General features: G+C 33.2%; 5 protein-coding genes, 1 non-coding gene and 2 pseudogenes across 14 annotated transcripts; 5 read left to right on the forward strand and 3 right to left on the reverse strand.

The window, feature by feature from the left end:
- The first annotated feature begins 5481 nt into the window (after window positions 1-5481).
- Window positions 5482-5557, forward strand: Trnas-gga. The gene has a single exon. It is a non-coding gene; the product is annotated as a tRNA-Ser (tRNA).
- A 6917-nt stretch (window positions 5558-12474) lies between these two features.
- LOC120358755 (protein GVQW3-like) lies at window positions 12475-14123 on the forward strand. The gene is made up of 2 exons (XM_039454007.1): window positions 12475-12925; window positions 14095-14123. Exons 1-2 carry the CDS (start codon window positions 12475-12477, stop codon window positions 14121-14123), a joined length of 480 nt encoding a protein of 159 aa, XP_039309941.1.
- Window positions 14124-50540: 36417 nt separating this feature from the next.
- Window positions 50541-59252, forward strand: LOC105201296 (putative nuclease HARBI1). The gene is made up of 4 exons (XM_039454008.1): window positions 50541-50722; window positions 58520-58806; window positions 58866-58882; window positions 58965-59252. Exons 1-4 carry the CDS (start codon window positions 50541-50543, stop codon window positions 59250-59252), a joined length of 774 nt encoding a protein of 257 aa, XP_039309942.1.
- Window positions 59253-60136: 884 nt separating this feature from the next.
- Window positions 60137-61912, reverse strand: LOC105201294. Its single transcript, XM_039454408.1, has 4 exons — window positions 61574-61912; window positions 61025-61436; window positions 60843-60937; window positions 60137-60763 (listed from the first exon to the last, which is right to left on the reverse strand). Exons 2-4 carry the CDS (start codon window positions 61092-61094, stop codon window positions 60323-60325), a joined length of 606 nt encoding a protein of 201 aa, XP_039310342.1. The 5' UTR covers window positions 61095-61436; window positions 61574-61912; the 3' UTR covers window positions 60137-60322.
- A 14745-nt stretch (window positions 61913-76657) lies between these two features.
- LOC105196884 lies at window positions 76658-79346 on the forward strand. 4 transcript variants are annotated; one of them, XM_039454313.1, is made up of 3 exons: window positions 76658-77925; window positions 77996-78188; window positions 78272-79346. In XM_039454313.1, the coding sequence occupies exons 1-3, from the start codon at window positions 77794-77796 to the stop codon at window positions 78280-78282; spliced, it is 336 nt and encodes a 111-aa protein (XP_039310247.1). In that variant the 5' UTR covers window positions 76658-77793; the 3' UTR covers window positions 78283-79346. The 4 variants fall into 4 exon arrangements, with proteins under 4 accessions (XP_039310247.1, XP_039310245.1, XP_039310246.1 ...); XM_039454311.1 differs by having other exon boundaries at window positions 76658-77277; window positions 77366-77925; window positions 77996-79346; XM_039454312.1 differs by having other exon boundaries at window positions 76658-77277; window positions 77369-77925; window positions 77996-79346.
- Window positions 79347-86943: 7597 nt separating this feature from the next.
- LOC105207422 (C-terminal-binding protein) lies at window positions 86944-218927 on the reverse strand. 6 transcript variants are annotated; one of them, XM_039454569.1, is made up of 8 exons: window positions 218331-218924; window positions 127687-128189; window positions 125680-125967; window positions 123858-124046; window positions 111932-112021; window positions 111403-111562; window positions 107255-107432; window positions 86944-87228 (listed from the first exon to the last, which is right to left on the reverse strand). In XM_039454569.1, exons 2-8 carry the CDS (start codon window positions 127882-127884, stop codon window positions 87165-87167), a joined length of 1167 nt encoding a protein of 388 aa, XP_039310503.1. In that variant the 5' UTR covers window positions 127885-128189; window positions 218331-218924; the 3' UTR covers window positions 86944-87164. The 6 variants fall into 6 exon arrangements, with proteins under 6 accessions (XP_039310503.1, XP_039310505.1, XP_039310501.1 ...); XM_039454571.1 differs by lacking the exon at window positions 86944-87228 and adding an exon at window positions 89457-90623 and having other exon boundaries at window positions 218331-218923; XM_039454567.1 differs by lacking the exon at window positions 86944-87228 and adding an exon at window positions 98543-102062 and having other exon boundaries at window positions 111421-111562; window positions 218331-218927.
- Window positions 203707-225004, forward strand: LOC105203702 (annotated as a pseudogene).
- Window positions 225005-229081: 4077 nt separating this feature from the next.
- On the reverse strand, window positions 229082-239680 carry LOC113004568 (annotated as a pseudogene).
- Between the last annotated feature and the right edge of the window lie 13032 nt (window positions 239681-252712).

The raw sequence follows: 252712 nt of genomic DNA on the forward strand, positions 1-252712 counted from the left end.
TTTTGATTTGTTTCCGATATAACCACAAACTTTAGAATAGATTAATTAATTTTTACAAACAGAAATTTAAACGAAATCCAGTGTTTAGACAAAAAAATTACAATAAATCTAAATTCAAATCATTCTTTTTAACTTTATCTTTGACTTTTTGTGTTATTATTTAAAAAAATAAAGAGACTTTTCAAGCATGCTTCTCGGTCTCCACGCTTTCGTCATCAATCGGATTACATTTGAGACAGCAATCGTCAATCCGATTAGCTTAGGGAAATTTTCTATACCTACGTTGAGTACCATTGTTCAATCCAATCCGAGATCCTATTAGTTATCGTAAACACCCCAAGCCAAGCTGATGCGCGAGATACAGGAACGATGACAGCAAACCAACGAGGCGTACGCTAAATACGCAACCACTTGCTCACGATAATGCGGCGCACAGGGGGGTTCACCCAGGTAAAAGTGGACCGCCTGTATGAAAACCTCCGGGCAGAGTACAAGTTGTACGTGCGCATGAACGACGCTACCGACCTTGCCGATCTAGCCGACCAGGCCGCCGAATTCGAAGATATTTCCAGGGCCCAGGAGAGCCAGGCTCGGGCCGAGAAGAAGAAGGTCAATGTCGCCATTTCTGCCGATGCTACGTCTTATGACCGAGCAACCGCCTGCTGGCGTTGCAAACAACGCAGACACAGCCGGTTCGAGTGCAGAAGACCCGCGCAAAAATTTTGTTCGCAATGCGGGAAGGGTGGCGTCCTCACAATAGACTGTCACCCCCGGGCGGGAAACGCCGCACCGGCCGGGGACGCAACCGCTCCTCGGCCCGAATCCACCTAAGTTACACGCCTCGGCCGCACGTCCAGGTACGCCTGGGGCGACACCGGATCTCCGCCTTACTAGACACCGGAGCAGAAGTATCCATCATTAACCATCAAGTAGCCGGCTACGCAAAGGAACTACGAATATGACCCGAGGAGCAAGAGGAGGTTATCCATCTGGCCAACGCCACCACACCCGGGCGCGTCAAACTCCGTCGGACGATGGTTCGAGCATACCTTCCAAATCCTTCCTTGGACAGCCCGATGCTCATAGGCACCGACCTGTGGTCCTCACTGCAAATAACCATACCCCCGCCGCCTCCCCAGTCCCAGCAAGCGCAACGTACCGCATACCTGGTGATGTCGGGTATGGTAAGACAAACCGCGCAGGAAGAGCGGGAACTTCAAGCCTTCCTAGCCGCCGAACTGGCCAAATTCGAGGAGGTACGGGGGCTGACCGACCAAGCGAGTCACGAGATCCGCCTAAAAACGGACGTGCCAATCAAACAACGATACCGACTACTCAACTCGGCCATACAAGGCATCATTGACGAAGAAGTACGCAAGATGGAGGAGGCGGGGGTCATTGAGCCATCTACGAGCGCATGGAGTTCACCTGTAGTCATAATCCGGAAGAAGGATGGCAAACACCGCTTTTGTATCGACTTCCGGAAGGTAAATGAGGTGACCGAGCGGGACGCGTACCCGCTACCACAGATCTCCGCCACACTGGACAAGTTGCGTGGGGGCCGATACCTCACCACGCTCGACCTGTAACAGGGGTATTGGCAGATCCCGCTTACGCCCGACAGTCGATCCATCACCGCGTTCACCGTTCCGGGCTGGGGTCTAATGCAGTTCACCGTCATAACTTTCGGACTGCATTCGGCTTCGGCCACCTTTCAACGCCTGCTCAACCGGATCCTCGGTCCCGAGCTAGAACCACACGTCTTCGTGTACCTGGATGATATCATCGTGAGCAGCGCAACATTCTCCGACCACCTACGGCATCTGCGAGAGGTTTTCCAACGCCTCCGCGCCGCCAAATTTAAACTGAACCCGGAAAAGTGCCATTTCTGTTTGAAAGAGCTTAAATACCTTGGCCACATCGTAAATAGGAAGGGGATACGCATCGACAAGGTCCGCGCTGTTGCACAGTAGCCAACCCCGACCAATGTACGGCAAGTCAGACAATTTGTAGGACTTGCATCATGATACCGCCGTTTCACACCGAATTTTTCCGCCACCGCCGCGCCGCTCACCCGCCTAACGCGGAAAAACGCACGGTGGATGTGGGGAGCCGACGAGGAGGACGCTTTCCGCAAGCTCAAGTGCGCACTGACCTCCGTATCCACCCTCGCGTGCCCGGACTTCTCACGCCGATTCATCCTCCAAACGGACGCCAGCACACACGGTCTTGGCGCCGTCCTCTCGCAACATTTTGATGAAGGGGAGTGCGTTATCGCATACGCCAGTTGGTCGCTCAACGGCATGGAAAAGAATTACAGCGCGACGGAGCTCGAGTGCCTGGCCGTGGTGTGGGGCATCCAGCACATGCGCGGCTACCTGGAGGGCTACGAGTTTATGGTCGTCACCGACCACCAGACCCTTCAATAGCTGCGTCGCCTAGACTCCCCCACGGGCCGACTCGGACAGTGAACCCTCGAGCTCCAACAGTATACGTTCGATGTCCGTTACCACGCCGAAACATTGAACCGGGTCGCCGACGCCCTCTCCAGATTATCGGCCGTATGTAGCAACCAGGCACATCCCGCGTGCCCATGGTACTACCGCGATCTCCTCCGCGTAAGGGAACGCCTCGGGGGACTTCGCGGATTACGAAATACGGTACGGTCGGCTTTATCGCCGCATACTCCACTCGACCAATTTCAAGGACGAACCCGCCGAGACGCAATGAAAGCGATGCGTACCGCGTGACGAGAGGGGGACTGTGCTGACACGGGTACACGACAACCCAACCGCCGGTCACCTAGGCATCGCCAAGACCATTGCCCGAGCCGCGCAACACTATTACTGGCCAGGAATGTTCACCGATATTGCGCGCTACGTACGGACGTGCGCCAACTGCCAGGCGCACAAAAGTGTACAAGTCCGACCGGCCGGATTGATGCACGCATCCCACATAGAGGCACCCTAGGAACAAGTAACCGCCGATCTGGTGGGGCCCCTCCCGCGGTCCACCAACGGATTCACCTGGCTGCTAGTCTTGCAAGACCGCTTCACCAAGTGGGTAGAGCTGAGCCCGTTGCGGCGAGCAACCGCCACCGCCATCACCCAGAACATATTCGACCGCATCGTTTACCGCCACGGTTGTCCCGAGACCCTGACCTTGGACAATGGGACGCAGTTTGTGGCGGGGCACGTATGGGAGCTGCTACGCAACCTTGGCATCCGGCACCAAACCGCCCCGGTCCACGCGCCACATTGCAACGCCGTCGAGAGGACTAATAAAACGGCCAAAACCATGATCGCGCAATTCATGGGACGGGATCACCGCCGCTGAGACTAGCACATCCCGGCGCTACAATTCGCGTACAATACAGCTGTCCACGACGCAACCGGTTACACACCCGCGTATCTGAATTACGGACGGGAGCCTGAGATAGCGCCACGAGATCACGATGGGAGACCCGCACCAACAGCCGCTCCGACCGCCAACCAGCGGCGACTCCAGGAGGCATACAAGGTGGTCCGGACCAATCTCGCTCGAGCTTTCAATCGTCAAGAAAAATACTATAATCTAAGAAGACGGGCCTGGAAACCAGCCATAGGAGATATGGTCTGAAAAAGAGACCACCCCCTCTCAAGCAAGGGCAAGGCATTTAACGCAAAACTGGCGCCCAAGTACATTGGGCCACTGGAAGTGCGAAAAATCCATTCGCCGGTCATCGTAGACCTAAAGGACAGACGCGGAAAGTGACATTGACACATACATGTACAGGACCTTAAGCCCGGTCACCTGCACGAACAGACCCAAGAAGCAGACGACGCGGAAACAAGTGATGAGGAAGCAAACGGGGTACGCACGATTGGACACCGCACGATTGGACACCACCACTCACAGTGGCCGATGACTAGAGTTTTTCCGTTGGTTTGGTTAGATAAGTCAAGATGATTGGTTGGTATCCAATCGTGCTGTGTCCAAAAGAGTGTCACCCGAAGCAGACGACATGGAAGCAGCCGACGCAGAAGCAAACGACGCTGCCGCAGACAACACCGAGATAGACGCCATGGCAGACGATGGCGGGACCGACGAATTTGGAGCAGACGACACCGACGATGATGCCGCAAGTAAGGACGACGATCTGGCCGACAACGGTGCGCGTGCGGGACAACTTAACAGTCTACGTCCCATACGCGGCCACGATATCAAGGGTGTACAAGGTGCGATTCGCGACGCGTCGGTACACCTTGCGATTCGGGCGGTACGGCCAGTGCTACTACGGGCGGGAATTCCCGGCGTAGTGGCCAAAGTTCGCCACTCACAAAGGGGAGCCAGCGTTACATATTATCAACGTATATGTCGCATAGAAAGAGATTAGGATTCCGTGGTTTGTCACTCCCACAATATCTATTGACTGAATTCTATTCTTTTTTGGAATATGTGAGTGTGTGTGTTGTGAGTGTATTGTGTAAAAATTCGTAAAAAAAATTTTACTTTTTTGATCGTAAATATTTGCCAACTGAAGACAGATCTCTGACCAGCAGCAAGACATTGCGACCAAACAGATAACAATAAACATAGCGCATAGAAAAACAATTCAATCATATTTCAGAACAGTTACACTACATTTAGCCCGGGTCTCACTAATCGGTTGGTAAAAACGCATGTGGACACGTGTTTATCGATGATCCAAGTCTTCGCTGTCATTTGTTTACGTTCCTGCGACAGCGACGGACAGCGATATGGCAGGTTAGTAATAAATATTTTATTAATGCTAACATAAATATTTTATTAATATATAATATAAATACTAACATAATGATAAAGTCAATCCATGTTGATTCGATGATTAAAGTAATTCTTTAACGGGGTTGTGCATATACTAATTCAGAGACGTATAATAATTATAACATATAATAATTCAGCAAATAAAAGAAATAATTTATGATACAAGGAGTTATGTATACGTCTTGTTTACATGTCAAACGAATCTTTTACCAGTAGATAAGCTGTGTAAATTATAAATTGAATAACAATATAGAAAGTTAGGACGGAATAAAATTATTAATATACAAATTCAAATAAGAAGGCCTATTCGGTCATAGCTAGATCTTAGTGCTTTTTATATATACGTGTGATTTTATATACTTTCTCAGACTCAACCAAACTGCGCGCCGTTACTTTCGGTCATATAACACAGTTATGATCGAATAAGAGTTAGTAATATCACTTTTATTGAATTAAAATTAATTTTAGTAATACTTGATGCTTACTAGCATCTATGTTAATCCTCCCCCCCCCCCTGAAAAAACTGTAAAGAATTTATTGCAAAAAATATCACCTCACCCAGGGTTTGAACCTAGGACCTCCCGAATCTCCGGTACGGGTGTCTTAGCCAACTCGACCACTGAGGCTGTGGTGATATTTCTCGCTGCCATCACATGCGATCTAACATAGTCAGTTATTGCGAGAAATATCACCACAGCCTCAGTGGCCGAGTTGGCTAAGACACCCGTACCGGAGATTCGGGAGGTCCCAGGTTCGAACCCTGGCTGAGGTGATATTTTTCGCAATAAATTCTTTACAGTTTTTTCAGGGGGGGGGGGGAAGGATTAATATAGATGCTAGTAAGCATCAAGTATTATTAAAATTAATTTTAATTCGATAAAAGTGATATTACTAACTCTTATTCGATCATACCTGTGTTATATGACCGAAAGTAACGGCGCGCAGTTTGGTTGAGTCTGAGAAAGTATATAAAATCACACGTATATATAAAAAGCACTAAGATCTAACTATGATCGAATAGGCCTTCTTATTTGAATTTGTACGTTCGGTACATGTATCGGTCAAATATCTCTCTAGTTTCAAATTATTAATATTGTTCACGTAACTGTTGGTTTCTCCGAATACTCGCGGAACCACTTTCAAACTCGCGCACGACATAACAAGACAAACTTTATAAAAATGTTTGCTTTTAATCTCAGAAAGTCTTACAACCAAAAGCGAGACAAAATAACAACACGAACTCTGTCACTCATTGACAGAAGATATTTACAACTTTATTCATATACGCCTATACCGGGCGTAACAATATATTTCAAAGAGAACTCATCAAATTAATGTCGTATGGATATCAATTTGATATAAAAATCATCGTTTTGACGTTGATTTCATTATCATTCCTCGCTGGGATGTAATTTTAATAGTGATAAAATAAAAATATATAACATCTTAAAGAATTAAAAAAAAATTTTTTAAGGTTTATGTCAATTCACAAGTTTATTTTCAGATGCAAAAATTAAGTTTATAACTTTTTAGAAAAAGATTTTTAGAGAAAGAATCTTTTTGCGTCTCAAAATGAACTCAGACTTGATGACATAAACCTGTTTTTTTTTATTCTTTGGGATGTTATATATTTTTACTTTATCATTATTAAAACCGCATTCCAGGGAAAAATGATACTGAAATTGACGTCAAAACAATGATTTTTATATCAAATCGGTGTTATTTAACATAAAATTGATGAGTTATTTCTCTTTGGGATATATTATTAATTTTATTGCGTTATAACTTTCTGTATTGTGTTATGCAATTTATAATAATTCACATAGCTTGCATTATCTACTTGTAGTATTGTGTAAATTATGTAAATTATTTATATTTCAAACAAAATTATTGATATTTTACGTCAACCTTGCTTTTAGAATTATTACATAATATATATTTATATATTTTTATTATTTATTAATATTATGTATGTATTTTTTAAATAAACAGATCTTAGTCCGTCAAGGACCTGCCGTGCTCCAGCAAAGACCGGAGCACATAAAAAGCACAATGGAGGCCGTACAGCAGATGATGCAAGAATGGCGGCAACAGCAGCAGCAACCGCAACCGCAGATTGACCGCCTTGAACAAGCAGTCAATCTGTTGTTGCAAGAACGGCAGCAACAGCAGCCGCAGCAGCATCAATTGCTGCAACAGGAGCAACCGCAGCAGCAGCAAGAACAAATGCAGCATGCTCAGGAGCGGCAGCAAAATAATAGTAATACAATATATATATATATATATATATATATATATATATATATATATATATATATTATATTTATAAAGGGTGTAACAAAACAAAGGGACCTGGAGTATACCATGAGTTAGAGGACACGAATCCAAGTCGAAAAGTCCTGAGTCATTTTTTGATCTGAGCCTTCTGTTCCATGCTGTATGATGTTAAAGTTAGCGAATGAACGCCCGTCTATAGAAAGAAAGCAGTGACGGATAATAAACGGGCAGAGCGGAGTTGACAAACTAAGCGGCGGGAGAACAACAATGAGCAGCGAAACGGCTGTAATCAAAAACACACACACACACACACCCACTCACTCTCACTTTCACTCTCATTCTCACTCTCACTCTCACTCTCACTCTCACCCTCACCCTCACCCTCACCCTCACCCTCACCCTCACCCTCACCCTCACCCTCACCCTCACCCTCACCCTCACCCTCACCTCACCCTCACCCTCACCCTCACCCTCACCCTCACCCTCACCCTCACCCTCGCCCTCGCCCTCGCCCTCGCCCTCGCCCTCGCCCTCGCCCTCGCCCTCGCCCTCGCCCTCGCCCTCGCCCTCGCCCTCACCCTCACCCTCACCCTCACCCTCACCCTCACCCTCACCCTCACCCTCACCCTCACCCTCACCCTCACCCTCACCCTCACCCTCACCCTCACCTCACCCTCACCCTCACCCTCACCCTCACCCTCACCCTCACCCTCACCCTCACCCTCACCCTCACCCTCACCCTCACCCTCACCCTCACCCTCACCCTCACCTCTCTCTCTCTCTCTCTCTCTCTCTCTCTCTCTCTCTCTCTCTCTCTCTCTCTCTCTCTCTCTCTCTCTCTCTGGTCACGTGAGTAGAAACTGACGCTTGCTTTTTCGCTCCTCTTATTGAGTACTTTCTTCTGCTGTTCTCTGCCCCTCGGGGCACTTTTTACAGTGAATCTTGGTCAAAGGCTCATTATTTGACACTATCCGACTTCGGCGGAGAGTGTTTTTTACTATTTCCACGGCATTTCCCTGGGCTTTCTTGGCATTTTTTTTTTTGAATTTACGTCTTGAACCCTCACAGAGATAGGTTATATGACGTGTGGTAAGTGTGACTTTACTCGCTCTCGAGCCTCGGTCGTGATAGCGCTCGGTCACGCAATGCTACACGATTCTACCCGTCTTCTTCACAAAATCGAACAGTAATCCAATTTTTTTCCAATTCTCCTGTTGAATCAGTTCTACCACGCTCTCCACTCCATCCATGTTCTCACAGTGCAGTATCTCGCCCATTTCCATTCTTTGTTCATCGTAGCGACTGCAGCGCCATATTAAGTGATCAATATCCTCGAATGCATAGCCGCATTCGCATCTACTGTTTTCGATATATCCTTTCCTTGCCAAAGAGGCATTCAAATTATAATGATTAGCCCTTACTCTATTTATAAATGTAATGAAATATCTTTCTGCCCTTAACTCATGGAACCACGGTTTTTTTTCCTCTATCCTATAAAAGTTTTCGAAATAATGGACTCCTTTTGTTTGAAAAAGTCGATTGTTAGTAATAATGGTATTTTCCCACTCTTCTTTTTTCGTATATGTTCTGAGATCGTAAATAGGGACCTCTACTTCTTCGTTAGGTATTTCCTCTGCGCCCAGTTTTGCCAAATGATCCGCCAATTCGTTTCCGGTAATCCCACGATGTGAAGGAATCCATACATATTTTACGCTTTTTCCTATAGTTGTTTTAAATCTACAGTGCCATTTTTTAATTTCTAAGATGTATTTATTCTGACATACATTTTATTATTACTAATAGCCTGTAGTACCGACTTACAATCTGCTAGTATCACGTAGTCTTTGTACCTATTTCTTTTTTCGTAAGCTATTTCTAACGCTGTTTTTATTGCAAAAGCTTCCGCCGTAAAGATAGAACATTTCTTGGGGAGACTAACGTAAAACCCCTCATCTTGATTTTCCATTACTATACCCACCCCGGTAGCCATTGATCCCTCTGACCTTGATCCATCTGTGTAAATGAATAATGTTCTTCTTCCAGATTGTGTTTGTGTTTTATGTCGTTAATTATCTTTTTATCTATATTGTTGTAACCTTTGACCTTTTGGATATCAAAATTGTTATTTTTTGGTAGCAACTTTAAGTTCTCTCCCATTCCATGTTCTATCTCTATTTATTCGCTTATTGTGTCATAATCCATTTCCCAAATATTGTATTTTCTTTCGCTTTCTCCTATCATATTACGATGTCTACGTACATATTCCCACGCCCGACTAAGTATGCTAATATTGAAAGCGGGATTTCTATATCTCCTGTATCTTTCGACTCTCAATCCGTCCAAGCTACTGCTTATTTCCTCACTTCCATATTTATAGACCTTAAAGCAGAAATTTTTTGCTAACATTAATGATCTATCCATCAAATATGTCAATTTCGCCTCAGCAATGACTACATTGTTGGGAGTCGAATTTCTATATCCTAAAGCAGTACGCACTCCCAAAAACTGACCTCTCTCAATCTTTAATTGTGCACTGCAAGTACGAGGAGCATATATGAAACATCCATAGTCCACCGTGGATCGCACCAGACTCTTATATAACATAAGCGCCGTATTAACTTCTATCCCCCTCTTGACACTACTTAAATATTTAAGGATCGAATTGGCTAACTTTTCCTCTTACTTCTTGTATTTGTTTATTAAAATTAAGCTCATTATCTAACCATATTCCTAAAAATTTTGCTGAGTTGTAATTCTGCACTTTTTCATTATTTACTCTAATAAATAGTCCTCTATCGTAGTATCCTGTTTTAGAGAATTCTACAAGTTGTGTCTTTCTCGGCTCCAGTGAGAGACCCAACTCCGATAAATTCTCTTCGATTACATTTACCGCTGCTTCTAACTCTGTTGCTTGCTCTATTGTTGCTACATTTATACATTGCAATGTCATCTGCAAATTGCAATACATGGATATCCTTTGTAATGTTCTCTGTAATATTGTTAGTGTACAGCGCATATAATATCGGGCTAAGTACTGCTCCCTGAGGCAATCCCTTATTTACATTTCTCCAAACTGTCCTGTTACCATTGATCACAAACTCTGTTTGTCTTGTTTGCAACCAATTAACAACAAAATTGGCAATCCTTTTTGGACAATTTTCTAGTCGCAACTTTCCATACATCACCTCAAAATTCACGTTATCGTAAGCAGCTGATACGTCCAAGAACGCACCCAATGCATACTCTCCCTTCAAAATCGTGTTCCCTATGTCAGCCGAAATTTTAGCCAAGTTCTCTGTGCAGGATTTACCTCTTCTGAACCCGTTTTGTAATTCATTTAATTTGTTGTTTTTTTCTATCCACCAAATAAATCTTTCGTTAACCATGCGTTCCATGACTTTGCCCACGCAGGAGGACAGAGCTAAAGGTCTGACCTTCTCTTTGCCTACTTTATCTAAAAACACCTGGTATTTTTGCCAATCCTTTGGAATAGTCGCCCTAGTCCAAATGAAATTATACATTTTTAATAGTACTTTTTTAGCTGATTCCGGAAGTGTAGCAATCATCGGATAACTAATACCATCAATTCCCGGGGCTGAATCTTTTTTGGCCATGCTGAGAGCGCGCTCAAGTTCTTGCATACTAAACAATTTATCCATTGATGACTCCTCGTTTTCATTAAAATCCAAGTATTGCGCATTTTCATTTGATACCCATGCCGGGGTCATATCATCAATGGTTTTAATTATTTCTTTTTTCCTATCCTTCGTAGCCCATCCTGTCCAATTTATTTTACTTCTGACCTTTTTAAAAACTCTCATCGTATTCCAAACGTAACTGAGACTAGTAAATCTATTAATGCTATTACAGAACCTGTTAAAATTTTCCTTTTTCTTTTTGTTGAATGTCTTTCTAGAAAGAGCTCTTACTCTTTTGTATTCGATATAATCTACCATATCCCGAAAGTGAGTCCATTTATTTAATTTACTTTTTCTTAATTTAAGTATCTCCTCACATTCTTTATCCCACCACCTGACCTGCTGTTTCTGTTTTCTTTTTACTTGGTGTCTCGTTAAATTGTCCTTGCCCCGATTGTTATCATTCAGTTGTTTCCCTGAAGCTATTTTGGCCGCTTTTATCATAGTATTAATTAAATTTTCATATTCTTGTTCCATCTTCTCTACATTCTGTATACAATCTAGAGCCCGCTCCCAGTTTGCCTCTTCTATTAAAGTTTTATATTGTGTCCAACTTATTTTTTTGTTTGTAACTCTGTTCGAATGTTTAATATACTTTTGTACTTCTACTTTTAAAAAAAATTCGATTGGAAAATGGTCCGAGCCCCATAGATCCTCCAGCTGTTTATAGTTAATATTACCTGATAAATTTCCTTTCACAAAAATCAAGTCCAAATTAGAGGCTCGTTGGTTATCATAGTTTATTCTCGATTTAGTATCTATATTAATACATATATAATCCTTGTTCATCACTGCGTCAAAACACCCTTCTCCGTTGTTATCTATTTGTTCACAGTTCCACAGTGTGTGGTGAGCATTGAAATCACCAACAATTATGCTATTTTCCAAGATTTCTTCAAACTTCAATAAATCACCCCACACTGCGGGTCTGTCTGTACCTCCCGGTCTCCTATACACCCCTATCAGGTTGTATTTTATATCTGTATTATTAACTCTAATACCGACCACGTCAAAGTTGTCTGATCTCACTTTCCATGTTTTTATAATCGAGAATTCAATATCATTCCTAACTAAGATTGCCACACCTCCGGAACCCTCACGCTTGTTGTACTTAACCGTTTTAAATCCTGCAAAGTAGAGTGGTTTATTGCTTGACCATTTGGTTTCCGTTAATACAATAATATCATATGTCTGAATTAGGACCAAAATTTCGGCTTTTTTACTTTTAATACCTCTTGCATTTCACACTAGTATCTTAGACATTATTACTTTCCCTGTTAGAGAACAAACATTTAATTAAATAAATACATACAATTATCACATAAATACAATTAAATAAATACAATTATCATATATCTGGGTCTGGGCACAAATAAATAAATACTCAAATCCATAAACAGTTACATGTACCGCCACATACATAACCAAGTGTGTATTGTATACTACTGTGTCCAAAAAGTAAGGTGACATTGCATTTTAAATCTCCCGCGCGCACGGATTTGGAGGAATAAAATTTTTTTTAGGTTGGTAGGACTGTCTTTGACATCCAAGAGAAGTAACACGTCAAAATATCCATTAGTGTTTGAGATACGCATTGTTTTGTGAGCTGCTAAAAGTGAATTTCTCGTTTTTTGCCATGTCTACATTTGTTGAGCAAAGAATTTGCATTAAATTTTGTTTGCGGAATCAAATTTCTGCTGCAGAATCGTTGCGGATGCTGCAGAATGCCTTTGGCGATAAGGTTATGTCGAAAAAAAATGTATACAAGTGGTACAAAGACTTCCATGAAGGTCGAGAACGTGTTGAAGACGAAGAGCGTTCTGGGCGACCATCAACCGCAACCGACGAAACTCACGTCCAAAAAATTAAAGATTTGGTGTTGGAAAACCGTCGTTTAACCATTAGAGACATTTCTGATGAGATTGGCATATCAAAAGGCTCGGTCAATTCCATTTTGAAGGATGTGTTGGCTCTCAAACGCGTCAAATCTCGACTGGTACCAAAATCATTGAATTTTTTGGAAAAAAGGCGCCGCGTTGAAGTGTGTGAAGCAATGCTTTCCGACTACATTGACAAGACAAAACGCATTATCACTGGAGATGAGACTTGGATCTACGCTTACGATCCCGAAACAACCGACCAATCGAGTGAATATCGTGCCAAAGGTGAGCCGAGACCGAAAAAACCACGTCAAAGTCGCTCAAAAATCAAGGTTATGCTGACTGTTTTTTTCGATTATCGTGGTGTTGTGCATTACGAGTTCCTTCCGCCGGGCCAAACAGTCAATAAGGAATATTATTTGAACGTTATGCGTCGTTTGCGTAACGCTATCCGACAGAAGAGGCCGGAATTGTGGCGAAACAACACTTGCACCACGATAATGCACCGTCACACACTGCGCTGATTATTCGTGATTTTTTAACCAAAAACTCGACTAATATCGTTCCACAACCACCGTATTCACCTGATTTGGCTCCATGCGACTTCTGGCTATTCAGCAAACTCAAGCGGCCGCTCCGGGGACACCGTTTCGAGTCGATAGAAGAGATTCAAGCCGCTGCGAAGAAGGAGCTAAAGGCCATTCCTGAAATCGATTATTACAACTGTTTCGAAGATTGGAAAATCCGTTGGAATAAGTGTATTATATCAGGGGGGGATTACTTTGAAGGGGACGAAATTGATTTGCAAGAATAAATAAAGAATTTTCGAAATAAATGCAATGTCACCTTACTTTTTGGACACAGTAGTATAAATACATTTATAAATATATATATATATATATTTCAATAATTAAATAATTTCTTAAATGTATAAATAAATGCTTCCGTAAACACAGAAGCATGTACATACAAATAAACAAATGCCCTGTCGAGCCAGTAAATAACTTAATGTTATAGATAAACCTATAAATATGCACATAAATAGTTAAATAGTTTCTTAAATAAATAGATCTAACAAGCATAAATAAATGGATTAATAAAAAATAAATATACATATGCAAAAAAAAAAAATACATAACCCAGTGTATATTTAGATAATTCTTATATATGTTTATAAATGATTAAATAATTTCTTAAATAGATCTAAAATATATAAATAATTGAATTTGTGAACACATATACATACATGAATAAATAAGTATATCGCCAAACCTGAAAAAGACAAAAATAAAAAACAAAAGAAAACCTGAAAAAAAAACAAAAATATAAACACAAAAAAACATAACAGAAACTCCACAAAGAGAATTGTAATTAACTAGACGAATACTGTATACAGTCACTTTTTTGAATTAATTAGTTAGTAAACCTCTCAATTAACTATCTGATTTCTGTAGACACTACCAGATGTATCACTTGCATTTAATTCTTATATTACAATCAATCCCTATCTTGCCAAAAACTCTTTCTATTATTAACTAGATATTCGCTATTCCTTCTTGTTTCCTCCAACTGTCTATCCAAAGAAGAGCGTTTCTTTACTAAATTATCTGCTCTATCCCTCATATCTTGTTGATCCTGAATATTTTCTTCTCTTGTGTATTGGTATATCCATTCTAAAATATTATTTCTGAATTTTTCTGAGGAACAAAAAATTGTACGGAAGTTATCTACCATGTTATTTTCCTCCTCCCTTGGTTCTACCTCTTGTGAAAAAACGGATGTACTACTACCAAAAATATTATTATTATTTGTAGCTATGCCTCTTTTCTCCTTTGTGATTTCCATTTCCCTATTATTAAAATCCTTATAGTAATTTTGGTATGTCATCTTTCTTCTTCTCAATTCGCTCCGTTCTCTTATTTCCGCTAAATTTGGTTTGTTTACTAATATTGGACGGTTAACTCTCCAATTCCTATTCAAATTTTCTACCTGTGTTTTTGTTCTGTCACTATACTAGTTCTCTATTTGCCCTAACGTTGTCCTGTTCACTGTCTATATCTTTGTTTACCACTAATGTTGGCCATGCTCTGGGGTTCTTAAATCTATCGTACTCACTTTCATTGTTCTTTCCATAAATCATTCTTTTTGCCTCACTATAGGAGAGATTATTGTAACCCATTGCTACCTTAATCTCTTTATTGATTTTGTAGACTGGGCACCTTCTATTAGTGGATTTATGTCCCTCTACACAATTTCCGCATTTTACCGCCCTATCACACATCCTATTACCTCCGTGAGCTGCTTCGCTATATATAATACATCTGGTAGTATTTCTACACCTGGCCTTGATATGACCATAACGAAAACAATTATAACACTGTACCACAGACTACATACGGGCGTATTCGTAAATTAAATTTCAGATTATCAAACACTGTTAAACTATCTTTAATTGTATTGCCCTTCATTGTGACAATAAAGTTGTTTGTAAACCTATGTTCCGCTTTCTTAAGTTCGTTATTCCAAACTCTTTTTCTCATATTCTCTATACTTAAAATATCGTTCTTTTCAACTATATTATGCCACAATTCGAGAATACTATAAGACCAATCCGAAATTACTCCCTTGCAAAAAGCAGTTTTCTTATCTATATATCCCACGAATTTTTCTTCTTTAGTGTTTTTTAGTTTATCCAAAAACGAATTTGCCTCTTTTGCCTGATAAAAAGTAATGATAGCTAAATTGAATTTTATCATTGTAACATTTTCAACCGTAATCTTATTTTTGTTACACCAATTTAAAATTATGCAACAGTTTTTACCTTTACTTGACATCATGTTTGCCTCTGAGAACTTACAAAAAACTTTATAAATACCTTTACCTGATTCTATAAATCTGTCACTATTAAATTCTTTCACCTCTTTCCATAAATCTGTGCGTGTATTGTCTCTCACCAAATTGTCGTTTATAACATAATATATTTCTCGTCCTTGATTACTAACTCTTGCAATCTCTCCTGTATTTGTTTCCCTTGCTCTCTCCCTCGAACTGTGTGGCTCCGCCTCCACCGGCGTCGAATCGCGCTGCTTACTTACGTCTTGATACTCATTATTACTTTCTGACTCTTTTATATTTTCTGCCACTATTTCTACATCATCGAACATGCCCACCTCCATGGCCATTTTATCCAATAATTCCTCTTCCTCCATCGAATCTTTCTGGAGTCCTTCCTTTAGTGTACGAGGTGTGTTCAAAAAGTATCGCGAATTTTGTGTTTTTTCAAAAATTATTTATTTATTCATGAATATCTATTTTGTCCCCTTCAAAGTAATCCCCATGAGATATTATACACTTGTGCCAACGGTTTTTCCAATCTTCGAAGCACTTCAAAAAATCATTTTTTTTTATCTTGTTCAGCTCCTCCTTCGATGCCGTCTTTATCTCGTCAAGCGTAGCGTAACGTCGTCCTTTCATGGGCCTCTTCAGTTTAGGGAACAAGAAAAAGTCACAGGGGGCCAGATCTGGGGAATACGGTGGCTGCGGCATCATTAGTGTGTTGTTTTTGGCCAAAAAGTCGCGCACAAGCAACGATGTGTGAGCAGGGGCGTTATCGTGGTGCAAAAGCCAATTTTTGTTCTTCCACAAATCCGGGCGTTTCTGGCGGATTGCTTCGCGCAAATTGCGCATAACTTGCAGGTAATATTCCTTATTGACCATTCTACCCTGTGGCAAGAACTCATGATGCACCACGCCCCTGCAATCGAAGAAAACTGTCAGCAAAACTTTCACATTCGACCGAACTTGGCGCGCTTTTTTCGGTCTTGGTTCGTGCGGCAGCTTCCATTGAGATGATTGAGCTTTGGTTTCCACGTCATAACCATAAACCCACGATTCGTCACCAGTTATGACCCTCTGGAGCAAATTTGGGTCGTCGCGGACAGAGTCCAACATCTCATTAGCAATGTTCATGCGATGCTGTTTTTGGTCGCAATTGAGCAATTTTGGTACGAATTTCGCGGCGACCCGTCTCATGCCCAAATCATTGATAAAAATCGAATGGCACGAGCCAATCGATATGTTTAGGTCCTCAGCAACTTCTCTAACGATGATTCGACGATTGGCCAATACCATTTTCTCCACTTCATTAATTTTTTCGTCTGTTGTTGAAGTGCTCGGGCGTCCGGCACGCTCTTCGTCGTTCACATCTTCTCGGCCTTCTGAGAACATTTTGTACCACCGATAAACGTTGCTTCGGTCCAAGGTAGCTTCTCCGTATGCCACAGTCAACATTCGGAATGCATCCGCGCACTTAATTTCGTTTTTCACACAAAATTTGATACAGGTTCTTTGATCCATTTTTTTGAATAGGTAAAAATCGAAGACGATCCAAAACACGTGCAAGCAAAGCAGCTGTCAACAATTAAGTGAACATTCAAAATGGCCGAGCTTGTCGGCATAAGTGAGAGACATGAGTACCAACATAACGCCACAAAAAGATCGAAATTCGAATATACGTAACCCGCGAAAATTCAAAATTCGCGATACTTTTTGAACACACCTCGTATTTGCTCTCTTTGTTCTAGTCAGCGGAGGGCTCCATTTAGCTCTTTTTCCCGATACTTTTAGCTCTACACTTTTTGCTCTGGCTGTTGTTACATTCATGCTACTCTTGTTCCCCCTTCCGAGCGGGGGAACTGGAGACATTTTACTCTACTTAAATTAGTTAAAAACACCAGTGTCTTTCTTTGCGTTTTCGTATATGATATATTCCTCTCAATATTCAAGAACTATCACGAGACTCGAGACTGCGCCACACTCACACGTCCGATCGCTCCGGCGACTCGAACGCGACTCCCCACTTTCTTGGCATGCTCCTGCTTGAGGTTATGGCTTGCTCTGCTTGACTTTGGTATCTGCGCCTGCGCTGTCTGTGACTACTTTAAGCGTTCGCAGACGCATCGCCAGCGTGAGCGTTCTCGAACTTATCACTGGCATCAGCGTTCTCGAACTCATCGCTGGCGCGAGCGTTCGCAAACACATCACTAGCCGCTGCTTGGCCGGACCGCAATTGTGAATACCGCTATCGGTTTCCCGGGGCTGTTCGCTAAACTTTATATCAATTAGCTACTCTCCCAACGATGACTGCACACACTGCAAGCGCTTTATTGCTATTACCAAGGCGCTATGCTGCAACCGCAATCCTAAACATATCTACCACGAGGACTGCGCCCGGAACCTGCAGAGCTCCGTATCTGGCTCCCTTGACCTATCAATTCTGTCCTGCCCGGCTTGTCGGATGCTGGGCCATCATGGAAATCTCTCTGATTCCCATGGCCCTGTGCTCGTGAGTGCTGAATCGGCATCAACCGCACCTCCCGCCGAACACTACTCCATCCGAAGTCTCATCGCCGTAGTACTCGCTAAGGTCGAGGGTATAGAGCGCAAACTTCAGGATCTCCCGGCGATGAGGGAACAGTTGCGAGATCTTCCGAAGATGAAGACTCAGCTGGCCTTTCTTGAGCGCGGATTTCAACAGTCCTTGGGATCTATTGAAGCAAAGACCGATGCGGTTGCGTCCTCCGTTCGCGACATCGATGCAAGGCAGACCGGTCTGGCTGCTCGCGTCCGTGCCTTGGAGGCACGACCTTCTGATGGCCTCGGCGCGTCTGCGGGTCACCTTGAGAAGCGTCTCGAGGCTCTTGAGCGCGCTAAGCTCAACTCCGAGCTTATCATGTTTGGCGTAAGGGAGCTCCCTTCCGAGGATATTCGCGCCGTCACTGCTGGCATCGCCTCCGCGCTGGGAGTCGCGGTTTCGCCTACCGAAATTGCGTCTTGTGTGCGGATCCCATCTAGGGGGGACCGTCCGCGCCCCATCATCGTCAGGTTGTCCTCCAATGACGCCCGTAATCGGTGGATTGATGGGAAGAGGGCCAAGGGGGTCCTCGAGGGGGCCGAGGTGTCCGCGGAGCTTTCTAGTTCAAGGATTGACATCAACGAGAGCTGCCGGCTGCTGCGAGGTCCACCCTCAGCGAGGCAAGGCGTGCGGTTCGAGATGGCAAGCTTCATCGGGCCTGGGTCCGTAACGGCCTCATCTTTGTTAGGCGCCACTCTGACACTTCGCCCATCAGAGTACGACATTTGGAGCATCTGAACAGCCTCACCGCCGGCCCCCCGTCTCTGATCTCTGCGCCGGCCACCAGTACCCCTGGAGCCTCTACCTCCACGACGACCTCGACCGACCTCGCGCACGTTGCCGTACCCGCACTCTTATCAACTCAGTCAACGGGTGCCGCCTCTGCGACGTCTGGCCTCCAGCGGGCGTCTATGGTCAGACCCCGTGCGCCCCTGCTGCATCCTTCAGTGCCCCCGGAGCCGGCCATGCGACAGTTGCCCGCTCCTCATCTGCTGGCGGAGCCTGACTCTCATCAGTCTCCCTCCTCTCTGCCCCCTGGAGTCCACTGCGACTATGCCATGTGAACTGTCAGTCCCTTCTCCCCCACTTTGATGAATTCGCTCACTATTTCTCCGGCCGCGGCTATGACCTAGTTGCTATGTCTGAGACGTGGCTCAAGCCCCACGTCCCTGATAGCTCGGTATGCCTCCCTGGCTTCTCGCTCCTGCGTGCAGACAGGGTAGGCAAAGGGGGAGGAGGGATTAGCGTTTATGTTCGAGACGGACTATCCGCTAAGTTACTTGCTACCTCGCCAGTACAGTATTGTAGCCAATCAGAATATATGCTTTTAAGCATCTCCGCGACGAGACGCAGGCCTTTCCTACTGGCCATCATTTATCGTCCTCCCAAATTAGGTCATCTCGCCTTGTTCCAAGTAGACTTTGAAAAGCTATTACCTCCTTCCCGTCTGCCGTGATAATAGGCGACTTCAACATAGATCTAAATCGCCAGTCCTTCGACGCTTCTTCGCTGCGAGATTTTTGTGACAGCAATCGTCTCCACATTGTCCCGTTTTCTGACACACACCACACAGCTACCTCGCACAACCGTATAGATCATTGCTTGGTCAGTAATAGTGCCTTTGTGCTGTCCCATCGCCAATGTGCTCTATCCTTCCTCTCAACACACGATCTTATCGAGGTCACTCTTAATAGTCACTTTAATCGCCTCCCGCCTCGTCTTATCTCCGCTCGCGATTTCTCCAAATATAGCCTCGAGACACTACATAGTCATCTAGCCACTCTCGACTGGACCACCGTACACCACTCCGTCTCGCTCGACGATAAGATCGCTACCTTCACTAACCTTCTGCACTCAACTCTTGACGCTCTGGCCCCGCGCCGCACTTTCTCCGCTAGAAGGCCGCCTGCCCCGTGGATTCGGCGTGAACTGCGCTTAGCCATGCACAAAAGAGACTCGGCCAGAAGAGCCTTTCGCAGGCGTCCTTCTCCCTCCACCCTAGTCACTTTTCGCATACTGCGTAACAAGGTGAACATTCTACTGGACAGGGCCAGGAACGATTACCTCGCGCAGCGTCTCGACTCTGCCTCTTCTCCCACTCAGCTCTGGTCCGAGCTTCGATCGATGGAACTTGCTAAGTCTCGCTCGCCCACCTTGTCTTCCAATACATCTCTTGATCAATTCAACCTTTTCTTCACGGCAAGACATCACTCCCAGCCACCTCCCTCACTGTCCTCAACCTCCCTTACTACCCTCTCCCCCCCTGCACCAACCACAGATCCTTGCTTTTCTTCCTTCTACTTTAAGCATGTCACACCTGATATCCTCTCGACAACTCTCGCTAGGCGGTCATCCAACGCTGCTGGCCCTGATGACCTCAATCGTCGCTTCATATTTGACTGCCTTCCCTACGTGTTTCATATCATTCTCGACCTCTTAAACCTCTCCCTTAACTCCTCTACCTTTCCTACCCTGTGGAAGCGCTCCCACGTTATCCCTCTCCCTAAAATCAAAGCCCCTTCCTCTCCTTCAGACTACCGACCTATCTCACTCTTATGCTTCCTTTCCAAGATCCTTGAGCGCATCGTTTATGATCAGCTATCCTCTCACCTCTCCTCTCATCATCTCCTCGATCCTCTACAGTCTGGTTTTCGGCGCGGTTACAGCACGCAGACTGCGCTAGTGAAGCTGGCGGACGATGTAAGGCGGGCCATTGATCAGAGAATGGTCACTCTGCTCATCCTATTTAACTTCTCCAAAGCTTTCGACTCCATCTGCCACAACCTACTCCTGAGCAAGCTTGCCAACCTCGGCATCTCCTCTCCTGTGCTTGGCTGGTTTGAGTCGTATCTCTCAAACAGAACACAGCGTGTTCGTGGGCACTGTGACTTCTCCTCATGGTACACTGTCCAGGCGGGAGTCCCTCAGGGCTCCGTTCTTGGCCCCTTGTTCTTTTCCCTTTTCATAAACGACCTAAGAGCTGTTTTCCGTCATTGCCATCACATACTATATGCCGATGACCTGCAAATTTATTAGGAGTACAAATTGAAAACCGCCGTCTTTTGTCAAAATTTGAGGATTGATTGTTGAAAAATGGTTACATACTTATTCTTGAAAGTATTGTCCATCGCTGGCCACTACTTTCTCTCACCTTTCGGGCAGCATACGAATCCCGCGTCGAAAAAACTGCTCGTCTTTTGCGGCGATCCACGAATCGACCCAGTTTTTGGCCTCTTCGTAATAATGGAAGTGCTGCTCAGCCAGGCCATGCGCCATTGATCGGAACAAGTGGTAATCTGAAGGGGCGATGTCAGGAGAATACGGCGGATGAGGTAAGACGTCCCATTTCAATGTTTCCAGATAGGTTTTAACGACCTGAGCAACATGTGGCCGAGCGTTGTCGTGCAGCAACATCACTTTTTCGTGTCTTTGCTCGTATTGTGGCCGTTTTTCCTGCAATGTTCGGCTCAAACGCATTAATTGTGTTCGGTAGCTCCTGTGATGGTTTCAGCCGGTTGCAACAGCTCATAATAAATCACGCCGAGCTGGTCCCACCAAATACACAGCATGAGCTTTGAGCCATGGATGTTTGGCTTGGCCGTCGATGTTGATGCATGGCCGCGGTAGCCCCACGATTTTTTTCGCTTTGGATTATCATAATGGATCCACTTTTCATCGCCGGTTACAATACGATGCAGAAAACCCTTCCGTTTTTGCCGTTGGAGCAGCTGTTCGCACGCGAAAAAACGCCGTTCGACGTCTCTCGGCTTTAATTCGTATGGCACCCAGTGTCCATGCTTTTGGATCATTCCCATGGTTTTCAAACGATGTGAAATAGCTTGTTGAGTCACGCCCAATGAATCTGCAAGCTCCTGTTGCGTTTGAGATGAATCTTCATTCAGTAATGTTTCCAATTGTGCGTCTTCAAACTTTTTCACCTGTCCGGGACGCTCCTTGTCTTCTACGCCGAAATCACCACTTTTGAAGCGTTGGAACCATTCTCGACACATTCTTTCACTAATGGAAGCCTCACCATAAGTTTTTACAATCATTCGACGCGCCTCAGCCGCAGATTTTTTCGAATTGAAGGCAAAAAGCAAAACTTCCCGCAAATGACGCTTATTGGGCACAAATTTCGACATTTTCGATCACAAAAAAATATATAACGCCGATAAAAATTCACAACTGCAATGATAAGGAATTGTTGCCAGATGTCCAACCTTACATTTAAAATTTTTGATCTAACGTTTGGCGCCAGCATTTACCGCTGGCGCCATCTACTGGAAAATGGCGGTTTTCAATTTGTACTCCTAATACCTACATTTCCGTCCATCCGACCTTACTGTCGCCCTTGGAAAAATCAGCGAGGATATCTCTGCTATCGAGAGGTGGGCAAACAACAACCGCCTCATGCTGAATGCCTCCAAGATCAAGGCTATTCTCATGGATAGTGCCCGCTACATTAACGCCATCAACTCTAACCATGCCATAGTCCTTACGCTCAATGGCACACCCATAGAAATAACTGATCGCGTAACCAACCTCGGCTTGACCTTTACTAGCGTGCTCAGCTGGAATAAGCAGGTTAAGGCAACCTCCCTGCGGGTAAACGGAGTGCTCTGACGTCTAAAATATTACAAGCACTGCCTGTCGCGTCCTCTGCGAGTGCGTCTGGTATCCTCCCTGATTTTCCCTTTCTTTGATTATTGTTCTGCTGTCCTAACTGATCTAACCGGTCAGCAAAGTCTTAATCTCAGGCGACTGATGAATGCGCTTCATTTTCGATCTCCGCTGGAAGGATCATGTTTCCCATCACTATCCTCAACTCGGCTGGCTGAGCGCGGAGAACAGGAGGTCTTATCTCCTCGGCTGCCTGATCTACTCTGTCAGCAGTACCGGGACACCCCCCTACCTTGCATCCTCTCTTGTACCTCGCTCCCAATCACGCGCTGCCTCTAGGACTTCTCCTCTTGACCTCACTGTTCCCACTAGTCGCACAGCGACTTTCCAGCGTTCTTTTTCTGCACCCACGCTTTGGAACTCACTTCCCGCACCCATTCGCGGTGCAGTTTCCATCGGCGCCTTTAAGCGTGATCTTCATAGTTTCCTGCTTCATAGTGACGCTCCTCATTCCCAGGCCTAACTGCGTTCTAGCCTATGTCTAATTGAATTGTCACCTTCTTTAACCTTTTTAGCTCTCATTCAAGTTCTCTTTGCTTAGCATATAAATACTCTTTTTGTTAGTACTATATAAAGATATATCATATTTCTTGTTCTGTTTTATTTTACTATTATGTCTATATATTATATTCACTGTACACTTGCGCTAGTCAAATTACCAAGCACGTTTTCATTTTCGTTTTCATCTCTATTCTAATTATTGTTTTCATTTATTTTCTACTATTATTTTTATCTGTTGTTACTAGTTTTAAGTTGAACCGCTCTCAGACCTGTATCATTTGTATATTCTTTCTGTCCTTAGAGGGTTTACCCTAGGACAGTAATAAACGCCCAATCAATCAATCAATCAATCAATCTCTCTCTCTCTCTCTCTCTCTCTCTCTCTCTCTCTCTCTCTCTCTCTCTCTCCTCCCTCCTCACTCTCACTCTCACTCTCACTCTCACTCACTCACTCTCACTCTCTCACTCTCCCACTCTCACTCTCACTCACTCACTCTCACTCTCACTCTCACTCTCACTCTCACTCTCACTCTCACTCTCACTCTCACTCTCACTCTCACTCTCACTCTCACTCTCACTCTCACTCTCACTCTCTCTCTCTCTCTCTCACTCTCACTCTCACTCTCACTCTCACTCTCACTCTCACTCTCACTCTCACTCTCACTCTCTCTCTCTCTCTCACTCTCTCACACACTCTCTCTCTCACTCTCTCACACACTCTCTCTCTCTCTCTCTCTCTCTCTCTGGTCACGTGAGTAGAAACTGACGCTTGCTTTTTCGCTCCTCTTATTGAGTACTTTCTTCTGCTGTTCTCTGCCCCTCGGGGCACTTTTTACAGTGAATCTTGGTCAAAGGCTCATTATTTGACACTATCCGACTTCGGCGGAGAGTGTTTTTTACTATTTCCACGGCATTTCCCTGGGCTTTCTTGGCATTTTTTTTTTTTTTTTGAATTTACGTCTTGAACCCTCACAGAGATAGGTTATATGACGTGTGGTAAGTGTGACTTTACTCGCTCTCGAGCCTCGGTCGTGATAGCGCTCGGTCACGCAACGCTACACGATTCTACCCGTCTTCTTCACAAAATCGAACAGTACTCCAATTTTTTTCCAATTCTCCTGTTGAATCAGTTCTACCACGCTCTCCACTCCATCCATGTTCTCACAGTGCAGTATCTCGTCCATTTCCATTCTTTGTTCATCGTAGCGACTGCAGCGCCATATTAAGTGATCAATATCCTCGAATGCATAGCCGCATTCGCATCTACTGTTTTCGATATATCCTTTCCTTGCCAAAGAGGCATTCAAATTATAATGATTAGCCCTTACTCTATTTATAAATGTAATGAAATATCTTTCTGCCCTTAACTCATGAAACCACGGTTTTTTTTCCTCTATCCTATAAAAGTTTTCGAAATAATGGACTCCTTTTGTTTGAAAAAGTCGATTGTTAGTAATAATGGTATTTTCCCACTCTTCTTTTTTCGTATATATTCTGAGATCGTAAATAGGGACCTCTACTTCTTCGTTAGGTATTTCCTCTGCGCCCAGTTTTGCCAAATGATCCGCCAATTCGTTTCCGGTAATCCCACGATGTGAAGGAATCCATACATATTTTACGCTTTTTCCTATAGTTGTTTTAAATCTACAGTGCCATTTTTTCATCTCTATTCTAATTATTGTTTTCATTTATTTTCTACTATTATTTTTATCTGTTGTTACTAGTTTTAAGTTGAACCGCTCTCAGACCTGTATCATTTGTATATTCTTTCTGTCCTTAGAGGGTTTACCCTAGGACAGTAATAAACGCCCAATCAATCAATCAATCAATCAATCTCTCTCTCTCTCTCTCTCTCTCTCCCTCTCCCTCTCTCACTCTCTCTCTCCCCCCCCCTCTCTCCCTCTCTCTTGGGTGTGTGAGTATCGCTTTGACGTGCCTTTTGTGCTCTATCGCTTTCGAAGCTTTGCTGCCGCTTTTTGCCCTCCGGGGCTGCTTGTTGCAGGTCTCTCCTGTCAAGGGCTTTTTTTGCTTGGCGCCTGCCTCCTGGGTGAGAATACCTGTGCCGTTTCCGCTCTCCTTTCACGGCTTTTAATCTGTTGCTACGGCACTCACATTCACCGGTGGTTGTGCGCGCCGTCATCCGGACGAGTCTGTTCGTGCATGCTGATTCGCGGACCGCTCTCGTCTGAGCGCGCCGAGCTCGAGTACGTTCGTAAGTCGCCAGCCAATCGGCTTCTCTCAAAATCCTAAGGTGCATAACCAAAATAAACGTTTCGATGTTATTGTAATTTATCAATTTAACGTGAATTAATTATTTATTTCCTTATAATTATAATAAATGTTCGAAGTGTGCTCCTCTTACTTCGATACACGTTCTTGCTCTTTTCTGTACATTTTGCGTAGCTCTTCGAACTTGAACATTATTAATTCTCTCAATAGTGCGGAATACTAATTCCGTCATCTCGTTATTAAATTTATTCAGTAAATGTTTGATGTGGATTGTTGGGAGATCAAATCGTAAGTATTTTAAGACAATTTATTAATCAAATTTAATTTAATCTATTTTTCTTTTTTTGAATGTTTTTTTCCTGATATTACATTTTTTATTATGTCTCTTAACGTCTCTCCAAATTTGAAAATTTTTTCCTTACAAAATTAGCTTGCCTTCTTTGATACTTTAAAAATGTCTATTTAATCGAAATAGAAGAAAAAAGATTCGATTGTCTTGAATTAAATATCACTGTAATAAATGTTTTAGTGCAAGCAACTATCTAGTGATGAAGATACTTATTGTTAGTGAAATGAACGAAATATGATTCCAACGAAACATTTAATTCATTCTACTGGATCTTTTTTCTCACAATCAATACAATAATAATGTTATCTCTTGTAACTAACGTTATTGATGTTACATTAATAATAATATTGATATAATCTTATTAAACAAATTTTTAGATTGGGCCTTTTATATTACCAGAACAATTAAATTTGCAAAGACATCTCAACTTTTTAAAAAACGATCTGCCGAATTTGCTAGTCCCAGAAAATAATTTCGACAATGTAGCACTAAATAGAAAAGCTCCAATATTCATGCACGATGGCGCACCTGTCCATTCTGCACGTAAGATATCCTTTTATTACAAAAATATTTATTACTTATAAAATTTAAAATCTATCAAAATTTGTTAAAGATTGCTTTCTCAATTACGACACTATCGTGTACCCTCAGAGATTAATTTTTATATCATGGATACAAATCTTACTAACAATAGTCATTATTACAATGAGAACAAAAATTTTCGTGATTCATGTAAATATGTTATTAGAACCATTTAAGCAAATCGTTTACTTCACACAAATAAATATTACTTCAAAAAAATAAATAATACTTTAAAAAAATAATAATTTTTACAAACAAGTAATATTTATTTATGTAAAGTAAATAATTTGCTGGCATGGCCTTAATAACATATTTACTTAAACCACGAAAATTTTTTTCACAATGTACATACATAGAATAACTTGCTTTTATACAATGATTTCTCGTTAATTGGATTAATTAGAATTAGTATTAAAAACATATCGTTTGTTTGAGACAAACTTTATATTTAAGTGTAATTATCCATTAAACTACTTTTAATATCAACTTCAATAAATCTTATTTGAAGGTATAGTTTGCCGTTATCTCGATGAAACTTTCTCCCAATGGTTCGGAAGAGATTCGATAACTCCGTGGCCTGCTCGATCTCCGGATTACAATACGTGTGATTTTTTTCTTTGGAGAGCAATAAAAGACAAAATATTTATGCACACCAACATTGAGACAGCTGACGAGATGACGGAATTAGTATTCCGCACTATTGAGGGAATTAGTAATGTTCAAGTTCGAAGAGCTACGCAAAATGTATAGAAAAGAGCAAGAACGTATATCGAAGTAGGAAAAGTACACTTCGAACATTTATTATAATTATAAGGAAATAAATAATTAACTCACGTTGAATTGATAAATTACAATAACCGAAACGTTTATTTTAGTTATGCACCTTAGGATCTTTAAGGTTTTTTTTTTAACAAGGTAGAGAGAGGAGAGAGAGTGTTTTTGATTACAGCCGTTTCGCTGCTCATCGTTGTTCTTCCGCCGCGTAGTTTGTCAGCTCACTCCGCCCATCTATTGTCCGTCACTGCTTTCTTTCTATAGACGGGCGCTCATTCGCTAACTTTAACAACATATACTGTCATATAGCATGGAACAGAAGGCTCAGATCAAAAAATGACTCAGGACTTTTCGACTTGGATTCCTGTCCTCTAACTCATGGTGTACTCCAGGTCCTTTTGTTTTCTTACACACTGTATATATATATATATATATATATATATATATATGGGGCATTCTCCGTCAAAAAGGCCACCCCTGCTGCCCATTTCATTTTTTGAGATAAAATGTTCGAAAAGGGCTTAAAATTTTCGTTGAAACGTCTATTTTTCGATGCCGTTTGGCCTTTTGGAAAATTCAAAATGGCGGACCTAATATCACGGCTAAAATGAAAAAAGCCTTTGAAAAAATACATAATAACGTGAATAAATGTGCAAGATATGACGTAGCAGAGGTCTAATCCTTATGTGTAAGTGTGTGAGTGTGTGTGAGTGTGTGTGTGGGGGGAGGGGGGAGGGGGGATACGCGCGCTCATACGCGTGCGTGTATAAATGAATCACGTAAAAATCCTTGCTCAACATGGTCTGGCTATCAAGACATTTGCATACAAAATTTTAAATCATTTCATTATCCTTGTCCTGAAAAAGTACGTCACAAAAAACCTACGGTACAGAAAATATTGTTCTTTAAAAAACATTTTCTCCACAGAATAATAGTAAGATTACTTAAGATTACTTTGAAACTTATATTATCCCTCATAACGTTTTTTACAATTGCAAATGTTGGCAACAGATTAGTTAGTAGAAAAACCGCAAACAGAAAACATACTTTGTTATAGTCAATTATGGTAGCACACTTTTGTTAATATGCAATAATCTTGGTAAATTATATGACAGAGTGGTTAACAGTAAACAAATGTCGAACATATTGATGACAGACTGTTAACAAACGCCAAGCAGTTTTTTTATTGCAAATAGTGTTAGCAAACATCACGTAAAAATGCAGCAGCATCTGTTGATCAAAATACATAAGATTGACAGTCGATAGCGAACAAGTCAATCGAATATATTGACGACATATTCACTGCATGAACCCAAAAGATCTATCTTTAAAGTCGTACACCTGCGAGTAGTACGCGGTATCGCCGCTAGATGGATGTGGCAGTGCTTATATCTCGTACATAAAAAACTTCATATGGAATAAAAGGCACAGCAATATTTTTTCATTTTTCAAATTTTCTCGTCTTGTTTTGGATTAGAGAACCTCATCACAATACATTTATTAGTCACAGAATTTATCGAGTTAATTAATTATAGTTTGCAATTCAGTCAATCAATAAGTTTTTTTATGTTAAATAGAATATTCAACTCACGTTTTTGTCTCTTCTTTATCGACTTTTACTTTTTCTACAATTATTCCAATTATCTCTTACCTGTACCACATCCAAAATAAAAAATGTCGGCTAAATCTCGTACAGATAGATGTATGAATCCATTCAAGAAACTTGGTGAAAAAGGACATTGTGGTAAAGATTTACGAGTGATACCAAAATTCATTCGGGACACATTTCCTGAGATACCGACTAATTCTAAAATTTGTTGTACATGTAGGAAAAAAGTAGGACTGAATATGTTGATATGTCTTTAGATGAATCTAATGATTGTGTCACAAATATGGAATGTGATGGAAGCTCATTAACAATGGATATTGATAACTCAGAGATTTCTTATAATGAAGATAACATTCGATCACCTAGAGAAATTGAACTGGAAGAAATGCTTGATGGTCTTAAACAAAAATTTTCCACCTTGAAACACAATGATCCTTTAAGGGTGCGAATTCTCACTATAGCTCCGTCGTCTTGGAGTGTGAGAAAAATAGTAAAAGAATTTGGTGCATCACGATATTTAGCAAAAGTCTAAGGAATTGAAATTCAACCATGGCGTATTAGCTGATACTACTAAAAGAGTTGGGAAAGTTTTACCGCAAACTACTGTTGAAAAAGTAATTGAGTTTTATAATAGTGATATAAACAAGCAGGATAATGCCTGGAATGAAGAATGCCATTTCCTTAATAAATAATAATAAACGGATAATAGTGCAAAAACGTTTTTTACTATTAAATTTAAAAGAACTGCATGCCTTATTTAAAGAATCCAACCCAAAATATGATGTTAGCTTTAGTACATTTGCTAAACTTAGACCTAGAAATTGCATACTCCCTTGGGCTTCTGGAACACATTCCGTTTGTGTTTGCACAATCCATGAAAATGTCAAGTTAATGATTGATGCAATTGATGTACGGAAACTAACAGAAAATATAGACAAGCTACTTTCCAATTATAAAGATTGTTTGAATGAAATTATATGTAAGAAATCGAATCCTGATTGCTATCTTGATAAATGTGATCAATGCCCAGGTACTACCGAGCTTTCTACAAAGCTTTCTAAACTATTGGACGATTCATGCATTTCCCATGTTCAATGTTCTTTATGGACCGAAAATAATCGATCAACTCTATTAACGCAACAGTTAAAAGTTGATGAGTTCATAAACGAGTTATGCAACAAATTAAAAATTCTGAAATCTCATTCATTTATCGCCAAACAACAAATGCTTTTCATTTCAGAAAAAAAAGAGAATCTTTCTGAAGATGAAGTAATTGTCATGTTTGATTTTTCTGAAAACTATTCATATGTTTGTCAAAATGCCTCACAAGCATTTCACTTCAACAATGATCAGTGTACTGTGTTTCCTGTTATTTACTATTATAAAGAAAATTCTGAATTGAAGCACAAGAGTAATGTATTTTTATTAGAGAGTTTGAAACACGATACCGCTGCCGTTTACACTGTACAAACATTATTAATTCCAGAGATTTTAAAAAATGTCAAAAATCTTAAAAGAGTATTATACATGACGGATGGGGCGAAACAGCATTTTAAAAATAAATTTCAGATTGCTAACTTAGTGCATCATAAACATGATTTCAATATTCAAGCAGAATGGCATTACAGTACGACTGCTCACGGTAAAAGTGCTTATGATGGCATTGGTGCTACTTTCAAAAGAGAGGCATATAAAGCAAGTCTTGTTGCTAAACCACAGGATGCAATACTAACATCTCAAGTTCTTTTTAATTGGGCTAAAAAACATTTCAAGAACATAAAGATTTTTTATTTAAAAAAACTGACCATGAGAAGGTAAAAAGAAAACTTAAGAAGAGATTTGAAACTGCACCGCCTGTACCGCAAATTCTTAAAAATCATGGGTTTATAGTTGTGGACGAGAATAAAGTACTAATCAAAAGGTATTCCAATGATGCAAATGGAATCCAATGATACAAATGGATACTATGGCAGTTATGAGAACAAAAGTAAGAAATATAGGATAAAAATAAAAAAATATTTCATGAAACATCTATCTACACATACAGACACACATACACGTACACGTACACACGTGAGAGGCAAGGGAACTCACGTAAATCAAGCACCCCAAATGTGAGAGGCAAGGGGACTCACGTAAATCAAGCACCTCGAATGTGAGAGGCAAGGGGACTCACGTAAATCAAGCACCCCAAATGTGAGAGGCAAGGGGACTCACTTAAATCAAGCACCTCGAATGTGAGAGGCAAGGGGACTCACGTAAATCAAGCACCCCGAATGTGAGAGGTAAGGGGACTCACGTAAATCATGCACTCCGAATGTAAGAGGCAAGGGGACTCATGTAAATTAAGCACCCCAAATGTGAGAGGCAAGGGGACTCACTTAAATCAAGCACCTCGAATGTGAGAGGCAAGGGGACTCACGTAAATCAATCACTCCGAATGTGAGAGGCAAGAGGACTCACGTAAATCAAGCATCCCGAATGTGAGAGGCTAAGGGATTCGCGTAAATCATTTCAAACATAAGAGTTAAAGTGACTAATATAGATCAACTATCTCAAAAAGAGGAATATAAGTATAGTATAAGTTTCAAAGTAATTTTAAGTAATCTTACTATTATTCTGTGGAGAAAATGTTTTTTAAAGAACAATATTTTCTGTACCGTAGGTTTTTTGTGACGTACTTTTTCAGGACAAGGATAATGAAATGATTCGAAATTTTGTATGCAAATGTCTTGATAGCCAGACCATGTTGAGCAAGGATTTTTACGTGATTCATTTATACACGCACGCGTATGAGCGCGCGTATCCCCCCTCCCCCCCCTCCCCCCACACACACACTCACACACACTCACACACTTACACATAAGGATTAAACCTCTGCTACGTCATATCTTGCACATTTATTCACGTTATTATGTATTTTTTCAAAGGCTGTTTTCATTCTAGCCGTGATATTAGGTCCGCCATTTTGAATTTTCCAAAAGGCCAAACGGCATCGAAAAATAGACATTTCAACGAAAATTTTAAGCCCTTTTCGAACATTTTATCTCAAAAATTGAAATGGGCAGCAGGGGTGGCCTTTTTGACGGAGAATGCCCCATATATATACTATATATATAACACATATATACGGATACATACATACGAGTACATACATGATAATGAATAATGAATGATATAACATTACATTATATCTTGAATAGTTATAACATTCAGCGTGGCGTCTCCTAACTGTTGGTTAAGTATAATTTATTATTGAAAAAAAAGTATTTTATTAAACAAAGTGTAAATTTTAATTTTGTTCAGAGCAAAATCGGTCTTTTCTCAATTTCAGCATGCATTATTCGTTAGAATATTGACTCGGAGCATTCCTGCCTGCCGCGTTGCTTCACGAAAACATCACGCGCAAATATGCTCATGTTCGCATGATCTGCTCCGAACAGAGCCAACCAGCGGGTTCCGCGCGCCGCTACCTGCCGCCAAAATCGCGGATCCTTGCTGCTCGCATTCCGAAGCGCGCCAGTCTATCGCTATTCGGCGTGCAGACTATCACTTGCTCTCGCTCAGTGTAAAAGTTATTACCTCTCGCATCTCATCACGCTGTTGTAAATTCGCAATTTAATAAAGTCAGTGCTTTAACTCTCTCTTGTCATTCCATGTTTTCTTTCTCTCATCCTTTTCTTACTAAGATTATCTCAGACTTCTCTAAACAAATTTTAATCTTTAATTAGTACAATAATGTGCTAAAGATATAATTAAAATTTGAAATGTCAAGTATTAGTATTTGCTGTAATTAATTTTTTTAAACTTTTGAAACCTTTTTTTTAGTTTCCATAGTTTTATTTTTTGTTATTTTAATTGTTTAATATATTTTTATTTCAAACTTTTTAAAGCAATCTTTTTATTAGTTTTTTTAATTTTGTAGATTTTTTAGTTTTTACGTTAATTTGTTTTTTATTTAAAATTTTTTAATAAACTTTTTAATTTATTTAACTTTTATTAATTTTTTTTGTTTTTTTATTAATTTTGTAATTTTTGTAATTAACTTTTTAATTTTTTTTAAATAAACTTTCAATTTATTTAATTTTTATTAATTTTTTTTGCTGTTATAATATACTTGTTTCCCCCTTTCGAATAAGCTATGATTCATCTCATTTAGCATTTTAGTTTTTTGCCTATTCCTTGTTAGTTCAGATTGCATGTAACAAACGGCAAGCGTCGACCTCAGTCCATTGCACATGGACGTCCAATAGACGTCCATCGAACGTGTATTTTTAGACATTGGACATCCTTTTTTGGTACCAGAGATCTGTCAAACGTCTATGATACAAGTTCGAATAGATTCCCAAACTCTTACAAAAAAGATAAAAAATATTTATTTTCGAATGTTAAAAAAACGCTTTCTTAATGTTAAATAAAATGGAAATGTTATTTAAAGTTAAAAAATCAAGAATCTTTCCCAAGAATGATTTCTGGAAATTTCCAAGCGGTCACCCATTCAAGTTATTTATATGAATAACATGCTTTAATTATGTTTTATTTTTTCAATAACATATATTGACTTGATATACATATGTTAACACAAAATGTTCACAGATCACCACGAGGCATCAGCTCGCAGCAATCTTACAGGTCAAACAACGTTCGGCAAGGTTACAAATTGGATGGATGACCGCTTGAAAATTTCCGAAAAAAATACTTGAGAAATATTCCCAAATTTTTTTTTACTTTAAGTAACATTTTTATTTTAATCAACATTTAAAAAATGGTTTTTTACAATATTAAAATAAATATTGGATAAACCTTTACAAAAGGGGAGCAGCCTGTGACGACTTTCGACCTTGACATATGTTATCAATGGGAAAGTATTGAGTAACATACAAAAGGTTTTAAGTAATGCTCACGTCTTATTAAAAAAATATTATCAGAGAAAGAAAAACTAGTTTTTCTTAATTATTTTACTAAATATTTATTTTACGAAAATATGTGTTAAACTAAAAATGAAGCTAGTAATAAGCTCTATAAAAAAGGTCATATGTATTTTTTATCTAACTTCAATACTTTAGTCGTTATAGTAGAAAAACTGTTTCAAAATAATTTTTTTTTATTTTTAGTAGTTTTGTGTAAAAAGTAGATGCTTGGGCGGGGGAGGGGCGGAGCCCCTCCCTATATTTTTTCTAACCCAACCCACCTCATCTCAGTCGGTCCACTAATTCGGGATGGATATGGGAGGAGGTGGACCGTTAGATGTATGTGTGTACAGTGAATGTTGACATCTTGAACATATTATTTCACTACGTACAACATTTTTATTACACAAAAAATTCCACAAGCAGTCAATATCGTGAGTTAAATGAATAAACTCATGGAAATGCATGATTTACAGAAGTCGAACACGAAGTTATTTGACTGACTGTCTGACACACACTAAACCGTAAACGAAATCAAAACAACCCATATTTTTCTATTTATAGACTTTCCATGCTTGTATTAAATAGCTATACAAAGCAAGGTCCACCACCCCCTTCCCCCTGTCTCGGGAGCAAAACAAGTACACACACACATGTAACGGTCCACCCCCTCCCGCACCCATTCCGACGTTAGTGGACCGACTGAGACGAGGTGGGTTGGGTTAGAAAAAATATGGGGAGGGGGTGAAGAGGAGGGGCGGAGCCCCTCCCCCCGCCCAAGCATCTACTTTTCACGCAAAACTATTGAGAATTTAAAAAACTTATTTTAAAACAGTTTTTCTATTATAACGACTAAAGTATTAAAGTTAGATAAAATATGTATATACCTTTTTATTAAAGCTTATCACGAGCTTCATTTTTTGTTTGACACATTTTTTTGTAAATGAATATTTTCTAAAATAAGTAAGAAAAACTGTTTTTTCTTTCTGGAATGATATTTTTTTAATAAGACGTGAGCATTATTTAAAACCTTTTGTATGTTACTCAGTACCTTTCCATTGATAACATATGTCAAGATCAAAGTCGTCAGAGACTGCTCCCCTTAAAGGTTTACCAAATATTGTTATACCCGTTTCTTCGGCTGAGCTTGAGAAGCTGGCCAAAAAAACATCGTTTGATTAGACAAAAGAAACGCGGCCAGCTTTTGTTCTGTTCTGTTTCGGGACGCGGAGCTGTCAACAAATATTTTGAATAATTCCGCCACGATTCAATTTTACAAAGTTTCACCATTAAAGTTAGAGTTTCTTTCGTAAAGAGTGTCTATTCATTTCGTGTCGCGTGAACAAGTGTCCTTGCGCGAGTAAACTGTGTGCTCGTATCATCAAGTACAACATTTTGAGGGCTCGTCCGATTTCGGACCGCGTAAGATCATGGATATCTCTAAAGATTTAACGGCAGTGACTCCTACGAGAGCGGAGAAACATCCTCTTTGAAAGAAAATGCGTATTTGTACACCTGTTAAATCTCAACTCTCCATCAAAGCAAATTCTCTTCGGGCGGTCGCCATGGAATTGCGTCAGTTTCGTGAGAGACAGAAGCAGCGGCAACGTGAGGAGAAAATGCAGGCGTTGCTTCAGGACCGTGACAAGAAATTACTACGTATAGATGAGCGGCTACAACAATTTTCAGGCCAGTCGTTACTTTTTTCTTTTTGTCCTCCAGCTGCAGAGATTTCTCGGGATTCCGGAAACGCGAGCGTCAATTTCAAATTAAAGCCAGATATTTTCGACGGGAGTTTAATTTTTCCAGAGGGAAGAAATAAAGAAGTACAGAAAGTTTCAGTTTAGGTTTTGTAATTAAAAATAGAGAAAGTGGGAGAGAGTTACGGTTTAAGGGTTTAAAATTTTTTCTTTTCGGAATTAAAATTTTGTCCCAGGAAGGGAGGGAGACGTTCTCTAATTCCTCTTTCTTCCTAGAAAGCGTTGAATTAGAAATGATATGAGCGACGCTCGGTAACCCATTGACAGGAGCTCGGGGTAAAGCAGGCATTCGTCGTGCTTCTCTAGAAATCCGCGCCTTGGAAGACGGGTTCGGAGAATTGTTCTTTCCTTTGGAACTGGGAATAAGTTTATCATTTCTCGGAATCTCTTCTTTTTAGTATAGAGAGTTGAGATCGCAGCGAACAGTGTTCAGTTTCCCTAAGCAGAAGCCCGAGGAAGAGCAGAAGGTCGTCATTTGTTTGATATTGCTTAAGACAACGCTCAGTAACTTATGATAAGAGTTCAGGGTAGAGCAAGAGGTCATCGAGTGAATTGTGATTGTAGACAATGACGACGTTTGGTAACCTGTGGCAGAAGCCCAGGGTAGAGCAGAAGATCGTCATTTTGTTCTGAATCGCGGAGAGCGACGCTCGGTTACCCGTGGCAAAAGCTACGTATGCGAAAAAGTCTAAGATTTCTTATTCTCTCGTAGAAAGGTGTTGGTTTGGAAGTGACACTGGCGACGCTCGGTAATTCGTGATAGGAGGCCGGGGTAGAGCAAAGAGTCGAGCTTTCCTAGAAATTTTTGCCTTAAGAGATAAGTTCTAAAAATTGTTCTTTCGTTAGCAGCTGAGAGTGAACTTTGATTCTTTTTCTTTTGAATCGCAAAGGATAGCGCTTGGTAACCTGAGGCAAGAGCCCAGGATAGAATAAAAAGTTGTCAGATTTGAGTCTTTTAGAGGAGAAAAATTATTGATTCTAAAGTTTTTCCTTGTAGAGTTCTGTTATTTAGAATTGAGTACTCGTCGGATTTTGTTTTTCATTTGAGTTCTAAGGATCCTTTGAAACGACGTTCTTCGTGTGAAGAATCGCTATAGTACTTCTTTTAAAGAAGAACTTGTTCAAAGTTTTTGAAGAAAAAAGAATTCTTTGGAGAAAATTTCTCTGAAGAAGCGATTCTTCAAGAGAGGAGGATTTCTTCAATAAACAAACATTCCAGTAGTGTTGTTTGGATCTAAGAAAGAGGGGTATTTTGTGAGCAGTAACACTCAGATGGGTCCTGAAGACGACAGAAGGTCTGGAGATGTGAGAAGACTTTATACTTGTCGGGACGACAAGTTTTAAAAAAGGGAGGCAGTATTATGCCCGAGCTTGAGAAGCTGGCCGTCATCAAAAAAACATCGTTCGATTAGACAGAAGAAGCGCGGCCGGCTTTTATTCTATTCTGTTTCGGGACGTGAAGCTGTCAACAGATATTTCGAATAATTCCGCCATGATTTAATTGTACAAAGTTCCACCATTAAAGTTAGAATTTCTTTAGTAAAGAATGTCTGTTCATTTCGTGCCGCGTGAACAAGTGTCTTTGCGCGAGTGAACTGTGTGCTCGTGTCATCGAGTACAACATTCATAAATAAATTTTTTTCGTAAGAAAAAAAATTCTGGAGAATGTGACATAATAGAGAAATTTTATTTACAAAATTATTTTTAATGACACAAAATATATTGCATAAAAACTATTTTGTCTGGATTGTAGTCTAAAATTTATTTAACGTTTTAATTTAGTCCAATTTTAATCCATTGTGTCCTTTTTTTATATAGTTGGGAAACACCTTTATGGGTCCTCGCGCCTGTGAGGACAGGACGCGGGGTATGTGAGACTCTCCGACCTAGACATGGCCGGCATACTCACTAAAACCCAACTTTTTCCGACGTCTGGGCAATGGATCACGGGATCAAACTAGCATGCACCGTGATCCATCCTAGCCCAAACGGGTCTCCGCTCGAGAACAGAAACCCCTCTCCGGAGTTAGCGGCCGAGACTCGACTGAAGTCGAGCTTCAGCCGCCCGAACCGGGATGCCAGGGGTGCGACGAGCCCCCGTGGAAGAGGACCCTAGGTTTGCACTCCCGCATCCCAAACCCCAGACGGGTCAGCCGGTCAACTACCCCGTCGCTGATTCCGCCCGAGGCGTACCTTCTCAACAGTGGAGAGGGTAGGGCCCTTTGTCCGATCTAGTCGGCGCTGTGAGGGCCCCCTCTCCCAACTGTTTCTTCTCGGCTATCCCCCATTCCCCCTTCTGTGAAGAAAAGGGGAGGAGATAAATTCAGCCGCGCCGGCAAGTAGTCGCTGACAGCAACACGTCTGTCGCCGCCAAGACGCCGTCGATCTTCTATTGCGGGCAGAAAGAGGGCAAAAGACTCACTCCCTCCTTACCCAGTTCTCTCGCATGAATCCATTGTGTCCTAACCCAATCAGCACACAATATTTAAAAAATGCTTTTAAAAATATTTATATATATTTATTGTACCGTTCAGCTTTCGCCAAAAAGCGAGACTTGGTTTACAAAATCTCCTTATCTCCTTACCTCCATTCATTTTTCCACACTTTCCCTACTCTCCCTCTACCCTACTCCATCCATTTCTTTCGCTATATTTTCTAGAGACATCGAGTCTCTTCATGCACATGTGTCTACATTATTTATATCCTCTTATATACATACGCACCTCTACATTTGAATACTATACACTACTCAGGAACAAAAAACAAAAAAAAAAAAGAAAACACGTAGGTAACATGCATAGAATACATATTGTACTAACAAATACATAACATAATAATTACATAAAATACATAAAACATGTCACAAACGTAACACATATCAAATACACCTATCAACACCCCTCCCCTTGCTTCTCCTTTTCCTCTTCCGCCTTCCTACTTTTATATTTCTCCTTTTCCCTCCAGAATTTAACTAACACCTTCTCCTTCCTTTCATCTAAACTATCGCTTTCTAACTTACTTATCCTTTCCGCCACGCTTTCTCCTAACTCCTTAACCCTTAAACACATAAGTGGGTCTAGGAGACCTTCCCGAAAAAACTTTACTTTCGTGCCATTTTATTTTAGTTAAGCAATAAAGTTGGTCAATTGTAGCAGTCGATAAAAAAGACTTTAAACTTTTTTTTCACCTAGCCCAAATCTTTTTTCTCAATCCGTCTTCACACAGTACGCGAACAAAAGTTTAGAGGAATTTTCAATGTGTATTTAAGAGTTAAACCAGTCTTTTGTTATTTCGCATTCTCCCGTAAAATGCACTAAACTATCTTTTCCCATCTCGAAAAAGACGTAATTCCTTTCTTCCTCTTTTAACCAATATTTATTCTCTACCTCCATATTCCCACATCTCAATCTCATCAACGCTCGTATTCTTTCCCCATTTTTCTTTTTTTTCACTTTGCTTTCCTCCAAGTAATTAGGTGTTCTGTTCCCATTCATGAACATTTTATATCTCTTATTATACTTAGCCTCTCTAATTCTATGCTCCTCCTCCTCGTTGTACGTCCCTCTCTCTTTCCCTTAATTCCTTAATTAAATCTCTCTCTATCCCTGGCATACCATCTTTCGCTACAACTCCCCCAGCCATTCCTATTTTAATATTTTTCCCTCTCTTTTTCATATAAATCTTTCCATCCATTCTTCTTTTTTTCCAAACAGCACACTTTTAGCCATCTCTCCTCTCCCATCTCTTCAATCTTTTCTTCATATTTTCTCGCTCTAATACCCTATTCTACTTTTCGCTTGTCCAACCCTAATTCTCGCGTAATCAAATATCTTGGTGTACAAAAATCGATTTTGAACATCCATCTTATATAATCTAGTGAAATCTTCTCTAATTCCTTTCTTTTCTCCTACCCCCATAATTCCATCCCATAGAACATTATACTCTCCACCAAATGCCTAAACAACATCTTATGAAATCCTTACTACAGATCCTTTCTCCTAATCCCCATACCATATTATGCCATTCTTCCTTTTCTCCTTAATTCCTTTATATGACATAATCTCCTCTCCTATTGAAATTGAAACCAAGATATTTGAATATTTGCACCTTCTCGATTTCTTTCTTTCGTCATTCCCATTTCCTTTTTTTTCCCTTCCATCTTTATTAAGCACCATCATTTTCGATTTATCTGTATTCAGCTTTAAATTCCTCTCTCTTAAAAACCCTCCTAAAGTTGCCATCATGTCACTTATAGCCTCCCGATTTTTCGCTAGTAATACTAAATCGTCCGCATATGCCAACATCCATACTCTATTTTTCCCTAACTTCAGTCCCCCTATTCCTCTTTTCTCAAACCATTCATCCAAATCCGCAATATACAAATTAAAAAGCGTCGGACTCAGAACACATCCCTGCTTTACACCCTTCTTTGTTTTGAACTCTTCCGATAATCCTTCCTTCGTTCTAATTGCTGCTTTTGCGTCTCTATAAATTTCCTTCAACCTCTCTACTGAACCTCCATTGATTTTTTCTTCTTCAAAGTTTTCCATAGTTTCTTTCTATTAACATTGTCAAAAGCCGAGCTCAGATCAACGAAAAAGACGTATACCTTTTTCCCTTTCTCCCCTGCTTTTCTCTTTCTCTGGATCAGGTGACTGAAAACAAAAATATTGTCCATGGTCCCTCTACCCCTCCTAAAACCATCTTGGCTCTCAGGCACTAGGGTCCCACGCTCAATCTCCTCCTCCAATCTTTTCCTCAGCACTTTCGCGTAAATCTTATACGCCGTACATAGCAACGATATCCCTCTATAATTCTCCATTTTCTCAGTGTCTCCTTTCTTATATATCGTTGCTATAACACTCTTCTTCCAGTCCTCCAAAATTCTGCTGCCTTTCCATATACACGTCAGCAAATCCGCTAGCCTTCTCTTTACTTTTCCTCCTCCATATTTCCACGCCTCCATTGGAATTCCGTCGAATCCTGCTGCCTTTCCTTTCTTCAATCTCGTTACTGCTCTCTCTCTATCTCCTTTATCTTCAATTCCTGTTCTGCTTGTTCCGCCTTCGCAAACTTACTCATTTCTCTTTCCCTCTCTTCTTCTACTTCTTCTTCTCCAAACAATTCTCTGAAATGCTCCTTCCAACTTTCCTTATCGTGTTTTCCATCCAGTTGCTCTTCCCTCTTTTCTTATTGATCACCTTCCACACTTCAGCCTCATTTTTTAATTTCCTGAGCTCTTTCTCTTCTCTCTCCTTCCACTTCTTCTTCCTCTCCTCCGTATGCTCCTTAAATCTTCTTCTCTCTTCCAAAAATCTTTCTCTACTTGACTTTCCTAATCCCCAGCCTTTGTATAGTCTGTGTACTGTCCTCTTCTTCCTCGTGCAACTCCTATCCCACCATTCCTTGTATCCTAGTTTCCTCTTTCTTTTTCTTCTATTGTGCTTTCACTTATCTCCTCTTCGTTTCTTCCTTCTGTCCTTTCTTTATATAAAACTATGTCCTCCTCCTTCCATCTGTAATTCCATTCCTCTTCTACTCTCCTCCCTTCTCCTCCTTCATTCATCTCTCTTCCTCTGTCTTCCAGTACTTCCAACACCAGAGGCATGCGATCCGAGTCCAGCCGCCCTACAACCTTAAAACTATTTACAATTTCCATACAATAATCGTTCGCAATTACATAATCAATCGTAGAACTGCCCTTTTCTCCCATATAAGTGTATTCGCTTTCCCTATCTCCTATCATTGTCCCATTCATAATATGCCCACCTATTTCCCCCACTAAATCTATTAGGTCTTTGTCCCTGCTGTTAATTACCTTATCTTTACTTTTCCTTACGACATTCCATCCTTCTTCGTCATTACCTCCTTCTAAATAAATTCTTGTGTTAAAATCCCCTCCTACCACTATATACTCCTCTTTATTCTCTTCTACTACTCTTTCTATTATCCTTCTTATCGCCTCCCAATTTCTCGTGACATAAACTGCTACTATTATATAATTTTTCCCACCTTCCTCCCCCTTGATTTTTATTACAACCACCCCATCCTCTTCCTCCCATTTCAAATTTAATTTTTCTTTTTTCTAGTCTTTCCTTATCCTTACAATAAATCCCCCCATTGTTCTACTTTTCTTTTTTACCCTTCTTGTGTAATTACACATTTACCTGTGCGTCGTCGGTAACTTTCCCTTAATTTTTTCCCACCCCTTTTCTTCTATCCTAGTTTCAATTAAACAGTCATACTCCATGTCCCCTACAAACTTCCAAAATTCCATATCTTGCCTCTATATTCCTGCTATATTCCAAAACATAAATCTTTTGATTTCTCCTTTATTCCTCTCTACTTTTTCTCGCCCCCCCCCCCTCTTCTTAGCTTACTCTAAATTTGTACTATTTCCCTCTCTCGCATCCCCTCCCCCTCTTCCTCCCTCGTTACCCTCCTATCTCTATCTATCTCTTCCTCTATCTCACCCCAGCTTTTCCAAGTATTTCCTATTTTGACTCTTCCCATTCCTACCTTCACTTTCACCTCCACCCCCTTTTCTATTTATGTATTCTCTCCTGTATCTTCCTCTCTTCCCACGATAAACCGTTTTCTATATATATCTTTCCTCCTCTTAACTTACTCTTATTTGCCATAATTTCCTACTTTTTATCCTCCCCCTCTACATTTGCTATTACTACTACCTTGTTAATTCTATACATCTTTATCTTACACTCTATTCCTAGTTCTTCCTCTATAAACTTTTCCATCCATGTTACCTTATTCCCCTCCACCTCTCTTATCTTATCCCCTAAACCTTTAATTACAAAGTTATTACGCCTTTCCTCTCTCTCCTTCTCAGTCACCCATTTCCTTACTTTACTAACCTCTCTTTCGCTTAGCCTACTACATTCGCTTCCCCGCGTTCTCCAGCTTTCTCCGCTCCTTTCCTCCTTTCCTGCTCCCCCTCTCCGTTCCTCGTTCAACTCCCCCTCATTCATCGACTCCTTTACATTTGCTGTCTGTCTCTCTACGCTATCTAATTTTTCCTTCATACTCTTAAACCTTTCTTCTCATTTCCTTTCTCTAATTCTAGCTCTTTCCACCGACTCACGTAATTTTTTCACTTCTTCCTTTAATTCTTTAAGGATTCATCATTTCCTTTCTTAGCCATTCTTTTTTAAATTCCTTCCAATCGCTCTTCATCTTCTCTGCCTCTGTCATCTTAAAAGGAACCTTCTTACCGCTCGCGTTATCCTCCTTCACTAACTTTCTCTGTCTTAAGTCCTTACTTGCTACCTTACCGACCTCATTTCCAGCTCCCGTCTTTCCCGGTGCCATAACCTCAACTCTCTGAGCCTTCCTACAATTCACTGTATCTCCTCTAAACTATCCTTCTCCACCCTCCCACCAATTTTCCTTCTTCCTTCTATTCACCTCTCCACGCACTCACTCCCCTACCTTCCTCCTCAAGCTTATTCTACTAATTACTCTATACTAAAATCACACGCTCACGCTTCTCCGTCCATTCACTCATGCGCCCTCTAACCAAGTCCTTTTTAAAAATATTTAAAAATATAATATTTATAAAACATTTTTAAAAACATTTATAAAACCGTTTAAAATAATGAGTTAAGTGTCTTTTTCATTAAAAAAATGTTTGTTTTAACATTAAAAAATGTTTTTTAAATAATATAAAAACTTTTTTTAACCATTTAAAGAAAACGTTTATTAAACGTTAAAGAACCTTTTTTTTAACGGAGCATAAATGAGCAAAACAATAAAAAAAAAACATTTTAAAAACTTTTGCAATAAAAAAATTTTTATTGCAAAAATTAGCTAGGTCTTTGTGCTTGTATTGTCTGTGTGATTTTATATGGTGTAAGGAACCGCCTTCCGACCCCCCCCCCCGGACCGCCTAACCGTCCGAACCGTCCGGCCGAACATCCGCCGGACGGCAAATAGCGGCGCATAGCGCCTAATAAATGTTAGCATAACAAAGCGAACGAGCGATCGCTCCCGCGCTCTCGTCTTCGCGCGCACGCGCTCTCGTTCCCGCGCCGTCCGCAGCCACGCTCTGCGCGCGTGGTCCGAAGCGAGAGACCCGAGATCGAGTGGCGGGGATACTGCCGCCGGACCGCTCCGCCGTAACACGCCGCACATCCCCTCGCCTCGATGCTCGGGTATATAAGGCGACGTTCGCCGGAGGCAGGCACCTTATCCGCTTCTGGCCGGTCCGCCGACTAGGAGTCCTAGGTTGCCATCGAGATCGAGCGCCTCGGTCTCCGCTAAGCCACTTAGCTAGTAACCGCTTCCGCCTCCGATCCTAACTCCATTTCCCGACTCATCGACCTGGACTCAAGAATAACTTGGGCCCTGTCAAGCCACTTGACGCGAAGGCGATTTCCCATCCGACCAGCCTCCCGAGTCCGACGCCACCTCACGTACGGGGGTACGATGCTCCGTGCCTCTACCAAGCGCACTTGGCGTGAGGGGGTGTCCTCCGGCGATCACTCGCGGTATTAACGGCCTCGCGACAACAACGCACGGATCCGTGTACGCGCCGCGCTCACCGCACCACGCACCGCGTCTCACACGAGCGTCACGGCCACAATAGCAAGGCCGCCGCGATTCGGAGAAAAACACCCGACGAAGTTCCGCGAACCGCGTCTCGCGCGACAGGTGCGCTTGCCGAAGCCTGTGTAAATAGATTCCCGTACCGCGTGCGCCCCAGCATTTGTAAATAGCTTCCCATACCGTGTATGCCGAGCCGATATATATATTTTTAAGTTCCGAATTTCTGTATCGCATCCGTCCGCGCGTTTAGATGGCGAATTGAGATCCGCATCTAGACCAACGCCTGAGCACGGCTCCGGATTTCCCGAGCTGTGTACCGATCATAGTACTGCGTACTAGTAACCGCCACTGTAGATACACCGAATTTATGTAAGACTAACCGCGTGAAATAAACGTGCTTATATCTACCAACTTAAAACACACGTCTAATTCCTCCAGGCGACCTTTCGCGCCCGTTCCCGCACCGCCAACCGTCCGTGCGCGAAGTACGGTCGTTACAATATACTTTCCTCAAGTTCAATGAACTTCGCGCCGAATTAATTTTCAGTCATAACACAATTCTAAATTAAACAAAATTAATAGCGATTTCGGCTGGAGCACACTGGTTGCACATTTCAAGTGTCGGTGCAACTTTTGTGTTTGGTTAGTTAAATAATTCACCATTCATTCCCTCAATGGTGCCGCGTTCGTCTGGGTTCAATACACCTCATAAGTGCATATTGGGTGTACACAAAGTGGACCCGAGAAAATAGTCGGAGTCAGTTTGTGTGCCACCAGTAAGGTGGCACACCGGTGCGCCCCAGTCAAAATCGCTATAAGTAATATCACGTATTATTAAATATTAACCTTTTACCCTCCGGAAAAAACTGTAAAGAAATTATTGCAAAAAATATTACTTCAGCCAGGGTTCGAACCTGGGACCTCCCGAATTTCCGGTACGGGTGTCTCAGCCAACTCGACCACTGAAGCTGTGATGATATTTCTCGCAATAATCGACTATGAGTTAAAATGCTGTCACAGGCAGCGTGACTTTAAAGTAATAGAGAGAGTTCATTGAACTTGAGGAAAGTATATAAAATCATACAGACAATACAAGCACGAAGACTTAGTTACGACCGTAGAAGGCATTCTTGTTTAATTTGTATTGATACAGCAACGGTCAAAATATTTCTCTCTCTATTACTTTAAAAAGATTAATATTAAATAAACATTAAATAAATATTAAATAAATATTAAATAAACATTTAAAAAGGGTTTATTTAAAAAGCAATAAAATAAATATTAAATAAATATTAACGTTCAATAAATGTTTTTAAAATTGTTGTTTCAAATAAAAAATAAATGTAAAATAAATATTAAATTAATGTTAAATTAATGTGAAATAAATATTAAATTAAATTAATGCTAAATAAATATTCTTGTTATACTAAATTAAACAATAAAAAATTAATGTTAAATAAATATCAAATTAATGTTAAATTAATGTTAAATTAATGTGAAATAAATATTAAATTAAAATTAAATTAATGTTAAATTAATGTTTTTAAAAAATGTTTTCTCAAATAAAAAATTAATGTGAAATAAATGATAAATAAACGTTAAATAAATATTTTCCCAAATCATTATTTTTAATATTTAGTTAATATTAAATAAACGTAAAATAAATATTAAATAAATATTTTCTCTAAATTATTATTTTAAATATTTAATTATTGTTAAATAAATGTTTAAATATTGTTTAATAAATGTTTAATAAATATTTTTATTATAATGAAATGTACATGAAAAATTAATGTTAAATAAATATTTAAAAAAACATTTAAAAGATATTGCGTGCTGATTGGGAAAGTGGACGTTTTTAAGGGGTAACACCACCTTTGAAACACCACCCTAAAATGATACCTAAGTTTGGGAATTTATTGTCGGCAAATGAATAACTTTATATAAAAAAAGCTTAGAGGACTTTATTGTACATATTAACGAGTAAAAAAATATTTTTTAATTTTCTTTTATGCACAAAATGGCGGCGTATTGGCCCATTTACGAAATCGTCTTTTCTTAAAGATGAATTTTTGCGTGCAAGTTTTCTGCGACATGGTTTATGTTAAAACCAAACAAAAAAAATCTTCATTATCTACATATTCAAAACTAAGGAAGTACGTAGGGATTTTTAAAAATATTAATTTTTATCAAAATGGCAGCTATTTATAGAAAAAAGTAGATTTTTCATCCAAAAATTTGTTTAAAAAATGCTGATTACAAAAAGAGTTTTCAACATTTCGCAAAAAGCCTACGTACTTCCCTGTAGAATAGTTACAAGATTGTGTTAAAATTTCAATCGAATAAAAATTGTAAGAGTAACCTTGCACGCAAATTTGAAAAACTGTTTTGAGAAAAACGCGTTTAAGGTTTTGGTAACTGATTTTTTGTGTATAAAGTTGAAAATTTTTAATTTATCTCTAATCTACGATGCCTGCCCCATAAAGCTGTCCTTCCACAAGTTCAGCAGCTTCATTATATTCCTTTCTTGTTGCTAATAATGATATTCTGGTTTCTTTTGCTTCTTGGGTGAGACTGCGCTCGGCAAGTACGACGCGCTGCGCATCTAATTTTTGGCAATAATAATGACAAATAGTGCCCACCATGAGATTTTAGACTTGCAAAATTTTCATTAGACTGTTATAGCCGTCATTATAATAACAAACAGCCAAGTTTGTTGCATAAACATAGAAAAACTAATGGCGTCGCATAAACACAGAAACCGACGCTTTCAAAACTATTTACTGATATAGTACAAGTAATAACATCTATATTGTGTTAGTCAAAGGTCTATTTTTGGTACATAAATAAGGCCTAAATAACTACGAAGCATAGAGAAGACGGGACCGTTCCAAATCGCTTGCAGCTGCTCGGTAGGCGCATAGAGATAATTAATTTAATCAGCTCAAACACTATAACAGTTTGAATTTTGTTCTAAAACTACTTACAGTATATTTTTATAAGTGTAAACTAATGATTTAAGCAAAAAAAAATCGATTTTTTCAAATATCAAAGGTGATGTTACCCCTTAAGAAGTCCATAATAGTAACATTGGATGTTTTTAAAACGTTTTTATCTATGGATCTAAACTGAATTTTTTTAATATGTCCTAAACGTTCAATATATACGTTTTAAATATGTTTTTAAAATGTCACTGTGCTGTCTGGGTATATAGAGTATTTAAGATTTATGTGTGTACTATTTCGATTTTAAAGTCCAAAATTTCTTTTTTGAACGCAGTTCTTACTCAGAAACATAAATATTATCAATAGACGTAACAGGTCCGTAGAAGAAAAAACTCTGGTCTATATCCCAATGAACAGACAACATTTTTAAAATGTTTTTTTAATAAAAGTTTTTTCATATTTAATTTAATTATTGTATTCGCCGCACTGCGTGTACATACACTGCAAAACTCAAATGCGTTATTTATCAAATGTATAGGGGGTAAGGGGGTAATTTTAACCAGCGGCAGGTGCTGCGCTGCATAGCACTTTAGGGTCCTAGCCTCTCCCTGCCGAGGATCGTGATGCGGGGTGATGAATCCCAACCTACCTCGAAATGCCCCTGTCTAGCAGAACACCACGGATCTAGACCAGAGAAAGTCGAGAAACTATCCCCCGCTCCGAGCTATTGTTTTGTGGCTAATTAGTACTGCATCGAGAAAAACGCCGGATATTGTGATTTCTTCCTGCAGGATCACACCCGTCATACCACCCACTGCTGTCTGTGGACATGTCTAGCGAGCAGTGGGGAGGGAGTCTTAGCTTCAACGCTCGGACCTAGAGAAAACTCTAAAAAACCCAAACCAGTGGTGAAACAGCGTGTGCCCATAGTTGCGTGACCAAGAGGGTGCTCGGCCTCTAGGTGCGGATTCTGAAGACAAAGGGACCTCCAGTTTTAAAACTCCCTTACTGCGGCATGTGGGGCTCTGCCGTGGTGGACCATCCTTTCCCTAGCTTTTCGTGGGACTACAAATGGAACAAACAGAGAACAAACAATACGAGAGGGAAGCCACTCTGAGTGCATCAATGGATATTAAAGTGGAAAGAACAGAAACTGCCCAAGCAACCACCCAGAGGGACAGCACTAACGCAGAGGACTCCGCTCAGCTTCATGAGTCAGTCAAGCTGCGCGATAAACGTCTCAGTGATGCCGCAAGGAAAAGATTAAGGTGGCTTCTGAAGCAAGGGATCCCAGAAGAGCAAGCCAGAAGTCAAGCCGCCAAACCTATTGACCCGGAGGGTAGGAGACCCAATCTGACGGTTCAACGCCTGAGGCGGCATCCAAGAGGCCAAAACCTACGGGCGCGGACAAGCCCCAAGTCACCTCAATGCCATCAGAGGCCATAGCCTCTATTAGCTTCAAGCAAGCGGTAGAAGGCAAGAAAGTGGGGATTCTCCACCAAGGCTACCCGGAGGACTGCCTCTCGAATAACTAAATGAGAGCCATTCAGGAGACAACAGAAGATTGTGGACTTAAAAGAAAACTCGGTGAAGCCTAAGTTCCTGGGTTCCACATACAGGGCCGGATGGATGGTCCTCAACTGTGCGGACAAGGCTACTGCAAAGTGGCTTTTGGACAACGTGGGCACCCTCTCGCCTTAGAAAGGGGCCAAGGCTATTGAAGAAAAGGATATAACCAAGACCCTTATCGTCAATGCCTTCTTCCCTGATAACGCGGAGGACAGCAACGAGAGGATCCTCAAGCTTATCAGAGCTTTACCTCTTAAACAAGACACCAGAGCAATTATTTTCGCACGTTTATCCCAATTAATTGCATAAGCAATAAAATTAAATTGTGAAAAAAATTTGCAAAGCGGGACACTACCGTCGAAGACATCCGGCTTTAATTTAAAACTCAATTGTTCTTTTAAGAGTGTACGCGCATTAGAAATATTCGCATTTTCAGTTACATTATGCGGATAATTATAGGGAAGACTTAGCTGTGCTTCTTTTCGAAAGGACTGTCCCGAAGACGCAGCAGCTCCTCATCTCGTTGACGTAACAATGCTGAAATCTCCTCCTGTTGTTGAAACTGCAGCGCGCGCTCCTCGCGTAACTGTCTTAGCTCTTCTATCGCCGTCCGGAGAAGCGTCTCCGTATTCGATGTCTCACTCGGAACAAACAACGCAGATGTCTGCTCGACAACATCCTCTATTGTTCGCTCAACGGCATCTCTCGAAAATCGTACGCATTAACGCTAGTCGTCTTCCAGAGACTGTTCTGCCAACGCAGTAGAGCGCGTGCATATACCTCTTCGTAGACTTCGTTGAATAAAAGCCATGGCTTGTCGCTATTACTTGCCCGTCTGATCAAATCGGACAAGCCCCCAAATAATGCATTTGCCAAAGACAGGCCCGCGACACTGTTCACTCGCGCACTCCCATTCACAAACGCACTAAGAAATTGGTCGACTCTTTTATAAAAAAATTCTCCTTTAATTTGAAACGTGTCACAAGATCGAAACTAGATCCAGAACAAACGAACAGAAACAGAAACACAATGATCTCCGATCGTCAAACAACGCAGCTCCGTTCACGCGCCGGATCTCCAATACGCGTAACAATAAATTTATTTTCGTTAAGGATTTTCCGAGTTATAACGCTTAAAAGTTACAGTATACCGTAGCTTTCAAGCCTCACAACTCAAAAAGTACTCAACAAAAATAAACTTTCTTAAAGTGTTTTGGAAAGGTCTCGAGATAAGCTACAAGAATATGCAATAAAAAATAGGAAGTTTTATTTAAAAAAATGAAGGTGACCTTCACGTGACCTTCAAGCAACTATTCAAGGTCAAATTAATAACACCATCTTATGTCCCCCTCGAAATCATCAACTTTTGTCTGAAACATTTTTGTTTACTGGGTTTAGTTTTCGAGATATTTGACTAGATCATTTAAAATATATATACATATATACGTGGGCCATTTGAAAAGTTTCCGGCCTCATCGACATAAAATAACTGTAGAGAAAAATTTCGCCGTCCGATAGATGGTCTTAACATATGTAAACCGTAAAAATTTGAAGTCATTCTGATCATTACTTCCTCTATGGCAATCTTTCAAAGTTGTCAGCTCACATTGTCTCAACAATGGAGAAAATTGAGTATCGCGCAGTGATAAAATTCCTTCATTTAAAAGGAAAAGACTCAGGAAATAAAAAATAAGTTAGACTCTGTATACGGAGAAGCTTTCCCTTCATTTACAACGGTCAAACATTGGGTGGCCGAGTACAAACGTGGTCGTACGAGCATTTTAGACGAGGAACGTTTCGGGCGCCTGAAAATCACTACAACTGACAAAATGGTCGATTTAGTGCATCAAACTGTGATAGAAAATCGTCGATTGACTGTTAAGGATATTGCTGAGGCTTGTGGGATATCATCTAAACGGGTGCACAAGATTTTACATCAAGAATTGGATATGAGAAAATTATCCGCGCGCTGAGTGCCGCGCTTGTTGACGATTGACCAAAAGCGCATACAGATAGACATGTCGCGCAAGTGTCTTAACCTGTATCAAAAAAATCCAGCGGAATTTTTGCGGCAAATGATAACCGTCGATAAAACCTGGGTACACTACCATACGCCTGAAACCAAACAACAGTCAAAGCAGTGGATTGCGGTGGGGGAACCAACTCCGAAGAAGGCAAAGGTCGTTTCTCTGCAAGAAAAGTGATGGCGACAGTCTTTTGGGATAGCCGTGGAATAATTTTTATCGATTACCTTACAAAGAGTAAAACAATCAACGAAGAGTACTAAGCTGCATTGCTGGATAAATTAAAGGCCATAATTAAAAAAAAACGTCCGCATTTGGCCAAAAAAAAATCTTGTTTCACCAGGATAACGCTCGGGTTCATGTCCATGGTCACAATGTCAAAATTGAACGAATTGAAATTTGAATTGCTTCCGCACTCACCCTATTCGCCAGATCTAGTGACTTTCCTGTATCCAAATTTGAAAAAATTTCTCGGAGGAAAAAAATATAAGTCAAATGCTGAGGTGAAAAACGCTGTAAAATATTTTTCGGGTTTAGACAATCAATTTTTTTCTGACGATTTAAAAGTATGGGATAAACGTTGGACCAAATGTATCAAGTTGCATGGAGACTACGTCGAAAAAAAAATTTTGTTTTGCTTCAAAATATGTGTTTTTCTTAAAAAGTCCGGAATCTTTTCAAATAGCCCTCATATATATATATATAAAAGGAAGACCGGGGCAAATCGTTAGACCTTTTTTTCTTTTGTGTCTCCTGAGTCCTATATTAATTTAAAAAAAAAAAACATGAGCCGGTTTGAAAGGTTGAACCTTCCCCTTCACAATGCCGATATAAATAGAACATGCAAATATACTTGCTTTAAAGTACATATAAAAATGTCGACCAATGTCAAGAATTAAGAATAGCCCCAAGCCCGGGATAATTCGTAACTAGTCCGGGAATATTCCGAAATTTGTATTTTAAGTTGAAAGTCTGTAAAAAAGCTGTTGTTAAGACTTTCTTTTATTTAAAAAAGAATGTAGGTATACAAAAAACAAATGCAAGCATACACGTTCGCATGTTTTTTTATGCCATCGGTGTGACAGATTTCCTAACCTTACAAGTGTCAATCTTTAACGCTTTATAACTTTTTACCTGCTTAAGAGCGACGATTTTATATTCATATTCATGTTCTATGTATTAAAAGACACAATATTATCATGTTTGAACTAAATCAATGAAGAACTTTATCTCAATGTTTAACTGTGCGTAGCGCAGACGTTCGTAACACAGCCGAAGGGTTAGGATTACCCAACTTAGGTTAGGCGCTGCAATCAGTATTAACGAATCGCCCCGGTGCTCAATATTACGAATAGCCCCAACATCAACTGTGCGCATTATTGCGTATGATCGACAAAAGTAGACATCGCACAGCAAAAAGTAAACACGAAATGTTTCAAATACGTTCAACTGGACACGATACATTCAAAGTTTTCAAAAAAACCTTATTATCTTATTTAAATTTCGAAGAAATGCCGATTATCAGAAATTACTTCGACTGTCGCAAAACACATTTTTCATTACTACGACTTCAATATGACACCATTACCAACAAATCTTTGTTAGCAACATCGTTACATTAGGACGTATTTACAGTATTTAAAGTAAATTTTTAATATGTACCCATAAAAAGATATTTCTAATTATCGAATTATCCCGTCTAACGATTTGCCCCGGTCTCCCCTATATATATATATATATATATATACATATTACTTTTAGTGTATATATGATAGAATATACATTTTTATATATATATATATATATATATGTTTGTCATAAGATATGTTCCAAGTTCATATTTTTTTTATAATTAAAGTGTCCTTACAAATTTAAAGTATAACGTTTGCCACTGGTTATATCATAATGTATACGATATATCATGAGTTAAATAGAATTTTCTATAGTATAATTGTTTCCAGGTCTTTTTTATATACTGTTGTTTTCTTTTTGATACACTGATTGTTTCCAGGTCTTTATAATATATTGATAATTTCCGAGATCTATAAATATTTAAAAAAGAATTTCTGCACAAAAAAATCCCAAATTGCAATGTGTTTATTTTACTACTGTATATGTTACTTGTACCATGTATTGCAGAACTATAGCAACTGAATTTTTGTTGATGAATTAATGACTTCATGATATGACAACTTTGTATAATCACTTGCCAACAATATGCAATTTTGAAATCGTTATTTTCAAAATATTTTGTTGTGCTTTGTAACGCAGTATGTCGGACCTAAGCCCGATTGACGCCAGGAAGGGGGGATAAGGGCCAATGAAATGACTTACAGAAAGAAGAATCCGTTTTTAATGAAAACGTTTATTTCAGCACAGACCTTTATCTCTCACGAGAATAAGCTCGTGTTACAATGTTCATGGCAAGAGTGCCTGCTTGTCGGTGTGACTGGAGCTTCAATGTTGGTCCTTTGTTTGCGTAATTCTTGAAGTGGCTGACTGCTCCTTGTAGATTGCAACGGATAGATGTGTAACATACAAATGCTTGATTATAACTCCCCCGATTGATCAATCAATGCTTATATACTAAGGTAATCGCGCTAAGCCGTTGCTTGGTGCGATGGCTTTCACATGGTCAGCGCTTTTGCAGCACGTATTTGGTCGTTGCCCGTTGGGTTTTCGGGATTTCGACTTTACCTTGTGCTGCAAAAGTGCTTACTAAAGTAATTTTACGTCCGGTGCATGGTAACTGATTCTTGTTGCCATGCACCGTGTTATGGCTAAACTATAACTATTTTATAAGATCATATTGTCGATAATACAAACTTTGAAGCTGTCATTTTATTAAATTAACAGCAGCACATACCCACAAAACATACGTAGTACATGCAATCTATATACATCCATGTATATTGCATACACATTGCATATACATTGCTTATGCAATGTACAAGCACCGGCAGAAATGGTGTCCCTCCGCGCTGATACTTGGCTGCCACACACACGCGAACTACGCGAGGCGCGCACGTACGTGTTTCGTGGTAACGCGGTGGAGGTCGGGTTGTCGGCAGAAAGTAGTGGGGGGCGTTTCGATACCGCATCTTCCTCGCTCGACGCTGGATCAAAAGAGAAGACACGAATCGAAGTGCTCAAGAAACTGCCAGAAATGGTGTCCTTCACGCCTATACGGGTAGTATACGGGATATCGCGGTTGGTCGCGCGCTGTTGTTATTTTTAATTGCATAATGAAATTTACTCGGATACGAAGATTCGTTTGAAAAATAATGTAAATAGAATTACGATTTTTAATAATAAATTAAAATTATGTTATTACCGCAATACAGCACTTACACGAAGAGAAAAAATTTCTTCATCTAAGCAAATTATGTTTGTTTAAGATCATAAATTCTTCCAAAAAGATTTTATATTGTTACTTATATATGAAACAATGAATTGTTGAGTTGACATTAATTTTTTTCTGTACAGTAATAAATTAAAATTATGTCATCACGGCAATATGTTATAGCTTCAATTCGTGGGACTATTACTTTACATAGAGGGCGGATCCCGATAGCGCACGGAACCGATAGCCCACCACTCACAGCGGCTGATGCCTAGAGTTTTTCCGTTGGTTGGGTTAAATAAGTCAAGATAATTGGTTGGTGGGCTATCGCACCGTGGGCTATCGGATCCCGTCCTTACATAGAGACATAATTTTAATTAATTAATAAAACTTGTAAATTTCTTTAAACAATTACTTATTAAAATAATCTGTATTAAAAAATAATTTTAATTCAATTAATTTATAGATATGTTAACATTATCGGGCAAGCCAGTTTACTTTGTAATTGAGGTAAAACAATACTCGGAGAAGTGACAGACTTCTTCATATTTTGACATTACAAATTACTGTACAAAATTTAAGAAAAATCAGAATCAGACGTTCATTCGAGTTCTCTCTCAGAGTATTGTTTTACCTCAATTACAAAGTAAACTGGCTTGTCCAATAATGTTAACACATATATATAAATTAATCGAATTAAAATTATTTTCTAATACACATTATTTTAATAAATAATTAAAGAGATTTACATTCATTAATTAATTAAAATTATGTCTCTATGTAAAAGTAATAGTCTCATAAATTGAAGCTAAAATATATTGCCGTGATGACATAATTTTAATTTATTACTGTACAGAAAAAAATTAATGTCAACTCAGCAATTCATTGTTTCATATATAAGCAACAATATAAAATTTTCTTGGAAGAATTTATGATCTTAAACAGACATAATTTGCTTAGATGAAGAAAATTTTTCTCTTCTGTAAGTGCTGTATTGCCGTGATAACATAATTTTAATTTATTAATAAAAATATTAATTCTATTTACATTATTTTTCAAACAAATCTTCGTATCCGAGTAAATTTCATTATGCAATTAAAAATTACAACAACGCGCAACCAACCGCGGTATCCCGTATACCGCCCGTATAGGCGCAAGGGACACCATTTCTGGCAGTTTCTCGAGCACTTCAATTCATGTTTTCTCTCTCGATCCAGCGTCGAGCGAGGAAGATGCGGTATCGAAACGCCCACCACTACTTTCTGCCGGCACCCCGATCTCCGCGGCGCTGCCACGAAACACGTACGTGCGCGCCTCGCGTAGTTCGCGTGTGTGCCGAGCGTTAGCGCGGAGGGACACTATTTCTGCCGGTGCGTGTACATACCGGGAATATATATAAATCTACCGCTTCGGAATCTTACGGATCGTGCGCAGGATCGCAGTGGCGCGCACGACAGGTGATCTCTCTTTATTTAATTACCTTATCTGTACCGTCGCGCCTGTACGCAACAGTAAGGCCGCTGAATATTGCAGGACGCAAAGAGGAAAGGTCCGACGTAGGGGACGTCGACACTCCACGCAGATCATCGCGTGGGAGACTCCGAATGAGGAGCTGCGAGAAAATGTTCCTGACTTGGTCCCGAGCGCGGAGGCGCCGGACACCGAAGAGTCCGCAGGGATAGCCGTCCGGCCTCGGAAAACCACGGGAAGAATCGCGAGCTGCCCGAAGACACTGACCTACCTCAAATTGCGCGCCGCGGCACGACAGCCTGATTAGAGGGTCGCGAGGACCGCGTAATGAAGCGGAACCAATAGCGGGGCGCGACGAGCCCCGTGCGTGGGGCGAGAGATCCTGCGTGCCGCCTGCCGAATTTCCTCGCGCTATCGATCACTTCGCTGTGGATCGCTCGAGAGACTGCTACGAGCTGGGACGACGGAAGCCGCTAACGCCCACGGGCGATCACTTTTTCGAGCCAAACCAGCGTCGTGGTGAGACGAACAAGACCGTGTAAAGCCACCGATTTCGCCGATCGGATGAGTCGCGCGCGTGATAATTGTAATTAGAGTTCCAGTTCGCTGTAAGATCTTCCGCCGGGATTAGATCCCGCGAGTGATCGCGTGCCGTCCGCGTGATCGGTCGTCGCGCGCCTCATCCGATCAAGTCGCGTCTTAATTTTCTTCGGTTCCGTTTATTGAGAGCGTCGCCGACACCACAGCCAAGTCGCGTTAATTGTGTCATACTCTTGTGGGTCGTCTGTAGTAGCGTTTGTACGTGTTTCTGTTTGGCGATCGCGTATTTCCGATCGCTTGTTTCGTACCAAATCGCCATATAATTTCGCGTGAAATGAGAGTGCGTGTGTAGAGTTGTGAGTGTGCACGGCGTGTTTTGTCCGCCGCTAATTAGAATGGAATTTTGACTCTCTCCGTTCGGTGAGCTCGTACCGCGTAGTATTTTCCGACCGCGCCCGAGTCGCGAGACATCGTCGCAGAACCTTGTGAGTAGCGTTAGATCTCGGAAATATATTATTCATTTCTCTATTAAGCTGAAGTGTTTTCTTTAAGTTCCCTCGCTCTCCTCTATCACCCCGCCCGTCGCGAACCACCCTCTCTGCCAATTCCGTGGCTGAGCCACCGGTTAAAAGAGCCCGTTATTGCCCGTGACGAAGTAGAGTGTTTTCTTTCTCCGGCATGAATCGAGGGATCGGTCACGTCCCGATCTAAGAGTGGCACGCTCGCTCGTGCCTGGCGCCCAATCGTATCGTCTAACTTCGCGCACTTGATGTGAGCGACTTTGCGAACATCCTGGCTACCTAACTAGCGTCACGAGCAATTAGCGTAGCGCTACATGCACCACGCTCGTGAGTGCGGTCGCAGTATATACACATGTATATACATTAGGGTGGTCCTTATTTTGGATATTTTCGAATTTTTATGCTCCCAGGGGTTTAAACGCTTCCAAATTAATAAAAAAAAATTCCTAAAAATTTTAGCTCTTAATTTCAATTCTAAGATAGTCCACATGATAGCCTAAGTTTCTTATAAAAATAACATGTAAAAAACTTTTTTTATCCTTTGAAATTTAATATGTCCTTTACGAATGATCCTAAAATTATGAGAAGTAAATATTTTTGTACAGAATTTAACGCTCTACAGAAGAGGTCTTATGATTTTTTGGTAAGTCTACTAGTTTAAAAATTATTCGAGGTCAAAGTTCAATTAAAATAAAATCAATGTTTTCAAGTATATTTACAAAATAAACAGTTGTACCACAAAATATATTACATATTTCTTGAAGGTTACAAATTTCATTATATTTCCATTATTTTAAAACTTTATTACATAAGAAACAAAAATTATTTGTTGATATTGTGACCAATACATATTTTTTATAGATCAAAAAAAACTGAAAATCTATTTATAAAATAGAAAATTTTAAAGAAGGGAAAATAATGTAAAAGTGTTTTGTTTTAAGCTTTGATGAACTTTATGAACCTATTTTCATATTTTCAACAATTGAACTTTTCGAGTATCAGAATAATTTTGATTATATTCTGATAATAATTGGACTATAAACTGTTGTTGCTCTGGTTTTTACTTAATATATCATGATAATCTTCAATTAATTTAACTGCACGCTTCGCTATGTCATTAACAACCTTTAAACTTTTAACTAACATTAAACCCTCGTTAAAACATTCGTTTTCATTCCAATCTGATGGACTTATGTTCAAAAAATCTGTACTTATTTGAAACCGTTTAAAAAACTAGAGTGACTTCGATGTTATAAATGAGGCAGCCTCAAGAAACTTGGGCTGTCATGAGGACTATCTTAGGGCCGGTTGTTCCATCTTCAAGTAAACCATCTGGTAATTTATCTAATAGTTGAAGTGTTGTTCTACCTTTTGGTAAAATTTATCTCTTTGGTAAATAGCCATTACTGGAAGATAAATTACACGGTGCTTTGGGTACCGTGTAAGCCACTTATCTGACAGATAAATACGTAGTGAGCCTGGTGGGAGTAGCCGGAGTAACCCACCACGGTTGGTGGGGTAGTGAGGTTAGAAATCATACATAGCCGTTCAATGGAAAATTCGCAAGTGTATTGAAAGTTTAACGCATTTGTATATTAATCTTTCACGATAGAGATTTTGCATATTATATTATAAAAAATGGAATTAGAATTATGCGAAAATAAATTTTATTACGATGATACTGAAGAATCAGATGAAGAAATACACATAGTTGTTCGACGTCGCAAACGATATACAATTCGTCAGCATCCAGATTTTTTTAACACTTATAAAAATATAGAATTTGTAAGACGATTTCGACTTCGCAAACGCACTGTGCAGATGATTTTAAATCTTATTAAAGAGAGAATAAGAAGCAGGACTAACAGGTAAATATTTTTCGTTTTTTTTTGGTTATTTATATACTTTATTGTCATATAAGAAAAAATACTCATACAACTAGGACATATAATAAATTTACATTTCTTACGGAAAATTTTTCATCTTTCACGTTTCCACCCTAAGTAAAAAATTACACGATCAATCATGCAATAAATTTAGCTAAAAGAAGGCTTTTCTATGATATTGTTAATATAATGGAAATACAATTTTTATTTCAGAAATCATGCTGTGTCACCACTACATCAACTATTGCTTACTTTAAGATTCTGTGCAACTGGATCCTTTCAAGTTGTAATTGGCGATTTTGGTGACATTCACAAATCCACAATGTGCAGGATTACAAAAAAGGTTTCAGAAGTAATAGCGTCTCTACGACCACAATATATTCACTTTCCTAATTCGAATCAGAGTCTAAGGCAGACAAAACAAAAATTGTACGACATTGCTCGTTTTCACAGAGTCATGGGAGCAATTGATTGTACTCATGTCAAGATGCTATCCTCAGGTATTAGATTGAAAATGATTGATAAATTTATAGTATTTACATCTTATTTATATTTATAGGTGGAGAAGAAGCTGAAGTATATAGGAATAGAAAAGGGATATTCAGTATAAATGTACAGGATATTTGTGATAGTACCTTAACATTTCTAGACATTGTAGCCTGGTTCATCCCATGATGCTACAATTTTTAATGCCAGCAGAGTACGCAAAAGATTTATTAATAGCGAAATAGGAGATGCACTATTACTTGGTGATAGTGGTTATGCTTGTTCAAACTTTTTATTGACACCACTGCTTGAAACTCATACTCAAACTGAACAATTATATAATGAATCTCAAATACGAACACAAAATGTCATTGAAAGAAGTTTTGGAGTACAAAGATTTGCTGCTCTAGCATTCAGTTTAAGACTTCAGCCTTTAACTGCACAAACTGTAATAGAGTAGCTATTGCAGTATTACATAATATTGCACAACACCTTTCAGAACCTGATCCGTTAGTTGATTTTGATGCTGAAGCTGCAATTGAGGAATTGGAAATCCAACAAGTACAATGTCATAATGGTATTGACAATGCAAATAAAAGGCGATCATTAATTGATACATATTTTGCAGGGTAATATATTATTTTCTGAATAATTTAAAAACACTGTCTCTTTAACAAAATTTTTGTTTACAGCCTTGTCCATTGATATGTACGTCGCTACATTTTTTCCATGCAGCATCTTTGTCTCACCAAGTTGTAGCATCTGATTTTCTACATTCTATTATATTTTTAAAGTCTTGAATTATTGAACACAATTGGGTATAACTCAATCACAAAAATTTTGTATATAGTCATATTTATTTTGTAACGTAAACCATTTGTATTTATAACAGTCACAACTCTTATATTATGTAACAAATATATTTAGTAATGTATCTCATCTTTTGTACGTATCACATTAATATATAATAAAGAACTGAAGAAATATATAAACTAACATACTTTATTCCAATAACGTATCATATTAGTATATAATAAAGAACTAAAGAAATATATAAACTACTTTATTCCAGTAACGCATCACATTAATATATAATAAAGAACTGAAGAAATATATAAACTACTTTATTCCAGTAATGTATCACATTAGTATATAATAAAGAACTGAAGAAATATATAAACTATTCTTTATTAATGTATTATACTAATAACCTAGATAGCAGAGAATTAAAAAAAAAATGTAAAAAAAATTCAGGTTTATGTCACCAATACTGAGTTTATTTTGAGATGTAAAAAGAATCTTTTTCTGAAAAAAAAGTCAGAAAAAGAATTCTTTGTGTATTTCAAAATAAACTCAGAATTGATGACATAAATCTGAATTCTTTTTGAATACTGTGTGCTATCTGGGAAAGAATGGAAGAAATATATAAACTATTCTATTCTAGTAATAGAATCTACACATACACTCTTTCTTTCTCTCTCTTTTAGTATCAAATTAATAAAGAAAGACTAGAAATTAAAGATAGTAATTTTATATGTTAATCACAACGTTTGTAATTTTTTTTAATTTAGCTGCCTTTATCTGTTTTTGTAATAATCTCATTTCGCTTTCAACTTTAGTAGTTTTTAATCTTTCTGCATTTATCTCAAGTTCTGCGAAGAATTGATTTTCTTTAATTTCTAGTTCTTTCTTTAATATCTTTTTTCTTATTTCTTGAAGTTCTTCTTTCATTTCTCGTTTTGAAGATTCATGTGAAATTTGTTGGTGTATTTTCTTTAACTTTTTAACAGTACGTAGTTCTGGCGTTATTTTCTTTTTCAATACAGAAACATCAGTCTCGTAAGTAATTGCTTTCTTAGTTACTTGGTTATAATCTTGAAGGTCAAATTTTTCATTTCCATTATTATTCTCTTTGTCAGAATTGATTAAGTATTCTACAGCAAATTGTTCATCATCTGATTTTGTGCCAGTCTGTGTAGACAAAGAATGTGCTTTAATTATTTTATTCTTGCATTAAAATACGCATATCATACATTTACAATATACGTACCAAATCCATACATACTTCGTCAAACTCTATAGAGTTGCTAGTGTCTGTAGAACATTGCTGCATATTTGCAATTGTTGCATCATTTTGATTGGCTTCTGTAAAAGTTCCAGAAAGTATTTTTAAACATTAGCTTAAATAAGATAATATATATTTCTGTATAACTCTAATAAAATGATATATACTTATATTTGGCTGATCTGGTTGATCACTATCCCACACAGATGGTAATCCTTCTATAGATGACGGCAGCATCAAAATAATATTTTCTTCGATACCAGTTAAGTGGAGAATTTTTGGTTCACCTCCACCAGGCTTAAATTGTTCTAATCTATTATTAGCCAATTTTTTTAAATGTTTTTCTTAATATCTTCATATTTAGCTTTTAATGCTTTTTTGGATCAAAAAACTTCACCGGAATTGGAATTAAATTCTTTCGCTACATTTTCCCATGCAGCATCTTTGTCTTGCCAAGTTGTAGCATCTTTTTTTTGCATTCTATTATATTTTTCAATTCTTGAATGATTGAAACTAATATTTCAATTTCTTTATTAGAGAAATTGGAACCTCTTTCTCTTTTTTTCTTTTCGACCATTTCTTTAACACAAATTATTAAAATATATTAGATATTATATTTTGTAATATATTTATGTACGTACATAATTTTTATATTTTATTTATATTCTATTCTTATAAAAATATAGCATATATATACAAATGAAAAAAAACCTCACCAGAAAATGAAGATCAAAATGTGAACGCGTAAGACACGACGATATCTTGGGTGAATCCCACAGAACATATATAAAGTGAATCCCAAGTATGCCTGACTCTGATGATTTTTAGGTTAGAATTGCACTCACTTGAAGTTGCTGATAAACGGTTCCGGAAGTAATAATCGCGATATATCGCTTTTAACTAACAATTAGTAAGTATCAGTAGGACCCATATAGCACAGAGAGATTGCAGGAACATTGCAAAATGATTTCATTAAAACATTGTAATATTGCATTTTGATTGCAAAACATTGCTGCAACATTGCTGGAAGATTGCAGCAACATTAAGAAGTCCGCTTTTTGAAATATTGCATTAAAACATCCCATTTTTCCAAAATATTCACATAAATATTATTACACCACATAATTCTAATGAACAAAACAATATTTGTGTAATATTTTAAAAAACATTTTTCGCAAAAAAAAATTTTTGGAAATCTTATTCGGAAATTTCCAAGCGGTCACCCATCCAAGTCGCGACTCTGGTGAACGTTGCTTGACCTCCGTGATCGCTGCGAATTGATCCCTCATGATGACCTGTGAATACTTTGTGCTGATATGTGTATATAACTGGTAGATTAGGGCAATATACGTTATAGAAAAAATGAAATATGTATAATTAAAGCACAGTATTTATATAAACAGATATAAAATTATAGTTTTTTATTAATTTTGCAAATGCAGAATAGCATTTGGAATAACTTTTCTAATATTTGTTTAAATAAGAATGTAATTAGAAAATGTATATCAATATAATACAATAATTAAATTAAATATGAAAAAATTTTTATTAAAAAAACAATTAAAAAATATTGTTTGTTCATTGGATTCTTGTAGATCAAGGTTTCTTCATATATGGATTTATTGATATAAATATTTATGTTTCTTAACAATACTATGATGCACACAGGACCACGGGACCACATGCTTTTTTCTAAACATCTTAGACTCCACATTTGAAGGATGTCTGCAGACGTCTATGCAAAGTCGATTTGCAGCCAACTTTAAAAGCTTGATTTGGATGAGACGACTCACAGTCGATATATGGACGGTTGTACTGTTAGGGAATGTAGAGATTCAACGGAAAATTTAGTAACGTCGCCCGACCTTAGTTTGCTAAATGCGGATGAATAATTATGGATGAGTTAAATTAATATATTATTATACGAATATTCTGCTTTGGCTCTTTATACCCATACAGCACAGAGAGATTGCAGGAACATCGCAGAATGATTTCATTGAAACATTGTAATATTGCATTTTGATTACAAAACATTGCTGGAAGATTGCAGCCAAATTAAGATGTCCGCTTTTTGAAATATTGCATTGAAACATCCCATTTTTCCAAAATATTCACATAAATATTATTACATCACATAATTCCAATAAACAAAACAATATTTGTGTTACATTTTAAAAAACATTTTTCGCAAAAAAAATCTCGGGAATATTTTTTCAGAAATTTCCAAGCGGTCACCCATCCAAGTCGCGACTCCAGTGAACGTTGCTTGACCTCCGTGATCGCTGCGAACTGATTCCTCATGGTGACTTGTGAACACTTTATGCTGATATGTGTATATAACTGGTAGATCAGGTCAATAAACGTTATCGAAAAAATGAAATATGTATAATTAAAGCACAATATTTATATAAACAAATATAAAATTATAGTTTTTTTACTAATTTTGCAAATGCAGAATAGCATCTGGAATAACTTTTCTGTTATTTGTTTAAATAAGATGTAATTAGAAAATATATATCAATATCATACAATAATTAAATTAAATATAAAAAATTTTTATTAAAAAACAATTAAAAAATATTGTTTGTTCATTGGGCTGTAGATCGAGGTTCTTTTCTTTATATATGGACCTATTTCATCTATTGATATAAATATTTATGTTTCTTAACAATACTATGATGCACACAGCACCACAGGACCACATGCCTTTTTCTAGACGTCTTATAGTCAACATTTGAAGGATGTCTGCAGACGTCTATGCAAAGTCGATTTGCAGTCAACTTTGAAAACCTAATTTGGATGAGGCGACTTACAGTCGATATATGGACGGTTGTACTCGTATGGAATGTAGAGATTTAGCGGAAAATTTAGTAACGTCGCCCGACCTAAATGCGGATGAATAATTATAGATGAGTTAAATTAATATATTATTATACGCGAATATTCTGCTTTGGCTCTTTATTGCCACTACTTTATTAAAAAATTATGATATTGCAATATTTCCGGAATATTACTGGCATATGCCATGCAATGTTGCAGACATATTGTTAATTTATGTTTCTGCAATGTCTTCGTAATATTGCATTGCAATCTGCAACATTGCAACGTTGCTGCAATGTTGCTGAAATTTTCTGTGCTGTATGGAAATTGCCACTACTTTATTAAAAAATTATGATATTGCAACGTTTCCGGAATATTACTGGCATATGCCATGCGATGTTGCAGACATATTGTTAATTTATGTTTCTGCAATGTCTTCGTAATATTGTATTGCAATCTGCAACATTGCTGCAATTTTCTGTGCTGTATGGGCAATAAATAGTCGTGGAACAACGCTCATGTAAAAGCATTTGGTAAACTACCGGATAAAATTTATCCTGCAGGTAGTAATCTGCCGAGTAAGCATAGATTTACCTGAGGATGGAACAACCCACCCTTAGAGTTGATATTAAGAACTCAAATTTTTAGGAAATTTTTTTTTTATTAATTTGGAAGCGTTTAAACCCCTGGGAGCATAAAAATTCGAAAATATCCAAAATAAGGACCACCCTAATATACATAGAAAATGAATTTCACTGTTTATATATATACACATGTATATACAAAGAATATGATATTTCACTGTCTATGTATACGAGGTGTGTTCAAAAAGTATCGCGAATTTTGTGTTTTTTCAAAAATTATTTATTTATTCATGAATATCTATTTTGTCCCCTTCAAAGTAATCCCCATGAGATATTATACACTTGTGCCAACGGTTTTTCCAATCTTCGAAGCACTTCAAAAAATCATTTTTTTTTATTTTGTTCAGCTCCTCCTTCGATGCCGTCTTTATCTCGTCAAGCGTAGCGTAACGTCGTCCTTTCATGGGCCTCTTCAGTTTAGGGAACAAGAAAAAGTCACAGGGGGCCAGATCTGGGGAATACGGTGGCTGCGGCATCATTAGTGTGTTGTTTTTGGCCAAAAAGTCGCGCACAAGCAACGATGTGTGAGCAGGGGCGTTATCGTGGTGCAAAAGCCAATTTTTGTTCTTCCACAAATCCGGGCGTTTCTGGCGGATTGCTTCGCGCAAATTGCGCATAACTTGCAGGTAATATTCCTTATTGACCGTTCTACCCTGTGGCAAGAACTCATGATGCACCACGCCCCTGCAATCGAAGAAAACTGTCAGCAAAACTTTCACATTCGACCGAACTTGGCGCGCTTTTTTCGGTCTTGGTTCGTGCGGCAGCTTCCATTGAGATGATTGAGCTTTGGTTTCCACGTCATAACCATAAACCCACAAGTCGTCACCAGTTATGACCCTCTGGAGCAAATTTGGGTCGTCGCGGACAGAGTCCAACATCTCATTAGCAATGTTCATGCGATGCTGTTTTTCGCAATTGAGCAATTTTGGTACGAATTTCGCGGCGACCCGTCTCATGCCCAAATCATTGATAAAAATCGAATGACACGAGCCAATTGATATGTTTAGGTCCTCAGCAACTTCTCTAACGGTGATTCGACGATTGGCCAATACCATTTTCTCCACTTCATTAATTTTTTCGTCTGTTGTTGAAGTGCTCGGGCGTCCGGCACGCTCTTCGTCGTTCACATCTTCTCGGCCTTCTGAGAACATTTTGTACCACCGATAAACGTTGCTTCGGTCCAAGGTAGCTTCTCCGTATGCCACAGTCAACATTCGGAATGCATCCGCGCACTTAATTTCGTTTTTCACACAAAATTTGATACAGGTTCTTTGATCCATTTTTTTGAATAGGTAAAAATCGAAGACGATCCAAAACACGTGCAAGCAAAGCAGCTGTCAACAATTAAGTGAACATTCAAAATGGCCGAGCTTGTCGGCATAAGTGAGAGTACCAACATAACGCCACAAAAAGATCGAAATTCGAATATACGTAACCCGCGAAAATTCAAAATTCGCGATACTTTTTGAACACACCTCGTATACAGAGAATATGATGTTTCACTGTCTATGTATATACCCAAAAAACATTACATGTGTCATGTACATATACCCTGTACGTATATCCATGTATTGTATATATTTGCAAAAATATTATATTATTACACCACATAATTCCAATTAGCAAAACAATATTTTTGTAACATTTAAAAACATATTTTTTGTAAAAAAAAATTTTGGCAATTTTCTCTCGAAAATTCCTAAGCGGCCACCCATTCAAGTTGCGGTCGCGATGGACGATGCTTGACTTCTAAACATTATACGAAATTAATATTAAAAGGTCCTATATATAATGACATAAAAAAAGATACATAATATATAATGATATATAAAAAATTATTTCCTGAGATTCATTTTATGTTTTGAAATATGAGAAAATTACAACATGTAACGTTTAATTATAATATCAACAAATGAAAATAAATGTTTTGTTTTCAAATCAAATAAACATTTAAAATAGTTAAAGTAAAATAAAACAAAACAAAAAAGTGCTACTTATAATCCTGAGTTGTACATAATAAAAACATATAAAGATCGAAAAACACGAGACATATTCTGAAAACAAAGTCATGGAATTCAATTAGACGTAAAAAAACAGTTGAATTGCCAAAGGATAAGAATATTACATATAACTTATTCTTTCGACAGAAAAATAAATAAATGTAAGAAATGAAACAACGAGAAAGTATACGTTATGCTGACAATCTTCTATTTTTTAAATTATGTACTACCCTTCCAATTGTTTTGAAAATTAAATATCCCACATAGCACGTAATATTTCTGTAATATCACAGAAATATTGCAATATCACAGAAATATTACATATTACTGTGAAATATCACAGAAATATTACTGTGATATCACACAGTGATAATGACATTGAAATATTCCAGAATATCACAGGAATATCACAGAAATATTACTGTAATATTACACAGTGATAATAACATTAAAATATTCCAATGATATCATTGCAATATATTGTTGCAATATTTAATCCTAAAGAACAAAGTAATGTCAAATGACGTTTCTATTATGTCTCATTAGTGCAACGTCACTAATTCTTTAATTAATTTTGATATTTTCAATATCCATAATATTCTTGGTAATTTCAGTATCCCATAGAAGAAATCAACTTATAAATAAAGTAATAATGTTTTTGCTCTTTCGTGGAATGAAAATAAAAGTTAAGAAAAAGAATTAATTAACTTTATCATTAGTTTAGATATTTACTTAGTTTATCTCTTAAACTAAATATATATAAACTAATGTAAGCTCTTCTATGTAATCTATCAATTTAATTATCGCTTTACAACTCGATCAATAATGATTTTATTAAAAAATTACAGAAAAACCTTTGTATTTGTCTTATTGGCATTTATAATTTTTACAGGAACACAAAAATCGATTTTAATTTTTAAAAATTTTTATCATGAGGAATTTTTTTAAAGAAAATGTTTACAAAAAGTTTTGTCAATACATATTTATTATTCACTTGGCAATAAATATTTTAAGGTATATTTAGAAGTTTTTGAAAAAAATATACATTTTTACGTTATTTAATATTTACTGCTTAGTACATTATTTTGTAAAATAGTTTATTCATTAATATTGTTTAGACTATTATACACCACAGTAAAAGGTTAATTATAAATATTATTAAATAAAATTTAAGTTAATTAAAATATTAAATTTCCAACAAATTTTTCTTTATACTTCAATTTTCTTTTTCAATTCTATTAAAAAATATGATTATACAGGGTGTATGATAATGGTTGTCCCCACGTTTTACCGTAAGAGTTGACTTACCGACTTGCACTTGTAGTTCACTAAACGCTCCTTAGATGGCAGATGCTTTGGCACAGGATCGAGTTACACGTACAGTGAGGTGCAACGATTCGCAGGGTCATAGTAGGTAGCTTGAGTTACCGACGCTGAGTCGGTAACGATAACGCACGCGCGCGCTCGGAACATGAATAATTTTATAGATCAAATGTTTTTATTATTTATGTTTATTACTTTATTAGTCTACATATTTGTGTATAACTATATATAATTATGTATGAAATATTTTTACTGGAAGTGAGAAAGATAAAGAAATAAATTAGTATGTCTCAGATACTTTGTTTTCAATTTTAAATATAAATTTATTTAGTTTAATGTAATTATGTTTTTGTTTCTATTGCGTATAAACAATAATATATATATATAATTACATACGCAAAATTATTAACGCCAAAATGCAGAATAATCTCCGTTACGTTATGTTTATACCATTTGTAGATCTATCCGTATAAATTTGATTCAGTATTATGTTATTATTTTTGCACAGACAGAGATATACATAACAACAAAGATAAACGTGTATGAGAAGGTAGGAAAGGTAAGGGAATAAGTCATTTTTTAAAATTAAAAATATATTGGTTCTTTAATATTTTCTTTTTTTTTATTAAATATTGCATTCTTGACAAATGTTCCACCGTTAAATAATTTGGTGGTTCTGAAAAGAATTTTTAGGTGAATAGACATTTAGCGATTGTATTTTGTTTATATTTCTTTTCCATGCTAGTAAGAGATGCAACAATCGCCGCGCGATTCTGCGCAGGCTTTCTTGCATATCTTACTAGCATGGAAAAGGAATATAAACAAAATACAATCGCTAAATGTCTATTCACCTAAAAATTCTTTTCAGAACCACCAAATTATTTAACGGTGGAACATTTGTCAAGAATGCAATATTTAATAAAAAAAAAGAAAATATTAAAGAACCAATATATTTTTAATTTTAAAAAATGACTTATTCCCTTACCTTTCCTACCTTCTCATACACGTTTATCTTTGTTGTTATGTATATCTCTGTCTGTGCAAAAATAATAACATAATACTGAATCAAATTTATACGGATAGATCTACAAATGGTATAAACATAACGTAACGGAGATTATTCTGCATTTTGGCGTTAATAATTTTGCGTATGTAATTATATGAATATATTATTGTTTATACGCAATAGAAACAAAAACATAATTACATTAAACTAAATAAATTTATATTTAAAATTGAAAACAAAGTATCTGAGACATATTAATTTATTTCTTTATCTTTCTCACTTCCAGTAAAAATATTTCATACATAATTATATATAGTTATACACAAATATGTAGACTAATAAAGTAATAAACATAAATAATAAAAACATTTGATCTATAAAATTATTCATGTTCCGAGCGCGCGCGTGCGTTATCGTTACCGACTCAGCGTCGGTAACTCAAGCTACCTACTATGACCCTGCGAATCGTTGCACCTCACTGTACATACAGGCCCCTGGTGAAATTTTTTCTCAGATCTTTTTTGTATCATTTTTCAGAACATGTGTATAATTTTTTATAAAACGTTATAAAATCTAAAAGGTTAAAAAAATATTTTTTTTAAATTGTGAAATGAGAAATCTCAGAATATTTCAGAATTCACATGTATGAAAAGTTCTAAGAAAAGTTGTAGATTTTTTAAGTATTTCTAATTGTATTTTCAAAAAACGTTCCAATTTGTATAAAAATTATAAGGAAAAACTTTAACCATGTTTTCAGGAAAAATATGAGAAGTTATAAATTTTTTATTTCTTGTTGAAAAAAAATGTAAAAAAAGATTAGACAATCTAAAGAATTTCACATAATTTCACATGCGATCATTCTGAGAAACTATGAAATTTATTATTTCATATTATTTGGGAAAAGTGTTAAGAAATATTAGATAATCTGAACAATTTTTCAGAAATTATAATAGGATCGTTTTGATTGACATATTATATTTTACGTTTCGGTGAAAAAAATGTGAGAAAATTTGAAAAAAATTTTTTATAAGTTCACATAATTACTTACGAATTGTTAACATAAAAAATTATGAAAAAAGTTTTTACTAGGGAAAACTGTGCATGGTTTATTATATTATTTCTGAAGTTCTTTAAAATAAAAGTACTTCAAAGATAATATTTAAATTTAAAGGATTAAAAGTATTAAAAAGTTGTGATAAAAATTGTGTGGATATTAAATATACTGAATATTTTTTCTACGTTTCTATTTACTACTTTTATTTATTAATCTGATTAATAAATAGAAGTAGTAATCTTAGTAATAAATCTAATATAACTAACCATGCACAGCTTTCCCTAGGAAAAACTTTTCTCATAATTTTTTTATAAAATTCTTATAATTTTTCATGTTAACAATTTGTAAGTAATTATGTGAACTCATAAAAAATTTTTTTCAAATTTTCTCACATTTTTTTCACCAAAACGTAAAATATAATATCTCGATCAGAACGATCCTATTATAAATTCTGAAAAATTGTTCAGATTATCTAATATTTCTTAACACTTTTCCCAAATAATATGAAATAATAAATTTCATAGTTTCTCAGAATGATTGCATGTGAAATTCTTTAGATTGTCTAATATTTTCTTACATTTTTTTTCAACAAAAAATAAAAAATTTATAACTTCTCAAAACGATTCCATAATTATAAAAATTTTTTTATATTTTATCATATTTTTCCCGAAAACATCCCTGGTTAAAGTTTTTTTCATAATTTTTATACGAATTGGAACATTTTTCGAAAATACAATTAGAAATGTCTACATCTTTTCTTAAAAAGTCTACATCTTTTCTTAGAACTTTTCATGCGAATTCTGAAATATTTTAAGATTTCTCATTTCACAATTTAAAAAAAATACTTTTTTAACTTTTTAGATTTTATAACGTTTTATAAAAAATTATACACATGTTCTGAAAAATGATACGAAAAAAATCTGAGAAAAGGTTTCACCAGGGGCCTATATGTACGTGTAACTCGGTCCTGTACTGAAGCATCTGCCATCTAAGGAGTGTTTAGTGAACTACAAGTGCAAGTCGGTAAGTCAATTCCTACGGTAAAACGTGGGGACAACCATTATCATACACCCTGTATATATGATTATATATTCCATCATTAATTATTTCACAATTTTCATTAATTATATGTATGTATATAATGTTGCGGCTCGGACACCAACCGTCACAACATACGACGAAACAAGCGAGCGCGTGCACAGCCGCTATGCAATCCATGTGTATAAGACTCCATGCAAACAAGTGAGTGTTGTCACCACCGCTAGGTGGCCGCGCCGCTGAAGACCTTCTCATGAGTCGAGTGCAGCCACAGGTGTTATATCTAGACGCTACCGCGGCCGACTCAGGGTGATTTTACATGAAGCGCGGAAATAACTAGATTCCGCGTTTCCGCGTTTCTTTCCGCGTGTAAGCGGAAAAGCGGAATTCAACGGAATCACACTGGTGTGCAGCAGTGTTGCCAGATCGTGGATTTTCTCCCTAGATTTAGAGTTATTTTGCAGATTTAGGGAGAAATTTAGGGAGACAAAATATTTAGGGAGTATGTTTAGGGTTTTTTTCTGTTTACCGTAAAAAATATTTGACCGCGCGGTGCGCTGTTATGCTTTGTGATCTTACTTGACTCGAGTAGTGGCGCTGCGTGCATGCGATCAGAAGAAAGATAGTGATAGAAAAAGCTGAAGAAGAAGGAAAGAACGTAAGAGACAGAATCAGAAATAAGAACGCAACCGGTCCTGCTTGGTGTTTTCACCCGCTAATTTCGATCGCTAATGTCATTTGTTGCCCTGTGCGCGATTTTCACCCTACCACGGATTATGAAAAGCTGTCTACTAGATCTTTCTTGAAATCTAAACAATACGCAGTGAGTATTCAATATGTGCATTGTATAATTATACTGTTGGTGCTTGCTTATCAGTGTAATCAGACTTTGTTAGCATTTATACTAAATTTTTTATATGGATTCAGGATCGCTATTACCGTAAGACGTCCTCAAGATGATCCTAAATCTGTTCTGGATGTTCATGTAGACATTTAGGACGGATTCAGGATCATCCTGAAGTGCTATTAAGGGTTCATCAAATCTGATACAAATACACAAAGTCTAGCAACACAATGTTTGCGTATATTTCAAAACTTGCCACACAATGTGAATGACATGTTCCAGCGCAGATTATTTTCATTTTATATTACTTATATAAATGAACAATAGACAAACGAAATCGCAATTCACCATTGACTCGCTTTATATAAATATACATATATACTTGAAAAGTTGACTACATTTTTGTCAATTTTTCAAGAATCAAAAATTAAAATGAGGAATTTTGTAATGTGCACGGATCGCTGGAACAGTTTTGATGAAATCGAGCCTACGTTATGTATTTTTTTGTAGTTCATACCCTTCTTGTTGTCAATAAGTATAAACGCCCGTGTAAAGTGTACCGACATCTAATAAGAACAACTAAATTTCTAGTATTCAAAAATTAACAATGCCACAAACAACCACAACCAAAAAGCAGTACGTACAAAAGTATATAAAAGCTTGGGAAGATGACGTCGAATTCAAAGGTAATTATTTTGTAATTTAATTTGATAATATTAATTTTATAAATACAAATTATTTATTAATGACTTTTCTAGGTTGGTTGAAACCTTGTGTTGGAGACAATACAAAAGCACACTGTGCTTATTGTAAGATCGATATTTTGGCACATCGAAAATCGCTAAAAACACACAGAAATACTAAAAAACACATTCAAAATTCTAAACTTGAAAAGGAATGCTTGCGACTCCCTAAAATTGACAATTTTGCACCGCCACGTATTGATAATCTTCAAAAAATAGCTGAATTAAAAATAGCTGCCTTTATATGTGAGCATTGTTCAATAAATGCTGTCGATGATTTGAGTAAAATTATAAAAAATTTGGACTCGACTTCCCATGTTCTTAAGAATATTAAGATTCACCGTACAAAATGTACAGGGTTGATCGTAAATGTTATTTCCCCTTGTTTATTTAAAGAAATGCTTGATGATTTAGGAGAATCTTATTATTCATTAATTATTGACGAAAGTACAGCGATAGATAATACAAAAATCATGTGTATTATGATTCGATATTTTAGTTCTACTTTAAAAAAAATTCGTACAACATTTTACAAATTATTTTCATTAGAATCTGGAACCGCTGAAAATATGACCAACTCATTAATAAGTCATCTTCAAAATGATGGCTTAAATATAAAACATTTAATTGGTATAGGGGTCGATGGAACAAATAGTATGATTGGCAAAAATGACTCGGTAGCATCTAGATTAAAACGTATAATTCCTCATTTAGTGGTTATAAAATGTATTTGTCATTCACTTCATCTGGCCGCTGAAAAGTCCTGTGACCATTTACCAAGAAATTTAGATTATTTAGTTAAGAAAAGTCACACCTGGTTTTCGCATAGTACAAAAAGAAATATTGAATATAGGAAAATATACGAAGCTATAAATCAGAGTACGCCGAAAAAAATTGCTAAGTTATCAGGAACTCGGTGGCTCGCTCGTATAGAAGCCATTAAAACTATTATTGATCAATGGGATGAACTGAAACTACATTTTGAAATGGCCAAAAGTTCCTATCGATGCAGTGAAGGGTATGTTGCTGAGGAATTATACAACATGTATAAAAGTGACGAAAATAAGATTTATTTGATATTTCTACGCGATGTTTTAAAAGATATTACTAATGTAAATAAACTTTTCCAGTCTAGTGAAGTAGAATCACTTAAATTGTTGAAAGATTTAAATGATCTATTATATTTAATTTTGCAACGAATTGTAGTGCCTGATCAACTAGAGAAGGTTAAAAATCAAGATTTGATTAATTATAACTTCCAAGATTATCTCATGTCTATAGATTGCGTGTATTATGGATATTATTTTAATGAATTTTCTGTAAACATTAATCCTCAAAATTTGAAAAGTATTAAAGAAAGATGCAGATCATTTTATATCGAATTGGTTAAACAATTGCAAGAGCGAATTTCCAAAAATTTGCAAATTTTAGGAAAACTAAGCTATTTCACTCCAGAAAGTGCAATGAATAGATCGAAAGGTGATACAGATATAGCTGTTAGTTTTAAAGAAATTTGTTTGGACGTTGACTCTACCGTCAAAGAGTGGAATATTCTGCATCGTTTAGACATAAACTCAAATAATTCTGAGGATTTTTGGGTTAAAATAAACAATAATGTAGACGCTGCAGGTGAAAAGCGTTTTAAACATATCTCGAAATTAGCTCTCGCGCTTCTCTGTTTACCATTTTCAAATGCTTCAGTCGAGAGAGCATTTTCAATAATGAATATTGTTAAAGATAAGCTACGAAATAGATTAATCATTAGAACATTAGATGCAATCCTCAGAGTGCGATATTTGTTGCCAAATACGTGCGCAAACTTTCAACCATCAAATCAAATGTTGCAAAAATTTGTAAGTGAAAGAGTTTATAGAGGCCAAATAGATATTCAAGCTTTTGACATTTTAGATTATTTTGAAACAATTGAAAAATATTAAATTTCGTTTTTTGTGACATAACGAACATTCTTCTTTAAACCCTAAAAATAAAATTCAGAGTGTATGTCGAATGTAAAGGGAAAGTAACGGAAGCGTAAACGAAATTTCTATATAGGAAGCGAAAATTGGGACAATAAAATTTTACAGTCCATTGTCCCAATTTTCGCTTCCTAGAAGTTTTATTTAGACTTCCATCACTCTTTCCTTACATTTGATTTACACTCCGAATTCTATTTTCAGGAAAATTATATATCGTTTATAAAAGTATATAATATATTGTATATATTATGTACAGATACTATGTAAGCGTTAATAAAGAAATATTACACACACACACACACACATATATATATATATATATATATATATATACGAGGTGTGTTCAAAAAGTATCGCGAATTTTGAATTTTCGCGGGTTACGTATATTCGAATTTCGATCTTTTTGTGGCGTTATGTTGGTACTCATGTCTCTCACTTATGCCGACAAGCTCGGCCATTTTGAATGTTCACTTAATTGTTGACAGCTGCTTTGCTTGCACGTGTTTTGGATCGTCTTCGATTTTTACCTATTCAAAAAAATGGATCAAAGAACCTGTATCAAATTTTGTGTGAAAAACGAAATTAAGTGCGCGGATGCATTCCGAATGTTGACTGTGGCATACGGAGAAGCTACCTTGGACCGAAGCAACGTTTATCGGTGGTACAAAATGTTCTCAGAAGGCCGAGAAGATGTGAACGACGAAGAGCGTGCCGGACGCCCGAGCACTTCAACAACAGACGAAAAAATTAATGAAGTGGAGAAAATGGTATTGGCCAATCGTCGAATCACCGTTAGAGAAGTTGCTGAGGACCTAAACATATCGATTGGCTCGTGCCATTCGATTTTTATCAATGATTTGGGCATGAGACGGGTCGCCGCGAAATTCGTACCAAAATTGCTCAATTGCGACCAAAAACAGCATCGCATGAACATTGCTAATGAGATGTTGGACTCTGTCCGCGACGACCCAAATTTGCTCCAGAGGGTCATAACTGGTGACGAATCGTGGGTTTATGGTTATGACGTGGAAACCAAAGCTCAATCATCTCAATGGAAGCTGCCGCACGAACCAAGACCGAAAAAAGCGCGCCAAGTTCGGTCGAATGTGAAAGTTTTGCTGACAGTTTTCTTCGATTGCAGGGGCGTGGTGCATCATGAGTTCTTGCCACAGGGTAGAACGGTCAATAAGGAATATTACCTGCAAGTTATGCGCAATTTGCGCGAAGCAATCCGCCAGAAACGCCCGGATTTGTGGAAGAACAAAAATTGGCTTTTGCACCACGATAACGCCCCTGCTCACACATCGTTGCTTGTGCGCGACTTTTTGGCCAAAAACAACACACTAATGATGCCGCAGCCACCGTATTCCCCAGATCTGGCCCCCTGTGACTTTTTCTTGTTCCCTAAACTGAAGAGGCCCATGAAAGGACGACGTTACGCTACGCTTGACGAGATAAAGACGGCATCGAAGGAGGAGCTGAACAAGATAAAAAAAAATGATTTTTTGAAGTGCTTCGAAGATTGGAAAAACCGTTGGCACAAGTGTATAATATCTCATGGGGATTACTTTGAAGGGGACAAAATAGATATTCATGAATAAATAAATAATTTTTGAAAAAACACAAAATTCGCGATACTTTTTGAACACACCTCGTATATATATATATATATATATAGTTTATGTATTGTATTTAATTTATTATCTGTTTATTAAATTTGACAATTGTAACAATATTGATAATCCTAATATGATCGGGAAGTGTATTAACACAATTGAAATAAAGGTAACGGTTATAACGATCGAAAGCGCCCAGGAAAAAATATTTTATACATGAAATATGTCCATATATAAATATATATGATTATATATATATTTATATATAAATGAATATATAATTATATACATATGAACATATTTTATATACAATTATACATAATTATATATGATTATATATAAAACATTTTTTCCCGGGCGGATCTTAGTGCTCAATAATTTCTTAGGTAAATTTATACACATTTACAAGTTCCTATATTAGCTCGAAATATTTAACTTTTAAAAATAGATCTAAAATATTTTCGATTCCCTTCTCTATTATGTATTAATATATAAAATTAATACTATTAATAATAATTAAATAGAATATTTTAGTATATTTTATTTCATTTTAAACATAATATTAGACAATTTTATTTATACCATTGTGTAGGTGATTTATATATAGCTTAAAACAGTTTATAAATAAATGGAAAATGTTTATTGATATAAATGTTTATTGATATAAATGTTTATTAATAAACAGAAAAATGTTTAGGGAGAAATTTGGGGTTTTTCGGAATCAATTTAGGGATATTTAGGGAGAATCCGAGGCTGCTTTACGGAGAAATTGATAAAGGTATCTGGCAACACTGGTGTGCAGTGATGGGATATGGGAGGGAACTTCCCTATTTCGAGGGATCTTTTTGGCGTAAAGGGAAAAAGGGATTTTTTTTCTAATATTGCAGTTTGGAAGGGAATTTTTACAGTAGTCACTTGGTCTTAGTTTTTCTGATAAATTAATAAAAATATGCTGTTTTTATAAGTTTACACAAAACACTTTTCTATACTAGAATTGACCGCGTTCGGCAGACTCAATAGTTGTAAGTTTTCCGTTGAGTATTGTTTGTTGATTGGTTGGTTCTAAAAGTAAAAACTAATCACATTTGATTACTACTAAGCGGTTTGTTCTGCTGAACACATTCATCGAATCGTTACCGTTTGTATCGATTTCATAAAAAATCGAAGGCGAAAAGATCGATCTTTCGCAAAATCGATTCTTTTCTGGCAATCTTAGCCTTTACGGTCTATACTCTACACTCTACATAGTCGCAGCTCGCAGCAAAGTAAATTCAAATGTTATTTCGTGTGATACCCAGTGATACCAAAGCAGTCTATGGTCCCAGGTTCATGTGCACAGAATTAATTTAATATGTAAGTACATAAATAAATATTGTTAAATAAGAAAATGTGATTTTTTAAACATAACCTTAATCTATAACCTCCAATTTGTGTGATGTAGCAGCTCGGCATAGAACAATAATATGAAAACGGATACTGAAGAGAACGAAAAAAAAAACAAACTGGAACAAAAATAGCTCATAAAACTAAAAAGAAAGTTTTGTTATAACTAGTTGGAGAAAGAGGAATTTAAGCATTGGGTAGCTCCTGTGAAAGAAAATAACAATTTATGCAGATGCATTTGCTGCAACAAAATTCTAGCGTGTGGAAAGACGGAACTGCAAAAACATAAAAAAAGTTTAATTCATCAAAGAAACTCAAAATTAACTAAATCAACTACAAAATTGGACATACTTTTTGATAAAGCTACCAAGGAAACAATCAAGCAAATGGAAAAAGAAAAACGGATTAAAAACGCTGAAATAATTTTGTCAAGTTTTATAGCAGATCATAACATAGCATTCTGTAATGTAGAACATCTAGTTGCCAATGTTAAGAAATGCTTTTCCAGATTCCCAAATTTTGAAAGATGTACAGTTACATCGAAAAAAATGCACATATATTATCAAAAATGTTATAGCCAAAGTTGAAACCGAAAATTTGATAAATATTTTAAAAACTGTAAGTTTAATTTTAAAGTATATTATTTTGAACATTAATTTATTATTTAGTTCATTATTTATTATTTTAGGAAAATTTTTCAATACTGATAGATGAAAGCACCGACATATCTACTCGGAAGAATTTGTGCATTTTAGTGCAATATATTCATTCGCAAAATCAACAGGTTCAAGTGCAACTTTTGGAACTTTTGTATATAGATGCAACTGATGGCTCATCTGAAAAAATATATCAGACTTTCAAAAATTATGTGGAAGAAAAAGGTATTCCCCTAAAAAATATTGTTGATTTAGCGTGTGACGGAGCCGCAGTTATGGTTAGAAAAAATAATTCTTTTTATACGCAGTTGAAACATGATGTACCTCATGTTATTCTCTTGAAGTGTATTTGCCACTCAGCGGCTTTAGTTGCCAGCAAAGCATGTAAAAAATTGCCAAACATCTTGGAAGATTTAATGAAAAATATTTATTTATATGTAAGTGGAAGTTCAAAGCGCTGTCAACAATTAGAAAAGATGCAAACTTATTTTTTACAAAAACATTATAAGATTCTGAAACTCGGCACAAGATAGTTGTTTACACATCAATGCGTAGAAAGACTTTTGTTAAACTGGGATGTATTGATAGCGTACTTTAGTGTAGCTGTGTTCGAAGACAATCTGAATTCTGCTCGAACTGTTTTAGAATCTCTTCGGAGTACCAAAATAAAATGTTATTTCCTTTTTCTAAAATTTGTACTGAATTACATGAATGAATTCAATGCTTTATTTCAAAGCAAAACTTCTTTAATAACTGTTTTAAAGAAAGAAAGCATAAAGTTATTTTTAAAAATTTGTCAAAATTTCATAAAATCGTCTTTATTGAAAGAGGGCTATTTAACTAGTAATATTTTGCATTCCACAAATTATTTGCCGATTAATAAAATTTGTATTGGACATGAATGTAAGTCACTATTATCCACATTAACACTAAATGATCAAAATAAAGTTCGCTTAAATATTTTGTCATTTTATGTTACTAGTGCTCAAGAATTAATCAATCGATTGCCTATTAATAGCGCATTGTTTTCTGAATTTGAATTTGTTATACCGTCTTGCTTTAGAAGCGCATAAAAGTGATATTCTGATCAACCTTGAGAATATATGTAATATATATAAAAGTTTTGTTGATATCAATTTTGTAAAATATGAATGGAGAAATTTGCCATTCTATTTTACTCAAAATGAAAAAGAAAAATTAACTTAACTTCCTGCAATTGAATTTTGGCTTGAATTACAAAAAGTACAAGATTTTTCAGGTAAATATTTGTTTAAACATATAGCAAAAATAGCACTTATTGTTTTAACGCTACCACATTCAAATGCAGAAGCAGAAAGGGTGTTTTCAGTAGTTACTGATATAAAAACAAAAAAAAAGAAATAAGATTGGAAACGATAATGTTAACTCAGTGTGTGTAATAAGGTCAAAGTTCAGTGCTGAAAATCTAAACTGCACCAATTTCAAGCCAAATCCAAAGCATTTTGAAAAGTTTACCAAAGATACGTATTTATAAAATATTATTTCTATAAAGCATTATTTCTAATTCTTATATTATATAATTACATTTAAAAATAGTGTGCAATAATGTTTTGTTTAGTACACCCAACGTGTTTAATTCTGTCTCTAGGAAAATTTTCCAAACTGAAAAGTCGATATCTTTCTACATACTCGCAGTTCATGATTAACGTAATGACCAATAAGCTCTAGTTGTTAAATTAATTATGAACTGCAAGTATGTAGAAAGATAGTGACTTCTCAGTTTAAAAAATTTCCACAAGGACAGAATTAAGCACGTTGGGTGTACCTATCCTATAAATAAGACTGTACTTATCCTATAAGTGAGACTTTTGTTTTATACATACATACTTTGTATACCTACCAAGTTTTTTGTTTTAAAAGTATGTACATATATTTTCTATTAAATAAAATTGTAAAAATGTTTTATTTTGCCTTATGTTTTCTTAGACATAGCTTATCTTTGTATCGCCGTTGTACAGCATTTTTTTTATCACTAAAACAGAATTTTTTGTTATTATTTTGCGTTTTGACTTTTTTTTTACAGAAACTCATTAGGTCTGTTTATTTTTGCAGCTAAAATGAGATAAATATATATTTGGATGTTGAAAAAACAGAAACTAAAGATCTTAAGTGTAAAAGTAACGCGAACAGACCTAATAATATGAAGAATTTTAATAGTGACAACAAAGAATTACTATTTTAATGATAAAAAATGATTGGAGTACATAATAACTTTAAATTTACTGCTCAGAGGGAATTTCATGGTCAAAGTGGGAAATTATTACACCGATGGAGGGAGGTTGCGTTTGTCTCATATACCAACACTGCTGGTGTGTGCCGATATGCACGTGTAAAATAATTCGAGTTTATAATGGACAACCCTGTAAATATAATTTAAATAATTATTAATACTCAATAAACATAATAGTGCTATTATTTTGATAGAAAAATCTTTGTAATTTCTCACTTCTTTCGACACAGATATAATTAACGTAAAACCTAAACTAAAATCTTTGATTTTGTATACGGATTAACTACGTAAATTTTTGTAAAAAAAATTGTGCTGATATTAATTATACAAATACACGTCAATTTACATAAACAATTTACATTATACATTTGACATACGTTTTCGACCTCCAAGTTGATCATCTTTAGTAAACATAATAAATATTATAATAGAGTTGAACAGCACAAATGTTTAAAATTATATCCATTAACGATTGGTACTCAATGTCTGAATTAATAAAATAATTGTATTTTTGTTCACAGGCAACGAAATGTGGCTACTGCGGTTTTAATCGCATTTCCACAAGTAAATTGTCGCTATCACCTTGCAGAAGTCTTCTTCTCTCGGTAAAAATAGGCCGTACCCATATAAAAATTTCAAAAAACCAGAAAAGGCCGTACTACGGTCTTTTCTGGTTTTTTGCAATTTTTTGTAACGCAAGTACAAATAAAACATTAGAATAACTTTTTTCTTAGTTATCTCTGCATATCTTAATTATCGGTTCATCCTTTGCTTGCATGAGATACTTCATAATAATCTATTTTTGTAAACATTTATTACGTTTATATTATTGTATTCTGTTTTAATAAATATAATTATTTTTTTCTATGTCTAATATATATTACATGTAACAATATGAAAATAATATTAAAAATAGCAATAAAAATAAAAAAAATTAAAATAATTTATTTATTTAATTTCTTGCAATATCATTTAAATATCACATAAACATCATAGAAATATTGTGAAATATCACAGTAATATTACTTTGATGCGTTTTCGCGGACATTTTGATATTACTGTGATATCACAGTAATATTTCATGATATTTCTGCAATATTTCATTTGTAATATTGCAATGAAAAAGTGATATTGCTGTGATATCACTGCTATGTGGGATATTATACTAGATAAACTGAAGGTTTTTTTAGTAAAAAAATGGTGATGGTATCTCAAGTAGATCCAATAAAAAAAATTTTGAAAAAATTTAGTTTTTTCAAAAAAAAAAAAATTTCATAATTTTTTTCTAACACCGCATCATTGATCCCCATAACATATTTTTTTTCGTCGAAATCGATTCAACCATTGAAGAAAAATTTCATTTTTTTAATTTTCAGTTTTACCCCCATAACTCTCATAAAAAATTTTTTTCAAATAATCTTTTGGGAAATTTAGTTTTACATGACTACCAACTTACGGTAAAAACTTCGACCAAATTGGTGCGGGGACAGCATACACGTACTTATCCTGCTATGCTCTTTGCAGACAATATTACAGAGAAATTGGAAGAGGCATTTCTGTATTTTTTCTGTAAAATTTATTTGCAGAAAAATTGAAGAGAAATTACAGACAAAACTACAGAAAAATACAAATTTTTTGAGAATGATCTGTTTTTTAGCCCATTTTTGGACCTCGAACTTCAAATTTTTTTATGCCAAATAGTATTATGTAATGGAACATAATCTCAGAAAAATTTTAAGATAAATATAAGCGCGTTCCAGAGATATAAAAGATTGAAAGTGAGATTTTCTCATAATCCACGAAAGTACACGGAACTCTTTAAGTATCCATACCAAGGAATAAAATATAACAAAATCAACGGTGTTTCTAATGAATTTTTACACTCAATTGAAATATGACCTTAGTTTTTATCTAATACGAAAATTCCCCGAGATAGATGGAATTGAAGTGACACGTGACACCGCCTTTCTCGAATCAAAATCCTTTTTTACTGAGTCTCCTTGTCTCTTACAGATTGTTTTTTTAATGTGAGCCCCCTTGCCTCTCACTATGCAGAGTTATTTTGTGAATCGTGATAGATACATTGCATATTTCAGGATTGGGTATTTGTATCCCATGATATTGAGCAAATCTAAGGAATCATACAATTATCATTACATGATTGCAACAACCTGCCGAGCATCACTTTAACAAGTACAATAGTACTTGTGAATAGAATTTCGTCCAGTTTTTGCTTTATCTATCAAAACAAAAATGTAATAATACTGACCACTAAGGTAACGAGATTTTATTTCTTTTTTTTTATAATTTCACTGGAAATCATCATTTTCAACCCCTTGTATCTCCGGAATCATGCCTATGCTCATCTTGAAATTTTACTGGAATTAATGTTTCATCTAATAGTACTATTTGGCATAAAAAAAAGTTTGAAATTCGAGGTCCAAAAAATGAACTGAATTTGCTATCACTCTTTGTAGAGAAAATTGTTGAGAAATTTCTCGTCATTTTTTCCGCAAGACCTATCTGCAAAGAAATTGAGAAGAAAGTAATAGCAAATTTTTAGTGAAATTGTAGAATAAATGCAGACAAAAAATACTGCAAAGATATTTAAAAAGAAATTTCTTTGCATTTTCTTCGCAAAACTCATTTGCAAACAAATATAAGAAAAACAAGATTTTCGAGTAGTACGCGACACTGCTAAGTAGATACGAAAGTTTTGTATCTCGTTAATAAAAAAATCACAAAATAGAATAAAAATCATAACATTAAATGACTTTTTATTTTTATTCTGGCAAGAGTATTATTTTGAAAGCGAGTCCCCAAAATTAAACTCCAAATTAAAAGAAAATAAAACCTATTTAATAGTTTCATTAAAAATGGATTTGAAATTTTAACTTTTATAACTATTTTCATACTAAAATTATGTTAAAATTTTACTAAAATTTTTCTGCTAATTTCTCTGCAATTTTATCATATATTTCTGCGCAAAGTTGTTCAATTTTGAGACAAAAAGCGGAAAAATATGTAGAAAAATATTTTACTTGGGGATTAGATTAGTAAAAGTCATAAAAGTTCAAATTTCAAATTCAACTAAATTTTAATAAAACTATTAAACATGTTTTATTTTCTTTCAATTTGAAATTTAATTTTGAGGACTCGCTTTCAAAATAATACTTTTACCAAAATAAGATAGTAAAAATCACATAATGCTACGACTTTTATTCTATTCTATGATTTTTTACTTACGATATAAAACTCTCATGTCCACTTAGCGGTAGTACCGCGTTCTGTTCAAAAATCTTATATTTTTCTTACACTTATCTGCAAATGAGTTTTGCAAGAAAAATGCAAAAAAAATTTCTTTTTACATATCTCTGTAGTTTTTTCTCTGCATTTATTCTGTGATTGCACTGAAAAATTGTTATTAATTTTTTCTCAATTTCTTTGCAAATAAGTCTTGCAAAAAAAATACCAAGAAATTTTTCACCAATTGTTTCTACAATTTTTTCGAAAATTTGCTTATCTGTAGTTTCTCTTCAATTTTTCTATAAATAGATTTTACAGAAAAAATGCATAGAAATGTCTTTTCCAATTTCTTTGCTTACAAATTTCTGATATTTTTTTTTTACAAACCGCTTTTGCAAAGAAGTATCATAGAAAAAGCAGAAAAATATTTTTGCCTGGGTTGATATATAGAAACATTGAAATCCTAGTATTGAATTTTACCGATTCCGACATAAGTTAACGGTTATTGCTTGCATAAACCAGGCTTAAACGTAGTATATAATATCGACATCGAGGAAGTTTTGGCCTTAGATTTAGTATCACTTTAAAAGCAGTTTTTTTTTACATTTTTAAATCTTAAAACACAAATTTCCAAATAATTCCTGACTTGTTCCGAAAACGCTGCAGCAATAAAGTTCTTTATTGCGTGTTTGTTTTTTTTGTATGCGACTTTTATTAATACAAAATATTCTTGTCTTAATAAAATAAAACCTTAAAAATAGTTTTTTTTACATATTTTCATCTCAATGCACAAATTTCCGAATAGTCCCTGACATGTTCCAAAAACGCTGAAGCAATGAAGTTCTCTATTCCGTTTTGTTTTTTATTGTATGTACTTTTCTTAATACAATATATACTTTTTTAAATAAAATAAAGTCTTAGAAACAGTTCTTTTACATTTTTTTATCTTAAAACACGAATTTCCGAATAGTCCCGGTCTTGTTTCAAATAGCCCCAGGCTAAAGGCTATTGGAAATACTTTGCACTAGTCGACATTTTTATATGTAGTTTAAAACAAGTACAATTCCATATTCTATCTATAACGGTATTGTGAAGAGTAAGGTTTAACCTATTAGCCAGCGAATTTTTTTTTTTGTATAAATACAAAATTTAGGAAACGCAAAAGAAAAGTGTTCCAAATAGCCCCGATTTTAGCTATATTCGATTAAGGCACATAAATTTACAAACAAAAAACAATACTGTTAAAAAAGTCGGAAAAAAGAACAAAACGTACATGCAATAAAGTTTATATTTAAATTTGTTATTTTATTCAAGTCTATAATTTAAAGTACTCCATAAGTAATGTTTAAATATGAGGTGTGTTCAAAAAGTATCGCGAATTTTGTGTTTTTTCAAAAATTATTTATTTATTCATGAATATCTATTTTGTCCCCTTCAAAGTAATCCCCATGAGATATTATACACTTGTGCCAACGGTTTTTCCAATCTTAGAAGCACTTCAAAAAATCATTTTTTTTTATCTTGTTCAGCTCCTCCTTCGATGCCGTCTTTATCTCGTCAAGCGTAGCGTAACGTCGTCCTTTCATGGGCCTCTTCAGTTTAGGGAACAAGAAAAAGTCACAGGGGGCCAGATCTGGGGAATACGGTGGCTGCGGCATCATTAGTGTGTTGTTTTTGGCCAAAAAGTCGCGCACAAGCAACGATTTGTGAGCAGGGGCGTTATCGTGGTGCAAAAGCCAATTTTTGTTCTTCCACAAATCCGGGCGTTTCTGGCGGATTGCTTCGCGCAAATTGCGCATAACTTGCAGGTAATATTCCTTATTGACCGTTCTACCCTGTGGCAAAAACTCATGATGCACCACGCCCCTGCAATCGAAGAAAACTGTCAGCAAAACTTTCACATTCGACCGAACTTGGCGCGCTTTTTTCGGTCTTGGTTCGTGCGGCAGCTTCCATTGAGATGATTGAGCTTTGGTTTCCACGTCATAACCATAAACCCACGATTCGTCACCAGTTATGACCCTCTGGAGCAAATTTGGGTCGTCGCGGACAGAGTCCAACATCTCATTAGCAATGTTCATGCGATGCTGTTTTTGGTCGCAATTGAGCAATTTTGGTACGAATTTCGCGGCGACCCGTCTCATGCCCAAATCATTGATAAAAATCGAATGGCACGAGCCAATCGATATGTTTAGGTCCTCAGCAACTTCTCTAACGGTGATTCGACGATTGGCCAATACCATTTTCTCCACTTCATTAATTTTTTCGTCTGTTGTTGAAGTGCTCGGGCGTCCGGCACGCTCTTCGTCGTTCACATCTTCTCGGCCTTCTGAGAACATTTTGTACCACCGATAAACGTTGCTTCGGTCCAAGGTAGCTTCTCCGTATGCCACAGTCAACATTCGGAATGCATCCGCGCATTTAATTTCGTTTTTCACACAAAATTTGATACAGGTTCTTTGATCCATTTTTTTGAATAGGTAAAAATCGAAGACGATCCAAAACACGTGCAAGCAAAGCAGCTGTCAACAATTAAGTGAACATTCAAAATGGCCGAGCTTGTCGGCATAAGTGAGAGACATGAGTACCAACATAACGCCACAAAAAGATCGAAATTCGAATATACGTAACCCGCGAAAATTCAAAATTCGCGATACTTTTTGAACACACCTCGTATATTATATTCAGAGGATTACAATGAGCAATATTATATAACATATAATTGAAAATAAAATGCAGACTTGAATAAAATAACAACTTAAATTTAAACTAGCTGTATTGCATATATGTATGTTTATTGTATATAAGCAAATAAAATTTAAATTTATCGTATTTAGAAGATAAATATTAAAAAGTTATAATAAAAATTATAATAAAAGTTGTAATAAAAATTATGTATAAAATATAGTGTTTTTATTCTACGTATTTATTTATTATTTACAATCTGCTTAATACAATAAATGTAAATTTGATTTTTAAAATTTAGTAAAAAGAATATATACAATATATATAAGTAAATATTTTACGTAATATTCTTGCATTTCTACTACATAAATAAATAATAACAATTACAATTAACAATTTTAAAAGCCTAATTTAAAAATTTACTGTAATAGATTTTAAAAACATTTTGATTGCAACATTTCCATATTTTACAGAATTTTTTCAGAAGTGTTACACATAAACTGTGAAAGGTTGAAAACCCAGTGGGCACACAGATTCAAAAAGAATTAAAAAAGAATTCAGACGTATGTCATCAATTTGGTGTTCATTTTGAAATGCAGAAAGAATTATTTTTCTGAAAAAAGTTCTTTTTGCGTTTGAAAATGAATTTTGAATGATGACATAAGTCTGAATTCTTTTTGAATTCTCTGTGCCGACTGGGAACTCTCTGCAACAATCTGCTGTAGAGATAATGTATTTTATGAAATTTGTATTTCAAGTAAAAAATTATAAAGAACGAAATTCATCTGCAATAACATTATTTCATTTATTTCTGTATTTTATTTAAAGTTTTTATTGTATGTCATTAAATATATATTTAAAATTTTACATAATTTACGCATTTTCATTTCTTATAATTAAATTTCACTTTAAAGTAAGCGCCTGCAAAATGAGTTGTCTTCTGATTGGTTCAACCGCCAAAGCTGCCATCATTGTGCGCAATGCTTCACCTCCATGGGTGACTAATGTACAGGGGTCTTAGTGGTATCACGAAAAAGGTCGGGATGGCCGCTGTCAGGTTTCTCTCTGTAAATGTGGTCTTGTAGTTTTCCTAGGGATCCTGAGAGGCATCTGTTATAGCTTAAAACTATTAATAGAACGATTGTGGATACAAAATTTTTAAGTGCCTCAGGGCCCTTAATCAATGTACTCACTACATTTTACTTATCGTTCTTTCTTTTTCGTGTGTGCAGAAAAATTCGAATGAATGCTCTATCCAATACTATATATCGATGATGTACTGTCCGTCAATGATTTGCAAGGTCGTTAAGTTAATAATGCTAAATGCGCGCACACTTCGGAAAAACGCACTGAATAGACACATCAGTAATATAGAATAAGAAAATAAAGAATAATTGATTTTTTATTTGTTCCATCTTTCTTTGCTCTTTCTTTAATTTAGAAATGCACGGGTTTTCTTCGTCATAGGTTCATATCGATCTTCATGTTTATCTGTTTTCAGGGGCGGCGACTTGTCAGCTCACCACATGTAGAGTTGGACAACTTGATCGGGAGGAGGGGGGAGGGGGGAACAAAACGTTTTCAGAATTTAATTTTCATATTAAAATCTCTTTATCTTAAGAAATTATACACAATAATGAGCAACAAAATTGTAAATATTTTATAAATATTGGTTTGCTCAGTGTGTGTAATTGAAATTTGGATTAAAATAAAAGTTCCAAAAATATTTAACAATTTTTAGTTTAACACTTATTTTCAAAAAGTTGTTTATGAAGAATTTTTTATGTGTGGAATTCCACACATGAAAAATTCTCATGTGTGGAGTACTCCACACACACACCCCACAAAAGTCGCCGTCCATGTTTTTCTTCTTTTCCAAATTATCAAACAGTTCGTTTCAAAATCAAAATTTTTGGATAAAGGAATATTTACATATGCACTTTCTTTTCAATAAAAAGAATAACTTGTTTTTCATTTTAATAAATAACCTGCTTATTTACCTTTTCCCGTTTTCTTATACGTTCTACTGTCGTTTAGACCTATCTAGACAAATATATGACTCAAAATGTTATGAAACACAATATGTTATGAAATATACATCTTTACAAATAAATATGAAGATTGATACAAACTTATAATATAATAAAAATATAATCCATGCATTTTTAAATTAGAGAAAGAAAAACAAAGGTAAAACAAATGACAAATCATTTATTATTTTTCTTATTATTCTATATTACTACTAATGTGTCCCTTCCGATGTGAGTCTTTCCAAAGTGCGCGTGCGTCCAGTATTATTAACTTTATCAAACCTGCCTAAATAAATCAAGCCGAAAAATTAAGTTACTGCAAGACGAACAGTTTATACTCTATTTTATATGTATGTATATCAATCAGGTTGGGAGTATATGAATTGGGGAAAAATAGATCCGAGTGTGCAACATATTCAATATAGCACACCACAAAGAAAAAATCCGTCATTATTATTATACAAATATTGTATTTATTATAATTATTATTAATTATAATAATAATGTTGCTCGTTTATCTCGACATTACCGTTTCATTCAATTATTATATCGCGTTACTGAGTGTATTAACTGACTCTTTAATTTTTATTGTTGCTTCTCTTTTGTTTACTTTTTCCTTTTTAGTGGTTTGTATAAGTGCAAGGAACGAAAACGCATGTTTGGTGCTGTCAGTTTTCTCTCGTCGAGAAACGAAAAATGAAATGAAATGGAGAAGAAAAAACGAATATTACAGAGAATAATTTTCTATCTATACAAATATATTCGCACAAGAAAAACTTATTAATTTAAAAAAAAACTGAAAAAATTATTAATTAAAAGCAATCTATCTTATTATCTCTCATTCACTCGTACTCGCTCATTTGTAATCTGATAATATAAAGGATAAATTTATTCTTTATCTTTCTTTTTTTCACGGAAAGAAATATTCAAAATAATCTTTTTTGTGTATTAATTCGCAATTATCTCTTTACAATTAAAATTGTTTTATAAATGAAAACAACTCTCTCCGTACATTTTTTTTTCCAAGTAGCTTTACTTTCTTGTTCTCTCATTCTTTCTTTCCCTTTCGCTCATACTCTCTTTCTCTCATTCTTTATATATATATATATATATATATATATATATATATATATATATATATATATATATATACATACATAATATATATATATATATATATATATATATATTTATATTTATATATAATGACGTATTTATAAGTAATAATTCTTGCAAAAAAAATATGTATATAATGTTTCTCTACGTTACGTAGATACGACTGTGTCAAGACAAACTGGTTCTATTTTTCTTTTTTTTTCTTTCGTTTAGAAAGCAACAAGCTTCTAATTCAGGACCATCTTATCGTGCCGTAGACGTATCATGTATGTTTTGTGTATTTTATGCACATAGCGTATTCTATTAAAAAATGTGTATACAATCCCTGTCACGCGCTCTATGTGTCTGTATGAAAGTGTACTTGTGATGCTTTGTGTTTCTCCTTTTTCTTTCTCTCCCTCTTTTCTGATGTTACCTCACATTATTTCTCTCTCTTCCAGATTTGTGTATCACATGCACATCCAACCACATCCACCCCCCCCCCTCCTACACATGCACACATACACGCACGCATGCACGCACGCACGCACGCACGCACGCACACGCACACACGCACGCACGCACACGCACACGCACACGCACACACATATATTGGAGATACATCAGATTTCTATTTAAAGTCGAAATTGGAATGATTTTTTTTTCACATTTTCTCGTTCGGAGAAGCAAAGGCTTGCTCGCGGAAGTGTGCACGTTGCATCCTGGAGGCTTCCACGAATACCAAACTCAGTCTAGTCTTTTTCTTTCTTCTTATTCGGAGTACTTTTAACCCAGTAAAGGCCACGATATTTTATAAAAATCTACTTTTAAAAATAAATTATAATAAATTAATTAAAAAAAAACTTTCATATAAGAAAATTTTAGAAGTCTTCTATTATATGTAGTAATATATATATATATATATGTCTGCGTTTTTTTATATTTTCTAAACTTGAAAAATTTATACTATATTATTTATAAAAATCAACGTTAATCTTGGTTCAATAAAATCATTTTTACGTGTTTTTAAAATTCAGATGTTCATAATATTGTCATAAAAATCATTAAACAATTAATAATCATACATTTAAAACTTTTTGAATATTTGCGTATATAAATATAAAAATTAATTTTTTAGATATTTTAATATTGAAATTATTAAAAAATTATTTAAATTGAAATAATATATTGTTTAAAACAAAATTTTTCTTAATCTTTATTCATATTAAGTTTTTGTTTACTGTTATATTAATCAGAAAATATTTTTGCTATAAAAATGGGCCATTAATGGGTTAAATAACGAAGATTATCTCTTTTATCCTGACATATCAGCCACTGAAAATTGAAAACAAAATCGCCTGTAATATTTTTTGCAAATCTGATAATATATTAAAGCAATTTTTCATTCCAATGCTTTAATAATCTTCTTTAAAATTCTTCGTTAATTAGTAAAGTAGTAATTATTGCAATCTGATTTTACAATAATAGTAGCTTCATTATAAAAATGAGATTAAAACCAGAAAGTTATTTTAAAAAAACAGATATATCTCTGTAAAAGATTAACCCCATATTTTTTTGTATTTAATTATTAGCATCACCATAATTTTTTCAGAAAATCGGTATACTCATTTCTTTTCTTAATAATATATCATCTCCATTATATTCAGGTATTTATAACACATCGTAATTGCTTTACTTCATACACAATAATCGTATATTTATTAATAAAACTCATTTTCGTATACGCTCTCCCTCGTGCACGCGCGCGCTCCCTCCCAACCTTTTCTTTTTCTCCCTCTCTCTCACTTTCCTACTCTTATCGCAACTTCTTATCAATCACGCTTTAATCAAGCTCACTTATAAAAAAAAATAAGACAAACAGTTCTTGAGGAAACATAAATTATTTTTGTTTCGATTAAAAAAAATGAGAAATTATACTAATTATCAATAATTAACTAATTATAACATTATCACAATATACACAAAAATCTATATTCTATATTCTAAGAGATCAAGACATTCGTCAACAAATTATTTAAATAGATCGGAAAAAATTGTAAGCTAGAATTGACTAAATATATAATCCTTTCAGTTAGAATAATAGCATTATTATGGATTTATCTCAAATATTAATTTAACAATAAACTTTTCTCATTGTCCTCGTGATTTTATTGAAATTTTATTTCCATTTAAAAACAAATACCTGCACTAGTATTTCCTATTATGTTCTAAAAATTTCTATTTCAACACACAATTCTTAATATTATCGTAAATATAAGAATTGTTGTACTGCCTTGATTATCTTTCCTACATTCGTGCAGCATTTTCATAATTTCAAGTATTTTACGAAATAATTACTACTGCCTCAACTTTGACTAAAGGCTCACAACTGTTTCTCGAGCTTGAAAAGTAGTCAAAATGTGATAAGAAATTGTAAGAAAACTATTGGGCTAATTGATTTCATTTTTTTTTTTTTAAAGGTGGACTCTTAAAAAGCATAAAAAGTATAAATAAACTAAAAAATAATTAAAGACATGGCGGCTGCGTCCAGTAGCGTAGAACGTGTTTCTTTTTTATTGGTGGGCATGATAACTGTTTCACCGGTCGTCCGATTAATTTTATTTTTGGTATACGTATTCTAAATTAGATTCACTATCGTACTGCGAGAGCTATTTTAATGAAATTGAACTATTTTCAAATAGCAATAAAAAATATAGCATTTTTTTGTAAAAATTACAACTGTTCTTCAAAAATTGTGACCATTTTCGCAATGTTTTTTTTTTTCTTAAATTCCTCTCGTCATACGAGAACTATGATTCCAAAAAGTGATAAAAAATAAAAAATTTTTGTTTCAAATAAGTATCACGAGCTAAACATGCCCACCGTTCGACCGAATAAAAAAAAACACGTTCTACGCCACTGGACGCAGCCGCCATGTCTTTAATTATTTTTTAGTTTATTTATACATTTTACGCTCCTTAAAAGTCCACCTTTAAAACTCCAAAAAAAAAAAAAATATGAAATCAATTAGCTCAATATTTTCTTATAATTTCTCATCAAATTTTGATTACTTCTCAAGCTCGAGAAACAGTTGCGAGCTCTTAAAAAATTATAACCTTTGTACTGAAAAAGAAATTATTTCTTCAAAATATCCGAATTATTTAATATTTAATTATTTATAAGAAATTGTTATTTTTTTTAATAAAAAAAAACAATACAAACTAAAGTACAATATGACAAACTAATGTATAACTGCAAAAAATTTCTTAATCGTCTCATTGTATTATATCAAAATTAGGGAAAATAGAATATAATTTTTTTTCTTTTTTTATTTATTTAGCAAATATATTGAAATGTAAAATATTCAGTTTGATACAATTATTTAAAATAAACATAAAAATAAGAATATTATTACAAGACGCATAATCTATAATCAAGGGTAACACAAAGCATTAAAAGAATTATCAAAGAAGTTAAAAATCAAAAGAAACTATAGTGTATTTTGATGAAATTAATTAACATATATTATCTATAATAATCAAAACCTTTATGACAAATAAGCTAAACATAATATCAAGTACAATGTTTTGTTCTATTAAAATGGTGATAAATCTTTTTCTTTCGATTACAAAGAGGAAGAACTGCTTAATTTGCTTGGCATCTATATTAAACCTTTTAATTTTCTATAATTTCAATAAAAAATTTTTATGATTATTAATTCTTAGAATTGTGATTATAAAAATCACTGTGTATGTATTAGAACTTTTTCAAAATTTTAGATTTTTCAAATTTTTTTTAATTTGTTCATTTCACTCGCGCTTTTCTGCATCACCCTCTTTTTTGTTTCTTTTTAAATTATATCTATTATTAATGATTGCAGTGATAATTCATATTACAAAAATATATATTTAAATCCAAATTATATTTATACATATATATATATATATATATATACATATATATATATATATATATATATATATATATATATATATATATATATATATATATATATATACAGGATGTCCCATAAAAGCACTTAAAGATATATTCCTAAGATAATTTTAAGACAAAAATCTTAATATCAAAATGTCCAGACTACAATAATTTTTAAATAAAAAGAGTTCAAAAGAAAATCAAATTATCTAAAAATATGCGTTTAGATATGGTATATTACACAGTAGCAAAAATATTCTTAATTAGATTTTAATTTTCCATATTTTAGATTTTGCATACCCTCTCATTGAATAATGTACCATATCTAAGAGTACAAATTTCGAACAGATTAATTTGCCAATTTTAAACCTTTCCGATTAAAACTTAATATAGCTTCAATTAGTTTTATTTTTCTCTAAAAATAATCTCAGAAATCTACTCTTAAGAATTCTTACGATCTTTATGGGACATCCTGTATATGTATATATCCTATTTATTTGTCCACCACAAATATCTTATACATGATGCATGTGTCATAAACTATCGTAGAAAAATTTTTCAGACAATACTTGGTCTCGTCTCTCAAAAGACAAATAATAGTAAAATCACTTTTCGAAAAAATCAATTTTTCAATGTTAGGTATAAAGATTATCAAAAATTATAAATAAAATAAAATTAATTTTTTACATGATTATTCTGTATATAAAAATACAATTATCAACAAATAACAAAAAAAATGAGTAAATACCAACAGTACAAGATATTTCATGTTTTACGTCAAAATATATGCTGGAATAAAGTAAAAAATATTTCATAAATAATTAATTTTTAATAACTCTACACCTTTATACTTTTATATAAACAATTTAAAAAACTATTTTTAAAAATCATAATTTTATTACAAAAAATAACAACGGCTTTCATATGTAATCTTGAAAAATCGATTTTATCGAAAATTGATTTTGCTATTATTTGTTCTCTTTCAGATCATAATTTTTGTCGAAAACTTTTTCCATAATAATATATCATTTACAAGATATTCGACATAAGTAAAATTAAGGTACCTGAGCCGAATAAGGCCCACATAACTTATTTTATTTTTTATAAATTCTATTTACAAAGATATTGAAATAAATGAAATGAGAATAAAATGTTTATTTCAATCACTTACCAAAATAAAATTATTTTCTATATAAAACGTTTTTAAATAAACAAAAGAAATTTCTTTTACAACTCTGACATTGAGCCTTTTATTAAATTCTTGTGCTTTTAATAAAGCCCGAATTAAAAAAAATTAAAAAAAAACAAAAGAATTAAATACTATTTTCCAACTCACTTTTAAAATGATTATTAATCACGAACACAAAATCCTTTAGGATCCATTTTACTGTAAAACATCACAATTAATTTTTTCTATATTTAATATTTTAACTTTGAGAAATGCTGGCTATTTGAGTGCAATTTCAGCTTATGGAAAGTCATTGAAAATCGTCAGTCTCTGTAAGCCACATATATAAATAAATGACAATGTATATAACAATAAATGTATAAGTATGCCTTATTTAATAATAATTTATAGAAAAGTATATTTATTCAAAAAAATCGATATATATATAAATATATAATTTGTTTTTTACTACAGTTAAAAAGTTGAATAATATTATACGTTGTAACAAACCATAAAATAATGTATACTTATTAAATTTACAATAAATTTTTATAAAAACGGTTGATTTACCCATTTTGTTACAAATTTTTGTTGTACTGAATAAACGTGTTGTTTTCGGTATTAATTCCCCAGTCCCTCTTTATCTACTTCCTGTGACATATCTTTTAAGCATATATTTCACAAACATAAAGAGCGTTTTTAAATGGTAAATTTAAAAATGGATCTTATTTAGTATTAGGCCTTATTCGACTCAAGTGCCTTAGATACTCTGCGCGCGCGCGTATGCGTGCGTGCGTGTGTGTGTGTGTGTGTGTGTGCGCGTGCGTGTGTGTGCGCGTGCGTGTGTGTACGCGTGCGCGCGCGTGTGTGTGTGTGTGTGTGTGTGTGTGTGTGTGTGTGTGTGCAGGGTGAAGGAAAAGTACCGAAACAGCAAAATATCTCGAAAACTAAGTATTTTAGAAAAAAGTGTTTCAGATAGAAGTTGTAGGGTTTCAGAAGATCTATTTACAGATCTTATCAGTTTGACCTTGGATGGCATCGCCAAGATCAGATCAAAATCATATTAACTTTTTTAAATGGAACACCCTATTTTTGATTCCAGAATCTAATATCTGGTGTCAAGACCTTTCCAAAATCCTACAAGAAAGTTTATTTGTACCTTTCAAGCCTCACAACTCGGAAAGTACTCAACAAAAATAAACTTTCTGGTAGGGTTTTGGAAAGTTCTTGCCACCAGCTAGATTCTGGAATCAAAAATAGGATATTTCATTTAAAAAAGTTAATGTAATTTTGATCTGACCTTGGCGACACTATCCAAGGTCAAACTGTTGATATTAGTAAATAGATCTTTTGAAACCCTACAACTTTTATCTGAAAACACTTTTTTTCTAAAATGTTTAGTTTTCGAGATATTTTGCTGTTTCGGTACTTTTCCCTCACCCTGTATATGTACATACATACAAAGTGTCTCAATCACATACATCATTTTTAAGTTAGTACACTCGCGACAATACCATCCCAAAGTTAGGGCCCATTATGTGTTCGCTAACAATACTCCCACTCCTGCTGAGAAAAAATTTTTGGTTGATCTACACGTACACGCAGAAATAGATAAACGAAAACTAACGTAGTTCGATGCTCACTGGCCGCTCCCTTCTGGCAATCGCCTCCATATGTCAAACAAAATGCATTCTTTTCATGACTATTTTCCAAACCATATGGTAAAAAATTAACATTTTTTACAATATCAATTTCATGTTTCTCCATCATGTTAGTTTTTTATTAACACGTCATTTCTAATATAGGCACTATTACAAAAATAAACGCGACATTTTTATAAATTTTGTATCGGTGACAGATAAAAAAAACGTGTAATTTTTAATTGCTTATATTCAATATTAAAATAGTCAAACTCATTGTAATCGTATCAGCGTGTCAATGTCTTCTAGTAAAAGAAAAAAAAAAAGAAATAAATTTTTGTCTCAATGCTGAATTTTCTGAAAAAATTTTGTACTTTTTAATTACACCTAGGATTCAAAGAATACCGCGTAATTTGTGAAAGATCAAATTTACTTTTCATCATTTTCAAGAGTACATTCTGATTTGTAAGATTTAAAAAAAAAATCGAAAAAAATTTTTTGCAATATAATAAAAATAATGATAAAAATGATAATTTGATTGATTTAGATGTATAGAATATTGGGTTAAATTGTAAAGTTTTAGCAAAAACCGAAAAAAGTAAACTTAAAACCTTAAACGCGTTTTTCTCAAAACTACATTTTTTGAACTGACGGGTATAATTGAAGACACACTATACATATTCATAAACTTTTTTCTTATAGAAAACACTTCTCTATGGAATAGACTGAAATAATTTTGATACCTGTAATAATTTATTTTTAGCGTAAAAAATAAAATTTAGGTACAAATTCAACTTTTTTTCAAACAGCCGCCATTTTGCTAATTTTTAAGATAAATAATTTTTTCTAGTCTATTCCGTGCAAACATTCCTTGTGAACAAAATAGTCGGTGTAAGTAAATATTGTTAGATGATGTGGTAAACTTGGAATATGTTCGATAGCGAGGAATCAGGCCTCTTTTCAGCGATCTAACATCATTTATATCTCAATTAAAACAAGTCAAAAAAATATATTTTATATTTATCAAAGATGAATACATATTTGGAGGAAAGATTGGTTTTTAAAGCTTTATTTTGTCTCCCAAAAATTCTAAAAAAAAGTTTATTTTACACTACAAACCAGAATGTAAGATCATGTTGAAGTTAATAGAAGCATTTTCAGAAAAAGTTGAAATAAAAATTTCTTACAAGAGACATGTCACGGGTATCCGTCACCGATTTGATTCTCCTTGAAATATATTGTTAAACGTGAAAATCTAAGATTTTTTATATCGTTGGAATCTCATGTTTAGGGGGTAAAACACAATTTTATTATATATGGTTGAATTTGGAAAAAAATAACCTTTAATTTGGCTGAAAAAAAATTTGAAAAAACTTAGGGTGGTAGAAGTATTTTAACAAGTTGATAAAAACAAAGAATTTTATTTTTTTTTTTTACAACTTTAAAGTACTCTTTAAACTGTACAATCTTCGTTTAAAAAATTTTGTTTGTCTCTTTTACTTTCGACGATATTCGTCTGAATGAAAAATATCGTTGTTCTTCAAAGTAATGTTTCATTCCCTAAACATAAAATTCTGCCAATAAAAAACAAATAAAAATAAAAAAACGAATCTCTTAGATTTCCGTATTTAACAACATATTTTAACTCTTTATTACTCCCGTATAAGACGGACGCTCAGGTCACATCTAATTTTGTTAATTGCATAAACCTGGAATAAAATTTGACTATGAAACTTTTTGACTTTTCACTTACAACATTCTAGATTATATCTGTATGATTGTTTTCTCAATTCTGTTTCATAAAATTTTCATTAAATGCTTTGAAGGTGTTAACGTGTGATATGAAGAGAGCAAATATGTATAGTCGACAAAACTTGCATTGTTCCCAAACCTCATTTACTGTGATAGCTAGATCAATGAATCGATCAATATCTTCTATTTTTACAAGAGTGTGTTGGTACAAAAGTAAGTTAGATATTAATTTGACTCTCTAAGTACAATAATTGTTTATTAATGTCTTCAAAACAAGTATAGGTTATGTAGTAACCTATGTGGCAACGTTGCACTAATACAGCGACACACATATAAACCGGTGCGGTGCTCATATAAGAGCACTAATGTTCGTTTGTCGACCAAACAATGGAGGATTAAGGAAAATCAAATCGGCGCCGGACACCCGTGACATATCCCTTGTTAGTTGTTTTGCATGTAATTCAAATTCGAAATAAAAACTACATGTAACATTTAAAAATTTTTATATTTGGTTTAAAAAGTCAAAATCAGAAGTTAAAAATGTTATCATTTAATAAAGCGTACTTAATTTACCATTAAAGTTTGAAATTTTTGACTAAAAAAAAACCACTTCCTTTTATTTTAAAAGAAATGTACAGATGGTATAGGATACCTTGTACATATAATTACATGTTAGGCTGACTAAAATTTGATTCGTTTATTTTTTTTATTAGACAAAAAGATAAAAGGCAAAATAGGAAAAAAAATTAGAGTCATAATCAATCTGATACATTATTTCTTTATTAACTACAGACTTTTCCTCTTTTGTATATGATTCTATACTCGAAAATTTGAATATTTAAATGAATATTTTGCGACAAAATTATTTATAATGTAAAGTAAATAAAATGAAATCTATAAAAGTTCGAATATAATTCTGCAAATTATTTATTACTTGATGAATGTAAGAAACTCGCGTGTATCTCTTTTTTATAATCATCTGTAATTTAACAAATTCATCGAAATCTATCAACAATTAAATATTTTAAATACGGATCTGAAAATTTGAATGGTTATTGAATATACTTGAAAATTATGTGCTAATGATGATAAAGATCATGTGCTAATAATGATAAATTGATTATTGAACACCAGTGTATACACACACACGCATGCACACGCGCGCGAACGCAACGCACGCACGCACGCACGCACGCGCACACACACACACACGCGCGCGCGCGCGCGCGCACACACACACGCACACACACACACACACGCACACGCACGCACGCACACATGTGTGTATAAGTTTAATTTCAAAATTTCATTATGCTTATAATGCAAACACTCTTGATTCTGTCGAATCATCGGTGACTTTGTACAAATACCAATTATTTACTTTCACGGTAATGGATGTATTAGATTGATCAAAATTCGTTCATATATTTCTTTCCTATTTTGAAGGAATTCTTATATCTATTTCTTTTTGTTCTTAAATTTTTTTATTCTACTACAAACTATGCAAATTAATTCACATAGTTTTATATAGAATTGTTTATTAAGAATAAACAAAATATAATTTTATTTAAAAATTATATAAAACAAGAATTAAAATTGTTTTAATAATACGTATATCGAAAATAATAAACATATTTTCTTGTTTTTTATAATCAACCTAATACATTTACATCATCATTATTATTATTATCATTATTATTATTATTATATCAAATACAAATTTCATCGAACCTTAATACGAATCTCTTCTCGTTTCTATTTAATTACTAATATACTTTTTCCACACAATTTACTTATAAGATTTAGAGATTTTTCGTAAGGAGAAAGTGCAAAAGAGAGCGCGCCCAAATCAAACAAATGCCATATAAAATTAATGCAATTACTGGAAGATTGAGAGAGAGAGAGAGAGAGAGAGAGAGAGAGAGAGAGAGAGAGAGAGAGAGAGACTGACTGACTGACTGACTGACTGACTGACTGACTGACTGACTGATTGATTGACTGACTGACTGGTCTTCATTATACTAACTGTATTTGGTTTGGTCACAAAAATTACATCAAAAATGCACTTTCTTATCCGTACGACTGTACAAATGCAAACATGAGAACGTAAAATCACGTATATGAATGAGTATACTGCAATTTTCAATTCCTTTTTCTCTTTTCACTGTTTTTTTCCTTTCCTCTTTATTTTTTTGTGTGCGCTATTTTTTCTTTTTCTTACGCATTGCTTTTATTTACTCGTCACACTATTTCTCACAAAACACATGCACGCACATGCGTATTTTCTCTCTCTCACTCACGCGCGCACGCACACACGCACGCGCACTTACTAACTCTCTCTAGCCAATTTGATTGAATACACCTGTATGCACTGATGTAAAATAAAGCTTCTGTTATTACATACTAACTTACTTAAGTAGACATAACGTAAGAGCCTTGATCGATAATATGGACAACATATATTTCCACGTTTTTAATGGAACGTTTTGATAAATATACATATTAATTAGATAGTTTTAGATGTGTCAGAATTAAACAATTTATAATAAATGAACAAAAACTTTAAGTATAATCAATAAATTCAAAATCAGTTAAGAGAGATTTCCAGTTAATAATAAAGTTTTTCAAGATAATAATAAAACTTTTCAAGATAAACATATTGTTTGAAATAACTTTAACAATTACAGAAATATTTAAATTTATGCTGAATTTTAATAGGACAATATTTCCTGCTTTTAATCAACATGAGATTATTTTGTTTAAATAAAAATACATATAGCAATAACCCGTCAAGTACACAGATGTATATGCAATCCAATATTTCAAATGTAACTATTACTGTTTACTATAAATAAATCAAATATCTACAGATATTGCGGTTTTTATTTTTTTGTTCTAAAATTAACACATCTTTTACTATTTTATGCTAATCAAACTAAATGAAGAAATAATCGCAATATAATTCTATTTTGTTCATCAACAATTTCAGGAAAGCTTGCAACAACTAAAAGAATGAATACAATTGTAATAAGGATACAGTAAAACTAATTTAGAAATTGTAATTATTATTGGGACGTTAACAAAATGTCGATTATAATAACAAATTTCACTAAATTACTTCAATATCTTAATGTTTATTCAATTAAACAATATGAAAACTTATGCTAAGAGTATCTTCCTTGACCGATCTGACTAAATTATGCACTATGTATAACATCTAAGCAACTCTATGCCTTTATGCTAATTTGTATACAAATTTATGTAAACTTATGCATAAATCTGCATCATCTGTATTGAAGCCTTTATGCAAGTTCGTGTACCTACCTTTACATAGTACATTTTATATGAACCTTTAGTGTACACCAGAACAAATATAAACTAACGTGTATTCAATCGAATTCGACATTTCTTCCATTCACACTTATTCTCCTTCTTTACGTATCTTTATCATTCTCTCTCAAGCACAAACTCCTTCTAAAATTTCTCGGAAGCAGCGGAGCGGACAGATTTTACGGGGCAGTCGTATCGGCCGTTTGTCGCCAGTAACATCCTTAATATTCCCATCTTCAGAAGTAACAATAGCAATTACTTCTAGTTGCTTGACAAAATGATTTAATCAAATAATATAGGGCAGAAAATTAGAAGTGATGTAGTGCTCGATGTGGTAGTCGAGTAGCAGCTCAAGTTGAGTGTATACTGGAGGGAGGGGATGGAAAGGGAGCTAAATGGTTGATTCGTGTTATCAGAGGGTGGTTATGTTTTTCAAGGTCAACGGGGGCTCGGGGCGGGCGGGCTCGGCCGGGGGTCGGGCTCGCTCACTATGCTGTGTGGTAGACCGGGCAGTCCGGCGGTGGGGGGCCCCGGCCGCGGGACCACCGCCGCCGGGCCCGCCGGCGGCGACCGCACCCACCACGCCCGCGGCGGACGGGGTCCGCCGCCGCCGACAGCGGCAGGGGGCCCTGCGGCCCTGCGGGCCCGCCGCCCGTACCTCCCGCGCCGCCGGCCCCGCCGCCCGCGGCCCCCGCCACCGTTACGGCGGACGAGGACGAGGAGTTGGGCCCGCCGATCCCGCCACCCCCGCCCCCACCACCGCCGGCCCCGCCGCCGCCACCTCCGCCACCGCCACCACCGCCACCGCCGCCGACGACGGAGTGCCCACCGCCGGCACCGGGAACCGGGGGTGGAGGCGCAGTATCGTGAGGAGTCGTCGAATGCGCCGTCTGTTGTACCGGCAGCGCCCCAGCATAGTATCCGCCGTTGATGCCCTCGGGATAACTGCTGAAGAAAAGAGAAAGCGAAAAACAACATCATGGGCGAGACCTCGAAAATTTCGCGCGCCACTTTTTTTCAGTACTTATGTAGTAGAGTAGCTTTTATTGCAGTGTGTAGAGTAGCTTCCAATTTTTCTTTTTCTGAGACTCTGTGTGTGATTTCGTTACGCTCTAGGATGGCGCTCTATGTGTGCTCTAGGTAGAGAGTAGTAATCGTTCCTCGCCAACGAGAAACAGGAACGTGAGAACACACACACAGGTCATCAAGATTCCCAAGACGGAATCATCTTTTTCTTTGTCTCTCTTTCTTTCGTTCGTTTTCTATTTAAATCATCGTCTAAGCGCTTATTCTTTACACTCTATACACACACGCATCGACAGATTTTGTCACGCTCAACTTTCACGATCGCTTTCGGACTTTCACTCGGAAGAGAAGAGAAGTTAACATCTGCTCGAAAAGCCGTTTCTGCAAAAATTACCAGAGATACAGTGTTACTAATCACGAAATTGATCCAATTTTAAGAATGTTTTCCATTATAATCTTATTTAAGGCTCCTGGCTCCTTCTTGTTACTATAGCCATTGGATTATGTTCCTAAATATTTTAAAAAATTATTTATTTTTTTACTAATTTTCTCAATTGTTATTTAAAAAAAAAACAAATTTTATATTTTCCCATATTCTATAATAACACATTTTCTACTTTTTTTAAAAAATTATTCTTAAATTTTTTATCATTTTTTAAATTGTACAATTATTTCATAAAAACTTTGATCAAATATAAGACATATTTTTGGAAAAAATAAAATATTAAAAAGTGTTCTTAAAACTTTTTTAACAAAGATTATGTACCTACAAGTTTTTCATAATTTTACAACAATCTTAAATCATAATTTTAAATCTAACTTTTTAAACTACAAATTTAAGATAATCTAAAACTATTTTTTATGAAAACAATAAAGTTCAAAAATAAGTTTAGTCTTTTATTAAAATTTTAATGTTCATACATACGCGCGCGCGCGCGCACGCACACACACACATACACACACACACACGCGCGCGCGCGCGCGCGCGCACGCGTACAAACCTAATACTAATTATAAAATTAATGTACTTTTTTTCTGAAATTTTGTTTTACATTTAAATATACATATAATATGAAAAACAATAATTTGTAAAATATTAAATATAAATTTTCTTGCTCAGTATTCAACCGATCTTAAGGCGATGCTGGAGCTATATTAATAAAGATACAATATTGTTAAATATGGTTATGCTTCGTATTGGTTTTACAAAAACATAATTCCTTTTACAGAATTAAAATATACATGTTAATGACTCTGGTCCATTTTTTGTCAAAAACAGGAAAAAATTTTTAAATTACAGATTTTATCTATTTTTACTTTAATACGGCGACCAAAACCGTCAATTCACAGATACATTTAATTTTGTGGAAACGTTATACACACTGTGAAAAATATAAAATTCAATATATTTTTAAATTACCAAGGAGGTAACCATTCAGAAAATAAGTGTACACCTGATTTCGGACTTCAAGACTTCATTGAATTATAGTGGAATTCATCGGACTTCATTGGAATTCATTATATTGTAGTTCATAGATTTTTTTAAAAACAGTAGTCAAAATTTTTGATCTTTTTTTAAAGGCAACATTGTGTGATTTCTGATAACTGCTTTGTGTACACAAAACTTACATGAGATCTTTCAAAAACCAAAATCTTCAAATGGCCATCATAAAATTTATCTATCTTTATCGGACTTCAGCGGACTTAAGCGAATTTTAAGAAATTCAATGGACCTCTAACGGGTTGTATATCGGAATTCAAGAGTGGTTACTCCCTCGTCAATTACACATTAAATGTAATGTATCTATGATTAAAATGCATGTGTATAAAATTGAGTACAGTTTCGGCATTTAATTTACATTAAATGTACATTAAATATTTGTAATGTAACTAATTGAAATTTACTTCTGTTACATTATATTAAATTCTGCTACTAATTTTTAACAGTGTAGGTTATTTTTACAAAATAAAGGTAAAAAACCAGGTATAGAATAAATAAATGAATAATGTTAAATCATTAAAATTAAGTTGAGAAGTCTAAAAGAATAAAATGTTTGACAAATTATGTATATGTGAATTGTTTATACAGCTTTATGTACACGATGTCAGAAATCAGTCCGAGATCTCAATTCAAATTCTCAAATAGAAATAGTTGTATTGTGATGACTCTAGATAGCGTTATAGTCGAATATGTGAGGTTAGGTACTGAACTTCACATAGACTTAGGAAACTATAGACCGAGCGTAAACTGCTATCTTAGACAAGAGAGGGTGTGATAATCGACGTAAGAGAAAAAACGCACATAGCTTATGGGTCATAGGACGAATAGAGGATAACTTCGGTTAGACTCGGAAATGTTCGGTACGTTTATGCATACGTGAAGCCGAGTTTATCCTCTATTTCCCCTTACCGCGGTTATCACCACCCCCGCAAGCGTACGCTCGGGGTGTGGAACTTCATATCTTTTTATACTTTATGATAAAAGTTATAAAAATTACAATCCAATGTTCAACGTCACATAAATCGACATTCATCAATTATTTACAAGGAAATAATTGACAACTATAAATTGAATCTAGCAGTATGGAAAAATAGGACAAGATGCATTTTTCTGTATGTACAAAGTTTCTATTTGAGATTTTCATCCAAGTTGCCTGTGTCCACGATTCGTGTTTTAGTAACTTTTTCTTGGATTGAGAACCCATTTCTAGCATTGTGTTCATAAAACTTACGTGAGATCTTGATGTAGTATTATATAGATCTGTTGATGTTTCATAAATCGTACGCATGTATTGTAAATTAAACGTGTGTAAGTCAAATTCATCAGTAAAACTGACGACTGTAGCATCGTCTTAAGATATTATGACACAATCATAGGTGCCCGCGCCAACAGAATTACTTGCAAGAGTGTATTCAAAGAATACTGAATTCATTAATATGACAATCAAATTTGGACAGCAACTATGATGACTCAAATTTTTTCAATTCTCAGGTTTATTGTAATATTGATTTTTCTAAAATATATTTCTCAAAATTTTATTACAAATATTAATATTTATGTATTGAGTTTCTGTTCAATTCAAAAAATCATATTCTATATTATGCGATTTTTTTTTGCTGTGGTTTTTGTCCTTCCTCCCTTATTTCATTAGCTAAAGAAGTACAAATAAGAAATAAAGAAGTACCCTCTCGCACTCTCTCCGTGCCTATGAACGTAATCAACCTAACATAAAACATTATATTTTTATGACTAATGTCGCGTATATACACAACTTGAGTTGTAACTTTTCATAAAGAATGTAGCACTGCATATAAAAATTCAGGAACATTATGATGTCAAAAGTAACAAATGTACGAACCTATTTTTCTTTCAAGAATACATACACGTGCACATATATATCACACTCTCATGCAAACATCTACACGTCCACATACATTCTACATCCATTCATTAATCTATGCACGTGTATATATACGCACATGTATACGCGCGCGCACATTCATCCATCAATATACATATGCACTTATCCAGGAATCCATATCCATCCATTAATCCACAAACGCTTACGCATATCCATCAATACACACACACACACATACGTAAATTCCATTCATGAATCTTTACATGTAGGCGCACGTGCACGCATATAAATATAATATAATCAAAATAAATTAGTTTTCTTTTCACATTACCATATGTATTTAAAAATATAAACTAGCAGAATATAATAATAATTTGAAAAAATGTTTTTAATTATTTGTTATTAAAAAACCGGAAAATATCTAAACATATAAAGTATCTTCAATAAAAATATAAATTTTACAACAGTTAAAATAATCAAGATTTGTAACTAGCCGTACTGATTGCAAAATAGGAAAAAAACTAATTTAATTTGATGTACATGACATTGTATGACATATTGTGCAAACTAAGGAAATGTTTTTGATATAAATTGAAATAGAACATGTCCTATAAACATGGATTAAATTCGAAACAATTATCCATCTACAATGTTTACAATTTATAAATAATAAAACAATTTTTTGAAAATATGTTATTAAAAACAGAAAATAAAAAAGCATAAAAATCATATAAGTTGTTTAATAACATCCTTCGATTAATATGCGATTTGAAATAAATAGATCCATAAAAAACTTCATGATTGTTACTTTTCCATATATGTCATGATTATATTAATTCAGTTGAAGTAACTTTTCATATTAAAAACTTTTAATGTAAAAATTTTAAGTGTAAAAATCTTAATGGCTAAAATGCACAACCGTTTATACATAAATCATTTTATAAATGAATAATCGTTTCAAATTAGACATATTTATAGGTCCCATTTTTTACTGCAGACCCATTTAAACTCATTTTCTACTTCAATTTACGTAAGAAACATGTTCTTACTATCTGTATAGTATGTCATATAACACAATGTGTAATGTGCAAAGAAAAAAATTGATATTATTTTTCCATCATAACTTAAAGTAGCATAGCGAGGGGCCAGGAGCCTTAATACAATAAGGAGGGAGAAGAGAGCAGGCATATGTATAAAAACAAATTTTTATAGCTTGTGTTATCAGAAAAAATACAAATGATACATTCTTAGTACAGTCAAGCTTATAAGTATCTTAGAAAGATACAAATAACGTATTTCTAAATACATGATACATATTTATAGACAATTTTTTGCATGAACTTGATCAATTTCGTGACAGACACTGTATCCCTTTTCCCCCGGTGGTTTGCAATCAAAGAAAAAAGAAGAGAGAGGAATGTAAACATCATATAATATACTGCGTTCACATATAACTGATATATATACACATACACAGACACACACATGTATGTATGTATGTATGTATATATATGTATGTATATGTATGCATATATACCTATATGTATGTATATATGTGTATATATGTATATATATATATATATATATATATATATATATATATATATATATATCTCCATGTACGTCTTTCTTTTTATTCAACAAATAGTAAGAGACTTTATTATTATTATTATCATCATTATTATCATTATTAATAAATCGAGAGACAAGGGGAGGCAGACAAACAAAGCCTGGCTGAAGAAAGGCGCTTACCCAGTCGAAGAAAGGAAGTATTCCTTATTCACGCAGTTGCGTAGGCAGTCGGGTATGCGTCCGACGATCGCCCGTCGTATCTCACTCGCCGCCATCTCGCGTAACTCGGTGCAGCTTGCGTCACTGTAGAAGGCGGCATGTGGAGTGCACAACAGATTGGGTGCATCTTTCAATGGACCTATACAATATACATTGCAAAATAGATAAACAAAAAAATCAAATTTATATAAATTTAATGTCGAACGGTTTCTCAGAAAAAAAGGAATATATACGCACGTGTATGTATGTATATGTTTATACATATATATATATATATATATATATATATATATATATATATATATATATGTGTGATATGATATGAAGTAAATATTAATTAATTGTATTCTTTTTAATTTAATACATTTTTTTATAAAATAACTTGAATATAATATGAAAGATATATTTTTAAACATTCTATGTAAAATGTGCAGAATGGAATAAAATTGCAGAATAAAATAAAAAAACCAATGTTTAATCAATTTTTATCATATATTTTTATCATATTTTATCATATAGGACTAATATATTATAAAAACTTATTAATAGTTATAAAATAAATTATTGGGTGTACAACTTAGTTCGGTCCGTTTTCAAAAGATGGCTCTAGGTGCTATAAATGGTTGATGGCAACAGCTGATTTTTGCTGTATCGAGAAATGTCAACATCTATCAACCAAATATTGTTTACAAGCCTTTGAGTTTTGCATAACAAGTTTAATTTTTACTGCGTTGAAAATGTCGAGTTTTGTTCCAAATAAGCACCATTTGCGAAAAGTTTTGATTTTCTGTTTCAATTGGAAGAAAAGTGCAGCTGAAGAGCATTGAATGCTTGTGTAAGTGTATGGTGAATCTGCACCATCGGATAAATCTTGCAGAGAATGGTTTCGACAATTTAAAAGTGGTGATTTTAGTGTTGAAGACAAAGAACGTTAGGGTCAACCAAAAAAGTTTGAAGATGAATTAGAAACATTACTCGATCAAGATTCGTGTCAAACGCAAGAAAAGCTCGCAAAAACATTGAAAGTTACTTAACACGCTATTTCGAAACGACTCAAAGCCGTAGGATACATCCAAAAGCAAGGAAATTGAGTCCCATACAAATTGAAACAGAGAGATATCGGACGAGAGATATTGGACATTTTGTATGTCCAAAATGTTGCTTGAACAATACAAAAAGAAGTTTTTTCTGTATCGAATCATTACCGCGGACAAAAAATAGATTCACTACAACCCGAAACGCAAAAAATCGTATGTAAAACCCGATTAACCAAAAACATCAACGCTGAAGCCCAATATTCATGGTTCCAAGGTAATGCTCTGTATTTGGTGGGTTAAGAAAAGTGTGATTCACTATGAGCTGCTAAAACCTGATCAAACCATCACGGAAGACTTCTACAGGCAACAAATGATCCGTTTAAAGCGAGCTATAGCTGAAAAACGTCCAGAATATACAACCAGACACGAGTCCATAATCTTTCACCATGACAACGTTCGGCCTCATGCTGCTGTTCCGATTAAAAACTATTTGGAAAATAGCGGATGGGAAGTTTTGACTCACCCGTCTTATAGCCCAAACCTTGCCCTTTCCGACTACAATTTGTTTCGACCGATGCAGACCGCTTTGACTAGAATACGCTTCACTTCAGAACAGGGTATCAAAAATTGGCTCAATTCATTTTTGGCTTCAAAAGATAAACGCTTCTTCCGCGACGGAATCCATAAATTGCCAGAAAGATGGAAAAAAGTAGTGGCTAGCGATGGACAATACTTTGAATAAGGTATTAATTATTCATCTTATCGTTCAAATAAATGCGTTTTTCAAGCAAAAAACGGACTGAATTAAGTTGCACCTAATATTTTATAACCTTATATATGTGAGCGTGCGTACGCGTGCATGTGTGGGTTATTTCGCGTAAAGCAAATTAGTCATCTCTTGGAATTTTGTAAATTTTGCACATTTTTAGTACTTTGAAAAATATAATTTTGTGTCAAAAGATTTCTTTAATTGCAAAATTAATCAAGATATAAACAATTGAAACTTTGACTACTATTTTGTTTAAACATTCATAACTCTGTTGCTGATAACGCTAATTCTTTTTTTATTTTTCGCGGAAAATGTTCTAGTTTACGAGAAAAATATGAATGTTGCAAAAAAGGTTTTTCTGCAGTGTTTATTTAACAATAAACTTTTTAATAATTTTTTAAACAATAGGGGAAAGAATCAAAAAATCTGGAAAAATCATTTCTGTGTCTTCAAGTTTTCGTATAACTTTTGAAAAAATTTTCAAAAGAGTGTTTTGTCTTGTTTTCGAGAAAAAATATTTTTAAGTTCTCGATGCATGGAAAATTTCTCGATTTTCAGCACGGCGGGCGGGCGCGGCACGACTTTGGTTACCGGACACAAAACAAACGACAACGTATAGGATTTAGCAAAGTTTTTCTTATGCTATTAATAATTATTAATAACTTGCAAATTTTACATTATTTAATATGTATTATATTATGTCTCAATCAATAGTTGACGAAATAGTAGGTATATAAATACCAAGTGTCAAACATTACAAATATAATTATGTATAACCATGTATAACGATAAAAATATTATTTCTTTGAAAAAGATTGTCGCTTAATTTCATTCTCATATTTTCCTGTATAACAATATTAAAAATTATAATTTTTAACAAACTAATAATGGCCCATTCATACTATTGTACAGCAGTTAGAACATGGTCTCCTGTTGGTTGCTAAAGATTTGCACGTGACGCAGTTCTTTTCACTGTGCCACCAACACCATCGCATGGATTTTTACCATAGGAGGTAAAAAAAGTGCCATTCTGCCTCGATATTGAAATATTTATGGTAATGCGTAATATTTATAAAATTATTCTTAATTTTGTATTGTACAGAGTACATCTATTATTGTAAACTTTGGCACAAAAATTAAAATTCACTGTGTGCGTGTGTATGTGTGCGTGTGCGGTGTGTGGTGTGGGTGTGCGTGTGCGGTGTGTGGTGTGCGTGTGTAATGAGAGGAAAATCGCCAATACGCTAATTATTCAAAAGCAATACGTCGTTATTTCTCAAAAATTAAACAATTGCACTGTACTAATAATGATAAAAACATGATCTATTTGAATAATTAAATAAAAACCAGTAATTCTTACATTCATAGCTTTTTCTAAAATCTGCTAAAAACAAATTCTTGAAAAACAAAAGTAAAATTTAAATAAGTTTCTCTTATAAATTGCTTGCAAATTTGTTTAAACAATAATAATCGTGTTAATAATATTAGCTTATTTTATGTTTCCTAAAATTGTTTTGTTTATATTTTTCCTTTCATATTTTCCTAATACTGCTGTTTGAAACATAAAATCGCTGTGCAGTGTTAACTAGTACAACTCCGTGAAACAATAAGTACAAAATCTTCAATAACAATGTTGACAAATGTTTCATGAATCTTTTCTTTACACAGATATTTCATGAATAATTTTTTAAATATTTTAAGATAGGAAAAAACGTTGGATGCAACAAATCCACGTATACACTAATAGTCCCAAAAAGCAGAGTAAGAGCAATCAATTCCAGCCTTTTAATTTTATAAACCTTATTATTAAATACATAAAAAATATATTTATTACTTATTGTTATTTATTGTATAATTTAACTCCTACGGGGCCGTGTCTGACCCCATAGGAGTTAAGTATACAATACAAATTACTACTTACTGTATCAATCGTAAGACTCAATTTCATAAAAGCTCTTTTTCGGATTACATTGCAAAAACATTAATTATTATAAACTGTATTATATAAACTGCTATACCATCTATAAAAAATACTTTCTAATTCGTATTCATGTTTTTAAAGTTTATTTTTAACTTTTATTTTAAAAAATAACATTCAAAACAAAATGGTATGCTAGTTTGGTGATTTTCTCTTTTACACGCACACATACACACAGACCTTATTATAAAAAAAAACATCGTTATATTTTTCTATTTGGAAAAAACCTATGCTGTTTATATCTTTTTCATTTTACTATGGAAGGAATTCGGGAAGGTTAAAGATAGTTAAGATAGGGTTAGGCGCGGGGACAGATAAGACTCACACTGATTCGCGGACTGACCCTGAAAGACGTTGTATGGTTCATTTTCATGGACGTCTAGTGCGGCCGCGCGGATTCTACCCTGTTTGAGCGCCGCGGCCAGCGCGTCATCATCCACTAAACCACCTCGCGCTGTATTGACTAAAAATGCTCCCGGTCTCATCTAAAACAAATGTGATGTGATTTTTTGTAATATAACTACAAATAATATTATTGTATTATTAAAACTACAATAACAAAAACTTATAATTACTTAATATGATCATTGATTTTTATTACAATTAAAAAATTAATAAATCTTAAATATATTATATTTATTAAAATAAAATTTTTTTTAATATACAGCTTATACCAAATTGCTCAAAATTCACGCATTCAGGTATGGTACTTCATTCATCAAAGGTATGTACAAGATCAACATAAATAAGAATAATATTTAAGAACTTTACTACTATGCGGTCTGCCACACCTAAGCATGCGTATTTCGAACAGTTTATAAAATTACAAATATTTTTTATAAATTTTAATATACCTGTTTAATAGTATATTCATTTATTAAATGATGATTGTGTTCATTCAAGGTACAGTGCAGAGATACACAATCTGATTGGAACAGCAAATCCTGAAACAAAACAATCTTTTTTAGTGCAGTTTTAAAATAAAATTTTATTGTATTTTTTTTATGTTCCTTAAACATACCGGATCCGGAAAATTACGAAACACATTTTCCGGCCTGGTTGTTTCCACTCGTCTTTGAGAAGCTATAATTTTGGTTCCAATCAATATTTTTCAACTTTTTAAAATAAAAGTTTAGAATTTCGAAAATGTGACTACACAATCGACATTGCCAATAAATGATTTATTGCAAAGTTATAAAATTATTGAGCAAAAATTATTGAGCAAAAATGAAAAAAATTGTCAAAAATTCACCTTTTTTTAAATTTTTGCACCAAAAAACTTTTAAAAACTTTATGACATTTTAAAGCTAAAGAGTAATAATTGCAAAAAAAATTATAGTATTATTATTCCTTTTACAAAGTATAATTATGTAACAAGAAGAATATAAAGTATTTTTTATTAACTCAAGGTGTCTAAAATTAAAAATTAGTGTGTTTCATGATATATATATTTCGGATTCCGCGCAGAAGCCCCCTTCTCCACAGCACTATATAATAGTATTCTAACTTTAGACAGAGCATATGCGAGTAACAAGTGAACGGACCTGTTCAAACGTGTTTTGCCCAGTTTTTTCTTTTTACTCACAAGAGATTACTTACAAAAAAAGTTACACTCACACACAATATGGGTCCCACAGACCTTAAAAAAACTTTGCTACCGTACTGTTCGGACTCTAGTTGACCAATAAAATTTGTCAACCATATCAATCAAAACAGAAGATTTCACTCCCCCCCCTCCCCCCAGTGGTCCAAACCGCCTATCTCATTCCGTCTTCATACAGCAAGCGTTCAAAATTTTATTCTATTATGGCGTCTCCTAGACACTATAATATGTTTAAAGATTAATCATACAATCACAAAAAAAGCAACTTAAATTTTGAATTAAATGAACAAAAGCTCTGGGGACGTAAATCAAAATATAAATAGATGCCGAGAGAGCCAACGCTAGATGTTCGTGTGTAATTAATACATGTATTGACAATCAATTATTACAAATACAGATGTTTCGATCCTACGATTTGGATCATTTTCGATATAACGTTACAAATGTATTGTTAGATCTCATCTACTCGAGTGTGATGTCTGCAGTAATTAAACACGATAGCGGTACAAATGCCTGATATATCCAAAGCCAGTGCCATAAAAAAAGATTTTAAACAGTCATAACAACACTGTGCGTTGTTTAACCAGTAAAAGTCAGCAGACAGAATAACAGAGATGTGTAAAGAACAATAGATTTCAGAATACATAAATTTTGAATATTAAAGGCATTGTGTACAATATGCAACAACCGAGGGGAAATTCACAGCCGGCATTGGTGTACAAAATTTCGGCAGTGGACTGCCGAAAAAAGTAAGCAGTGATCTATAATATTGACGGCATTGTCGTCAGTGGTTGGGGAGTGGTGAGCTCACTTCAGAGTCGGTTTTTCGATCATGGGGTTGAGCACAAAAATTTTTGAATACTTCGGGAAAGCTTTAGAATTCTTGTGCAGGCATTGGCGTATGATAATGGGCACGCGGTAGTGTTCATAATTGCATGGCATTGCCTTAATTTTAATATAGGATTGACGGCATTGTAGGCATTGACTAACAATAAGCATTGTCGGCAGTGTACAAAAATGTCGGCAGTGTTTTACAGCAATGCCAAAAATCGGCATTGGTGTACAAAATTTTGGGTTGTGAATTCCCCCTCGGCAACAACACTCTATTTATCAAATATTTACAAAATATTGATTAGTATCAAATAATTAGTATTATTTGAATAGTTTATCAACAGTTATCAAAATATTTGAAAAATGTTTTTATCTTAGATTAAATACATAATATCATAAAAATATTAATAAAATATTATATTTATTTTTTATTTAACATAAATATTGTATAAAATTAATTAAACAATATTAATAAATATTAATGAATATTTATTGTTCATAAATATTGTTTAGTAAGCAAGTGTATCTGCTTGAGTATATTAGGTTGTTCGGAAAGTAATTTCTCTCTCTCTCTCTCTCTCTTTTAATGAAAATGAAAGACAATTTTCTTATCTCTCTAGTAAATAAATATTTTATTGAATTATATATTATCCATTCTGGACCAATATCTTTTGCCATCCTTCTTGCAGTAGCATGATTCCACGCTCATAAAATTTTTGTTTTTTCCTGGTAAAAAACTGATCCCGATGATTTTTGACTTCCTCATTTAAAGTAAAGGTTTTACCGTCTAAAAAATTTTGTAAAAACCGGAACAAATAATAAGGAGAATATGGTGGGTACGGCAATATATCCCATCCAAGCTTTTGACGAGTTACCAAAACTTGTATGAGGTCTCGCATTATCTTGATCAATTCTGGCCTTTTCTGTTTAAGTAAATCATTCAATTTGTCCAGCTGATGACAGTACACTTCAGATTTGATCGTAGTCCGGTAGAAGCTCCAAAAAAAAACCGATTTTTTTGTGAAATCCCACCAAATAGATAGCATCACCTTTTTTTTTATAAATATCGGCTTTCGAAGTGCTTTGAGCTGATTCATCTTTTTTGCTCTATAATCTCTTGCGTTTAACATTGTTGTAGACAACTCATTTCTCGGCCCCAGTGATGATGCGCTTCAAAAATGGATCATTTTCTTGACGTTTGAGAAGCAAATCACAGACGTCAACGCGACAGCACAGATTTCTTTCCGTAAGAACATGAGGAACCCATATGTCGAACTTTGAGATTAAACCTAAGCGTTTCAAAATGATCATGAATGGTCAAATTCGATAAACCTAACCTCTCAGCGATCTCGCAAGTTGCTATTCGCCGGTTTGCATCAATTATGCAGCTTAAATGTGAAGTTGCCCTTTGTTGGGAAAAAACAAAATTACTTTCCAAACCCAATATTTGCTTTGTAACAGTTGTATGTGAAATAGGAAGGGTGAGACAGGAAGGGGACAAATATGCAATATAGTTTTTAAAGTACATGCTTGAAATTGTTGGAAATAAGTGATACATACTTATTTTTACTTATACTCGATTAATTGCAAGAATATACCCAGCGCGAATAAAAATTCGTCCATTTCGCGCATGTTTCCCTACAAAAAAAGAACGCTTCCCGCTCTCGCACATATACTTGGTTCTTTACAGCAGGTAGCATAAAAGCATCGACTTGGTATATCGATATTAATTTCTGAAATGCTACATATTGAAGAATAATCTAACAGATTAAAATTAATAAAATACAAAGAGTGCCTAGCTCAAATAAATCAATCAAAAATTATAAAAATAAAAATTTTTCTATAAGCTACCGCAATTGTTCGTGCGTACAAATAATAAAATCTGTTAATTGACAATAATATTCAAACATTTCGATCTATTAGATCCTTCTTAGTGAAACGCATAATTTACAGCCGTAAAATAAAGTTTTTTGCCTCCTCCCACCTCAAGTAAGCTCAAAATAAGTCAAACGTTCGGAAATTGTGTTCATCATATTAAAAAAACGGAAGGCAGGTAATTCGAGTAGTGAGACAACGAGCTCATAACGGTGTAAAGACAAAATATAAATTAATTTCTTGCTGTAAACTGAGTACACATGCACACATGCACGCGCGCGCGCGCGCGCGCACGCACGCACGCACGCACATACATATATATATATATACACACACATATTCAAAGATTTTGCAGTTTTTAAATATAATTTTATGTATGCTTTCTCACACGGAATGTAGGAAGATCTAGATTCAAATCCTGACTAAGGTAATATTTTTCGCAAAAGATTTTTTTCTTTTTTCCGGGTAAAAATTTTAGAGATGCTACTAGTTAGCATCGGTAATATTAAATTGATTTTCATTTTAATTTTGTAATAAAGACTATTCTAATTCATTTGAAAAGCTGTGTTTGAAACCGAAAATAACGGCGCACAGTTCGAAAGAATTGGAAAGCAAAATCATATATGAAATATTTCACCAAGATCTTACCACGACTGTGATAAGATACGCGCGCTTGCACACAAGCATATTGCAGCAAACATATTTACACACAAAACATTTTCACATGTAAACAAAAAATATTGCAAAGGCTAATGAGAGTCAGCACTGTTATCAGTGCGTACAAGAAAAAGTTTATTCTGTATTGTTAATTTACAAATATATGAACGTTTTGACTCTCTTTCAAGTTTTGACATTCTCAAACTTGAGAATGACTCCAAAGAGAGTCAAAAGACGTTCATATGTTTGTAAATTGACAATACAGAATAAACTTTTTCTTGTACGCACTGATAACAGCGCTGACTCTCATTAGCCTTTGCAATATTTTTTGTTTAAATCTGGAGTCTCATTAAATTGTAAATTGCATTTTTACATGTGTAAATAAATAATATATTATCTGAAATTTCAAGATTTTTATAAGCCTTTGTCTAGTGAAATAATTGATGCTGAACGTTAAAGTCATCAATTGAATGATTTGACCACTAAAATTGAGGAGAAAAGATTATTTACTGAGCAAGCAAGTCCGAAAGTCATTTGTTGCACGACAACGCTAATTGTAAGCCACATGTTGCTCGGATTATTCAAGAAATTATCATTGACAAGGTTACCACAATGAAAAAGAATTTTAAAATTCTTCCCAAACTTTTCCATGTTTTCCAGATAATATTGGAGAATTTTTCGTGATCAATCTGTACTCTCTTTTTTATCTGTACACTAAAAGCGAATTATTATATCTATTTGCTGCTCCTAAAAACATTTATTTAATCTCTCATCAAATCACAAAACAATGAGTGATTCATTGATTCAACTTTTCATGAAAATATATTGCTGGGCCATAATTAATAATGTATACTTTAGCGCAATCACCAAGCTTCACAACTGATGCAATTTTATTGTATTGGGTCATTTAAAAAGTATCCGCGGTTTTTTGTTCAATTTTTGACATCAAAATTTCCAGAACAAAATCGAACAAACCACTCCTGCGTCCTGCGTTCACTTACAGCATCAGCACCGTAAACCCCACAAATTTTTCTGCATGTTTGTGCTGCGTTTTTGCCTTTTTTGTAGTAAAAAAGCGTCACATAACGTATTTCTTCAGAAATTTCACTCATTTTCAAACTAATATAACTTTTGACACAATTGATGAATTACCAAACTTTGTTTACAAAAAATATAACCTAAAATGTCATCTTTCAAACACACGTTTGTTTGATACAATCGGATTAGTGTTGCCCGATATAGTATGACCATCAACATCTAGTGGCAAAAAACTGCGAATACTTTTTAAATAACCCAATAGTAAAGACACCAAATAATCTCGACCCGATCAACTTCATTCTTTAATATTTATTTAATCCATGGTATATTAATGTATCGCAAATTAATGTCTCAGCTTAATAATTTTGTTTGTATTAGAAGTAAATTCTCTGGGCATTAAAATGGTTTTTCCCAAGACAAATTTCATTTAGCTCATCTGAATTCCTTAAAATATTTTTTCTAAACAGAGAATTGTGACCAATACCAAGCTCTTTAAAATATAAAGTAAATAACCGAGTTTTATAAAATTTCTCTTAGATGCATACAACCCTTTCTTTGTTTTTTTTTTCCTTAAAGATGACTCATCAAAACCGCTTTTCCCAAGTAACTCAAATTAATCTCCTTGCACCACAAGACAATAAACAAAATTTCTTCTTTGAATTTCTTAACACAACTAAATAGAATCTTGTAAACCAATCATCTTAAATCTGATATTTATTATTTACCATTACCATGTCCAACTCAATGTCGCATTCATCAATTTGCATTCTTACAAGGGACATGTCATGGGTATCCGACGCCGACTTAATTCTCCTTGAAATATGTTGTTAAGCACAAAAATCTAAGAGACCCGTATTTTTTTTATATGTGCGTAATCTCATGTTTAGGAGATGAGACACCCCTTTGAAAAAAGAAAAACAGTATTTCTCTTTCGGGGCAAATATCGTCAAAAGTGTAAGATAGAAAAAAAATTCTTTCAACAAAAGTTATACGGTTGAAAAAGTAGTTTAAAGTTGTAAAAAAAAATTTTTTTTGTTTAACAAAACCCCACCACCCAAAGCTTTTTTCAAATTTTTTAAATTTTATTATACATTGTTAAATTTGAAAAAAAATATCCTTTAATGTAGAGAAAAAAAATTTTTTAATTCTTATAACTAGAAAAAGATAAAAAGTAAGTTGAACTGAGATCAAAGTTAATCTGCGTTGGTAGAAATAGGCATGAAAGAGTTAACCCTTTGCATCACAATGTAATCCTGAGAACTACACTTACTGTCCAAGGTTATTTTATCAATAAATCAATTGTTTCACGTATTCCATTAGCATGTTTGGTATTGCTGTATTACTAAAGGTTTCCTCTAAGTAATAAAATAAGTTTCAGAATATTTTAAATAAATAATTTTTTGTTAATAAATATATATCGAAAAATTGCCATTTTTACAGATTAAATTTGTATAAAATGTTACCCTATAACCTATACCTCAAAATCACTATTTGCGAGTTTTTGAGGTCACTGATTACGAATCCGATGTCAAAAATTCAAAATTTTAAATGACGAATATACAGGGTGCGGCGCCAAAATCCGGACAAAATTCAATTTAAAATTTCCGCCGTTCTATACTATTAGCAGATATCGCAATTGGCGTTCCAATAGCTTAACGCATGTACTAAACCGTCATAACTTTCAAAACAGCGGCAATGTCGAAACCAAGTGCGGAGTATAATCGAAGAGCCGCAATTATCAAAAGTGTTCGCGCTGGGCGCTCGGCGACAGAAATTATTCAATTCTACGGGTACCCGAGATCGACTGTGTATAATGTCATCGCAAAGTACAATGAGTCGGAGAAGTCCAACGAAGGTTTTGCAACACCGGTGAGGTGCAAAATTGGTTGTCGGAAAACGTCGACATGTTTTGGTCGAAAGAATTCTGGCCTCCCAACAGTTCTGATTTAAATCCTTTAGACTCCTATGTATGGAGCGTAATTGAAAGAGTCACGAACAAGTTCAGACATCCAAACGTCGCATCATTGAGAGCCGCTATTAAAGCGACATTCGCCGATATGGACCGTGACACATTAAAGCGCGCTTGCGCATGCTTTAAACAGAGATTGGAGGCGGTCATTCAAGCAAACGGAAGATATATTGAGTTAAATGTCTTCTTTATGGCCTTAGAAACAACGTGGTTAAAAAAATTTTGTAAACCTTTTCGTTTTTGCAATAAAAAATATGTTTGGAAAAAATGTATAAATGTGTCCGGATTTTGTCGCCGCACCCTGTAATATGGCAGACAAAAATATCAAAATCAACTAGATTCGCTTGAAATTTGTTATTTAGGAGTTTTTGAGGTCGCTGATTACAAATTCGATGTTAAAAATTCACATTTCAAAATGGCTGATACAAATTCCATTGAAACATCAAAATTTTGAACACTTACCTCTACGAATGGCAAGTAAAAGACATTGTGCTCACTTTAGCACAAAAGCTAAGCAAAAATTTGCATACTGGATTTGCAAATCCTGCAAAATACATCTTTGTTTGAATTCAGTAAATAATTGCTTTCTACGTTATCATTCATAATACGATTTATTTTACATCATAAAATTTTAGTTTCAAATATATTTTACAATATGTACAATAACATTGAAAGATAAAAAATACATTATAATAAAAATAACAAATAAATAATAATACAATAAGAAAATATAAAAATACAAAAATGCATTTACAAAGTTGCAGTTTTTTTAGATATATCCATCAAGTTAGCTCCTCCATTATAAGTTTCATATTTTTGACTCCAGATTTGTAATTTGCGATATCAAAAATCCCCATGTAGCCATTTTCAAGCAAATTCGATTAATTTTGAAAATTCCATCCACCATAATAGCTCAGCCATTTTAAATTTTATACTTTTAATATCGGATTTGTAATCAGCAACCTCGAAAACCCCTAAATAGCAAATTTCAAGCAAATTCAGTTGATTTTGATAGTTTTGTCTGCTATTTTGAATCCGTCATTTTAAATTTTATATTTTTCACAGCGTACTCATACTCAGCAAGTCCAAAACCCGCATACCAAATTTCATATTATGTTGATTAAAAAAAAAAGTGACGCAAAGAGTTAAAGTACAATCAGTTATAGATGTAGCAATATCAATTATGCTATTCTTTCTTCTCGGAGAAAATATTTTCTTACAAAACTTTTTAATATATGCATAATAAAAAGTTTGCAGAATTAAATTTTGTATTTTGGCTTTTAAAAATTTATATTAAAAAAATATAAACTGTCCTTATATGATTACATTCAAGTGCAGTTCTAATAGTCGTTCTAATAGTGCAGCTCTAATGATCCCTGTTAAGAGAATGCTAAAGTAACAGAAGAACTTCCTCGACGTCGGTCCTACAGATCACTGCAGATTATTTTTCGAGCAAGACCAGGCTATTGCTTTTTGTCCATTGCATAGATCTGTCTTTGTTTTTTGATTATTTCGCCATTTGCGAAAAGTCCTATCAACTACTGTTGGGCTCCATATTGCTCTGTTTATGACAGTTCAGCTTCGCTGAGCGAAATATGCGCGTGGTAAAAGCACATTAGCGTATCTTTTTTGTTCAATTCAATCGTAATTTTGCAAGATCAGTGCATGTTTTCTGAAGGGTGCTCTACTATCATTTTGTACGCACGAGCTACACAACTTCTGTATTAAGGTAAAGTTAACCTCAGGTGACGGCTATTCGAGTGAATTTTTAATGATTTATTAAATTTTTGTTCAATTTTCTTATAAAATTGACCTGAGCACCCTTTCTTTTTACGCGTATTTCAATTCTAAAAAAAGTTTTTGTGATTCTGTAAAACCAATCCAAAGATATTTAATGCACTGTAAATGTCGGTAATTCGTGGTACTTTAGCATCTTCTTAAGGTGGTTTTTCTTCTTGGAAAATTAATATTTCTTCACTGTTTTTAGATCTCTTTCTTACATTGTTGGTAAAACTTACATAGAACTGGATTTGCATTTTAAGTTCTCAAAATTTTTAATAAACAAAAATACATAATCGTGCAAAGTGCACTAATTAAGTGCACATTAATTAAAATTCTTATATTTCTATTTATTAAAAAGTTTAAGACCTAAAATACAAAATCTGATTCTAGCTTTCCTAGCAATATAAGAAAAAAAAAAACTTAGTCGTTACTTTTACACTAATTGTGAAAAAAAATTTCTTTAAATAAAATATGAATAAAAAAACTAATCCCAGTGGAGGAAAAATACTCTCTTTATAAAAGTCTAATAATAATTAAGAACTAAACAACGACTGTCAAATTATGTTATACAAAAGTATAAATGTTACCCAAATAAATCATAAACGATAATTTAATCAAAGCTTTGGATCTTAATGATACGTAGTGCATTTTAAGTTAATGTATAAATTAACTAATTAAACAAAATTCCGTAATGAGACTTAATGTGTCAGATCTAAACTTCTGCCTGTTAAAATTGTGTCAAGCAGTACAATTGTGAGACAAAAACACAGAAGTTAAAGAGAAATAAAATATAAATAAATAAAAAAAAAATAAACAGAAAAATAAATAGAACAACGATATGTCAAGAAATAAAACAAATATATATAAATAAAATTAAAGGAAGACTAATTAAACAGCCTGTCAATCAGTAAAGCAAAAAACTATTAATTTGTCAAAAATTGAGAAGATGTAATGTAGACCAAATTAAAAGAATTGCTCTTTTGTAATATTATTCGCTTTTTTGTTTAAAAATGCGTTTGTAAAATAACATTTTCAGACATATATTTATTGTATTAAAAATAAATTCTGTTAAACAATCATTGTCTAAGAAGGTGTTAACTATAAACTCTCAATGTTCTTTTTGCAAACACAACTTTTAAATAATATAATTTGACAGTCGTTTAGTTCTTAATTGTACTCATTTATTGGGAGAGTATTTCTCTTTCGCTAGAATTAGTTTATTCTTATCCATAACCACTTTAGACATACTAATTCACTAATGACTCAATCGACATAGACTAAGGATGAGTGAACGTAAGCATGAATATTTTGGCAATATTGTTACGCTGAGGCTGACTCCAAGGTAAATCAAAACATTCGTATTTTTAATTTCATTGATGTTACGTTAGTAACAATAGTTTTGCATTAAAAAAAAATTGTATTATGCATTAATAATCGCACTCAATAAGCCCGTTTCATATATTACTATTTTTGAATTCTTGAGAGTCCTTTTGTATTTTTATTAAAAAGAAAAATACATTGTTTTGTAACCATATATTTTGAAGCAAGCATTTGGTTTCTTTGTTTAAGTAAAAATATATACTTTTAAGTAAATGGACATATTACCCCAAGTATATAATTTTATATTATTACAATTTATACATTTAAATAATTTTACAGTAATATTATTACAATAATAATATTATTAAACTTATTTAAATAAGTTAGTTATTCAAGATAATCAGATTTTGAAATCTAAAAAAAGTTAATTAAGTTTAATAATACAAAAAAATTCTGATATGACTATGAAGTTTAGCAACACATTTAAATAACAAAAATAATGATTATACCGCTCAAAAGCAGATCTTAGCACTTAATAATTTTCTAAGTGAACTGGCACAGACAACAGCATGGAACGCAGGAATCCAAGTTCAAACCTTGACCAAGGTATTTTTCGCAATAAATTCTTTATAGTTTTCAGGATAAGGAAAGATCATAGAGATGCTTATGAACATCAAAATTAATTATTATCATTTATTAGCAATTTAATTTTCATATTACATTTGTGAATTCTTCTTAAATGTAAATTTACCTAGAAAATTATTATTGTGCACTAAGATCTGCTTTTGACCAGTATAATCTTTCTCGTTATTTAAATGATACACTTCACAGTCAAGATTTCGTTAGAATTTCGTTATATTACTAAACTTTAAATTGTTTTTATAGATTGAAAAATTTGATTATTTTGAATATAAGATAACTCTCTAAATATTTTTTTAGAACTACAAGAAAAGAATACTTGATTAAAATTCTTTTATTTTAGCTACATAAATTAAGAAAATTTTAACTTAATTACAAGTAAATAATTATTAGAATCCACCAACTAAATAATTTTGTGTTAACTAAAATTTTTTTTTGTTTTAAGGTATTCTTTCTCTCAGTGTAGTGTTAAGGAAAAAATGACAATTTATTTAAAAATTTTCAACACTTTATATTCCTAAAACAAAGTATTTAGATTATATCATTATTGAAACTTGTTCATGTAAACTTTTCTTTATAGAATAATTTCTCAAAAATCAAGTCTCAAAAATTTGGACACTACTTAGAAACACCATATATATCGTTACAAAAGTTATAATTTTATTTAAAGTATTATATTATAAAAGGATTATATTATAATGGATTTTAGTATCCAAATATATTTCTATATTTGGATACTAAAATCCATTTTTAAATAATATTGAAATTAATAAATTACTAATAAAATATTCAAGAAATTTATATTTTGTTCAGAAACGAGATTATCAATTTATTTTTAATTTATTATAATATCGTACGTATAAATTTTTCAGAAATTTGTTACTAAATAGATGCAATAAAATTCATTTTTTTAAAAGACCTTATAGATCATAAATATAAAATAGTCAAAATTTACACAACAAAAATCTTTTAATAAATCCCAAATAACAACAATTATATATTATATCTCCAAATAAATGAGATAATGCCTAGAATCGACTTCGTGATAAATATAAGAAATACAAACCTGTAATGTGTAAACCCTGGTGAGACCTAGTGATTTTTCGATACCATCTGGCAAATAAGGATCGTAAAAGATGACGGTGAAGCCAAACGCTTTGGCACGCAGCGCAACAGCGGAACCAATTCTACCGAGGCCGACAATACCCAACGTGTCGCCCCGTATCCTTGCGCAACCAGTTGCTGCTTCTCTCACCTAAAACATACGCGCCAAACAAAATGCGCACAAAAATTTATATCAAACAGAAAATTACTAAGCCATTTCAAAAATTATTAATGTATATCTAACAATATAATACGAATCTGATAAAAATATACACCTAATAATATTTAAATCATGTATCCCCCTATTTATGACAAGGTTACAATTAGAAATTGAAGAACAATTATTCCGAGACTTTAATAAATCAAATAACAATATAGCATTAACTGTAGCTTATAACGATATGAATACATATTTAACTTTAAACTGATATGTTAGTGGTATTTACTTTACTGTAAATAAAATTATTTACAAAAAATAATTATTTCATTATTTAAAATATTATATTTCTTTAATTTAAAAACTAATAAAATAAAGCTTTTTTTAATGTAATTATTAAATGTAAATATGTTTGTATTATAAAATTAATATTTAGTTTAAATATAGATTAACTTCAATAACTGATTAAAAATCAAAACTTAAACTTTGAAGTCAACTAAGTCTGAGTAAAATTCAAAAATAATAATAAAAGATACATGTAATTTAATATTATAGTATACATTTAACATATAAATACTTATTAATAACTAATAACTTACTAATATAACAATTTTTAACAATGATTGTAATAATATGACTTGTATTTGCCGCACGTTCCATTATATTGACATTTTCACGAGTCTCAATTCTTATCTTATAATAATTATAATTTAATACTTATAACAAAACAAAAAATTATAAATACATAATTTATATTAATAATATAATTTATTATAATATGGTAATAACTATAATATAATTAAATAAAGCAATATATAATTAATTTTAATATAATTTTAATAATATATAGATTTTCTAATATAATTTTGTAACTTATAATTATAGCCCGGATCTCAGTGCCGTTTTTTCCATTTCAAACACTGCCCGCCGCAAAAATCAGGGCCAACTATGCATAGTAGTGTAACATAGCAAATGGAATATCGCAAGAAACAAAAAAAATTATTTCTTTGATTTATATGTAATAAAATACTGTGATAAATGTTGAATTTAAAATTTTAGCGTCTATCAATGTTTTGATCAATGTAATCTTGAAGATCTGCATAAAATTAATAACAATCTTACTTGTATTATCTCAGCAATAAAGCAATTAGAAAAATCTGGGATACCTTTACGTAACTGTCTTTGTACATTTTTAGAATATAAAAATATTGTGCAATCTCATATTTGGAATAAGATAAGAAATAAAATGGTCACAATACTAATAAAAAATAGTGACTTGCAAACCTTAATATCAATTTTTGGATGTAGACAAAGAGATGCGCTTCTATAATCGGAACAATTTAAAACTTTTTACGTATGCTATCATATATGCCAATATTTCGTCTAAGATTGAATGTTTTCACATTGCGAAACTATTTTAACAAAACTTTCAACCCAATAATTTATTATAGTATTTTGATACATTGTAACAAATCCAACAAATATTAATTTGCTTCACGCAATGGTGCTCCATTTGCTACGTTACAGGCGTAGTCGATTCTGTTTCTCATGGCGCCTGGTGCTCGAGAAAACGGCATCAAGATCTGAACTCTACTTCTAATAATATGACACTCTTGGAAAAATTTACCTGTTCTGGTCCTGTGAACTTCTTGCCTTCGCGCACCATATTGGCAAGCCAATAAGTGCGCCGATAAAGATTTAAGATGAGGCAAAGAGTAGTGTCAGCTACTTCTTCAACCCCGTAGCCAGGCACATTACATACCGCAATGCCAAGCTCTCCAGCTGCCTTGACGTCGATATTATCCACACCGGAACCAATCCGAACGATGATTCGAAGTGTTTTAAACTTTTCCAAATCTTCCTTCGTCAGAATTATCGTGTGCCACATCAATGCACCTACTGCTTCATTTAATACCTGCAGATACATCATATTATATTTCCAAAATAATTATTTCTGATAGTATATTCTACAAAATGTTTCAAAAATTAAAATATTAAGTATACAATATGTATGAATACTTTAAACATATATTTACAAAAAAAAAACATTATATTAACATAGAATATTAGGTATTAAATATTTACATTAATAATATTAAATATATTAAATAATATATTAAATCTAAATAAATAAATATTAAATAAAAATATACAATTTAAATATAACCAGATAATGTGGAGTAAAATTAATAAATTTAAAATATTTATTAAATAAAAATTAAAATATAAAAAATAAATATAAATTAATCATATTTAACTCTTTTTTCAGATAAAAAAATTAAAAAATAGGTTAAAAATATTATAACAAAAATATTTTTAATTTAATGTTTTAATATTTTACTTTTTGACATTATTTTTTGTGATAAAAAAATATATATTTACAAGGTATTTAAAAAATCACAATTCAATATTTACACAATAAATAGTACGCACCATACTAATAAGGGAAATTTGCCAGCAGTGCATCATTGATTTTAAGAAAATTTTATGAATGTGTAGTATTCACACATTTACTACAGTAAAGCCATAAGTTGCAAAAAATTAAGCATTCTTGAGAAAATGACGATTAAATATTTCCAGCACATATAAGATCGTTACAGAAAAACGATTGTCGAGTCAGCAGCATAGAAAAAGCATCCGAGTTAGGAAAATTGTCATATCTACAACGATTTCCGAATAAAACGGTGTTAATTTTATTTTTTTTACTAGATCTTATAAACGTTTATAAATAAGATAAAAGCTGTAATGATACTATAGATGCTGGAGATATTTAATTTTCTCGAAAATGCCTCATTTTCCCAACTTACAGCTATGATGTAATAAATGTGTGAGTGAATACTATTCACCCATAAAATTTTATTAAAATTTGTGATGCACTGCTGGTGGGTTCCACTTATAAGTAAAAAATAAATTGCAACAGTGATGTAAATGTTTCAAAATAAACATAGTTCAAAAATTTAATCATTTTTGAGATATTTTGTATATCATGACTTATTGTTTTTTACATGTAATCAAATTATAGTTAAACGTAATATAGTAATCGATATAGTAATCGTTTATAAAGTATTCTCCAGACAAGAGCATTGACTTTTGTGGCATCGTATAATATCCTTATACACTGGTTTTAAGATTTTCTTCAACTGCCCTTAAAATTCTCTGCATTGGGCGTCGATATAGATAAAGTATGAAATTAAATCACATATTCAGAATACGATTTGTAACCATTGATGTAAATTTCCACGTTGCATGGTATAAAAAAAAAATAACCAATGCCATAGGACTTAGTGCTTCTTTTGTCTGAAGAACACTTCACGAACAGCTGCTATTCGTATCACATCCAATTACTGTAACACGCAGAAATTAATAAGTCAGTTATAATATTAATATACAAAATTATTTATATTTCAGAAACAGTCAAATTTTCAATTTATCTATCAAGGCTTTTTTGCTCAGTACAATACATACTACATGAATACTAAATGCTTTTTTAAACGGCATATGATTATAACGTGCTTTAATATTATAAAATATTTTCAAATTATAGTATTTTTTTAGATTCTTTATTATGTAGACTCTTATATTCTTTAATAAACTTTTCTAATTGTTTAATTTTTGTTTTATATATTCTAATTACCTTTTCATGTATTTCTGAGGTGGATTGTGCATCGCAGAAGGCAACAGTTGCGACGTCTTTAAGGATGGGCATTTCAATAGAACAATCACGACCATCGAGAAGTGCAACTAGTGGTCGTGTTTGAATTGGTCCGTTAGCAATCGGACCCCTCAAGTTCTCCATACGAGGGCGTTTGGGCATCATCTTCCGTTTGTCCATCGGTCAGCAGACCGCCCCCCCTATTTTTATTGTTTTCACTGTGCGCTCTCAGTATCACTATATAGAAATTACAACTGCTTCCCTCCCCCTTCTGCTCCAACAACAGTAGAAGACAACAGAATCTATCTTGACAAGACACTCACAGCGGAGATGCCTCTTTTAGTCCAACTAGTACAATGTTTTAGCACTCTTGCTGTCTTTTAGGCTTTGTCACACAAACTGCTTTTGCAACACTAACTTCTGGTCGGTCTTCGGATAAAAACCGCCGAATCTCCAATGCATCACGGTTCAGTGAACACCGTCTCCTAAAATTTATAAACCAAGAATAATTATGTGTGTATGTGTACATATATATATATATATAATTATTATTATTATTTAAATAGAAAATAGGTATGTTAAAGTATTTCTTTCATTATAAGAATTCGTATCTCACATATACATTTGTAAAGTTTAAGTTGCTTGTAATCTATATATAAATGGTTTCAAAATTCTTCAAATAAACAGCAAATAAACACATTTGCTCCAATAGATCATCCAATAAAACTTTTATCCATTATATCAACTTAAAAAGCTTTGTCAAATCTTTTTCTTTCCCTTATTTGGATATTTTATTACAATTTTATAATTAGTTACATGTTCTACATACATAGCTAAATTTGTATATAATTATAAAATTATATTGTTATATCACTTCCTATGTTTATACAAGTCACCATTAATAAGGTTTATCCATCAGGTAACATCTGTAGTTATAAAATTGGCAAATTACAATCGTTCCATTCTTCAGAGGAATACTTAGGATTAGTCAGTTTTATAACTACCAATGCTATCAAACCTAATGGTGACGTGTAAATGTAGTAATTGTCTCTTTACAATAGTAATAATTATCCATTTCAATTAATCATATAACTGCATTTTTATGCAAAATGGCTGAATAAAAATATGCAAGTACACTTCTATTACATCTTTTCCAATAATATATTGCAATGTGACGCTTAATACATCAACAATTTACCAGATTTGTTGTACTTGAATGTGTCACTTGTGCATTTTATACAGAACAATATGTACCTCACACAAAATATGTTTGCAAATTAGTTTAAAGCGAATTATAGTGTCACAATCATAATCAGTTTTTTTTTTTTAAATAAAAAAATCGTACACATTAAAGCAGATGCTGTTTCACGGACAAACATTGACAATGTCATTCGTGTGGAAATAGATTAAACTCGGCCATAGCGTCCGTCGAAATGAGGCGATACTTGGCGTATCAGCGATTTCACATACATCTTACGACTATTTAACCAAGCGCGAATCGTTCATGAAATATAGCAAATTCATTTGAATGCGTCTCAAAACACATGAAGGTGGGGAAGAAAGCGTCGCCTGAGCGGCGTGCTCGAATCGGTCGCCACCACCGCCGCCACCGCCACTTCGCGACTTTTTAGGTTACCTTGAAATGCGCCGGTTTAACCTGCGCAGTGCCGATAGCGCGTCCGCTGATTCGGTGACGCGAAATCCGGACTCCGTTGACCTCTTAGACTTCGATTTCGGACAAAAGCACGCCGACAATGGGCCGCATACGTGGAGTCTACGTCGTAAGAACAGGCACGCGAAAACGAAATGAAAACGGGAAAACTGATGCGCACCGACACCACAAGCATCGACGCTGAGAAGAGAAGGAAGAAGAGGAGGAAGAGGAGGAGGAAGAGGCGCTCGCAGATGCGGCACGGCACGACACGACACGGTACACCACAACGGCGCTCGTTCGTTCGTTCGAGGCGCTGGGGTTGATGTTTTTGGCAACGTTAATAGCAAAGGTGCCTCCTTCGAGCGTGAGCTCGTACATACGCGCAAATGTGTGAGCGCGCGCGCAGGGGGAGACTAGATCCGTTTCCAACTAGTTTTTGACGACGGCGGCGACAGCAGCGAGTGATAATAGTAAAAGATTGGAAACCAATCATATACTACATTTACACATCATCATTAATCGGATTTAGTAACATTCGTAGTTATGAAACTGGCTAAAGGTCACAGCGCAGGCTTTTGCATAGCTGCATAACCGTATGCATAAGGAAGTTGATTGGTCCGTTAGCACATGCATAAGGAAATGGACCAATCAATTTCTTTATGCTTACGGTTATGCAGCTATGCGAAAACCTGTGTCGTGGCCTTAATTCTATTCTTTAGAGAAATACTTGTGATTACAATAGCATAAAGCCTTGTGTATACCCACGGTCATCGATTCTGTCCCTCGGAAAATTTTTCAAACTGAAAAGTCACTATCTTTCTACATACTCGCAGTTCATGATAAACGTAACGTTAGAGCTTAAGGCCGCGCCGGCCGTTTGCGACCGCATTTGACATAAAGGCGAAGCAACCTTTATGTCAAATGCGATAAATTTTCGGAAGTTAATCCGCTAACTCGAGTTTTGACGATAAATATAATTAATAATTTCTCGTGATAAAAAAGAAGATAAACTAAAAATAAATAATAGTTTAAAAACAAACTATTATTAAATTATTGTATTGGTTATTATATTAAATTGTGTTCCAGCGTCATTTAATTAATAATTTCTTCGTTAATTATGAACTGTGAGTATGTGAGAAAGATAGTCACCGGTATTCATTCAGTCGATTCTTATTTCAACATCGTCTTAAGTAACGTCTTAAGATGCTAATACGGCTCTCTGATTGGTTGATGACATCTTAAAATGATACTTAAGACGATCTTAAATATAAGAATCGACTATGAATATCGGCCAGTGACTTCTCAGTTTGGAAAATTTTTCGAGGGACAGAATTGATGAACGTGGGTGTACAGTCGTGAGCTAAAAGGTTGCAACACATTTTCTTCGATGGTTTTTGGAATATAGACTTGCTTACCGATCAGCGAACGTAATTGGTTGGATCCATAGGTAAGACTCAATTACGTTCGCCGTTCGATGAACAAGTTTACATTCCAAAAACCATCGAAGAAAATGTGTTGCAACCTTTTAGCTCACGACTGTACACCCAAGGACTTTGATTCTGTCCATGGGGAAATTTTCCAAACTGAGAAGTCACCACTTTCTACATACTCGCAGTTCATGATTAATGAAACGACTAGAGCTTATTGGTCGTTACGATAATCATAAACTGTAAGTATGTAGAAAGATAGCGACTTCTCAGTTTGGAAAATTTCCCCATGGACAGAATCAAAGTCCTTGGGTGTACATACACGATGCTAGGAATCGGCCCAAGATCTTGGATAGAGAATTGACCAATCGTATTTAAACAATTCGACCAATTGATTAATGCGATTGGTCAATTTTCTCTGTCAGAGATCTCCGACAGATTTCTAGCATTGTGTACATAAGGATTAACACCGATGTTTTATAACTTCGGCGTAAATCGAGCCGTATAAACATGTAGGGTTTTCGACTATAGTGGATTTTAACCCAAGTTTGTCGCCATTTGCCGGAATCGTCCAATTAGAACGGACAATCGTCGATTGTCCGTTCTAATTGGACGATTCCGACAAATAGCGACGAACCTGGGTTAAAACCGCTAAAACCCACTGCAATCGAAAACGCTATTAGTAATATAACGCTTTCAAGTGCAGTGAGTTTTAACCCGAGTCAGATTAATGACGCCATATGCTGGAATCATCCAATGAGAACTTAAAATAGAGCACGTGACGACATTAATCCGCCATGAATCGCGTTAAGGTGCAAACCCATGCAGGGGTGCGTTCAGAATAAACCTCCGGGTGCGCCTAGATGTCGTATATCTCTGTTGTTTACCGAATGTTAAATAAGGATAGAATGGGTGCACCTAGACGTTTATTCTGAAGCAGCCCAGCAGAATAGAGCAAAGCGGAACAAAATCGAAACCAATCACGAGCGTTTCACACTTTTCGGAAAAAGTGACGAAAACTGAGGAATGTTTGTGATTGGTTCCGCTCTCGTTCCGCATTACACTACTCCGCTACATGGATTTTCACCCTTAAGAAGAGTTCACACTTTGACAGAAAAGCAGAAGAGCAAAAAACCAATCAGAACTCGCATTGATAATACATTTGCAGAAAAACAAAATGTAATATTTACAGCGGGAACTGGGATTGGCCTTTGCTCTTCTGCTTTTCTGTCAAGGTCTGAATTCTCCCTTAGAAGCCATTGCACTCGAAAACGCTAATAGCGTTTACACGGTTTGATTTACGATAAAGTTATAACATTAATGTTATGAAACTGGCCAATCATAATCTTTCCATTCTTCAGAGGAATACTTATAATTGCCAGTAACATAACGCCGATATTATAATTTCGAAGTAAAACGGGCCGTATAAACGTAATAATAGACCGGTATTCGTAAAGCACATTTAAATGCAATGGGTTTTAACTTAACCCGAGTCGGATTAATATCACATGCTCTATTTTAAGTTCTGATTGGATGATTCCGGTATATAGCGTCACTAATCCAAGAGTCGGCTCGAGTCAAAACCACACACTTTACTGTTGTCAAAATCCACTGCACTTGAAAACTCTAAGGCTCAATGCACATAGGACGCGTTTCAAAAGGGGGGTTAATCGCTCGAAAAATGATTGAGAACCGAAAAACAAGAAAAAAAATATAAACACAGGCTTAAAAATGCGTTTTCGAATTCTCACCATTTTTATGTTGTTTGAGTAATTATGTAAAATACCCTTATCACCTCCAATTTTAACAAAATTAATCTCATTTGACGCATTCTTATAAATAATGAAGAAATCTAATAAAAAAAGTATTGCTCTGCCCCACAAACCGAGACATTAATCGTTATAGTTAATAACTATTAAGGCCGGTATTCATAGTCGATTCTTGTAGCAATTAGAGAGCCATATTAGCATTTTAAGTTCCGGTCTACAATAGATGTAGTAAGCCTTGTGCCTTAAGAAATTGACCAATCATAGTTGAATATGAGAATAATCGATCGTAGTTGGTCAATTTTTTACGGTTTAAGACTTACAACATTCATTCTAGACCGGGACTAAGACATTACTTAAGACAATCTTGAAATCAAGAATCAAGAATGAATACCAACCTAAGGTTAAAAAACCTATCGTACAAACAAAACATGCTCATGCTTTAAATTTCGTACACTTTAGCGAAGTGTAATCAAAAATGCATATGCATGTTGCTCTATAGCAACATGCGCATACATTTTCGGTTACTTTTCATTAAAGTGCACAAAATTTAGAGAAACTAAAAAAATTAAAATATAAAATACAATTAAAATATTAGGGACTAGTTTTACACCGGTTAACATAACCGACCGATTAAGTGTTAAGCATAATTGGTTATTTCTGATAAATTCTACTTAATGACAAATGCGATTAATCAATTCCAATAGAAAAATTAGCCGATTAAGAACCTCTTTCACCAATCTAACCGATCGGTTAGTCCATTGGATTGACCAATCGCATTTGTTATTTCACACAATAGGCAATACGATTGGTTAATTCCAATGGACTAATCTCTCGGTTAGCTCTAACCGAGATTCGTGAAAGAGGTCCTAAGCTCTAACCGGAGAAAATTGATCTTGCTTCATGTTATTGATATTGACCAATGTGGCCAATCGTAATAAAAATTTGGTTATATCTTTCAGGTTCCGTTCTCCCGTAAGGAAAACGGTAACTCTCTATAGGCTTGTTTTCTATTCCTGCACTAGACTGCACTGGGTTTCTTCTTGCTTTCACTAACTTTTAAATATATATCTATTTCATTTTAAGTGCACACTAATTCAGGGAGTTCAGAAACAAAAAACAAACGGTATGTCTACAGTATTTTGCAACACAAAGCAAACCCAACCTAATTATGTTTTAATTGTACATTTTAGGTGCGTTCAGATAGCTCACTATTAGCACTATCTAGCGCTATCGCTGTTCGCGTAGCTCACTGGTAGCGCTATAAAACACTATGACGTCACTAGAGGTAGTATTTTACGTCACAATTTCGCGCTACCGATGCTTTCGCTTCAGAAATAGTGCATTAGTATGGCTCTGGCACACAAGACACAGTAAAATTGAATAGAATTTATCTTCTTTCCCGCGGCAAAAAATATAATTGACCGCATCAATTTCATAAGTAGCCTCACATTCACTGCAACTAATTTTTGTAGAATACATTAGAATGTGAATCAACAAGTAAACTATCTTATTGTATCCCGATAAATTTACTAAATACTTACTATACTTTACTTATTTAATTCCATATAGAAAATGCTCATTTTTTATTCATTATTAAAAAGATATTTAAACTTATCGGTAATACTGTTCACATGTGGAATGTTAAAATATAAAGTTTTTTCGTTGTTAGACTTCTGATATATTAATATGATCGTTATTATAAGTGTTAAGGAAATAAAATTTAAACATTTTATTTTCTAAACACTTATAAAAGCACATAAAAGCAATCTCTTTTTAATATTATTAAAAATAGATATCCATTCATCAACAAAATCTCAATGATTTTATCAAAATTTTTTTGGTGGAACAAAAGATATAAGTGCAAAAGGACTCTATTAATTTACTAATTTATAATTATGTCTATTTTATGACTATACAAGGTGATTCTCAACGGTTGTATTTATTGTTTACCATAGGAGCATGATTTAGCGACAAATACGTATTTCTAACATATTATTATATTAGAAATTACAAATGCGTGCTCCTATGGTAAAAAGTGGGGTACACCCATTAAGAATCACCCTGTATATAAATAGCAAGAATAAAAAAGGGAAGAAAAAAAAACTTAAAAAAAGAAAAAAGAGAAATTAAAAAAAGAGAAATTTGAATTAAACTTTGTTTTTAGAAATTAATGTCGTTATTAAGAATATATTCCAATATTTTATATCAGTACTGAACATCCATAGTATATATGTTATGTGATTATAAGTTTTTCAGTATTGACAGTGACTGTAGAAATGTAACCTAAAATATAAAAATATTAAATATTAATAAACAAATTAAAAGTATATTATAAAAAAAACGAGTATTTTATTGCATTTACTGCTTTAATTTGGTAGATTGATACATTTTCACTTATTTTCAATTATAAATACATTTGCAAATGCAATTGTATTTGTACATTGATAAGGACTATCAGTATAAATTCGCATTTTAAATCTCAAAATTAAATGCAAGTTTATATCAATAATTTAAAAAAAGATTTCAAGTTATTATGTAATAATAGTCTTAAAAGAATCTTATACGATTTATGTAAGAAAAAACTTTATCGGTCGATTTGGTTAATTTTCATCGGAACTACTGAATCTAATTTACAACAAATTAAAAATTGATTGATAATTTTCCTTTTTTTTCCTGTTTTTATCTGACGAGGTTTTTTGAAATGGAAAAATGAAAAAAAAAACTTTCATTACGTGATAAAAAAAAACATTCCCTGTACATTCAAGAATACGAGTCTAACAGTGAAATCTTATCATAATTGTGATTCGTAATCGCATATAAATGATTGTGATTATGAAATTAATCAAGTATCCCACCTCTTTCAAACCCTGCCACGAATGATACATTACATCACCATTTATTTAATCCTTAAGCAGACACTCCGCGGTACTGAGTGCCGCAAAATTTGTTTTCCTGACAAATCATTGGTAATGCAGTTCTTTCTTCTATTATCTTTTGTATTCCTCATTCAACATCTCAATCATAAAATAGCGTAGTTGTCGCATTTTTTCTATCAAGTAATTAATCTTTTATCCGCTTTGAAAACATTAAGACACAGTTTTGCGGTATGGAGTGCCGCGCGTACCTCAAAACGTAGATAAATAAAAACAAACCTTTCCTTTTTCTTGCCATAAGTTTCAAAAATATTCTAAATCGGCAGTAAGTACTTCGATATATGAACGATATCTGATTATTTATAATTATTTTTTTTTTATGTTTTAAAAAGTTTATTTATCCAGTAACAGCACTGTTATTATTTTTCTACGTTTAATTTTAAATGGATGTCTATTTTTAAACAATTATCTTATTTTTAATTTTTTAGTTACGTTTAACCAAATTAATTTTATAAAAGAATAGACATAAAACTTTAATGTTATATTTAAATTTTAATATTGTATTTTATTATAAATATATTTTCCTTGCTTTTATAGTGACTTTACAATGTATCCAATTATTATAACTTTTAAATAATGAACTTGTGATGCGGCAGTGCCGCGCGCGTCCACTAACGTTCACCCACTTAAAGGTTAAGTCTGAAAACTATTCATGAAGCTCGCTAATGCTATTTTGGTTACATGAACAGTGTTGGTAGCATTAGCGTTGGTAGCGACCTATCTGACGCACCCTATATAAACAATAATAAGTCATATTAGATAGACAAAATTAAAACATGAGATTAGAAAACCTATATCAGTCATAGCGGTTCTTAGTGCCAAATAATAAGTTTTAATTTTTACAATTTCCAGCTTATTCAAACTGCGCACCGCATATTCGTCAAATTTGAAATAAATATTACGTTTGCATAGCCCAACTTACGCCGAAGTTACAACATCGATATTGTGATACTAGCTAATCAGTCTTTTCATTCTTCTGAGGAATACTCGTGATTGGCCAGTTTTATAACATCAATGTTATAATTTCGGCATAAAGGCCATGGCACATAGAAAAACTTAATCATTAAGACGTTCGCAGTAAGAAATTCAATGTGTTGGATTTGCTACTGCTTACGTTTGGCCTTATGTTCTCAACTGCCATTGGCTAATTCGCTTACTGCTTAAGTTTTACTGCTTAAGTTTTTTTATGTGTCCCAGCCTTAAGTCGGATCGTGTAAAGTCATAAGTATGTACATAGTAATAGTCATAAAATCGGAATTTGTAATATTGTTAGTGCTTTAGAAGCATATACATGTATAAAATATCCACACCCCGGAGAAACTGTGAACAATCTTATTGCAAAAAAATAACTAAGGTTCGAGCCTGAATCTCTCAAAATTTTCATTGTATATTTTATATTGTAATTTTAAATGTCGCGCACTCTAGTAGAAAGTAACCAAAATGCATATGGTTACAGAACATACTTCTGTTACTGCACTTCGTATAACAGATTTCCTAACTTAAATAGTCGTCAACTTCAAAGCCAATTCTACATATATGAAATGCATCGTATAGCATAAGCATAACATATGGCCGCTAGACCAATGAGAATCTTACGTAAATCAATATGGTATCTTTATGCTCATTGGTCTAACTATCTTATTTATGCTTATATTCTGTTATGGATTTCATATAGAATAGGCTTAACAATTAATATCTCAATTCGCGGAGTAGTGACATTTTTTGCCAGATTCTTTCGTTAAAAAATGCCCCGAGTAAAATTAATTTTGTCAAAATTAGAGGTGATAGAGATGTTCTCATGGATAATTACCCTCAGGTGCGAACCCGAAGCGGAATAGGGTAACGCGGAACGAGAGCGGAACCAATTACGAGCATTTAGCAGTTTTTGAAAACTATTTCAAAAACTGAGGAACGCTCGTAATTGATTGTTTTTGTTCCGCGTTAGGGCCTGCGCACAATAGAGAAATATGAGATATTAGGAATAAGAATTATAATTTTAGTATCAGTTTTCTCAATAAATATTAAATTAACGCACAATGGATACGAATAGAACGTAAAACATAAATGTGCCGTACAAGATATAATATAACTTATTATTTATCTGTAGTATTTATTGAGGAAACTAATCCTAAAATATTAATTCCTATTCCTAATATCTAATATTCTTCTGTTGTGCCCAGGCCTCTACACTATTCTGCTACATAGATTTGCACCCTCAGTTTTGTTCATAGAGCAATTGAATGTAATAAATGGTTAGATCCATAAATAAGAATTAATCGCTCGATGAGCATTCCGAAATCAATCGAAAGAAAGTGTCGCGACCTTTCTGATGATTGTTAACAAAGTTATTGTATAAAATATAAATAAGTGTCCATAATACCATCTCATTTAATAAATTGTTTTAAAAAGTATTTCTTATAAGTAACTCACATCTTTATTTTTGTTTGAAAACGTGAATTTAAAAAATATTTACTCTACGTTTTTTTATTATTGTTAAAAATCCGGTTCAATAATACTTTAACAATTAGTTATTAGATTTTATAAATAGTACGCTGTAATATATTAAATCTGAATTTGATTCAAATTTTTCAACAAGTCGCTTTTTAACTTTAATCCTTTACTATAAGATGAAATCTCTATACTCTAAACATTACTTATTAAAATTAAGTAAATCTAATTTTATATTTACTGAAATTAAGACAATTTTTGTCTCAATGTAACTTTACATTGTTATTCGTACAGTGATAAATGACATGTAATATTTTAAATTAGTTACAAAATCTGTAGACAAAAAAAATTAAATAATACCTTTAAATGTTTGCACATAATATACAAAGTGTCCTATAACTCTCAATTAATATTTCAAAGAGTGAAAAAGAATGAAATTTTAACTAAAACTTTTTTCCTGATAAGATATAGTTCTAGCTCTATATGTGCATAAGCAATGTTACGTTATCAAAACAGGTCAATAAAGAACCATCAATATAGATGTTAATGATAAAATATATAATTTTAACTCGAGTTTTAACTCAATGTTTTTCACTCTAACCATGGACATTTCGGGTTTTTTTGCCTCTTCTCAACACGTGACGATGATTGTTAGATTAAGTTAAATGTCAAACATAATATATAAATATAATTCGCTAATAGTTACCGGAATCGAGAGACATCAGTCAATATACAGGGTACTTCTTAAAAAACACCCACTTATTATACAGTGTCATTCCTTGCTAAAAACAGAGTCAAAAAGTCCTTAACCATTCTTTTCTATAATGCTTGATAAAGCAGTAATTATTATGTAAAACTAATCCAATCAGCGCCGTCCTTTAAATAGACATACGTCAGTGAACCGCCCGCCTGGTAGTATACGTGACCGCTCGCCACTACGTTGCTAGTTGCCTCTGCAACTTCGCACTGCCAATACCGTACAATATTCTTACGCGTAATGATGCAAAAAATTTTATTTTACATTGAAAATTACATTTTTTTCCGTTAGAAGCATCTCATTACAGAAAATTTCGACAAGGGATAGAACTCTCGTCAAAACATACAAGTTACATATAACGCTTACATAAAAAAAACCTCCATTTTTTTCGCTTACAAATTATTTCAAAATTGTTTTTTTATAAATTCGAAACTCTGCGTTTTTTTACATAGAATAAATACATAATTTTTTACTTGTTATTTCTTATTTAAAGTATACTTTAAATAATCTTTTAAGATATTTTCTCAAAAAATTTGTTTTCTATGTATTGTAATTACAGATGACTTTATTACTTTAAAAATTTATTTCTGAAACAAAAGTTTCTACAAAAAATGTAGAAATACTCGGAAAGTACTTAACAAAAATAAACTTTCTTATAAGGTTTTAGAAAGTTCTCAAAATCGACTAAAAAAAATGCAATAAAAAATATAAAATGTTAGAAAAGTATCGAAAAGTACCCTTCAATTAGGGAATGACCAATACTCTAACATTATATTTTTTATTGCATTTTCTTGTAGTCGATTTCAAGAGCTTTCCAAAACTACAAAAAAGTTTATTTTTGTTAAGTAGTTTCCGAGTTATGACGCTTGAAAGTTACAGGACACTGTAGCTTTCAAGCTTCACAACTCGAAAAGTACTCAACGAAAATCAACTTTCTTGTAGGGTTTTGAAAAGCTCTTGACATCAGATATTAGATTCTGGAATCAAAAATAGTGTTTCATTTAAAAAAATTAATGTGATATCAATCTAACCTTGGCGACGCTATCCAAGGTCAAACTGATAAGATCAGTAAATAGCTTTCATGATCCTATATAACCTCTGCAAATTTCAACTTGCTATCTAGATTCGTTTAAAAATTATTTAAATGTCCTCGAACTTTTGGCAGGCACTGTATATAGATAGCTTTATTACTTCAAAAATTCATTTCTGAAACAGAAGTTTTTACAAAAAATGTAAGAATATTAAAAACCACACAATAAGACAAAAAACAAGATCAACTTCCTCATTATCAACACATGAAGATTTGGATATACAAAAAAATTCTGTATTATGTTAAAATATTTATTAAACAATCTATTTTTTCAGAAATCTTTGCATTAACACTTCAATCTCAAAAACACATTATTTAATGAATATTCTTGCGTGCAGTTTCGTTCATTCAGTCTAAAGTATTAAAGTTTTTTAAGAATTTACTATATCAATTTCATACCCAAATAAATTTTAACATAATACAGAAATTTTTTGCTTATCCAAATCTTCATGTATTGATAATGAGGAAATTGATCTTGTTTTCTGTCTTATTGTATGGTTTTTAATATTCTTACATTTTTTTGTTGAAACTTCTGTTTCAGAAATAAATTTTCAAAGTAATAAAGCCATCTATATACAATGCCTGCCAAAAGTTCGAGGACATTTAAATAATTTTTAAACAAATCTAGATAACAAGTTGAAATTTGGAAAGGTAATATAAGATCATAAAAGTTATTTACTGATCTTATCAGTTTGACCTTGAATTGCGTCGTCGCCAAGGTCACATCAAAATCACATTAACACATTTTTTAAACAAAACAACCTATTTTTGATTCCAGAATCTAATAGCTGATGTCAAGAGCTTTCCAAAACCCTATAAAAAAGTTTATTTTCATTGAGTATTTTCCGAGTTGTGAAGCTTGAAAGCTACAGTGTACTGTAACTTTCAAGCGTCATAACTCGAAAAATACTTAACAAAAGTAAACTTTTTTGTAGTTTTGGAAAGCTCTCGAAATCGACTACAAGAAAATGCAATAAAAAATATAATGTTAGTATATCGGTAATTCCCTAATTGAAGGGTATCGATACTTTCCTATTCTATATTTTTTATTACATTGTTATCTAGATTCGTTCAAAAATTATTTAGGTGTCCTCAAACTTTTGGCGAGCACTATATAATTACAATACATATTGAAAAAATTTTATGAGAAAATTTCTTAACAGATTATTTAAAGTATAATTTAAATAAGAAATAACAAGCAAAAGATTATGTGTTTATTCTATGTAAAAGGACGCACGGAATTTCGAATTTATAAAAAACAATTTAAAAATAATAAATGTAAGATTTTGTTGTTCCCTTTTAATTGTTTAAATATGTGATTTCAAGCATTGTATTATTTCATATCATTGTTATTTCTTTGGCTAATATTGCTCAAAAGTATACTGTAATACTTTACATACTAAGAATACATTTATCAATTGCAGAATACTTTCTTCATCCATATACTAATTAGATAGCATTTAATTACAATATGTTCAATACTGATACTAACTGTTTTTACTTCTATTTCTATTAATGTTATATATTTTTAAGCTCTTCCACAATCTATATTTTACATGCTTTTTTTACTTCAAACAATAATCTTTATTGATATTTACTTATTATAGGAAAAAAAATCAAAAAATAAATTAAGAAAAACTTAATTCAGACAATTTTAAACTTCAAACAATGACGCAATTAAAAAAAATAGGTCTATACGGATATAACAGAATCTTAGCGCTGAAATAAACATCTCGGTGGGAACTAGTTAGGACGCTCGCATAAAATGTAGGGAAATCTAGATTCAATTCTGTAATAGTACTTTTCTGATTTAATCTAAGAATTGTGTTTAAATCCAAAAGTAACGACACACAGTTCGAAAGAATCAGAAATTGTACGTAAAATCACACAAGAAATATTAATTGATTGTATTGTACACAAAACGCGTTCTAAATTCAATTATTAATTATTCAAATAATATCTTTATTGATATTTATTTCTGGAAAGAAAAAATCAAAAAATAAATTATAGTTCAGACAATTTAGACGATCTAGACGCTGACAAATCCTGTTAAAACCTAAAAAAGTATATTATTTTCATACATCTACATTATAAAATACGTGATTGCAAAGCATTAGTTTTAGAAAAAAAAATATCTTTATTAATTTTATGCTGATTCGAGTTTCTATTTTAAAAGCTGCAGTTTTATTTATGTGATACTTGTATTTACAAATACAACATTATATGTTATTACATATGTACGAAAATAATCTATCTTTTGAAGAGATATCTTTATTTATTTGTTTAATATCTATTTCAGTTTATAAATTTTAAAGAATAAAGATTCATTAATGTTATACTATATTTATTTATATAAAAAAAATTATTACATAGCATACAGTGTATACTATACACGATAAAATTCTTATGATCAATGTTTATTAATTGCTAAGAGTGTACTTGAATTGTCAATTTCGAAAAGGTGTCATGTTCTCAAATCCAAAATTTTACAGGAAACAAAAAAAAACGCTTTCTTTCTAATTATTTGAATCAATACCATAAAAATTTGCATAAACACTTTATTGGTAATTTATTTATAATTGTAATTTATAATTGTAATTTATTAATAATTTACTGGTAGTGGTAACCCTTTTTGAAATTTGTTTTTGACCGGATTAAATTTAAATGTTCAGACATGACTCCTTTTCAAAACAATGCATATTTATAAGATAACCGGTTTTTATCAATAAAAAAAACAAATACACTTAAAATTGTCAAAAGAACAGTTTACTTCCTTACTGTGAAAAAATTAAAAATCAACACTGAAAGTAGTTTGTAAAAATCACAAAAAACTTATGTTATATTAATATCGTGAACATTTGAAAAATGATCAGAGAATTTATAAAATAGAATGCCAAGAATCAAAAATCTTCGGGATGTTCTTGTTCAATAGACGATACCTTTTTGAAACTTATAAACCAATTATTTCTTCTTTTTTCAAATACAAGATATGAACCGTTCTCGTAGCAAAATAAAAAAGTACAAAAAATCATATTTCAAAAAAAAATTGAAACAATACTTTTTCAAAATTGACAATTCAATTATAAGAAACTTATTTTGCAATGCATTAAATCATAATAAATATTTATACTAAACAAAAGTTGTAAGATTTTAAAAATCGACTTTATTCCTTCTAAAAATTAACAATGTTACAACTCCTATATACAATCAATATAGGAAATGTAAAAATTTAGGTTTTTAAATATATTGCGTACGTACAATATTTGATAGACAAAATATATAATTATATTTTATTTATTTTATATCTACAAATAAAATAATATATATATATATATATATATATATATATATATACAATATATATTTTTTAACACATTAAAATGACGACTACGTCATTAGCGGTCAAAAGCAGTTCTTTGTGTTCATAATTTTTTAGGTAAATTTATAAACATTTACAAGATTTCCCCAAACTGTGCGCCGTAATTTTGCCGGACTTAAACAGATTTTTAAAAAAGAATCCCGATGTAATATCAACAAATTAAATTGCTAATCAATTAAATTATTTTTTTAATGCTTGTATGCTCCTCTACTATCACCCATAAACCCAAAATATTAATTCTAAAATAAATTAAAAACATGTATATTACAGATTTTTTTATTTTACATATATAAAATAAAACGATATGTTTGTATGCTATTACCAAATATAATCATACATTTTGCTTAGTATACTGTATTACGTACATAAAACAAGTATTTTATAGTACATAATCCATAGTATGTATAAAACCCAGAACTTTTCAAAATTAGTCGATCAGTTTTGTCACTAAAAATTTGGCCATTAGTTAATAGCGGTGTGTCAATCACGTTTTGAATCAGTTGAGACGTCACTTCGACGGACGTAAAGTGCGACAAGTTAGCACGTCACAATGATATGCGTATTTCGCTTGATACAGAGTAGTAACATAAAAGATTGTAAAAATAAGAATAAATAAAAACAAATGTAAGTATAAAAAAGTATAGAGTATAAAAATATATAAATGTATAAATGCATAAAAATACAAGTACTTTATAAATGTATAAATGCAATGTAAAAAAGTATTTAAACAATGTACGAGCTTTAGAGCAACAAATTAACAGCAAACTGTGGTTTAATACTTCTTTTATTTGGCTACTTTATATATTTTTTCTGATATAAAGAAGGGTCCAGCTTAATGGTAAATTTCGAGCTTCCTCCCAAAATTATTTATATTTATTATTATATATCTAAATTATTTAAATTATTAGTAATAATTTAGAATTATATAATACAAATTAACACAAAATCAGTACTAATTATGTATAATAATAAATTCTTATATATAATACTAATTTTTTTTACAATGAATTTCTTCTAAATGGCATAAAGCATAAAATTATTGTGTGGCATAAATTAGCATAAAATCATTACTGTTATTTACATTTTTTTTCTTGTTTTCCTTGTAATCGTACCAGCTTGATATCAGCAGCACCATGAATTTCTTTTAAATGACATGTGGTACAAATTAGCACAAAATGAGCACTAAATAGTTTAATAGGCCCCATTCAATTTTGTTAATTTGATCCTGCTAGCTTAATAGAGATGATTTTGATTATAGTGATTTTTTTTATAGCAAACTGGAAATTGTCGAAAGATAAGTGGTGTCCAGAATCTACGAATCGTGTTCTTAGAAAGTATAGAGGCTGAAAATAAGATTAAATAAAATAGAAAAGAAATAAAGCAATTCCGTAAAAAAAATTTTGCAACACTAATGAAATAAAACTTTACATAAAATAAAACAAGCTAGTGTAAGGGTACTTTCCAGCTACAACACAAGTCAACACAACCGTACACAGTAAAAATGTTGTGTAGCCAGTTTTGTGTCGCTCATAGATACTTGATTTTTACATTTGGTCTCATTGAAACGTCTACTGTTTTTCCTAATAAACATCCTTAACCTTAGTTTTTGCGCGATTTTGAAAACAATGTCAAAAGATTGATATTTATCCGTGGGAGATCAAATATGTCTAGCTTCGACAGAAGCAGTGTTCCAATCATAAGTCAACACTGTGTAATACGGTGTATGACTGTGTTTCGTAGCTGGAAAGCACCCGTAGTTTCTGTAAACGGTAAAGAAACTGCGATTTTGGCATCTGTAGTGCAATTTGAGAGACTTTTCTAAATCGTATCACTTGCAGACTTATAAAAATTCCTTGTTAAAGAAAAAAAACAATGGATATAACATTATTAAAAAATTACATAAGGGAAAGTATTATAAAGTTTAATAATATGGTTTGATATATGCCATCGTAATTACCTTAAAAAATCGATCAATGATGAGCAATACTAATAATTAGAAAACAATAGACTTATATCTTTAGTCTCGATTTTTCGAATGAAATAAGAGAAAACAATAACATGTATAATCGTGAGCTAAAAGGTTGCAACACATTTTCTTCGATTGTTTTTGGAATGTAAACTTGCTCATCAAATGGCGAACATCATTGGTTCTTACCTGATCCAACCAATTAAGAATCGAACCATCAAACCATCAAAGAAAATGTGTTGCAACCTTTTAACTCACGACTGTACATGGTGTCATTGATATCTATCTCATGAATATAGAAAAGAAATATAGAGACAGAGCATTGGGATGCGGGAGAGAGGGAAAGAAGCCACTGCAAGACGTTGCGACGAGGTAAAGTGTGCCTAAGTCTAATTGGCCGTTACCGTGCGTGTGCGCAAGTGTTGACAGATGTACAGTCGCCTAACTTATAGTTGCGACACATTTTCTTCGATGATTTTTGAAATGTAGCCTTGTTCATCGAGCGGCGAACGTAATTAGTTGGATCCACAAATAAGAACTAATCACGTTTTCAACTCTCGTTATAGTTGCGCGTTCATCGAAAGAAAAGTGTCGCAACTATAATGCAAGCGACTATACATACAGTGAGCTAAAAGGTTACAACACATTTTCTTCGATGATTTTTGAAATGTAGACTTGCTCATCGAACGGCGAATGTAATTGGTTTTTAGCTGTGAATCCAACCAATTACGTTCGCCGATCGATGAGCAAATCTACATTCCAAAAACCATCAAAAAAAAGTGTTGCAACCTTTTAGCTCTCGACTGTACACCCAGCAACTTTAATTCTGTCCATGAAAAAATTTTCCAAACGGATAAGTCGCTATCTTTATACATATTTACAGTTCATGATTAACGTAACAACCAATAAACTCTAGTCGTTACACTGATGAACTGCAACTATGTAGAAAGATAGCGACTTCTCAATTTGGTAAATTTCCCAATGGACAGAATCAAAGTCGCTGGGTGTACAGTCGTGAGCTAAAAGGTTGCAACACATTTTCTTCGATGGTTTTTGGAATGTAGACTTACTCATCAATCGGCGAACGTAATTGGTTGGATCCACAGATAAGAACCGTTCGCCATTCGATGAGCAAATCTACATTCCAAAAATCATCAAAGAAAATGTGTTGCAACCTTTTAGCTCACGACTGTACATACATATAAAAAATCGAGGATTAATACAACCTTCCCATGATGTGATATTAATTGTTCGTAAATGTAAAACCAAAATTAAGAAGTATCATATATGGCCACTATTTAACAAATAAATTTTATCAAACTTTATAGAAACTGATATTTTTAAGAATCTGACAGAACACGTTCACGGTCATTCAATATGTATATTTATATACAATAATTTATCTGAAGTTGATAGTAAATAATTTATCTGAAGTTGACTTAGGCACAGTCGCCCCATCTTAGGACAGATCGCGGTGCATGCTCTGCCCGATTCCGTGATCCGTCCCGAATTCAGACGCCGGAAACAGTTGGGGTTAGTGGGTATACCGGCCCTGATTGGGTTGGAAGCCCCACATACCCCGTGCCCTGTCCCCGCAAGGCACGGAAATGCGGTAATGCATCCCCCAATTATAAAAAAAGGCACAGTCGCCCCCCGCATTTTAGCATCACACCCCTCGTCTATCTTGTGAGCTTATGCGCTGTCCCTATATTTCTATATCCATGATCTATCTGAAGTGTAACGTTCTCATTTCGATATAGAATATGTTACCCCAAGGAGCACAATCTAGTGGCATAATAGATATAGAAACATTTATGCAACTTTCTTTAAAACTATTCTTACAATCTCGCACTATAATACAATAATATATACTAAAAAATACAATATATGTAGTAATGTCATTAAAATGTTTACATCAACTTATTGTTAATGGGAAATCTATACGACTAATTTCTAACGTCGCATTAACAACATTAAAACTTGTAATGTAACTGTTTTACAGTCAACCGTTAATAGTTATAGAATACGTCATAATGACCATCTTAAAAACCACGTATAGATGTTAATACGACTTTCGTATTACAAAAAACGCAAAATAAAGTATAAAGAAATATTGCAAAAAATAATAACTCTATTAAAAAGGAAATAGAAAGTAAAATTATGGCATAGGTTATTCTTAATAAATAATTCTTCCTTAATTTAGTCGGTATTGCTTAAAAACTAATATTTTACATTTATTTCGCTTTGCACGCACGCATCATATATCCATCTACATTTATGTATGGTTATTTGTCTGACAATGTTCTTATACAAAGTGATTTAAAATAACATATTGGTCCCGAAGCTGGCATATTTGTAATCGAATTCTGAGACAATTTTTTTCTTTTGCAAAAATTTGTCCAGAACTTAGTTTTCAAGTTACAAGAAAAATTAGTTAGCGTATGACGAATTGGATACAAGTGATAGACAGGGGCACTATTATACGCGGGTGTTTTGGTGAGGCGCCTCCTGCGCTCAAATGACTGACAAAAGTACACGGACAGCACATTTCTATTTAAACTCTCTCTCCCTCCCTCCCACTTTTCCTCTCCCTCCCCCTCCCCTCTCTCTGTCACTTTATTATGCTACATTTAACTTGTCAAATTTCGATTTGTCATCTGGCCGTCAAATATCGGAATAACTGTAAAATCTTCAAGTAAGTTTACATTATTATAATGAATGTCCGCCCGCAAATAATAAAACTTAATACAAATGAGATTACTTTAATATCATTTGCAAGTTAAAAGTAGCACTTTTAAAACGCATAAGAAAGGAAAGAAAGAGACCGAGAGTGAGACGGGAGGGGGGGGGAGGTCTTCAAACAAGTTTAAGCACGTTTACTCACGCACACGGCGATCAGTTTATTGTTTCCACGATGCGACATTTATTATGAAGAAATCTTCAAGGATATAATTTTTAAAATCTCTTTGCATCAACGGATAACCTGCTCTTTTCAGGGTAACCAAGTATTTTATTTCGAGGAATATTTTTAGTTTTCGCAAATAACAAAAAATAAGAAATAAAAAAAAAATATTTAGAAGAAATTGATTTTGATAAAATTTCTTGAATATTTTGAACAAATAATAGTTATCTTGATAAAATCACTTATGGATCATATAATTTTTCACAAATAATGATAAACATGCATTTGCAACATTTTTCTAATAAATTGTATTGATGCAAATCGTTAATCAATATTTTTAATTTTGAATTGCCCCGTTTTGACTTATGGCTTTAACCAATCGTTTGACACTCTTATAACGACATAACCAATAATATCCAGTGATATCGTCGAGTAAACACGTGTTGTGTGATCGTAACGTAAACACGTGTTTCTTCGAATAATTTTAACGCATCGAATGATTGTAGTGATCAAAGTAGTGATTAATAGTAATTAATAAAGTCGATCGATCGGTTCGTCGCGTAGTTCCGCATTTATCGATCAAGTGCAGAGTAAATAGTGTAAATGTGGTGAAATGTGAAACAACTTCAAGGGATAGATTTGGATAAAGGACAAATTTAAATTGAACTGTCGCATCGTGGAAACAATAAGCTGATCGCCGTATGCGTGAATAAACGTGCTTAAACTTGTTTGAACCCCCCCCCCCTCTATCCCCCCCTTTCATCCCTTTTTGTACGTTTTAAAAGTGCTACTTTTAACTTGCAAATGATATTTAAGTAATCTAACTTACATTAAATTTTATTATTCGCGGGCATATGTACATTCATTGTAATAATGTAAACTTGAAGATTTCATGGTCATTCCGATATTTGACGGCCGGATGACAAAGATCGAAATTTGACAAGTTAAATGTAGCATAATTAAAGTGACAGAGAGAGAGAGAGAGAGAGAGAGAGAGAGAGAGAGTGAGAAAAAATTTAAATAGGAATGTGCTGTTCGTGTACTTTTGTCAGTCAGTTGAACGCAGGAGATGCCTCACGGAAACACCCGCGTGTAACAATGAGTCGCGCCGCCCCTGTCTACCACTTGTATCCGACCCATCATACGCTAATTCTTCTTGTAACTTGAAAACTAAGTTCCGGGCAAATTTTTGCAAAAGGAAAAATTGTCTCAGAATTTGATTACAAATATGACAGTTTCGGGACCATATGTTATTTTGAATCACCCTGTATACAGAGCGTTAAAAACTGAGCACTTACAAGAGACGATAAAAGATCATTCACCATCACTCAGCGCATCTGCGAATTACAGAGCAGAGCAGGAGTAAACAGACCAAGTATACATACCAAGAATATAAACATTATCAACATGTATAAATGTATAAATGTTTCAAAAACAATGACATTTATATCACAAAACGACTAACATATAATGAGTAGTATAAACGTTGCAAAATCTTAAAATGAATACCACATAAGACTAATTTGTACGGAGTAGTACAGACGTTGTAAAAATAAATACACATGTATGTACTATAAAAAATCCAAAACGCAGTTAACTTCAGATAGATAAGCATTAATGATGCCGCGTGCCGTGTGTATGTTTTGGACTTACTTGTCCTATATAAATCTAATATGCACACGAATATCGAACTGACATGTTTAATACAATATTAATAATCATAAACTTTATATCATGTGTATAAAACGAATCTTAAGCTGACATTATAATGATTGCATGTTACAGCAGATTTCTTTGAATAAGTCATGGCCATAGTCGTAAACAACATTAAAAATTACTTACGCACAAATCTTATCTACCAATGTAATAATTGTTCAAGTTTTTCTTATGAAAAATTTACAATAATATTTAGATTCAATCATATTTCAAAATTAAATATACCAACAATCATACATTAAACATTTGATATCCATTAAAGTTTATCATTTAAATTTCGTTTCATTAAACTAATTTACATGATAACTAACAATCTGATGAACAATGACAGTCATATGAAAATTTTAGAGTGTTAAAACTATTATTACTAATCTCTTAATTGAGCGAACGTTGAAACGTATGAAACATCAATATATATCACAGGTCAATGCTATAATTTATATACAAGCTATTGAGAGGAGTAACAATACTCAAACAATTAAAATAAATTTATCTTTTTTTTTTCAAATTATATAGAATATTAAAATATACACATAGATAACATCTCTGTATCTTTGAGATTAATATCACTCTTTTGTTCTTAACTCTTAAACACACCGATCCTGTAAAATACGGAAACACATTTTTGGGTCTGGGAGACTTTTTTAACTTTGAGAAGCCATAACTTTGATTACAATCAATATTTTTCTACAATTTTTTTTTTTAAACAAAAGTTCAAAATCTCAGGAGTGTGACTGCACAATTGGCATTGCCAAAAAATAATTTATTGTAAAGTTATGAAAAAAAATGATTAAAAATGAAAGAAAATTGATTAAGCAAAAATGAGAAATTGGTCAAAAATCCAGTTTTCCTTCAAAAAATCATATCTTCGCAACAAAAAACGTTTAAAGACTTTCAAATACGGCGTTTTAAAGCTAAAGAGTCACACTTTCAAAATAAAATTTGGCAAAATCATTCCTTTTAAAAAGTATAATTACGTAACATGGAGAATATGGGATATTTTTGGGCATCTAAAAATCCACTTAAAAAAAAAAATCATATCTTTGCAACAAAAAACTTTGAAGAACTTTAGAATACGGCGTTTTAAAGCTAAAGATTCATACTTTAAAAAAAAATTATATTATTGTCATTTCTATTAAAAAATGTACTTATGTAACAAGGCAAATATGAGGTATTTTTCATTAAATCATGTCTAAAATTGAAATTTGATGTGTTTCATTACATATTTCGGAAAAACTCCCTTTTCTACAGCATTTTATAGTATTCCAACTTTAGACAGACTATATGTGAGTAACATCCGCAAACCGACCTGTTCGAACGTATTTTGTCCAGCTTTTTTATGTAAAATACTCACAAAAAAATTTCACTTACACACTATATGAGTCGCATTGACCCTAACAAAACTTTGCTGCCGTGCCGTTCGAATTCTAGTTGATCAAAAAACTTGATCAACCATATCAATCGAAAGAGAAGATTTCAAACTTTTTTTACGTCTTGGTTCAAACCTTCTATCTCATTCCGTCTTCATATAGCAAGCGTTCAAAACTTCATATGGGGTCTCTCAGACCCACTTACGTGTTTAAGGGTTAAATATCAATTGCTTCTAAAATTAATCTCTTATAAAAATTAGTCTTCGAATCTAATATTGACGTTATCCCAATCAAACTTATGATTATGATCTAACATGTGTTTGGTGATCATTGAGTATTTAGACAAATCTAACTTTACATTATTTTTACATTGTTTTTCATGCGTAATTCTCGTATAGTTTGTCCCATGAAGCACTCCTTACAATTTATCTTTGTAATTACAATTAGCCATAGTTCTGCAAGAAATGTCCAATTCACACAAAATTATAAATTTTAAATTATTGTAATAAGTGGATAATCCATACATTTTTCTACATTACTAGCAAAATAGGCACGCGCTACGCGCGCGATACACAACTTTTGATAATATAAATTACAAATTTACTCGATACACACATAATTCTTTATAACTGTCAAAATGCAATCTCCACAATGACAGTAGCTCACGAAGTAAGCACAGTGTGAGAACCAATCAGCATTACGGAAAAACGTCAACAATAAACTTCGAGAAATGCGAGTATCGATTTAACATGCACTTTTTCAGATAAAGAAAATAAGAAAGATCCAAGCCTAATATATGCTTAAAATTAATTTAAAAAAAACATTTTTTATTTATATGTTTAAATCACATAAAATATTATTTGCATTTTTCTCAAAATGACCTTCATGTGGGTTGGATATTTCTTGCATAACTATAACGAATTTATCTATAAATCGCATTATTATTATGTATATACGTAAATTGATTCTTATCTTTTTGTGCTTTAACTACTTTAACTATTTTTAGTTTATTAAGGCAACGATAGCTAACGGTGAGACAGTTTTGTTTATTTACGATACTATTAAATAAATTAAATCAATAGACACGATAGTATCTCGCGCCAATTGTACGTAGTTCAAGACAGCCTTTTTTATATATAGGAATGTTAGTTGTTTTTTCATTATAGTTCAATTCCTTCATCTTGGGTGTGCTTAATAATTTGATCGTATATATGTTCGTGTATAGGTTCATATGATTATGCTAAAAAAAGAATAAATCCCAAACGTACATACTGGCTATGTTCCGAAATTCATTGCAAATATTGAAAATCTAAAGTTGAATTACACATATATTATAGATTTTTAGTACTCTGGAGTGAATAACGGAATCTACATAATATTTTACATAAATGAACAATAACATATTGATATTCACTCATTTCTTTTAAAAAATCAAGAAAGATGCTAGCTTATCGTTTTCTAACTAGTACTGCTCGTCATTAACCGATCTTTTAAAATAATTACAAAAATATCGTACTTTATTATGACGTAAAAAATTTATATATTATTCATAATTTCAAAGTTATAAGCCTTTACGTAAAGTGATGCAATTTCAGCAACCTTTTCCTACATATATCTGCATACACATACGCGTCATACGCATTAAGTGGCGCACATAATCGGAAATGTAGTCCACATGAAGAAGGTAACGGAAAACGAGATCGTTGCTAGCCTCAGCGAAAGCAAGCAGTAAGGACGCGACACTAACGCTACGTACTCTGCCGAGCCAAGCACTTTGACTTGGGCACATGTTGTGCCAACTCAGCGAAAACGTAAGCTCGTATCATCGAAAGCAAGAGGAGGGAGGTAGAATCGAGTGAGAGATTAAGCCCTTCCTCGACAGCTGGTAGAGTATATCATGCGTTATACACGCCGCTTAACAGTAGTGAAGCTACGTATATGTTGAAGAAATATACATCAGAAACAAAAACATAATTTACAAACAGCTGAGGAAAAAATTAATAACGTTATGAAAACTATTTCAATAAAATTAGAATATAAGTTTTAAGAAATGTACAATGTTAATAAATTCTATTATGTACACAAACATAATAAAAAAGTAATATAACAACTATTACATATAAATATCTCATAGGTTACACAAATATGCATATACGTATATAATTAAAATTAATAAAAATGTTCGTTTTATTGTATTATTAGTATATAAGATTAAAATATATTAAATTGTAAAAAAAAATATATACATATAATAAATTTCCCCCCTCCTCTCTCTCGACCAAAATCATAATAAACCAAATTACTTATACTATCGCAATTTTAATTAATTTTTTATAAAAAATTTATAATAAAATATTTGCCCCTAAATACAATATAATTTAAATTAAATTATTTTAAGTTTATACTTTTCAATATTTGGATCATACGTTTTTTTTCAGAATATAGATTTAGTGAAGAACGATTAAAGAGGACGACCCCACCAAATAGTTAAATTCAATCCTTCGGTTGGCATATAATCTTGATATGCAACAGTCTTTCGAAAAGAAGGAAGACGAACAGATTAATGCTTAGAACAAGGAAGAGATGAGAAGGACAAAGGTTGAGGTGGGAATAGGAGTGAGTGAAGTTACGGACGGGATAGGGCACTATGAGGGCGAAGTTATCCAATTATTGTCTAACCTGAGAGCAACTTTACTTGGCGGAGAACTCATGGAAAGTAGGGAAGGGAGAGGAGAGAGAAAGCTCCGTCCTGCCGGATTCCCCACTCTCTACAACAGCCAGCCACGATAAAATAAAGTTTGTTTCAAAACTTGCCGTTCTCACTGAGAGAAAAAGAACAAAAGAGAGAAGAAAAATGACTAGGTTTTTTTTTTAGTGACACGTGAAATGCAAACAGCTTTGCTTTTCAACATAGAAATTTTTTTAGCGATTAGAATATAATAAAGAAATAATAATAAATATTTCAAATTTTTATATCTTTTTTATTTATATATATAATCTCTATGTTTCAATTTTTATAATTAATTCTTGAAAATGTTTCGCGATTTCAAAATTATTTCAAAGATTCATAATTTTAATTTAAATAATACAATATAATACAAATTCTCAAATTAGCAGAATTAATTTATATTATTCTTAAGTTTCAAAATATAAAACCAAACTTTTTGCTCGGTCTTATATAACACCGATTATTAGGAAAAGTTTTCAAAAAAGGTTTCAAGCTTCCACATTTCATGTGTAACATTTTTGAATGGATTCTACAAAATGTATGAAATTTTGCAAAAAAATCTTTCTAAAACTCATCACATGCACTAAAGTTTTAAAATTTTCAAATCGAGCTTTTCAAAATTTGCTTTGTTTTGTTCGCCAACTGAACAAGCATAAATTTCTTAGTCCACTCGCCGCGTGTTACTTTCATTGATTGAACAAATCTTAAAGTACGCTCGCGGTGTGGGTGGGTGGGTGGGTGGGTGGGTGTGTGTGTGTGTGTGTGTGTGTGTGTGTGTGCGTGTGCGTGTGCGTGTGCGTGTGCGTGTGCGTGTGTGTGTGTCGTGTGCGTGTGCGTGTGCGTGTGCGTGCGTGCGCGCGCGCGCGCGTGTTTGCGTGCGTGTGCGTGTGCGCGCGTATGGATTAAGTTTATATAGTAAATATATCAATATCACGCAAATAAAATGTTATTTTTTATATGTATTCTTTTTATTAAATATTTCAGAAATCATATCTATATTTATCATATCAGATTGTAAATAATATATAAAAACGTAGAATTAAATCACTAATTATATTTTATACAATTTTATTGTAACTTTTTAATACTTGTAATCTTCTGAATATAATAAATAACATGCGGCGCATACTTTGGAGGAATTTGTAAATGTTTAAGACCTAAGGAGACGAAATGTGTAAAGAGTTAAATAAAGCCTAACTTATTTTATTTTTTATAAATTTTATTTATGGAAATATTGAAATAAATTAACAATAAGTAAAAATAATTTATTTCAATCACTCACAAAATAAAATTATCTTCAATATAGAACATATGTAAATGAACAAATTTTTTTTTTACTTTGACATTGGGCCTTATTAAATGCTTGTTTTTTAATAAGGCCCAAATCAAAAATAAATTAAAAATAACAATAAAACTAAATATTATTTTCCACATCACTTTTAAAATGATTATTAATCACAAAAAATTCTTAGATTCTACTCTATTGTTAACTTTTAAACTGTAACGTTCAAAAAATCACTATTGATAAGAAACTTACAAAATAAACGCTAATTTTGTAAGTTCTTTATAATGAAAAATGTATTTTTTTAATAAATTAAATATAAGATTGGTTGATACAGTCATAGTAAGATCTTTGTATTAAAATAATTATTTTACATGTTTCTATTCATTTCGACCTTTACTTTCGCCGCCGTTACTTTCGGTTTCAAACACAGCTAGCTCTCTTGAAAATAAAACACAATTAAATTAAAATTCAGCACGAAGATCTTGCCCAGACCGTCTCAACCTATCTTATTATATATTTAATTTGTTGTATACAATTCATGGTCTTGAATCTATATGTATATTTTCAATTATTCTGAATACTTGTAAATAAAAGGCATAGAAAGATATTTTAATGTGAGAATTAGTACAAAATATAATATACAAGGTATTCCTAGTCTGTAGACCAGTATAGAAAGGAACTATTGAGAACTATTCAAATTTCAATAGTTACTATTTAATTTCAATAATAAATTAAATAGTAACTATTGGTAACTACGTGGGTAAATAGTAATTGCGATTATGTAATTAAGTAGTACAGTGTTGTGCAATGATTCGTGCGGGTAAACAAATAAGTCTAGCATATACAGTACATATTAGACTTATTTATGATGTTGAAGCTAGCAGCGGATTCGCAGCAGCAGATTCGTCAAAGCAGGGATTCTCATTCAAAATAAAATACATAAGAAACTTTGACATATAAAGGCAAACTAGCAAGTAACTGCACGAAATACACTTATACGCTTCTAAATAGATCAGTCTATCCAGAACAATTAACAAAAATGCGCAGGTCTACTAAATTGTTTAAATTATATAACGAGTTATTGCAGAAACAAGGGAAGGAAGCCTCGGTCGGGGCTGCAAAATTTTTTAGAACATTATTGTAGGCTTCTAAATCAATCCCGACTAGTAAGAAAAATTAAAAAAAATGCGCACGGCTACGAAAAATTATTTAAACAATATAAAGTTTATTGCAAAAACAGGAAAACGAAGTCGCGGTCGGGGCTGCAAATTTTTTTAGAACATCATTATAACCTTCTAAATCAATCCCGACTAGCAAAAAAAATTAAAAAAAATGCACACGGCAACGCAAAATTATTTAAACAATATAAAATTTATTGCAAAAACAGGAAAACGAAGTCGCGGTCGGGGCTGCAAATTTTTTTAGAACATCATTATAACCTTCTAAATCAATCCCGACTAGCAAGAAAAATTAAAAAAAATGCGCACGCCTACGAAAAATTATTTAAACAATATAAAATTTATTGCAAAAACAGGAAAACGAAGTCGCGGTCGGGGCTGCAAATTTTTTTAGAACATCATTATAACCTTCTAAATCAATCCCGACTAGCAAGAAAAATTAAAAAAAATGCGCACGCCTACAAAAAATTATTTAAACAATATAAAGTTTATTGCAAAAACAGGAAAACGAAGTCGCGGTCGGGGCTGCAAATTTTTTTAGAACATCATTATAACCTTCTAAATCAATCCCGACTAGCAAGAAAAATTAAAAAAAATGCGCACGCCTACGAAAAATTATTTAAACAATATAAAGTTTATTGCAAAAACAGGAAAACGAAGTCGCGGTCGGGGCTGCAAATTTTTTTAGAACATCATTATATCCTTCTAAATCAGTCCCGACTAGTAAGAAAAATTAAAAAAAATGCGCACGGCTACGAAAAATTATTTAAGCAATATAAAATTTATTGCAAAAACTAAAAAAGAAAAAAAATTCTAATACCAAAAACGCAAATAAATTTTAATATAAAAAAGTCAAAAAAATTTTAACATTTACAAACAGTAAAAACAAAACAATAAAAGAGACCATATTCTCGCCACCCCCTCGTTGGTTGGTCTTGGGTAGCGCAAAGAGAGAGAACAATATGTATGTTTAGCAGTCAAATTATATTTCTGATCTATAATTTACATTCAAGTAGAAAATTGGGAAATGATACTATTTCTTTTCTATAATGACAATATTATATTCCTATACGGCGCAAGCAAACAACCTTAATATGATTGCTAATAAATTTCCAGCGCCGACCAAGCCCTTGTTTCTGCAATAACTCGTTATATTTTTAAAACAATTATTAGCCGTGCGCATTTTTTTTAATTTTTCTCACTAGTCGGGATTGATTTAGAAGGCTATAAAGATGTTCTAAAAAAATTTGCAGCCCCGACCGAGACTTCGTTTTCCTGTTTTTGCAATAAATTTTATATTGTTTAAATAATTTTTCGTAGGCGTGCGCATTTTTTTTAATTTTTCTTGCTAGTCGGGATTGATTTAGAAACCTACAATAATGTTCTAAAAAAATTTGCAGCCCCGACCGCGACTTCGTTTTCCTGTTTTTGCAATAAACTTTATATTGTTTAAATAATTTTTCATAGGCGTGCGCATTTTTTTAAATTTTTCTTGCTAGTTGGGATTGATTTAGAAGGTTATAATGATGTTCTAAAAAAATTTGCAGCCCCGACCGCGACTTCGTTTTCCTGTTTTTGCAATAAACTTTATATTGTTTAAATAATTTTTCGTAGGCGTGCGCATTTTTTTTTAATTTTTCTTGCTAGTCGGGATTGATTTAGAAGCCTACAATAATGTTCTAAAAAAATTTGCAGCCTTGACCGAGACTTCGTTTTCCTGTTTTTGCAATAAATTTTATATTGTTTAAATAATTTTTCGTAGGCGTGCGCATTTTTTTTAATTTTTCTTACTAGTCGGGATTGATTTAGAAGGCTATAAAGATGTTCTAAAAAAATTTGCAGCCCCGACCGAGGCTTCCTTCCCTTGTTTCTGCAATAACTCGTTATATAATTTAAACAATTTAGTAGACCTGCGCATTTTTGTTAATTGTTCTGGATAGTCTGATCTATTTAGAAGCGTATAAGTGTATTTTGTGCAGTTACTTGCTAGTTTGCCTTTATATGTCAAAGTTTCTTATGTATTTTATTTTGAATGAGAATCCCTGCTTTGACGAATCTGCTGCTGCGAATCCGCTGCTAGCTTCAACATCATGACTTATTTGTTTACCCGCACGAATCAATACACTGCACCATACTTCAATAGTAACTACGACTGTTGACAAATAATAACTATTTGTGACTATGTAACTGAGCAATACTTCAATAGTAACTACAACTATTGGCGAATAGCTATGAATAGTAACTATTTGCGACTACATAACTGAAGAGTACTTGAATAATAACTACGACTTATGACGAATATTATTAACAATATGATAAAATTGTTCTAAATCCGAATAATAATTTTTTATATTCGACTTCAAACTATTTTACACAGATAACATGCACTCACACGCGCGCGCACACACGCACGCACACGCACGCACGCACACGCACGCACGCACATACACACACCAAAATTTATCTTTACTAGCCTGTCTTATTAATTCGGGATCAATTTTATTTACAGAATATGTATCACATACATTTCCCCAAAATACAAAGAAAATCAATAAAAAATTTAAAACCCTCGTCAGATATAAGCAATAAAGTCAGATATAAGCAATAAGCCAAAGTCATGAAAGGGAAAGCGGACATATTATAAAAATTAAACACGGTTTTATAAATTTATATGAACGTATAGTTCTAAAAATCTTTAAATATTTAATTAAAAAACAGTTAAATTTATTCAAAAATCTGAATTTTTCAAATAAAATTAATCAACAATAACTATTCTTTATGTTCTTCGTTTAAATATATATTAAAGCTATTTTCAAAATAAAAAAACAATTATAAAAAAAATGACAAATTGTTCTATATTGCATTTGAAAGTATTAAAAAAGTCATAGATGTGTGAAGAAGACACAAATATAAATAATCAAATGTTTAAACGGTTATTTTTATTATTAGGTGATTTTATATATAAAAGGTACATACAATATCAGCACGAAGATTTAGCCATGATGTTTGATTATTTATATTTGCAATAAAGTTTTGCCGCAATTTTCTATCTAGATCAAAAATTACACAGGTCTACAAAATTGGGGGCGAGGGAGGGGTTTGTGATTTAAACTCTGAATAACGTTTCTATAAGATTTTGATGCGCTAAAAACGACGTTGTCCCTTTTTTCCATCACCCTCCATTTTTTAAATAACCGCAAAAACAGCTTTTTTCGAACTTGACTTTTTTATGAATTTTTTCTGCTTAAAGAAAAAAATGATAGCGAGAAATGATCAGCTTTACTACATTTTACGCAGAAATGTTCCCACAATAGAAAAATTATTTTTTCGCAACTTATGAAAATGTTTTATGCAAACCGTAAACAAAACACTTTGAAAAAATCGTGAAAAAACGAAAAAATATGATAAATTTCGAAATATAAAACCAAATTAAAAAACGAAAAATCTTACAAAATATTTTACTTTTTAGGCAAATTAGCTCTATGTTTTTAATTTAATTCTTTTTTTTGAAAAATTAATTTCCGACCAGGTGTTAAAAAGTTAAGCCTGATCTACAATGTGCTCTTTGCGTTTTGTCTTGTGCTTTCTGCTTTTTGTTTCCTCGCTTTTTGTATTTTTCTCACACGAAGCCGAGAGACATCGTCATGCACAAAAGGTAAGGATTTTTTTGCACAAAATTGGCAAACAATTCGCCAAAAGCTTCGTTTACTTGTACCTCAGCTTCATTTTCTTTATCAGACATATTTTTTATCAGACTATGTTCGAATCGCCACGATGCCGTGGTCGTATTTAACCTAACCAACATGTTTCTTTGTCTTTGTTGTCCGAGATAAAATTTGATGAACTTCAGAAAAGACAAAAAACACGTGACAAAAAACACGTGACAAAAAACACGATTGTCGGTAAAACAGTGCGCGAAGAGACAAGAAAGCAAGAGGCAAAAAGCAAGAAATAGGAAGCAAAAAGCATATTGTAGATCAGACTTTATTGAATTTAAACCATAAATGCATCCCGCGAGCGTTACCTACAGTGCGCAACATTCTCTCTTTGAATCATTAAAGGAAGAATAATGTTTTTCTTTGTTTTGTCATACAGTATAAGTAATACAATTTTAAATTATTGCGATAAATTTTTGAAACTTATGTGTCCCCATGTTACATTCGCCATTTTTAATTAAACAATTGTAATTATACAGCAGTAATTAGAGACTTACAAAACCTTCAGATATCGATGTTCGTGTTATTTATACGCATTTTTTTTTCTTGTCTTCCATATTGAATCCGCCATTTTAATTTGTTTATTTTTGAAATCAGTAATCAAAAAAATACGCAACATAATCTCGTATAATTTTATAACTTCTTGAACTTTATTCGATGGCAGTCCGTCAGACGCAAGAGAATGTCGCACACTGTAGGCAACGCTTGCAGGATGCATTTATAGTTTAAATTCAATAATATTTTAACAAATGGTCGGACATTAATTTTTCAAAAAAAGAATTAAGCTAGAAACATAGAGCTAATTTGCTTAAAAAGTCAAATATTTTGTAAAATTTTTTGTTTTAATTATTTGGTTTTATATTTCAAAATTTATCATTTTTTTACGTTTTTTCACGATTTTTTCAAAGTTTTTTGTTTACGGTTTACATAAAACTTTTTTATAAGTTGCAAAAAAATAATTTCTCTATTGTGGAAACATTTCTGCGTAAAATGCCGTAAAACTGACCTCGCTATCATTTTTTCTTTAACCAGAAAAAATTCATAAAGAAATCAAGTTCGAAAAAAAAACTGTTTTTGCGATATTTAAAAAATGGAGGGTGTTTAAAAAAAGACGGACAACGTTTTCAGTGCATCAAAATCCTATAAAAACGTCGTCAAAGTTCAAAGCACAAGATACCCCTCCCCCAATTTTGTAGACTGTGTTATTTTAATAAATACGGTTTTACCTATGATTTAATGGAAATCGAAGGCAATAAGTTCTATCAAAATATAAAACTTCTTAAAGATGTATAAAAAATGTGTTGCAGATATCCATGCAAAAGACGTCTTATAACATAATTTTGAACTGTATTATCTAGAAACGTACAACACACATGAAAAAGGGGAAAATATTGAAGATAAGTAAGATGAAACAATTTTCATTTTTTTAAAGTTCTTTAAGTACTTCTTTAAGTACATTATTTGTGCTAACATAATGCTTTCAATATAATGCTGAATTTAGTTGTTCTATAAATAAAGTCTACCCCCCTCTCCCTCCCTCTTTCTCTTCTTCTCCCTCTCTCATTACCATTAGAAACAATATGAACAATTTTCCATTGGAGCAAATAGTAATTATAAGTATTTATTATTCTACTATTGGAATCATAAATTTATTAATGGAGCAAATGGTATATAAGTACAAGTAGCTACCTTTTAGTAAATTTCGTAAAAATCTGTTAGTATTCAATACCCCTATAACCATTTCTGCAACTGCAAAGGTTGGCGACAGATTTTAGTCCGCATATGTTTCGCAAACATTGTTATTTTCGATACTGTTAGCAGATGCTATCAAATTTGTTACAACCCTGTTGACAGAGTATATTACGAATTGACAGTGAAAAGCAAGCAAATCTGTTAAAATTTTTGACGACAAATTTATTACAAATATTAAACAAGTTTGCTATTGCAAAACTTTTAGCAATTGTCACGCAAAAATACAGCATTATCCTTTTTTCAAAATCCACGACAGATTGGAAGTTGATAACAGACAGATCAATTGTATGAACCGACAGATTGATGGCAGATAGTAAACAAGCTTGCTATTACGAAAATGTTAACATTTGTCACACAAGAATGCAACATTTGTTGAGTTCCGTAAAGCGCATAATGCGCATGACGTATTTCTTGTTGATCGCCAAAAGTTAAACAAAGATAAAATGTTACATTACGCACATCATGCGTTCTCTTTACGAAATTATCTCTTTATCAGTTATGCAACTAATTTGTTTATAACAATTATAACAACTATAACAATTAAGAAAACGTCATATGTTTTAGTAATTTTTTTCGTTAAATCGATTGGCGCAGTTTTCCTCTACAGTCAATTTTTAATAATTTATTTATAACAATTAATTGCAAAATTGAATTTTGCAACATGCTCTTTACATCAATCACATTTCTTCATACTCCAATACTATTTCCAATTGTTATTTTTTGACTGATCTGCTCAAGGGTAGAAACAGGTTTTAATTATTTATATAAACTCACCCGCAAAAATAACGGGCCACCAAATTTTATCACAATTTTTTAATATTTTCAAATAGCGATAACTCAACGAAAAAGTATCGGATTGAGATGAAACAGGGCTCAAATTAAAGCGTAAACATTTCTCTTGATAGCCAAAAAAATCAAAATTTGATTAAAAACAATTTTCACAAAATGGCGGACATTGAAGACAGGCATTGAAAAAAAGGAAAAAAAATTTTTTCTTTAAACTATTGTGTTGCTCAAGGAAATCGGCTGCCTAGCACAAAAATGTATAAGCTTTTGGGCTTATTAATTTCCGAACAAATCCATATTTTAAACAATTTTCTACGATTTTTTTTATAAAGATATAGCGTTTTAAAGAAAGTGTAAAATTTTTTTCCTCTTTTCCAATGCCTGTCTTCTTCAATGTCCGCCATTTTATAAAAATTGTTCTTAATCAAATTTTGATTTTCTTGGCTATCAAGAGAAATGTTTACGCTTTAATATGAGCCTTGTTTTATCTCAATCAAATACTTTTTCGTTGAGTTATCGTTATTTAAAAATATTAAAAAATTGTGATAAAATTTGGTGGCCCGTTTTTTTGCGGGTGATGTAGTTTATATTAAATATATGTAACCTAACCTAACGTTAAACAATCAAAGGGTTAGTGCGAGTTTTCGCGCGATACTCAAAACGCAAGTTTCTTCCAGTTCAAATCAGTTTTACTTCAAATATAATTTTTATTAACAATATCACAAATGTACGATTAGCTCAGTGTTAGCGTGTTAGGTTGTTGTTCTAAAATCTTAGGTTCAAATCCCCGCCGGCGCCGACATGGGATTCCAAAAATTTGTAAAATAATGTGTAATTGTAATTAGTGAATTAAAATGTTATATGTAAAACAGTGAGTACAAATTAAGTTATAAAAATAATAAAATTTGTTTTAAAAAAAAAAATTTCTTTTGTTGCTTTCAAAAACATCAGATTTAATCTGTATTTGATGTCATTCTGTCAGCACGTTTGACAACAGATTTGGTTTGTGTTTGGCATCATTTTGTCAACGCATTTTATAACAAATTTGGTCTATGTTTGATGCCATTTTATCATCACATTGTTATTATTAAATCTATTCTAGAATTGGTTACAATTTGACTTCTGATATGTTCTTCAGATTTGGTTTACATTAGACATCCTATTGCGGACATAGTAAAATACGGTTTTGGTACAAAATTCCGCTGAAATTTGATGTGAATTTGACATTCTTTTGTTTCTTTACAAAATGTTTGCTAGTAATGTTTACTGCTATTAAGCATTATAATGATACTATATTAATATTTTGTTCAAGAAAGAATATAAAACAATGTTTATTCAAAACTTTTATTGGAAATTGCTTTTTAAAATAGCTTCTAAAGAGTATCCACAGAAATAAAAACAGAAAAAAAAATCATTAAAGGAAGGAAAGAAAAAGAAATGAGAATCCAAATTCATCAAGAACGCAATAACGACATATATTATATACTTTTTTTTAATAAAGAAGGGAAAAAAAGAGAAAAAAACAAGCGAGAGAAATCGTCCTATTATGACAAGTATCGGTGACAGTAGTTTGGCCATTCTCGTCCTCGCGAAATGGAAGGATTGTGGAAGGGTTGTTGCTCTCGGCTTGCCGTACCTTCCGTCTCTGAACGAACGGCTAAGAGAAGAGTGGTGGACGGGGAAGGAGAGGCGACTACTTAAAGTTGGCGGAAAGTTTGGTTCGGCAGCAAAGTTAACTGAGTTAAGTTCTCCGCTCCTAAAGCGAAACTTCTCTGCTTCTCTCTAACCTCCCTTTCTCCTCACCTCCTTCTCACTGTACATGCTCTATTCCTCTCGCCCTCACCTCTCCATTTTCTCTCACAAACTATGAGCGGTTTCTCCTCAACATGTCGGCTTATTCAAAGGAGTGACTAGTATGTTTTGGAATTACTGTTTCTTCTCCGTGCCCACTTTTGGTATACCTCACGTAAAAAAAAAGGAAAGAGTATGAGGTACATGGCATTCCGATTGTCATAAGCGACAATTTCCAGCGTGATTTCAGACATAAACAAAAATATCGTCAAATGTCCTTAATATTACGAGTATAATGCGTGCACATGGGGAGATGTTATGGCCACCTTTTTACATTATATTCAATAACTTTGTTAATAACATTTTATATTGAAACTTAACGATTATATTCATCAAAGTATTGTTTAAATTTAGACTCAAAAGTATGAAATATTTATTACTTAGGACGTAATTTATAAAACTCTGACAATGCATAACAAATCAAAGAACAAAAGTGATATATTAGCCACCTCAAAAATAAATTTAAAAATTAATTATATTCAAAAAACACTTTTTTTTAATTGCATAATTTTTAACAATAAAAAGTTACAATATAACCGCAAAATTCTAAGATGGATATAAAGGATAAATGCTGGCTTACTTCAATTAAAAGATAAATCACGGACAAGCTGGCCAAGAAACAGTTTTTACAAAACAAATTTTTAAATTTTCAATTATAAAAAAAAAATAAAATAGTGCATATTTTCACATTAAATTCCTACTGTTGACATTACAAATCTATTCCAAACAGAACAAAAAATCATCATGACATTAAAATGATGTCAAAATGATTGCAAAATGATTATTAAGTGTCTTTTTGATTAATCACGATTCACTTTAAATATCATTTCACATTATTGTAACTCGTTGCTCTGCTTGAGTACGGTCAGGTGCAGCCGAGTATATTTTATCCTTATTTAACATCCAGCCAACACCAAAAATAAAATATCTTTATTGTTTCTGAAAGTAGCTCTCTAGACTGACAATCGATTTATAAAAAAAAAAAAAAAAATTCTATATATGAAAATCTCGATAGTAGCCTTAATATTAGCACGCTTAGGTGCCCATATTAACATAATACTATGCTACTAAATAATTTTGCATAACTCGAAAAAGGGATAGTCGAACAGAAAGTTAAATTACCAAAGGACACTCGAATGTACATACTCGTACATTCATGTGATAATACACTCAAGTTTAAAAACAATGAGAAAATATATGTAAATAAAATGTACATTGAAAAAGTTTCAAAATGTTCAAAACTAAATATGCCTTATAACAATTGTCGGCTATTGTATATTGACATATTAATGCTATCACATAACGGTAGGCTACTGACTAAACAAATAATTCCATGAGTAATTACTAAGAAATCATTTCTTAATAAAAGAGATAAAGATTGATAATAGAGATAGCCATATACCACTTTCTCCTCTATTAATTTCATCGACGCTATTTAAATCAAAAAAGAATATTAAGATTTTTTTCTACAAAAGAATAATAATCCAAGAAATCAATTACGCAAATTTAAAGTAACAAAACTAAAATTCGTAGGATTCATTAAAATATATTAAAATTTATATACTCAATCAAAAAATTAAAATATTTATCAAAAGATTACTATCCGTTACACAAAGATTACAAAAATCATAACATAAGCGAATTGTATCGAAGCAATAGTGTAACGCAGACCATTGCGGATTTGTTAAACTGCGAATGCAGTTTGTGGCCTTGAAGCTGCACTCTCTTTGCTGGTCTTTTGCATGCATCGACACATATGCGACGCACGTGGCGAGAAACGAAGACCTCTTTTGCTTTCTTCTTGTTTTGCTCGCAAGTAAATAAATGGGTTCACAGCTTACACAGATGTAGATACATGACTGATATAGATACATAGATTCTCAGCAATAAGCTCTTAGATCGACAATCAGCTCTTACATAACAATTCGTGAAAGCTGTGTAGTGATTCAGTACACAGCTTTCACGAACCATGATGTAAGAATTTCTTAATGAATTATCAACCTCTGTTATAGAATTGCATGTTTGATACTAAAAAAAACTATATTTTGTCATTTTATTTTAACTTAAACAAGAAATGTCAAATATGATAGCTTACTGCGCCTAAATAATAAATATTAATAATAAACAAAACATCTAATATGTCATAACTAGATGTAAATGTTGATATTTATTGTGTGATTTTATATGCTTTTTAAATTCACTAAACTGCGAGCCAAATAACTTTTCGGTCTTAAAACACTGTTTTAAGTTGAATAAGCATTAGGAATATCACTACATTAAATTAAAAATTAATTTTATAACAAATGATGCTAATAAGCATCTAAATATAAGAAACCTTTTCCCCCTTAAAAACTAATATTTTTTGCAACAAGTTCTTTAGTTTTTTAAGGAAAAATTTTAGGAATTTTAGGGAGTGAAATTTAGCTACAATTAGCAAAATTTAATCGCTTATAATTTAAAAAGTATTCTAACCACATTTTCGCATTAGAATTTTTATCTCTAAATTACTTCAGAAATGCGTCTTAAAAACGTGGTAGTGGTGGTGGAATGGCCTGTATACACACATATGTATATTAGAAATCCTAAGATCAGAGTCTGAACGTTACATGTGTCCAATATTTTTTGTCAAATGCGAGAGAGAGAAAGATATGGTTCTATTCTTATTCTACAATGACACTATAGTATGTGTTAAAATTTGGCAAGATTTGTAAACATCCTACTAGCTTTATAGTTTCTGATGAATGTAAGTAAAATCAACCTTGCTTTTTTAAAAAGTGGGACTAAACCTCACGTAGAAAAGGACATATTGTTTTGTGGTCGTGCGTTCTCTCCCATATATCATCGAAGCTTTCAATAACATTTCAGAAACGTTGCAACATTTTAAGTTGCAATGTAATATTCAGAGACGTACAATAATATTTCGTCAAAATGTTCCAGCAATGTTGTAGAAATATTACAAAATTCTCAGAATTACAAAATGCACGTTGAATATGTACCGATATGTACTTCTTGTGAGAAGACATTTTGTTAGTTTATACTGACTTTGATACGCTAAGTACTAAATCACTGAATATCCTTATTTATACCGCATATATCAAGCGATTTGATACTGATATAGTACTTATGTATCTATACAGGGTGCCTCACAACCAGCGATCAATATTTTAATAGCGTATTCTGGAGGTAAAGTAAAGTAAAAAATCTTAATACAAAAATGTCGAGGCTACAATAATTTTTTAATTATAACCGATCAAAGATAACCAGCAATGTTGTCATATAGAATTTGCGCGCTCAGGTTCGTAGTTGTAGCATGCTCATCGGTTCATCATTTATCACTGATTTCACATAATATTGATTTTTACTACATAATCGATTAAGGATGACTCCAAAGTGAGTTAAAACATTCACTTTTGTTATTCAAGATAAATAAATAATTTATAATATTAATAATTGTGATTGCGTTCCTATACCCGCGCTGCTGCCTCTCAGTAACCTTATTTTCATTTTTTTTGTTTAAATTTTGAAAGTCCTAATTTAATTACGTTTTATTTATTTGCATGTCAATTTAATAAATAGGGGAGACCAAGGCTATTCGTTAGACCCTTTTTCTTTTGTGTCTCCTGAGTCCTATATTCATTAAAAAAAAAACATGCGACAATTTGAAAGGTTGAACGTTCCCCTTCACAATGCCGGTATAGATAGAACATGGAAATGTACTTGCTTTGAGTAACATATAAAAATATCGACCAATGCCAAGAATTACAAATAGCCCCAAACCCGGGGTAATTCATAACTAGTCCGGGAATATCCTGAAATTTATGTTTTAAGTTGAAAGACTATAAAAAAAGTTGTTAAGACTTTTTTTTACTTAAGAAAGGATATAGGTATACCAAAAAAACGCAAACATACACGTTCACATGTCCTTTTACTATATGTCATCGGTGACAGATTTTCTAACCCTATAAATGTTATTCTTTAACACTTCATAACATTTACCTGCTTAACTCTTAAACACACCAATCCCATAAAATACGTAAACACATTTTCGGGTCTGGGAGACTTTTTCAACTTTGAGAAGTTATAACTATGGTTCTAATCAACATTTTTCAACAATCTTTTTTTCATATAAAAGTTCAGAATCTCAAAAATGTGACTGCATAATCGATTCTGCCAAAAAATGACTTATTGTTAAGTTATAAAAGAAAAACCATTAAGCAAAAATTAGAAATTGTTCAAAAATCCACTTTTCATTTAAAATCGTATCTCTGCAATAAAAAACTTTTAGGGACTTTCAAATACGCCATTTTAAAGCTAAAGTCATATTTTCAAAAAAAAATTATGATACTGTCATTCCTTTTAAAAAGTAGAATATATAACACAGAGAATATAAGGTATTTTTGGGTGTCTAAAAATCCACTTTTTTTTTTAATCATATCTTTGCAACAAAAAACTTTTAAAAACTTTACAATACGGCGTTTTAAAGCTAAAGTCATACTTTCAAAAAAAAATTGTGTCATTGCCATTTTTATTAAAAAATATACTTACGTAACAAGGCAAATATAAGGTATTTTTTATAAACTCAAGGTGTCTAAAATTGAAAATTGATGTGTTTCATAATATATTTCGGGCCTACGCAAAAATCCTTTCTTTCACGGCACTATAGTATTTTAACTTTAGACAGAGTAACATACGCAAACGGACCTATTTGAACGTGTTTTGGCCAGTTTTTTTATATAAGATTACTCACAAAAAAGTTTCATTCACTCACTATATGAGTCGCATTGACCCTAACAAAACTTTGCTGTTGTGCCGTTCAAATTCTAGTTAACCAAAAAACTTGATCAACAATATCAATCAAAAGAGAAAATTTCAAACTTTTTTTACGTCCTGGTCCAAACCTCCTATCTCATCTTCACACAGCAAGCGTTCAAAACTTCATATAGGGTCTCTCAGACTCACTTATGTGTTTAAAGGTTAAGAGCGACAATTTTTTATTCATATTCATATTCTATGTACTAAAATACACAATATTACCAAGTTTGAACTAAATCAATAAAGAACTTCAGTTTACCTCAATGATTAACTCTACATAACGTAAATAATCGTAACGTAGCCTACGTAGGTTAGGGTTACTCATAGACACTGCAATCAGTATTAACGAATAACCTCGGTGTTATTAAGAATAGCCCGACTTCAACTATGCGCATTATTGCGTATGATCGACAAAAATAGACATCACACAGCAAAAAGTAAAACGCGAAATGTTTCAAATACATTCAACTGCACACGATACATTCAGTTTTAAAAAAAAATTTTATTTATTTTACTTAAATTTCAAAAGAATGCTATCAGAAATTACTTCGACTGTCGCAAAACACATTTTTCACTACTACGGTTTCAATATAACGCCGTTGTCAACAAAACTTATTTGTTAGCAACATTGTTACATTAAGACGTGTTTAAAGTAAATTTTTTATATGTACTTATAAAAAGGTATTTCCATTTATCGAATTACCCCGTCTAACAATTTGTCCCGGTCTCCTCTATATTGCACCGTAACATTATTGTAGTCTTACGTTGTAATCATTTCGCAAGCCGGACATTTCAACATTACTCTAATAACTTGTAATAACATATGTACATATGTATGTATGTTATATAGGCAAGAAAACATATGGACAACTGTTGAAAAAAGTTAAAAATATACTTTTATGTATAAAATAAAAAAATAACTTTATTTACCATTTTTTCGAATTTGTTAAATACGAGACAAGTAACATTCTCATAGCAACGAAATGGCATGTAAGACAAAATTTTATCATCAACATATCACTTTTCGCATCTGTTAGTTCTAATTCTTTCCATGATATTAAATAACTATTATATATTATATTAACAATGGAGCAGTGATGTAGAGTCTAAAATGCTAGGAATGAAAACGAGAGATTTCGAGTTCGATTTTCAGACGGTTTATTTTTTCCTACATTTATAATATTATTATTCTTTATAGTTTATCCAATTTTATTACAAATAATTATTATTTTCTTCATATAATTTACTATTATTTTTCAACGCAAATAATCATACTAAAACCGAAAAATGTAATAACACAATAAAATGACGAATACAGCATTATCGGTTGAAAACAGTTCTTGGTGCTCATAATTTTTTAGGTAAATTTATAAACTCTCTTACCTCTCTTCGGATTCTATGTGCATTTATTATATATTCACTGTCAGCTTCACTGCTCAGTTGTGTGAAACCGTTCGTTCAATCCATATCGTTACGTTATGTTTTGGTATATCCGCTTCACGTAAGTTACGTTATCTCGGCCTAATATTTTGTGCGCGTTTCCCGAATTTCCGCTAATTTATCACAATACCGTTATTCAACGTTGTTATGTCGCGCCGTTCTTAAAAAAATAATTTTTTAGTACATCCTCTCAAAAACTTATACAATGACGCGGACCGAAATGTACGCTGACCACAATTGTACCGCATCCGTTCTGGCTGTCAATTTTTGTACCTGCGCTACACAAGCCAGTATTCATAGCCGATTCTTATTTTTAAGATCATCTTAAGTATCATCTTAAGATGTCAACGGCTAATCAGAGAGCCGTATTAGCATCTTAAGAAATTACTTAAGACAATCTTAAAATTACTTAAGACAATCTTAAAAGAATAGACTATGAATGCCGGCCTAAAAAACTTATATTCAGATTTCGGATTTTGTCTGGGGTTCCATTAGAGCATAGATAAAAACATATTTATTAAAATATTATACTTATTAAATAACTTTTCAACCAAGCAGAAAATCGCCATTAAATTTTTGTATTATTTTCAAATGCAATATATAACAATCTACAATTTTTCCAAATTTTTTATTATTTTGAAAATAGGTATAAAACTTCAATGTATTTTGTTCGTAAAAAATTTAAAGTTATTTTACCGGACCAATTTAAGGAAAATTATTATAAAATATATTTGTAATAAGTTGTAAAGCGTTAAAGGCTGCGGGCGTAAGATTCAATGTGCGCGTGCAGAGCAATTCTTCGAGAGAGATTTCCGGTTTTTGTCCTGTTTTCTCGGTGGCCGAGCTATGAGGCTGAGCCAAAACACCGATGTTAACACTTAAAAAAATAAACTATATATTTTCTATTTGGTTTCATTCATCTCGTTGGTTTCGTTAATCTCAATAAAGATTTAGAAAGAAGTACACAAAATACTCTGATGACGAATATCTTACGGTGCACATATTGATCATTTATCTATCACAATATCTCTTATAAGAATAAAATGTAAATAAGAATTAATATAAGCTAGAATTATTTCACTGTATAATTTAGAAAAAAATTAATCTTTAAATATGCAAATTTTGAAAAAATATCATTCATATCCGATCAAGCGACATAATAGCGACGCAATGCCAAGTATACAATAAAATTTAGGTGAATATCTTGTGACTACGGCATTATCATTGTTAAGACGCTACCGTATAACTCCCACAATGGATATATGTATAAGATATATATATATATAGTAATAACAAGCTTTTATTTTCGATTCAGACGAGCAGATTTGCTTACGCATCTCAATTTTTGGAAGCATGATTTTAGAAGACAACCAATCTCGTTCAAAGTAAAGAAACCAAATATCGCCATTACTGTACTGTAATCATAGAATAACCACAACCAAACTTAATAAAATAAAGTCAAGTATCATGTCCAATTACAAAGCATTACACTGCTTTGACATTTTATATTTTGTACTTTCTTTATTCAAAAAATGTTCCAGAAAAAAGTATATAAATATAAAATTACTAATGACGGTGGTTTCTAAAACTATTGATATTGATTAGTAATGCTCTCCCAAAGATGTAGCAAAACCTGAAAGGTCACCTAAAAAAGATTAAAGATGTCAACCAATGGAAACAAAGACAATTACGAATTAATCAAAGAATGCTTCGAAACGTTTGTAGCCAAGTCAAGTGAACCGCAACCTTGTCGGATTTCCGATTTAAATATCTCGCAAACAAAGAAACATAAAAAATTTAATGATATTTTTACATAATGTCAATCCAAGCTTTCAATTGCAAATGGTCTAAGTAAAATCAATGCAATCAATTCTGAGATCTCGATTGAGTCTATGGAGTATCATTTCGATTCAGTCTTCAAGTTCAGTCCCGCGAGTCCGCCAAGGTACACCCACAACGCTCAGGCGAGCGATGATGCGCGTCCAGATGCGTGCTTATGTGAAGTTCGTAGTTAATCAATGGTGACTGCTTTTGAGTCAATCGAGAGAGCGACTGAGCGAGGAAATGAAAGAACGAACATATGCGTGCATTGCTACTTTTCGGCGGACGGATTGACGTCAATAATTGAGAGAACCGAGACAATGAAAAAAGCAAAATAACTACATTGAGTTGGTGCATCTGTTTATGTAGCGGTTAACGCATGCATTCAAAAGATGCGTTTTAAGAAATTATTCAAAAGATGTGTTTTAGGTACAGATGCGACGAATAGTATATCTGGCACTTAACCAAATACCGAACATTCGGCAAAAGTTATAAACCCAATAGCCGAATATTTGAACTGTTCGGCACGGACAAAAACATATGACGGGCGTGCAGTTCTCCCGATCGCGCTTCACTTCCCCCGGCATTTCGGTGCACATTTGCATATTGTAAGTTCGTGCGCATAATGTAGCATAGATTGCACGATGTAAAAAGGGTTTTTATTTTTTATATCAAATATTTTCATTACTTTTATGAAAACACTATGACTTCTACAAATAAGAAAAAATTGTCTATATGGACATATTTAATCGAGGGCAAAATTCAAAAATAGCAGAATGTAAATTGTACCTTACAAAGATTTCACGTGAAGGGCAAGGGAGACAGGAGACAGGCTACCACATCAAGCATGATAAACCTCATAAAATATTGTTGTGCCCGTTCGGCCGAGCTTGAGAAGCTGGCCAAAGGAATATAAACACAAAGACAAGTTTCGCCAACTACAGGTTAATTCACTTTCTTAGGAACAAGCTCTATAAGCACACAATATTCCTAAAATATGCTAATTATTAAAAATACATATTATTAAAAATTGAAATATAAAATTAATTCAGAGAATATATTTTTAATATTACGGGAATAGTGTATTAATGTTACAAGTCCACTTTAAAAACCTTATAATAATTACATTTAAAAACTATAATATTCTCGATAACTTAAAATACTGAAATAAATAATATTATTTACTTCTAATATATTTATATAATATTCATATAATATTATGAGAAGTGGACATATAACCACTTTTTATTGTTTCAGAAATGTTACTTAATATTTAAATAATATCATGCTTATAGGGAAGTGCCATTTCATCTTCCAATCAAACACGTAAAAAAGACTTAAAGCAATTAAATTTAATGAAATACAAAGAAACATTTAAACAATGAGATATAAACATAAAGACTATAGAATATCACTATTTAATTGGTGAAATTAGCTATCGATAATAAATCGATTTCTGTGATCGAAAGACTTGGTTTTACGAGACTTAGAAAGAAAGCTTTACCACGGTACACAATACCAACTTGAACATTTTTTATAGACAATATAATACCGGATATTTACAATAACTCGGTAACTAATACTAATTATTCTCAGGATGTCCACTCAAAATTTATAAATTCATTTCCTGAAAATTCCAGGATTTTCCAGGAATTTTTATCAAAATTCTAAGTAAGAGAATTTTAACATGTAGCTTTAAAATAAATTTATTTTATTATACACGCGCTTTTTAACATTCTTCAAACAAGTAATCATAAAAAAAATCAGTTAAGATTTGAATATTAAATTAAGAAATAATATCAACTAATATCACACAATAATCTATCTACAGGATGTATGTAGATCTAGCTATCAGAAGTACAGAATTCAAACGATGATGAAATATACAACGCTAATTTAGAATGATACAAAATATTATATTAAATAATATAAACACCGAGTAAGTGTACTTTCAAAATTGTCAATTAATAAGTGTTTCCACTTTGAGGGAAAATTTCTCATTTCGGGAATTTTTAAACTTTTGTGGGAAGAAAAGGAAAAAGAAAAAAATGAGGGAAAATTCAACAAAATCGCGAAAATAAGAACATATAATTATCCTCATTAATAAATCCCTTTTTGTAACTAGTGTAGAAACTAGGAACGTTGTTAAAAAACTTTTATGTTTTAAATTAAAATAAACATTAAGTTTTGTATTCAAACATTAAAAAATTAACAAAATTTATTTTTAAAAGATGTTTATTTAATTTGTTTATTTTCCTCATTTATTCAACTTTATTAAAAATACAGTTTTAATCAATTTGATTAAAAATGAACATAACTTATTTTCTTTTTCTAGATTAAAAGCATTAACTTAAGTTTAACCTGAGGTCTGGTGACATTAAAATATAAAGAAATTTATAAATAATTATAAAGAAAATAAATGATTTAAATATAATTTCAAAAATTTTTTATTAAAATAAAGAATTCAGAAGTAAGTTACTCTTAAATAATAAAATCTGGGACATTTTTTATATAAGGGAAAATACGGGAAAAATTCAAGGTAGAATGTGGGAAAAAGAGAAATTTAAGAGGAGGAGAAGGAAAATTTTAGACCACTCTGGTGGAAACATTGCAATTAATTAAGTTTTAATAGACTAATAAAAGTAACCGCAATTATTGATGCGTGATATCGTAACAATTTTATTATCTTTACATAAAAAACGTAGAACGTTTTGACTCAATCAGTTCCGAGTCATCCTCAGCTCTAAACATTCCTTTTTTTCTAAACGACGTTACATTGGTGCTCTTATGCAGAGTGCTCCCTGGCCGGGCAACCCACCGCTGCACCGGTTTAAAACCAAGGATAATTTTCAACTAGTTGATACGCCAGCTGAACCATTTCCCTTATAGAAAAATTAATTTATGGTCACTGTATTAAACATTAAACACCAGCTAAACAGCGGGCTAAAAAGTTTTTCTCCATTTCTTCATCATAGAATTATTCACCCTAAGAAACCCGCACGTTGTCAACTACCAGTCACATTTTGTTCACTTAACTTTAATCTTTAACTATACAATTATGGAGCCAGTTACTCCCACTTTTCCTATTCTTACAATGCTTTGCTGCATCTTCAATATCACGCGCACCTCCAACGGTTAAATGGCAAAAAATTGAAACACGAAGTCGCATTTCGCTGATAAAATAGGAAAAAAAGAGATGGAATATAACATGACATTGCGTTTTTTTTCTCGCAATAAATGTTATATTCCATCTCTCTTTCTTCCTATTTTATCGGCAAAATGCGACTTCGTGTTTCAATTTTCTACCATTTAACCGTTGGAGGTGCGTGTGATGTTGAAGACAGCGCGAAATGGACAATTGGCAGTCCATAGTTATATAGTAAAAGACTTTAATAGTTATTTAACAAACTTGTACAATTGTAAAAGTGTGATTTCATGTAGCTATAATATCCAGATATTTACCCCTATTCTACCGAAATTTCCCATAAATCCCCATAATTTCGGTAGAGTTGAGGTAAATATCTGGATATTATATGTATATACGTGAAATTACACCTTTATTCAGCGATAGTAACATGTCAGTTCAGAGGATCAAACTGTAATGAGTTTGGACAAGTCGGCCCAAGACCAATGGTAAACAAAAAAATAATTGTTATCTTCTGTAACATTGTCAGAAAAAAGCGGTCATACATCAAAACTTATAATATATTTGGAAGTTATTACCCTCGATCTTTAACATTATTTTAGAGCACTAACTATTTATTATATAAGAACTTACAATTAGTATCTGTCTGTAAATTTAAACTATTGCTCTGCAGTTTAATAAATAACATCAGAAATTAAATTTTTCACTGAAGAACCTTTCGATATCAAGGATCTCAACATTATCCCAATTGCGATTAACGATATCGTTGATTTTCACAATCAATTTAACAACTGATGACTATTTCACAGTGATAAACATCTTGTAAAAGAAATGTGAACAATTGTTATAGTTTCATAAATTTCGTTGAATGTACATTTCGTGATAGGAAATATAAAGATTAGTACAAAGCAAAGTAATATTATTTAAGGTTATTTACAAGTTACAATAAAATAGGTTATTATACTCGCTAAACATTAATTATAATAATAACATTACATTATAATAATAACATTACATCTATACTATAATTTTCCAATAAAATTGTCAATAAAAAAAAACGCTTGGATAGAATAAATACACAAAATTACATAAATACTTTATTTAAAAATATAGAGGAAAATGAGATAAAGTGGACCTATTTGCAGTTTTGCTCTCTATAAGGCGCAAATAAAAGTTCAAACGTAAAAACAAATGTAGAAAGATAATTTAATTACCTTTATTTTTTATTGAAATCATTTTTACACATCACCTGTGTTAAATAGAAAATGTAAAAATAATTTTTCCAGTCAAATTTGATAGTGGTTCCAAATCGGACCACCCCCTGTGGTCCGATTTGGTACTGTCCAAATCGGACACTTCCATTCTTATTGTTTTTCAAATAGAATTTTAAAAGATTTTAATCGGGGGGTGGTCCGATTTGGAACTGTTCAAATTTTTTCTTCGTATTTTTCTTCGTATTGAATAAAAATAAGCAACTCGACAGTAAAAAAGAAAAATTTCATTAAAAAAAAAACGAATTAAAAACAGTTTATATAATTAGACGTTCCTCGGTCATGTTATATATTGTTATATAATTAGAGTTAAAATCAATAAAATTCAATTATTCCAAGTCTGATAACTCATAATAGTTTACTAATTTAACATTTCTAGGATCAAATTTGATCGGCTAATCACCAGTGCTACGATCACGTTGCAATTCAAATTTACAAGTCAGATTTGGACAAAAATTCTTTTAAACTTTGGAACAAATTTTACAATAAACCGGAAAAATAATCACAAAATGATTGATATTTTTGAATTCCACACTCTTTAATTATTTTAAATCAATTACCTTTCAAAATTTTAGTATCTCTTAAATAAAGATTTACTGGCTAAAAATACATATATTTACGTCTATTCTATGAATATTATGATAGAACTGTCGAACTACTGTCACGTGTTTGGTATCTTATAAAGACTTTACATTATAAATGGCACTCAAATCTGCTTAACCATATTCATTTAAATTAAAAAGGTCCTATTTGGAACACGATTTAGCCTATTTTCCCCTATACATATATATTTACTTCCAATAGCATACGTTAAAGCATTCTTAAATCAAAAATATTTTTTTAATAATAAAATATATCAAAAAGTAGTCAATCTTTAATAAAGTTAAAATGTGTGTTGTGTGTGTGTGTGTGTGTGTGCGTGCGCGCGCGCGCGCGTGTATGTATATATAAAACGGTACATACAACATCTATACATATATATATAGTTGTATGTTACAATTTTAGTAAATAAATATTTTTTTAATAAACAAACTAAACAAAAAATTTTTTTATATTAAGATTATTGAAAAACAAATAGTAGAACACAAAATCAAGTATTTGATTAAACATAAAACACAAAAGTATTTTATCCTAAATACAAAATATTTTTTTTAAATAAACAGTTTAAATATAACAAATAATTTTTCATAAATATGTATATTAAGACGGTTCAAAAACAAATATTAGCTCAATTAGTTAAATGTTTGATTTTCAAAAGTATAATTTAACTTCATTAACTTTCCAAATAATTTTAAATTTTATAAAACAGATATGAAATAATTAAAATGATCAATGGAATAATAGCGAAGCATAAACTTGGCGTGCCCGAGTCATATTAGCTACGAAAGTCCTCTTTGCTAAAACGCTCTTGCTGAACAAGAAACTGCGCCAAAAATATATACATTGCGCGCAAACAGTCATCAACGGTCGGATTTAGGTTTTACTTCTACAAAAAATGCTTTTTGGATAAAAAAAATGTTCTTTAAAATAAGATATAAGAATTTCTTAATAAATAATTTTTTAAACTCATTTTTAGGAAGAGCGACTATGTCGCCCGTCGTAGCAAAAGGGTTAATTAATAAAGTGTAGAAGATGTAAAAAGCAATCCGGTACGCCAAGTTGACTAATTCAAGAGTGCTATCGATGTCCAAAGGAAAAAAGGGGAAAAAGTTAAACTTTTTCACAAAAATTATAACAAAAGTGACGATAAATAAAATACATGGTAGTATTGTTTCATTATTACTTTGAACGAATTCAATACACAAACAAAATTAAAAACGATTTAAACACGTATTTATTTCTACGAGAAGAAAAATCTTCATACATATCTTATTTTTTGGTATCACATTTAGTACAAAAGAAGTTTTTGCTTAAAATAACTCAAAAATAGATACAATCTAATATGTATTTTATGTACTAGATATAAAAATCTAATACACATTCTAAAATACAATTCATCTTTGGTGTCATATTTCATCTCAAAAAACAAAACAAAATTAATTTGACAAATCATATTTTAACAAAATAAAGTAATATATTACTCTTATTATATATTACAAAAATAAACATTTACCATTTTTACCAGGCAGAATTATCAAGTACACGCATATCGTTATTAGTTACAGTATCACTCTCAATTCAAACTTTAAAAAAAAAACTAATTATGAGAATAGTTTTACTCGTCTCTAATTTTTTATGTAGTAGCTCAACCTAAGAATTATCTAAATTTGATTTCATTGCATTAGACCCTTCAAGCAATCCGTGAGCAATTTGTAATTTTTGAAAGTTTTTTTTCCTTTAGAACACTTTTAAGCCTATTAATTATTTCTGCGAGTGGTTTTTCTCTAGCTTTTATATTGTTATCATTTTCTTGTTTCATATCTTTATATTAAGTCTCAAGTACAAAAATGTCATTTATCTGATCTTTCATAAGCTGTTTCTGCATTTTCTTTTCTTCCTCTTTCTGCTTTTCTTCTCTTTCTTTTTCAGTTTTCATTTTTTTTTTGTTCTTCTAAATAGGCTTTGTACCTACTGTGTGTTAGACGTCCCATTGTAATAAGTTGTTTCGTGATAAAAATCGGGCTTGTTATTATATTTTTTCAAATCATCCTTAACCCTTAAACACACCGGATCCCGTAAAATACGTAAACACATTTTCGAGTCTGGAAGACTTTTTCAATTTTGAGAAGTTATAACTTTGATTCCAATCAACATTGTTCAACAATCTTCTTTCACATAAAAATTCAGAATTTCAGAAATGTAATTACATAATCGGTATTGCCAAAATATGATTTATTATTAAGTTATAAAAGAAAAGCCATTAAGCAAAAATGAAAAATTGTTCAAAAATCCACTTTTCATTTAAAAAATATCTCCGCAACAAAAAACTTTTAAGAACTTTTAAATACGGCATTTTAAAGCTAAAAAGTCATACTTTCAAAAAAAAATTATGGTATTGTCATTCCCTTTAAAAAGTATAATTATGTAACAAGGAGAAAATGAGGTATTTTTGGGTGTCTAAAAATCCACTTAAAAAAAATCATATCTTTGCAACAAAAAACTTTTAAAGATTTTACAATACGGCGTTTTAAAGCTAAAGAGTCATACTTTCAAAAAAAATTGTGTCTGCCATTGCTATTAAAAAATATACTTATGTAACAAGGCAAAAATGAGGTATTTTTTATAAACTCAAGGTGTCCAAAATTGAAAATTGATGTGTTTCATAATATATTTCAGGCCCTACGCAACAATCTTCTCTTTCAAGGCACTAATGGTATATTAACTTTAGACAGAGTAATATACACGAACGAACCTATTTGAACGTGTTTTGGCCAGTTTTTGTATAAGATTACTCACAAAAAAGTTTCATTCACTCACTATATGGGTCGCATTGACCCTAACAAAACTTTGCTGCCATACCGTTCAAATTCTAGTTGAACCAAAAAACTTGATCAACAATATCAATCGAAAGAGATTTCAAATTTTTTTTACGTCATGGTCCAAACCTCCTATCTCATTCCATCTTCACACAGCAAGCGTTCGAAACTTCATAAGAGGTCTCTCAGACCCACTTACGTGTTTAAGGGTTAAATTATCATTCTGGCATTGAATGTCTTTATTGACATTAAGACTCTTTCTTCTGTCAACTGGTTACCAAAATCACTAAAACACCTCTTTATATCAGAACTACCATGTACAAAACTCAAATTGGCACAATTTTGATTACTAATGGAAATTTCGGTTCTTCCATCAAGTTTTTTTATACCAAAAATTTTTTCCCAATAATGATCTATTCGCTCGTGTTCAGCAAGGGCTGGCACATCTTCAAGCTGCAGAATAAGCCATTCATCTAAGAGATGAGAAATTCCTAGTGGAAAGACTCGATTGATTTTTGCGAAATTAGAACTAGTTTCGAGTTTCTTCAACTTATGAGGTTGAAGAAGCTGTCTCAAATTTTAAAATAAATTTTGACAATAAATGTTTATGAGCTGCTTTGTAGTAATTGAATATTATCGAGATTTCAGTGTATGAATGATAAAAAAGGGGAAAAGTGGTCAAAATTGAAAAAAGAGACTAAACGTAATCACTTACAAAAGACAAAAAGTAAAAAAAGGATTCGCTAGCATCCTTGCTAATTGAGCTAATATTTGTTTTTGAGTAGTTTTAATATACATGTTTTAGAAAAATTCAAGTTATTAATATTATATTTAAACTGTTTATTTTACAAAATATTTTAGATTTTAAATAAAATGTATTTTATGTCAAACACGTGGCTAATTATATGATCTATTTATTTTTAAACAACCTTAATATTTAAAAAATATTTAGATTAAATGGTAATAGCAATATAGAACCGACATTGATTCGTGTGTAATATAAGCTTTATTATTCAAAAAAATAAAATTAACAATGTAAATATTTCGGTCCTATGGTTTGGACCATCTTCAGTACAAGTACTAACTTGAATTAAAGATTAACAATTATAATGATATTTGACGTAACTTTCTTTTTCTGAAACATGCTTCCTGAAACTTGGCAATAACAAACAATTACGAATAAAATGCATACAATGTGTATGTACCATTACTTATAAATGTATAAAAGTTGTTTAATAAGATTCGCGAGGCTGAACATGAAGATGGCATTATTATTGAAAATTATTGTAAGAAAACTGCATCTTTTCAATGAGCTTGAGCAAAAAAAAGGCTCACATAGAGTCATAATTGCATTCATAATTGCAAGTCCAACGCATAAAGAATTGACGATAAGGCTCCTGAGTCGGCTGAGAACTATGCATTGACGGTAGTATATCGCAAAAAAAAAATTAAAATTAATAGGCGTAAAACATAACATGTTGACGATAAAATTTTGTCTTGTAAAACATTTCGTTATTATGTATTTTATTGCAAAAATGTAATTTATCTCATATTTACCAAATTCGATGAACCGTACATAGTTATCTTTGAATTTTATACTAAAGGCTAAATATTTTTCATTCTTTTTAACAGCTATTTATTAACAAGGGAGAAAAGAAGAGTTAAAGTTCATTTTTACTAGTGTGTTAAAGTAAGTCCAATTATCCAATTGTTTTATCCAAATTCTCATTATTTACAAATGGCATGCAAGAAACTTATGTGTTATTTCTCGCTTGACGTCACAATTTTAATATGGCCACAGCTACTCAAGAGCTTTAATCGTCAATCGTAACGATGCCGTCATTTCATATCGTGTCGTCAATCATAACAAATATGAGCCATATATGTACATACAAATTAATAAACATGAGGATTTTTCGAAGTCTTTCACTTTGATATAAAACGTTTCTTTTTTTTATTTTTTATACAAATACCTGTTCTGCAAGACGCAACATACAACGCAACAATATACACGGTATTTTAAAAATACGCGGAAAATCCTCGGGAACACACTCTTTATGTCAAAACAAGAAAAAAAGTTCCTATAACCATGTGTCCGCAAATGCGCTATTTCCGAGATACAGGACGTCAAAGGTAAAATCTACAAAATGTGATGATATTTATTTATTATTATTGTAAATAGAAAAAAATTATTTCACAGTAAATGTTAAAAGTGGCCACCTTTCCTCTCGATACATCTGTGAAATCTCCAAATCATAGATTGCCTAACTCGTTCAAAAATTCCTGGAGAGTTCTTAACCTCCTGACAACCATCTACAATTCTTTGTCACAGGATATCAACATTGGGAGATGGCCACTTTGGACATTTACTGTAAAATAATTAAATTTTTTCTACTAACTAATAATAAATAAATATTATATCACATTTTGCAAATTTCACCTTCGACGCCTTGTATCTCGAAAATAGCGCATTTGCAGACACATGATCATGGAAACTTTTTTTCTTGTCTTGATGCAAAGAGTGTGCCCCCGAGGATTTTCCGCGTAATTTTGGAACACCCTGTATAAAGATTAAATTAGATTACTAATTTAATAGATAGATTTAATATTGTATTTTATTCTAACTTAAATAGTTTTTTGCTATTTTATAAGTTGTTTAATCGGTAATATGCCAGTTCACTACTTATTATTTTTTGCTTGTACGAAATCATACTTTGACGCCAACAATATTTGACTGATTTCAGCGGTCGAGTTCAAAGAACTCATCTTATTATTTCAATTATTATTATTAATAAAAAAAACTCTTATTTTAATATTCATTGTAAATACTGATTTGTCTTTAACGCTCTGTTGCGTAATACGCAATTAGCAATACGTATGACGAATCCGTTCCAACGCGAAAAAATCGAGCGCACGAACAGCGTGCATATATAGGGAGTTAATTATTTTTCAAGAATGATACATCGGAAAGACATTTTGTTATATGGTTAAATTCGTATAAAAATAAGCTTTAATTCTGTCATTAAAATATTTGAAAATGTTTAAAAACAAATGTGAGGGAAGTATAAAAATAATTTGAATAATTTTTTTTAATTATTGTTGCAAGGTACTCTTCGAGCCATTCAACTTTTATTCAGAACATTTTTCTCTATCTTATAGTTTGGACGATACGCGCTTAAAAAAAAAAAAAAAACCAATTTTTTTCAAAAGGGCACGTATAAAAAAATACGTGTCCTTTATTTTGATCTGTACTACAACGTATTGAATGCTCGTCAAAATCGAAGGAAAACGCTTCCATAGTACATGGACGAATGCGCGTACCATGCATTATGAGGTGGTTTTTAATCACTTTTGAAAAATGGAAATGTCGCATCATAACTTTATCATATACCATTAAATTCGTAATAAAATAAGCTTTATTTTGCTTATAAAAAAAATTTTTTTTAATAGATAAGTAGTAGGAAAAAGTATTTAAAAAATTTTTTTTTAATTTTTTCGCTGTTATAAAGTACACTTCAAGCTATTCAACTTTCATTTAGAACATTTTTCTCTATCTCTTATAGTTTCGATGATATATGCTTTGAAAGGAAAAAACCGATTTTCTTCAAAGGGGTGTTCACCCCCTAAAATTGAGATTGGGAACGTATAAGAAAATACGTGTCCCTTACTTTTATCTATAATACAACATATTAAAAGCTCGTTTAAATCTGAAGCAGACACTTCGCATACATTCCTTGTGAGTAAAGGAATTTAATGCAATATTCAAGCGTTTGTATAAGAAAATCAATGTTAAAAAATTCCGTGCGCCCTTGTAGTATTTCGAGCCCTTAATCGAAAAATGCGTGGCCGCAGTAATAGCGCGCTGAACTCGTAACCGCAAAATAGCTAGTTCAAATCTCAGGTGAATTTCTTATTTCACAATACACTGTTTTTTACATTACAACGTAGAATTAACATAAAATAAATGTAATTGCTATTGGTTAAAGATGTTCTAATCTAATAATCTGCACATATTTAACTGTTACTCCATATCGTTAGAATCAGCAACTTAAATTTTCTAAATTCAATTATTTATATAACATATATACGCACGCACGCACGCACGCACGCACGCACGCACGCACGCACGCACGCACGCACGCACGCACGCACGCACGCACGCACGCACAGCACGCACGCACGCACACGCACGCACACGCACGCACGCACGCACGCACACGCACGCACGCACGCACGCACGCACGCACGCACGCACGCACGCACGCACGCACGCACGCACGCACGCACGCACGCACGCACGCACGCACGCACGCACGCACGCACGCACGCACGCACGCACGCACGCACGCACGCACGCACGCACGCACACCACGCACGCACGCACGCACGCACGCACGCACGCACGCACGCACGCACACGCACGCATACAGTTTTGAAATATGTATACAAAGTTTAAAAAATCAGTTGCTGCCCAGAAACAATTTAAAGTGATAAAATTATTACTCTCGTGTAAAGTAATTTTCAGCTATTTTTATAATATCTCAAAAACTATTCAAGATATTAAAAAAATGTGTTATATCTTGAATAGTTAGGAATATAATAAAAGTTAAAAATCACATTATATAAGAGGGATGATTTTACCCTTTAAAACCGTTTTTGAACAGCAACTAATGTTTTCTAAATTTACCTCTTTATGTAACCTATACATGCACAAAGTTTCATTAAAATCAAAATTTTATACTTGAAAATATTCCTTTGTAAGCTGATTGGGTCATTTGCAAAAATTACATAATCCGAGAATGAAAATTATACTTACAATTAGATATAGTAGATATGTGATAATAAGAGGATATGCTAGAGGCATTGCAATTTATGTCAATTAAAAAGGGAATTGAATATAATGTATGTATATTAATATTTAAGATGGTAAATCGACTGTGTCCAAATTATTTAGCTAATAAAGTTAGTACATTGAGAGTATGAAATATACTAGACAAAAGAATAATATACACATACATAAATAGATATAAATATACGACTAGAGAGAAACAAAGAATGCTTTTATTTGATGGATTTAGAATGATTAATAACTGGCCAATAGAATTAAAAAGGGAACAAAGAATACAAAATTTGAGAATGCTAGCGCAATGTATGAACAAAAGAGCATGAAAACTAAGATGTAATTCAATGAATATGATGTGCAAGGTTTGAAAAAACACGGATTTCTTTTTAAATTCAGTCCAGTAGGATTTTTTGAGGTTTTATTTCCTATAATCCACTAATAATTATTAAAAATTTCTATTTAATTGATAATTCTAATATGAAATAAATTCAATTTAATCTATTTTTGTTTAATTTATTAATTTATCAATTTAATGTATTTATTTGGTTATTTATTCATTTAATTTAATAATTAAAAATAATTAAATTTTCATTTATTAATTAATATAATAGACATATATACATATATTTATATAAAGGGCGTTCCATGTCAAATCAAATTTTTAGATCCAACTATTTTTATATTAAATTATTTTTTTATTAAAAATGCTTCTATTGTGTATGTATAAAGTTTTAAAAAATTCGTTATGTATAGTAAATTTTTTAATAAATCCTATCTGAAAGAGTCCATGTTAAATCAATAGTCGCATCTCTCGAAATTTATTGTAGACGTTTTTCCGTCTACAATGCTTTAGTTCTCCCGCTGTTTACTTCGTGTACTACTGTCATTGCGGAGATTTTGACAATTATGTGTATCAAAGGTTGTATGTGTATCAAATAAATTTGTAATTTGTAAATTACAAAAGTTGTGTAGCGCGCGCCTGTTTTGTTAGTTTGCTATAAAAAATGGAGCTTTTAACCAATTTATAAAGAACCAATATTTAAAGAAAAATAAAAATTAAAGCAAAAATTAATGGAACTAAACAATTTTTAATTCTCTTAAAAAAAGAAGGCAAGAAAAAGATTTTATCATGTAAAAAGTCTAAAAATATTTGTTGCTTATAGTATATTTAATATAAATTATTATAAATATATTGTAATATTATAAATAAAATAAATAATATGCAGTAAAATTAGTAAAGATAATGAATAAAACACATAATAAAACTTAATTTAAATTGATGTATTTAAATTTTATTCCCAATCAAATTTACGTTTTTACTTGAACGGCAAAAACAATAAACGTTTACAAGTTTGGTAGCTTTTTCTATATCTAGTTGATTTCGTAGTTTCGAATATACAAACGTTGAAAAAAATCGTTCAATGGATGCTAAAGACACAAGACATGATAACAAATTTGCAAAAAAATCGCGAAATCTTTTTGGTAGTTTATTGAATTTCTCGATTCTTTTTCCATGATTCTCTATCATTTCAAAGATAAAAACTCATTAATGATATTTTCTTGCAACATCGTTTTCGGAAAAAATTCATTATCTTCAATTTTAAAAGCCGTTACGCCTGGAAGATATTCAGGATATTTGTCTGGTCAAAACTACGAAATACTCGGGATAGAAAAAGCCACAAAACTTATAAAAATTATCCGTTTTTTTACAATCTCATAAAGACGTAAGTATTGATTGGAATTAAATTATTGTAGCAAACAATTGCCACGACCATCAGTCAGAAAAAAAATTTACTTAAGCGGACGTATGATTTCCAAATGTTAGTCATAAAATTTTAGCATTTGTTAGTCATAAAATTTTGAACCCGTTTGATCTGCAACGGTTTTAAAGTGAAATCGTTGACCGGACAAGACAGATCTCACTGGATCATGGTCACGAGCACATCACCGTCGCATATGTAATTGTTGAACAAGTAAAATTATATATCTACAAATCAATCGCCTATTTTATTCCATGCATCAATCACTATATCGCTTCCAAAATACAAAATATGTCAATTTAAATTAAGTATTATGTTCTTTTTCTTTACCAATTATATATACAAGGTGTTTCATTTAAAAAAAACGGACTTTGATAATTCTTCAATGAAGTATTTTCAGCAAAAATGTTTCAAATAAAAGTTGTATAGTTTCAAGGGAAACATAAGATGGTGTCATTAATTTGACCTTGAATAGTTGCTTGAAGGTCATGTAAAGGTCACCTTCAATTTTTTAAATAAAACTGCTTACTTTTTATTGCATATTGTATGCTTATCTCAAGACATTTCCAAAACACTATAAATAAATGTTTTTTCGATAACAAGAAGAGGACAATAATCTCGTCGATTTTAATAAAATTTTATGAGTGTATAGTATTTACCCACACCTTTATTGTAGTAAATCCCTTTGTTGCACAACATAGGCATTCTCGAAAAAATGACAATTAAATATTTCCAGCATCGTATAGTACCGTAACGATTCTCGATTAAGCGACGTAGCGTAGGGCATTAGGATGTTGACTAATACGCTTGGGATTCCAGGTTTAATCCCCGCGGATGCGATTTTTTTTATCTTATATTTTTTTAATGTTATATATAATTTTTAAACGGTTCTTAATTATTTAATATAAAATGTTATTTTTAAAAAATAAAGGAATTTAAAAATGCTTTTTTATTATTAAATAAATTAAAATTTCTATTAAACACAAAAAATATATAACATAAGAATAAAAAACCTAAAAAATAAAAACAAAAAATAAATTTACAATGACTGTTTCACAATTTTAAGCAAGAAGATTTGTATACAAGCTAACATAAGAGCTAGACAAAAAAAACAATAACAAAACCGTTTTACTCGGAGACCGTTGTAGGTATAACGATTTAGAGAAACATTTATTTTGACGTTCTTAAAACAATCATTGTAAATTTTTATTGCAAATATATTTTTTTGTGTTCATGAGAAATTTTAATTCAATTAATAATAAAAAAGCATTTTTAAATTCCTTCATTTTTTTAAATAGCATTTTATATTATATAATTAAAAACGATTTAAAAATTATATACCATTTAAAAAATATAACATAAAAAAATCGCATCCGCGAGAATCGAACCTGCAATCCCAAGCGTACCAGTCAACGTCCTAATACCCTACGCCACGTCGCTTAATCGAGAATCGTTCTTCTGTAACGGTACTATACGATGCTGGAAATATTTAATTGTCATTTTTTTCGAGAATGCCTATGTTGTGCAACAAACGGATTTACTACAATAAAGGTGTGAATGAATACTATACACCCATAAAATTTTATTAAAATCAGCGAGATCATTGTCGGGTTAACAAAAAAATATTTGTTTATAGTGTTTTGGAAAGTTCTCGAGATAAGCATACAAGAATATGCAATAAAAAGTAGACAGTTCCATTAAAAAAATTGAAGGTAACCTTTACGTGACCTTCAAGCAACTATTCAATGTCAAATTAATGACACCTTCTTATGTCTCCCTCAAAACCATACAACTTTTGTCTAAAACATTTTTGCTAAAAATACTTCATTGAAGAATTATCGAGATCCGTTTTTTAAAATAAAACACCCTGTATATTATTTTATTCATACTATTAAATTATATTTATAATAATTTATATTAAATAATTCATTTATACTGTTATAAAATTTTCATTAAATTTTCTGAATAGGTTTTTAGAAATAAGTTTCTTAATGGGCGTTTTTAGGTTCAATCCATTAAAACCCTGGTGGGTTTTAATGGGTTGGACCCATCTCGGCAAACCCTGATGTGGCTGAGTGTATGAATATGATGTGTCTGACAAAGGGAGCCCTCGACAAATCATTCACCAATTTTAATAAAATTTTATGGGTGTGCAGTATTTACTAATACCTTTACTATAGTAAAGCAGTTGCGGATATTTGGCATTCTCAAGAAAATGACGATTAAATATTTTCATTACCTATAGTACCATTATATTACAAAAGAGCGTTTGTCGAGTCAGATGTAACGTAAGACGTTAGAACGTGGACTGCGTTAAGAGTCCCAGATTCAATTCCCGCGGGTAAAATTTTTTTTTATTTAAATCTTATATTTTTAAATAGTTATATATAGTTGTTAAACCATTTATAATTATTTAATATAAAATGTTTAAAAAAATCAAAGGAACTTCAAAATTGCTCTTTTATTATTAATTAAATTAAATTTCTTATGAACACAAAGAAATATCAAAAAAAATAATAAACTTAAAAAATAAATACAAAAATATATTTGCAAAAACATTTACAATGACTGTTTTACAATAAGTTTACAACTTTTAAAATGGTACTTATCGTAAAACCAATTAAAACATGTTTCGTTGTAGATATAACAATTTATAGAAACATTTATTTTAACGTTTTTAAAACAGTCATTGTAAATTTTTATTGCAAATATATTCTTGTGTTCATAAAAAATTTTAATTTAATTAATAATAGAACATTTTTAAGTTTTTATTTTAAAAAAAATTACATTTTATATTAAATAATTTTAAAAACCGTTTAAAAATTATATGTAACAATTTAAAAATATATAAGACTTAAATAAATGTCTCATCCGCCTGAATCAAACCTGGGATCTATAGCGTAGCAGTCTACATCCTAAAGCCCCACGCTACGCCACTGACTAGACAAACGTTCTTCTGTAACGGTACGATAGCTAAAAATATTTAATCATCATTTTCGCGAGAATGAAAATATCCGCAACAAACTACTTTACTATAGTAAAAGTGCGAGTGAATACTACACACCCATAACATTTTATTAAAATCGATGAATGATTTGTCGAATGTTTCCCTTGTAAATGTAATCGTATGCTCAATTATACTTATATTTATTTGTATGTAATATATGATAATGGAAAGAAGGCATTATAAATGTTAATAATGTTTGTAAGTTAATTATGCAAGTCATGTGTAATCTTAATGCTACATATAGTGATTTTAATTGTGAATATCGCATTGTAAATAGCTATTGGAGCTAAATAATCTATTCTATTCTCTCTCCTTAACTCTTGTCAAAACGTGATAATCTCTCAATATTTCTGTGATGTATGATTTTATTTACAATTTATACAGATATATATGAAACCTATAGTTTAAACAAATTCTGAATAACCTAACTTTAGAGAGGTTCTTATGCCAAGATACTCTCGGTGGTTTGCTATTGCCTTCCAAGAAATAGCAATCAAATAAATTTTTTAAGCAAATGTTTCTTTCGGTCAAATTTGAACCTGGATCCTTGGCATAGAGAGCAAACACCCAACTCTGTGCCACAATCATTATGTTATATATATATACACACACGCGCACGCGCACGCGCACGCGCACGCACACGCGCACGCGCACGCGCACGCGCACGCACCACGCACCACGCACACGCACGCACGCACACGCACGCACGCACGCACGCACGCACGCACACACGCACACACACACACACACACACACAGGGTGTCAGAAAAAAAGGGTCACATATTTTGATAGCAAGTAGTATTGATCAAAACAAAAAAAAAGGTCTAATTAACATGGGTCCTAAAACTAATATCTTCAAAGATACAAGCTATTTTGTTATTCGAGCTCTTTGTCATTTTCTTATTAGTCGTGTCATCTTTAGAATGTCTCCTGATATTTACATTTGCAATAGATACTACAAGTCAAACGACATTGCGTAGGCCTTGACGAATGTGAGCAGCCCTAGTAAACAAAAGAGTGTTTACTACTGTTGCTATACGAGAGTTCGTCAGTACGAGATTAATCGTCTTAGTCAGCATTAAAAGTTTTTGTTTTTTGTAAAAAAAGGAGTTTTTATTTTGTTATCATATGTACATACATTTAGTTTCTTTATTTCAGTTTTTTTATAGAAGATTAATGATTACATTTTATATTAAAATAAAAATTATTTTTTTATCTCTTTTTGTTTATTTTTTATTTTTTAAGGCACCTAGAAAAAAGATATCCCCATTGTACCCCACTCTTCCCTACTCCTTTGTTCATTACATTCTAAAGATGACCCGACTAATAAGAAAATGACAAAGAGCTCAAATAATAAAATAGCTTGTATCTTTGAAGATATTAGCCCAAAATTTGAAGCGACTTACAAAGACGTTCAATAGCTCAAAAAATTAGTTTTTACTAGTACTTTCCAAAGTCATGCGTCCCGTTTTGAAATTCAAAATAGCAAATCCAATATGGCTAAATAGATGAATAATTATTGAATAGCCTACGTAATTCCACAGTTAATATTATATTTTCTCCATCAATCTTTCAAGAAAATTGATAAAAATTTCTCAACTTTCTTAAAATCAAATGTAGCTTCTCCAACAGTCATTTTCAAGATAGGTAGTAAACTAATACCATAGGTTGCTCAGAAAACTACTGTGGTGGATTCCCTAACGGTCCTTTTCAGGAGCATTTGTGAGCATTTCCATCGGTTACTTAGTGAGCTATCGATATATTTTCTCCAACAGTCCTTGTCAGGATAATTAGTGAAAATTTCTTTTTCGCGGTTCAGTAGGCAGGTGTTACTTCTCCAACAGTCCTTTTCAGTATAGGTGGTAAACTAATACAATTTCAGTAACACACCTCTAGGATTATAATCAGAGACACTAAAAACTCCTTTCTAAGCAATTTCAACGCCAATATAATTTTGAAAAAAGAGATACATAGAATTACGTAGGTTATTCAATAATTATTCATCCATTCAACCGCTATATTGGATCCGCCATTTTAATTTCAAAACGGGATACGACTTTCGAAAGTATTAGTAGACTAATTTTTTGAGCTATCGAACGTCTATGTACGTCGCTTCAAATTTTGAGCAGACAAGTGATCTGGTTAACGTGAAACGTTCCGTGTGTGTGTGTGTGTGTGTGTGTGTGTGTGTGTGTGTGTGTGTGGGTGTGCGTGTATTATTAAAATTATTTTGTTTACATAGTAATCTATATCTTTGACATAGTAAATTCTAATCTTTTACATAATAATCAAATAATACAGATTACTGTATCAAATAATATAGATAACTTTTCCGAAACGAATTAATACAAATATATATTTAGCGATATAAAATTTATTTATTCGTTGGACGAGTTGTGTGTGTAAATATATTTTTATTATTCTTTTCTTCATTGTTTCCTTTTTAGGCATGCGGTAATTTTAGGACACCCTGTACAAATATATCCATGAGGCACGCGCGCGCGTACACATAGTCGCGGCGAGTTAGCACAAGTGCGTAAAGCGAGCGAGTGGTTGGCCTGAGTAGTTTCATGGAGTTTTCTCTTGGTCTCGCAGTGTGCCGAGAGATGCGGCATCTTGACTCCTAGTAGAGTAGCAGCGTCGTCGAAAGAGCGAAGCACGAGAAAGACAGAACGGGAGAGTGAGGAAAGGGAGGGAAGAGTGTGGCACAAGCAATGGCCGCGAGACCCGATCGATGTCTCGGTAACTTCCCCCTTCCGCCGTTCAACGCGACACGTCCCTCCTCCGTGCCATCGCCATCACAGCTCGCCTCATCCCGCTCTCGTCAGCGTCTCTATCCCCCTTCTCTCACCACAACTTCACCGAGCATTACCTTCATCCCTTCCCTTTTCACCAAACTAAATCCCAGATAGCCGCTCGCCGCCGTACCGCTCACTTGCCTCTTCGAGTCTGTTTACAATGGCGATGCACTACTCCCATTACCCTCGGTGCACTTCACCTTCGGACCACTGCATCGCCGCAACGGCAGCATCAGCAACAGAACAGCAACAGTAGTAACAACAGCGGCAACAATAGCAGCAGCGGCGACGGCAACAGAGATGATGACGATTACGGAAAGAGGCATGGATTGATTGTGGCAATGTCTTTAAGCTAATCTGAGACCTACGATTTCTATATAAGATTCTTGAATTGTCCAATATACCGCGTAATATGAAATCATAATTTCGGTTCTTTTTAATAATTCTTTTTTTTTGTTTTACGAGAAAATTATAAGATGACCTATCGAATAAAAATCTCGATATAATTTTATTATTAAAATAAAAGGCACTTTAAATAATTGAAGATATTTTTGACAGAAAATTCTCTAGAAAAGTAACAAAAATGAAATGTTATGTTGATTCCATATGAATAAAAATATAGTTAACATTTCACGAGATAATACAATTTATGAAATTCGTACAGTTATTTAAATTTCTATATTATGGCAGTTTGTGAAGATCTCTAATAAAATGAGGTCATTATCAATAGTCCAGCGAGTAATATTCTGTTGTTTGTCATTGTTCAATTTTTGTTGCAAGTAACTCATTTATCTATACCAGCTGGTTTTAAAAAGCAAAAGATTACAAGATGCGGTACAATAAAACTACGTCATTCTATCGTATTATCTGCATGATGCACAAGATATTGAATTTATCATAGATTAAAGAACCCAAACAATAAATAAGAAAACTTTCGTGTAACGACCTGTGAACAAGGACGCGTGGCGTCATTCTTCATTGCTTCATTTCACGGAGGAAGATAATTATGGAAATTATGAATCTGTTTAACGGACAAGTAGTAATTATCATATACAGACAAAGAACAATAGAATTTATAAAAATTAATAATTAAATTCAAAATCTTAAATAGATAAATTTCGATATTTCATGATTAATTGCAAATTCTAACTTTCAAACTCACACAACTAAAAAATTTTCACAGTTAAGAAAAATTTGCTGTAATTCAAACTACAATAAAAAATGCAATTATGTGATTAAGAATGTGCTGGCTTGAAAAACAAACATATTTAAAATAAATACAAATAATAAAATTTTGCACGTATAATAAGTAAGAAATTGTAAATACAAAATTATATACAGGGTGTCCTAAACTTTGCGATAACATTCATTAATAGAAGATTTCTGAGATCATTTCGAGACAAAAATCTTAATATCAAAATGTCGAAACTAATTTTTAAATGAAAATAATTTAAATTTGAAATTAAACTAGCCAAAATTCGCGAGTTCAAGTATGATACATTGCATAGTAGTAAAGGTGTTCCTAAATATAATACTTATTTTTCATATTAATTTTGCATACATCTTCATAGTACGCCATACTTAAACGCACAAATTTCAGATATTTAATTTGCCAAATTCAAATTATTCTCATTTAAAAACTATTGTAGCCTCGATGACATTGTGACATTAGAATTTTCGTCTCAAAATAATATTAAGAACTTGCTAAGAGGAGTCACGCAAAATCTCGTATACAAACTTTTAAATTTTATCAAATTTTTTATACATAAAATATATAATTTGCAGAAAATAATTATAAAAAATTAAAACATTTGTTCTAAAAAATTCGAAAAAAGAATAAAAATGTATTAAATAAAAGATAATAAAAAATATAGTATATTCTATTAGAGTATCAAAGTGTTAGGCCCGTTTAACACCATTGGAATTTTAAATTTAATTAAACTTACTTTCTATCTTTACTCTGTTTTAAAAATTAGAAAAAGATAAAAAGTAAATTAGTTCAAAGCTCATCTACATTGGTGTTGAAGTTGTTTCTCTTTGTAAAATAAATATTTATTTGTAAATAAAAAATTATATAAAAATGTATTACATTAATAAATAGATCTATCTGTTAACTGTAGGATTTAGATATAACAAAAGATAATTTTATAATGATTTATAAAACTAAAACTGAATTAGTTTTAAAAAAACAATGTAATATACAAAATTAAACATAAAAATTGCGAAGCTACATATGTAGGACAGATAAAGAAGCATCTAAATACGAGAATAAATCAACATATCAATAACATCAGATATGACGCGTCAAAACACTCAATGATCTCTAATCATATCTTAGAGTTTAACACATGATTTCAATTGGCAAGACACTAAAATTTTTGACGTGGAACCGAATAATAAGAAATGGATCTTTGAGATGTTACATATTAACGAACAAAAAAAAAACGGAATTAACACATAGAATAGTATTGAATTTCTCGACGATTCTTACTTTTATTTACTTGATGTGTTGTCTAATGATGTAACATAAACATGTTTTTGTTAATCATGTTCAAATCCTCTAACAAAACTATTATGCCTTTACATCGATTCATAACCAATCAAACATTATATTCGCTACAAGAAGCCCCTTCAACTTGGTTTGAATATACATATTAAAGTTAATGGTTGGAATATACATATTAAAGTTAATATCAAATTATACTGATTAATTTTACGTAATAACTCTAAAAGATTTATATATTTATTTTAGATTATAGTTTCTCAGATAAATTTTACACATTGACAAAGAAAAACAAAAGTTAAAAACATTAATTTATCAGTAACTCAATAATTGAATGTTTTAGACTACATGACTATACTCTTTCTCACATTTAACCGAGGAAACAGTCTTATTGGAACAATTTGTTTTTTAACTTTTCTTTACCATGGAAGACTTCAAACAGTGTTGGTCACTAATTTTTAAACACATTACATAATTTATATTTAACCATAAATATCGCTTGTTACTATCATTTTTATCCTTTTATTAAATTTAATGAATTTTAGCTTGTCTTTCAAACGTGATAAAGTTTTTCTTTCAAAATATTTAATATTTATCAAAATATTGTTAACTATTATAAGAATAAGAATGACTAATTAAGAAGACATGCTAACTGCTTTCCAATGATATTTTACTTGTCGCCGATTTGGTCCCGACAAATAAAATATCATTGGAAAGCACGTACCAAAATGATCTCACAAGGGGAGGATCAGGTGAGTCACCCTGGGATTTTAATCCCAATTTTTTTAGTTACTCTGGAGACGAAAAAAAAGTTTACGTCTCCCGACGTTTGATCAAATAGGCCTTAGTTTCGAAATAATAAATTTGTGAAAATTGGCCATACCGCGGCGCACCATATGAGCCTTACCGGTAAGTATTTTCCCAACCAGTGCAGTTGGCTCCGTGCGTTAGGTGCTTGCTTCACAATCGTAAGATCCGGGTTCGCTCCCGGATGTGTGCAATATTTTTTTTTCTTTAATAAGTGTATTTATTTTGATGATATTGATCTTGTATGCAAATTTTTAAAATAGGAAATTTAATTTAATATCACTTTCTAAACATTAATTTAAATTTAATTATTTAAATTCAAGTAATAATATTTGAAATAATAAATAGGTAATAATAATAATAATAATAATATATAAGTTATTTGAAATAGATAACATATAAAAGCAACGTATCTAAATTTTCAAATTGTTTAATTTAAAATTTAATTGGAAATAATATTAACAGTATTTTAAAATTCTAGTTTTTAAAATAATTAATCGTAGAAGAATACCAGTGTTAAATTTAAACAATTTCAAAATTTAGATACGTTGCCTTTATGTTATCCATTTTAAATAACTTATATATTATTATTATTACTACCTATTTATTATTTCAAATATTATTACTTGAATTCAAATATCCTTCAAATTAAATTTAAATTAATGTTTAGAAAGTGATATTAAATTAAATTTTTTTAGAAATTTGCATACTATATCAATATCATCAAGATAAATAAATACACTCATTAAAAATAAAAATAAAAAAAATATTGCACACATCCGGGAGCGAACCCGGATCTTACGATTGTGAAGCAAGCACCTAACGCATGGAGCCGACTACACTGGTTGGAAAAACACTTACCGAGAAGACTCATATGGCGCGCCGCGGTATGGCCAATTTTCACAAATTTATTATTCCGAAACTAAGGCCTATTCGATCAAACGCCGGGAGACGTAAACTTTTTTTTCGTCTCCAGGATAACTAAAAAAATTGGGATCAAAATCCCAGGGTGACTCACCTGATCCTCCCCTTGTCAGATATATAGATCGTTGTCTTCCAAACAAACCAATCTTAACATTATAATATTTACAGGGCACCCCAGTAATAATACTATAACTTTCACGCCTCATAACTCGAAAAATACTTAATAAAAATAAATATCAATAGTGTTTCGAAAAGCTTTCAACAGCTATTAGATTATAGAATTAAAAATAGGATGTTCCATTAAAAAAAGTGATAACCTTGACCTGACTTTGGTGACTCTAACCAAGATCAAGTAACTAATAAAATCAATGAATATACCTTTTTAAATCTTACAACTTATATTTGAAACATCCTTTCATAAAACTTATATTTTCCAAGATAATCCAGTTTCGACCTTTCTGTTACATCTTGTAAATATTGTACCGACATTTATTCGGGAAGCAACGACCTATATATGTGGTCAAAAACCCTGACCGGACCGAAATCAAAACCGATAACCGGATCATAACCGCTATTTTAGTCAGACCGAAACCGAAATATTGTGCAAGTTAATCAACCGTAACCGTAACCTGACCAAAAATATTTTTCCGGTTTTTTCGGTCAGATTTTTTAAAATGCTATTAAAGATCATACTGAAGATCAGGTAAAAAAAGAGAAAAAACGCGTGCTGCATAGACTTCTCTCTCTATAAGATAAGAATAAGAGAAAAAGATACACGGCAGCTATATTTCATCTTTTTTTTTAATATTTTTAACGCTCCATAAATATGCAGTTGATTTTAAAGATTAATTTTTCCTTCAATTTTGGAACAAAAATAAATACAAAAAATAAGATCTTTGTAATGTTAAAACTAAATTTTTAAAGGTAAACTAAACTAAAATTATATTTCAATTTTTCCGGATCTTTTAAAGTACCAAAAAAATTTGACAATTTTAATTGAACTTTTAAGAGCGTAGATATTTACTTCTAGATTCTCAATAAATAGCAATATTACAAGGTGTTTACGGAGAGTGACTTATTTATTTTTTGCTTTTATTATAATTTAATTAAGATTATTATTTTATAGAGAAAAACTACCATTAATACCAGTAAAAAAACAACCTTAACGCTACAAGTTGCTAAAAATGTTAAAGTAAAACAAAAACAAAAGAGATTTTGAATGACCCGAAAATTCCAATAATTTTTAAATATTTTTATATTAAACAAGTGTTGTTTACAATAAACCAAAATTTATTATAATATTATAATATGATATTTATACTTGTATTATCTTTATACATTATCATTTTTATACGTTATTAAATTTTACAATAAGTAATTGTACATCTGTAACCGTAAACAAAAAAAATCCAAATCCAAATGGTGATCGTAACTGTTATCAGTAACAAGACCAAAACCGAAACCAAAACCGAAAATTGGATATAATCTCTGACCGTAACCGTAACCAAATCAATATTTTATTTCGCGCAGAGTCCCTGTCTGTAAGCATCTTAATGCGTACTATTCAATAATATATTGCTTGTCGTAATCGGAGATTAGTAGTTGGAAGGTTTATCCAATAAGTATAAAACGTACAAAACGTTTTACTAAAGTTATTAAGTAAATTGTTAATTTTGTGACATTAAAAACATTTATATGTGCTTGTTATTGACCTTTCTTTCATGTATATTTGTTACAATCGTGCTGGAAAAATTAATATTATATTTATTTTTATTAACTCTCATTTTTTTTAATATAGAGAAGAGTGGGATAAATCGCATCTATTGGCAGTTTTTGCTCTCTATAAGGCGCAAAATAAACTTTAATCGTAAAAGTAAAGGTGGCTTTAAAAGGATAATTTAATTCCCTTTGCTTCAGATCATTTTGACGTACCTCTCACCTGTGTTGAACTGGAAAAATGTAAAAACGCTTTTTCTAGTCCAATTTAGAACTGCTAGTTCCAAATCGAACCACCCCCGATCTAAATCGGACACTTGTAGTTTTATCAACTTTTAAATAGAATTTTAAAAGATTTTAATGCATTTTTTTAATATTGAATAAAAACGAGCAATTTAATAGTAAAAAATAAAAATTTTATTTAAAAAAAATTAGTAACAGTTTATATAATTAGGCGTTTTCCGTCATGTTATAATATCGTTATTATATAATTAAAGTTACAATAAAATCAATAAAACTAATCGTTTCAAGCTTGACGACTCATTATATTTTACCAATTTAACCCTTAAACACACCGATCCTGTAAAATATGGAAACACATTTTTAGGTCTGGGAGACTTTTTCAATTTTGAGAAGCTATAACTTTGATTACAATCAATATTTTTCTATGATTTTTTTTCTTAAAACAAAAATTCAAAATCTCAGGGGTGTGACTGTACAATCGGCGAAAAATAATTTATTGTGAAGTTAAAGGGTTAACCCTTAAACACATATTGAAAATTCCCCTAGATTTTTGATCGCTTACTGTGTGAAGACGGATTGAGAAAAAAGATTAGGGCTAGGTGAAAAAAAAGTTTGAAGTCTCCTCTATCGACTGCTATAATTGACCAACTTTATTGCTTAACTAAAATAAAATGGCACAAAAGTAAAGTTTTTTCGGGAAGGTCTTCCAGACCCACTTATGTGTTTAAGGGTTAACATTTCTAAGACCAAATTTGGTCGGTCAATTATCGATGCTACGATCAAGTTGCAATTCTGATGTAAAAGTCCGGTTTGGACACAAGTCTTTTCAAACTTTGGAATTTTACAATAAATCGCAGAAGTAATCACAGAATGATTGATATTTTTAAATTCTACATTCTTTAATTATCGAAAATCAATTACCTTTTAAAATGTTTAAATCTTTTAAATAATGATTTATAAGGATCTTTTTTTTTGTTTAATTTTTGCACAATGGCTGAAAATATATATTGACGTCTATTCTATAAATGTTATGACAAAAAACTGTCAAACTGCTATCACATGTTCGGTGTCTTGTAAGAATTTTATGCATGCAAATCTGCTTAACTATATTCATTTAAAATAAAAAGATCCTATTTGGAATATGGTCCGATTCAGTCCACTCTCTCCTAGTATTTGGCCTTATACTTTACTATTTTAATATTGCAATAGACAGTACCCTAGATTACTGACAGAAGATTATTGATAATCGCGAGGTATCGATCGTCTTCAATTTCTACAAAAGAATTAGTCGAAATGCCTTGATTTGTTGAACTTTGAAAAATAAGCATAACAGCTTTGTAAATTACGGTTAATCTTATATTGCAATTACCTACTCAATTATATAATAATAGTTGCTGTACATACAATATAGCTGCTATTCATAATTAACTCTTATTTCAAAATGATATTAAACATAACACTTATGAATACTAGTCTGTGTTTTTTCAACCATTTCCACATGGCTATATTCATATGGTTTGTCCGGATTAAGGATGTATGAAAGCATTCTCTAGTCAAATAACTATCTGCATTTGATAAAATTTAGGATAATAAAATTAATTTTTAGATAGCTATTCATTTCTAATTACTATTTAATTAAAAAAAAAATTTATTTATAAACTGTAGGCCTTTTGCTTTTAATACCAACCTATAAAACGCAAAATTTGTATTTTGGATGATATATTTATCGGCAGAAATAAAAGCCTACTATGTGTCTAATATATTATTTTATATAATATTAATAAATATGCATTACTTCTTTGAAAGAAAAGTTATTATTGCTTTAAATTATTTTATTAATAAAATTTGGCAAAATTGTATTAAATAATGAAGATGACCATTCTGGCTTGACAATTTATTAACTCAAATCTAACTACAGTAATATTTAAATGTTATATAATGCCTAAAAAGCAGAAAATGAGTTTTAAAAGTTTTAACAAGTAAGGAAAAGTATAATTCTTCTATTAAGAGATTAAAAGAAAAATCTGCGACTACAAAATTGAACAGCTCAAATAACAATGCAATATCCCGGAACGTCCAAAGTATGTCATGAAAAGTTCCATTTATATCGTTGAAATTTTGAACGTCTTAAAGACATTCCAAAGACGTCGTTTAGATATCCTACAATAAAAGCATTTACGTAGACATTTAAGAGAAACGTCCAGAAAACATCTTCAATATGTTCAATTTAACTTGTTAACCCGGCGGAAGTGTAGTGAAAAAAGATTACTTTGAGTATGTGGTGGGGTGTGACATACCTCATCAATTTCAATAAAAAGCAAATAATATTAATTGTATTTTAATACTTAAGATAGCAATGGCACTGGTTTTTGGTTACAAAAACCTACTAAGCTTTTAATTAAACTAAAAAAACTCTAGAAACATAAACAAGATAAGATTTTGAACAAACTAAACATATAAAATCTTATTATATCATTGAGAAACATCTTAGAAACTGTAATCAAAATTGGTACAGTCTTTGCAAAAAATTCCATAGACGCGTGTATTGTGAGCGCCGGCTGACGCAACACTGCGATCACGCCACTATCCCCTCCCACACTATCTTAGCTCCAGCTACTCAAAGTTGCTAAAATGTCGCAATGAAAAATAAAAAAATATACCAATAAAAAGAACAGGTGGGGTATGTCATACCCCGCCACACTCTCGCCAAGTTAAAATCAAATTTATTAAATTTTTAATTGATTTAATATTATTGTATGGGTTTACTTTATATGTTTATCTTATAAATCTCAATATATAACAGATATCATGTAATGGATATCTAAAAACCGGCCTGGAAATATCTTCCTTTTTTATGCATAAAACAATGTTTTATTAAAACTTTCATTATAGTAATTCATGTTATAATAAAAGTTAATATAATTGTGTACTTAATAGGGGAGACCGGGGCAAATCGTTAGACGGGGGTAATTCGATAATTGAAAATATCTTTTTATAGGTATATATTAAAAAATTACTTTAAACACTGTAAACACGTCCTAATGTAATGATGTTGCTAACAAAGTTTTGTTGGTAACGGCGTCATATTAATGTCGTAGTAGTGAAAAATGTGTTTTGCGACAATCAATATAATTTTTGATAGTCAGCATTTCTTCAAAATTTAAATAAAATAATAAGGTTTTTGTGAAAACTTTGAATGTATCATGTCCAGTTAAATGTATTTGAAACATTTCGTGTTTACTTTTTGTTGTGTGATGTCTATTTTTGTCAATCATACGCAATAATGCGCACAGTTGATGTTGGGGCAATTCGTAATACTGAACACCGGGGCGATTCGTTAATACTGATTACAGCGCCTAACCTAAGTTGGGTAACCCTAACCCTTTGGCTGTGTTACGAACGTCTGCGCTACGCAGAGTTAAGCATTGAGGTAAAGTTCTTCATTGATTTAGTTCAAACTTGATAATATTGTGTATTTCAGTACATAGAACATAAATATGAATATAAAATCAACGCTTTTAAGCAGGTAAAAAGTTATAAAGCGTTAAAGATTGTGAGGTTAGGAAATCTGTCACACCAATGGCATAAAAAGACATGCAAACGTGTATGTTTGCATTTGTATTTTGTATCCCTATACCTTTTTTTAAATAAAAGAAAGCTTAACAACAGCTTTTTTACAGTCTTTCAACTTGGAACACAAATTTCGGGATATTCTCGGACTAGTTACGAATTACCCCGGGCTTGAAACTATTCGTAATTTTTGGAATTGGTCGACATTTTTATATGTACTTCAAAACAGGTACACTTCCATGTTCTATCTATACTAGCATTGTGAAGGGAAAGATTCAACCTTTCAAACCGTCCCCCTCCCCCATGTTTCTTTTTTTTTTAATGAATATAGGACTGAAGAGACACAAAAGAAAAAAAGGTCTAACGAATAGCTTCGGTCTCCCCTATACAATTTTGCGTGTAAACACACAGGGCGGTACATTGTACGTAAAAAAAATATTCTCAGAATATCTCCGGAACGCAGTTAAAACCGAATATCAAATGGATGTCCCTACATAAACAATGAGACGTCGTTTGGACATTCATATGACGTCGAATTGTTGCTTAAGACTTTTTATCCGTTATACGTTGCTGCCAAGTTTTAAAAAGTACTTATCAACATAAATAAATTTTCTCTAAATTCAGGTATTGGAGATCATTTTTGTCATAAATTATACGGTGACTTGCTTATATTTTATGATCTATATTAATTCGTTGAAAAATGTAGTTTACATTAATGTACTTTTTATTTTAATTTCGTTAATATAAAAAATATTATGGCAAATAAATGTGTGCACTGTTCGCCACAAGGGTATCACGGACATATTTCATAATTTTCTCAAAAAGAATATGTAAAGGTAAAGTATCTCAAAATTTTACATAGAGAAAATACATTAATACGCATCTTGGTGAAATATTATAATGCTATCTTTAAAATTCTATCATATATCTTGAAAAAGTGGCACTGCAAAGAGAGAAAACATTAAGAAAGAAACTCGCAAACGTAGTAACAGGTGTCCCCTCCTCAACATCAAGTCGGTATCCCTCCCCTCTCTCCTCATCATTTTCTCCCCGCCCCTCTCTAATAGGGACAAAAAGATAGTCGATTCGTATTCTCTGAATTTCTCATTCTGCCTGTCCTCCGTTATTTTTCGTCGGGCAATTATGACGTGCGAGATAGAATTAGAAAGGGAAACGATGAAGATAGCAGAAAGGGGGGGGGGGATGAAAAGTAGGAACGATGCGAAACCAAAGGGAAAGCGAAAGAAAAAAAATGTTCCCATCTCGCAAGTGTGAAAGCATACGAGAGCAGTTTCTTGGGGTGGAGAAACCAAACCACACCACACCGCGGTGGTTATTATCGATCTTGGGGCATCGTTACACCTCGCGTCCGGCCGTGCGCTTACGGGATCTGTACAAGTGCGACGACGGCGATTGTGTGGTGGCAAGAGAGGCACGAACGCCGCCACCACCACCGGTATCACTGTCGCTGCCACCATTGTTATCACTGCGTCGGTTATATCGATTGTCTCCGACGAGTAATATGTTATCGTGCAATACGAATCTTCGATGTAATAGCAGTCTATCTAACCGGCCGGTATACCAGGCGTCATAAATTCCTAAGTTACTAAATAAGCATTTCTCGAGACAACATGCTATGTATACTGGATGTAAATTAATAAGCATTAGAAAGAAATAAAAATTTTAGAAGCTAAGCCTACTACTTATATGTATTTTATACATTAATCATTCAAAAAATTGAAAGGACTATATAACATACGCATTGAAAGTCTATATGTTGAATTCGAACCGCTTACTTTACGTATGACTCAAATAGGTAAATTTTATATTTTTGTTAATATTAAGTATCATTAACGTATTTAATTAAATTAAGCAATTGAAAAAGACCAAGTTAAGTAGAAACAAATCTTCCAATAATTATATTAATAAAGAATATTAAAAGGAGAAAAAGTATTTACATCTTTAGTTTGCTTGTACTTACCTGGCCTTTAATATTTATGTTATCGTATGACAATAACGAATAGGTGAGAAATATTTAGTAAATTAATAAGTTTTAATAATTCTATAGACATTTTCTCATCAATTAAATATAATATTAAGGTTCACGTAACATAATACAACATAAATCTAGAAACGCTTAGTTTTAGAAAAAAAATTGTACTGTGAAACAGTAAAACATCTTAAAAATGAAACCAAATGTTTAAAACAAAAAATTATATGGTTTAAAGGGAGATAAATAATGGAAAAATCAATTTTAAATATAATAGATTTTCAAAGTTATACAAGGGTCCCAATTTTTTAAATAAAATTGTATGACTTTACATAGATAATATTATAATATGATGGCCCTTGTAGATATTATAGCCTCGTAACATCTATTACTAAATAATAACTTTCTAACGATTTCTTACAGAATTATTTGTTTAGTATCCCATCGTTTTGCGTTGACGTTAATATGCCTACAGCTGACATTTGGTAGAAGACATTTTACTTTTAAGCATTTCAAAATTTTCTCTGTATAGTTTTAGCAATTAACTATACATAGTTCCTCATTCTTTTTAAATTTAAGCATAAAATCATACAAAAATATGTACACTTAAATGCTTTTTTGTTATATATTTTTTGGCTGTACAGTTGAAAATATTATACAATTAATTTTATTTTTAAGTTACACGTTAAATTTAATATATCGATATTGAAATGTATATGAAATTTAGTGCACTTTTGACAACTTTAAATTTACATTAAATGTTTTTAATGTACTTGCTTAAAATTTACTTCCGTTACATTACATTAAATTGCTGTTAATTTTTAACAATGTATATATTTTGAATGATGCAAAGTTAAATAGCATAGAATTTTGCTAATAAAGTTTCATGCAGTCTCTTTATTGAAATCTTTATGTTAAAAAACTTATTCAATAAAAGTATTATACTATTAATCGATAGTTTACAGATATTACAGATTCTCAATACTGCAACTTACATACGGTAAGATTTTGTGTACGTATATATATTTGGATATTTTATATTATTTTCTCTTAATTTTGAATAATTTTATATCACCGTTTTTAAACAAAACCAATTTTTTAAATTTATTTTCGTAAAAAGTCCATATTACACTTGTCATTTTTTTTCTCATTATACAATGTCATTTTTCAAAAATAACATTGTAAATAATAAATATTTCGTAACTTGAAATCTAGAATCGATTAAACAATATTTTGACGAAGGTAATCGTTAAATTTTTAATTTAAGGCTCCTGACTCCTCAGCCAAGAACTCCGCGTTGATGGTATTCCGTCATGCACAAAATTAAAACTAATAGAAGTAAAACGTGACAGACTGACGATGAGATGTTGTCGTGTATGTCATTTTGTTATTATGTGTTTTATTGAGAAAATATGATTTATCTCGTATTTACCAAATTCGTAAAAATGGACTGCAAGTAAAACTTCTTTGAATTTTATACATAAAAGCACATTTTTCTCGCGCAATTTTACGCTTCAGACGTCACGATTTCAATATGGCCGCGGTGAGAAGTCAGGAGTCTTAAAATATTGATTATTAATAGTGTTATTGCACAAAATGTAAATGGGGAATATTATCATCTTGTTCCACCATATGCAGTCTGACTAAAACGATCGACTTTAATTTCGGCTAAAACCGAAAACAAATATTCGGTTGTGTCAATTTCGGCAAAAACTTTCATAGAAATAATATTTAAACTTCCAGAGTAATACTAAGATTTGCAAGTTAGTAAATTTAGATTAAATAACGTACAATAAACTTGGACGACGAGAAACTAATGATGTAATTTAAATGAATTGCCTTTTCAGAATGGAAAAATGCATATCATTAATTATTATTAATAAAAATATTCTCTTAACAAAATAAATTTTTATCTCCGATACTACTTACAATTAATTTTACCTCATTTATAAAAAAAAATAGATGTACTTCGCATCTTGATCGGATAACTATTGTTCAAACAATTATTGTATCTTCTTTGTATGTATACTTGCAATAAGCAAAATTATATTCATATAAGTTATCTAACATTTAATATGACAACGTTAACATTAAAGCAAAATAAAATGTATTACATGTTATTAGATTAACTATAGAAAACCCGGTTTTTATAATTAACTGTATAGAAATAAAATATTTTTAAATGAAAAAACTTATTCGACCGATAATGGTGAAAAAACTTATTCGACCGATAATATTTTTAAATGAAAAAACTTATTCGACCGACTCTGACTGAGGTGTTATTTTTCGCAACAAATTCTTTACAGCTTTTTAGAGGGGAAAAGATTCTCACATTCCAAAGCAAGTTAACATGATTTATCATTAAATAAATTTTCAATCTAATAAACATAATATTAATTTTTATTTAACTTATTGTTAGAGCTGTGTTATGATCAAAAATTTATTCAGCGCGCAATTTAGTGAATTTGAAAAGATATATAAAATCATACAAAAAGATATCAGAACTAAAATCTAGCTAATAACCATTATAACAATTCGTTTATATCGTGTTAAAATATTTTCTTCATAAAAATTTTTTTATATAGATTTTGTAGAATATTTGATAATTATTGATACAATGCTGGTAAGTAAAGCGGATTAAATTGCATCAAAAAGTCCCGTACCATTTTGCGAATCTCGCAATAGAAGAAATTTATAAAAATCTATGAATCAGCGTACGTCCGTGTGATTTGACAATAAGACATCGTCTAATATTTCTACGGTTGTCAGGTACGCGGCGAAGCAGTGAAAAAAGTGCTTTGTAAACAACGTGCTGCTCGTATATAGCCATTGTTGCTAACAGAATGTCTCCTAATTATTGACACAATGCTCGTAAGTAGATACAGCGGACTAAAATGAATAAAAAAATACTGAGTACACCATTTTATAATTTACGAAATAATTAACGAGAAATTAATTTATAAATATAAGCGTGCGTCTGCTTGATTTTGTGACAAGAAGTGCCTAGTATTTATGATTATTAGATCCGCAACGGAAATCGAAGGAACGCTCTGTAAATAACAATGTACCGCTCGTGCATAACCAGTGCCGTTTAGAGAACACTCCTCCCACTGTCCACGCGTCAAGAAATCGTAAACATCGGGCTCTCTTGTCACCAAATCGCGCGCATGCTAATTCACAAATTTCTATAAATTCTGATTAATTCTGATTAATTCTGATTAATTCTGATTAACAATTACAAAAATTACTAAATTGTATAGAACCTTTCTGTTCAGTTCAGTCCGCTCTATCTGTTTACAAACGTTGTGTTATTAATTATTAAACTCTATAGAACGTTCTTCCCACTACCTTGCCGCGCGCTTAACATCCATAAACACTAGGCAGTATCTCGTTGCCAATTACGTGAACGCAAGTTGAATCGTAAATCTTTATTAAACTATTATTTCTTGTTAATTATTGTGAAAATCACAAGATGTTGCAAGGCTTTTCTATTCAGTTTAATATGTTTTATCTACCTACTAACATTATATCAAAACTTATGAGACTTTGTATAATACTTTAACATCTAGCATACATACATACATACATACATACAATATATCCCGGATAGGGCCCAAAGAATTAAAAAATTTCTACACTTAACTGGACAATTTTGTGAAAAACACTCAGTCTAAAAATGAACATTTGGTCCAAAACTCAAGTCATTCAGATAAAAATTGGCCAAGATATACATATAAGTGTCTAGTTACAAAAATGTGATCTTGTGAGAAAACGCATTTAAAGCTATGTAATAATCATAACAATATTTACCATACTTGCAATAAATTTTAACATAATATTTTAGAGGCATATTTGTAGGACTCCAAGCATTACAAAAATATTTAAAAAATTCAATTTTTTTTTTGAACTCGTAAAATCACAGTGGGATGACCTCTTATGTTCTATGCAATAATACATTATGACACATATGCATTAGTGATACATATTTTACATATTAACCCTTATTCTATTTCACGTGGGGTCACTCTCGTGCGAGTATAATTTTCCGCGTTGCGTACACTGGAAGGAATAATACATGCCAAAATTATATAGTTTCGCTAATTATTTCATTTTTTAATTGTATACTAGAAGATTAAAAATAAGTAAAATTACGGTTGAAAATCATCTCACTACAATGTACCTTTTAATAAAAGCATAAAATACAAATGACTTCACGATGTACAATAAAGCACAAAAAATTATGATAAAGAGTAAGGGTTAATTAATTATAATTCTTAAAAAAAAAAGAGAAAGCAAATGTACATCGTAATAAAGAATACATGTTATTGTTAAATAAGCAGCGGTATGATCGTATCAACGCTTGCTCTCCACAAGTAAACGTTAAACAAATTATGTAATGCTAAAACCAAAAATTAAATGTCGGTTCATCGACGCATCAATACATCACTCTCAATGACTTTCAGCAGAAACAATATTCATTTTTATAAAATTTGACCATATAAAATTTGAAATCAAAATTGAATCTTGTTTTGAAGTTGTAAAATAATTGTGAAGTTGTAATAATATAGTTGTAATAATAATTGTAAATTAAATAACATTTTTGTTATGAAATAAAAATATACTAATAAAATAATAGTAGTAAAAATTACAGTAGTACTTAAAATCTATGCTCTTCAGATTTAAAATCACGCAAACAATTGAAGAACTGTAGAAGCAGAGCTAGATCGTTGTGCTGATATAAACAATCTTCGGATGATGACAATATATTAAAGATCTTTAAACGTTTCGACCGTAAATGCAGCCACTTTCAGTAAAACAAAGTAAAATTATTAAAATTACAATATGGTTTCTGTATCAATATCAGTATCACTCGCATTGATACGCAAATTATCGCAATCTTCGTTGTAAAATGAGATTTTATCCTTTCGCTATCGAGATCGCTGCAAATTCTTGCGGATACCACGGAAAACCAACTTATTTTTGTGTACGTCAATATTATTTTCTCGGTATACGTGGTCAAAGTATAGGTGTGTGTGTGTGTGTGTGTGTGTGTGTGTGTGCGTGTGTGCGTGTGCGTGTGCGTGTGCGTGTGCGTGTGCGTGTGCGTGTGCGTGTGCGTGTGCGTGTGTGTGTGTGTGTGTGTGTGTGTGTGTGTGTGTGTGGCCCATCAGCAGAAAATCTTTCTAGAAATTTTCTTAATAAAAATGATAAAAATAGACGGAACTGTTTAAGTAGAAAATGTAGTATAAATAAATGATTTGTTGTCAACAGTTAAAAACGTGTGCATAGGAATAAAATAAAAATTATGTCACAAAGTGTCAAAAAATAAAAAAATAATAAATCTAAGAATTAATTCTAAATTCATAAAAGAAAAATATAAAATAAATTAACTCTTAAACACACCGATCCTGTAAAATACGGAAACACATTTTCGGGTCTGGAACTTTTTCAACTTTGAGAAGCTATAACTTTGATTACAATCAATATTTTTCTACAATTTTTTTTTTTTTAAATAAAAGTTCAGAATTTCAGGAGTGTGACTGTATAATCGGCATTGCCAAAAAATAATTTATTGTAAAGTTATAAAAAAAAAAAAACATTAAACAAAAATAAGAAATTGGTCAAAAAACCACTTTTTCTTCAAAAAATCATATCTTCGCAACAAAAAACTTTTAAAGATTTTCAAATACGGCGTTTTAAAGCTAAAGACTCATATTTTCAAAATAAAAATTTGGCAAAATCATTCCTTTTTAAAAATATAATTATGTAGCATGAAGAATATGAGGTATTTTTGAGCATCTAAAAATCCACTTAAAAAAAAAAAATTATATCTTTGCAGCAAAAAACTTTTAAAGATTTTACAATACAGCAGTTCAAAGCTAAAAATTTCAATATACCTTCAAAAGAAGTTATATTATTGTCATTTCTATTAAAAAATGTACTCATGTAATAAGGCGAATATGAGGTATTTTTGATTAAATCGTGCCTAAAATTGAAAATTAATGTGTTTCATGATATATATTTCGGAAAAACTCCCTTTTCTACAGCATTTTAGAGTATTCCAACTTTAGACAGAGTAACCGCAAACCGACCTGTTCAAACGTATTTTGTCCAGCTTTTTTTATGTAAAATACAAAAAAGTTTCATTTACACACTATATGGGTCGCATTGACCCTAACAAAACTTTGCTGTCGTGCTGTTCAAATTCTAGTTAACCAAAAAAGTTGATCAACCATATCAATCAAAAGAGATTTCAAACTTTTTTTATGTCTTGGTCCAAACTTCCTATTTCATTCCGTCTTTACATAGGAAGCGTTCAAAACTTCATATGAGGTCTCTCAGACCCACTTACGTGTTTAAGGGTTAAAGAAAAAAATGTCAAAAATAAAAAAAAACATGTATAGAAATAAAATAAACCTCATACAATAGTGTCAAAAAGTAAAAAAAAGAAAAAGTATAATAAATAATCTAAAAATAACATATAAAATTCATATCTATGATTGACAAAAAACATCTCAAAGAAAACGTTTGTGTTATTTGAGATACAAATTGGAAATGCGAGATTTGATAAAGACAGTGACAAGGAAAAAGTGAGAAAAATAAATTAGGAAAAGAAAGAAAAAAACACATATTATGCCAAATAATATTGTGTGAGAAACAAGAGGTTAAGAGTAGGGATGTAACTTTCAAACAACCGATTAGTATCATTTTGTTTATTAAGTCCTATTACTTTATTTTTTTTGTGGATCATCTCCGATATAAATCTCTTGTAATACAAAAGTTTATTGTCCAAGATTTTTACGTGTTTTTAATCAAAATTGTAATTCTTCTCAATTCTATGATTGGAAATCACCAAAAAGGATTCACCATTCTTTTATATCGTTGCAATGTTCCTGGACTCTAGTTTTTAGTCGTCTCTTTTCGTTCATTGAAAAAACAAGTTCATTGAGAACGATAAGTACAGACACACTATGTACAGATGAGGTCTGTCCGATATCCTATAAGTTCCCAAAAATCCACAAACCTAATAATTCTCTAAGAATAATTGTTTCCTTCATCAATAGTTCATTGTATTCTCTTGCTTGTTTTCTACATTCCATCCTATTTAATAATTTTCCAAAAACTAGTCATAGAGAACAATTACCATTTTGTCAACAAACTTAATGACCTGACTGTGGACTCAGGTCTCTCTTTGATATCACTTGTATATATATTGTCTTTCTAGTCATAAATGTTCCCACAGACCTTGTAATGACTAGTATTGAGAAAAAATGGGAACTGATTTCAGTTACTATCTCGATTCCACTCGATAAGCTCATTAAAGTTGTTCGAATGATTCTCAATTAAACATTTGTCTCCTTCAACAATGTTTTTTACAAATATTCGGCACACTCGTGGGCTCTCCGCTATCTCCCATCATAACAGATTTGATTATGCAGGACCTTGAAAAGAAGACACTGAAACTCCTTCCTTGTAAATTAGCTGCATATTATAGATACGTAGATGACATTTTTTACATAGCTCCAATCACATCTTTAAATTTAATTCTAACTATTTTTAATTCATTCTATGCACAATTACAATTTACAATGGAAGTAGAACAAAGCAATAAGATCAGTTTCTTTAATGTTAGTCATTAATAAAAAAGGTAAAATTATTTTCGATCCGTTCCATAAACCATTTTTCGGAAAATATCTTAATTTCAATTCTCATCAGCCCATAAGTTACAAAAGAGGTGTTACATTTAGCTTAGTGAATAAAATCATACTGCTTTCTCATCTTCAGTTTCACTTAAAAAATTTCGTTGAAACCATTAACGTGTTACAAAAAAAAAATGATTAATCTGTTAATTTTCTTTTTAATACTACACTAGGCAACAAAATTATCGCAACACTCATTTATACCAAAATTTTGTACAACTTTAAATAATCATAACTTCGTTAAAAATTATCGTACTGACGGTAACTGACAAAAATGCATACATAACTTTGATACATCCTAACTTCTAGAAACAAAATTGTACGAACCTGATTTGTTTTTTCAATTTGCAGAAAAAACTCCAAATTTTACGATGGCTATCGTGACATTTGCAAAAAAAATTCATCCTACTCCGTGGATGCAAATGTTTGGAAACAAAACACGTCTTTACTTTTAAAGAAACAGCGAAAAGTCTCTGTGAAGTTAGCACCTCATTTTTCTGAACCGCAAGTTTTTATGCAAGTTCTCTTTGCCCTCAATAGTTCTAAAGTTTTTAATAGTTTATAACAATTGTCCCGCCAAAATAACATTAAAAATAATAATTTAAAAATATAAGGTGCCAACTTCGCGCGTGGCACCTCAAGTTTCAAAAAAAATAATTTTGATAATGAAATTCTATAGTTTTCAAAGAGTTCTAAAATTCCCAATAAGTTTAAATTATAGTTCTGGTCATTAAATATTTTAAAAAATTTTTTAAATTTTTTTATCCACACCTCAAATTTCAAAAAAAATTGTTTTTGGCTATGGAATTCTATAGTTCTCGAAGAGTTTCAGAGTTCTCAATAAGTTATATTAACAGTTGCGACTTATATATATATATATATATATATATATATATATTAAAACAATTTTTAAACCCGCGCGCTGGCACCGCATTACAATAGTAAAGTACCATCTTGTTGAGAGTTCTGGATGAGTTCTTGGCATTTTTCAATAGTTCCGCCATATTTCTAAAGCTTTCTATAGTTTCGTTAAAAGTTCTTGCCTCTAATCATTTTTTTACTAATTTTTAAACCGCAAGCTAGCACCGCACTGCAAGAATAAAGTACCATCTTGTTGAGAATTCTAGACAAGTTTTTGGCATTTTTCGATAACTCTGCAATAGTTCTAAAGCTTTCTATAAGTGCCGTCGTGAGTTCTCGCCTCTAACCAATTTTTAATCTTTTTTAAACCCGCGAGCTGGCACCGCACTACAAGAGTAAAGTACCATCTTGTTAAGAGTTCTGAACAAGTTCTTGGCATTTTTCGATAGCTCCGCAATAGTTCTAAAGCTTTTTATAGGTTTCATCAAGAGTTCCCGCCTCTAATCATTTTTTAATAATTTTTAAACCAGCGAGCTGGCACCGCACTACAAGAGTAAAGTACCATCTTGTTAAGAGTTCTGGACGAGTTCTTGGCATTTTTCGATAGTTCCGCAATAATTCTAAAACTTCCTATAAATTTCGTCAAGAGTTCTCGTCTCTAACTTTTTTTTTATTAATTTTTAAGTTTGCATAATTGTACCGCACGACAGGAGTACAAAATTTATAGTAGTGCAAATACATGTTACTATCGGGGCACAATACTACAATGCAGCATATTCGTATTTTACTTGTTACAAAGAGTCTACATCATACCTATATTTACAAAATCGTGCTAACATGAAAATATAAAGAAAGATTCTATCATTAATACAGTCATAATAAATAGTTTAAATGCTCAAATCCCAAAATTGTGAAAGCTAATAAGCCTCTCACATAGTAAAAAATAAAATGTCCCAGAAAGTCCACTCTAAATTTTAAGTTAAAATAACTCAAAAGTTAAGATAAAATAACTCTTATTTTAAGTTATTCAGTTAAGAGTTATTTTAACTTAGCTTTTAAGTTATTTTAACTTAAAATTTAGAGTGAACTTTCTGGGACATACAAGTGTTAAATTAGCATTTTATTTTTTATAGTGCAGTTTTCTTTACCTCTGAAAAAATTCGGTGCTGTATGGGTATATTCAAACACCATATGATGACCCGACTAAAAGTTCAAAATATTTTTCTGAAAACTGTTATACTTCTAAATAACTTTAAAACATTACTCATTATGTCTTTTTCTATACTTTTCTACACTTCTTTACACCCCAAAGCAAGAATATGAGCTAAAAATGCTAGATACAGTCGTCCAGGTTAATATAAATAATTTGATATTTTGATATAATTACAATCACTCGCTCGCTTACTCGTAAAAGCAAAACGTAATAAACTAAGAACAAGCACAATTGGTATTGGAGAAGCAGAAGGAGCAATAATCGAGCCAGTTCAGATAAGTGCTAACAGAAAGGCATATATTCGTTCTCTCTTGAAATGCTTCCTTTCCATATTAACATATATAATATAGTGTAGGATGTAGCACGCACATGCAGAGAGTCGGAAACAGAGATAAGAAAGGGGAGAAAAGAAAAAAGGGAGAGTGAGAAGGAAAGAAACCAGAAGGGAAAAAGGAAGAGAGAAAGAAAAGGATGGAAAAAAGAAGGGAGAGGCTGATAAAAGATAGGGTAAAAAAGAATGAGAGGAAAGGGAAAGGAAGAGGCAAACGTGCGTGCGTATCCGTAGAATAATAAGAATCAATCAGTGTAAACAAAATACATGATTGCTTTTCCAACAAATTATACAATTTATAATATTTTTTACAGTTTTTTTACATCAGTTAATTCATCTTATTATTTTGAGCATAAAAATATTAATACAATTTTCAAAAAATTAATAATTTATAAATATTTTACATTTTATATCAAAATATATTAAAATCAAGTATGCAAAACATCTCGTAAATTAACTGTTTTATAAGAAACAGAGAATAATATAACACCCACTTTTTTTATTGAATAACTTTGTTTATAATCAACATTTTCTATTCAAACTTAAACGATTTTATTCGTTAAAGTGTTGTTGAACAGATTCTAGACTCAAAGTAATGAGAAATATTTATTACTTAGAACGTGATTTATAAAAATGTAATGCACTGCATAATAGGTCAAAGAAGAAAAGATAGCAACATGGCCAGCTCAAACATATAATTTTTTTTAAACTAATTTAGTTTAAAACACAGTATTCTGTTACAAAATTATATATTTTTAATTTTTCATTGTTTAAAATTTTTTAAATTAAGAATTTTCCAGTGTTCAGAAATTTTAAAGAGATATCATTAAAACCATCATTTTATCCCTCATTTAATATTAAACAAGCATGAAATAATATCTCTCATGTTTCTGAACATCATCCTCTAGTGTAACAATCAATTTATCAAAGAAATATTTCAATATAAAGATTTCATTTAAAAAGCGATACAAATTATCCATGTTATTGTATAATTCGAAATGTATACAGCCAAAAAAGTTAAATAATAAAAAAATACTCAAGTGTACATACATTCATGTGATATACTGAAATTTAAAAACAATGAGAAAATACATGTAATTAAGTACTAAAATGTACCTTAAAATTTAAAAGTAAAAATGGCTTATAACAATTGTCAATTATTGTGATGTATTGACATATTAGCAGCAATAAAAAACGGCAGATACTATTAAATAAATAAGCAATTGAAATAAGAATTCATCAACTAATAACAAAAGTAAGAGATAGCCATCCACAGTGTAGCCATAATACTCCATCCCCCTCTCTTTCACTTTATTTATATATATATATATATATATATATATATATATATATGTATATATATATATACTTTATTTATATATATATATATATGTATATATATATATATATATACATATATACATATACATATATGTGTGTGTGTGTGTGTGTGTGTGTGTGTGTGTGTGTGTGTGTGTGTGTGTGTGTGTGTGCGCGCGCGCGCGCGCGCGCGCGTTTGCGTATGTGTGTGCGTGTGTATGCATATATATAAGGTGTTGAAAAAAATGTCACATATTTTGATAGCAGGTAGTATTAATCAAAACAAAAAAAAGAGGTCTAATTAACATGGGTCCTAAAACTAATATCTTCAAAGATAAAAGCTATTTTGTTATTTGAACTCTTTGTCATTTTCTTATATGTTGTGTCATCTTTAGAATGTAATGAATAAGAGAGAGTGGAGTACAATGGGGATCTTTTTCTAGGTGCCTTAAAAAATAAAAAATAAACAAAGACAGATAAAGAAACAATTTTTATTTCAATATAAAATGTAATCATTTATCTTCCATAAAAAAACTAAAGTAAAAAAACTGAATGTATGATAACAAAATAAAAACTCTTTAAAAAAAAATTTTTTTTTTAATGCTAACTCCACATTAGAAGAGTTGCTCTATGTGATTGCCATTCATTCTCATGCATGTTTCAGCCTTACGTCTTAGAGAATCATACACTCTTTCAAATCATGCATTCCAACTTCATTTCTCTCTCCTGATATTTATGTTTAGTTCACAATAGATGCTACAAGCCTACTTCTTTGTTCATTATATTCTAAAAATGACACAACTAATAAGAAAATAACAAAGAACTCAAATAACAAAATAGCTTGTATTTTGGAAGATATTAGTCTTAGGACCCATGTTAATTAAAATCTTTTCTTCTTGTTTTGACCAACACTACCTGCTATCAAAATATGTAACCCTTTTTTTCAACACCCTATATATATATATATATATATATATATATATATATATATACACATATATATATTTGTGTGTGTGTGTGTGTGTGTGTGTGTATTATTCATTGAATACAAAAAAAGATTGAATATTTGTATCAACTTGTGTCACTAAATGGAAAGCTACCCACTATAATAACTATAATAAGTCATACTATCCTACAATTTTCTAAAAACAGAGAACTTGTAATCTTGTTGAATTTTTTATTATAAATATATAGTTTATTTGCATTGCTTACATTTAGTTATTGTAAAGTTTATTACAAGTTTCTTTAACTATATTTGAAATTTTGTATGTGTGAATAAAAATATCCAAAAAATTTGAAAATTCTAAAAAAATGTTTAGTAATTATTTAGAATAATGCAAATTCTGTTTTTAAAACACAAATTTTGTTTTAAAAACACAAAAATTATATAGGAAAATGATCTGCTTTTAAAGCAGAGAATTTATGTTCTTATAACAAAAAATTTGTGTTTGTAAGGAATAGAATTACAGAGTATATTCATGTTAATACATCAACAGTATGACAAGTATCTTAACCTCTAACTTGCTAACTTTAACGCTTAATAACTCGTTTCATGAGGCAGCCACCTTTTTCTTCCAGCTTCTTTCATTTTAAGTAAAAATGCATTAAATAAGTACTTTTTTTTTATTAAGATTTAAGGTAAGGCCCTAAGTGTTAATAATTAATTTTACAAGCATGACAATATTATTTAATATCAAATATTCCTAAAATATTATTTAATATTATATAAATATTGTATGAAAAGTAAATATTATTTACTTTAATATTTCAAATTATCAAAAATAATATAACTTTTAAATGTAATGACTATAAAGTTTATGAATACTTTATGTATAATTTACTTTGATTTTCTAACAAAAATAATATTCGTAGAACCTTTTCATAATATTCCATGGACATTAAAATAATTTACCACAAATATTACATAAAGCGAACATATAATATTAATATTTCTATAACATTAAAAAGTATATTCTTGGAACATTATTTTATTATTTTAATTTTTAATATTTACATATTTTAAGAATATTGTAGCGCTTGTTTCGTTTAAACAGACGAGAAGCGAATCTATGAATCTATTTCATAATTATCTTAAATAGATAACATTATAGATATCAGAGAGAAAATATGTACGATAGGAAGCGATGCGGAAAGAGTAGAACACGCGTATCTCCCGATGCGGCACAAAGAAAGTGCATGCATGCACGCACGCATGCACGCACGCACGCACGCACGCACGCACGAGGTAAAGTGCGAAATTCTTGACTGCATGCACGCATGCAACGCTGATGCCACCGCCGCGTTTCAAAACTCGTATACATACTAACATATACGCATACTACACGAAGCGCGCCACTGCCCGGTTAGCACACACGCGCGCGCGCGCGCGTGCAGGAAGAAGCCATGATTGCGCATACACTGCACTAACCTGTCGGAGGCGACTCGCTCTCCCTTAATATCCCACTTGGCGTCCCAGCACTCGAAGTTGATTGATAGTTGAGTATTTTCACTGTACGTGGTCACACTGCGATCACCAAACTATTCACACTCTGCTTCTGTCTTTCTCTATCCCTTTATCTCTGCGTCTGTCTCTCCTTTTTCACCTTGCTACTTGTCTTTCTTTGCGCTCACGCACTATTTGTCCTCTTTTTCTCCTTTCACTTTTCCTTTTTTTACGTGATCTTCCTACGTCTCTCTTGAAAATGCATATATTCCCAGCTCGTTGTCAATTCTACAAAATGCACGCGGCGACGACGGCGTCCGTCTACCGGGTGGCCGCCGCGGTCGGCACGGTGTAAAGTCACGCGAATATAATGACCACCGGGCACACTGCAACCTGTACAACCGTAAAAAATTGATTGCACACGATTCGCGTTGTACACGAAAGGAGTTTACGCGTTTCACGTTTCACTTCTCTCGATTCGATTCACTAACAATGCACCCGAATTCTCGCTACCTATGCTCTGAACTGCTGTCCTTTGCTGGAAGAAAATGGCGGCCCCCGGCCGCCCGAGTAACTGGCGCGCGCCACCCGATGCTCGTCGTCACCGGCCGAGTGTAACCGAGCGCAGCCGAGCGTACCCGAATGGTATTGGCCGAACAATGCGACGCGTTTGATTTACTGGGATGCGTTCCAAAATACTAAGGTTTGTTCGCCTCGCTGCTCCCGGGTGTATTCCGAAAGTTCTATTGAAAATAGTCTTTTTAATCATAAAGTTGGTAGCACTGTAATTAACTACGCTGTGCTCCGTAATGTAAGTTTAATTTGTGATTATTGTTGGTTTGCAAAATATTATTTACTGATAATAATTTTGATTTTAAAATAAAAATTGAAGAACACAAGAACTTTCGAAGATTGAAAATTAACTGCAAAGTTTGTTTGTAAGATAAATATTTTTATATTGCCAATATTGATATTATTATTTTATAATCACTTACACTTATTTGATTTTATTTGAAATAAGTATAAAATTATATTATAATAATATTTAATAAAAGTCTATCATTTATAAACATGCCAGTTAAGCTACTGTAGCCTCTTCAACTATTTAAACAGAATCAATTTTATCATGCACTATTAGAGCACACAAACGGATATAATCTAATTTACTTACAATTAATCATTTAAAATTAATCAGAACTTGCGATTTTTAGCTTCACGGAATTTTTGGAAATCCATCTTTTGTTTAATTCTTATTTTAAAATAAAAATTATTGTTAGTAAATATTATTTTAATAATACATGATTATAATTATTTTAATAAATAATACGTCATTAAAATTATTTTATAAATAATTAAATTACAAAAAATTAAATTAAAGTCTCCGATGGTCTCTGCAAGCTAACAAAATCACAAACTCAACTTTTATTAGGGAACACAGCGTAGTTAATTACAGTGTTACCAACTTTATTATTAAAATTATATTTATCAATTATCAATATTTTTGATAAAACTTTTGGAATACACCCCCAAGAATACTTAAACCGCTTGGATCACATTCGTTGTCACCAATCAATTGATGGTAATTATTTAGAATATTCCCACCACCTCCGATTTTGACAAAGTTAGGCTCATTTGACGCGTTTTTGTGCAAAATGTACGAACTGACAAAAAAAAGTGTCAAACTGCCTTGCAAACCGAGGTATTGAGCGTTAAAATTGACGACTATTGAGGTTAGGATACCTGTCATATCGACGAGATGTAGCGACGTGTAGATACGCCGTGGGCACATGCGCATGCTCCATTAGTGTTGCTAGATGGGTCGCTTTCTTTGCGCATGCGCAACAATAAAAGCATTTAATACAGTGCCGGGTAGTGATACATATAGGCAAAAAATCTTGGCAAGCTGTTGCTGCAAAAATTAGATATAAGCTACGTTTCAAAACATTCTCTTCGAGGAAAATTTTACTCAAATTAATATAGTATACGTTACATGTACTATATATTTTGAGTAAAATTTTTTTCTAAAAAAACGTTTTGAATTTAATGTACACCCAAGGACTTTGATTTTGTCCATGGTGAAATTTTCCAAACTGAGAAGTCACCACTTTCTACATACTCGCAGTTCATGATTAATAAAATGACTAGAGCTTATTGGTCGTTGAGTTAATCATGAACTGTAAGTATGTAGAAAGATAGCGACTTCTTAGTTTGGAAAATTTCCCCATGGACAGAATCAAAGTCCTTGGGTGTACGTTATAACGTCAGTTATTTTGTACATAAATTATTTAATCTTTTTATAATTATATTCGTGCACGTGCATGCAAATCTTTTAATTAACTAATTTTTTTTTTCAAGAAGTTTTTTTTATTATTGTTGAAACAAAGGCTCTAGTAGTATCCTTTTCCTGAAGGTTAAAAGTTTTGGCACACACTTTTGCATAGCTGCATAACCATATGCATAAAGAAATTGATTCGTCCATTTCCTTATGCATGCGCTAATGGACCAATCAATTTCTTTATGCTTACGGTTATGCAGCTATACAAAAACCTGTGCTGCGGCCTCAGGGCCTCGCACATAAAATGCATAACATAACATAAGCACAACATAAGACCGATAGACCAATGAGCATCCAGTATAAAGTCGCCATATTGAGTTACATAACATTTTCATTGGTCCGTCGGTCTTATGTTGTGCTTATGTTATGTTATGCATTTCATGTGCGAGGCCCTTTATACGTATAGTTATGCAGCTATGCAAAAGTCTGTGCTGCCATCTTTATAGTACTTTACTGAGGCTGCGCTTTATGCGCATGTGCGAAAAAAGCAACTCTTCCGTTTGTTTTCTGTTCCTGAACTCTCTAAATAAGTGTACACTTAAAATGAAATAGATAGATGTTTCAAAGTTAGCGAAAGCAAGAAGGAACGTTCCAGTGCAGTCTAGTGCAGGAACAGAAAACAAGCCTCATGTAGCAACACTGACTGCGTTCCGAATTCCGTATGAAGCGCGTAGAGTGCAATATTGGCTGCGTTCAACAGACTCAACAGTTTAGTGAGCGCTTGCTGTTATTGGTATATTCTTCTAAATCTAAAAGTCTGATTGGGTGATCTAGAAGAATATCTCAACATTAGAGTCCTATATAAAGAGAGAAGCGACATCGAACCCCCACCACAACCTTCAGTATCCAATTGAGTCCTCCACCGCCATTTTGGGACCGCTCTAACGTCATCAAACACCATTCGTATCATTCTGCAACAGCTGTGTTCACAATATGGCTGCTCGCTTAGCCAATCAAGTATCAATCAGATTACCAATCAGAGCTTCGGACATCAATGTCGCTTCTCTCTTTATATACGACTCTACTCAACATGTTGAGTCTGCTGAACGCAGTCATTGATGCGCAACGCTTTGAAACCGTTCCGTTTTTTCAATGCGCGCATAAAGCGCATGAAGCGCTTGAAAATTTCGAAACTAGAGTCCTATGTAAAGAGAGAAGCGACATCGAACCCCCACCACAACCTTCAGTATCCAATTGAGTCCTCCACCGCCATTTTGGGACCGCTTTGACGTCATCAAACACCATTCGTATCATTCTACAAACAGCTGTGGTCACAATATGGCTGCTCGCTTAGCCAATCAAGTATTAATCAGATTACTAATCAGAGTTTCGGACATCAATGTCGCTTCTCTCTTTATATAGGACTCTATTCGAAACGGTTTCCTGTGCGATCTATGCGTTGAATAAACTTCCTATAAGAACACAACATTATTTAATATCAAATAATGTTCCTGAAATATTATTTAATACTAATAAATAGTGGTTTTATGTCACTTCTGATAATATTATATAAATATTGTAAAAATATGTTATATTAAAAGTAAATAATGATATTTTTTTCAATATTTTAAATTAACGGAAATATTATGTTGCTTTTAAATGTAATAACTGTAAATTTTATGAATATTTAATGTTTAATAACTTACAATAATTTTTGAAAATAGTATCCATAGAATATTTTTATAATCGGATTATCACGGATATTGAAATAATATGCTATAAAATTATTTTAATTTATCGTGACTTGAGGCGAGCTTGGCGAAGAAGTTCTTGCTCAAGTTGTGCTCATTTGATATGAGATCGTCTTCGCGAAGCAATGCTCAAGCTAATGCTTATTTATGAATCGGCTGTTTCCGTGATATTTCTTTTGAATCTTCCAATGGGAATATTGCATACATTGAGCTTAATGGATCAGACTCAATAGTCTATTGTATCTGTAACATTCTGTCAATCAGTGCAACGAATTAATTACATTAATTTAGCATCAAGAATAAAAGAAAAATACTCAGATAAGTAATATTAATTAGAAAACAACATATTCGGAAATTGCTAATTTTTATAAAATTACTAGAAACAACGAACTTAAGTATTATACCTGCTTTTATACTAGAGGCTTGTTTTCTATTCCTGCACTAGACTGCACTGGAACGTTCTTTCTTGCTTTCGTTAACTTTGAAACATCTATTTATTTCATTTTAAGTGTACACTTATTTAGAGAGTTCAGGAACAGAAAACAAACGGTAGGTCTGTTCGAGTTGCTTGAAATCCCTAAAAATGTTTGCACTTGAGATGAGATAAATATATTCGATCGTAAAAAAGAGAGAGACGACAAAGAAATTAATTCAAAAAGGGCAGCAACACGAACAGGCCTATTATAACCTCAACAGTAGATAGTAGATACGAGAATCTCGACTGTCTAACGAAGTTTGTTATCCTGATTTTTTCACACAGTGTAAAAATCATAAAAATTAATTCTGGAGATTCAGTAGAATTAATTTTTACATTGCGCTTTTTACATTGCGCAAGAGAATCAGAATTACGAACTTTGTTAGATGATCGAAATTCTTAAGTTTATTATTGAGGTTATAATAAATACAGGTATTTGAGCTTGAGTTGGTTTATTTTTAAAAGTAAAAAACATGTTAAAAAAGAAAGATTTATTTTTACTTTATCTAGTCTTAAAATCATATATTTATATGTTATTTGGCTAATTGAATAGTAGAAATCTTATTACACAAAGCTTACATGCATATAATAATTTTATATGCAAATATAAAAAAATTCTTCAATAATTCTTATATATACTTTGACATCTCTAGAAAGTATTTGTATAATTGTTTATTTAAAAAATTGTATTTAAATGTTATAACTAATTAGTTTTTTAAAGAAAACAAATATGCAAATTATTGTATGCATATAGGATTAATTTATCTTGTTTATTAATTGAAAATGTATATTTTATATTGTTGCAGAATATAGGAAGTACAAATTCCAAATATATAATAGTCATTCTATCGGTGCAACCTGTATTGTCTCTGGTACAATGTTATGAATTTACCCTTGAGCAAACTCTTTCTTAATTGACAAGATTTTTTTATCGATTGGGAGCTGATGCAGTATTAGATATGATAATGGCTGATGATTTTGTTCTATTGGACACCGCCAAAGAATTTATTGAGCGTTATAAAACTAGTAAGGAGGGCACGAAAAATCAATTACCATTGCTGTCCTCTTTGTGTCCAGGTAAAATAAATATTTATGAAAACAATCAATTAAAAATTTATAATGTTCTTGTTTCTATATCAGGTTGGGTGTGTTACGCTGAGAAAATTCATGGAAATTTTATATTGCCACGTATAAACGTTACAAAATCACCTCAACAAATTATGGGGTCATTAGTAAAGTACTACTTAGCTAAAATTATGGGTCTATTGCAACAGAACAGATATATCACGTAACTGTAATGCCCTGCTATGACAAACAGTTGGAAGTTTCCAAAGATTTTTACAATCAGCAAAGAAAAACGAGAGACGTAGATTCTGTCATAACGTCAAGTATATACATATATCCATATTTCCATATTAAACATTAGAATTAACATTTAAATATAAATTATGGTATCAATTTTCAGTTGAATTAGAACAGATGCTGAATGAAGACGGTTAATTAGTATTAAATAAAATAAACGAAGGTGAAATTAAACAACCATTTTGTTCTTACAGTGAAGAAATTGGAACTAAATTATGCAGTCACAGTGGCTCAGGATCAGATGGTTACTCAAACTTCATTTTTTGTTACGCAGCGAAGAATCTTTTCGATGAAGATGTCACAGTGGATTTTAAAAGTCTTAGAAATTTCTACTTCCAGGAAGCAGAATTGAAGGAAATGACCAAGTGTTATTAAAATTTGCTATTACTAATGGCTTCAGGAATATACAGAACATAGTTCAAAAAATGAAAAACGACAAGTGCGTTTACGACCATGTCGAAACATGCCCGTGTAGTAATTGTTTTATTTAAAATATATTAACACGATGCATGTAATAAATAATTAAATTTAATATAATTACTTTTATTAGGTTGCCTAAACGGCGGAGTGCAAGTGACATCCCATGGAAACATTCAACCCCAAGAACTTGCATTGGCATTGGAAAATATGTATCGTAAACTCCCGCTAAGTAAATCTCTGAAGAAAATACAGTAGTACAGAATTTGTACAAAACTTGGTTAGAAGAACGTACAAAGTTTACGCGTATTTTAATACACGATATTACGAAATACAAAAAATGAACACAGCACTCGCAATAAAGTGGTGATGTAAACTATGTTATATATATATATATATATATATATATATATATATATATATATATATATATATATCATTACTTGTATAATCTATATTTTTTTGTACAGTAAGTTCATTGGCTGATTGACTCTATTTTTGCAATATAACAAAAATAAATAAATTACTAATTAATTATTTGACGCCTACTTAAAGCCATGACTTAAAATATATACCAGCATGTTATATAAATAAATTTTATGTTTTTATATAATGTCTATTTAATATCACCTTATATATACATAGCTTACATTAATTGTAAACAATTAAAATAATAATCAAAAAATTTTATTTATTTAATAGAAAATAAAATACAACTAAATATCTCCAAAAATTCTACAATGCGGGATCGTATAAATTAAAAGTAATGAAGGATAAAATCCTTAAAAAATATGATTGAAAATAGGAAGAATGTTATAAAATGTAAGATTATTTATTAAAGTTGAGTTTTGTGATTATTAAAGTATATCTTAATTAGCACACAATAATTTTTAAATGCTTTTTTTAATATTAATTTATTAATTATTTATTGTACAATTCATTATAACAATAATATTTATTAAAAATTTATTAAATATTTATTTAACATTTATATTTCCTTAATTACTTATATAAAATAATGATTTGGGAAAATGTTTATTTAACGCTTATTTAACGTTTATTTAACATTTATTTAATATTTATATTACATTAATAATTTAATTGCAATAATAATATTTAAGAATAATTAAGAAATATATCTATTTAACATTTTTTTTTAATTAACTTAATATTTATTTTGCATTAATTTTTTATTTGAAACAATAATTTTAAAAACATTAATTTAACATTAATTGCATATTTATTTTACATTTATTTAATATTTACTTAATATCCATTAATGTTTAATTCAAATATTACTTAATACTGATAGATATTTATCATCTCGATAAATCAATAAAATGTTATTGTCCGCTGCCGAAATTGCGTGTCCGCGGTAATTTTTAATATATTTAACATTTTTAATATATTTCTTCCTATCAAAGAATATTATTGATTATATAATTACATTTATATTATTTCAATTAAATCACTCTTATATTTTAAGTAGTAAAAATTTACATAGTAAAAATTACAGATAATTTATAAATTTTAACACCTATTTTATGCAATTTTTGCACAGATGGAAGAACTGCATAAAGAGTATATCGTCAATCGGATTGACGATTGCTGTCTCAAATGTAATCCGATTGATGACGAAAGCGTGGAGACCGAGAAGCATGCTTGAAAAGTAAGTCTCTTTATTTTTTTAAATAATAACACAAAAAATCAAAGATTAAGTTAAAAAGAATGATTTGAATTTAGATTTATTGTAATTTTTTTTGTCTAAACACTGGATTTCGTTTAAATTTCTGTTTGTAAAAATTAATTAATCTATTCTAAAGTTTGTGGTTATATCTGAAACAAATCAAAATTAATAAAACAATTATTAATTATTAGGTACATATTAAAGCATATAATATTTCAAGCATATCATATAGAATTCCTGTTTATTATAAACTTAGTAAACATAACTTTGAAATTATTCAACTACATTATCCATTAATCAATATTAATTTATATGTTAAAAATCAATAATGTTTCTAAAAATGTTCTTATTCTTTTCCAGATCGTAAATAAACTTCAATTCCATGAATAAATAAAAATTACTGGAAAATGGATTTATATGAAGAGGGCATTATTGAACAATATCAATTTGTGCTAACTTAAAATTTGTAAAATCTACTTTTCTTTATTAGTTGTTTATTAGAGAGTAATAATATAAAAATGTAATATACGCATCATATATGCATACAATTATTTTAATTTTATTTATGTATATTCCTTTCTTATATTATTACTCTCTAATGAACAACTAACAAAGAATAGCAGATTTTACAAATTTTAAGTTAGCACAAATTGATAATGTTCAATAATGCCCTTTTCATGTCAATCCATTTTCCAGTAATTTTTATTTATTCTTGGAGTTGAAGTTTATTTACGATCTGGAAAAGAATAAAAAAACATTTTCAGATACATTATTGATTTTTAACATATAAATTAATATTGATTAATGTATAATGTAGTTGAATAATTTCAAAGTTATTTTTACTGAGTTTATAATAAACAGGAATTCTATATGATATGCTTGAAATATTATATGCTTTAATATGTACCTAATAATTAATAATTGTTTTATTAATTTTGATTTGTTTCCGATATAACCACAAACTTTAGAATAGATTAATTAATTTTTACAAACAGAAATTTAAACGAAATCCAGTGTTTAGACAAAAAAATTAGAATAAATCTAAATTCAAATCATTCTTTTTAACTTTATCTTTGATTTTTTGTGTTATTATTTAAAAAAATAAAGAGACTTTTCAAGCATGCTTCTCGGTCTCCACGCTTTCGTTATCAATCGGATTACATTTGAGACAGCAATCGTCAATCCGATTAGCCTAGGGAAATTTTCTATACCTACGTTGAGTACCATTGTTCAATCCAATCCGAGATCCGATTAGTTATCGTAAACAACCAAGAATAAGTTCCTATGGCCCGTATTCATAGTCGTGACTTATTTTCAAGATCGTCTTAAGTACGGTCTTAAGTTGCTCTCTAGATTCATAGTCATGAATCAAGCAAATGCTTGAGTAAAATCTCAAGTCAAGACTTGTCCAAGACGATTTTGTTTGAAAACGTTTTCTTCGGTCTCAACATGATTCATAGACAGATCTTATTCGAAATAAGAACAGACTTAAGACTATCTTATTAGTCATGAATTCATAGTCGTAATAAGACGTCTTGTATGACGTATGTACAGCTAAACAAGACGATCTTCGCCAAGTCGAGGTCGAAGTAGACTTAAGCAAAGCTGTAGAGACTATTCTAACCTCAAATTAATGTTTGCCGAAGTTGAAATACTTAAATTTCAAAGAATGACAGCAAAAACGAGACTAGTTACTCGTAAATTTTTAATTCCTTTATTCTTGTAAAAACATGACTGGTATTAGAAAAAAATATAAAAAATATAAAAGATATTTTTAGTTTTTTTACACCACTTACACTAATATACTCTTTATGCAGTTCTTCGATCTGTGCAAAAATTGCATAAAATAGGTGTTAAAATTTATAAATTATCTGTAATTTTTACTATGTAAATTTTTACTACTTAAAATATAAGAGTGATTTAATTGAAATAATATAAATGTAATTATATAATCAATAATATTCTTTGATAGGAAGAAATATATTAAAAATATTAAATATATTAAAAATTACCGCGAACACGCAATTTCGGCAGCGGACAATAACATTTTATTGATTCATCGAGACGATAAATATCTATCAGTATTAAGTAATATTTGAATTAAACATTAATGGATATTAAGTAAATATTAAATAAATGTAAAATAAATATGCAATTAATGTTAAATTAATGTTTTTAAAATTATTGTTTCAAATAAAAAATTAATGCAAAATAAATATTAAGTTAATTAAAAAAAATGTTAAATAGATATATTTCTTAATTATTCTTAAATATTATTATTGCAATTAAATTATTAATGTAATATAAATATTAAATAAATGTTAAATAAACATTAAATAAATGTTAAATAAACATTTTCCCAAATCATTATTTTAAATAAGTAATTAATGAAATATAAATGTTAAATAAATATTTAATAAATTTTTAATAAATATTATTGTTATAATGAATTGTACAATGATTAATAAATATTAAAAAAAGCATTTAAAAATTATTGTGTGCTGATTAAGATATACTTTAATAATCACAAAACTCAACTATAATAAATAATCTTACATTTTATAACATTCTTCCTATTTTCAATCATATTTTTTAAGGATTTTATCCTTCATTACTTTTAATTTATATGATCCCGCATTGTAGAATTTTTGGAGATAATTAGTTGTATCTTATTTTCTATTAAATAAATAAAATTTTTTGATTATTATTTTAATTGTTTACAATTAATGTAAGCTATGTATATATAAGGTGATATTAAATAGACATATATAAGAACATAAAATTTATTTATATAACATGCTGGTATATATTTTAAGTCATGGCTTTAAGTGGACGTCAAATAATTAATTAGTAATTTATTTATTTTTGTTATATTGCAAAAATAGAGTCAATCAGCCAATGAACTTACTGTACAAAAAAATATAGATTATACAAGTAATGATATATATAACATAGTTTACATCACCACTTTATTGCGAGTGCTGTGTTCATTTTTTGTATTTCGTAATATCGTGTATTAAAATACGCGTAAACTTTGTACTTCTTCTAACCAAGTTTTGTACAAATTCTGTACAACTGTATTTTCTTCAGAGATTTACTTAGCGGGAGTTTACGATACATATTTTCCAATGCCAATGCAAGTTCTTGGGGTTGAATGTTTCCATGGGGTCTCACTTGCGCCCCGCCGTTTAGGCAACCTAATAAAAGTAATTATATTAAATTTAATTATTTATTACATGCATCGTGTTAATACATTTTAAATAAAACAATTACTACACGGGCATGTTTCGACATGGTCGTAAACGCACTTGTCGTTTTTCATTTTTTGAACTATGTTCTGTATATTCCTGAAGCCATTAATAATAGCAAATTTTAATAACACTTGGTCATTTCTCTTCAATTCTGCTTCCTTGAAGTAGAGATTTCTAAGACTTTTAAAATCCACTGTGACATCTTCATCGAAAAGATTCTTCGCTGCGTAACAAAAAGTGAAGTCTGAGTAACCATCTGATCCTGAGCCACTGTGACTGCATAATTTAGTTCCAATTTCTTCACTGTAGGAACGAAATGGTTGTTTAATTTCACCTTCGTTTATTTTATTTAATACTAATTAACCATCTTCATTCAGCATCTGTTCTAATTCAACTGAAAATTGATACCATAATTTATATTTAAATGTTAATTCTAATGTTTAATATGGAAATATGAATATATGTATATACTTGACGTTATGACAGAATCTACGTCTCTCGATTTTCTCTGCCGATTGTAAAAATCTTCTTTGGAAACTTCCAACTGTTTGTCATAGCAGGGCATTACAGTTACGTGATATATCTGTTCTGTTGCAATAGACCCATAATTTTAGCTAAGTAGTACTTTACTAATGACCCCATAATTTGTTGAGGAGATTTTGTAACGCTTATATGTGGCAATATAAAATTTCCATGAGTTTTCTCAGCGTAACACACCCAACCTGATATAGAAACAAGAACATTATAAATTTTTAATTGTTTTCATAAATATTTATTTTACCTGGACACAAAGAGGACAGCAATGGTAATTGATTTTTTGTGCTCTCCTTACTAGCTTTATAACGCTCAATAAATTCTTTGGCGGTGTCCAATAGAACAAAATCATCAGCCATTATCATATCTAATACTGCATCAGCTCCCAATCGATCAAAAAATCTTATCAATTTAGAAAGAGTTTGCTCGAGGGTAAATTCATAACGTTGTACCAGAGACAATACAGGTTGCACCAATAGAATGACTATTATATATTTGGAATTTGTACTTCCTATATTCTGCAACAATATAAAATATACATTTTCAATTAATAAACAAGATAAATTAATCCTATATGCATACAATAAAGTAAATTGCATATTTGTTTTCTTTAAAAAGCTAAGTAATTAGATCATAACATTTTAAATAAACAATTATACAAATACCTAGGTGAATTGTATAAGAATACCCACTGCACCTCCGATTTTGATCGAAAATTAGGCTCATTCTGACTGCGTTTTCACTCAAAATGACAAGAATCTAGCAAGAAGAAAGTATCGCTCTGTCTTCGCGAATCGATGATATCAAGTGTTAAAGTTAGCCGATTGCAAGCTTAAGATACCTGTATATCTCGGCGTTATGTAGCAAACTGAGCATGCGCTTTGGGCACGTTTGCATGCTCCATGGGCACACACATACAAAAAGTGCGCGAATTTGAAACATAAATACAGAGCAATATAAGTGATTCAGTGATAAATGAATAAATTAATTAAGTTATCGTGCGGAAAGTAAATGCTTAAAAAGGGGAGGGGCTTCGCCCCTCCCCCGCCACCCCTTTTTTAACCCAACCCAACCTGAATCTTAGTTTTAAATAAAAAATTGTTTTGCATGAAAGTTGAAACTACCGATGTCTGTTTTACAGTGAAATTAACTTTCATCTTAATTTGCATGATACAAAGCACTTTCCACGTGAAGCGAGGTCCATCCCCATCCCACTTTCTCCACCCCCAGCGTACCCTCCCCCACAGATGTCTGCTTTGCAGCCAAATTAATTGTTATTTTAATTTACATGATACAGGGGGCTTTTTACGCGGAGCGAGGTCCACCCCCACCCCACCCTTTCCACCCCACCGCCCCCCGCGCGGGGTGGGGTGGACCTCGCTCCGCGTAAAAAGCCCCCTGTATCATGTAAATTAAAATAACAATTAATTTGGCTGCAAAGCAGACATCTGTGGGGAAGGGTACGCTGGGGGTGGAGAAAGTGGGATGGGGATGGACCTCGCTTCACGTGGAAAGTGCTTTGTATCATGCAAATTAAGATGAAAGTTAATTTCACTGTAAAACAGACATCGGTAGTTTCAACTTTCATGCAAAACAATTTTTTATTTAAAACTAAGATTCAGGTTGGGTTATTATAAGAAATATTGTACAGATTCATAAATTTCAAAATTTTTATTTAACACTTTTTAAATAAATTAAGTTACTAAAACGCATGCGCATGCGGTCACCATCATGCAAACGTGACCACAGCGCATGCTCAGTTTGCTACATATCGCCGAGATGACAGGTATCTTAGGCCCAGTTTCACAACTTTGGGTTTAACCCGAGTTTAGTTGAACTACCGTCAAGTTTAACGCCACGGTTAAACTTCTATCGCGTTTCACAACCAGATTTTAACTCTAGGTTACGTAAACCTATAATCTATGCGAAGAAACTTCAACAGACTTATCTTTCTTCTAGAACAAGTAGTGTGATTGGTTGTTACCGAAAAGTAGGGAATGAGATATTACAGGTTCTATACACCAAGGCAAAAAATAATGAACAAATTTAAAAGTTTTAAAGTTTTCTTCTTACATGTTTTCAAATCAGTTTGAACTAAACAATTAAATTCAATTGTTACTGTAAAAATTTACACTTTATTAAGTACATTAAACATTGGAACACTAATTAGAAAAAAATTTCTCATAAAATAAAGAACAACAGATTAGAATAAAAGACAAAATTGAGTTTTGAAAAAAATAAATAAATCTAAAAGACAGCCACTCGAAATAAAAAAAAACTGTTCTTTGGAAAAACACATATATGGTCATCGTAATCATAGTATGTAATCTATAAGTACTAATTTAATAATATTACAAAACTATTTTTACTGTTCTGTTTTATGAGAAATTTTTTCTTTGATTTCTCTTAAGACTGCAGTAACAGATTCCTTGGTTAAGCGAAATCGAGCATAAAAATCAATGTCATCAAATTCTTCAAAATATGACGGTCGTCTTCTAATTATTCTCGGGCGTCGATTTATTATTTGCACAAAATCTTCATCGTCAGATGACGATAACATATATTCCAGAGCCATATCTTGCAACATAACCTTTTTACAATTTCGTGGAGATATCAGCCATGAAGTACAATACTCGAAAGATTATTGAAAGCAGTGGCGCTGCAGTATTAAACCTCGGTTATCTACTTTAAACGCCCGAATTTCGCCGTTCAACTTTAACCGCAGTTTAACAACGTTAACCGAGGTTTAAGACAGTTGTGGAACACAATATTTACCGTAAACCAAGTTTAAAGGTTTAAACTCCGGTTAAACTAAGTTGTGAAACTGGCCCTTAACCTGTGCAATCACCAACTTTAACGCTTGATATCTCGGTTCGCGGGCCAGAGCGACACTTTTTCTTGCCAGATTCTTTCATTTTGAGTGAAAACGCGTCGAATGAGCCTAATTTCGTCAAAATCGGAGGTGCAGTGGGTATTCTTAACAATTACCCTTTCTTTTTTAACATGTTTTTTACTTTTAAAAATAAACCAACTCAAGCTCAAATACCTGCATTTATTATAACCTCAATAATAAACTTATGTAAGAAATATCTGGTCACACTCGGTACAATAATTGTAATTCTTAGTTTGGCCGCTAGTCGCGTGCGTATCGTTCCGTTAGCGAAACACCATTGGCTCTCCTCACCACGTGACTCGAGACTGTAACACCATTGGCTCTGCGTCTTAAGCGAAGTCGTGATTGGCTCAAGCCCGCGACACTAGCGCGCCCGTGCGTTCGCTTAAAGGAACCTTTCCGGGGAAGAAAGACTTCCCGGGGTCACTTCTCTTCGGACCACGAAGGATCGTCCGCCATGCGGACGAATACAATAAAGTATTGTTTTACTTCGCAAGCTACCGACTGTGATATCTCTGCCCTTCCATCCATCCCTGACTACTCCCTTACAGCCCTCAGAAGTGGGATTATGTCACAGTTCTAGCGAGCGAAAGTGTTCGTCTCGTACCACGAGTTCGCGTGTGAAAGTATTTCCGCGCAGTAGTCCCGCGTTCGTGTTGTAAGTGACCGTTCGCGTTTAAGCCCCGTCCTCTGACGACGGTTCGCCTTCGGGCTCACATTCCCCGTCTCTCGACGACGGTTCAACAGGTGCTTGGCGCACTCGCGCTTCCGCGCATTCCCCGTCTCTCGACGACGGTTCAACAGGTGCTTGGCGCACTCGCGCTTCCGCGCATTCCCGTCTCTCGACGACGGTTCAACAGGTGCTTGGCGCACTCGCCTTCCGCGCATTCCTCGTCTCTCGACGACGATTCAGCGCGCTCATCCGTGTCTTCGCGCTTCCGCGCTCTCCCCGTCCTCAGACGACGGTTTGAATTTGTACGTTTGTGCTTCTGCGCATTCTTCGTCCCCGTCTTTCGACGACGGTTAGCAACGGTGCAACAACGCATACGCTGCCTAGTGCTCGAACTTTCCGTTTCTTTTTCATCAACGGTTCAAGTTACATTCGCCTCGGTTTGTTGAGCGAAGTCTATCAGCACGAACAAGTCCGTGCAAGTGATACGCAAGATTGCGTCAGACAGACATTGTGTAAAATTTCCCGCGCTCGTGTTGACTATAACGGTCGTGTCGCGTCGCGTTCCGTCGCCGCCATCTTATGGTGACTTTCCACCGGATTCTACCGGCTTCGACAACCTTCAATAGTGTTGAGAAATTTCAGTCTCGTCAAGATGAGGCGTGAAGAGGTTGATAACCTCTCGAACGAAGAAATTCATCAGGAAATGCGCAAGTTAGATTTGCCTATCCTCGCCGACAGAATGATGTGCATCGATAGCCTGATGACGGCGTTAGAAAGAAAAGCCCAATCCTCGACCTCTCATCCTTCAGGAGTGTCTTCAAGTGCTAGGGTAACGCCCCCGCCTGTACAGTCTACGACCAGTGCTTCTCAACTGGGATCAATAGAACAGCTTCTACGCGTTCTTACGGAACAAGTTGCCGAAATGAGGGCACAACAATCCACGCATCAGCAATTGTTCTCGCATATTTTGACGTCACCGACGTTACCAGGTTGGTCACCAAATCTCTCACAGGGACCGACAGGTATTATTCCGTCTAATATTAATAGAAATAATATGCACAGCCAAATGCCGTGCCCGATAACGAATGCACCGACATTCTTTCAACCGACTGGACCAACGTTTCCTTTGCCCAGCGGTTCTCAGACTCAATTTCCGTCTCCTCAGGTCGCTAATTTAATTGATTTACCGCAGACAACTTCAATATTGTCGGCAATGCCTCCTGCTCAAGCTATCGCACAACTGGAAAAACATATCCCTTTGTTCTCTGGTACAGAGAGGGAAGACGTAGAAGTGTGGCTACGCAAAGTGGAAAAAGTAGCTGAGATTCATCGAGTTAGTGATGAGGTCAAACTAATGGCCGCCACTGGCAGATTATCGAAGAATGCCAGTCAATGGTTGGATCAGGATTCAGACACTTTGGTTAGCTCTTGGGCCTTATTCAGAGACGCCATCAGTAAGCGGTTTCGCAACCGTCTTACCCACAAGGAAGCCCGTCGAAGAGTGGACGCTCGTCGTTGGGATTATGGAAAGGAAAGCTTTCATGAATATGTAACACAAAAACTTAAGCTGTTACATCCACTGCAACTGTCACAAACAGAATGCATCGATTACCTTATTGAAGGTATCAACAACCTTGCGGTTCGTAGCGCTGCTTCTGTGACAGGGGCAACCACTATCGACGAATTCCTGGACAGAATGAGCAGCTTAACTTGCTCAAATCCGGCTTCTACAAAACAATCGTCTCCTCCTGCTGCTCGAAAGGAGAAAATGCAAAAAGATTACAAGGATCAGCAACCTCGACGAGGTCATCGAGATTCAACCACATCCTCCGCAAAGGATTCAGCGTTGAAAAATTCTCCAGACGTCTGTGCTTATTGTAAAGCACCAGGTCACATTCGCGACAAATGCTACAAGTTGAAGAAGAAGGAACAACAAACTGCTGCCACTTCTTCCTCTGCCTCACCAGTCGCTGCCACTGAAGTTGTCGTCCCATCCCCCACCCAGAAGGATTCTAGTCTTGTTGGTTGCGTAAACCACCCCCGACAACTAAAGATAAGTTCAGCGATTATTGAAATCAATCGTTTTAATGATTCGCCTTGCAGCTTAACTGCTCTGGTTGATACCGGCAGCCCCGTGTCTTTTGTCCAATACTCAATTTTAGAAATTTTCTTTGGTCGTCAAGTTCAATTTGATAATAATTCTGAAAAATCGTTTCTCACACTAGGTGAAAGTAATATTGACGTTCGTGGAACAAAGAAAGTAAAAATTGGTTTATCTATGTTACCTAATCTTAAATTTGAAGTTCTTTTTCATTCCCTCGAAAAAAATAATTGGTCAACTCATGTCGTACTTGGGCGTGACTTTGTCACAGCCAACAAATTAACTCTCACTTATAAACCCGTTAAAGATGAGTCGGGTGAATATCTAAAACTACTTAAAGAAGTAGCTTCCGCTGACATTATTGACGATGTCACTTCGGACATCAATCCGATTAACATTAAAACCGATTTTGGCTTTCATGTTGACCAAAGAGTTAGTGATATTATTCAAACGGTTGAAAGTTCCACTGTAGAAAAAATACAGGACAACTATTGTGTCACTGTTCCTATCAAGGATAATTCGGTTTATTCTTTTCCTCCCAAACGGTTTGCTTGGGCTGAGCGTCAGCAACTGAGAGAAATTACCGACGGTTTGTTAGCTCGCGGTATTATCAAAGAGAGTACATCTCCTTATTGTTCTCGCATTGTTCCAGTGCGTAAGAAAAATGGAAACATGAGACTTTGTGTCGATTTACGACCTCTAAACTCGCGTGTGGTTAAACAACAGTATCCCTTTCCCATCATCGAAGATTTATTTTCAAGAATGGCTAATTGTTTTGTTTTAACTCATTTGGATATTAAAGAAAGTTTCCATGCAATCGGGATTCACCCCGATTTCACTAAATATTTTTCATTTGCCACACCAGATGGGCAGTTCGAATACTTGAAGCTACCATTCGGGTATTCAGAGAGTCCCGCCGAATTTCAAAAACGTCTCTTACAAATTCTTAAACCATTAGTTCGAGCAGACAAAGTATTAATCTATATTGATGACATACTGATTCCGTCTAGTAATATCGAAGAAAACCTCGATACTCTCTCTCAAGTGCTACTGTTACTCAAACGCTATTCGTTTGATGTCAATTATGACAAATGTCAATTTCTCAAGAAGAAAATTGAATTTTTAGGTTATATCGTGTCTAATAAGGGTATTACTTTAAGCGATCGTCATGTAAACGCTGTTAATAAATTCCCGGTGCCGCGAAACATCCATGAGGTTCAGAGATTCTTGGGTCTCGCGAGTTATTTCCGAAAATTCGTACCCGCTTTTGCTGAAAAGGCTAAACCGTTATACACACTTTTAAAGAAAAACGTAGCCTTTAGCTTCGATGAAAATTGCGTAAAGTCCTTTAACTTGTTAAAACAATTGTTAACTACAGCTCCTGTGTTGAGTCTGTATAACCCCAGCCTCGAAACTGAACTTCATACGGATGCGAGTTCCGTAGCTTTCGCCGCGATTTTATTGCAAAAACAGGAATCTAAATCCTGGGCTCCCGTCGCCTACTTTAGTCAAACGACTAACGAGGCAGAAAGCCGATACCATTCATATGAGCTTGAAATGCTCGCCATTGTTAAATCCGTTGAAAGATTTCGTATATATCTCTACGGCCTCAAGTTCACAATTGTTTCTGATTGCCACGCAGTAGTTTATGCCGTTAGTAAGGCAAATATAAATCCGCGCGTCGCACGTTGGATCCTGCGCTTGCAGGGTTACAAATTTAAGCTGATTCACCGAAAAGGTGAGAAAATGCTCCATGTTGATGCATTGAGCCGAATTGTCGCGTCGGTTGAGACTGTCCCGCTTGAACAACAATTGCACTGTAGACAGCTCACTGATCCGAGCGTTCGGGCCATTGCAGAGCATTTAGAGGCTTCACCTCATGATCACTTCGAAATGATCGAAGGTTTAATTTATAGAAAAAACGATAATTCGTTGCGATTCTGGGTACCAGAATCTATGGTCCCAAATATAATTCGTAATTATCACGATCAGAGCGCTCATTGCGCCCTTGAAAAAACTCTTAAAGGTATCTGTGATACTTATTGGTTTCCGTCTATGCGGAAAAAGGTGCAATCACACATAGATAATTGCCTAGTTTGCATCGTCGCAAACTCTTCGTCTAACTCTAAGGAAGGAGAAATTCAACTTGACTCGGTCACTAGCATTCCTATGGAGGTCATGCATATAGATCACTTTGGACCTTTAACGGAATCCACGGATGGATTCAAACATATTTTAGTTGCCATTGATGCCTTTACTAGATTTACCTGGCTTTGGCCTTGTAAATCCACTAGCTCTCGTGATGCTATTTCTCATTTAACGCCAATTTTTGACACGTTTGGTAATCCCTCGACTCTAGTGTCGGATCGGGGAACTGCCTTCTCTTCCTTTGAGTTTACGGAATTCTTACAAAAGCGTTCGATTAAACATCGTTTAGTTGCTGTTGCCGCCCCTTGGGCGAATGGCCTCGTAGAACGGGTAAACAGATATTTGAAGTCATCCTTAAGAAAAATGGTAGATGATCATTCCAATTGGTCTAACTCTCTTCCAGAGTTACAATATATAATTAACAACACATTTCATTCATCTATAAAAAATACCCCCTCCAAATTGTTGTTGGGTTATGATAAGAGAAATCACTCTGATTTCCCATTGATTAAATTTTTGAAAAATCTGGCAGACGCCACGTGGTCTACACATTTGCAGGAAGACCGAGCTCAATTTCAAGAGATAGCTATCCAAGCTACTAACCGTCTTAAGGATTACAACAAAATCTATTACGACAAGAGACATAAAACTCCTTCTGAGTACAAGATTGGTGATTATGTGATGATACGGGACACCACGGTTAAACCTGGAGAAGATCGAAAGCTAAAGCATTCATATAAAGGGCCATATTTGGTGGCAAAAGTTTTAAATAAAAATCGATATGTCATTCAAGACATTCCAGGGTGTCAAATAACCCAGAAACCGTATGATTCCATACTATCACCTGATAGATTAAAGCGATGGCTTAAATCCCCATCGTCTTGACTGATAATTGTGATAACACAACCAATGTTCTTAACTATAAGTATTTTCTTATATATCTTTTGTATTCAACTATATTTTTATAGTAGTATAAATATTACAAATAATCTATGTATAACCACTCGAATTTCTATACCGATTGTTACGATTAATAGAGTCTACACTTATAGAATATATGTATTGTTTTATAAGCCAAAGTTTATTTTGTTTATATTCAGATTGACATGTTCAGGGTCGAACAATGTTGCAGTATGGCCGAAGCTGTAAGAAATATCTGGTCACACTCGGTACAATAATTGTAATTCTTAGTTTGGCCGCTAGTCGCGTGCGTATCGTTCCGTTAGCGAAACACCATTGGCTCTCCTCACCACGTGACTCGAGACTGTAACACCATTGGCTCTGCGTCTTAAGCGAAGTCGTGATTGGCTCAAGCCCGCGACACTAGCGCGCCCGTGCGTTCGCTTAAAGGAACCTTTCCGGGGAAGAAAGACTTCCCGGGGTCACTTCTCTTCGGACCACGAAGGATCGTCCGCCATGCGGACGAATACAATAAAGTATTGTTTTACTTCGCAAGCTACCGACTGTGATATCTCTGCCCTTCCATCCATCCCTGACTACTCCCTTACATTTAAGAATTTCGATCATCTAACAAAGTTCGTAATTCTGATTCTCTTGCGCAATGTAAAAAGCGCAATGTAAAAATTAATTCTACTGAATCTCCAGAATTAATTTTTATGATTTTTACACTGTGTGAAAAAATCAGGATAACAAACTTCGTTAGACAGTCGAGATTCTCGTATCTACTGTTGAGGTTATAATATAAAAGCAGGTATAATACTTAAGTTTGTTGTTTTTAGTAATTTTATAAAAATTAGCAATTTCCGAATATGTTGTTTTCTAATTAATATTACATACCTGAGTATTTTTCTTTTAATCTTTATGCTAAATTAATGTAATTAATTCGTTGCACTGATTGACAGAATGTTACAGATACAATAGAATATTGAGTCTGTTCCATTTAGCTCAATGTAATATTCCCAATGCAATATTCCCATTGGAAGATTCAAAAGAAATATCACGGAAACAGCCGATTCATAAATAAGCATTAGCTCATGGTGGAAGGGATAGCATGGTGTGCTCAATTTGCAGCCTTCTTTCTCTAAAATCTGCGCTCTCTGTCGTTTTTCTGCCTCTTATTCCAGAGGGCTGCCAACTGTGAAAAGTTGAAGTATTTCACTTTCTAAAGTCTGTACACCTGATATAACTGTCTTTGTCGGACGTTTTCTATTTTCACTCTGTCTCTTTTCTTGTAGATAGTTACCGCTGTAAATAAATGTTATTAAATACAACACGACACGAAAGACTAACTGCGCTCATTGTAAAAAATTAATAAAAATTAAACAGTTTGTGTAAAATATAAAGATTAATAGTATTTAATAATAAAATAATATTTGAAATAACATTACAAATATAAATATCGTAATAAATTTTACGATAATTTTAATAATAAAAAATAAAGTTCTTAAAAATTTTAAAAACAACCATTGATATACAACAATTTTTTCCAAAACAAGAAATAAATAGAATTATTAAGTCCACAAATTGTTACAGAATATCAATTTTTTGTAAATAAGAAATTATTGAAAATTGAAGATATTGTTTCATTAAGAATAAAAAGAAAAAAATAGTTGAAATAGTTAAATAAAATAAAATAAAATAATATTCATTGATTTTATGCTTGAGGTATATGTTGCTGTTTTCGAATGAACTGACTAAGACAATCTCTACCGACAAAATGTGTAGAAATAAGTCATTATTTTTTATGCAGGTTTCATGATAAATATAATAATTTATTATACACAATTCTTATATTATACAGTTTTTAGATACACATAATTATTTATTATTTTATACATTTCAAAGTTAAAAAGCTAAGAGCTAAAAGTTCTATTTGATTTTTTTCATTTTTTTCTTGTTTTTGGTGGCGTTCGACACATTGCATATGTTTCCTCCAGCCTTCAATTACTGTAATAATGAAACAAAACATTATTGTTTATTGTATATACCAAGAATTTCGTGGCACATTAAGATAGCAAATTACTATCATCAGTAATCGTTCAATGTTGTTCTTACCTTCTAAATCGACCCTGGTGATTCTACATCTATCATACATTCCTGTATATTCGATGGATCATCAGGGCTGACGAGTAACTCGGAAGACTGCATGTACATTTTCGTGACGGGAAGCGGAAAATCTTCGGCTATGACTTTGAAGTCCATATTACTTTCATTGTCACTAAAATAGAAAACATAAATGTTACTTTGATAATGTTATGCAAAAAAAAGGAATGTATTTTTCAGTAATTAATACATCAATTATTATTTATTCATGTTTACCTATTTTCCGTTTTTGGTAACAATAATGTTGGAACTGCACTCGGCAAAAGCGACCGTCTTCGAATGTCCATAGGAGGTCAAATCTTCTTACTTCTCACAAACAAATCTTCTGTGAAGTGTGCTAAGCGTATATTTACTGAAAATTCAAATGACAGAATAATAGTTAAATTAACTAACAATTAATAAGTTAACAATTGTCCTAGTTTACATCAAGCACTTGATGTGTGCTATGTAACTTCCTATTAAATTATTTTAATTTCGACAATATGTATAAATGTATACATGATATGTACATTTAAATTATCTTGAAACATATTGCATCAGTTTAATGTACTATTCTTTAAAATTATTGCAAAAGTTAAGATAATTAAATAGAAAGTTGTTGGTTAGTATGTATATCAAGTAATTGGTGTTAGGTTAGGTTGCTCTATTAAGATACAAATATTTACAATATTTTCTATTGGAACAGTATTGGAATGTTGTGTGTGTGCCTGTGTGTGTGTAATACAAATTGTAATGGAAATAATGTCATTACAAAAAATTGGCTAATAATATTTAATAAGACTTACCATTCTTAATATTTTTCGGCATAAAACTTTCTCCGATTCTCTGAATTCAGCCTTCACGCATTACTGCATTTTCCGGAAATCGGAAAAAGCTTACTTGCGCCGGCAAGCACGTTTCGTTGCAATTTTTACACGATTTCACTACACAACGTACCATTTTCACTTTATTTTACAATAAAGTTTAAAAAATAACCTAAAAATACGTGTTGTTACTATGGACGCTATGAAGCAAAGGCGCTGAAATTGGAGCAATGATGCTGGCGGCGCTGGTATGACAGAAAAAGACGCAATGCACGCATTCGTACATGTGACAAAGATGCGACCATCTAGGTTCAGCAACTTTCCGACATTAAATATTTCATTTTTTCACAGTTGGCAGCCTTCAGGAATAAGAGACACTTTGCCGTGAAAAGGGGCGTGGTTTAGACAAATTGAGCACACCATGTTATACTTCCACAATGCATTAGCTTGAGCATTGCTTCGCGAAGACGATCTTATATCAAATAAGCACAACTTGAGCAAGAACTTCTTCGCCAAGCTCGCCTCAAGTCATGACTATGAAATGTACTACTATGGAGACGATCTTATTCGAATAAGACGATCTTCGCCAAGACGGTCTTAAGTGCTGACTTGAGACTCGACTATGAATACCGGCCTATGAATCATGTCGAGACTGTCCAGAGTTGAAGTAGGATAAGTAAGACATGGAGGGAGAAAGGAGGGACGTAACAACTTGAGAATGTGCCCACGAGGCACAGGCAGGGCCGCGTCGACAACCCAGAATACGAGATGTGTTCAAAAAGTATCGCGAATTTTGAATTTTCGCGGGTTACGTATATTCGAATTTCGATCTTTATGTGGCGTTATGTTGGTACTCATGTCTCTCACTTATGCCGACAAGCTCGGCCATTTTGAATGTTCACTTAATTGTTGACAGCTGCTTTGCTTGCACGTGTTTTGGATCGTCTTCGATTTTTACCTATTCAAAAAAATGGATCAAAGAACCTGTATCAAATTTTGTGTGAAAAACGAAATTAAGTGCGCGGATGCATTCCGAATGTTGACTGTGGCATACGGAGAAGCTATCTTGGACCGAAGCAACGTTTATCGGTGGTACAAAATGTTCTCAGAAGGCCGAGAAGATGTGAACGACGAAGAGCGTGCCGGACGCCCGAGCACTTCAACAACAGACGAAAAAATTAATGAAGTGGAGAAAATGGTATTGGCCAATCGTCGAATCACCGTTAGAGAAGTTGCTGAGGACCTAAACATATCGATTGGCTCGTGCCATTCGATTTTTATCAATGATTTGGGCATGAGACGGGTCGCCGCGAAATTCGTACCAAAATTGCTCAATTGCGAAAAACAGCATCGCATGAACATTGCTAATGAGATGTTGGACTCTGTCCGCGACGACCCAAATTTGCTCCAGAGGGTCATAACTGGTGACGAATCGTGGGTTTATGGTTATGACGTGGAAACCAAAGCTCAATCATCTCAATGGAAGCTGCCGCACGAACCAAGACCGAAAAAAGCGCGCCAAGTTCGGTCGAATGTGAAAGTTTTGCTGACAGTTTTCTTCGATTGCAGGGGCGTGGTGCATCATGAGTTCTTGCCACAGGGTAGAACGGTCAATAAGGAATATTACCTGCAAGTTATGCGCAATTTGCGCGAAGCAATCCGCCAGAAACGCCCGGATTTGTGGAAGAACAAAAATTGGCTTTTGCACCACGATAACGCCCCTGCTCACACATCGTTGCTTGTGCGCGACTTTTTGGCCAAAAACAACACACTAATGATGCCGCAGCCACCGTATTCCCCAGATCTGGCCCCCTGTGACTTTTTCTTGTTCCCTAAACTGAAGAGGCCCATGAAAGGACGACGTTACGCTACGCTTGACGAGATAAAGACGGCATCGAAGGAGGAGCTGAACAAGATAAAAAAAAATGATTTTTTGAAGTGCTTCGAAGATTGGAAAAACCGTTGGCACAAGTGTATAATATCTCATGGGGATTACTTTGAAGGGGACAAAATAGATATTCATGAATAAATAAATAATTTTTGAAAAAACACAAAATTCGCGATACTTTTTGAACACACCTCGTATATGGGTCAATGGGTCCACAGCGGGGGGCCCAATGACAAACATTCAGGGTGTCTCGCGTCCCCCGGACCTGTTTTGAGGCAGCAAATTTAATTGCTTTACCTCGGGATCAGACCTAGTGCTTGGCTTAATAGAGCAAGAGATGATAAGTGAGGTGGAGAAATTAATTAAACTCCTTATAATCAGTCATTGATTTATTGAAAGAAAATGTGAAAGATAAATATGTATAAAAAAAAAGGATTAATTCTATGTAAAAGTAATTTATTACAGATTAGAGCTGTTAAGGAACACAATTTGATAATACAAAAAAAAATCCACAGACTCGTGATAGAAAGCTCGAGGTTAACAATTACGAGTATACACATTTATATATATACATATATATACACTACTCAAAAGAAAATAGGGAACACTTTCCAGACACCAAAAATTAGGCTATTTTCAAATGACTGTAACTCGGTGAAAAATCATCGTAGATAAAAAATAAAAAAAGCATTTTGAAGCTTGAAGATCCAACTTTAACGCTCTATCAGCAGATTTTCAAAATTCTTTTAACTTCCTTGTCTTATGCAGTAAAAAAGCACACCCTGTTTTGTTCCTTAAAATTTCGTATTTTTGACACTTTGCAGCTCGACCAACAAATTTTTTTCGAACAATTCAAGTAAAGCTTCATAAACTACAACATTTTGCCTACAAAATGCTTTTTTTTAAATTTCTCTACGATTTTTTTTGACCGAGTTACGCTACTTTGAAGCTAAACCTGCATTTTTTACAAATGATATCCGTACTCCGTGAAAAATCATCGTAGACAAAAAATCAAAAAACCATTTTAAAGCTCGAAGTTCCAGCTTTAACATGCTGTTAATGGTTTTCAAAAATTTTCTCAATTTCTTAGTACTATGCCCCAAAAAAGATACACTGTTTTTTCCTTAAAATAACGTATTTTTAACAGCCTGTAGCTCAATAAAAAAATTTTTCTCGACAAATCCAATGCAAGTGCCATAAAGTATGACATTTTCTCTACAAAATGCTTTTTTTAAAGTTTTCTCTACGATTTTTTTTGACCGAGTTACAAGACTTTGAAGATATACATTTTTTACAGTACATTTTTCCGAAAAATGACGTCTACCGCCGACATTAGCATTACCCATGTGCACCACGTGGAGGTTGTCGGTCGGATTTTTGCACATCGTGTGTGTGTGTGTGTGTGAGTGTGTGTGTGTGTGTGTGTGTGTGTGTGTGTGTGTGTGTGTGTGTGAGTGTGTGTGTGTGTGTGTGTGTGTGTGTGTGTATGTATGTATCACAGCAGAGATAAGGACCCCGCAGTTCGTCACTTCTGCAGTATTTAATGACTCCAAACCCTCTCTGCTGTGTGTGTATGCGCTCGCGCGCATGAGAGTTCAATAGTGTGTATTTCCTCCTCTCTGATCAATTACTGCTTGCAAGCGTTCTCGCATATTTATACATCTTGCAATACGATCTTGCGGAATGTTGTGCCAAATTTCCGTTAAAATTTCTCCCAATTCTTCTAAATTTCGCGGCTGTTCCTCGCGACGCCTTAATCGTCGTTCCATTTCATCCCAAATGTGCTCGATTGGATTTAAGTCCGGGCTATTGGCGGGATGATTTAACAGTCTAATTGCGTGTCGTTGAAAAAAACGTCGCGTTATATTCGCCGTATGAGGTCGAGCGTTGTCCTGCATAAAAATAAAGTTCCGACAGGTTCGATTTAATAGCAAAACGTGTGGTCGTAGAATATCGTTGATATAACGAACACCCATCATTGCCGGAGGTGGCAGGATCACTAGATCACTTCGGCTTGTAAGTGATATACACCCCCACACCATCACGGAACCGCCGTTGTAGGATCGTATTGGCTTAACGCAACGTCGATCATAGCGTTCATTTCGTCGACGCCAAGTACGTATACGAGCATCATTGCCATAAAGGCAAAAACGTGATTCGTCGGAGAAATATACATTTCTCCAATCCCTAGCGGTCCAATTTATGTGATCGCGCGCAAATTGATAACGTACTTGGCGATGTACGAGTGTGAGTCTTGGTACTTGTGCACGAACACGAGAACGAAGACCGGCTTCTCTCAAACGGTTGCGAATTGTTTGTTCGCACACATGGCGCAAATGAATGTCATTACGAATGTTTCTTACGGTAATTATTCGTCTTTCTAATGCATAACGAACAATGGCTCGATCTTGTCTATTTGTCGTTAATCGAGAACGACCACTACCTTCACGTCTCGTGTAATTTCCCGTGTCTTGATATCGTAACCAAGCTCTACTCACTACGGACACAGATGCACCAATATCTTGCGCCACATAACGCATACTAAAACCTTGTTGCAAAAGCGCAATTATGCGTGCAACTTCTACGGCCGATAAATGTCTACGCGGCATTTTGAAAATTCCGTGTCGCTTATCACACTGCGAGAATCGCCGGCGTACTAAACAAAATTTTATTGTATTGAGCATGCAATGTTTACATATGGTCATCTTTGTCTAAAAAGAGATTTTTTTTAGACTAAGACGACTATATGTTTACAGTTCACAGGATTGGAGAAATGTATATTTCTCCGACGAATCATGTTTTTGCCTTTATGGCAATGATGCTCGTATACGTACTTGGCATCGACGAAATGAACGCTATGATCGACGTTGCGTTATGCCAATACGATCCTACAACGGCGGTTCCGTGATGGTGTGGGGGTGTATATCACTTACAAGACAAAGTGATCTAGTGATCCTGCCACCTCCGGCAATGACGGGTGTTCGTTATATCAACGATATTCTACGACCACACATTTTGCTATTAAATCGAACCTGTCGGAACTTTATTTTTATGCAGGACAACGCTCGACCTCATACGGCGAATATAACGCGACGTTTTTTTCAACGACACGCAATTAGACTGTTAAATCATCCCGCCAATAGCCCGGACTTAAATCCAATCGAGCACATTTGGGATGAAATGGAACGACGATTAAGGCGTCGCGAGGAACAGCCGCGAAATTTAGAAGAATTGGGAGAAATTTTAACGGAAATTTGGCACAACATTCCGCAAGATCGTATTGCAAGATGTATAAATATGCGAGAACGCTTGCAAGCAGTAATTGATCAGAGAGGAGGAAATACACACTATTGAACTCTCATGCGCGCGAGCGCATACACACACAGCAGAGAGGGTTTGGAGTCATTAAATACTGCAGAAGTGACGAACTGCGGGGTCCTTATCTCTGCTGTGATACATACATACACACACACACACACACACACACACACACTCTCACACACACACACACACACACACACACACACACACACACTCACTCACACACACACACACACGATGTGCAAAAATCCGACCGACAACCTCCACGTGGTGCACATGGGTAATGCTAATGTCGGCGGTAGACGTCATTTTTCGGAAAAATGTACTGTAAAAAATGTATATCTTCAAAGTCTTGTAACTCGGTCAAAAAAATCGTAGAGAAAACTTTAAAAAAAGCATTTTGTAGAGAAAATGTCATACTTTATGGCACTTGCATTGGATTTGTCGAGAAAAATTTTTTATTGAGCTACAGGCTGTTAAAAATACGTTATTTTAAGGAAAAAACAGTGTATCTTTTTTGGGGCATAGTACTAAGAAATTGAGAAAATTTTTGAAAACCATTAACAGCATGTTAAAGCTGGAACTTCGAGCTTTAAAATGGTTTTTTGATTTTTTGTCTACGATGATTTTTCACGGAGTACGGATATCATTTGTAAAAAATGCAGGTTTAGCTTCAAAGTAGCGTAACTCGTTAAAAAAAAATCGTAGAGAAATTTTAAAAAAAGCATTTTGTAGGCAAAATGTTGTAGTTTATGAAGCTTTACTTGAATTGTTCGAAAAAAATTTGTTGGTCGAGCTGCAAAGTGTCAAAAATACGAAATTTTAAGGAACAAAACAGGGTGTGCTTTTTTACTGCATAAGACAAGGAAGTTAAAAGAATTTTGAAAATCTGCTGATAGAGCGTTAAAGTTGGATCTTCAAGCTTCAAAATGCTTTTTTTATTTTTTATCTACGATGATTTTTCACCGAGTTACAGTCATTTGAAAATAGCCTAATTTTTGGTGTCTGGAAAGTGTTCCCTATTTTCTTTTGAGTAGTGTATATATATATATATATATATATATATATATATATACATTTACAATATTGTATATTAGTGTAACAAACAGAGTATTCGGACGTGTGTATGTGTAATCGTGTCCATATTTATCTAGAAATATTATTCGCTGATTTCACTTACCGTAGCGAAATTGGGGCGAAAATGATTAAGGAACATTAAGTTCGGAACTAAGTAATAACTTGGGTACGTGTGGGGAAAGAAGACGGGAATAGTTCCGTCAGGAGAGAGGTGGGGAAGGTAGGCGCGAACGGTTTCTAGATCGAACTTCAGTCGGGCCCGACTGAAAATGCGCCAGGAGGGAGGGGATTGGAACACAAAGGGAGGACAGACAGGATGGCGTTTAAAGACTGGAGGGGGCCAGGAGCGAAAAACAAACGAGGTGGAAGTGGTGGAAGGTCGTCTAGATATTCCACGCTGGGGACAGGAGAAGGGGGAGGAGGCCCATCCTCGAGATCGTGGGATCCGAAGATCGAAGGCTCTAAGGGAGCTTCTTCCTCCTCCTCGAGATCGAGGAACCCGGGGCTCGGAGATCTCCGCAGAAATCCGTCCTCCCCGAAGTCCGGAACCTCGGGGTTTGGAGGTGGAGACAGGGAGATAGGAGAATCGGGGAAGATCCTATACGTGAATTGACTCGAAATAGAGGCGGGGGAGTTTGCTTGTTCAGAGAGGGTCGACGGTTCCTCTTCGTCGAGAGCGACTGGTTCAGAGAAAGAATTGGTGGGCGTGTTACCGGAAGTTATTGAGATGTTGAATTGTTTGTTGTGTAATGTTCCTAATTTCAATAAGTTAGCGATAACGGTGTTGCTTCAGAAGGGAGATTGAGCGACGCAGCAAGCTTTCTTGCTCTCCGGTTTCTGCGATTCCGACGGTGGCGGGCTCCGGCGCGAGACTTATTTTTGTGTATTTTGGGTGGAATATGGTTATTCACTAGAACGAAAATAACAAAAATGTTTGACCCGCTTTTCTCTCTAATATACGAAGAAGAAAGAAAAGAAGAAAAAAAAGGAAATAAATAAATAAAAATAATTAAAAAAAAAGGTTTTTAGCTGGGTAGAGGGGAGGGGAAGGTAGTTGAATTAGAAAATTATGTGAGTCTGAATCGAATTGGAGGATAGCGATTCGAATCCAGAAAGTCTGAATTTCTTTGAATCAAATCGAACCGAAACTCGATTTAATCCAGAATGGAAATCAAAATTGAATCGAATCAAACAGAGTTTGATTCAATCCAGAAGAATAAGAGTATAATTTCCTTTGAATCAAACGAGCCGAGACTCGATTTAATCCAGAATGGAAATCAAAATTCAATCGAATCAAACAGAGTTTGATTCAATCCAGAAGAATAAGAGTATAATTTCCTTTGAATCAAACGAGCCGAAACTCGATTTAATCCAGAATGGAAATCAAAATTGAATCGAATCAACAAAGTTTGATTCAATCCAGAAGAATAAGAGTATAATTTCCTTTGAATCAAACGAGCCGGAACTCGATTTAATCCAGAATGGAAATCAAAATTGAATCGAATCAACAGAGTTTGATTCGATTTGGAGGGGAAATTGTAATGTGAATATGTATAAATCACCCGTAAGAGAGAAAAGCCCGTCAGGAAAGATAAACTTATGATTGAAACTTACTACTTGTTGGTTAAACTATTAGAGTTGACAAATGTGGTACTCTCGGGGCGCAGACCTCCAAACTGGGGCCGGACTCAGCGGGAGACGAACAATTCAGCCAAAAGGATAGCAGGTGCGATGGAGAATGGTTGGCAGATCCCAAATATGCCCGCTCTCACTATAACACTTTCCAGTCAGCCAAAATTGCGAGTGCGATGGGGAACGATCGCCAGATCCCGGATATGCCGGTTTTCGCCTTCCCGACCGAGATTTTTGCTCCGCACGAGCTTAGAGGCCGCGGATCCGAGAGTCGCAGAACTCGGGCATGCAAGATACCACGGAACTGCGATTCGGACTGTGAACTGTGTACTGCGAACTACGAACTGCGTACTACGCGCTCCGCTTGAAGACGCTCCTATTTATACTATTTTTCATCTATGATTCCCTTTGTCCCTTCGAGGGCCGTGTGCACCACTTTATTCATTAATACACCCACCTATATATCACCCACAATATTTACTTTTAAGACTTTTTTACATTCCTCGGTAATTGTTATCCGAGAAAGCGGCAGGTTTGACAATTGAACTCTCAGAAGCATTAAATGTCAAAAAATTATTTGATTTGTTGCTATGCGGGTGTCAGGTATCAGAACTCAAAGGGATGCACACGTGCGTCTTCCAGCTCCCTGATTTTACTATCTTGGGTGTTTACGGTATCGAGCAACGGTGTCACCTCAGATCTCCTTAATTGATGAATTTATAAATACTTAATTCGTGACATCTGGTTATTGCCGTGAGAGTCACCGAATTCTTGGGATCGGGGTGAGATCACCGTCGCTCGCCCGTTAATTAGAATATCCGCTGGTTGCGAAGGAAAGAATCGTTACTCCGCAGGACGTAACATCCCCCGGCTTAGACAAATGTTGGGGATGTACAACATTTGCAAAGAGATTTGATTCTTTTCCTTCGACAACTATTAATTCTTATATCGAAGAGGGAAGATCTATATCTAAATGCGCTCAGGTGTGCGTTGTGAGTTATATAGAAATAGGAAAGAAAAGGGCGACCTCCAGATCCCCTTCCCTTTTTTTTCTTTCGTATTCCTGGTTATTTATTTGTTTAGTGTTATTTACTTAACTACCAGCGCCGCGTTTATAATATTGTAACGCTGGTACTTTCTCGGAGTCGGTTACGGGATTTTAGGTTCAGGATAGGATGCTCGGATGTGCTCGCCGGGTGTCCGGGTTCGTATTCAATGATAACGCCGTGGTTTGGTAGTGAAAACGAAAGAGGTTAAATATATTTGGCTATGCTTTAGTACAGAAATGAAATGATACAGATCCGATATTGTTATCGGGTAATACTGAACTACTCGAATAGTATTGCGGCACTTAATTGCGCGGTCGTCGGCCCGCGTGACATCAAGAGATCAGTCACAATATATTCGCGGTACACTTAATATCTAAAACACTTAGGAGTACGTATCTTAGGAACTCCGCGATTAGTAGTACGGTACGGGAGTGCTTAATTGCGCGGTCGTCGGCCCGCGTGAAACTAAGAGAACGGTCACGATGTATTCGCGGCGTACTTACTATTTAAACGGAGCGGATTCCAGAAGCTCCGGAACGAACGGACAGGAATTGTGCGCCAAGCGCTCGGAAGTAATGATCGGAGGGCCGCGAAGCGGCTAACTTATCGTACAGTTAAACGGGCCGTTATTGGCCCGCGCGGCGGACAGTCACGATACGCGGAATCGGTAGTACTCGGTGCAGCGAACGGTTCCGCGATACGCGAGTGCGGTCGATGGTAGAGACCTAAGCGGTCTCTCCCTGCGGAGTGTTGTCACTCCGTAGGGAACAGGTTTGCGGAATGAGCCTTAGAACGGTGTCGGGCATCCCCGACGGTGGTGCGGGTCTCGAGAATCCCCGAGAACGGAATTGCGGGATGGACGGTTCCTGTTGGCCGAGAATACCCAGCCGCGGAAACGACGAGTATTCCCATCGCGGAACGGAGGATGGGATTGGCCGAGTATTCCCAGCCGTTAGGACCGACGAGTATTCCCGTCGCGAGAAAGTTAGAACGAGAATGCCCGTTCCGGGGAAGTGCTTGAGAATGCCCAAGCTAAGGAGCGTCGAGAATACCCGGCGCAGGAGCGGAGTAGGTTTGAGATCGGTGGCTCGGAGTGATCTGATTTCGACTGCTCGCTGCCGGCTTATATAGCAGTCCGCGCGGTCGTATGTACTAGTCAGCGCGCGTGGTGGGGCCGGCCGGAGTAGGGACGCTTGCCGAGCGCGGCGCGCGGCACGCATGGTAGCGCGTGATCGCGGCATGCTTAGCTGAACGCGCGCGCGTGTTTGGTCTTACGCGTTGCGTTCGGCGGCGGAAAGGCGTAACGTTACAATATAAAAATTCTTATTTTTGGTAAGGTTTTACATAATTCCCTGATAGATGCAAGGCATAAATATATATATATATTCTTATAAAAATATTTGCATAATATATAATAAAGGTTTCCCTTTTTTTTTTATAATAATATTTTTTTATAAGGATTTTTTTTTGCATTTTTTACATACTTATATATTTATATTTATCCCTTTATTCTTCTCTATATATGTGGGTGAAAACAGGAAGGACAAAGAATCTTTTCTATTTCCTTCGTGTTCCCAAACACTTATTTATTTATTAGCACTCGTTTAATTATCTAAACGTTTAAGGTACTTACACAAGATTAGAGTTCTATATTATTTCAACGGAAGATGTATATACACTACTCAAAAGAAAATAGGGAACACTTTCCAGACACCAAAAATTAGGCTATTTTCAAATGACTGTAACTCGGTGAAAAATCATCGTAGATAAAAAATAAAAAAAGCATTTTGAAGCTTGAAGATCCAACTTTAACGCTCTATCAGCAGATTTTCAAAATTCTTTTAACTTCCTTGTCTTATGCAGTAAAAAAGCACACCCTGTTTTGTTCCTTAAAATTTCGTATTTTTGACACTTTGCAGCTCAACCAACAAATTTTTTTCGAACAATTCAAGTAAAGCTTCATAAAC

This window comes from Solenopsis invicta, chromosome 10 (assembly GCF_016802725.1).
Source record: "Solenopsis invicta isolate M01_SB chromosome 10, UNIL_Sinv_3.0, whole genome shotgun sequence".
Classification (NCBI taxonomy): domain Eukaryota; kingdom Metazoa; phylum Arthropoda; class Insecta; order Hymenoptera; family Formicidae; genus Solenopsis; species Solenopsis invicta.

Excerpts from the sequence above, each read along its gene's own strand:
- LOC105201294 (XM_039454408.1), bottom strand. The coding sequence starts at position 61,094 with ATGCTGCCGTCATCTATAGAAGGATTACCATCTGTGTGGGATAGTGAT. Across the intron at positions 60,938-61,024 it reads ACCAGATCAGCCAAATATAA|AAGCCAATCAAAATGATGCA; the intron begins GTATATATCATT and ends GAACTTTTACAG. Across the intron at positions 60,764-60,842 it reads ACGAAGTATGTATGGATTTG|ACTGGCACAAAATCAGATGA; the intron begins GTACGTATATTG and ends TTGTCTACACAG.
- LOC105207422 (XM_039454566.1), bottom strand. The coding sequence starts at position 127,884 with ATGGACAAACGGAAGATGATGCCCAAACGCCCTCGTATGGAGAACTTG. Across the intron at positions 125,968-127,686 it reads CCTCAGAAATACATGAAAAG|GTATTAAATGAAGCAGTAGG; the intron begins GTAATTAGAATA and ends ATGTATCTGCAG. Across the intron at positions 111,563-111,931 it reads ATGAATATACTATTAAACAG|ATGAGACCGGGAGCATTTTT; the intron begins GTATATTAAAAT and ends CATTTGTTTTAG.
- LOC120358755 (XM_039454007.1), top strand. The coding sequence starts at position 12,475 with ATGCTGCAGAATGCCTTTGGCGATAAGGTTATGTCGAAAAAAAATGTA. Across the intron at positions 12,926-14,094 it reads GAGTGAATATCGTGCCAAAG|ACACTACCAGATGTATCACT; the intron begins GTGAGCCGAGAC and ends TGATTTCTGTAG.
- LOC105196884 (XM_026140342.2), top strand. The coding sequence starts at position 77,794 with ATGTTAAGAAATGCTTTTCCAGATTCCCAAATTTTGAAAGATGTACAG. Across the intron at positions 77,926-77,995 it reads TGATAAATATTTTAAAAACT|GAAAATTTTTCAATACTGAT; the intron begins GTAAGTTTAATT and ends TTATTATTTTAG.
- LOC105201296 (XM_039454008.1), top strand. The coding sequence starts at position 50,541 with ATGTCGCGCAAGTGTCTTAACCTGTATCAAAAAAATCCAGCGGAATTT. Across the intron at positions 50,723-58,519 it reads GTCGTTTCTCTGCAAGAAAA|AAATCATGCTGTGTCACCAC; the intron begins GTGATGGCGACA and ends TTTTTATTTCAG.